Source organism: Cyprinus carpio, chromosome B23 (assembly GCF_018340385.1).
Source record: "Cyprinus carpio isolate SPL01 chromosome B23, ASM1834038v1, whole genome shotgun sequence".
In the NCBI taxonomy this organism is placed as follows: Eukaryota; Metazoa; Chordata; class Actinopteri; order Cypriniformes; family Cyprinidae; genus Cyprinus; species Cyprinus carpio.
In genome coordinates, this window is record NC_056619.1 from 21,476,666 (window position 1) to 21,705,589 (window position 228,924).

The following is a 228,924-nucleotide window of genomic DNA, read 5'->3' on the forward strand; positions in this document are numbered from 1 at the left end:
TTAAATAATTTAAAAACTATGTTTTGAATATTATATATTTTAATTATATAATTTACAGTTAAAATATACATTTAAATATATTTAAATGGTGCTGGTTTGTGTTTGATATTGAAAAAATAGACATTATGGATATAGCTAGATGTCATTTTACTTAGTCTGACCCCAATGACCAGACAAACACCAGGTTGGCGTTCTACCAGGTTCAAGTCACGAAATGCTAATGTATAATTTGATTGTGGGATTAAAATGAATAGTGGGTGGTGGGGGTGATATACCTTGTAGAGAGGCACCTCATCCTGCGGTGAAGAGAGCCATCAGACTGTAAGTTGCAGGGAGGTGGTTGGCATGATTCTGGGATGGTGGTCTCTCCTGTTTCAGCTGGCTGATTGCGTCTGAAAGATTTGCTCCGTTGGTCATATCTGACAGGCTGGTGGGACAGGAGTTTTTTTGAGTCCTGATAGAGTCTTTAACATGGAATAAGGTCACATTGCAATAAAACAGATCAAAGATGTTGCTTTGCTTCTCATTAATAGTTAATTTGGATCATATGACTTTCTGTTGGTGATAAAACATATGAACACATTTGATCAAACATGGATCTTTTCCCCTTCCTTTTTGTCCTTGGTTATCGTCTCTCTGAAAAATGTCTGGTAGTATGAAAGATTCAGATGCTTGAACTGGAGGGATTTATGTCACGAGCTCGGAAGGATTGTGTGTATTATTAACGTCTTCGGGGACTGGATGGAATGGATGTAAAGTAGGTTGAGTTTATGACAACCATTGCAAATTTTTGGCCCGATATAGTGATGCATTGATGGAACAATGCGACAATAGTGATGGTTGCTGAAAGGATGAATGGTATACGATAGATAGATAGACCTAAAGATAGATAGTAAGATCAGCCCTTGGTATGCTTGGGACAGTTCGAGTTCGTTCTGTTGTATTTTGAAGAAAAAAAACTCCACGAGTCCAAAGCGAGAGTTCATTCTTCAACTCGCTTCTTCCCTGGAAAACCACATGCAGGCCTGGGAAAATCATTTCCACAAGTTTAGGCATGCTTCCTGTTCCCCTCATCTTGTCTCTCGCCTCGGACAAACCAGTGTGGGCACTTTCTGCGTGAAGACGTTTCCCACACCACAGCTGGAGTAAAAAAAGGTGTATCTCGCTCCTGAGAAATCTTCTGTGTTTGAATTCGCCCTTATTGTCCTTCCCTGGAGGAATTACCTAATGTGACGCTGTTTCTGAGGAGCTGCAACACGGCTGGGTTTTCCTGAGCAGGTCGGTGATTGAAAGCTTCAGCAGCTCATTTTGGATGCTTTCAGATTTCTTTCTTTGGGTTTAAACAGGTTTCTCTTGTGGTTCCATGAACCGATCTCATTTTTTGTGCTGTTGGTCCCTTGTCCATGGTTTCCTCTGCATGCACGAGTGCAGGCGTACAGGGTTCCTCTGCGAACCTCACGGTTGACGAACACAAGCATGTACGTTCCCGAGTTAGACACTGTTGGACCTCAGGCAGAGGAGTATGAGTCTGAGCCCAAGTTTGTGAGTATCCTTGGGTTTCTATCTGTGGTACAGGTTCATTAGATTCTTTGCAATTGACGTTACCAAACCTTCTGCTGTAACCCATGTGTTGGAGACACCCACCCACCGGTAATTCACGGTCCGCTAATATCCCAGACTGAGTTGTTATCCATTTCAGTGTTTCTGTGGACTGCTGCTATGTGTCATAGCCAACATTGCCAAGGACACTGTGGGATATTTCCAATCCCGTGCAGGTACAGATCCTCGTCTCGGGCAGTGACGAATCTTAGAAGGGGTAGGTGTATGTGGATGGCACGAACTTCATAGACTCTGTGTTGGTTTGACGTAGAACGAGGAGGCCATCCTCTCTGATCGTCTTGCAAAATTCAGGATTGGCCAACCTCTTACCAGGGACACTTGACTGGCCCTGCTCGGTTTGGAGGATGCAGTGAGCCAGAGGTGTTCCATGTTTCCCATCGTTGAGTTCCCGAAGCCAGGCTTCAGTGAAGATGCTGGGGTACGAGGTCTCGGGGTATTTGATGGGGTTTCCTCCAGCACGGACGGTTCCAGCCATCCACCTCCAAAGGATCTTGGACCACAATTACGGGCTGCCTGGTTTTCTCAAACTGCACAATCTGCAGGTAGAAAGTCTTCCTGGTTTGAGCAGCAAGGGTTAACGGAGCGAGCTGGATCCACGATGCGATCGTGTAAAATCACAGAGGCCAACCCCGAAAATGCTGAACACCCTGTCTGAGAGTACGGGAGCCTGTTCGGGCCACACAGAAGAATCATAAGTGGAGGACATTAGAACTCAGTTGAGAATCCTCTTTTAGATTCCAAGTGGAATGGTACATTTAAAGTTAATATTTTGAAATCAGGTAGCAATGAAGATGCAGAAATTTAAACTTGACAGATTTTGATTTTGAAATCCAATGAATGTTGTTTCGAAAAGAACTCATTATATAGATAATAAAGAAATTCTCTTTATGAAACTGTATAGGTACAAACAAACTGAATTATGGAAAAGCCCTTTTTCAAAAACACTCCTGAAAAAGCTTTTTTTTTGAAGTCGTTAGATTGGATGTGATGGAGTAGTATAGATGTAGACAATAGGAGGACATATGGATAGATAGATAGATAGATAGATAGATAATAGATAGATAGATAGATTCTGATAGATAGATAGATGATATGATAGGCTGATAGATAGAGTTTTTTAAGTGTTCACCATTACCCGGAAGTCTTCTCCTGCAGGATGTGTTTGGGGATGTCATTCTGTTCCCGTGTGAATGCTGACGTTGCCAAGAATTAAAATTAGTTCTTCTTTACTAATATAGATAGTAGATTATAAAGTGAAAATAAAGAAGTACATCATCATGGAAGTGGTTCAGTGGTACGAGTATCTGTGCGAAGCATCATGGCTGATTAAGAGCTTTATTAAGTGGATGCTCTTGATGTCAAAGATGTCCTATAAGCACTGCACGCTGAGCAGATGAACATCACTACGGCCAGCTGCCTGCCGGCACTCATTTAATTGACCTCCGATTCTGGCGGAATCTTTATGAATGTCAGACAGCGTCTGGAGCACTTATCTCAATGACTCCTCAAAGATGATCCGTTTGAAGACATACAGTATACTGCAGTCGCGTTTCTCAGATCCTCTGAGCTCAGGACTGTCCCTGTAGACACTGTCTGCTAATGACAATGTGCTGCTGACTGTTTTCAGACAATAATGTCAGTTTGTTCACAGTGTTTGCTTGTTTTTCTAATTGTCAGACAGCATCAGAAGAAGAATTACGAGAATGGTTTGTTGACGTACTGTTTGCATGGGACTTCTCTTTTAGTAAGATACAGTGTAGACTATATAATGTACTACAGCGGGACTAGTTTTAAGGGTGTTTGCCTCAACTTTAGGTCACACACTATCTGGCTCTTGGGTTGAATTTTTTACTATAAAACGTACCCAGGCAATGCCCGGCTCTCGTAGTTTTTGTTAAACTGATGGTCAACATTTGAATCACACTTCTCGTCGCTTGAAACTTCTGTTACTAGCGACTTACTGACTCCTGAATCCATGCCATGTATTGTTGTGTAACTATGTCATTTTGATTTGGTATGTTGTTGATTTTGATATAGATATCTCTTTGTAAAGGTTCTTTTATACAATTGGCTTTTTTTAATTCTAATTTCAGATCTTCATTCTAAAATTTTGAAGAGAAACGAGTCGTGTTTGTGCTCTTCTTGTACGATTAAATTATGGTGACCTGTCAAGAAAACAAGTGCAAAGAAGTATAATATCACATTTATGAGCAATTTTTCAGACCGCATTCTATTAATTAAGCTGGTGGCTAATTCAAGCTGTAAAATGTGCTGGCAATAGGCAGTTTGCCAATTTTATTTTATCATTAAATAACTGTCATCAAAAGTTGATCCTTTTCGCATCTCTACCTTTCTGTTTGTAGAATTGTGCAAAACATAGGTGTGTTAACTGATTTATGGTTGACAATAATTTTCATTTTTGTATTGGTGCTAATACATAAAATTCGATATAGCTTGTGAAATCCAATGCCCAATAGCAGAGTGTTTAAACATTATTATATGTATTGATTGATTATTATTCATTACATGTATATGTTATTATTTACATGGGTCATACTCGAACTTTGTATGTGTGTGTGTGAAAATGTGCCAAAATCAGTCTCTTTTTGCAATCAAAAAATTAGCTGACATTTTGGTAAACTATGCTTGAAATATGTCAAAATATTAATCGTGGTTCCAGGGGTTGTCATTCTAGATAAAAGTAGATAGCATGGATTAGCTATTGAAACAAGTCCTCTAAGAATGGATAGCGTGATTGACATTTTATTTTATTATTTAAAATGTCTGAAAAGATCATTCCCATTCTCTTGTGATTCATGTATGTTCACTGTTGGACAAATTCAACCAGTGTGAGTGTAAAGGGACTTTTAAGAGAGTTTATTATTTTCTGGATTTTCAGAAGGTCAAAAGGTCCCAATAGCGTAATGATAAGAACAGCCCCCTCATACAGGTTCCTTCTCAAAAAAATATTAGCATATGCTGAATAAAGTTCATTATGTCTCCATAATGTAAGGATAAATAAAATTTAATACACTTTCATTCTCCTATTTTTAATGATTCAGGGCACACCAACTGACACATGATTTCAGGTCTTTGATTGATTTACAATACTGATGATTTTTGGCAATACAGCTCATGAAAACCCAAAATTCCTATCTCAAAAATTAGCATATCATGAAAAGGTCTCTCTAAACGAGCTATTTAACCTAATCATTCTGAACTCAACTAAATAACTCTAAACACCTGCAAAAGAATTCCTGAGGCGGTTTTAAGAAACTCCCAGCCTGGTTCATGTACTCAAAAACCGCAATCATGGGTAAGAACTGCCGACGCGGACTGCTGTCAAGAAGACCATACTGACCACATCAAGCCGAAGAGGGTAAGACACAGAAAGAAATTTCTGAACGAATAGGCTGTTCCCAGAGTGCTGTATCAAGGCACCTCAGTGGGTAAGTCTGTGGGAAGCGAAAAAGGTGGCAAAAAAGAACGCTGCACACCGAGAAGGGTGAGGATACGAGACCCTGAGGAAGACTTGTGGAGAAGGACCGATTTCCAGAGACCTTGGGGACCGGCGGAAGCAGTGGACTGGAGTCTGGAGTAGAAACATCCAGAGCACCGTGCCACCAGGCGTGTGCTTTTGAATCAGAACACAGCGGCAGAAGCGCCTGACCTGGGCTAACAGAGAAGCAGCACTGGAATGTTTGCTCAGTGGGTCAAAAGTACTTTTTTCGGATGAAAGCCAAATTTTGCAGGTCATTCGGACATCAAGGTGCCAGAGTCTGGAGGAAGACTGGGGAGAAGGAAAATGCCAAAATGCCTGAAGTCCATAGTGTCAAGTACCCACAGTCAGTGATGGTCTGGGGTGCCATGTCAGCTGCTGGTGTTGGGTCCACTGTGTTTTATCAAGGGCAGGGTCAATGCACAGCTAGCTATCAGGAGATTTTGGAGCACTTCATGCTTCCATCTGCTGAAAAGCTTTATGGAGATGAAGATTTCGTTTTCAAGCACAAGCCTGTGCACCTGCTCACAGTGCCAAAACCACTGGTAAATGGTTTACTGGTATTACTGTGCTCAATTGGCCTGCCAACTTCTCATGACCTGAACCCCAAAGAGAATATGTGGGATATTGTGAAGAGAAAGTGGAGAGACGCAAGACCCAACACTCTGGATGAGCTTAAGGCCGCTATCGACAGCATCCTGGGCCTCCATAACACCCTCAGCAGTGCCACAGGCTGATTGCCCCCATGCCATCACCGCATTGAAGCAGTCATTTCTGCAAAAGGATTCCCGACCAAGTATTGAGTGCATATCTGAACATAATTATTTGAAGGTTGACTTTTTTTGTGTATTAAAACACTTTTCTTTTATGGTCGGATGAAATATGCAAATTTTTTGAGATAGGAATTTTGGGTTTTCATGAGCTGGTATGCCAAAAATCATCAGTATTAAAAACAATAAAAGAACCTGAAAATATTTTCGTTGGTGTGCAATGAATCTAAAATATATGAAACTTTAATTTTTATCATTACATTATGGAAAATAATGAACTTTTTCACAATATGCTAATTTTTTGAAAAGGACCTGTATTTAAGGCCCTGTAACTGTTTTTCATGATTTCAAACACCCGTTTTCCTTCACTAGTCGCTCATTGCTAGTTTAAAGGGATAGTTCACCCAAAAATCAAAATTATGTCATTAATGACTCACCCTCATGTCGTTCCAAACCCGTGAGACCTCCGTTCATCTTCGGAACACAGTATAAGATATTTTAGATTTAGTCCGGAGAGCTTTCTGTTCCTACCATCTGAGAATGTATGTACGCGTATACTGTCCCCGTCCAAGTAAAGGTAATAAAAACATCTTCAAAGTAGTCCCATGTGACATCAGAGGGTCCGTTCGAATTTTTTGAAGCATCGAAAATACATTTTGGTCCAAAAATATCAAAACCTACGACTTTATTCAGCATTGACTTCTCTCGTCATCCCGGGTCTGTTATGAGCGCATTCACAGCACATCCCAGTTCGCGAACGAAAATCACTCGAGTAACCGGATCTTCTTGAACCAGTTCACCAAATCGAACTGAGTCGTTTGAAACGGTTCGCGTCAACAATAAGCATTAATCCACAAATGACTTAATCTGTTAACTTTTTTAACATGGGCTGACATCCCCTCTCGAGTTCAAATAAATCAATATCCCGGGAGTAATATCATTTAACTCAAAACAGTACACTGACTGAACTGATGACCGAGCCAGATAACGAACGAAAATTCCGAAGTGACTCGTTCTCGCAGTCAAGAACCGATTGCATCGGTTTTTCGGAACATCAAACGGTAGTGATAGGAAGTTCTGTTCTTTTTCGCGAACCGGTTCTTTTAGACAGTTTGATTCAATAAACCGGTTGCCGAAAACGGTCTCACCAGTTCTTTTGTGCTCGACGTACAATGAACTTCCATTGGCGGATGATTTGCCTTGATTCAAGCTTCGTCTTACCCGCGCTTCATAGCAGTAGCACAGAATTCAGTTTCAGAATCAATCACCAAAAGAAACCAGTTACTGGTTCAGACGCGATGTGTGTCAGTCTGCTTCACACATGCGCAGTATCATCAGCTCCTCCGTTCTGGAACCGGACGGTTACCACCAGAATAACGGTTCTTCGAGCTTGAGAAGAGTGTTCAATGGTTTAGTTCGTTAGATTGGCATCGGTTCAGTCAGCTGTACTGTTTGAGTAAAAGAAATTACTCAGGGATAGTTGATTTTATTTGAACTCAGAGGGAGTGTCACCCATGTTAAAAAAGGTTAAACAGCTTAAAGTCATTTGTGGATTAATGCTTATTGTTGACGCGAACCGTTTCAAACGATTCAGTTCGATTTGGTGAACTGGTTCAGAAGAAGATCCGAGGTGATTCATTCGCGCAAACGGATATCACTAAAACTGCAGTGTGTGAACGCGCTCATAACAGACCCGGGAGAGAAGTCAATGTCTGAATAAAGTCGTAGTTTTTGATATTTTTGGACCAAAATGTATTTTCGATGCTTCAAAAATTCTAACGGACCCTCTGATGTCACATGGACTACTTTGAAGATGTTTTTCTTACCTTTCTGGACGTGGACAGTATACCGTACATACATCTCAATGGAGGGACAGAAAGCTCTCGGACTAAATCTAAAATATCTTATACTGTGTTCCAAAGATGAACGGGGGATCTCACGGGTTTGGAACGACATGAGGGTGAGTCATTAATGACATAATTTTCATTTTTGGGTGAACTATCCCTTTAACTGCATGTTATGATTTCTGAGGTCATGGTTTTTCCCACACTCACACAGGCCGCCTGCTGCACGCTCTCCAGAAGGTGCCTGGCAGGGATGAGGAAGTCGGTCAGACACTGGAGGGCGTCTCCGTGGTAACGACCCTCGATGACCTGGAAGAGCTGGCTGAGGACAGTAGAGGCCGTGACCTCAAACGGTGGGTAGAGGGCAGACAGACAGCTCTGGATCGATGAGTCCAGGGACTCAGGATTCTGTAAGAACACACATACAGTTGCAGTTCATGAAAATTATACACAGCAAATAAGAAATATTATACTATTTATAGTATATTATAAGTCTATTTATTAAAAAAAAAATGTTTAATACATTTACATTACTGTTTAAATGTTTGGGGTTGACAAATTTTTAATGTTTTTGAAAAAAAACAGTCCTCTTCTGCTCTCTAAGGCTGCTTATTTGATCAAAAATACAATAAAAACAGTAATACTGTGAAATACTATTACTATTTAGAATAACTGTTTTCTATGACATTACAATAAAATGTAGTTTATTCATGTGATCAATGCTAAATTTATTTCAGCATCAATTTCTCCAGTTGTCAGTGTCACATGATCCTTCAGAAATCATTCTAATATGCTGATTTGCTGCTCAAGAAACATTTCTGGTTATTATCCCATGTTGAAAAACAGTTGTGCGCTTCATTTTTTGTGGAAACTGTGATTCATTTAATACACTATACCAAAAAACCAATTCCTAAAAGTTCAATATATTAAAGTTGAATATATTATATACAACTGAAAGATGAATAAATAAGCTTTCCATTGATGTAAGGATTTATAAGACAATATTTGGCCGAGATACAAAACTATTCTACAACTAGATGAAAATCTGGAATCAGAGGATGCAAAAAAAATCTAAATATTGAGAAAATTGCCACTTTAAAGCTGTCGAAATGAAGTTCTTAGCAATGCATATTACTTTTCAAAAATCTATTTTGATATATTTATGGTAGGACATTTACAAAATATCTTCATGGAACATAATCTTTACTTAATATCCTAATGATTTTTGGAAAAATCGCTTATTTTGACCCATACAATATATTTTTGTCTATTGCTACAAATATACCCATGCTACTTATGACTAGTTTTGTGCTCCAGACAGAGTCACATTTTATCTTTCAAGATTCTTTGATTAATAGAACGTTCAAAAGAACATAATTTATTTAAAATAGAAGTCCTAATGTAATGTAACATTAAATGTCTCAACACAAATGCATCTCCTGCTAGATCCTGGTTCTTAAGGAAATATACATCCAGTTTTTATTTAACAAAAGAAAATGTACAGCTCATACTTTCTCAGTTGAAGGTTGTTAGTGTAACAGACAGACAGACAGACAGGTGTGGTCTGGTAGATTGTGAGATGGTCCAGGGGGAGTTTTCAGTTTCTCTGACCCTCAGGCCCAAATCCAGCCCTTTAGTCTTTGGATCTGGATTTAGCCACTGCTGTTTCAGCAGTGACGGACCGCAGGGTTAATCGACATTCCTACTGTCCAGGGGGCTTATGTATACACACACATACGTGCACACAGATACACATGCAACTCCAGGACTAGGGCCCAAGTGACAGGGGCCAAATTCCATACTCACACGCATCTTGCTTTCGTTCAACAAGAAAAATTTATGAAAGTGAAAAAAAAAGTGACGTGACATACAGCCAAGTATGGTGACCCATACTCAGAATTCGTGCTTTGCATTTAACCCATCCAAAGTGCACACACTCCGTGAACACACCCCCGGAGCATTGGGCAGCCATTTATGCTGCAGCGCCCGGGGAGCAGTTGGGGGTTCGGTGCCTTGCTCAAGGGCACCTCAGTCGTGGTATTGAGGGTGGAGAGAGTGCTGTAAATTCACTCCCCCCACCTACAATTCCTGCCGGCGCCAGACTCGAACTCACAACCTTTGGATTGCAAGTCAGACTCTCTAACCATTAGGCCATGACTTCCCCACAAGGGGGTGTATCAGATATTAAACTGATAAGAACAGATACTACACTTGGTCTTAACCAAAAGGAAGAGAAGCAATGTGCAAGAAACTAATTAAATGTCAACATGAAATAAAAATTGTCTATTTCCTTCCTATTATGAACGATTCGTCAGTGCACGCTATTTTAAGGCTATACACTATACAGACAAAGACATTTTTAATGGACTGGTCAAATTTTAGAAATTGGGTTATTTTACTTTCATAACGTCTTCTTTTAAGTGGAAAGAAAACATCCACTTAAAATGTTAATTTTTATTACACTTTATAGACTCATCTGTTTGTGTCTGTAGATTTCAATTACGCTTCATATCTTTAAAGAGTTTTTTCTCCACTTCAGCAGCACTTATATATACCATACTTAGCAGTTTTATTCCTCTTTATATTCTGAAGGTTTTTACTGTGGGTTTTGTTAAGATATCATATATAACAATTTATACAAAAATTTTCCCAAAAATATAAAAATATATATTTTTTTTTTCCATTTACAATATAAAATATAAAAGTGACAAAAAGAGATATTCAAAACAACAACAAAAAAAATCAACCAAAACTAATCAATAAAATTAAGCAAGAAAGAATTGTGAACCTGGCTTTATCCAGTATTCAGATTTATTTTCAGGAAATGGATGTAAATTACTGCATTTTCATTAAGACAATGCCTCACTTGCATATTTAATGGTAAAATATGGTGATATCTATTAGTTAAAGTTTTGTTTAGTTTTGACTGCTTTTGAGTTACTCTTGGTAAAGCCAGATTCCAGTTTGAAACAGTTTTTCGATAATTTCTTACAAAAAATTAAAAATATTTCTGTAGTGTGCTTTTAATAAATACTGACATAACATGTTTGAATCAGTGTCTTGAAGTGTATCTTGTGAAGTGTCTGATGTTAGAGTGGACACGTCTGTGACACTGGATCCGGTGTATTTCTGACTGATCCATATTTATGTCAAGCTAGAAACAGACACCACGTTTGAGGCTTGCTGAAATATACTCGCAGTGACCTCCGAATCTCCTCTGACCTCAGTGGCCATCCATCAAATCACATGACTGATGTTAGGTGTGTGTGTGTGTGTGTTTGTGTGTGTTTGTGTTGAGATGTAGAAGTGAACCCTAGTTTTTAGTGTCCAGTTTCTCTCTCATATACGCAAATAACAACAGTCTGTAGTTCATATCCAAATCCTGTCACAATAGTTTTTAAAGCACAGCAGAATTAAATTAATTTTATAACACATTTGAAACACTTTAGTTGCAGACTGGAGCAAGAACAGTTAGATTGGCATTTATTTTGTAACTTTGTATTGGCTTTCAGGGTTTGCACGTGTATAACAGTAATATGTATACACTACAATAAATGACTTTTTGAGGTTGCAAATAAAAGATTATTGGAGTACATTTTACAAGAAAATGCAAGTCTTTACAATTTACAAAATGTTACAACAAAACTTTTACAACCGTTTATACAACATTTTTATGAAATTTTAAATTCAGTGAGTTACTTGCTAATTATTTGTAATTATTTGTGAAATTTAAAAGCATTTTCTAAGTAAAAATTGTTTCAAAGTACAATAATTAATCATTTTAATTATTGTTTGTTTTAATTAATACAATTTTATTTGCACTATATTTATTGTTTTTCAAATAACGTTCTGTAAAAGTGTCCACATTGCAAGTAATTTTACCTTTTGAAAATATTTCTCAATACATAATATTTTAATTGTATAACTGAAAAATGTTTTAATTAAAATAATATAGGACATTAAATCTTTTTTAACATTTTTTTTTTATTTGAATACAATTTAATTTAATACATTTTTTCAATTAAATTTTTGTAAAATCATCCTTCACATTGCACATAATTTTGTCTCTACTTTCCTTTGAAGTAAATTTAATTTCTTTCATGATCTAAAGTGTTCTAAGTTCTAAAACATACAGATCAGTCAAGGATTCTGTTTGCAAACACATTTCTGTGACTTGTTCTCGATTTAATAAACTTTTAGAGAGCAACTAAACAGTAATTTAGTAACAGGAACTTGTTCCTTTATCACGTGTCGGAGCAAATGTTTGCTTGTTACTTAATCCAGGACAGTCAGGCAACAAAGAACATTCATGCATCTGATGCATTAGTACCCGGACGCTCGACTTTCCTCAGAGGAATGTCATCATGAGTTATGATTCACTGTCCATTTACAGACACACTGCTCTTTTCTCTTGTCACGTTTCCCTCAAAAAACATCATATATGCCATCAAGTGATACTAAAAAATACAAATGGTGTAAAATTGTTTTACAAAACAAGACAGCACTATAAGATCTATTTGCATTATAATAACATGGTTCATGACATTACAGCACAGGTGCAGAAGGTCTGAGAACAGAACAGTAAGAGTTACCGTACCATTCTGACCAGAAGACAGCGCTTCTCCAGTTAAAGCTCCATGTCACTTTCTCTGAAGTCCCTTCTGAAGCAATGTGATTTATGTAGTGAAGCTGATAAATAAAAAAAAAAACCATCCACAATTCCAAAACAAAAAACCAAAACACTCAAGGACTCCTTTTTTTTTTTTTTGTGTGTGTGTGTGTGTGTGTGTGTGTGTCTGTGAAAGTGGGCTGTCCACTGTACAGACAAAGAGAGAGACTCCCTGTTATTAGAAATTTCCTTGTTCTTATAAAAGTAACGTGATTCTGTTATGAATTGGTGAATATACCAGATTCTAATAACATGAATCAAATTTCTCTTAAAAAAAAGGTCTATAAAACATGGTAGTATCTAAAACATTTCTTCTCTCATCTTCTGAGCTTTATTTAAAGTAAACTTGAAACGGCATTTGCAACACATTTATTTTTCATAATTTGTATTTCACTGAAATATATATATAGTGCATATAAAAATATTTTTATCAACCACCCAAGTAGCAAAAACCTGTTTCACATAAAATTTTGATTAAAGATTATGAAGTAATTAACTTTTTTCACAAATGAACTGCAATAAAATCAAGAATACTTAATTTTGATTTCATGTTGAATGTTATTAATTCAGAAATAAGTGATTCATACTTACCATGAATATGAAGTGTCTCTTAGGTTGTATCAGCTGTTATTTTCAGTACTTTCAGCTACCTTTTGAATCCACTTTCAAATTTGAAACATAAAAATTCAAACATAAAGGGATTTTAAGTGTAAGTTCCGCAGAGAACTTTTGATTCTTTAGTTATTTAGTAGAAGAAAAAAACACTGTATTATTAGTGTAAAAAGAACCTAGAAACCAATATGCTCATCTGATATCGAATATCAATATCTGTGATAAAACCTCAAGAAGTTTTAATTGACCCCCAAAATCAGCATATTAGAATGATTTCTGAAGGATCATGTGACACTGAAGACTGGAGTAATGATGCTGAAAATACAGCTTTGCATCACAGAAATAAATTACATTTTGCAATGAATTACAATAAAAAAGAGCTATTTTGAATTGTAATATTTCACAATATTATGTTTTACTATATTTTTGATCAAATAAATATGTATGCAAATGTCCAAACCTGAGGAAATCTGTGACTCAACATGAGACTTAGAAACTCATAAACTCTCAGGGAAGCAGACAAACGGTTAACAAGTGCAAACCGACAAATGTCCTTCACGACCCCTCACAACAGCTGACCGCAGTCACAGACATGAACATAGACGAAACCCCATGAGATGAACGGAGAGACACATTCCCCGGAGAGAACCGGAACCACAGCGTTACGTAACTCACATTTACTCATGCAGTGAAAACAGAAAAACAGTTTGCTTAATTGGGAAATGCTGATACAGCGATAATCAATCAATCAATCAAAAAAATTGGCATTTAACAAACAAAAATCTGCTTTATAAACCACATGAACAAATGCAAATGTCAGTCGGAGAGCACAGAGGCATTCAGCTCATAATTTCTCTACATGCTGAGTGAGAAATTGCTGTTCCCTAGAGCTCCATTAGATAAATAGCAGTTAAAGATAGCAGTCATTAAACCGACCCGACCCTCCATGAGAGAGATGTGTGTGTGTGTGTGTTTAACTGATACAGGAAGTTTGAACACAGATCACAGGCAGGAAACTATAGGGTCTGGACATCAGACTGTGTGTTTAAAGCAATAGTTCACCCCAAAATGGAAATTTGCTGAAAGTTTACTCAACCTCAGGCCATCCAAGACGTAGATGAGTTTGTTTCTTCATGGGAAGAGATTAGGAAAAATGTAGCATCACATCACTTGCTCACCAATGGATCCTCTGCAGTGAATGGGTGCCGTCAGAATGAGAGCCTTGTAGATTATTGTGATGTTTTTATCAGCAGTTTGGACTCTCATTCTGACGGCACCCATTCACTGCAGAGGATCCATTGGTGAGCAAGTGATGTGATGCTACATTTCTCCAAATCTGATGAAGAAACAAACTCATCTACATCTTTGGAGCACTGAAGGTGAGTAAATGTTTAGCTAATTTTTATTTTTGTTTCAATTTTGAGCAAAAGTGTACTTATAGCAAGCATCAATTTCACAGCTGTTTTGTAAGATAAAGTCAGTTGTCCAAAAAGGTTTTGTCCAACTTAAAAATAAATATGTGGTTGTCAAGCCATTTTAATGTTTTTTTATATATATAATTTTTACTAATCTAGTAATTTTATGCAACATGCAGTGAATATTATAAATCATCAAGACAATGATTTTAAAAATAATTTTCATATCAGTAACAGTGTATGTGAATTTATACAGTGTTTTGCAATAGTCAAGCTTTACCTCTGTGCTTTCTTTACTATTGGCAACAAGAGTTCTTTTAAAAGCGTTTATGACTTTTGCAAAAAAAAAAAAAAAAAAAAAACAGTGTTACTAAATGATTTTGATGCTTTCGTGTTGCCGACAGCAGCAGAAATCAGCCCTGTTCAGCAGCAGCAGCACATTTAGAGCTGATCACTGGTCCCACGCGCCTCAACACATCTAAACAGTCATGACCCCACACAGAAAAAAAAAACACATACGCCCCCCCTCTCTCTACAGCAACAACACCTACTCCTCAGGGGATACAGGAAATGCCACAGCGCATCTCAGGAAGCCCATCCGCGGGTCAGAGTGAGTTATGCGGCCCGGGGTGGGTTTGTCAGCGCTGCTGTGACTGTCCTTGGCCCGTGACAAATTCACATTATGTAAGAATGTAAACTGAAGTGAATTGACAACAGTGCTAAAGTTAGTCCTGCTGTAACTGGGGAGTCCAGACATATCATCCGTCAGAGGAAAAGCGAGAAACTCAGTCGTTACTACGATGAAGTTCAGTTCATTCACAGTTGACAGTGATTACGTAATGGGCTAGTATTATAGACAAGATTTTAGATAGTTTTTTTTTTTATTAATTGGAAAACCTATTTTGTACTATAACATTCACAGTGCAAACTAAAGTAAAAAAAATGGGCTATTCACACAGCAAATATATATATATATAATGTATTTTAGTAATTTTTTTTTATGTATTTGTATTTACAGCTTATTGTGTATATAGGCCATAAACCAAACTAACTACAAATCATGTGACTAAATTAATGCAAAAAATGATGTAATTGAATTGAAAGCCATTTGCTTAAAGAAAAAAAACACAATATTTTTATGTATTAATGTATTTTAATTTAATTGTTTATACACATAATAACTTATCAATAAATTACAATTACTTATTTTTATATGTATTTCAGTAAATATAGTCATGCATTAGATTAATACCATTTAATAAATATATAAACCCATTTAGTATATAATATATTCACATTTTTATGTTTTTTATTTATTGTTAATGTATTTGGGCAGCCTCTTAAATTCCAGTTCAGCTCAGAACTTTCATTGAGAATGCAAAAACTTTGTAATTTGAATTTGAAATTAATTGGAATTCAAAGAAATTCTGAAAACTGGTTACTTTTAAAACAAGAAAAGTGAAGTTTGGTCAAGACAAACTTCGAATGTTGATTTTGACAAAAAGTTTACAAAGGTTTCCTTTGAACTGCAATTAATAAAATTCCTCTTCCTGTCATTCCAAATTCAGTTCCAGTTCACTTCCTGTGCAGGGTTGAGGCTAATTCAATTCAAATTCACACTAAAGATTTGAATTTTTCTAAATTTCGCACCACCCCTGGCAGAGTGTTTTGAGTGTTGCTAAGCATTGCAAGTAACCTGTTTTTCTATGAGATTATATATTTTGAGTTGAGTTTTGAGTTCAGAAAAATCAAACTAATGTCTCAGAACGAGAACAACTGAAGCCCAGAGTGCCACACAACACATGCGGATGTTGTAAGGATCTCATTACGTGAAAAGCGGCTCAAGTAATCTCTGATCGACGAGAACCTCTGCTCAACCATGAGTGAAAAATAGCACACGTCCTCAAACGAATGGCAGGGCAGCAGGAGCAGATGCGTAACTGTAACATTCCCGCCGTGAGTCGCATTACTGCCTGTAATATTAACATCCCTGAGGAAGATTTCAGATCCGTGCACTCCGTCGGGTTACAGTAGGATGTGATTAGCTCGCGTCGAGGCCGATCACACTGGGTGCTGTGAGGGATACACTGCACCTGCTGCATCAGATGACAAACAGTTCACAATCACATTCTTTCTAAACACCAAAAATGATTAGGATTTGGAAGTTAGTTCACCCAAAAATTAAAACTTGCATCATTTACTTACCCTTATGTTAAAATCTGTGCTTTTTCTTTTTCTGTGAAACCTAAAAAAGATATTTAGCAGAATGTTCAAGTTTCTCTTATTCATACAATAAAAGTGGACAGAAAAAACAGCTTAAACTTACCAAACTACCTAAATTTATCATAAAGATCATCAAACTACTTTAAATTTACCATAAAGGTCAACCATATGACTTCTGCATGATATTCAAGATAGTTTTATATGAGAGAAACCAACCAAATCAGGAAAATCATAAACAATTTAAATTTCCTTTTTTATATACTAACCTGTTAAAATTTGACACTGTTCTTTGTTGCTTTTTATTTAGTTTCCATCCTCAAATCTACTGCACTTTTATACAAACTTACAATGCGTCTCTCCAAGGGTTCTTGTAGTTAACCAAAACTAAAACCAAAAAATTAATTACTTGAAATAAGATAAACTTGATAAACTAAATATATCTAAATATATCTTGTATATATATATATATTATTTCCTGTAACTGCCAATGCAACATTTCTCATCTTCATTTAGTTTAACTTAATGTACTAAAAAAAAAACTAAAACTAAATTATATAGATGTATTTAAAAATAAAATTAAAAAAATAAAATACAAAAATACAAAAATGTGTCATAGTTATGTGACTATGTTTAAAACAAGAAAAAGTATGGGGTAAGAAAAATATGTTTTCTCTTTAAATTAAATGTTTTTTCTGAACTCATTTGCAATATATATATATATATATATATATATGATATATATATATTATTATATATAATATATATATATTAATATTAATATATATAATATTTTTTTTTTTAATTATGTGATGTAAGCCAAATTCGTTTATTTTTATACATTTTTCAGAAAAACAAGACCTAAATACTAAGCAATTTGGAAATGTACTCGATTTAGGAATATTTAGATATTTGTACTGGGAAAAAAATACTGAGGAAGAACATATAAATATCAGTGCTGTCAAATGATTAATCTCGATTAATCGCATCCAGAATAAAAGTTTTGTTTACATAATATATGTGTGTGGACTGTGTATATTTATTATGTATATAAATACACACCCATTGCATGTATATATTTAAGACAAAACATGTTATGTTTTATATATTAAATTATTTTATATAATATAAATTATCTGAATATAAATATATACATGTAAATATTTTTCAAAATATATGCTGTATTTTGTGTCTTATATATTATATATATATATATATACATATCTACATATATATATCTATATATATATATATCTATAATGTACACAATACACACACATATATTATGTAAACAAAAACTGTTATTTTGGATCTGATTACTCGCGATTAATCATTTGACAGCACTATATATATATATATATCATTAGTTGATCACTTTGATATTATATAATATATTACATATATATATATAATATATATATATATATATAGTGCTGTCAAATGATAATCGCGATTAATCACATCCAAAATAAAGGTTTTTGTTTACATTATGTGTGTGTAATTGTGTACATTATATATATATATATATATCTATATAGATATATATATATATATATATATATATATATATATATATAATATATAAAGACACACATACAGCATATATTTTGAAAATATTTACATGTATATTTTTATATTCAGATAATTTATATTATATATAAATATATTTAATATATAAACATAACATGTTTTTCTTAAATATATACATGCATGTGTGTGTATTTACATATACATAATAAATATACACAGTACACACACATATATTATGTAAACAAAAACTTTTATTCTGGATGCGATTAATCGAGATTAATCATTTGACAGCACTGATATTTATATGTTCTTCCTCAGTATTTTTTTCCCAGTACAAATATCTAAATATTCCTAAATCGAGATACATTTCAAAATTGCTTAGTATTTTAGGTCTTGTTTTCTGAAAAATGTATAAAAATAAACGAATTTGGCTTACATCAATAATAAAAAAAAAAAAATATATATATATATATATATATATATATATATATATATAATATATATATATATATATATATATATATATATATATCTGCAAATGAGTTCAGAAAAACATTTAATTTAAAGAGAAAACATATTTTTCTTACCCCATACTTTTTCTTGTTTTAAACATAGTCACATAACTATGACACATTTTTGTATTTTTGTATTTTATTTTTTTAATTTTATTTTTAAATACATCTATATAATTTAGTTTTAGTTTTTTTTTTAGTACATTAGTTAAACTAAATGAAAATGAGAAATGTTGCATTGGCAGTTACAGGAAATAATATATATATATATAAGATATATTTAGATATATTTAGTTTATCAAGTTTATCTTATTTCAAGTAATTAATTTTTTGGTTTTAGTTTTGGTTAACTACAATAACCCTTGGAAGACGCATTGTAAGTTTGTATAAAAAGTGCAGTAGATTTGAGGATGGAAACTAAAATAAAAAGCAACAAAGAACAGTGTCAAATTTTAACAGGTATTTGAATAAAAAAGGAAATTTAAATTGTTTATGATTTTCCTGTTGTGTTGGTTTCTCTCATAAAACTATCTTGAATATCATGCAGAAGTCATATGGTTGACCTTTATGGTAAATTTAAAGTAGTTTGATGATCTTTATGATAAATTTAAGGTAGTTTGGTAAGTTTAAGCTGTTTTCTGTCCACTTTTATTGTATGAATAAGAGAAACTTGAACATTCTGCTAAATATCTTTTTTAGGTTTCACAGAAAAAGAAAAAGCACAGATTTGGAATAACATAAGGGTAAGTAAATGATGCAAGTTTTAATTTTTGGGTGAACTAACTTCCAAATCCTAATCATTTTTGGTGTTTAGAAAGAATGTGATTGTGAAGCTGTTTGTCATCTGATGCAGCAGGTGCAGTGTATCCCTCACAGCGGGTGTTTGGATGATAAACAGTGTGATCGGCCTCGACGCGAGCTAATCACAGATCCTACTGTAACTCCTGACTGTTGATGAGTGCACGGATCTGAAATCATAATCCTCAGGGATGTTAATATTACAGGCAGTAATGCGACTCACGGCGGGAATGTTACAGTTACGCATCTGCCTCCTGCTGCCCTGCCATTCGTTTGAGAGACGTGTGCTATTTTCACTCATGGTGAGCAGAGGTTCTCGTCGATCAGAGATTACTTGAGCCGCTTTTCACGTAATGAGATCCGTTACAACATCCGCATGTGTTTGTGTGGCACTCTGGGCTTCAGTTGTTCTCTTCTGAGACTTAGTTTTGATTTTTCTGAACTCAAAACTCAACTCAAAATATATAATCTCATAGAAAACAGTTACTTGCAATGCTTAGCAACACTCAAAACACTCTGCCAGGGTGGTGCGAAATTTAGAAAAATTCAAATCTTTAGTGTGAATTTGAATTGAATTAGCCTCAACCCTGCACAGGAAGTTGAACTGGAACTGAATTTGGAATGACAGGAAGAGGAATTTATTTAATTGCAGTTCAAAGAAACCTTTGTTAAATCTTTGTCAAATCAACATTCGAAGTTTGTCTTGACCAACTTCACTTTTCTTGTTAAAAGTAACAGTTTTCAGAATTTCTTTGAATTCCAATTAATTTCAAATTCAAATTCAAAGTTTTGCATTCTCAATGAAAGTTCTGAGCTGAACTGGAATTTAAGAGGCTGCCCAAATACATTCACAATAAATAAAAACATAAAAATGTGAATATATTATATACTAAATGGGTTTATATATTTATTAAATGGTATTAATCTAATGCATGACTATATTTACATATAGAAATACATATAAAAATAAGTAATTGTAATTTATTGATAAGTTATATGTGTATAAACAATTAAATTAAAATACATTAATACATTTAAAAATATTGTGTTTTTTTTCTTGAAAGCAATGGCTTTCAATTCAATTACATAATTTACATTTTATCGGCATAATTTAGTCACAGATTTGTGATTTTGTGATTTGTAGAACTAGTTAGTTTGGTTTATGGCTTATAATACATCACTAAATGTAAATACAAATACATAAAAAAAAATTACTAAAATACATTTACATTTAATCAAATCCCTACATACATACAATATATTTTATAAATATATTGCGAACAGTGTTGAAGGAAGTTACTTTTAAAAACAATGCATAACAATATTGCATTACTCCCTTAAAAAGCAACTAATTGCATCAGTTACTTTTTATGGAAAGTGATGTGTTACATTACTTTTGCATTACATTTTCTCATCTGGGCTGGGGACACTTGTTTGTTTTTAAATGTAAAAAAGGTATTTTTGGTATTTTTTTTTTTACTTGTCTCACAACTTTCTTGTCACTGCTTTTGAAAAAGCCTTCATGTTATGTTCTTATGATGATCACTGATTCGTGTAAAATGTTATACGAAACCATCTGTTCTGGCCATATTGTATAGTTTTGTTAAAGGACTTAATGTAGAAAACATTTTGCTGGCTAATTATAGTCTGAAGAGACATTAAGCAGCAGACATTCACACTCCAGCAAACACCTACAAATATGGATGTTGGGTTTTGTTGAGTCTGTGTGAACTATTCTTACTACTTACTAATTAAACAGATACAAAAAACCGAAATAACAACCACAAATAAATGGATGAAATTACCACTAAAAAAATCCAGATCAACTTAAAGAAATGGTTGAAATTACCACTCCCTCTGTTGGGATGTTTTTTTGATTAAAAAAAGCCAGATCAACTTTAAAACCAACACTAAAACAGAATATTTCCACACACTCTCAGAAAAAAAGGTACAAAAGCTGTCACTGGGGCGGTACCTTTTCAAAAGGCACACCTTTATACCTAAAGAGTCCATATTGGTACCTTAAAGATACATATGAGTTAAAGTGTACCTTTAGTTAAAAGGTTGACAGCTTTTTTTTTTTTTTTTTTTTTTTTTTTGAGAATGCAGGAAATCTAACCAGCAGAGAATCATGTGGAATAATATATAAATATTACAAAAAAAATAGATAGGTTCACTGTCTGATCATCTGCCGTCAAAAGACAGAAGCATCAAGGGTCAGCTGTGATCGTTCTCACAACATCACGATTAAACCTTCATTTCATCCTGTTGTATAATGAAAACTTGGTATCATTTATTTACAGAACATCTAACAGCCTCGAGGGGAACATTTTATTTCCTTCTCATCTTCTTAAAGATGATCCACTACGCTGGCGTTTGGTTTGGTGTTATGTTGTTTTCTGTTTCCTCACCTTATATAATTTCTAGTTACTTTGTAAAGTAATTAATAAGGAATTTATATAAATCAAGCTGTTTGGTGTCTTGACAAAGCATTACATGGACCATGAATGATGTAGTAAATCAATATCTGTGCCTAAATGTTGCTGATGTTTTTGTGCCTCTACACTTCTTCTTTCCAGCACAGGACCCTCTTAGTATCAAGAAACATTTAGGCTGTATATGTGATGAACTGGCCTCCTGATCAAGCTGTTTCCTCAGTAAGACTTTTTATTCTTTAAATCTCACTAACCCTAAACTTTTAAATAGTAGCACACTGTATGTGCTTCTTTGGAGATGTAAAAGTTCCTGACGCCTTATTAAAGGTTTTTTACTGGTTCCTCAGATCAGCGTTTTGGTTTCTAGGGTCAAGCACTAGTACATCAATGCTTTTCTAGAGAACTAGAGAATAAAAAGTTATATTTTCACCTTAAGCGTTTGTCATCAGGCTGTAAAGCTCCTGTTTTGTGTAAAGAAGTACAAGTATGTTGCTTGTATTTGTTTAGCTGCCTCTTTGTTTTACGACTCACACAAACTGGCACCTGTTTTACAAAGAAAAAGAGACTATGGTCAGAATCTCATGTTCAGAATTTCTGCAGTATATAGTATGTATATTGTGCATATGTGCAATTAATTTAGATTTTATATTAATATTGAGTTTACATTCATAGTAATTTAAGAGTGTTTTTTTTCATACTTAAGTACATCTCTATACGTAGGTTTATATGTAGTTATATAATTACTTTGAAATATGGTTCAAGTGTACTGCTGACAAGCATTTAAGATCATTTTGCATTCTGATCATAGCTGAGGGCGAGAGGGAAAAATGCGAGAGATGTTGCTGACGCGAAATGGGTAAAAAAAGCAAACGGCTCACAAGAGCAATCAATCGTCATTATCCGGACAGAAGCGCTCTCTCTCTGGGAAAGCAGATGAGGCTCTGAAGACACATTAGTGTGTAATGTACCTTCACTGTGTCATAAACAAACAAGCCTCTTCAGACAAACACACAAGGCATTTTCTCGTTTTACTGACTACAGCAAACCATCGTAATGAAGCTTTAAACTCTCATTCCAGAATCACTGGAGCGTTTAAAGTGCATTAACCCTGTAAAGCCCGACATATGAGATAATAGTCCGAATAATATCATTTTTTGTAAGTGGAACAGTGTATTGAATTTTTAGACATTTAATATAAATACAAAAAGTGTGCATGTGTTTTTTGAGTATTATATTTGATACATCAGGCTTTTATGGCACGTAATATGATATAGTATAGCAAATACTTGTCATTCTGTATCTCCCAATAACATGTCAAGATATTTAAATGCTTAATTTGGTGATCAAGACATATAATGCAATTCAAAACAATACAATGATGCTCCTCATTATGATCCTGATCGATCATATTTCATACATTTAACATGATTTTTCAAAAAGATGTCTGGATAATCAAGCAAACCAATGCTTCTTCAGTCCAGTAAGTGTTCATCTTGAAATATTACTAACAATATAAAAGTAATTGTTATATATATATTTTTTTACAAACATCAGTCGATTTCACAGCAAAAGGACATGTGAAGTACGAGCCGAAGGTGATGTCTGTACAATTATAAAAGGTCTTTTATTTGGTAAAAAGTCAGACGACAGAAGGTATGTAGTATATTGTGTGTGGCAGGTTTTATAAATGTATTAAATGTGGTACAGCAGGCTTTAAATGGTTAAACTTATGTCTGCTCTTTCAGGAGGCAATACTGTATGAATAATTAGGCTTCATTCTGGGGTCTTTTATTACAAATAATCACTCTAATTATAACTTTAAAGGGTTTTAAAGTTGGAGGAAGCATTCTTATGGATAGATGACTTGCATTTTAGCCGGAAACAACACTTTAATGATGGATTTGTTTCTTACAAACTCACACACAACTTTTCACTTCACAAGATGTTAACTGATGGACTGGAGTGATGTGTGGATTACTTGTGGATTATTGTGATGTTTTCATAAGCTGTTAAGACTCTCATTCTGACGGCACCCATTCACTTGACTGTAATTTTTGGGTGAGCTATTCCTTTAAATCATGACATCAGTTTGTTAGTTTTTGTTCATTCAACTTCTTTTAAATTGCATCATTTACTTTTTCAGAATGGCATAGTGCCAAATATAATATTTTACATCGAAAAGGAGATATTATTCATTGTATTATGTTATAATATCATATAGCAAAATGTCAATGTTTTGTTAACAGAAACTGTAACCATTTATGTTTCACTCTCTGAATAATTGTTTTTCAGGAAGAAGGTGGATGTCACAGTTTTTTTGTATCAGGACACATCTGCCCCAGAAATGAACCTAGTGCCGACAAATCTGTGTAAACATGCTCAGCAGATCTTTAAAGAGCAGGTATAAACCTTCAAACCATAAGCCAGTACTACAACAGGTGAAGCATGCTACCAATAAAAGCCCAGTATGCTCCAGATCTAGAAGTGAGCTGAAGTTCAGCTGATGTTTCTCAGCACCTGTGCTGCTCACGTCACAGCGCCACTATTTTTACCCTTCACTCCAGAATGCTTTTACTCCTCCTGTCAGTGCCTCCTAGAGCACAAAAATCACTGGCACAAACATTTGTGTGCCAAATATCATTTGTGAGATTGCATCACAGTTAAATTTACTTTTTATCTGTCACTCAGTTGGCAAACAGTGATGTGACTGACAGCATTCGCTCTCGCTCATTTAGAATTGAACAGTGGAAATGACCTAAAGCATGTGACAGCATGAACAATACTAAACGTAAACTGCAGAAGAAGACTAGTAAATACCCAGTAAACATGTTTTGGATTTTTCAACAACAGCCTTGTTGACATTCATATAAATTACCACAATATTTTCTGTCATTTACACAACTCGGTTTAGAGTTTCAACTGAATCAGTAAGTAAATTAAAGGCTGAAGAACTGCAATCAACATTGCATTGAATATTGGCACGAATATTGGCACCAATATGATTTGACTGAAAACTGTAAGGTAGCAATTAAACGTTGACGTTTCCAGCTGCTTTGTATTTCTTGAGCACATTTCTCTATAACAAACAATGCATGATGCTTAAGAAATGATTAGTTCATGCACATACAAAGAGTTTGAATTTAAAACTCTGGAAAGTTTCGAATCTTTTGATATTTGGAATTTAATGTGCATCAACTGCTGATCTTGTCAAATGTTTGCGACGTAGGCTAAGGATTCCGTTAGGATTCCAAACTCTTCTACGCGCGAATAAATTCCGATTTATCCACCAGCTTTAAGTGGTTTTAACACCAAAAGTTATAAGAGACCGTGATAAATTAAATGCAATAAACACTTGAATAATTTCAGCTTGTGCGTTTGCGCGTCTTACCGGAATCGCGCATCGGAGTCTCCAGGTTCCCTCTGCTCTGCGTGACTTTGCGTGTCGTTGCGTGTCTTAATCTCGAGTGGAGTGGGACGGTCCGTCAGTCAGAGGTGTGAGAATGTGACTCTGTGACTCTGTGACTCTGAAGTGCTCATCAGTAATGATGTGGCTGACAGCAGCACCGGGTCTGTGCCAATCACCGCGGTGCCGAGGCGTCTCCAAACCCGCCTGAGCGCCACCGGGTGACCAGCAGCGCCAGCGGCGTCCTAAAATAACTCCTGCTGGGGTCCACGGGAAAACAACGCGACTGGACCGGCTTCACGAAACACAGGAGGAGTTCTGCAGAGAGCAGTGGTAATAACTCAGACCATAACTCACAGTGATCCTGTTATCATCCATAACTAATGTCATATAAACAATAGAATATAATTTTATTAATTTAAATATAAATTTATATGATTTACACAATAAATATAAAAAAATATTATAAAAAACTAAAAATATTAATTGAAAAAAAAAACCACATATGATTTACACAATATTTTAAAATGTATTTCTAATTACTGAATTATAGGGCTATATATTACAAAGAATTTACAAGAATTTGATATTTTATAAAAAAAAAAATTAAGTAAAGGGCTGATATTAATCACTGATAGTTAGCCTATATTATTATCATAATATGTATTTTAAAGAATGTATTAGTTTATTCTTGAATTCATTATATAATTATATTTATGAACTAATATAATAAATACAATAAATACTCTAATTTCCAAATAATGTAATATTATAAATAAATGTAAATAAATTATAGATATTAGTTTATAAATTACAGGTACTACATACTTTTAGGGGGGGGGGGTATAAAAAAAAGTCTAGGCTAACTATTAGAATTATTATTTATTAGAATTAGGCTATTTAATTTAAATATATATATATATATATTATATAATATAATATATATATATAATATATGCAGTTTAAAGTATAATTACTGAATGTATTAATTAATTTCTTGAATGACTTAATCATATTTTTAAAATTAATGTAATCTATACAATAAATGAACTATAATTAACTGTTTTAATTTATTAATAATTCACATATATTTGCAAACAAATATGAGTTTTTTAATACTTTCATAACAAAATAATCTATGTGTAGGCTAAGTATTATTATTTATAGAATTACAATATTGATATATATATATATATAATAATTACAAATATATATAATAATATAATAAAAATGCAGTTAATGCACCATAATTTTTTTTATCTTTAAATAACTTATTAATAATTTTAAATAATTATAGATATTTGCTACTAAATTAAAAATAAATAATACTTTTATAAGCAAAATAATAATTTTGTTTTAAACTAATTTTTATCATTATGATTACTAGAATTAGGCTTTCTATATTTAGCATGCTGGAAATGTTTGCAGAACTCATTTCTCAGAAGTTCAGAATCATCCGGCTTACCACCCGGAGCATTATATTTGACCATATAAAATATGGACACCATGCAGTAAGTTATATGCAAAAATCCGGCCCATTTTCCCCTAGTTTATTTGTAGGCCAGTTTTGTCTGAGGAATTTGTCCCACATACAAACTGAATTCCTGATGAGTGACATACAGTACAGTGTATCCCAGATGAACGCTCTGGAGTCAACAGCACAAGCACATCTCTCTCATATGTCTGTTTTGTTTGTGTATAATATAATAAGGATTAACAAGCTCTTCCGTCATGAGTTATAATGAAAACAGCTCATGGATAATTCAAGAGCTTCTCGTGGGAAAATACCAAGCAAAGCGGGCTATTTAGATCATGTTTACATCACAAATGAATTCTTCTCTTTTATTTATTTGATTAATATTAGTCTCCCAGCTTTATTGTAGTATCCTTGAGATACTGATATAGTTTTTAATTAATATTTATAATTATTTATTAATTTCATTAATAATAATATTAATAATAATAATAATTAAACTAGACATTGTTAATTTGATTTTTACTTATTTCAGTTATCTTAAAAATGAAAATGAGATGTTGCGCTGGCAGCTAGATGGGGAAAAACAAGTTTAAGGTTTTTAAAACATTTTTTTTTCTTCAGGTAACGTTTATTTTATTTCAAGTAACATTAACACAATTAAAAGTAGAATTCGTAAAATTCTAAAAACATTTAGTTCAGTTCTCAGCAGTTTTCTCCAGCATCTATGATATTCAATATTCCAGTAGGTGGCGCTGTGACGTCACACATTTGATTTGACTCCAACGTCGCAGCAGTGTAATTAATATTCATAAGCGTCTCTCTCTCCTGTAAAGGTGTCTGTGCTGTGATTGGTCAGTGTTCTCACACAGTGAAGCTGACTGGTAGATGCTGCTCATTAAATAAATCTTCTTTCTTTAATTTATATATTCATGATATTTGCATGGTTCTACTATTTATTTATTTATTTTTTAATTTCAGTTCAGTTTTCCCCTCACAGTTAGCGTACCCTAATTTAAATACCAAACACAATTATAATATCAACAGAAGATTTTCAGACTGAATGTAAAAGACAGAATGGTCACGTGTAACATATCGCATCAGCCTTCGTAGTCAAATAAACAATATTGTGTGTTTATATTAATATTGTTTTAAATATTATTATATGTACATAATTTCTACTATTATTACTGAATGAATGAATAATTAAAAATTTGTACAGCTTAATATGATGTATGCAATAAATGCACTATATTTAATCTTTAAATAAATTAATAATTATTGCAAATACATACATTTTTGTATGAATAAATAATTATAAATATTTATAAATGAATGTGATATACAGTAAATACACAAGTTGTAAATTAAAAAATGTAAATTACAAAATCTTATAAACAATATATTTTTAATATATACTGTATTTAATAATCTTATACATCATATATTTGCAAATAAATTACAAGTAGTTAATACTTGTATAAACAATAAAGATTATTAAGTATGGACTAATTATATATATATTTAAATATATATATATATATATATATATATATATATATATATAATTATTTATTATAATTAGGCTATATTAATATTTAGTATCTATTTTAACTTATTAATTTAGTTTAATATATAATTATTGAATTAATTAATAATTATTTATAAGGTAATATATACAATAATTCACTATAAGTTCACCAAATATGTTTAATAGATTATTCATAATTTTAAATATTAAATTATAATTTAATTATAATTAATAATTATATTTACTTTTGTATTTTGTATTTAAAAACCAAACTGTTTTTAGAAACAAAATAACTGTGTTATGTGTGGGCTAATTATCATTAAGATTTACCAGAATTTCTAGAATTTCAGTATTTATAAAATAATAATAATAATAAAACATATTAAATGTAAAAGACAAAACAGTCTTTAGTAGCAGTTTGCATTAGCTGCTCAGTTTCAGTCTGTGTTATGATCAAACATGAACATCCAGTTTAATTCTCTATATATTCACAGAACCTCACAAGATGAGCGCTCATAAATCGTCCCGGTGTAACGACAACACGTCTCGCTTTTACTGCATCCAGTGCTAAAATATAGAGCCATCCAGCCTGTGAAGACTGCATGAATCACTGTGAACCCCTCCACATGATCAGATGCAGCTCATCTAACCACAACACAGCTGATAAGACACAGCAGGCATCTGCTTGGAACAAATGTAATCGTATATTTAGAGCCAATCTGGGACTAATAGTTTAGGGGGTTATTGAATCATTTTGTATTTATTTACCTAAATAATAACACATGCAAGTAACTCTATTACCACCGTAACTGTGGTTTGTTACTGAGACAGTAATGCATGTGTGCGATATTACTGTAAAATGGGATTGTGCACATGCAACATGATGGAAAAGTATTACTTAAGTATTAAACTATCCAACTAAATATTTTTGTCTTTTTGACCAGTGGTTTTCAACCTTTCTGACCTCAAGGTCCCTTATTATTAAGGACAATATTTCAATATTTGAAGGCCCCTTAAGATATTATGCTATAACGATGAAGCTTCATATTTTGTTTTTGTTTTTAACAGAACCTATTAGTAGCAATATAGTAAAAACAATTAAATAAAATAATTATTAAAAATAGTTTATTATAAGGTGTCCTTGTTACAGTGTAATTATACATTTAAGAACTGAGTAATATTAATTAACTACATAAGTAGGGTTTGATTTAGGGTTACTTGCATTTAATTATGCTTAATTTATTGTGCATTTTATAGTCCAAAAAGTCCATTCAGGAAAACATGATAGAAGGGTTGGCAACAATATACTATATAATACAAAGCTAGAGCTGTTATGTAAACAGGTCATGTGCTGCGTTCGTCCAATCATCAGAGCTTCTTTAATTTTTCACATGTATGTATGTATATCATGTAAACAGTCCCTTAGAAGTGTTCTGAGGCCCCCTAGTGGCTCCAGGCCCCCGGCAGAGAGATTAAGACTAAACAGTCTAAACACTCCCACAGACTTGGATTAAAGGAGTGACCCACACGTCATATTTAGGGTGATCTCTATATCTGCTGGTATATCCAACAATAAATCTAGTTTACTTTCATAAAGCATGCAGTGAACAAGCATAGTGCCACATTACAATTAGCTAACAGGAAGTTCATATTGGGTTCAAAATATCCTCTGAAATTCTACCCATAAACCTCTGCTAATCCACACAAAAGCTTCCATGGACTCGATGGGAAAAGTGCCAAGCTGTCCTACTTTAGACCTGGATATCATCCACCTTGTTAGACTTTAGACAAACACGCGTGTTTGTGACCCTCCGACAGAGCGCTTTCCCAGCAGCCCTTGAGGTGGAGCTGCTGAAAGGGGAAACTGCCTGCAATGTATTTTTCACTGTGTTTGTGTGATCAGATTGTATTTAGCACAATGTGGCGAGTTCCTGCCAGCTCTCTGACGCCCATCTGTGTGTTTGTGTGTGTGTGAGCTGAAGGCTAGATTACGTTACTGATGGAGTGCATGCGTGCCGTTCCTGGCACACGCTGCATGCGTCCATGTGAGCCAAGTCCGCTGGGAAGCTGCTCTAGTTCTGGTATGTGGGAACGGGTCCGGTTGCGCTTCACACTGGGATATTCTTGTAATTGATTTCTGCGGAAGCTGTTGTCATGCAAACTGTACAGTAAAACACATATAAGTGTTTTCATACTGCACTTAAACCTGGGTTATTATCATTCTAAACCCCACTTAAATCCGAGAATAGGTATGTTTTACACTTATAATTTAGAAAGCATACATTTTTAGCCAGTTGTTTGCATCAGTAATCCCGCATTGTGGTGCTTAAAGGTGCTGTATGTATATTATATAAAAAAATTAACTTGATGAAAGCATAAAAATACCATAATATGTTTGCAGATATTTTGGAAATGCTAAGATCACATACTTGTTTCTCTGAAAAACAATGCTACAGCCAGTTGTTCTATTTTTGAAATGTGTGTTCCATGTTGGAATGTCTGTTTTCTTTTGGTCTGTGTGATTCGGCCCACTGCCAGTTTACCCAGTAGTATTTCGACACCCTGGGTTGCTGGAAAACAGAGCTTATTGCAGCCGTGGAAGTCAGCTAACGAACTGGCTCAGACATCGCAGATTCTACCCGACCTAACAAGTCTCAGCATCCATCTAAAAAGCTCTATGGCCAGAGACATATTAAAACACTGATAAAGCAACTCATCAGCTTACAGTTAGGGCTGCCAGGTCTGTGAAACAAAACCAGCCTAATTGCTTTAAAAACTAGCACAATCACGTTTTTCCCCCCAACAGTTTTCCCCTCCGTCAGGGGTCCGCTCCACCAAAAATGCATTCCTTTAACCTGAGAAAAAAAAGAAGGAAAAAAACCCCGGCAACAGTATAAAAAGTAGCCCAGTTCCATGGTAAAATATCAGACTTGGCAACCCTGCTTAGTGTAAGGCTTGTTGCACTCCGCTGTCCGTTATGCTCCTTTCTGATGTGTGTCCTAAATCTGGCAACAGTTACCGCTAGATACTGCACCTTTAACCTCTGCAGTGTATATTATAGCTAGATACTTAGCAATCGACAGCCAATCAAATGCCTCAAATCAAATGCATTTGAGGGGGAAAATGTAAAATGGTGATGAAAACACATGAATTGGAGTGAGAACTTCTTACCTTTTTAGTCCGAAAAGTCTTTTGCGAGGGTATTGCTATGCAGTTGCTTTCGTGATCTATGTGGGGTTTTAATGCGCTGTTATGCAGCTGATTCAATAATTCTATTGATTATTTAATATTTTCATTTTTTTTTCAGGATTCTTTGATGAATAGAAATAAAAAAAATAGGAATTTTGTAACATTATTTCGCAGATTCTTGCAGAACAAATGTCTTAAAACTAATTTTAAACTGCCCCCAAAATATGTACAGTAGTGTATGTTAAATATTAAAGACTTACTTGAACCATTACAGTTTGGGTTAGCAGGGTCTGTGTGAGACACCAGGACTTGAGTGCTTTTTTCAAGGATTTCAGAATCAGATCTTCTGAGGAACCTTCAATGCGTGTCTGCATTCAGATGCAGTCCAGTGGACGCTTCGGTACAGAGATGCACACAGACCTCAGTTACATTATTACAACAGTGTTCAGCCGCCTGATAAATAACACTGATGGATAAATGCACTCTAATGTGTTACATTTATCTGGCCAGGGCAGCTTTACTCCGGTCACTCCTAGAGATCACGCCGTACAATCTGCAGTCTCTCCTACAGGTCTGTATCATTTAATTCCAGCCCATTAGAGCTGCACTCTTAATAATGGAGCAATGGGCAGTTTGCTTAGAATAAAAGCTTCCCTCTAAATAGGGTTGTAATAACAGAAGCACAGTCTGGCTCTCCAGACCAGCCTAGTGCAGTTCGTGTGTGTCTCTCTCGCCGCTTGCATAATGATCTGCTCACTGTACTAAGCGCAGTGTCTTTCTCTATAATTCACTCATTTACTCAGCTTCGTGCCCTTTGCAGGGAATGCCATTATTATTATTATAATATTCATAAAAGCCACATTGTATTATATGATTGGGGCCTCGTACAATGAGTTCCACAATAATATGTCATATTCTTGCCAAGATTAGTATTTAGAGATGTGGTTAAATTATTTTCTTGTTTAAATGTTGTTTTTCTAAACACAAAATGCTCTTACTTTCCAGTCATCATCCTGGAAATGAGATACAATTACAGAAGAAGCAAAACTGAATATGGTTGCTTTCAGAAAATATATCTTTGAAGTTTATTTAACATAAAACAAGAAAAATATTTACTGGGATAAGTAGATGTTTGGTAAGGTTTATGATTAAAAGGTGGGAAAATGAACAATTAAAATATATGCATTCTCAGAAAATAGTTTTTGCTTCTCAAGTAAGTTTCTTTTAAGTATGTTCAGATATTTTTGCTTGAAAAAAGATGAAAGTATTCATTAAGAATTAAGTATTTATTTATTTATTTATTTATTTATTTATTTATTTATTTATTTATTTATTTATTTATTTATTTATACAGTGTACAAAATTTGCTGCCTCTAGGGGTGGCCAATATAACCAAAATCTTATATCATAATATGAGTCATTTTATTTAATGATGATGTATAGTATATCTTTTAATAAGGTTTTTATTATATCAAAATTTTGGTTACCATAGAATTTTCATAATTCTTGTCACCAGTGTCAATATCAGCAAAAAAGAAAAAGAGAAAAGCTGAAGCTCACTGAAGAAAAGTAAACAAGCAGCGATGAAATAAGAATAAGAAACTAATTACAAGCAATAGGACAAAAACTACAATAAATAAATAAGTACTGTGTAAATTAAATTTGTTTCTTCTTATTAAAGTTACAAAAGTGATTTAGTAGGGAGCAGTGAGAGGTTATTTATTGTTTGTTGTTTGATTTACATGAATATCAGACAGCAGGAATATTAGACTGCTGTCACTTTAAGAGCTGCCCGGATCCAGTATACTGTTACACACGTGTTTTCTTTCTCAGCTGTTTTCTTTCACTTAAGACCTAAATGACTGTAGATGCTTGCAAAGATGGGCATTCTGACACATATACTGTAAGTAGGTTAGACTCGACTGAATACATTTGAGACAGCTGAAACACCTTAAATAAGTTAAGTACCCAAGAACCCCAAGCCATGATTTTTGCTCCACACACATGTATTAGTGTTCAATTTGATTGTGGGGGAAATTTGAAATGTGTGCGTCTTTCCACTCCGAAGATATTGGCAAAAGTTTTTTTTTTTTCTCAATGTGAGATTTTCATTTCACCACGTCCCTGAATATATAGCTTATGAATAGCTTATTATTCTTTTATGATTGTCAAACTTACCATATATCATGGGTGGTGAACTCCGGTCCTGGAGAGCCGCAGCCCTGCAGAGTTCAGCTCCAACCCTAATTAAAACTCACCTGCCTGTAGCTTTCTAGTAACCCTTCAGACCTTGATTAGCTTGTTCAGGTGTGTTTGATTAGGGTTGAAGCAAAACTCTGCAGGTCTGTGGCTCTCCAGGACCGAGGTTAGCCACCCCTGCCATATATCATTGCAAACGTTACTCTGTGCTCTAAAAATAGACATATTTTATGACATTGTGCCATGCAAGCAGCAGATTCATGTGCGCAAACAGAAACATTCTCACAGACAGTGTGCACATATAGCGTTGTTGTTTGCATTTCACTTGTATATCACCCTCCCCTAGCTGCCACAATGCTAGAGTGGTTATCAGGGTGTTGCTATGCAGTTGCAATGCCTTTCTGAATGTTTACTAAGTTGGTAAGCGGATTCTATGCAGCTACTTTGAGGTCACAGTTTGGTTGCTGTGCAGTTGCTATGAGGTTGTTTTGTAGTTGTTATGTGGTTGCTATGCAGTTTGCCAGGGTGATCTATGTGGGGTTTTAGTGCATTGCTTTGCAGTTGACAAGGTTTTCCAATGTGTTTGCTATGGTGATCTATGAGGGTTTTTCTAGTAGATTGCTTTGCAGGTGACAAGGTGTTCTAGGTGTTGCTATGAGGTCGCTATGCAGTCATTATTTGGTTGCTATGGTGATCTATGTGGTTATGTTTCTAGTACATTGCTTTGCAGTTGACGTAGGGTGTGTCTCAATCAGCTTCCTGGCTCCCGAGCTTATGAATCAGAAGATCGTGTACACAAAATATTTTTTATTCTCTTTAACCCCTTAACTGTCACCGTCCCACCTGTGGGACGCTTGGCACTCTTTTTTTTGTCCTTTTTCTCTATGAAATCTTTTAGTAATCATCATAAATTATATATCATTTGAAAGCTTAGAAGCCAAAGAAACATCACTTTAAAACCATTTTGAAATCAGAAATTGCGTTACCATGGCAATGGTACTTTAAAATCATATGGCGGTCTCCTCCCCCTTAGAGGGCAGGAGTCAGGTGTCATATTACAAAATGCATTACGGTCTTTTAGAATCAAAACTTTTTAGAATCTTGGCAACAAACATATCATTGGAAAGGTCTGAGTCTCAGGATTCCATATTTGGTGGTTATTTTGAGATAGAAGTAAAACTGACAGAAATCTAGGGAAAAAGAGTTTTGATGGCTCCCAGTGGCTGTTTGTGGTATGACGCCCTAAATAAAATCTCACAGGAACCTCAATTTTTTTGATATGAACTTCAAATTTGGAACATAACTTATATAGACACAAGGCTTTAATTTTATAACAATTTTTGAGTAAAACCTGTTATGTAAAATATTTATAATAAATAAAATAAAATAAAATTAATAAAGCGCATTTTATTTACAGTACATTTAAACTTCTATAACTTTTTGATACTTCAATTTTTTTGAAAAAAATCCACTTTTGCCAAAATCTGCTAATTTTCTTCTTTAAAAAGAGACCAACCTTAGGTCTATATTCCAAAGTGTTCATAAAATACAACAATTTAAGTTTGGATAGTGCACTTTAGTGCATTTTTTAATTTTAAAAAATGGGGGGTGACAGTTAAGGGGTTTAAACACATCGTTCTGTTACATGTTCTTACGACATTTCAGCCGAATTTTAATTAAACATGTTAATTAAATGTGTTCATTTTCTGTCTAGCGATGTGTGTTTATGTTGAAATATACAAAAAAAATGGTTTGTCTTTTCAAATCTTCTATCGCGTGTCATTATATTTATCGATTTGGCTCATGGGATTTATGTTTTCAGAAATGTGACATTATTTCAGGTAAGGGAGCATAATGAGCACCTATGTCCTAGTTTTTGTGGTGCATTGTGGGATTTTTCAAGGAGAGAATGTTCCAGTGCACTAAAAGGGCTTCGCGTTTGAGACAGCCCTTAAAATGCCCGACTCCCTGATCAGTGCCCTGACTACTGAACAAGGAAACTGATTGAGACGCACCCAAGGTTTTCTAGCCGTTGCTATATGGTTGCTATGTTGTCGCGATGGAATTGTTATGTGGTTGCTGTGCAGTTGCTATGGTGATCTATGTGAGTCAGCACGTATCCACAACCGTGATTGGCTGAGCTCAGTATGAGGGGGCGGAGTGTCGCCGGGTGCCGCGAGGTCTTCTGACCCCTTTAGCTTATTTTAAGCCAAAAACGCCTCCGCAAATAAACCTCCCCCACCGAGAGGAGTAATTGGTGTAGTATCTCCCAGCACTAGCATGAGCTCATGTCTGCGCCGCACTGCCAGCGCTCCGCGGGACAGACCCATTTCCATGAGCCGCTGGGCCGCAGACTCCAATGTTAATGACCTACAGTTTCAAACTCATAACTGAGATAGATGCTCTCCTTTTGTGTGGGTGAAAGTTCACTTTGTATTTGTCAGGACGGCTCTTGAAGAAGGATCTTTTCTAGAATAATACATTTAAAACTGTATTAGGTGATGTTGTGTTAACTGAATGCCAAAGCTGCAAACTGAGTAAAATAAATGGCGTTACTGCATACTGCCTTTCACCAATATGCAGGACGTGTGCAATACACAGGTGACCTATTACATTTTGTGAAAGTACATTAAATACTTTATTCAGTAATGCACTTACATTTACATTTATTAATTTAGCAGATGCTTTTAAAGCAGTGTACAAATAAGGATTCTCTCTGTATATTTCTAGTTCACAAATGAACTGCATCAAATGCTGTTATATTATTCTGGACTCAACTGACATTATTTCTGAAACATTAGCACAATAAATTGCTCATAAATTGATATTTATTAAAATGATTTCATTCAAAAGTCATGATTTTACCCATAATTTACACTGAAATTTGTTCTGCTTGTGTTTCATGAGGCATTATTTGACTGGACTGCAAACAGGATATTATATTATATATTCAACGTTCTTGCCAGGACGCTTCAATGAGAGACAGAAAACAATATGCGAGATGAACGTGTGTTATGGCACGCAAATTTTATTTTGAAAGGTATTTATTTAAATTACCATTTAATTAAAAAAATATGCTAACTCAAATGAAATTATAGCAATTAAAGCCATGAATTGAATTAAATTAAATTAAAGCCTTTATCATTTTTCCCTTTTTGTTTGATTAAACTATCAAAGGTTAATGTAAAAAAGTTTATTATAATAATAACAACTTTTATTATAACAATAACTGCATTGCGAAACTAGTTTCTTCATAGTATTTTTGACTTTTCATCGCAAATATCTAAAAATTCCTAAATCAAAATAAATTTACTTCTGAAGGAATGCTACTTAATGCCTTCAGTCTTTTTTTCTGAGAAAAAAAGTATCAGTGATTTTATGCTTAAAAAAAAGTCTGCCATTGGGGTAAGAAAAATACTATTGTTTTCTGTTTAAGTTAAGTTTAATTTTCTTATCTCAATGGCAGATTTTATTCTTGTTTAAAGCACAAACTCACTTATTTTGCAGAAAACAAGACTTCATATGTAAAAGACTAAGATATTTGTAATGGAAAAAATTTTAAAAATGTTAAAATAATTTTAAGAAAAAAAAAACGTGACTGAAAGCTATGAATATTAGCTTTGAAAGATGTTTCATTTAATAATGTGTGAACCCTTTTACATACTCGTTTTTTATGGATACAAACCCCTGAAAACTGGTGTAGAAACAATTTTTACTTTAAAAATGGTAAATTACACAATTACAAAGAAATGGCAAGTAACACATTGAATTATAAATTCTGAAGGAAAAACACTATAATAGTATTTTCTGTTAAAACATACTCCAATAATCTTAGTGGAAGTGCAAATAATCCATTGCTGAAAAAGCCAAGATGAGTGTATGAGCAGTTCTTGATCGATAATATTTGACCAGTGTGTTCACAGTGCGTTTTGGCCCTTGTGAGGCCAAAAATAAATACCACAGTAGCATTTAGAGTTGGTTTAGAGCGAGTTCAGAGCAGGACTAGTTCATGATTAATGCAGCAGCGGTCGTGATTCGAGTGGTTTGCGGTGAACAGAATGCCATTAACCTGTGACGAGTGTGTCTGTAGTTAATCTTTAATGTAAATCGTATTTCTGTAATTGTAGCGTGCTGATGTGACATGTCATGTTCCCCTGATCCTGCCGTGTGTTTCATGAATAACTGAAGAGATGAATGCTTGCTTACAACAAATGCATGTCAATTGCCATTTCTGTACTTCTACTGGTTAATGTCGCCCATTTCCTCTGTTCTCTGTGGATTTGGTTCCTGTGCATCTGAGAGTTTTTCACCTGTTTTATCATCCAGCAGGTGAAAATGGAGCAGTTGATCAATATAAGCACACATGATTTGAGGAAGGACACGTTCTGCAGAACATTTGATACTGTAAGTATTAGTGATACACATACAAAAACACTTGTTTTCTTGACTATATGCCCGTGTGGAACGCATTTCTGTTCTCTTTCTGAGGTTTTGGGAGCTCAGAAAGGGTTGCAACATGCACTCCAGAGAAAAAATTGTTCTGTGAAGATAAAAATTGTTCTCAGTGGGGGTTTGAGATGAGTCACGTTCACAGAAGTCCTTTTTTAAAATCACACTCCAGTGGAACAAAGTCAGTGTTAAGGCACAATAGCTTTCTGATGGTATTTTGTTTAAAAAGATATTTATTTAAATTCAGTTTCAATCAGTTTTTTTTTTTTAATTAATGCGCTCAACCTGACCTTTTATTACCAGTGATGAATGAGATTGAAGTAACAGCCGGGACATTTAACATCTATTTTTTCTCATTATTTGATTAGACTGTCTAAAGTTAAGACGCTGTATGCAAAATTCAATGACAAAATAAAATTTTCATCATAATAACTGGACCCCACAGCGAATGAATGTGAAATGTAATAAAGTCACGTGACAATCACTGAATAATGTTTACCAGGTCACTTGCTCTTTAAAAAGAATTGTGAATATTGTTGGATCTATGACAAATTGCCTTTGTTCGTCTTTGGATTAAAGCATCTGCTAAATGTGTAAATGTAAATGTAAACAAGTAGTTCAAATAAACATGACCGAAGGATTGATATTCCATTCTGAACATGACCGAAGGATTGATCTGAGAAAGTACTTGTTTTCCTGGAAAACTTCCAGTTTTGTCCAAAATGTACCCATTATATGATTATTCTACAAAAATAGTTTTTAAAAAAGATATTTTTTTGGGAAGCTTTTAAAAGCATTTCTTTTACAACAATTTATAATATCCATGTCCGCTCCTCAAGAAGCAAGAAAGGGGAGGAAGCAAGCTATTACATTGATGGCAGATTATAAAAACATCCTTATTTTCTTTAGAATAACATGCACTGAGGGTCTTTTTACTCATTTGTTTATTAAGTTCATTTTTTCATTAGTCATTTTTATAACTTGTAATAAAATAAAATAAACATTAACTGTGATTAAATAAAATAAAAAAACTTAAATTTTTTTATTATTATTTCAGCTAGTTTTATATATATATGGGAAATATATATAGCAAAAACACACAACAAAAGTACTAAAATTGTAACTACCAGTTAATTAAAATGAAAACAGAAAATATAAAAACTCAATATATAAATGAGACTATTATAGTATTGCAATAATACTAAAATAACACATATTTGTTTATTTGAATTATTTTTGTTCTGTATATTTTTGTTTCATATACTGAAAATTCATTTATGATATAACAGTATATGAAGGCAATAACCTGCTTGAGGCTGTACGTAACGGAACATGAAGGGCTGCTTCATGTTATGCCTAAAAACACCCCTTAACCGTGGTAAAAAACTGTGTATATGGCCTAAAGTGCCGTATTCTTTAATTAAGCGCATATGAACCTGAAAAATAAAGTAATTAGAAAGAGAGCATAGCTATGTAGAGCTAGTGTTAGTATGTTAGTATGTGAGTTTAGTCTGTATGTGTGTGTCTGCATATGTCTGTGTTTGTGTTTATCCTCTCAGCCTTATATCTGTGGGCTAATTCATCAAGTCTGTTAGTTTGGGCTCTGAAGGGCTGGCCGTGACGACACACTGCATTATCCATGAGTTTCACTCGATTTCAATGAGCTCTAGAAATTACATTAACACACACATAATGAAGTCGTGTCATACGTCACCGATAAAGGCTTTCATTACGCTCACGCTTTGATAAATCTGTATTGAGATGCCACATTGGAAATGAGGTCACTGTAACAGTAATAAAAGCAAATATGATAAGAGCAGCAAAAGTAATATTCTCCATCTTACTTTATTACTTACGGAGCAAGACAGAAGCCAATATCACTCACATACACATCTGCTTTCAGATTCACAGAGCTGGGATTATGGATTTAACCAATGAGTGATTTTGTTTTTGTGTCTGAAATGCTTTTAGTAATGGCATGTTGAGAAATAATCAATCTGATCGTGTATCTTTCCTGGCCTGAGCTAACCTCTTCAATTTGCAGACTGCCATCTATTGACTGGAACACCCTAGCAATCACCTAGAACACCCCAGAACCGCATAGCAACGCCCTAGCAATCACCTAGAACGCCCCAGGAACCGCATAGCAACGCCCTAGCAATCACCTAGAACACCCCAGGAACCGCATAGCAATGCCCTAGCAACCACATAGTAATGCCCCAGCAGCCGCATAGTAAAGCTCCCTAGCAATCACCTAAAACGCCCCAGGAACCGCATAGCAACGCCCTAGCAATCACCTAGAACGCCCCAGCAACCGCATAGCAACGCCCTAGCAATCACTTAGAACGCCCCAGGAAACGCATAGCAACGCCCTAGCAATCACCTAGAACGCCCCAGCAACCGCAAAAGCAACGCCCCAGCAATCACCTAGAATGCCCCGGCAAACCGCAAAGCAACGCCCTAGCAATCACCTAGAATGCCCCGGCAACCGCAAAGCAACGCCCTAGCAATCACCTAGAATGCCCCGGCAACCGCAAAGCAACGCCCTAGCAATCACCTAGAACGCCCCAGGAACCGCATAGCAACGCCCCAGCAATCACCTAGAACGCCCCGGCAAACCGCAAAGCAACGCCCTAGCAATCACCTAGAACGCCCCAGGAACCGCATAGCAACGCCCCAGCAATCACCTAGAACGCCCTAGCAACCGCATAGTAATGCCCTAGCAATCATCTAGAATGCCCCAGCAACTGCATAGCAACGCCCTAGCAATCACCTAGAACACCCCAGGAACCGCATAGCAATGCCCTAGCAATCACTTAGAACGCCCCAGGAAACCCACATAGTAATGCCCCAGCTCAGCAAACGCCCCAGCAACCGCATAGCAACGCCCCCAGCAAACACCTAGAACGCCCCAGGAAACGCATAGCAACGCCCTAGCAATCACCTAGAACACCCCAGGAACCGCATAGCAACGCCCTAGCAACCACATAGAACGCCCCTAGCAACCGCATAGCAACGCCCTAGCAATCACTCACAACACCCCGGCAAACCGCAAAGCAACGCCCCAGCAATCACCTAGAACGCCCCGGCAACCGCAAAGCAACGCCCCAGCAATCACCTAGAACGCCCCAGCAACCGCGCATAGTATGCCCTAGCAAATCACCTAGAACGCCCCGGCAACCGAAAGCAACGTCCCAGCAATCACCTAGAACGCCCCAGCAACCGCATAGCAACGCCCTAGCAATAACTTAGAACGCCCCAGGAAACGTTTTAGCAACGCCCCAGCAATCACCTAGAACGCCCCGGCAACCGCAAAGCAACGCCCTAGCAATCACCTAGAACGCCCCAGGAACCGCATAGCAACGCCCCAGCAATCACCTAGAACGCCCCAGGAACCGCATAGCAACGCCCCAGCAATCACCTAGAACGCCCCAGCAACCGCATAGCAACGCCCTAGCAATCACCTAGAACGCCCCAGCAACCGCATAGCAACGCCCTAGCAATCACCTAGAACGCCCCAGCAACCGCATAGCAACGCCCCAGCAATCACCTAGAACGCCCCAGCAAAATCACATCAACGCCCTAGCAATCACTTAGAACGCCCCAGGAAACGCATAGCAACGCCCTAGCAATCACCTAGAACGCCCCAGCAACCGCATAGCAACGCCCTAGCAATCACCTAGAACGCCCCAGCAACCGCATAGCAACGCCCCAGCAATCACCTAGACACGCCCCGGCAACCGCAAAGCAACGCCCCAGCAATCACCTAGAACGCCCCGGCAAACCGCATAGCAATGCCCCTAGCAATCACCTAGAACGCCCTAGCAACCGGATAGTAACCCCCAGCAATCACCTAGAACGCCCCGGCAACCGAAAGCAACGCCCCAGCAATCACCTACGAATGCCCAGCAACCGCATAGCAACGCCCTAGCAATAACCTAGAATGCCCCAGCAACATTTTAGCAACGCCCCAGCAATCACCTAGAACGCCCCCCAGGACAACCGCATAGCAACGCCCTAGCAATCACCTTAGAATGCCCCAGCAACATTTTAGCAACGCCCCAGCATCACCACTAGAACGCCCCGGCAACCGCCAAAGCAACGCCCTAGCAATCACCTAGAATGCCCAGCAACATTTTAGCAACGCCCCAGCAAATCACCTAGAACGCCCCGCAACCGCATAGCAACGCCCTAGCAATCACTAGAACCCCCAGCAACATTTAGCCACGCCCCAGCAATCACTAGAACGCCCGACAACCGCATAGCAACGCCCTAGCAATCACCTAGAATGCCCCAGCAACATTTTAGCAACGCCCTAGCAATCACGAACGCCCCGACAACCGCATAGCAACGCCCTAGCAATCACCTAGAATGCCCAGCAACATTTTAGCAACGCCCCAGCAATCACCTAGAACCCCGACAACCGCATAGCAACGCCCTAGCAATCACCTAGAATGCCCCAGCAAGCAACGCCCCAGCAATCACGCATAGCAACGCACTAGCAATCACCTAGATATGCCCACAGCAACATTTAGCAACGCCCCCAGCAATCACCTAGAACGCCCCGGCAACCGAATAGCAACGCCCATAGCAATCACCTAGAATGCCCCAGCAACATTTTAGCAACGCCCCAGCAATCACCTTAGAACGCCCCGGCAACCGCATAGCAAGCCCCAGCAATCACCTAGAACGCCCCGGCAACCGCAAAGCAACGCCCTGGCAACCGCAACGCAACGCCCTAGCAATCACCTAGAACGCCCTAGCAACCGCATAGTAATGCCCTAGCAATCATCTAGAATGCCCCAGCAACTGAAAGCAAACGCCCCAGCAATCACCTAGAACCCCCGGAACCGCATAGTAATGCCCCTAGCAATCACCTAGAACGCCCCGGCAACCGAAAGCAACGCCCTAGCAATCACCTAGAACGCCCCGGCAACCGCAAAGCAACGCCCCAGCAATCACCTAGAACGCCCCAGCAACCGCATAAGCACGCCCCAGCAATCACCTAGAACGCCCCGGCAACCGCATAGTAATGCCCTAGCAATCACCTAGAACGCCCCGGAACCGCATAGCAACGCCCCAGCAATCACCTAGAACGCCCCGGCAACCGCAAAGCAACGCCCCAGGAACCGCATAGCAACGCCCCAGCAATCACCTAAACGCCTCAGCAACCGCATAGCAATGCCCCTAGCAATCACCTAGAACGCCCCAGGAACTGAATATTCTAAAAACACCTAGAAATTAACTAACCCCAGCAGCCGCATAGTAAAGCTCCCTAGCAATCACCTAAAATGCCCCAGCAACATTTTAGCAACCTCCAAGAAAACCTCAGCAACCATCTAGATTCTAAAAACACCTAGAAATTAACTAAAACCCACTAGAATACCTTAGTGACTGCATAGCAACATCATAGCAACCAGCTATCAACCTAACAACCACACAAAGTCCATAACAACCAGCTAGCAACCTCCAAGAACATCCTAGAACCTAGCAACACACTAGAATGCACCAGAACATTTCAGTGACTGCATAGCAATGCCCTAGCAACCAACAAAAAGATACAAGCAACCACCTAGCAACCCCCTGGCAACCTTTCAGAACTTCCTAGTACCTGCATAGCAACACTTTATCAACCACTTAGATCCTAGAACCACCTAGCAACCTCCAAGGGCTTCCTAGAACCTACAGTAGCAACACACTAGAAACCACCAGAACATGCCAGTGTCTGCATAGCAATGCCCTAGCAACCACCTATCAACCTAACAACCAACAAAAGACCTAGCAACCAGCTAGAACCCCCCTGGCAATCTCCATGAACATCCTGGCATGGTAGTGGTGAGTTTCAGACATTTTCCAGTAGAATCTTGTGTGTTATTAGGATGTTTTGAGTCTAGTAACCATAATCAATGCCCAGCACTTCAATCTCTTGCTCTGATCTGACCTCGTTCCCTGCAGGCCGCTTTAATAGTCCATCTGTGGGAGAGACACGACTCTAAATGAGCAGATTTCTCCATTGCCCCGCACAATAGAGACACTCTCAAGAAACGCTACACTAATTTGCATACTCCTCGCCTCTTGGTTGTATCCCATTAGCAGGTTTCTTTGAGAAAAAATTTCTAGTCCTCCTATTCCAAAAAGATCAGATGTATTTTTCCCCCTCTCCGTTTCTCCTCATTCCCAGCTCCATTTGAGCGCGGTGGGGTTATTTATGAGGGCGCTGGAGGAGATTTCAATCACTGCAGATCCGTGGCTCAGGCCCTGACCTTCCTGTAAGACACTCTTCCTGGAATGAGGAATGGGGGCGGGTGAAGACTGGGATCGAAAGAGAGAATCCGGGCAAAATCATTCACACAGCCACATTTACAATGACGTAATTAATGATGGATAAGATGTGAGTCGCTATTGAGCATGAAAACATCTTGATTTGCATTAAAAACTGCTGGGAAAATCATAAGCAAACTCATTGTTTACCGTATCTAATCCATTCAATTTCAGTGCTTGAACATTGAAATGGCTTGTTGAAACAAAAAAGCTTGTCCCAAACAAGACATCCCTTGTTTGGGATTCTCATCACAAATGAAAATATGGAAAAATTTAAATAAAGTTTAAGTTGAGGTACTACAATTACCAAAACTGAAATAAACTAATAAAAAAAAAAGATTAATAAAAAATATTATAAAAAAAAATAATAAAAATAAAACATTTGCTTAACAAAATTACTTAAACTAAAGCTGAAAAAAAAAGATAAATAAAAATGAAATAAGGATGAATAAACATTAAACATCAATAAAAATCGCTAAAGCACATAATAAAATGAAAACTAATACTGAAATGAAAATAAAAATAAGATAAAACAAAATAAAGATGAATATAAATATCTGAAGAAAAAATAATAAAAATGGCAAAAGCACATAACAAAATTACTCAAACTAAAACAAAAATAAATAATAAATAAATATTTTTTAAATACAAAAAAGGAATATAAAAATTACAATAAAATTAATAAAAATTAATAACAATAGTGCATAAAATTACAACTGAAATAAAATAAAAATAAGTAAAAAATAAAATAAAAAATAATAGAAATATTAAAATAAAAAGCATACAAATAACAAAAACATATAATAAAATTACTAAAACTAAAATTGATTGAAATAAAATATAAAATAAAATAAAATAAAATAAAATAAAATAAAATAAAATAAAATAGATTCATATAAATTTTGCAAAAAATAAAAATGGCAAAAGCACATAATAATAAAATTACACCCTAAACGGAAAAATTAAAAGCTGAAATAAAGTCAAAAATCTAAATAAAATAAAGATTAATTTAAATATTACTATATTTTCTACATAAATATACTGAAAGTCTTGAAATAAAAGCTAATTCAAAATATTAAATAGCACTATAAATGTACATAAATAATACAGAATTAACACTGGGGATGAATTCACTAGGATCTGTTGGCATTGGTGACCTCTGTGGATTTGGGTGTTAAGCAGACGACCAGTATTTCTGATAAAGATAAACAGTTAATCCATGACCTCTGAGAGTTACTAACGCATCATTACTCTTTCCCGGCAGCTCTGAGTGATGCAAACCATGTCTTTAGTCCTCCAGACGTATCTGATGGTTTCATCATGTGCTTGAGAGGATTCTGGCTTTGTTTCGTTCTGATGATGGTGGAGCGTTCAGGGGTTATTTGGAAAATAACAGTCTTGCCTCGTTACCATTGTGTCCTTGAGGAAAAACACTCCACCCTTGGTTTTTCTCTATAATTAGTGTACTGTAAGTCACTTTCCATAAAAAAGCAAAAAAAAAATAACAATAACAAAAAGCAACATTCTTATATATAGTGGCTCTAAACAGATTTAGATGCATAAGAACAAGTTAAAAATGACCCACACACACACACACAAATGTTTATATATAGCAAACATGTTTAGATATAAGAAACAAAGTTAAAAATGCTATATTTCAGTCTTAGACAAAATGTATTTCAGATGCATAAGAACAAGTTAAAAATGACCAGTTTAAAAAAAACAAATCAAAAATTACAAAAATATAAAAAATATATCTTACCAAAAACAAATTTTAAAAAAATTTTAAAACAAAAGTTCTCCAAAATTAGTTTTTGAAATTTTATAAAATATATATATTTATATATATAATATAGTATATATATATATATATATATATATATATATATATATATATATATTATTTCAGTTAAATTTTCATTAATTTTAATTGACAGGTTTTTTATGGTTTTTTAATCTTCTGTTGTTTAGGTGAACAGGTATAAAATACATCAGGAAATATTTGAAATAATAATGCACTGAACAGTATTTCTGAGTCTCACTGGAATCAGTTTTTTAGATCTGTAACGTTGCATAACATACTCTCAATCAGCAGGAATGGATGTAATCTGATTTCAGAACTGTACGACAGGTGCAGAATGAACCCCAGAATCATCTAACCGTAATCTACCCTAACTAATCTAATCTAATCACATTAATCTTCCCTAGCTGAGGGTCCATCAAAGGTCAAAACCTCTCAAAATCGAATAATCAACATTCAGTTAGTTTGAGTTCAGGTTGGTGCACCTGTAATGCAGATCTCTGATGAATGCTTGATTGTTTTAGCCCGGTGTTTTTCCTCTCTAAAGCTTGCAGGTTTACTCTGGAGAGCAGTAGAGTTTCCAGCATGTGCAGCAGATGAAGGTTGCAGGAGAAGCTGAATGAGAGAATCGGAGGCATATGGACTCAGCAGCTGAGGGTTTGTCCCTGCTGGTTTGAGCTCAGATCTGTGTCGAATTCAACTCTGAAGCTTTTTGATGTTGACCTAAATAACATCTAGATCTATAATCTAGATAATTTGAGCTACTTTTAAAGTTTGAAAGCTGAAAGTGGCCTGTTTGTACAACTTATGTTATAGATTTGAGGAGTTTAAAAGCATCTTTTCTCCAACTTTATGGAAATGTTTCACAAAGTTTGACTATTATAAAGTGTCCAAATGATTCTTTTTGTCTTAATTTTGAGTAATATATCTTAATATTTATATATATTTTTTTTTAGGTTGGGTAATATATTATATGACATACCATTTGCATAATAGTCTGTGGCAATGTTTCCATTTATCAGTATATAATGTTTGAAAAGTGAACGAATGTAGACGTTCATATTCCATGGGATTCATTGGGTTCTCGGTTATGTTTTATTTAAGTACCAACTTTGTCTCATGTTTCTCCAATAACAGAACTATGAAATTAATGTAGGTAAAATTACTTAATCTTGTAGCTGTATAAAAATAACTGTGATATTACATCACTTGCTCACCAATGGATCCTCTGCAGTGAATGGGTGTCCAAACATCTGATAAAAACATCTGAATAATCCACAAGTAGTCCACATCACTCCAGTCCATCAGTTAATGTCTTGTGAAGTGAAAAGCTGTGTGTTAAGAAACATACTGTACATCAAGATGTTTTTAACTTCAAACCGTTGCTTCTAGCTAAAATATGAGTCCATCATCCAAAATAACGTTTCCTCCAGTGAAAAAGTGCATCTCCTCTCACATCAAAATCCACACACGTTTGTTTAGAACTGTTTTAGACTGTTTTTGTAGTGTGCATTTTTCTCTCCTGATTCAAACAAGATGACTTTTTTCACCGGAGAAAACAATTTTATGGATTAGGGACTTGAAATCTGAAATCTTGATGGATTTTTTTGGATGTTGTTTTTCTCTTCACAAGATGTTAGCTGATAGACTGGAGTGGTGTGGATTAATTGTGAATTATTGTGGTGTTTTTATCAGCTATTTGGACTTTCATTCTGACGGCACCCATTCACTTACTTTGGTGAGCAAATTTGTTCCCATGAAGAAACAAACTAATCTACATTTTCAGCAAATTGTCATTTTTGAACGGACTTCAAAGAGATGTAATGTGTGAATTTTCTTTTGCGATATAGAGTGTTTTACATGCTTTGACAACCATTAAGTGTCCAAATTACTTTTTTTTCATGTCTTAATTTTGAACAATATAGCTTTTGCTTTTTAATTTAAAAAACAATTGAATTATGCTCTAAGCTAACAACCTTTTTTTCATATAATGCACAAACATACAGTTCATTTTATGTGTCTTCAAGTCTACTTTACTTTCATAAAACAAAGTGTCACTGTACAGTGCATTTACATTTATTCATTTAGCAGATGCTTTTATCTGTACGCTTACACAGAGAACAGAAGGTGGGCAAGCAATAAGTCTATTTACCAGTTATCTGATGTGACCTTCAACTATCAAAATGAAACTTGCTCTTATAAATTCCAGCGTCTAGTTTCATCATTTAAAACTCATGTGGGTTATTTGCAAATGTTCTTGCCTTTCACTTGCCCTTTAGGTGCAGATGAGCATTCGGTGTGTGTGTGTGTGTGTGTGTGTGTGTGTGTGTGTGTGAAGCGGTCTAACCTTCTGCTCACCCCCTGCAGCGCTGATGATAACAGCGACAGCAGAAACATGACGTCCGTTCCAGTCAGCTGGGAATGAGAGTTCATCCTTAAGAAAGGAGGGGTCAAGACATCAGAGCGGCCATTGCACTGCTTAATAAGGCGCTGTATATGTGTGTTTGCCCTTGAGCGCACGGCCACGTATGCATGCATGTGTGCATTTACATGCAGCGTCCTCATATAGAGAGTCTCTGAAACACACTTCAAACATTAAACCTAGTCAAGTGCACAAGCGCCTGTGGACGTGAAGGGCTCTTGCTAACACAAGAGTAATCCAAGCTTCCATTCAGTGCTAAACCACACCGTGCATCCCAATCACTCGTTCATCAGTTCACACACGTCCGTTCTGCCCTTAATGCTGAGCCCAGGGACGTTTGTCTCCTTGAGCTGAGCTTAAACTCCATATGAAGAGAAGGCAGGTAACCAGAATGAGTCTGAAGCCACGTTATGAACATCTTCATCATCAACACTTCACTCAGAGAGCTTTTCTGCACCTCTTAGTATCAAAACGGCTGCTGGATCGTCCATAGAGACTGAATTTGCATAATATATGATATACCACTTGCATATAGTCTGCTGTAGCAATATTTCCATTAAACGATCAGTCAGTGTTTCTGAAAGTCTCAAGATGTTTCATAAGTGAGACAAATCTGAGAAATGGGAGACTCTGATTGCTGTTTTTATTTCATTGCTGTCTATGAGAGATGACTGAGATGATAAAGAGGTTTCATTTGTTATTATTTGAGTTTGTATTAAAGAATAATGTAGATTTTCAAAGCAATGCATATCTGAACACAATCTGAGACACTGTTTAGAGGAAACCTAAGATCACAGAAGAACAATCTGAGAATCTGCTGTCTATGAGAATGGATTGAGATGTTCAGGAGATCTCACTGCTATTTTTTCTCTCCTCTGGGATGTCCAGTCATCGCTACACCCCCGTGTTTACCGTGTGCTGTAGACTGAGACTGAAGCGCTTCTCCCCACTCAAACCTTCACTCTCGCATTCATCCAGTGGTTGGTGTGGGATCCGGTCGCAGCATCATCATCCTCCTCCTCATCACCAGCGCTCGTCATGGAAACCCGTCTTCCTCATTCAGTGATGTGATGTGCGCTCGCCGTTTGTCATCATCAGTATCGGCGGTGGCGGTGGCGGACAGACAGCAGCGGATTCTTCTCTAGAGGATGTACCGTGTTACCGGAGGGAAACGGCGGAGAGTCTTTCCGGGGGCCCTTCCGTGAGAAACGAACGAGGACGGAGCGGATAGACGCGGATTTTGGACTCGATCTGTGCGGTGAGTGAACCTGACACCAACGCTGACATGCTAAACATGCGCCAAAATGAATGACACACGCATGTATTCGCGGGAAAGCGCTTCACGCTGCTGTCAAACATGCATGTTAATTTCTGCTGCATCGGGGCTGACGCATTTTGCTGTTGTCTCAGAGCCAGGGGCCAAAGCTGGAGCTCTATTCAGTCTCGGTGCTCAAGTTATTCTTTTAGTAAGCGTTTATTTATTTTTTAGCATTCGCATTCATGCAAGATTTGCTTGGGCATCTTCAATGACATTTTTTTACAAGGCTGTTTGTTCAAGTTGTTACATTCCTTTAATTGACTTTGTATGCATCACAATTGGCGCACGTCTCAGGTATTATTGCACTATAGTTATATATATATATATATATATATATATATATATATATATATATATATATATATATATATATATATATATATCTTATATATGTCTGAAAATCATCATGGTCTGACTTTGTCTGAAATGCCTTTGTAGTTAACTGTTTAGAGATGCCTTTGATGTTGGTTGACATGGTTTTAAGGTAAACTGTCAGTTTACTTGAAGATATTTAAGATTTTTGACACAACATTAAATCTAATACACAATTGCTTGGGCTTCTTTGCTTTTCTTATGTTTTCAGAGTTAGTGCCATTTAATTGAACCTATTAGTGCACATTCAAGATATAGATGTGTCATATATAGGTGGACTGTAAAAATGAACATGAGCAGCTGATTCCACACAAACTGACCCTTAAAAATGACTTGGCTTATGTTTCCAGGTTCTTTCAGGCATATTTATGTTTTACTTGAATGTAAATAGGCTATTTTGCATATTTATCTGTAGAATGTCTGGCTGTAGGTGTTTAGTATTTGTCTGCAGTGTCTGAAACGGCTCATTAACTCTTTAAGTTAATTGTCTAAGGAGTTACTGTAAGAGAGACTGTTGTCATGGCGTCAACAGACAGTTCCTTTCATAAGATGTTGATTAACTTATTTTGTTGATGCTGTAACTGTAAGAGATACTGATATTTGGTTGTCATGGTATCAAACTAAACACGTCCTTTGAGAAGGAAAATAATCACAGCATCAAAATATATCTCTTCAAAACACACAAAAAGGTATATCACACAAAAAAAGAAAAAAATTACATCAATCACTTACACTCACCCAGCCTTTTTTCTGTGGACAACAAATATTTTTATGCCACAATGCCCATCCATAGTGACCACGTCTGTTAAGCTTCAAAAATGTATAAAAGTGTCATAAACACACTCAAAAATACTGAGATTTAAATATATGATTTATGGATTTGAATTGCATTAAAATTTAAATTTTGAAGTTTTATCATAAACAAACTAATAATATGTGTTGCATATTTGTCAGTCATACAGTTCATACTTACTAATGAACTGAATGCGTTTTAAATACAACAAAGTTTATATTTATCATCGATAAATCCAATCTCCAATCCAGTTTACCCTTAGTATAGAGAAACAAGTGTGCAGACATCTTTAAAAATTTTTGTTTAAATTGCCATTTTTGTCAGTTGACTGGGAAGATTTTAAAACCATCGGTTCATCCATAAATTCTTACAACCTTGCCTTTGCTGTGGAAATACAAACGGTAGACTAGATGAAAGACAATGAGCGCCGTCGCTGAAAGGACCACAAATATGATAATTAGACCCCGCCCCCACTGATTCTGCACATGATTTGATTTTTAAAGCATATTGCAGCATATAAAGCAACATTTAAAACTTGATTTTCACCACATTGGGTTCAAAATGGCACACCTGAATGGCGATTTTCACTGAAGAACTACTTAAATTTCGGCCTGTTATGTTGGGAAAATCTGTTTAAGGATTCTTAAACAATTCCACAGAAAAACCAACACCATACGGGTATGAAATGACAAAACTTAAATTTTTGTATGAACTTTCCCTTTAAGCCACCATTATATATTCTCTTGATTTCACAGACAAATAAGAAATTGATAAAACAGAATTTCAGACCTGTGTTTTAACTTGCCTTCAGGGTGTCTTTCACTGCTGGTTTAGGCTCGAGAGACAAACTGCTGATAGATTCTCTTTCTGTCTCTAAACTGTAAGCAAAAAGCAGTCAGCGATTGATCCCGGTGTCCCACAGCTGCCTGATTTAACACATATTTAGGGCTTTTCTCCCCCAAGATGTTCCTTCCCGCGCTGGCGGGGCTCCAGCTGGCCTGGTGCGTGGCTGTGATTGGTTCTCTCCGCAGGTTTCTGACGGGGTGAGCGGCCACGGTTGGACGGGACCTGTTGTATCGGTGGGGGGTTTGATTGATTGCGCTTTTGGATGGTGTGGCAAATCTAAAGACTGCACGGAGGGTGTCGCTCAGCTCTGCGAAGGGCTTGCGAGAATAAATCAGCATTGAAAACAAACACCGCCGTTCGTCTCAATTAGCGGAAGCACGGTGGGTCTTCGGCACTGTTTAGATGAAGGTGGTCTCGGATCTGAGCATCGGTGTCTCTCCGCCACACAACCATTAGACGACAGGCGCTTTTAATGAAACACTTTATATGTGTGATGTCAACAGGGATTTATCCTTTGGCTGTGATGCAGGATATGCCTCAAACAGTGCGACCAGCATCCAAAATTAACCCTTTACACACCTGCCAATGGCATGTGGATGGAGAAATTTACTAGCCATAAATATATCTTGCAAGCATGACTTTATTGTGCATTATTTTTATTAAAAAACTGTGCTATTGACAATGGAGTTACTTGTGTATGCTATTTATTCACTCACCAAGGCTGCATGTTTGATAAAATAATACAGTGAAAACACAGTAATAAAGTGAAATATTATTATAATTCAAAATAGCTGTTTTACATGTAAAATGTAATCTATTCCAGTGATCAAAGCTGTATTTTCAGCATCATAACACAAATCATCATAATAACATGATCCTCCACAAACAATTCTAATAATAAAATTTGAAAAAAGAAACATACTGCTCAATATTTATGCAGAAACCATAAACCTTGATTCATTTTTTAGGCTTCTTTTTATGAATGAAAGTTCAGAAGATCAGCATTTTCATGAAATCTTTTGTAACATTATACATTTCTTTACTGTCACATATCATTTGATCAATTAAATGCATCTTTGCTGAATAAAATTATTAATTTCTTTCAAAAACAACAACCGTATACTGCCTCCAAATTTTTAGATAAACCTTTGATGATAGACTATCCACTTTGGTTAGAAGATGTGCGGGTTGCATCAGTCGCTGATGTTTTCTTCAGTAGATGGATTGCATTTCTAGTGTTTGAATCAGTGAAGGTCAGACTATCATCTTACAGTTCAGTATAAGCCGTATACGATGTTGCCAACTGGCGAGTAGCTGTTTAATGTATTTGCCAAGGCCAGTTTTTACTCATATTTTCCACTTGGCAAGTGTTCATTTGGACTTTGTGTTCAATGCTTTGAAATGAACAGCACACCAGTGTTAAATGAATGTTTTAAAAGATTGCATTGCTGTCAGTATTGCATTGTTTGAAAATTGCAGCTGCATTACTGGGCCATAAAAACAAAACAACACCAAAAAAAAAAAAAAAAAAACTTGGTTTATGGTTGCCTATAGAAAAACCTAATTAATATTCATCTAGCTAATGGTGACTGTTGACTAAAATTCTTGTCTAACCCAAGAAAAATGTTCTAGAATATCACCAACTGCACCAATGATTTAAAAAACGATCTGAAAATGTAAATTGTTTTTGGTGTGTGTTTAAAGGAATAGTTCACATAAAAATTTAAAATTTGCAGAGACTTTACTTTTCCTCAGGCCATTCTAGATGTACTGTACATGAGTTTGTTTCTTTACAGATTTGAAGAAATGTAGCATTCCATCACTTGCTCAGCAACGGATCCTCTGTAGTGAATGGGTGCCGTCAGAATGAGAGTCCAAACAGTTGATAAAAACATCACAATAATCCACAAGTAATTCACACCACTCCAGTCCATCACTTAACATCATGTGAAGCCAAAAGTTTTGTGATTCTATCCATCATCAAGACATTTTTAACTTCAAACCATTGCTTTTGGCCAACATGTGAGTCCTCTATCTATAATAATGCTTCTTCCAGTGAAAAAGTCTTTGGGTCTGAATGAGGAGCGAAATCTGCACAGATCATGCAGCTTTTACAAGCAAAAACAGTCCAAAAACAAATACCACAGTATATTTATATGATATATACACGTTTTCACTTCACTAAACAAAGAATTATTATGGATTATGGACTCACAATTTGGCCAGTAGCAACAGTTTGAATTAAAAACGTCTTAATTAAAGATTTGTTTCTTACAAAGACGCTGCTTTTCACTTCACAAGATGTTTACTGATGGACTCGAGTGGTGTGGATTACTTGTGGGTTATTGTAATGTTTTTATCAGCTGTTTGGACTCTCATTCTGATGGCACCCATTCACTGTACAGGTCACTAAGGATGCACTTTATACTTGAATTGCACTGTGAGTTGCTTGCTGATGTGTAAATTCCTGATGTGTAAAATCAAACTTGGATAGCTGGAAGTGTCAGTGCACACTATTTTCAGGCCTTATTGTCATTCTGATTATATAAAGAAAGGCAGAAAATTGGCTTTGAATTTGATGCAATAGGGAGAAAAAATCAATGCAAGCATATAAAGCAGGTTGAAGCTCTGAGTCTGTGTGAACTGGATACATAACATCATCTGTTTCTCTGGAGGTGAGGTTGTTTTGACACATGCAAGACAACTGAGATACACTGAAAGTTTGTCTTGTGCAGATCATACAGCAGTGCAGAGAACTGAAGCAATAAGCCTCAGTTTTATTAGCTTTTTCTTCTTGAGTGTCTTTTTGTCCTGAATAAAGCATTTACATAAGGTGATGTGTTTTTAATGATGCAAATATAGCATCCAGTAAAGCTCCTTTGCTCTCACAGTTACAGCTCTGCTGACATGCATCGTGCATTGAGGAAAGAAGCATCGATCTGCTGTCCAATCAGACAGACCCAGTATTATGACATCATAAGAAACATCATATCGAATAGTTTATTATCGTGACAATAGTCACATGCGACACATGTTCTTTGTTTACTGCACTCAAGGGACCTGAGAGGAACACAGCTGTAAAAGGGCTTCGCTGAGGATGTTGTAGACCGTACCTGCTGTGATTATCAGGTGAAATGAATGACCCCATAAGTGTCAGGAGTAGTGATTGATTATTTACATCAGAGAAATGGAGCGTGAAATGGTGGAGTAACAGAGGGTCTTTTGTGTTGGCCGGTGCTCTGGTGGGGGGATTGAGGGTGTAAAAAAAAAAAAAAAGAATATATATATATATATATATATATATATATATATATATATATATTAATTTAGAAATAATATAGAATTAATAAAATTAATACAATAGAATTTAATAATAATATTAATGGTTAGTTATAATAAATTAGAATTTAATCCAGTTAGAACTTTCCATTTTGTGTACAATAAATATGTATGTTCATCAAATGACATATATAATATTTATTTCATATAATTTATATAATTATAGTAATATTTATTTAAAATATTTAAATAATATTTATTTTAAAACACCAAGTGGGCTGAAGTCGCAAGCTCTGATCTGAAACAAAGAATGGCTGATTGTTTTCTGTGTGATTTTTGTGGGCAGCTGTTGGCCTTTGCTGATGGTCCAAAGTCAGGTTATGCTAGACTGGATGCAGTTTGATAAACATGCTCCATTCATACAGCTAGTCTATTTGTAGCGTCATCTCAATACTCAAAGTGACATCATGCCAAGACCAGGAACTGATGCGACTAATTGGAAGATTTACAAAAGGTGGCAAGAAGACTCGGGCAAAATGTCTGTTTGTGACCTTTGTAGAGACACAAATAAAAACTATTAGAAGTGAAAATGGTAAAATAACCATTGACATAGTAGTACATTAATAACCGAGGGGCCTTCGAGCGTACTTTCACATTCATGCTTGTTTTAAGAAATTTCTCCACAGGCTATTCACACTTAACTCAATATATGCAAAGTTATTTTAATAATAACAGAAACCCTTGGGTGCTAAGCACGCTACTTTATTAAAGACTGAATATTTTATCTACAATAGCTAAATTATATATTTGACTGAATATATCCACATTTGTGTAAGTTTATGTCTGTATTTAGTGCACAAATATAATTTCGGCCAGAGTACAAAAAGACTTAATGCAAAAAATGTACTGATTTTTATATTATGATTATTCTTGTACAGCCGACATATGGCTATTTCTGAATCTTGAGCCCATAAAAAGCACATAAAGGTGACTGAAAGCACCTCTTTGCCTCCATAATGTGTATGTGTTGTCCTTGAGTGTGCATGTATTTTTAGAGAGGCCACTTTTACACCAGGGGGCTTTTGTAGAGAAAATGACAGTTATATTTCCCATCTAACAAACACTTTTACAGTAAAGCGGTTCAAGATGAAGAGAAATAAGATCTAAGATCTAGAGTCGTGCATGAACGTTTATCTACAGATTGGATGTGTCAGGTTCACTAGATATGCTGCATTCTGATTGGTCCTTTGCAGATATTGTTGTATTATACTGTATTTTCCAGAATATAAGCAACTTGTAGAGAGTGTTCTGCAGGGATAATGTACTTTTATAGTCCAAAACCCAGAAACGAGTTAAGTGTTTTAGCACTTCCAGTTTCATCATACTGAAGTCAATAGGTTTTCTGAGGAAAATGTTTCTCAATCTTTCAGGGAAAATGTTTTTAAATGAAGACCGCAAGAGTCGTCTGAATCTGAGTGATAGTGATGTTAAAGTCATGTCCCTGTGCTGTAGTTCGTTTATAGACTGTGTTTAGTATTTTGCTTCTACCGATTGTATTTAGACTTCAAAGTTGTGTTTATTTTTGAAGATAATCATGAACAAAGTGTGGAAGAATCGTAACTCAGAGCATATTTTCTGCAATAATCCCAAAGCCATTGGAAAATCCTACTGGGTTTTTGTCAAAGGAACCAAGGTGATGGTAATTTCCGGTCTGGCCTACAAAAATACGTCATCACTGCAGCGCTATGTAAGTAGACCCTGATTAGGCCATGGCAGATATTGTTGTATACCGTATTTCCAGAATATAAGTCAAGCTTTTTATCATTTAAACGTGATTGAATTTATAATTGTAAGTCACTTACAATAAGGCAATTACCTTCAAAACACATTTGGATTCGTGCCTAGAGCCCAAGTATAGACTTGGTGTTTATATTAAATGTTGTTTATAATGAATGCCAGTGTAATTTATGTTTCTGAATACCATTACATTTACGTGATTTGTTGCGGAGTGAGGGGAATTAAAAAAGGCCTACATGTTTATAATGTTATGTTTGTAAACGTTTTGCTCTATTTACCACTATTTTACGCAATATCTCAATGCACTAATAATAAAAGCAACTCCGATGCGACTTATCTTTTTCTCGACAATGCATTTTTATTCTCAGATTCGACTTGTTTTCTGGAAAAATGGGGAAATGTGATGGCATATTTCAAATCGCATACTTCAGGGAAGATCATGCGCCAGCAGATTCCTTGATATGAATGGAAATGCTATCGTTTAGTTTCTCCAGGTATTGTAGACCCCCACGGCTTTGATCTCAGGTCAGTTCACTCAAGTTCTCATCATATTCCTGGACTATTTGTTTCCATGACCACTGCCCTTTGTAAAGCTCTTGTGCTTTAGGACATTTTCTGTCAGCTCTGATCTCTCACGTTGGCTCTCTTAAGCCTGAACTGTCCTCTTCTAAAATAAACCATCACTTTCATAGCTCGTCAGGTAATAAGAGCGTTTCGCGTGGCATGAGCACTTTAAACCATCTGACGGACACGGCACTTCATTTACTATCATTTTCACGTGACAATCCACCTGATGTTCCTCTCGGAGCAGCTTGTGTTAAAGCTGGTGGAGATTAGCCGCCGTTTCCATTCACGGAGCCGTGGTCCCACGTCACCGTTCCCGTTCTAATTCATCCCGTTCTCCTCATTATTTTAGTGTCTCGCAGCAGAATGAGAAAGAGCGACAGAGAGGGAGATAAGGAGAGAGCATGAGGAGAGACAAATGGAGAGCAGATTGTTGAAGTTTAATTGAATCCATCAGAGAAATGAAGGGAGCCGGTGGCGCATTTACAATATGAGATTTGCATTTCTCCCGTGTTTGTCATGTTTGACAGTATTCGCGTCCCCGTGTTCGTTTCCAGACAGAAGGACCACGCGATAGCTTCCTGTAAGTGACCCACGCCTGTGAACTTGTCCAATCAGGTGGTGGCGGAGCACATTCAATGACTCATTTGCATGTAAAAAAAAGACGCACCCACCTCAGGGGACGTTTAGTCCCCCCACAGCTACTAATGACGCCGTTTCCCCGGGTAATTAATTAGTTTCCGAGCAGAAGCGTTGTGGAGTGTGCTAATAACAGATGTTTGTTCTATTTACTACTGCACAGTTGAAAACGGCAGCAGTCTGTTGGGGTCTTCCTAATTGTGTAATTGCGCCTTCAGTGAATAAAGATGACGAATGCTACTTTGAATGTCGGCCCCCTGGAAGGGCCCTTATCGCATTATGTAGACGAGCGCACCAGCAGGGCTAAAGTTAAAGCTCATTTGTTTGGCCCTGCTGCGTTAGCTGCACTAAAACATGCAAACTTTCAAAGTTCTGCTGGGAGTAAATGCCAATGTTCAGGTCTGAAATACTATCTTACTTATTAAAACTTATAAAAAGTTTGGACTGTATAGAGGGCTGCAGGGATGACAAGTTAGCATTGTAGCACTCCTGAAGTTTTGAAATATGCTTGAAATAGGGTCTGTGGTGTACACAAGCACGAGAGATTTTATTCAGTGACATAAAATACATCATTTACAATCCCTTGTGGTTTTATTCAAAGTTTTTATTTGTTTCGAACATTTGGTGGCTAACGAGTCTAAATGGGACTATACAGAGGTCAGACAGATTTGGAGGACTCCTAAAAATGTTAAATGCACTTTTATTTTCACAATTTTCTTATTTAAATTGAACATTTACAGCACAGAAAATGCATGCACAATATCAAAGATGGCAGTATGCAGCAGGCGAACTGAGAACATTTTCAGAACATTTTGGCATGGTTCACTCAAAGTTATGAACAAATGTTCTTCCAGTAACCTTAAAAGAATGGTTGTTTCAAGTTACCTGGTCTTGAATAATGTTCTCAAAATGTTAGCACCAAAACATTATTTAAGCATTGTTCGTGGCACATTTTTCTGAAACGTAGTTGGATGTTTGTCTATCATTTTCTCAGAGAACATTCAAAAGTAACTTTCCAAAAATTTCTGCAAAATTCCAAAATGGAATGTTCCCTTACCATTTGCATAACCAAGAAAGCACGTTTCTCTAATGTTTATTGGAAAAAGTCTAGAGTACATTCAGAAATAATGCTTTCATAACTTAATGAGAATGTTAGCAAAACATTCTTAGAGCGTGTGTACTTCGCTGTGTATTTCAGCAGGACGCATTTGCAGTAACTGGGAATACAACTGGATTGCTCTTTTCAGATGTTATAGACCTCATTGGTCTGTTCACATTCACATAATGAGTCAAAAAGAGATCGAGGCTGAAATTACTTCCAGTTCATTAGTCACAACTGAAATTAAACGTGAAGCTGAGACCATTGCATTATGGGATACAGCCATTCTATGCATACAGAAATTCTGCATACATAGTGCAGACAAGGTTCTCTGTCCGATCGGCGTTGAATATAGAGGTGCTGTATTGTGCTACATTTTCTAATTGGAACATTTCTGCTTCCTAGACAGACAAGCTCTAAAAAGCAAAGCGTGGAGCAGACAGAACAGCAGCTGGGCCTTTGGTTTGCTTGAACAGCCGTGTTCCAGTACAGACGAAACGTCGCCAGCAATGCTCAGATGAAATTCAAGCACTTAAATCCCTCTGCGAAGTGCATCTTCTTTCCCTAATATTTACATTTAAATGCATTAATTCGTCAGATAGCGGCTCGCTGTTGGTGCATACAGTCAGAATGTGCCGTGGATGCAGTTTAACACAAGTAAATTCATGCCTGGCAGCGCCAAAGAGCTAAACGTTTGGGAGAATCCAACAGACTACGCTATAAAAAGGCGATCTGAGATTTAACAGCGTTCTTTGTGTCTCATTGTCCTGGAAGGAACAGTGCTGTGAGATAAAGAGCACAATGAAGGATCCTGCTAGGTTAGAAGAATGCTAGTCAGTAGCACAATGTAAAGCACAATGCCATATTAACGTGTGAGGAATTGTCATGTGATACTATTTCAGAAGAAATTCATATAGGATCATGGAGAAGAAATAATTAGTGGGTCTTGTTGTAAGTTTGAGTAAATGAATGTGTTGGTTGTAGATTACATTCTGTTTGAAGCCACAGATCTGGGTGTTGTGTATGTACAGTATAAATAAAAAAGTATCCTTAATTTCAGAAACTTTTTTTTTATGTGTTTAGAAATCAGTGTGACGGACTGAAGCCTGGTCCACACTGTCTGTGCTTTGTCATTATTGAGTGACAGATTGTACATTATGACCCCACTTAACAGTCATGATGTAATGCAGCATTAAAATAAATGTAAATGCATATTTTTGTGACTGTAGCTCAGCTTTTTTTCACAGCAGCTTTTCCCATTGACAAAACATGGCTTTTTCTGTCATTTGCACTTTTCTAAACAGTTCTCTCATACAAAGAAATTGATTTATTCTAATGAATCATTCATTCAAATTATTCAACCAGTTAAAAACAGCTCAGAGATTTATCTGAATCTCTGCACAGATTCTAGCATGACATTTTGAATGTGGCTTTTTTTAGGTTTTTTTTTATTATGTATTGTATAAATGATTTGTATTATAATAAAATAGCTTGCAGTAATTTTGCAAAAATATTTATTCAAAGAGATTTATATTCAAATGAAATGCACTCTAATATTGAATAATACGTGACATAGTTTATTTAAATTTGTTTTGAATTTTTGATTTTCAAGTTTAATTTTAATTTTAGTTTAAATTTTTGAATTTTTTTTGTTTAAAAAATTATTTTGGTTTCTTTCATTATTATTATTATTATTATTATTATTATTATTATTATAATAGTGTTTTAGATTCAACTTTATTATAAGTACAGAGGCAATGCCATGCAGTTTTATATTTCTATTTAGTTTAATTAAATTAAATGATTACATTTTTGAATCATTGTTGTACTTTAACTTAAACTTATTTTATTTCATTTAGTTTTTTCAACACATTTCTAATTTAAGTTTTCATCAAAATGTTTGTTTATTCATTTTTAAATTTTATTTTCTGTTAAAGTAGTCATATGATGCGATTTCAGTTTTTCCGTTCTCTTTGGAGTGTTACAAGCTTTTGGTGCATAAAGAAACTACTTTGTTTGGCCTTCCAAAAGAGGACACAACTAGAAATCATTGGTTAAGTTGTATTCACAACACTGTTCCAGAACAGTTCAACCCAAATATTCAGATGTGTGCAGCGCTGTTTCCTGGAAGAGTAGCCTATTTGATCGCCAACAGATTAACCAAGCTGTCATTCAAACAGTATATATACAAATTAAAAATAAAGGGAGAACACACCTAAGCTGGATATAGGCTACAGCAGTCGCGGCTTAATTAAATGGCACAACAACCAGCTCTCTTTTAACACAGCCTTGTAAGGGATGGATTTTTGCTTCAAGTGATAGGCCAGCTAAGAGAAATTATATTATCTTGCTGGATGTGTGTCGTTTTCTTAAAATTTCCTGACTAAAAGCAACCAAAAACCATTTTAAAGTGGTTAAGCACATAATAATAATAATAATAATAATCAGCAGGGATCCCCAGACCAATACAATTAGTGTACCTCCTCTATTTTAAAACCCACGAGCCGCCACTGGTGTGTAATGCATTGCTGTATGGTTGCTAGGTGTTTTTCAGACGACTTACACATCCTGCAGGGAGCGTCGAGATGCTGTATCAGTCTATTATCAAGTGTTGGCTATTGGCCTTGAAATTGTTTGACAAGGTAAATGGTTTGCAGTCATGTCATAACCACTTCACTCTCTCTGACCCCACAAGCTGTCCTCCGCCTTTACCTTTGACCTCTCATACATTACCTTTGATGAAAACCTTAGGCAAGCATTTCTACAGCAATGAGATTGGACCAGGACTCATGAAATATTCATTCTCCGTCATTTAATGGCACACACAAACACACATGGCTGGAAAAATCAAACCCGTCATGATTTGCCAGTTATTAGAAACTAAATAACAGCTCAGACACAGATCTGCTCCTCAAGGTCAACATGAAATGGCGTTTGGAGCCCATGCAGTACATTATTTAATGAGATAACTATGTGGAGACGGACTTGACTTTTTCCATCAGGATTTGTTTGGATCATAGTATGTGTTTCATATCAGAATGGAGTCAGAGCTGAATATGAGTTTGCAGTGGATTTTGGGGTATCTGAAACGGTAGCACACACTTTTGAGATGCTTTTTGACTGGAAACTGGAGGCAGAAGGTCCTGTCCCAATGCTTATGCTGCTTGTTTAGTTCTTTCATTATTTGGTTTTATTGTTTTGTTTTTTTGCCTTTATTGCATTTACTCTACATTAAATAAATGCATTAACTAGGAGCAAGAATGCAAAATGACTGCATTTCATAAAACAGTGATTAAATAGCTATTTTTCTTTAAAATGTATAATCATGTACAATAATTTTAACAAGTAAATATCAGCATACTTCCATGATGACAAGTTTTCTAAAAAGTTAATTCAAATGATGTAGAATTAAATAAAATATGCACCATTTTGAATAGATTTGCAGAAAATGAATCTAAACACTGGATAAAGCCAGGCTCATAATTCTTGTTTAATTTTGTTGACATATTAGAATTTAAGGTTTGTATAAAGGGGATTTTGGATTTCTCTATATCATGATGGTTTTTACTGAGGAGTTTGTTCACATATCATTTGCACTGATTAATATTACATTTAATTCCTAAAATCATGGTGAAATGTATTTGATAACACTTTACTTAAAGCCTTTATGTATAATGCATTATAAAAGTAGTTTTAATGCATAAATTATGCCTTTAATGCTCCATATAATGCATTTTCTCATGAATAATTGGAACCACAGTTAAAACACGTGACAAACATTCAAATAATTAAATGTGTTTTAACTTTGGTTACAATTATTTATGAAAAGATATAATGCATTAGCATGTACATTATGAGTACCTTTATAATTCATTATATGTAAAAGCTTTAAGTAAAGTGTCAAGTAAATGTAAACATTTTCACAATGTTTTTAGGAATTAAATGTTATATAAATCAGTGTGAATAATATATGAACAAATCCCTCAGTGAAAACCTTTAGAATATAGATATGAATAAAACTGCTAAGTTTGGTGTATGTCAGTGCTGCTGAAGTGGAGAAAAAACTTTTTAAAGATATGTATTGTAATCGAAATACAGATGCAAATAGATAAAATACAATAAAATAAACACTTTAATGTGTATTTTGTATTTTTACTTTACACTAATCTGAAAGAAGATACTGTTTTCACAAAAATACATATGAAATTCAGCAGAAAGTATGAAAATAAAAGATGATATAGAAACAAAATTCACCATGTTTTTAGGAATACAATTTTATATAAATCAGTCTGAATTATAAATATGAACAAACCCCACAGTAAAAACCTTCAAAATATAGACATTATTAACACTGCCAAGTTTGGTGTTTGTAAGTGCTGCTGAAGTGGAGAAAAAACTCTTTAAACATATGAATTGTAATTACAATACAAACACAAATTGATAAAGTGCAATAAAATAAACACTTAAATGTGTATTTAGTATATTTTATTTCCACAATTCTGAAATAAGATGTGTTGTGGAAGCAAAACAGCACAAAAGTTGAACAGTGCATGGAAAAGCACACCTGCACACGATTTATGTCTTTAATATCACATTAATACCTTTTTCAAAAGACTAAATCTAAAGCTGTGCCACATTAGCATCAGTTTCAGGCTGGTGTGTTCACAGATTGCTGGCCTATCAGTCACTATCAATAGACTAATGCTAATGCTTTGCTTAAGAAAGATATATGGGCCACTTTAGCGTTAGTACAGTAAGATAATGGATCTTCAAATCGAGGAACGGCTAAGAGAAAAGCTGCAGTGCATAATCAGCGTTCTTCCTCAATACCACTGTGTTTAATCCCAGTTCAGAGAGCCGGCGGCTTTTGTACTGATTTTCTGAGTAATTAAAATGGGGAAAAAGCTCATTTACTTCACTCTCCGCTGACGGGGTCGGTCGTGGCCTGGGATTTAAAAGGGAATTTGACGGAGAAGCTTCATGCCCTGCACTGTATCCTGAGATTAAGCCGTTACACTTTTCTTTTCTTCCAAGGTTCAAAGTCACCATCCGTTGGCAGCGTTTTATTTATTCCTCAAAGAAGTAAGCAAAAACACAATTATGTAGGAAATAAAAGCAATTAATGGTTGAGATGAAAGCACTTCGCTATCCAAAACCTTCACATTTCATTATAAAGTGACGTGTAAAATTACTAACAAGTGAAATGTTCCTTTAAAATCTAAATCTGGTGGCCTGCTGTGACTAATAAATTATCGTCCACCATTAAAGTTGGTTGAACGGCTGCTGAAACTGAGCACAACTTAAATCTTGCTAATATTGTACGCAGCATGAAAGCAAAGGCAAGATGGTGACATATTTCGTGTCGCATAATTACTTCTTCTAAAGATAAAGCTGTAGGTTTGTTGGAGTAAAGTTGGGGGGAAGTTGGAACAGAAGTTGTTTTTGCTCAAAGGGTTTTGACGTGTGGTGCGTGAAGGGAACATTCAGCATGCGTTCGGAGCGACATGCGCCCTTAATGTACAGCATGGCTCAAAGAAATAACTGCAGTTTCATGTGGGGAATAAAACTAGCTTGTGTTAATGAACTGAACTGGTTGCCTGATAATGTTGCATGAGGCTATTTTTCTTGGTTTCTGTGTACATAGTTGCTGGCTGGTTTTTGGGGGCAAAATGTAGATGAGTTTTTCTTCATCAGATTTGAAGAAATTTAGCATTACATCACTTGCTCCCCAGTGGATCCTTTGCAGTGAATGGGTGCCGTCAGAATGAGAGCTGATAAAACATCACAATAATCCATAAGTAATCCACACCACTCCAGTACAACATTTAATGCCTTGTGAAGCTAAAACCTGTGTGTTTGTAAGAAATAAATCTGTCATTAAGATATATTTGTTTGGAACTGTTTTGGATTGTTTTGGTCTGTAAATGGTGCTTGATCTGTGCAGATTTCTCTCCTGATTCAGACCACATGACTTTTTCACTGGAGAAAGCGATATTATGAAAAGAGGACTTGTATTTAAGCCGGAAACAATAGTTTGAAGTTAACAAACATCTTAAGTATGAAATTGTTAGCTGATGGACTGGAGTGGTGTGGATTATTGTGATGTTTTTATCAGCTGTTCGGACTCTCATTCTGACGGCACCCATTCACTGCAGAGCACCCATTGGTGAGCAAGTGATGGAATGCTACATTTCTCCAAATCTGATGAAGAAACAAACTCATCTACATCTTGGATGGGCTGAGGGTGAGTCATTTTCAGCAAATTTTCATTTTTTGGTGAACAATTTCTTTAAGTACGACTGACATGCTGCTGATGTTGGTGCTTTAGGAAACTCGTCTTTCATCTATGGTTAAATGTGCACTCGTACTCTACCTCTATGTTCAGTTTTGGTTTAATTTAATCCCTGAATAAAATCCAGTTTACAGCGATCGTGTCTTTGCCACAGAATATGTCGATGCCCAGCAGAGCAGGTCGATGGAAAACCCTGAAACATCTTCAGGATTGGCTGCAAAGCCGAAATGTTGATGGATCCGTCTGGCTGCTCTCTCATGCTGTGACTGATGAACACGGCATGGGCTCTTTGGCGAGAGCATCTCTTTTATCTGCTCTCAGGAAAGGGGTCCGTTCTGCTCGACTGCACACTCAGACACTTGTGCACTACAAATGTACAGTGGGATTGACCCGCACTCTCAGAGGAGCCACGCTACGCCTTTCTTCTTCTCCGTAATGTAGCTTTCCTGAAGCAGTGGCACCATTTTTGCTCTTTTCTGCATTTGTTTAGTGTGAGCTTTGGATTGGTGATGTTTTATGTGATGCCTTTTGAAGCACAGATCAAGTCCGGCTGTAATTTAAAAGGGCTTATCGTAGAAAATGTTTTTTTTTTTTTTTTTTTTTTGCTCTTTTGAGCTGGAAATGTTTATAACGCAAATGCTTATAACTTAGTCTGACAAGACCATTTATGAAAACTGAGGAACATGTGTTGAGATGTGCACTGAAGCCATGACATTATCATTTCAATAAAATTGGTGCATTAATCAGATTTAATTCAGTAAAGATTTGAAATTATTTTTTAATAATCAAGAAGCAAAGCATTGTGATATGCACATTTTTTGAGACTGATTGCTGTGTCATACATATTCATGCTTCAGACTGTGTGTGTTTCTATTTAACAGCAAAGATTTGTGTTTAGACAAAGAGATAAAAGTTAACTCAAATGGACTGATGAATCTGATTTTTTGCCGTCTTATTATTATGAATCCAGTTAGTACATTGTGCTTTACTTTACAGATGAATTAGTGAATTTGTTTTAACTTTTTTTTAATGCACAATAAGCGATATACAGTATCTGAAGTGAACATAAGTCTAGTTGATGTGTTTCTTTATTTTATTTTTTTGCAAATTTGAACCACTTACTGAGACTTTCAATCATTAAAATTTTCAATAAAACAAATACATTATATTTCATAATATCATTTACATCATACTTGATTATTCTGTTAATTTTTTATTTATTTTTTTATTGTCAATTTGTCATTTTGAATATGAATATAATATATACTGTATTTGTCTAGAGTGAACCAGTTTACTTACTGAGGCATTAATTAATTTTATGCGTTTATGTTAAGATTTCTTTATTTTTAAATATTTTTTTTTCTATTTTATGTATTTTGAAAAAAATTTATTGCTATGTTAATAATTGCACATAATTCACATTTCTGGAGGCATTAACTACTTTTATTTTCCTTTGTTTTGTTTTTTCAATAGTAAGCATAGCACATAAGTTACATTTCTGGAGGCATTAACTACTTTTATTGATGTACTTCTTTTCTTTTCTTTTCTTTTCTTTTCTTTTCTTTTCTTTTCTTTTCTTTTCTTTTTTTCTTTTGTTTTGTTTTTCTTTTCTTTTATTAAAATAATAGCATTTATGTCTGTTTGGCTTGATTGTTCTTGTAAACCTAGGTTTTTTCTTTCTTTTTATTTCTTCTAAGACTGAATAGCATTTTTTTTTTTTTTTTTTTTTTTTTTGATGAATGGGGTGATAAAAACATGAGGTTGTCGTATTTTTACCAGGTCATTTTATTCATTGGCCTCTGGTCACCCATCATTTTATAAAAGTATTTCTCAAGCTAAGTATTTTTTTTTTCTCTAGAATGAAGTAGTGGCTATTTTTTTATGTAATGTGACACATTTCTTCATCCAGGCCTAGTTACAAACCGGTCTGCTGTGGACTGAGAGTGGATTGGATGTAGAACTGGTTGCTGCAGATCCAGCCCTGATTAGAGCTTCATAGTCTAATTTCTCCCTCTCAAACACATTTTCACATCAGTCACCCACTTGATTTGTTAGTCATAAAGTGATATTTCTACATAGATGAGTTCTCGCAAAGCCTTGTTCAATTCAGCAGCTACAGAAAACCAATTAAATTAAGGTGAATATATCAGCGCACCGAGTGGGAAATCAAAGCCGCATCCGGGTGAATTTAAACTGAGGATTGAATTTTGGCACATCTCCTGAATTTGAATAGAAGAGATCTTCAGATAGCGAGTCTCTTTCTTCGTGAACTGGAGCTCATATAGCACAGATATCATGTTGTTCTGTCAGCGATTTCCCCGAGGAGGAAAACAGAGAGACAGAGAGAGCGATACAGAGCGACCGGCCGTGGTTCGGGCTCTAGATCAGGCTGACAATTGAAAAGCTCCACACGGAGCCCCAAGAACTCCAACTGACACCATCATTTAGCGTCTCTCCTCAGGACTGACCTTCATCTGGGAGAAAAGACCTCGGAAACCCCTCTGGCGGCACTCCAGACGGACATACGGCCCATGATCCTGTGCGGAAGCCAGCGGGTCTTTCAGTTCAGATTTCTACCTCACATTTGGGCTCCACACAATAATAATTTTAGGAAAATTAATTTAAACTAAAGAAATAAATAAGAAAAATAATTTTCAATTTTAGGTGAACTATTGCTTTATAGAGCCATACTTAACCAAACGATGAAGTCTATACCAGATCAGATCCGCGGGTTGCTTTCGTAAACAATGCTGACCTTTTTCAAACAGTAGATCTGAGGGAAAGTATGTCCTTTTAGCTTCATGAAACTCTACCCTGCTTTGATTGGTTTCAGAGGTCAGTGTTGAAATGGGCAGTTCTGCCAGATATTTGATGAGTAATGTGATTTATCATGACAGGCCTGTTGGGTTCAGGTCGGCTGCAGGATCTTACTGTAATGCTTTCCAATTACAGTACGCTAATTAGCGCAAAGCCTTTCTGAGTTCAGCAAAATATTTTCTATTTTTGTTTACAGAGGGAAGCGGAAGGCTTGAACGCAGTGCTGTTTATTCACGCTGTAATCAGCCCACTCTATAAGTGCTCTCCCGAGGGTCTCCAAAAGCATTTTTTGTAGCTCTTTATTATTGTCCTCGGTGGAGCTGTTGTTTTTTAATTTAATCAGTGCTGAAAACAGCGCTACAGGGACGAATGAGGGGTAAAATACAGCCAGGGCAAGAGCTTCAGGAATATATAAAGGAGAAAACCACTTTCTGGAAGGATGCAACCTGCAGGGCAGACCGAAAACTCTCTCTTCTCTCTGGTGCTTTTTCCCAGCATGCCGTTTCCAGCTAATCCCCGCGGTTGGAATCGCTGTCAGTTTAAGCCGGTGGAGTTTGAATCTGCGCTCACGACCCGTTTCAAGCCATTTTAATCCTGCTGCACCAGAATTCATTCACTTCCTCATTTCCACCCAATGAGCACTTGCTGCATGTTTTTATTAGATATATTACAAATCTGGCTAATAAGCAAACAATTAGACAGTTTTATAATAACTGATAAATAGGTCATATTAAAATATAGGCCAAATAAAAAAAATAAAATAAAATATTGCTAAATAAAATGTGTATTATTTACACAGTTTTGTCTAAATAAATACATTTTGTAAAAGTACATTTAGGAATGAACAGTGAACAGTAATGAACAGTACGACAAACAGATTTTTTAATATATAAATATAATTAAGGGATTCTTTAAAGATTGTTAAATAATTTATATAGATTTTTTTTTATACTTTTTTATACATGGCAAAGATCATCTAAAACTTTCAATTCTACATTATATATTTTAATATATATTCTAATTCTGTCTAATTGGCCTGTTTTATGGCAATAACCTATAAATGGCCAAAATAAAAAAAATACTTTTTTGTTTAAATAAAATGTGTGTTATGTAATTTTGTCTAAATAAATAAATAACATAAAAGACTATACACCAAATTCGGTAATTTTACAAGTAAATTTGAGCATCACAACATTATATTGTTCAGTACACCAAACATATATTCTTTTCCTTTTTTGGGGGGATATTATTATTTAGCAATTTGCTAAAGATTTCTTCTAAAACTTTAATTAAAAGTGAGCATTAGATGGTGGCTGCATATTTGCTGCATATCATATATTATAAAAAAAATAAAAAAAAATAAAAAAAATAAAAAAAAAAAAAAAATTAAGGCTATTAAGCTAAAATTAACCAGTTTTATGGTAATAGCCAATAAATGTTATTTTTAATAAATATTAAAATTACTGTTGTGTATGAGTGTATGAATATTGTTTACATAATTGTGTATAAATAAATTAATTAGCACAAAGAATTAAAACTAAAATCAGTTGTAAAAAGTGTAATATATATATATATATATATATATATATATATATATATATATATATGTGTGTGTGTGTGTATATATATATATATATATATATATATATATATATATTAATAGTAATAAATAATAAAAATTTGAAATTTGTGTAATATTGGTCAATAATTCAAAATTATAATAGTACTTTTAATGCATCAATTATGCCTTTCAGATAAAATTTTATGAGAAAGAAATTTCTTTTTTTTCAGTAGTAGCAAAAGGCTTGTATTAGCAAAAATCACGAAATACAGGAGTTTCTGTTGCTTTGTTGAAACATGCAGTCGCTTCTCAAAGGCACTGAGTTTATCTGAAAAAAATTTCTTTAAGCAGTATTCAGTCTTTTTTAGTGAAAAGTCACCATAAACGAATTATTCAGTGCTGCGTCTGTCCTCTGCATTTAAATGGATGTTTGGCCTCTTGTTCTGGAAATGTGCCGACAGAACGGTGAATTCATGCGCGCTTTGCAGGCGGCTCGTTCTAGCGTTTGACCTCGTCAGGCTCGTTCAGTTTGCAGAACAAAAAGTGCAGCAGTTTTACTGTAAACAGACACACGAGCGTCTGCATTATTCAGTCAGAGGACAAACGCTGCTCCTTCACACACACAGACAGAGATATCAAAGCAATCAAAGAATTCTGAAAGAGTAATAATATTTCACAGTATTAATGTATTTTTAATCAAGTGTCTTCCTGTGATTTGTTTTGTCAGAATTTTTTTTTATTTTGAGCAGATGTATACTATACATTGTGCACATGAAGAGAATTCTTTCTGGATGAACTTCTGCTTTTGATGAACTACAGTCAGAATATCTATAATGAATGAAATCGAAGTATATCAGTTTGTATATAAGTATATATGTTTTCCAAGATGATAACTCGTATGCAATGTAATGAGGTCATTTGACAACAATTTTGAGGCGTTTATTGTGAAATTAGTGCTTCTGTTTGACATTGTGTTTTGTAAGGAATAACATGCAGTATATACCGTAGTGTGTTCTGTGCAGTATTCACTAAGCAGTACGCTAGTATTCCTTTCTGAACATAGCAAGAGAAAGAAAGTATCCATCTCTATAGTAATCATCTGCTGCTGATAGGCTTTGATTCTGTATGCCAGAGGTCAAAGGTCACGGGCGGCCACATTAAAGCAGTTCTGGAGGTTAAGTGCTTCTCTCAAGAGCAGAAAAGTGGAGCATAATAGTGCTGATCTTCTTGATAGCACTGGTATTGTATGGCAGGGCATCATTCCAGGACGTGTCCCATTTCTTTGGTCACTCAGGACAGTCTGCGCCTGTTAGACATTCATCATCGGACAACAGAGAGAAATAAGAGGCTCTAAATAACTATTTTACTCAGTTTGAACTTTGAACGCTTACTAAGCGTCTCTCCAGCATCACAGACGGTGATGTGATTCTGTGTGGAGGGAGACTCTGGGGACGTTTGCTGTCATACAGCCGTCTGCTTCCTTATTAGTCTGTACAAAACGTCCTCAAGGACCTTCATCGGGACGGCCTTTATGGGTGCTTTTTTACCCACACACATGCAAACCCTCACACAAAACGATTCAGAAATAAATTTGATTTGATGTAATTGAAAAGACTAATTGCCAGAAACAAATAAACAGCATGTGCTTTATGGTTCTCAGGATCGCAACAGGATTGTCCCACAGAATTGAATAGATAACAGTTAATATAATAAACTGATATTTTCTTAGTAAATATATTCCACATAAAATTTAAAATTAAAAAGTATAATTTAAAAGTGTGTATGTATTTATATATAATATATATATATTAGTGATATATTGTATGTGTATATATATATATATATATATATAATATATATATATATAATGTGTGTGTGTTGTGTGTGTGTGTGTGTGGTTGTGTGTTTAGCCATATCATGTGTGTGTGTGTGTGTGTGTTATAATATATTAATTATTTTATCGTGTGTGTGTGTGTGTGTGTGTGTGTTATATTTTATACAAAATAGAGAGTTATTAATAACATATGAATAAAATAAAATACTTTTTATTTGTTTATTTATTTAGTATTTCCTCAGACAGAACATCATACATTTAGTGAAAATTTAACAGAAAAATGGTCTGATCTGATGATTTGATTTGGCTGACTATGTGTGAAAATGTTTCATTTTATGTATATATTTTAAATTTGCACATCAGTAGAAACCACAATTTAATCTTGCAGCACTGATCAGAAAATGAAAGAAAAATAAGTTAATCTCATAAATATGCTTTGCAAACAGTTCCCATGCAGTTGCTTTTTGAATTGCAAATTCTTAAATACTCTTTGTGTTGTTCCAGCTCAAATTCAGCACTACTGAAAGCAAAACTCAGAATTCAGCTCAACCTTGTGACCTTTTTAAACTCTGTCTGTAACGGTAAAGCGCACGTCAGCTGACAGAACACGCTGTTAGTATATGAGAGCAGAATCTGACCGTGAGAGATGCACTGCCCTTCGGCGCAGGGTTTGCTGCAGCAAACTACAGGTGAGACAGCACTGTCAGTCAGCGGTGAGACGCAGCTGAAGTTTATCCGCAGAGACGTTTAGTGTCAGTTCACGCAGAGTTCAGGGGGTTTGAGGTTTGTTTGTGACTGTGTGTGTCTTTACTGAATGAAGAAGTGATTAATAATTATCCTCACGGCCTGGACAACATCTATTATTCTCCAGCAGCTTTTTGTATGAAGAGCTACCAATGATTCACCATTCAGTGCTGAACATCAAAGGGACTGTGTGCATGTGAATGGATGTCCATCTCCACCTCTGCACATGAGCGCGTGGTCTGCATCTGTATGCACCTGGGTCATGCAAACTCTCTCTGCATCATCCTCATCAGTATGTGCGTCTCGCCACCTCTCTCTGTCTGTCTCTCTCTCTCTCTCTCTCTCTCTCTCAATACTAATTGGAGCTGCTTGCCGCATTGTCACTGGTCTGAACCTCTGTACGTGAAGTGAGAATCTCCAGGGATCTCACCATGAGGGAATGTCACAATATTAATCTCTCTGATGCTTCGTGATGCGTCTTTCATATGCGCCTTTCACCGCTTGCTGTTTGGATGTTCAGCTCAGATATTTAAATGGCGTAGGGCTGCCAAAAGTGAATTAATTTGGACCAGAAAATGCAATTTGACAAGCAAAAGATTTAAGATTGTTGGTTTAGACAGTTCGTCAAATGTTTTTTAATTAATGGATCAGATCAGTGGTTCCCAACTTGTCAGATGAAGCCCTGTAACTTATAGACATCACCAGTGTTTAATAACTTGCATCATTTCCTCCAAATTCAGAAGCACGGTTTGCAAATTTAGATGACATTTGTGAATATAGGTAAAGCTAAATGGTACCACACACAGTAGGATTTTTAGAAAGGAAAATTTAAAAAGGAAGAATCAATAAATTATAAATATTTTACTACAACAATCATAAAAACAATAAAATAAACCATAAAATTAACACAAACATTATCAAATTCATTAATAATGTGTGTATAATTTTTGTAATGTGTGTGTATATATACAGTACATATTTCATTGCATATGTTCAATCATACCATATTTTTAAATTTCTGTGACCCTTTGACATCATCTTATACTCGCATTAATCTTTTAAAAAAAAATTTGTTTTACATTTTATCTGTCATGTGTTTTCATTTAATTATGTTATTAAAAGTAATCTTTAGCACATCTTAAATAATACAATTCTTAAGAAAAAAAATGAATCTGTTTGTTATACTGTGTATTATAAGTTTGTGATGCCTACATTTCATTTTAGTTTTTAGCATTTAAATATTATTAATTTAGTCAAAATTGTGTAAATATTAAACATTTTATTTAAACAAAATATTACATATGGCCATGTCGCAATAAAACTGGCGATTGCCAAAAAATATGCAGCACATGATTTAGATGATTTGCCATCCACTAACATTCACTTGAATGAATCTTTTATACGATTTTTGAATTTACTTACATTTTAAATTTAATTACGCTATTAGAAGTATCTCAAAATAAAAATACTGATAAGAAACAATAAAAATATATATGTTTGTCATACTGTACATTAAGTTGTAATGCCTAAATTCACTTAACTTTATTTATTTATTTTCTTTATTTATTTGGAAAGAATTGTGTAAATAAAATGCATTTCATTTAGACAAAATATATTTGTTTTGCTTGATAGTATTCATTCATTCATTCATTCATTCATTCATTCATTCATTCATTCATTCATTCATTTAATGTTGGCCATTTACTGTGTATCACCATAACACTGGCTAATTTGGTAACAGTTTACAATAAAGCCCCATTAGTTAATTGCACTGAGTGACATTTATTAAAAACTGCCATTTTTTCCTGACTCATCTGCCATCTTTGATGTATTTTTTTCTGCTCAAGGCATTTTGAGCAGCCTGGATGCTGTGCACAGCATGCTCTGTATTTACTCAGCTCACTAGGTTTTGTAGCAGAGCTGCTGTGTGAGATTTGTGTAAAGCGATTCCAGCGGTCTCGTGGCAGTACAGTATGTGAAGTTTCTTCAGCTAGGGTCAAACTCGGCGTTCATCTCGATCTGATCTCCCTCCTCTAATCCTGCTTTCTGGTCTTTCCTGTGATGAGCCGTGCTCTGTTCGCCTCCTCGCTCTCATTCATGCTGTTTCTGTTGGAAATGAGCACTGCGCTCTGACAGCTCTGCTGGTTTAATCAGGTATTCTATTGGAAACGCCGTCTCTGTGACAACTCTGTCAGTGTGGCCATGCTTGTTAAAGACTCGGAGCGTCTCCGGGTGTCTCGCCCTGAGAAACGCCCGCAAAGCCAACAGACAGATCCTACCGCCCTGCGCAGATTCTCTAAGTGTTGTCCTTTTTCTCACGTGTGTGTCTGACGAGATCTTTTTCACACACCCACCTTTTTTCTCAACACTAAAGATAAAACTTGTTTTCACATGTCTTCCGGGAGAGAGTAGAAGATTTTTTTTATGAATATCCTATCCAAAACAGAAGCAAATGTGTTAGTTGTTGATGTGCAAAGTATTTGACGGCAAATTTGGCCGCATCTGAGTATAGTCTGAGACACTATTGAGATCTCAATTCAAAATTGTAGGACACTTGTGCAACGTCTCCATTTGATATCACTGTCTAAGAAAAGCTACTGAGATTCTAAAGAGTTCTTAGTTATGTATAAACTCATGTTTTTGCTTATGCAAAGTATTTTGACTGCAGACTTCAGTCATCTGAGCATAGTTTATGTGTAATTATGTGTAATTTGAAGTCTCAATTTTATCTCACGTTTCTCTTACAGTTCCCGGGGAGAAATTAAAAACAGACTCAGATGAGTTAATAGCTCTTGATTATCCCTCATTTGTTAAAAATTCATGAGAATTTAATGAGAAATGTTTGAGTTCATATTGAGAGCTCTGACTATTAATTACAGATTTTGGGATCTTGGAAATATACAAGCACAATTTAAAACATTATTGAGAACTTTTATGAGTCTTTCTCTAAAGAAAAGTCTCATTGATACATACGAGACACTACTGAGATGATCTCATTTGTGAATTCTCTGTCCTATGTGTGAGAGAGCCATTTGCCTGCTGCAAGAGACGAATACGTAGAGTTATTAAGCCTCTTCCACAGACGTCAAGCGTTACGTATGAATTTCTGGAGAGCAGGGCGCTAATAGCCATTAGCTCCTGGATGAACCCGATGCTGAGATTCAGAGCTTCTTTCACGACTCTAAATAAACTGAACTTCCCACTGCAATCATCACAGGTGGCTTCAAGACTGACAGGCTGGAAATGGGATTTCACTGGTGAGCAGATGAATCTCTAAATGGGGAAGGCAAGAGGAATATTTGGCCATTTTCCCCATAAAGATTTCATTTGACAACCCTTCAACCTCCACCCACTGCTGCAATATCTGTGTGAGCGTGTTTGTGTGGGCTAGTGTGTAAATCAGGTGTCAGTCTGACTTGTTATAGTCTAGTTTGGTGTCTTGAGTGGGTCTTCCAGGTAGAGAACACCTACACGACAAACTTTCATGTGTGGGCGAGTGTGAATTAGACAGCTGTAAGGTGCCATGGGCCAGTCACCCAATGCGTGACAGCAAAATGAATATCAGTGGAAATGGTAAAAATATATTACCACATTTATTCCCAGATGGTGCGATTTTCTTTCGGAGCAAAACACAGCTTGTCGCAAATAATGTGTCTCAGGACAGACAGAATATTGACAGTCTTTTATCTTTAGTGAATGTGATTCGGTGTGTGTTTGGTAATGTGTGTTTTGACTGGCACTGAGATTGGATGCTTTTGACTCGTCATCTGCTCATTAGCCTTATTCGGGGAAATTTGGGTTTCACGGTATTTTGTGATTTAAATCTCATATGAATCAAACACTTTGTTTTTCTCTTACATTCCTTGTAAAGGAGAAATTACCTGTATTTTACCTGTGATCTCTGAGAAATCAAATGTCTTGGATTGCGGTATATTATTTGTGGTTACACTTTTTTTTAAGGTGTCCTTGTTACAGTGTAATTATACATGTAAGTACTGATTAATATTAACTACTTATACTTACTATATGGTTAGAGTTAGGGGTTTTTACAGTAAGTGAACTTACATGTACTTACATTGTACTTATAATGCACCTACCTAAGAAAGTACTGGTAATTTAAGGTAACTACATGTTTAAACTACAGGTTTAGGTTTAGGGGTAGGTTCAGGGTTAGTACCTAGTTATTAACTAGTTATTGTAATTACTATAATAAGTACATAGTATGTACATGAGTAACAGGACTGTAAAATAAAGTGCTACCGCACTAGGATTAGGGTTTGGTTTAGGGTCACTTGCATGTAATTATGCATAATTTATTGTTATTATAATAGTAAGTACATTTAATGTGTAACAAGGACACCATAAAATAAAGTGTTATCTTATTTTTTAATAAACCAGAATAAATATCTACAGCCATTTCTTGCAATTCCTTCATGCCTTATTACTTGATCTACAAAAGGTTACTGTAAGATCTTTTATTTAAAATTGGATTAAAAATGCAAAGTTACTTCATAAGATTATGGACACCAGGACAATTAAATCCATCAAAAATAAAATAAATAATTCAATAATTCAAAATTTAATTAGAAGGTATATAGCATTTCAAATCACTTTTTTTGCTCATAATCTGGCCAAACTGCTGAAAGATAGAACATAAAAAATGTATATATATTTGTTATAAAAAATTATAAAATTTCTTTTTCACTCATAATTTGACCAGACTGCTGAGATTAACATTAAAACCTAAAAAAAATTAAAAAAAAAATTAATTATTTCACCTAATAATTAATTTAACTGATAATTATAAAATATTATATAATTTGAACAGAATGTAGACAGATAAACATTAACATTTAAATTTAGAAATTATCAAATATTTTAATTATAAACTATTTAATAATTAATCATCCTAAAACTAAATATTATATATATTTTTTCTTGATATAGAAACAAAATTGTTTCACTCAGGCAGTAGGCATTGTTCAGTCTATTTATCCCAAAGCATGAAACTGATGATCAGAAATGATTTGCTGTACTGATGCAAGTGAAGTAGAATCTTCTAAATTTCTAAAATAGTCCCATTTTGGTGGTTTTTGCTGGCAAAGCAGGATTAGGCATAGCGTGGCGCTAAAATAAGCCCTTGACCCTGTGACATCAGTTCCTTTTAGCATTTTCTTCTGCTCATGTTGCTTTTTAGTGTGCGCAGAGAATGTGTTCATGAATAATTTAGAGGTCCTTCACAAGAGGGCCTCATGGGTCTCTCTTAGAGACGAGACTGCCGGACCTTGACGGAGACATTCTGGAATTGTAGAATATTTAGCATTTCTTATATTTGTTTCTTAACATGCAGTAATGCAGTGATCAATCTTATTATGATGTACGGTTGTACTGCCTCCTCTATGATGTTATAGTTGTATCTCAGTGTGAACATAGAACAACACGTCTCTCTGTTTGCTGATGTTGTTGTGTAAAGTCCAATTCACACCGCACCGACAAATGCCAACAAACACCAACAAACGAGTCTGTCGGAGTTTGTTGGATCAGTGTGTTACCCCTGCTGGCATTTGTTGGCGTTGGTTGGAGTTTGGTTTCACACAACTGAACATGCTTAATCTGTGTTTTTTGGGTCATGGAATGTCTGAGCTGTGTGAAATGATTTTCCAACAAATGACAACAACCTCTGACGTAATGTGATGTGGACACGAACCGTTGACATGATGATGCACATATTTCACTTAAAGCGAGCTTCAACCACAGCCTCTTTCGTTTTATTTACCGTCTTTCAGGTGAAGAATGACACGCAAAGACATTAAAGGGATACTCCACCCCAAAATGGAAATTTTGACATGAATCACTTACCCCCATGTTGTTCCCGTAAAAGCTTCGTTCATCTTCGGAACACAGTTTAAGATATTTTGGATGAAGTCCGCACCACCGTAGTGCCATTTTGGAGAATATGAGCTGAACGCAATCAGTGTACGCTCTTCTGTGTCAACTGTGCCACAAGGATGTGCTGTTTTCTTTCAAATTAAATCGTAAATAAACGTAGAAAACTTATCCTTGTGTCGCGGCTGACACAGAATTGCGTACACAGTTAATGTTCAGGAGATATTCTCCAAAATGGCGCTATGGTGATGCGGAGAGACACAGAGGAAACACATTTTTTAATAAAGTCGTTATTATTCAGCATCGCGCTAGTTCAGGCAGGCCACGTCAGTCAAGCTCGCATCAGCCGACAGTCAGCTGTTCCCAATGTGTACCAATCCAGTGTTGACACCTATCACATGAGGTCTATTTAAATTCCCATTCTTCAGCATCTCTTCCATCGCATTGCTGCTTGCAACTAACTCCCTCCTCCAACCCCAACTCCACCAACTAAACCTGTAATCCAATCTGACTTTTGTTTCTTTCTGTACAGTCTCTTCATTGGAAGCATTCTCTATCACCTTTAGTTTATAACTCATGTAATTGTGAATGTAATTATGTATGCATATAATGGTTCTGTTCTGTACCCCAGGGGGGTTTGTCTTGCTGCTCTCCCCGCTCTGTCCAAGCATGGCTACATGGACAGGCGTGTGGAGTGTTGCCCAGAACATAACCATACCACCAACACTAACTGTATGCAATATAATTGTCATAAATATACTTGACGAAAGTGGTCCTGATTGAATTTGTTTTCTTCGCATACAAAAAGTATTCTTGTTGCTTCATAACGTTACTGTTGAATCACTGATGGCAGATGGACTATTCTGATGATGTCTTTAATACTTTTCTGGACCTTGACGGTGTATTTTATTTGGCAGTCTATGGTACAGTCACAAGCCTCCCGGTTTTCATCCAAAATATCTTAAATTGTTCTCCGAAGACGAACAAAGCTTTTACGAGTTTGGAACAACATGGGGGTAAGTGATTATTGACAAAATTTTAATTTTGGGGTGGAGTAACCCTTTAATATCAATAAAATTTTGATTGTGGCTACAGGATCATCCATTTCTTTCCCAGTCAGATTTACACCATTTACACCAGTCGCGATGCAACAAAATACAGTGAGGCTCTATTGATTATAATCAGTGATGCTGTAAAATTTTAACATAAAATGAAGTAAAACAAGGCAACAATTAAAAGCAAACAATCAATTCAGTTCAATTCAAGTTTATTTGTATAGCGATTTTTACGATACAAATCGTTGCAAAGCAACTTTACAGAAAATTAAGTTTCTACAATATTTAGTAGTAGCTTATCAGTGGTGACTGTCGCTTTATGTGCATATGGCAGAAATGTACAGAAAAATCAATTAAAGACATAATCAAACAGATGATGAACGCTATTAACAGCAATTATTATATGATGCAATCAAACTTATAGCAAAATTTAGATATTTTGTATGTTGTCTCTGGGTTAGCATCATCTGAGGTCCTCTGAGGGGTTGCATCATCTCTTCTCAGGTGTTCTGGATCCAGACTGGAGCTTGTGTAAAACAGAGAAACAAATAGAGACGTAATTAGTGTAGCTGCTGTTCTTACCAATTAAAATTTATTAGTTTAACCCAAGCTAAAGAATAATAATGCACATTTGATCAGATATAACTGCAGTCCAAAATTATGAGATGCATTATTTGAATGCTTGGCCAAAGAGATGTGTTTTAATCTAGATTTAAACAGAGGAAGTGTGTCTGAACCCCGAACATTATCAGGAAGGCTATTCCAGAGTTTGGGAGCCAAATGCGAAAAAGCTCTACCTCCTTTAGTGGACTTTGCTATCCTAGGAACTACCAAAAGTCCAGCGTTTTGTGACCTTAGGGAGCGTGATAGATTGTAGCGTGGTAGAAGACTAGTTAGGAACAAAGGAGCTAAACCATTAAGGGCCTTGCAGGTAAGTAATAATATTTTGTAACTGATACGGAACTTAATAGGTAGCCAGTGCAGAGACTGTAAGATTGGGGTAATATGATCATATTTTCTTGACCTGGTAAGGACTCTAGCCGCTGCATTTTCGACTACCTGTAGCTTGTTTAATCGAGGATGCAGGACAAGCACCTAGCAGTGCATTACAATAGTCCAGTCTAGAGGTCATGAACGCATGAACTAGCTTTTCTGCATCAGGAACAGGTAACATGTTTTCGTAGCTTGGGAATGTTTCTAAGATGGAAGAATGCTGTTTTTGTAACATGGGAAATATGATTTTCAAAAGACAAGTTGCTGTCTAATATTACACCCAGATTTTTGACTGTAGAGGAAGTAACAGTATATCCGTCTAGATGCAAATTGTAATCAATCAATACAACTAAATAAAAATAATAGTTATTTAAAAATAAAAACAGAAACAAAGCTACTAAAAATGACTAAAATGTTACCTAAAATTAAAGGTTAAGCACAATATATATATATATATATATATATTATATATTATATATATATATATAACCTATATATATATATATAAAACATACTCATTTAAAAATGATAAAAACTACAATAGTATCTATTTGATACTAAAATAATGCTGTGAAATGAAGGATGGGATTCAGCGGGTGAATTTACTATTGCACAAGACTGAACTAAGCATGGTTTTCTGGTCATGCCAAGACATTTTTATCACTTCTTTTTCATTTACACTTATGTTTTCTTGTTATTTTTCCAAGCTTATCTTCAGTGGGGCACATTTGACCCCAAACGCTCTCTGTGAAGATGAAAAACACAGGGTGAAGAAACGCTGTCTTGTGAATCAAATAAATGAGGTATTTATAAGCGCGTTAGTCGAAGTATCAAAGCTTTCTCGGGCGTCGATCACAGCGGCTGACAGTATGTGTTTCTGAAACAGAGCCCAGCAGCGCTGAATAATTGACGATATTTGTTTTTGCATAGTCATGATTTGGATGAGAGTCTGTTTATGAGTTTCTTCAACTGATCTCACAAAACACGTTCCTTTAAGAACTGGTGCCTACTTTCTTTTTGCACTTTAATGAAGGTTTCTACACTGTTCTGAAAGATTTAGTTTCGGTTCTGTCACTCATTCATTTTTGGTCATATTGTGGTGTTTTTGTTTTTCTTGTCTGTTGCTGCAAAACCACGAATGTTGACTGTGATCAGTGAGTTCACAGCTAACCGTAAGCATTCCCATTTATTTCAATAGCAGTTGCTTGGCTGGTGAATGCAGTACAGAAAGAATGTAAAGCCATCATTGCACCAACCAAGCAACTGCCATTGAGATGCATGGGAACATCACGAAAGTGTTCTTTCTTTAAAGAAATAGTTCACCCAAAAATGAACAATTAACTGACAGTTCACTCACTCTCAGGCCATCCAATATGTAGATGAGTTTGTTTTTTCATCAGATTTGTAGAAATGTATCATTGCATAACTTGCTCACCAATGGATCCTCTGCAGTGAATGGGTGCCGTCAGAATGAGAGTCCGAACAGCTGATAAAAACATCACAATAATCCACATGTAATTCACACCACTCTAGTCCATCAGTTATTGTCTTGTGAAGTTAAAAGCAGGATGTTTTTAAGAAACAAATCCATCATTAGGTTGTTTTTAACTTCAAGCCATTGCTTCTAGTCAGAATACAAGTCCATAATCCATAACACATGAATCCATGAAACAGGCCATCTCCTGTTGTCTCTCACATAAAAATCCACCAACATATTTGTTCTGAAGTGTTTTGGATTGTTTCTGCTTGTAAGCAGTGTTTGATCTGTGCATATTTCTCTCCCGATTCAGATTAAATAACTTTTTTTTTTTACTGGAGAAAGCAATATTATAGATCGAGGACTCATTTGAAATGATTTGAAGTTAAAAACAAACCTAATGATGGATTTGTTTCTGATGGACTGGAGTGGTGTGAATTACTTGTAGATTATTGTGATGTTTTTACCAGCTGTTTGGACTCTCATTCTGACGGCACCCATTCCAGCAAGTAATGGAATGCTACATTTCTCCAAATCTGATGAAGAGACAAACTCCTCTACATCTTGGATGGCCTGAGGGTGAGGGTCATTTTTTGGTGAGTATCTTTGTACACACATAACCTTTGTCTGTTGTTGTTTATTATACTGTCTAACTGTTTCTAACTATTTCAGATTCTAACTCATTTCCAGAGATGTTCAATATGCAGCAATGCATGAAATAATTCATTCAGAATGCAATGCATTCGACTTGACCCTCCATTTCCAGCGTGACAAATGAAGTCATCTTAGCCATAATGTTTAACACATTTTTTCAATACTTAATAGGTCCGACAAGAGTTTTAACACAAAATTGCATTCAAAATCCACAAAAACAATGTACTGTATATGACATAACTGAAAGCTTTTGCAGAATTAAACATGCACAAAATGACTTCATATGACAGCAATGTGGCACAATACTGTGGCTAATGATGCATGAATTCTGGGTAAGATGGTGGTTTGCATGTATGTGGCCTATATATTTTTTATTTGGCTGGATTTTATTTTATTTTTTTTAATTTTTGTGTCTGTTTAGTGCCACAGTAATGAGCCAAAGCATTTTAAACTGGTTCACGTGGACTGAAATGTAATGTGCACATGCAAAACAGCCTCTGATACTGTAATCTATTTTGCTGGTTTTATATTACAGCACTATAAACTGGCATGGCTTTCATTTTCAATACTGTGGTGCACAAAATATTCAGCTCTGAGCAAAACCAACTGGCTTATGAAATCAAGGCCTTGTTTTTATTGTATTGTTTCTTTTTGGTGACAGGAGTAATTGATCAAACCCAGAATTAAAATCGCCATATTCAGGAACAGAGGGACTCTCCGTTCGCTTTCATTCGATTTGAGCGAGCGGATCGTATCACTTTGTTTATTGAATCTGCTGCTGAATTCATTTGGTTCAGACCTCGGCATAAAAAAAAATAAATAAATAAATAAATATCCCTAAGGGAAATGTTTTAAGGATATTTAATCAGGACAGGATCAGAATTAATTCGGGAGACTCCCGGGAAGCTTTGCCTGAACTCAATTTGAGTGTTTCTCAGACCTTGAAATGATTGTCAATGGAGAACCGCTATTAGAGAAACATTTAGTCCGGGAGATTGTTAAATCTTGTTTAGATCAGGAAGGTTTATTTTACACTGAATCTAAAATAGCATCATTTTGCTCATATTTAGGATCTGAATAATTTCCTAACCCTAATTATTTGTGTTCTGGATCATGTGACTATTTGAGGAGAGCAACTATTACTTGCATTTGTTCACAAAAAAACCCTTTGAGCTTTGCTTTGTGTTGGTGAAATGCCAAACAATGCAAACACTGAACCTTTAGTCAGTCATTAGTCTCTTGATTGTGGTATTATATTCGGGCTAATTATCTGTGAAGATTAATTTCATCCTCTTGAGCTGCTTAAAAATGAATGTGAAAGAATATGGAGGTTCTGATTTGAGCTGTCTGTCGTCTGCTTTCAGAATGACACAAAGTGCTGGGAGGATTTCGCTGTATTTGTGGAGTGCTTCAGATCGTCCGTCCCGTCTCACACGATGCTGAGCATGTAAAGATCCGGACTGAGGTAAGAAGACTTTTATTAAAGCGCTTCTCAACTGGGTTTCGCTCAGAAAGGGCTCAGATTTTACAGCTAGTGCCAAATGAACACAGTAGAATAAATAAATGTATTATTATCATTATTATTATTGATATATATATTATTTGTAGCTTAAATGTATTTGTAAATAAATAAAATAAATTATTGTTTAATAAAATAAAATATTGGTAATTTATTATATATTTATATTGCATATTTAAATTTCTATTTATTATAAAAACATTGAATGTGTTATTGTTTAAATTTATTATTTGTCGTTTTTAAATGATTTAATTAAATTAAATGAATGATTAATTAAAATAAATTATTGTTATATATATACACACACACACATACATACATAAACATACAATAATTCTAAATATTTATTAGAAAACACTGAATATATTATTATTGAAATTTCTTATTTGTAGCTTAAATTTATTGAGATTTCTTGAACAATTAAAACAGATTATTGTTTAAAATATTGTTTATTTATTATATTTATATTTGTAGTTTAAATGTATTAAAAGTTATTAATTAAAAAGTTTTTAAAATAGTTACTATATATATACAAATGTAATGTATGATTATTGAAATGTATTATTTGTGGGTATTGTAGTGTAGTATTTAATTAATAATTTTTAAAATTGTATTTATTGTGCCGTCCTTAATATGCATGATTTTATGCTTAGATGCAGTTTATTATTTGCATATTGCATTGTTTATTTCACCCATCAGAACAGAGCGTGGCCCATTTTGGCTTTGCGACACAGCAGTTGAGAACCGCTGTTCTCCAGCACGCTGTGGTGAGCACCAACATTGTGCCATTGCCTTTTGTTATTGTTCACTTTCACAGCGCAGTGGCCTTGATTGTGCTGATCTGCTGCATTCGTAATGTACTTCAGAAAGGGAAGATCAAGTCTGTGCTCTGGCAGTCTTGTTCAATCAATAATGAAACGAGGTCTTTGTCTAGCACCCTGTCAGATGTGACTTACTGCTCAAATCTGGACTAGAAACGGCGAATCACTGCTGGTTTATGCATGCATGCACGAGTCCATGTGATTCCGAGGCTCCGATCTCAGACTTTGTTGTCGAAAAGATAAATGACTGCTGGTGGACTATAAATGAATTCATCTATAGAACGTCCCCTAACCGCAACCACGTGCACGTAGGCAGTGTAGCCAACAGAAGCCAATTTGATTTAACCTCCAAAGAGTTTTGTAACATGCTCATTTTTTTCTAGATGATTCTAAAGCATTGGTGAGATTGAATGAGGGGCCCCTGGGGGCCGGTCTTGTATATGGAGAGTCAAACATGGAGATTTGTGTGCAGATTGATGGGCCGCCTGCCAATAGTTCATCAGCATGCTGTACGCTCAGCCACTCGCTCCGGCTCAGATTTATGATGTCATAATGCCGATGAGTGACCTCCAGTGAGACAAAACCACCGCTGCAGTTTCATCACTTTGATGGGAGTGGCGTCTTTAACTTTGCCAATAACTTTTAGACGGACGATCAATCCCAAACTATTACTTCACAGGATTTGTGTTGGATTGTGCGCTGTGGGTTTGTAAGACAACTTCTGTGAGACAGCTTGAGTAAGCTAAGGTTAGGCTGACTACATTACAAATTATTTCTCTGCAGTGCTTGAAAATGTTGTTCTGTTTCAGTTTTATATATATATATATATAATATATATAATATATATATTATATATTATATATTATATATATATATATATATATACTTTGCGCTGCCACATTAAAGAGTGTCAAAACGGTATTTATTGCTTGAATTTCCTAACAAAACTGACAGAATTTGAAATCGGAGACTTTGTTTCATATCAAAAGCAACAAAGCACAAAGCTTAGCCTGTTGTGATTTATTGGATGGGAGGTGCACTATATGTACGGTTCATTCATTAACTGAAAACAGAATCAATTGGGATTTAAGATTCGATATTGGTTCATAAAAATGAGAATCTATTAAAATCGAGAAATCCAATTTTTGTTTTTACCCAGCCCAAGCATATTTTGTTGATGTTAGTGTCCTCCGCTGTCATTGCGGTGTGTACATGAAAAGTGACGCTCATGTTCTCTTCATAAAGAAATAGATGCATAAGCCTATATGCTCATCCTGTAGGTTTATTATCAAAAATGAAAATGTGATTTACACATTTTCACAGTAATTTCTTAGCCAATTAAAAGAAAGAAATGAGAGAAAAATAAAACTTGTCAATTAAAAAAAAAAAGTACAATGACATTTGACATTTCTTTTCCCCTCACTTCTGAAATGATGGCTATGCCCCTGGATATATACGGCTCCAAAAGAGTTCAATTTAACGTAAGGACTCCTGCAGAGATTCTTCCTTATGAATTTATCAATAAATAGCCAAGACTTGAGCACCTTAAAACCTAAAGACGTCAACACTGAGCTCTAACAGAAGTGAAGGCATACATGAAATGCTGTGTGGCTGGAGGTGAGTGACAGGCGGCTGATTAATGAAAGTCTTCTGTAGGTTCAGTGTGATGACCTGAACTGAAAACGCTTCGTCTGATGAGTCACTTCTCTCAATAATGTCTCTCTCGCTTCATGCCGTTCTGGAGGAGGAGCCTCTGTCACAAATATACCTCATTCACATATGCGACTCGAAACTGTGAATTGAAACTGTCATTATAGCATTTGTTAGTTAGCCTTTTAGCATCTCTGATGAAAAACCACACCATGGATGCATTTTAAATCAGCAAAAATCAGGGAGGTTATTTTCTTTAGTCCTCTGTACGCATTTTTGCGGATGTTCAGAAGAATCCGTTCAGAGATGTTTACTTGCATCCTCATTAAAAGTTTAAATAGCTGTTCTTGCTCTCCATCATACCTGTTTTACTAGGGTTTCATATCAGCGGGTCTGTATGGTGTTATATATGGTTAAGTATGTGGTTGCTAAGATGTCAATTTCTATTCAGTTGCTAAGTTGTTTTTTAGTGCATTGCTATGCGGTCTGTATGGTGTTATATATGGTTAAGCACATTCTTTATGTGGTTACCAAGATGTTTATTTCTATACAGTTGCTAGGGTGTTCCGGGTGTTTTAGTGTGTGTTGCTATGCAGTTTTCAGTGTCTTATGACTGTTTAAGCACATTGTTCTTGTGGTTGCTAAGATGTCAATTCTATACAGTTGCTAAGGTGTTCCGAGTGTTTTAATGTGTTGCTATGCAGTTTGTTGGTTGTTCTGACTGTTTAAACACATTGTTCATGCGGTTGCTTAGATGTTAATTTCTATTCAGTTGCTAGGATGTTCTGGGTGTTTTTAGAGTGTTTCTATGCAGTTTGTGGGGTCTTATGATTGGTTAAGCACATTGTTTATGCTGTTGCTACAGTGTTTCATTTCTATTTAGTTCTTTTCTATGGGTGTTCCGGGTGTTTTAATGTGTTGCTATGCTGTTTCTTGGTTGTTATTATTGTTTAAACACATTTTTATGTGGTTGCTAAGATGTTAATTTCTATTTAGTTGCTTGGGTATTCTGGGTGTTGTAAATTTATATTGTTGCTATGCAGTTTCAAGGTTGTTATGACTGTTTTAACACATTTTTATGTGGTTGCTAAGATGTCAATTTCTATACAGTTGCTATGGTGTTCCGGGTGTTTTAATGTGTTGCTATGCAGTTTCTTGGTTGTTATTATTGTTTAAACACATTTTTACAGTATGTGGTTGCTAAGATGTTAATTTCTATTCAGTTGCTATGGTGTTCTGGGTGTATTTGTAGTGTGTTTCTATGCAGTTTCTAGGTTATTATGACATTGTTCATGTGGTTGCTAAGATGTTAATTTCTGTTCAGTTGCTAGGATGTTCTGGGTGTGTTTACTGTGTTTCTATGCAGTTTGTGGGGTGTTATGACTGGTTAAGCACATTGTTTATGCTGTTGCTACAATTTTTCATTTCCATGGAGTTGCTAGGGTGTTCTGGGTGTGTTTTAATATGTTGCTATGCAGTTTCTAGGGTATTATGACTGTTTAAACACATTTTTATGTGGTTGTTAAGATGTTAATTTCTGTTCAGTTGCTAGGGTATTCTGGGTGTATTTGTAGTGTGTTACTATGCAGTTTCAAGGTTGTTATGACTGTTTAAACACATTTTTATGTGGTTGTTAAGATGTTAATTTCTATTCAGTTGCTAGGGTGTTTTGGGTGTGTTTTAGTGTGTGTTGCTATGCAGTTTTTAGTGTTTTTAGTTTTTAGTGTAATTGTTGCTATAATTTTTTTTATTTCCATGGAGTTGCTAGGGTGTTCTGGGTGTGTTTTAATATGTTGCTATGCAGTTTCTAGGGTATTATGTCTGTTTAAGCACATTATTTTATGTGGTTCCTAAGATGTTCATTTCTATAAAGTTGCTAGGGAGTTCTGGGTGCTTTTATTTTTTATTTTTTTTTGTTACTATGTGATTCCTAGGGTCTTTGGCGTGTGTTTATGTACATTTTGTTCATAAACTCAGGGTGTTCTGAGTCATATTACTTGCATGGAGGAGTCCTGGCGTCCCTGTGATCTTCTGGTCTCTAGTTATGGCTCGTGTTCCTCCTTCAATGTGCATCTGTGTGATTTCTTCACCTGTTTTCTGGTCCAGCAGGTGAAAACGCTGCGTTTTTTTCACTCAGTACAGTAACAGGACATTCTCCTCAACAGCACACATGATTTGAGGGATCATTCATGTCTGTAGAGCCAATAGTGCGAGATGGGTTATTTCTTAGTTAACACCACTTATCTCTGTATCCAGCCGTGTGTCTGTGTGGGACAGAAACAGTGTGACTGGTATTATGGGATGTCATTGTGAGTGTGGATGTCCTCTGTACTTCATCCTCAGGCGAAATGATTCAGCAGCTTCACATAAGAACGACAGCAGATTAACACACCGCATGCTTGTGTTCATCAGAATCAGCACATAAACACACACATTAGCATCTGACTGTGTTTGAATGTCTCTTGTCAGAGGACATGACTGAGGGTGTTCAAAGAACATGCTCTTTAACTTTTTTTGTTTAGACAGTGTCAATACCAGATCGATTGAACTCCCACACGGTGTACAGGATTGCAGATTAATTCCTGTTTTTCTGTCTGCGATTATTACAGAGGAGTATTGCTTGCACATCTCTCTTTCACTTTTTTTTTTTTTTTTGATATACTGCAAATGCAGATATAGAGTGAGGCCTTAACATGTCGCATAACATTAAAATTTCTCTCTGAGTCACCCTCATTTTGCTCATGTTTATGCCAGAGGAAAAACAAACTGAAAGGGATGCTGGGAGGTTTGAGCGCTAGCAAGAATTTATCATTTATTTTTTGTATTTTATCAAGAAATAGTAAGCCTTACTTGCCTGTGCTAAACTCAGCACCGTACCGCAATACAAGCATGCTGAGGGCAGACAGTTGTTTCTATGCAGTTGCTAATTGTTCTGAGAGGTTGTCAGGGTGTTGCTAGGTGGTTGGTTTTGACATTTGAGATTGACATTTATGTCATTCAGTATTGAGATCATGAAGACAAACTTGCATTTTTTTGGATGGATGGATAAAACAAACAAATGAATGAACAAATGACAGAAATAACAAACTAATGATCAAACAAACAAATGATAGAAAGAATGAACAAATGAACAAACAAACAAACAATATTACATACAGTATGAAGAGCGCTGTGGTTTACCACATTAATGTGGGCTGAACACACAGTTTAAAGGGTCTGTGCCATTTTTGCTCAGTGATTTTCACACAGTATGAATTAAAACGGATATAAAGAATTGGAAAAGAAGTTCACAGATGTGAATAAGAAGCTTTTCCTTTTTGCTTTTGTTCCTCCTCTAACTGACTTCCTAAGAGCCCAGTGCTTAACGTGGAGGAATCGATATTAAACTAATCTTGGCGTTTGTGCTGGAATGGCATTGACAAGCTGGCGGTTCATAAAGAAATCTGTCTGCTGTCAGGATTGCATTCATCTGTTATTCAGATACACTCAATACAGCATCATAATAGAGCTCAGTCAGAGTCGATGGCATGTTTTGATGTGAATGACAGTGATGGTGCATTTAATATGCTGTGTCTTAAAGGGATAGTTCATCCAAAAATGAAAATCTTGGCATCATTTACTCATTCTCATGTTGTTCTAAACCTGTATGAGTTTCTTTTGTCTGTGGAACATAGAAGATATTTTAAAGAACGTTGGTAACTGAACCGTTGATGGTAGCCACTAACAATAAAAAAATAAAAAAATAAAAAATACTGTGGAAGTCAATGGGGACCAGAAACTGTTTGGATTAACTAATTTCTCAAAATATCTTGTGTGTCCAGCAGAAGAAAGATACTCATGCATGTTTAGAACAACTTGAGTGGGAATATTATAACAATTTGAAAAACTGTTTGCTATGTGAATATTTTAAACTATAATTTATTCCTGTGATGTCAAAGCTGTATTTTCAGCATCATTACTCCAGTCTTCAGTGTCACATGATCTTCAGAAATCATTCTAATATGATGATTTGCTGCTCAAGGAGCATTTCTAAATATGATCAGTGTTGTGCTGCTTCATATTTTTTCGAACTGTGATGGACTACCATAAAAAAGTTTTGGGTAATTTAATAAATTAATACATTAATACTTTGTGACTGTATAGTGATTAAAGATTTCTGTTTCAAATAAATGCTATTCTTTTGAACTTTTAATTTATCACAGAATCCTGAAAAAAAAATGTGTCCCGGTTTCCAAAAAAATATGAAGCAGCACAACTGTTTTCAACTAAATCAGCATATTAGAATGATTACAGACTTCAGCGTTAAATATTTTGCTAAATCTAGAGCAATGAGAGGGTGGAAATGCAAATGAGCTTTGTGATTGGAGGAGAGATGAGTCACATGGGCTGAGTCCGAGTCAGGGCAGGTGACGAACATTATGTGATTGTTCCATTATTTTGAATCACTTTGCTTTCAGACTGTATTAATATCATGCCACTCTTCAGATCAGTAAGACATTTCTGTATGATTGTGGTTCTGCTCATATTAGTGATGTGAGCAGCAGAGATGACAACAGCACGACCGATGCAGTGTGTGTGTGTGTGTGTGTGTGTGTGTGTGTGTGTGTGTGTGTGTGTGTGTGTGATATTGAGGTCAGACTGAGGCAGGGACTCAATATCCAGCTGAGATACAGCGCTGTGTGTTTACTGCTGCTGATAATGTTTAGAAGCCTGCATCCACTTTAGAAACCAGTGTGAACACTTCCTTTTCCTGCAGTGCTGATGTCATCCTTCTATCTATATATCTATCTAAGCACACACACACACACACACACACACACACACACACACACACACACACACACAGACATTTTAAAATCCTCAAGTATGATTATAACAAGTATGGAAATTAAATAGACATAAATAATAATGATAATAATAATAACAATAACAATAAATAGCCAAGCAAATGTAGTTTTTAATAAATCAGCATTTCCCATAAATTAAAGAAAATGTAAAAATTTAAATATAAAAATTTCTGCAATTATTTAAAAATATTATAATTAAATTTTGAAACAAACATTTTAAATATGCGTGTGTGTGTGTATGTGTGTGTGTGTACTTGTTTATGCTTGTTTATGTGTACTTGTAAAGTATGTTTATCTGGACTTGTAACAATGCAAGCAGGTTTTCTGTAAGAGGAAGTTTTAGGGTTAGGGGATAAAAAAAAAACGTGCACACACTTGCATGTGTGTGTGTGTAGAAACAGTAGTGGTCGACCGATATGTGTTTTTTGACAGCCGATGCCAATATCTTGGAAAGCAGGGGGGCCGATAGCCGATATAAAGCCGATATGATTTTTTAAAAATTATTATTATTAATATTTAAGAAATTTGCAATCATTTGACAATGGATTAAAAAATACATGTGTAAAAGAAACATGCTTATACTTTAGATGACAGTATTTTTCACAAATAAATAAATATTTAATAAAAATATAATTAAAAAGAAAGTAAACACTGTTACCAACAGGGGACTCAGTATTCTGGGAAGTTTGTGTACACCTGGAATCATATTTTTCAAATAAAGCCAGGGTAACCCTCATTTTACATACAGCACACAGTGAAAATGACATGAATATGACAGTGGGCAAATGCATGAAGCGCAGTATAATTTGAAATCACAAGTTTATAGTTTAAAGCATTCAATTCATACGGACTGACCATCACGCATTTAAAATGCATAATTTCAGTGAGGGTGTAGAAAAGCTTTTGGCTTCTCTCCTGAGGCTACAAGAGGGTGCATCGAGCAAAATATTACTAATGCACGTTTATTCAAAGCATTAGAATACATGACTGTGAAGTAAATAATATTTAAAATAATGTTTATAAACCAATTATAATTAAGTTGCTTAAAGAACTATAAACAAAACAGCATCATGTATACATTCATAGTTTAATACAAAGGGCAGAAAGCCAATCACACAGAGTACATTTTTCATTTAAAAACATGAGAGGCAGTGGGATGGGGAAAAACCCACCATAAAGTCTCGAGATATGTTTTTAAAAAGTTGAACTTACATTAATTTTACATGGCTTTCTATACATGTGGCTCTCTTGTGCAAGACGTGAGTGCAACGTAATAGAAGATGTCCCTCTAGAAAATGTGTGAAATATGTGATCTGTGTGAAAAAATTGGTTTCAGTTTTGATGTAAACAAGATCTTCTCCACATTGATGTTCTGTTTTTCCGCAATATTTTGAAAGAACATCGCAGCAGCGCTTCATCTAGTGGCTTCAACTGAATAGGCTAACAAAAAAGAATTATAAAGCAATTACATTTTCATATTCATCGCATCTCGTGCGCCACTGATAAAGGCCAAAATATAAAAAAACTTATCGGCCAATGCCGATATTTGAAAAATGACAAATATCGGCCTATATATCGGCCTTGGCGATATATATCAGTCGACCACTAATAAACAATGGTGGCCAAAATGATTAGAACACTAGTATTTTCAACAGCTAAAAATGCTTTTAAGTCAGTTATTTCTATCTTTTGCTGTAGTGTGTCAGTAAGAAATACCAGTTTACATATCCAAACCATTCAGCCATTAATTGAAATAATCCAGTGAGATCTTTGTCTGACAACAGCCAGTGCTCCACACAGAGATCTGATCTGATGATCTGATCATCATCAGTCTGGCTGGAATGACTTGAAGAAACAGAACAAACTGAGACAGACTCAATCCAGAAGAACTGTGCCAACGTCTCCAAGATGCTATAAGAAACCTACCTGCAACGTGTCAGTACAGTTAAAAGTTTTAGGCACTTGTGTAAAAATGGTTTAAAATGCTGTCAAAAATAATGTCATAAATAGATTTTCTTTATCAATTAACGTCTATTAACTAAATTAAATCAACATTTGGTGTGAGCATCCTTTGCGTTTAAAGCAACTTATCTTTGCAGGTAGGTAAATATATATTATTGTTTTTACATTACAGTATTTTAAATAAATATATTGTTTTTACATTACAGTATTTTACAGCATTTCTCTTCTGATATCCAGAAGTTATATGTCTGCTCTCCAGCTCTCGTCGCAGTGATTTATTGTGCAGCTTTCTGCAGATGGAAGTTGATGAGCTCAATGATATGGACAATATTCCTGCATGATGTAAACCTATTGACAATACTTAGCAGAAGTTGCAGACGACCTGAGGAACGCCTTCACTTCCTGTTAGCTTGTTCTTACTTCTGATTGGATAAGGGCATTATTTTTTATTTAATTGTATTCATTTATTCATGTAATTGTTCAAGCACCAATAAGCATTAAGCACACACATCTGAGTAATGAACTTATTACAAGCAGATTTGACCATGTTTGCTGAACAATATCTTTTCACAGTGCATTCTGAGAACATAAACACCAACATGTAATTATAATTTTTTCTATATTATATACACTTATACACTTATAAAATATGGTATGTTTATATATTAAATATATTTATATATAATATAAATTAAATGAATATAAATATATACATGTAAATACATATAAATATTTTAAAAATATATACTGTACGTGTGTGTCTTTATGTATACATAATAAATATACAAAGTACACACACATATATCATTTAAACAAAAACTTTCATTTTGGATGTGATTAATTGCGATTAATCGTTGCCCAGCAATTTATTAAAAACTATAAACAAACATTTGATAGACTGTTTATTATTATTATTATTATTATTATTATTATTATTATTATTATTATTATTATTATTATTATTATTATATATATTATTATTATTATATATAAACGGTGTCTATGAAAGTTCCATGTTTCTTGCTAGAAAATAACAAAAGTCACACATCATGATTTTAAACTGTGTGTCCTATAATGTTTAGTTTGACCTGAGGTAGTCAGGCTAATCATGTATGTGTGTGCATATGCATGTAACATTTTTTATTTTTCTTGCAATAACTTTAGTAACAGTGTGGATTGGTTGACTATGACAAATGCATTCATGTAAATAATAAATGAATGCATGATGTCAGTTCTTTGGCAGTAGTTGTGTTGCGTGTTCAAGCGTGTTTTGTGTTTGTTCATCGGCTGTTGTTCCCTGTATCTGAACCAGCTGTCTCTCTGAGACAAAGCAGCGGTAAACCTGGCACCCTGCCCAGCCTCATTAATAATTCATGACATGCTAAAGATCTCTTTTAATCTTGATCTTTGTTGCGGCTCTTCTCGCTGGATCATCAGCACATTTCGTTACCCTTCTGTGTGTGTTTGTGTAGGTGTGTGTTCCCATAAACGCATCTCTACTGTTACGGCCCTCATATGGATTGAATTCAACTGTCCTTCGGTCAAAACTGATTTCTTGAACCCCATCAGCGAATGAATCTCAAGATCTCATCCATCATTTTGTGGGCTACAGCCCCTCTTCACCCTCTTTAAACCTTTAATTTCCCCGCTGGTCACAGGTGTATTACAGTTTCATTTATTACTTATCATTTATAATAAGCGATTTCACTTTGTTGTTCCGTCAGAGCACAATTAATCACGTAAACAAGCCAGATGTGACCTCAGACGTCTGCCCTCCAGCACAGTGTTAGTTAAAATGCCTACTAATGAAGATCTTTAATATTAATAGCATCCTAATAATTAATAGGAAATTGCCAAGCTAAGTTATAAGCATAAAAATGCATAGAATATATATTGTCGTTTTACACACACACACACACACACACACACACACACACACACACACACACACACATATATATATATATATATATATATATATATATATATATATATATATATACATAAAACAGCAATATTGTTCACTGAGCAGCATTGATTCTTTAGTGCTGATTCAAAAAGAAGCGATCCACACATCTGCAGCGCCTGAGGAGATCTTCACACCTGCACTTCTATATTATCCTCTAATACTGGATCTTCATGTTCCTTCCTTTCCGTCTGTGATTACAGCATTTTTTTTCATACCCAAACATGAAAAATTGCATAAATTTACTCACCCTCAGGCCATCCAAGATGTAGATGAGTTTGTTCTTCATCAGACTTGCTCAGCAATGGATCCTCTGCAGTGAATGGGTGCCATCAGAACGAGAGTCCAAACAGCTGATAAAAATATCACAAGTAATCCACACCACTCCAGTCCATCAGTTAAAGGGGTCAGATGATGGGATTTAAAATTTTCCTTTCTCTTTAGAGTGTTACAAGCTCTTGGTGAATAAAGAAGATCTGTAAAGTTGCAAAGACTAAAGTCTCAAATCCAAAGAGATATTCCTTATAAAAGTTAACACTCATCCACGCCCCCCTGAGACAGCTCGTTCTAACACACCCCCACATCTCTACGTCACTATGTGGGAAGATTTGCATAACACCGCCCAGATGTTCATGCAAAGAAAGAAGGTGGACCTTTTATTCTCGTTGTTGCTGCAGCCACCATGTCGTATAGACGCTGTGTGTTTCACTGTGAACAAGCTGTCTCAGGGGGGCGTGGACGTGTGTTAACTTTTATAAAGAATATCTCTTTGGATTTGAGACTTTAGTCTTTGCAACTTTACAGATCTTTGTTTGGCCTTCCAAAAGAGGACAGTATCTGGTTTGTCATGCCTGGGGCTGATCCGTGCTGGTCGCTGAGGAAATACATCAACTTTGCACTGTGGATCGCTGAATCGGCTTTCACCGTGGATGAAGCGGAGTCCAGCCCGGGGTCATCAGCCTCACTCTAGGCCTCCAGCCTCCACTTACTCAAGGCCTCGGTGTGTAACCCAAATCTGATGAAGAAACAAACTCATCTACATCTTGGATGGCCTGAGTGTGAGCACATTCTCAGCACATTTAAATTTTTGGGTCAACTAATATAAAATCGGCGCAAAGTCATCCATGTGATACATACAATACACGTATGCATTTTGAAGTCACACAACAGCTTGAAATTGTAGTTATTTTGATAATCATCACTGAAGCTCTAAAATGATTGCAAAAGTTATATGAATTACATGAATTATGCATCAACATGCTGCATTATTTGATTGGAAAATTTTAAGTATATATGCTGTGGTCCCTTTAAGAGTAAGTGTTCCTTTATTCGTGCTAATGCACTGTAATAGAATTACATGTGATATGTGGATTGCAGTGTGATATATTAATATTATTATGAATGTAGCACACATTATTTTTGCCACTCATGTAGAACGGCATCAGACTTTGGCCTCCGGCTCTTTTTCTCTCCGTGCTCGACTGGTGCTCGGCTGTTTAATTACCCAGAATGCATTGTACTGCATCAGCCCGCAGGGTGAAGGAGGCCGTTTCAAAAGATTTGTTTTCCTTCTCTGGCATAAATATGAATGCTGTTTTCTCCACTGACCTGTGAAGAGATTTGCCTGCGATCATGCGCAGACTAATCTGACATGCTGCAGTAGCTGCGCCGCATGAAGAGCTCTGAAATATTGATGGTTCTTCTATCATGTAGCATATTAAATCGCACATCATTTGCATTATTAATTGAACTTCATCCCTCTCAGATCACTTTCATCTGTAGTTTTTAAACGATTCCTGTTAATCAGCCCGATTCTGGAGGGTTTTTCCTGCGAGGCAGCAGATGTGTTGTAATGGAAACTCTTTCGTTTCCTCATGAGTTTCTGATGTGCTGTAAACACTTCCGGCTGATGTTTCATGTCTCATTATTTTCAGAGAGTATATAGAAGTGTCTAAAGAGTGGATTTTCCGCTTTCTAGACTATTGACAGGCAGTGTTGTTTGCTAAAAATGTGTCTAGCGGGTCCATGAACATTCTAGCAGCACAAAATCAAACACTTCACCCCACAAGGAGAAATCTGTAATTTTTAATTGTTTGTTTACTTCCTGTGGGGAAGATTTTCAGTGATTTACAACTTCAATTTTGGTCTGATCCTCATGCAGTCATTCGTCTTAGGGCTCTAAGAAATATATTTTACTCCCTAAATTATTATTTTTTTAATTCTAAAAGTCAAAATAAAATTCGACTTTTATTTTGATGGCTTGTAGTGAAGAGTTTTGAGTTTCTGTTTCTCAACAATTATTTTTTTGACAATAGTTTTCTCAAATGAATTTGGGTGCACTGTCCCTTTAAGACGTGTAAATGCATAGGGATAATGCCAAGCATGCTGTCAGATGAGGGTCCAGATCCGGCTGTGTTCAGTGCCAGATCCTGAGGAGTCTGGGACGTGCCAGGTATCATTGATCCGCACAACCCGAGGGCCTGTCCGGCTGATGTGTGTTTGGAGCTGGATCGTGTCGTTTCAGATCTGCTATCACACACTCGTGCCATGTTTCTTTGCTTTGTTTGGCTGTGGCTCTAAAGCCCTTTCCTGGCGTGAATCATAATCAAGCACACTGAGCTCTTGATGCACATAATAGCAAATGTGCTGGATAGTTTTGTTTGATTAATGCTGTCTGTCTTAAGCGTATTTAATTTTTTATTTCCTTTAAATTTTTACTGTCCTGAATGCTATATCCTACACAGAGCATAAAGTAGCATGCATATTTTTGCATGTTTTCCTGTTGTAATCACAGAGCAAGACATCTCATTATTGGAGCTAGATTGTATGTGGCAGTGGAGTCCCTTGTGAATCTCTAGCTGATGAAACCTGATGTAACCTGATGTGAAATGTGTTGCACACCTGCTTCGGTCCGCAGCTTGACCACAAAACCAAGCTTACTTGCTCTGAAAACCAAATAAAGAAGAAAGACGTGAGCCTTATGATACTGATTCATACATGTGTAGGATAACACACGGCTCGTTCTCATGGGACTAATTAACATCAACAACATGACTAAAACTGTTCATATGTAGGCCACATTTCTTTTCTTTTCTTTTCTTTAATATCTTTATTGCTTTTAAAGGGGTCATATGATGCTTTTTTAAAGATCATTATTTTGTGTATTTGGAGTAACAAAATATGTTGACATGCTTTAATGTTCAAAAAACACATTATTTTTCAAACACTGTACATTATTGTAGGTCCTCTATGCCCCGCCTCTCTCAACCGCGTCATTTTCTACAAAGTCTCTCCCTCTGACAAGCGCAGTCTGCTCTGATTGGTCAGCTGACCCAGTGCATTGTGATTGGCCGAACATCACAAGCACTCGTTGGAAATGTAACGCCCCTTTCCATAATCGCGAGTTTCATCTTTCAAAATAAATGTAAAGACAGTAAATAATGTACTTTACCTGATTTACCATCAGTTCAAGCCTGAAAGGGGAACAGAGTCGCGTGACAGACACAGTGATGAAGCTTGTATGTGTTTTTAGTACACAAGCCATGGACGGTTAAGACAGCTGCCTCCACTGTGTGACCATGTCTCTCTCTCTCTCTCTCTCTCTCTCTCTCTCTCTCTCTCACACACACACACACACACACACACACACACACGCGTGCACACACACACACACACAACGCGCAAAACTCCGCATTTGAACAGTCAATAGCAAATACTTAAACTAATAAAAAAACATACTTACAGTAGCTGATTCAGAAGCACCAGATTGTCGTAGCAAAGTCAGAATGACCTCCTCTCCTAGGTTCATGAAACGGTCGTCCATAAAATCCGTTACTGTTTTGTTGTAAGTAATCTTAAAGCTTCCTAAATGCATCTACTTTGGGAAGACCAAATAAAGTGTTTTTGCTTTCGCCTAGAAACACACAGCATCTCCATGACATGACTGCTTCAACACTAACTGTGTTTACTGAAACCACGCCAACATACATTATTTAAATATATATGAATCATTATTCAAATAGATATGAATAATGATGTAGAGATGTGGGGGCGTGTTTGAATGAGCCATTTTAGGGGGGCGTGGCAGAGTCTTAACTTTTATAAATCTCTTTGGATTTGAGTCTTTAGTCTTTGCAACTTTACAGATCTTCCTTATGCACCAAGAGCTTGTAACACTCCAAAGAGAAAGAAAAAATTGGCCCCTTTACCTCTACATAACAAAAATAATTATAACTACACAAACTCATAGCATAAATGCTCATGTACCCATATACATACATTACGTACATACACATAAAAACAAATCAAACAATATAATAAAATAAAGAAAATAAATAAATAATGGAGGCCACATTTTGCTCCAAAATCAAACGACACAATTAAATTTATAAAGAAGATGCAGTGTCTGTTTAGTACTTTTAAGAAGTTTTGCATTGTGACATTATGTTCAATATAATAAAGAATGTAAATTCACCATTATCTATCTATCTATCTATCTATCTATCTATCTATCTATCTATCTATCTATCTATCTATCTATCTATCTATCTATCTATATTTATTTGACATTTCCAATATTTTCAGTTCTGATGCTAATTACATGGTAGCAATATTTTACCTTATTACATTAATATTATGTGTTATGGTCATTAAATTACTTATTTAATTCACACTAAAAGAAAGTGCAGAAGAAACCTACCTGGGTCTATAAATACTAAAAATGTAGATAATGTATCTTTTTTTTAATTGAAATGAAAATAATGTTAGAATGCAAATAAATAAGGCCCTAAAATAGACCTTATATTTTAAGCAAAATGTTATTTATTTATTTGTTTGTACTTAATATGACATTTTGAATTGTGATATTTATTTATTTATTTATTTAGATGTTTTCCTTTTTGACATTGTTTTATTTATTTATCTGTCATTTGCATTTTTTCATGCTTATTAGATGGTCATTAGTGTAATGAAGTAATATTTTACTTTAAATCAGACTAAATTAAAGGCAGTACAACAAATATGGCCTTGATGTTTAAATTAATTAGATAATATATAGAGTAGATAATGTATAATTTAATAACTATAATGTTTATTGTTATGTAATAATTAATAAATTAATTAATAAAAATGTGCTAAATAAATAAATGGGCCCTAAAATAGGCTTCATATTTGTTATTTGTTTACTTATACTACTTATAAATAAGCATGCATTTGTTTTAATAAGTTTTGCATTGTTTTTTCATTCATTTATTTCCCCGCATTATTTCCAGTGCTGATGCTCTTTAGTATTTTACACTGTTTGAAACAGCTTGTGTAGTGATTCTGGATAAATACTCAGATGAAGCTTGTCCTCGTGTGAATCTAGAGCACGGTGAGATCTCTAACCTGTGACGCAGGACGCACGAAACAGCTCTGTGACACAAACGGTTATGTTGTTTTGCTCCAGAAAACATCCTCAGAGCAATTTCCCGTACTTTATGTGCATCTAGTGAGTGTGATTTGCTCTGTTATTGTTTTTCCCTCCTGTTTCTCCTGTGAGGTTGAAGATGAGGAGGAAATGGCTTTGACCATCGGCTGGAATTCACCAGACAGGCCGCTTTGTTTGCTCTCACCCAAAATGAGCAAACGAACAGTTTTAAGTGCTTTTTTGAGGTTAACAAGATCCTCAGCCCAGGCCAGGGTGAGTGACAGCAGGACTGATTGCTTTTTAGAGTTTCACTGGCGACCCAAACCAGATCTGCTCCTCAAACGCTCAGACCCTAAAAGCATACCACCTTAAAGGCCTTAAAATGCTTGAATGCTTGCAGCTATATTTTTATCATTATTATTATTTTTATTATTATTATTACATTTTCATAGGGAAAATATGTGTGACTTATATTTGCCAATATTTTATTTAGAGAATTTATTTTTATGATTTTTCCTTGTTTGAGATTTGTTGCTGGTCTGTTTTTTTTAATCATGGAAAAATAAACAAAATATACATTTAAAATATAATATATGCATTAATGTTACTATAAATATAGCCCCAATAAATGTTTTGTGCACAAATGAAGAATTGTGTAGTTACATACACTCTAGGATTTTGTGGTTTGTTGTATTCAAGGAAAACCATAAAAAAAAAAAAATCTTATATTTCATATATTTCAGCATTTCTCATTTGCATTTAGGTTGACTTGAAGTACCAAAATGAATGAATTAATGAATTAATAATTGAGTAACTTAAAATTATAAAATAAAAACAAATTAATATAGATTTATTAAAAATGATAAAAAATTATACAAACTTACAATTTACAAAAATCTAAACTGAATTCAAATTAAACAAATTAAATATTTAGACATTTTACAAATGATAAAAATAAAAACAAAATTACTAAAGCTTCAAAATTAATGTGAAAAAAGTAAAATCTAATTCAAGATATTAACAAAAACTAATGGTACATGATACTAAAATAACTTCTGAGTCTGCAATTTTTGTGTGAACACGACGAAAAAAAAATACGACAAAAAAAAACCCAGCTATCATGTACTTTATGTTTGTATGTTGATCATTTCCACATCTCAAGCGTGACTCTCAGAGGAAATCATAACTGTGATGTTTTCTTCAGTGTTCACTGGAAATAAAAGCAAAGGTTGTACATTATCCTGCGACTGACAGCTGAAGTGTGTTTCTGACTCTCCTGCATCCCTGTGCATTGAAATATTTTGTTACTGTGTTGTTTCTCATTTGCATAATTCCATATGAGGTTTGTCATGCATAATTAATATACGTCAGATTTCAGCCCATGAGACTCTGAAGGACCCCTCTGTTTAGTCAGATCCAGAGAACCCAGGAGTATTAGACGAGCATTAGGAGAACTGAATGAAAATCAAAGCACGAAGAGCTTCACATACAGTAGAGATCTTTGAGAATACAGATCTTCCGACAGCCACAGTCTTCTACATTACGTGGTTTCATGTATGAAATTTATTCTGATAAATTATTATTCTGTATCTCTGTATATAAACCAAGCATGTCTATCATACTTGCAGAAATTATCTGCTGCTAGCTTAATCAAAATAATAAAGAAATTGCCATGTGGCTTAGTGTGATTATCAAATTGCAAAGGCTGTAATTTAATTAGGTATAATCAAAATAACAGTTTGATGGTTTCAAAATAAAAGTTTGATGGTTTAACAATTGACAATGAAGAAACTAAGACAGATAAACATTCATATTAATTTTACAGCTATATTGTAAAATAAAAATATTTTTCTTAAATACAGAATTGTTTATTTAACAGTGAAATATTACAATATAAATCTTTATTTAGTTTTTATTTTAGTAATTTTTAGTAATTTAATTTTATTTAGATGTAATAATGATTATTATTATTATTATTGATATATATTCACAAAATGTTAGCCAAAAAGTGCAGCTCTACAAACAAGCACAGAAAACCTGGATTTAAATTGCAATTACAGTTTTTTTTTTTTTTTTTTTTTTTTTTTTTTTTTTAGAAAATCACAATTATAGTTCACAAATGTGACCCTGGACCACAAAACCAGTCATAAAGTTCTTTTTTTTTTTAAATCGAGGTTTCAACATCTTGAAAGCTGAATAAATACGTTTTCCACTGATGTATGGTTTGTTAGGATATGTATAATAATTTTAGGATCAATTTTAGGATTTATTCAGAGTTTTTGCTGTTATATATTTAGCAGTGATACTCTAAAGGGAATAAATTAAGAGATGCAACTTCTCTGAGAAGATTTCTGCATGCTGTGACTTTGTCAGCACACTTTCTAAAAGTTCCTGCTCAAAATCCATCTGCTTTAAAGCATTTAAAATCATTAAGGCATTGCATGTTTGGCCAAAATTAGAATAAAAATGCAATTTCTTTCCAGAAATGCTTTTATTCTCAGTAAGATAACCGGATGCAACTCTGAATCCAACATTAGAGGAATGGAAGTTCACAAACAGTGCCAGAGTTTATTACAGTTTACAGTGCAGATGGACAGTTTGATGAATTAGAGTTCATACTGTAGATGGAGCACAGGTGTAGAATATTTGCCTAAATTAGGACCCTGTGATTTCCGTGATGCAGAAAATGTGGACAGAATCGCAGAATCAGTCATAAAAACGGAATTCACAGTTTAACGCAGAATGTCACGGAATTTGTCAAATTTTGAATGAATTAATCAAAAGTAGGTAAACATGAATCCTGCATGTTCTGCGTGTGTCTGTTAATGAATGGCGCAGACGCGCGTTTTAATTTACTACACACATAACGTTACTGAAGCATGCGTGACACTCCCGGTGATTTCAGCGTCTGCTGTCTCTCTAAATTAGGATGTAAACACATGATCAACATCTACAGACCTGCTCTGAGAGTCACTTCATGAGCATTTGACCGTTTGATTTGAGCAAAACTAGCGTCATATCACATGCACAGAACTGTAAAGGTATTCACGGCAACCCGTCAAAATAAAAGTCTGGTTTGATTTGAAGTCTATTCTTTTCAGTAGAATGTACATAGCCTACTACTACTAAAATAGGCTATGAAACAAACAATTTTTTAAGGAATAATCACACAACATTTCTTCCATGTTTTAATTGTAATAGTAAATCCCCTTTGTTTAACAAAAAATAAAGTTTGTTTGATTTTCAATAATTAAAAGATAAATTAAATTAATGTTTTATGCCTTCATTTGATAACCAGAAAAATGTAAATACACAGCACAGAATTTCTGAGGGGAAAAAATCATAAGGCTACTTTAACAAAAAAAAAAAAGAAAAAAAAGAAAGAAAAAATAAAAGAAAAAAAATAATAAATTAAGTTGTTTTATGGATTCAAATAATTAGACATGTTAAAACAGAATTTGGTAACAATAAAAAAAATTGTAAGAATAAATAAAACATTTCATAGGGCCCTAAACATTTAATTTTTGTTAAACTTTTATTAAATTGATGTGAAAATATATATGTTTTAATGGTTTTAATTTATTAGACATGCTTTTTGATTAATAAACTTTAATTTAACTATCAAAGGAGTTGAGAAAATTTTAATGGAAAAAAACAGAATCCAGAAAAATTTAAAGGGAAAAAATGGAATTTGGAAAAAAATAAAACGGAATTTAGGAAAAAATAAAACAGATTTCATAGGGCCCTACTAAATACATTATAGTGAAACGCTATAGATCCTATTGCAATTCCAGTGATCTGCTTTGGGACTGAAATATGAAACAAGGTTGATTTTTGTTGGATTTAAGATCCAGTTCTCTTGCATGTATTTATAAGTCAAAGTCAAGTCAAAGTCTACTTTATTGTCAATTCTGCCACATGTACAGCACATACATACAGAGAATTGAAATTGCGTTACTCTCAGACCCATGGTGCATACAGATAACACTAAACACTAACAGTAGAGCATAAAAATACAGATTAATATATATAAAATACAACTATACAAATATACAGTAAGGACATCCAAAAAAGATAGATAGGTAACACAAGGCACATGGCAGATAGAGTGCAAAACCAGTGAAATAAACAAACAGTGCAGATATGTGTGTAGTGCAAAAAGAGCTTATCAGTCTGTTTAAAATGACAAAAGAGCTCAGAGAGCAGTCATTTTTTAAACTGTCATAGAGGTAGATTGCAGTCCAAAGCTGTAATGAGGTAGTGAGCAGTCCAATAAGAGAGATGAGCTTCCTGACTGCCTGATGGATGAAGCTGTCCTTCAGTTGTGTGTTGGGTGGGTGGGATCACCTGAAATACAGAGGGCTTTGCGGGTGAGATAGGTGCTATAAATGTCCTGAAGACAGGGGAGAGAGACATCAACAATCTTCTCAGCTGCTCGTTGCAGGTGCCAAACCAAGTAATAATGCTCTTGATGGTGCCTCTGTAGAAGGTGCACATGATGGGGGCTGGGGCTCTGGCTCTTCTCAGTTTGCCGAGGAAGTAGAGACAGTGCTGTGCTTTCTTGGCCAGTGCTGCGGTGTTGTCAGTCCAGGAGATGTCCTCTGTGATGTGCACACCCAGGAACTTGGTGCCGCTCACTCTCTCCACAGTTGCACCATTGATGGTCAGAGGAGCATGCTGAGAGTGTGCACTCTCCTGAAGTCAACAACAATCTCCTTCGTCTTCTCCACGTTCAGAGAGAGATTGTTGTCACTGCACCACCCGGCCAGACGGCTCACCTCGCTCCTGTAGTTTGTCTCATCTCTGTTGCTAATGAGACCTACCACAGTCGTGTCATCCGCAAACTTAATAAAGAGGTTGGAGTTGTGTGACGGTGTGCAGTCGTGAGTCAGCAGAGTGAAGAGGAGGGGGCTCAGCACACATCCTTGGGGGGCCCCAGTGTTCAGTGTAATGCTGCTGGATGTGTTGCTGCCGACACGTACTGCCTGAGGTCTTCCAGTCAGAAAGTCCAACAGCCAGTTGCACAGTGAAGTGTTGAGCCCCAGCTCGACCAGTTTGTGAATGAGCTGTTGAGGGATGATTGTGTTGAATGCTGAAGTCTATGAACAGCATTCTGACATACAAGTCTTTTTTTCCAGATGTTTAAGGGCAGAGTGGAGGACAGTGGCGATGACATCATCGGTCGAGCAGTTGGACCGATATGCAAACTGTAAGGGGTCCAGGGAAGGGGGGAGCACAGACTTGATGTGGTGCATGACTAGCCATTCAAAGCACTTCATGAGGATAGGAGTAGGTGCGACTGGACGGTAGTCATTGAAGCAGGATGGAGATGACTTCTTCGGGATAAGATTCTTATGTAAGATTTTTATAAGACTTAGTATTTCTGTCATAGAGCCCAGATATGATTACCTAACTGGGTTGAGGAAGGAACGATCGCTCTCTCTCTTTGAGACAGAAATCAATGCTAGTGCTCCGGTGAAGAGGGATTTCTCAGTGCCAGTGTGTCGATTCGGATTCTGCAAAGCTTTTCGAGCTGAATTAATGCTACGAGAGCTCACAGTGATATATCAGCGCCGGTCTTTGCTCAGTGTCTCCAGTTCATCTCAACAGATGAACCTCAGATATGAAGGGAACAACTCACACATTCCTCTATAAACATAAAGCAATGAGCCACCAGAGGAGTATTCAGTGCTCAACTTTAAAGATGTTTTCTGCTGGCACAGTCAAGTCACCAAATAAACGAACAAACAAATAAAAACACTAAATAATAAATAAATAAATAAATCAAAATAAATTTAAATTTCACAGTTAAGTAGAAGGAACACACTGAATTAAAATAAAAAAATTAAATTATAAAAAACTTCAAATTTAAACTTATATTTAAATATAAATAAAAATTAATTAAACTACAATTCAAAAAATGCATGGAAGCAATAATTTTAATAAAAAAAAAATAAACACCAAAATACTGAGACTTGAATTCAGTTAATGCATAAGTAGTGCAACATTTTAATAACTAATACTGTAACATCAAAATGTGGCTCATGCAATCACATTTTAGAAGCATAATAACTGCTTTTTTTAACAATAAATAACATGTTATGTACTCTGCGATTGAATGCTTCCCATCTTTTCTTATTTGCTCTTTTCCAGTCATCATTGAACACACTCCGTCACACTACTTTGCTCTAATGTGCTCTTGTTGCTGGAAATTGTTCTCATTTCACAGTGAGATTAGATTTGTGCCACAACAAACAGGGTCTAAAAGCAGACGAATTATGATCATGGAGGGGAAGCAGATGATTATTGTGCTTATATTTATGTTTTCTCTGTTGTCACACTACAATATTTGTCCATTCAAAAGTGTCTAGGCTGGGTAATAAAGCTAGTTAGAATCAATTATTCAGCCATTGTTGTTGGTTAGATTGAAAATGTTTAATGTAAGTAAAAATCTAGTTAGAATCATTCAAGATTTTTACTAAATGAAGAAATAACAACAACAAAACATTTTTACCTACATGTATTTTTAGTAAAATAAATGCAGTGGAGGTTTCCATGAACATTTTGGAATGGTGACATGAATGAATCACTGAATCAGAGTGAATCACTTTGGAATGGACACTTTCTGATTCATGGAAATGATTTGGTCTTCAATGACGTGTTTGCAATTACATTAAAATGAGAGATGATGCTATAACAATATCTCAGATTTGGTTTTGTGTAAATGAAACATTTTAATGAATGAATAATTTGTTTGTTTGTTCAATAATGGATTTTTATTCCTAAATCTCTATTGTGTGTAAGTGAATCAGTGAATCATTTACTCAGCCGATTCGTTCAAAACAACTGATTTGTTTAGGTACAAAACACATGACTGTGTTTATGACTGAATCATTGAATTATTTACTCAACGGGTTTACCCAAATATACCACATTCAGTGACGAAACAAGTCAGTCATTGAATATTTCATGCAACTGATTTATTTAGGAACAAAATGTAAAATCTCCATTAGACACTTTCTGATTCATAACAATTATTTGATCTATAATAAAATGTTTGCTATTAAGTCAACATGAAAGATGATGCTACTACAACAGATTTGATTTTGTGTAAGTGAAACATAATTAAATCAATCATTTCAGCAAAGAAGAAGAGCAGTATTTGTTCAATTTAAAGACATATTATTTGCTTTTATTCACAAACGTCTGTTGTGCATCTCTGATATAAACCTGTCTTGCTCCTACCGAAGGTTAAACACACAGTCCCAAGTGTTTCATGAGGAAAAGCTTGACCTCGTCAGCAAACCAGCCTGCATGACAGAGATTCTGCTGAAACTTTCCTCTTTACGGCAGGGACAGATGCTGCGTGTTTGTTCTGACGCTCTCCATCCGTGTGCTGAATGGATAATACTGATCAACCTCCAAATACAAGCAAACAACAGCCAAAGTAGCCCAAAACTTTTATGACAGTGTCATCTGACACATACAGCCTCAGAAATACGTGATCTGTATGCTGCTGTCTTTTGCTAAATCTGCACAGAAAAGGTGGCACAGAAGTGCTTCTGAAGTGGCATTTAGCTGTCTTTACACTTTAATGATGCTCAGATGTGGCTTGACTGCATTTACACTGCCTCTACAACTGTATAATGTGATACTAGGGGCTGAGGTGTGTCTGAGCTGGTATTATTTAGTCTGGCTTTGAGGCACAGAGCAGCCTTAACTCGGCTGCATAAAGACACATTTTGATTCATAGGCATTTTTTTTTTCATGTTTAATGTGTTTCATATATATATATATTATATATATATATATATATATATATATATATATATATATATATATATATATATACATATATATATATATATATATATATATAGAGGTCCTTCTCAAAAAATTACAAATCATTGTGATTTAAGTTCATTATTTTCCATAATGTAATGATAAAAATTAAACGTTCTTATACGACAGATTCATTGCACCCCAACTGAAAACATTTCAGGTCTTTTATTGTTTAATACTGATGATGAATGCATACAGCTCATGAAAACCCAAAATTCCTATCTCAAAAAATGCATATTTCATCCGACCAATAAAAGAAAAGTGTTTTTAATAAAAAAAAAGTCAACCTTCAAATAATTATGTTCAGTGAAAAGATTATGCACTCATACTTGGTCGGGAATCCTTTTGCAGAAATGACTGCTACTAATGCGGCGTGGCATGGAGCAATCAGCCTGTGGCACTGCTGAGTCTCTTTAAAGGCAAAGGATGCTTCGATAACGGCCTTAAGCTCATCCAGAATGTTTGAGAGTATGCGTTCTAACTTCTCTCCACAATATCCCACAGATTTTCTATGGGGTTTCATCAGGAAGTTGGCAGGCCAATGAGCACAGTAATAACCATGGTCAGTAACCTTTTACCAGTGACTTTTATTTTTACTGTGAGCAGGTATTGGTCGTGATCTGAAAAACGAAATCTGCATTTCCATAAGCTTGTTCAGCAGATGGAAGCATGAAGTGCTCCAAAAATCATGAGTGCTAGCCTGCATTAACCCTGCCCTTGATAAAACACAGTGGACCAACACCAGCAGCTGACATGGCACACAGACCACCACTGACTGTGGGTACTTGACACTCTGGACTTCAGGACATTTTGTGTATTTATTTCTCCCCCAATCATCCTCCAGACTCTGGCACCTTGATTTCCGAATGACAGCTTCAAAATTTGCTTAGATCCGCCAAAAGTACTTTGGTCTGACTGGAAGAGGAGTCCAGGCAGCTCTGCTCTGATGTCGCCCAGGTCAGGCGTTCTGATGTTTCTGGTTCAAAGCACACGCCTGTGCACGGTGGCTGGATGTTTCTACTCCAGACGTCAGTCCACTGCTGAGAGGTCCCCCAGGTCTGAATCGGTCCTCCCCACATCTCCTCATGGTCCGGTCAGGAACTTCTCGTTGTGCAGCGTTTTTTGCCCCCACTTTTTCCTTCCCACAGACTTCCCACTGAGTGATGCCTTGATACAGCACTACTGGGCACAGCCTATCCGTGCAGAAATTTCTTTAAAGGGTCTACCCTCTCGCTTGAGGGTGTCAATGATGGCCTTATTAACAGCATCCTGCCCGGCAGTCTTACCCATGATTGCATTTTGATTAATGACCAGTCGTTATACTGGGAGTTTTTAAAAGCCTCAGAATCTTTTGCAGGTTTTAGAGTTATTAGTTGATTGCAGATGATTAGGTTAATAGCGATAAGAGAACTTTTTCATGATATGAATTTTTTGAGTGAGGAATTTTTGGGGTTTCCTGAGCTGTATGCCCAAATCATTAGTTAAAACAATAAAAGACCTGAAATATAAATAGCGAAATAAACCTACGTGACTGTCTTGAAAGTTTAAATTTATCATTACATATGGAAAATAATGACTTTTAGGGCAATAGGCTAATTTTTTGAGAAGGACCTCTATACACACATAAGTATTATGAGTAATATCATTGATATATATAATATATAACATATTTATATACATATGTATATCGTATATCTATATATATATATAGGTCGTATATATAACATATATATATACATATCTAATATAACCAAAATCATCATGTTTTAAAACAATTACATGAGCAATTAATGTCACGTGCTTCTACGACAAAACTGGTCCCTAACACAAAACATCTACTGTTATTATGTTCATGAATAAAAAAAAAAAAAAAAAAATAAAAAAAAAAAAAAAAAACAAAAAAAATAAAAAAATCAAAAAAAAAAAAAAAAAAACAAGTGAAAATACATATTAAATCCATAAGGAATATAAAGAACTACTAAAGATCATTTATTATTAAATATTCTCATTATCAACAAAAAACAAAATTCTTATTCTTGAGATCTTATGATTCAAGAACATAATATAATATTTTTTCTTTCTTATCAAAAACAAAATAATATTCTTATGATCGAGAAACAACAAATGGTGCAATCTTGATATCCTAAGCTCAATGTTCACTGTGGTACCATGGAAAACCCTAAGCTCAAAGCTCAATGTTCACTGTGGTACCATGGAAAAAAAAAAAATCATAGTGAATGATTAAAGTGTTCAAATAATTTTGTAGGCTTTGTAGATTAGTCACAGCCACCTTGTGTCTGTATGTGGACATCAATGACATTTTGTGTAAATATTGGATGTGTCAAACATCACAGATCAGCAAGATGCACAGCTTCAGTGCCGGTTTAGATTAGCCAACCCGCTTCGGTCTGATGTGGAAGAGGAGGGCATCTGGTCTGATGTCGCACAGGATAATCGTTTGATGCCTGCTGGGAGATTGTGTGTGTCAGTATGGATGTGATCAGTCAGAGGTGGTCCAGAGATGAGAGGACAGATGTAGCATGATCTTCATCCCCACCGCTCCTCATGGGACTGACAGGAACAGCTGTGTCAGCGCCCCCCATTGACTGGCTTCAAAAAGTGATCCAGCACACCTACAGAGCACAGATGTCCTGTGCAGGTGTGTTTAAAGGGCCTATATTCTACTACACACCTGTCCATATTGTTATTAATCAAGGTTTCCTGCACCAAACACAAATTACATGATTATTTTCCGACAATACTGTCAGTTAATAGCGAGGGCTTTTGATTTTCTCTTTCTGCGTTATCCATCGTTTGCCAGAAGGTTGCGATAAGTGACTTTTATTATGAGTGATTCAGTGACTCTTACAAGCCGATTCCTTCAAAATAACTTATTTGTGTAATAGCGAAACACCTACGTGACTGTCCTTGCGTCCCAATGTGCGTACTATTCACCCTAATACTATTTAGGGCAGATAGGGTGGATAGTATGCACATCGGGACGCAGGGTCAATTATTGAGTTAATCATAAAACAAATAACATAATCTTGTAAATAACTTGATTAATATAATTCTGTTACATATGATTTTCTAGTAGTTTAACCATGATGCTTTTTTTTCTTGTACTTGAAATGGGCGGCTAGTTGATTGATATCCTTGTGTTTCTTGTGTTTTTTTAGGGAGCTGAGAGTTTTTGTCTTGTGATAGTTTAAAACATCAAGCACTGTGTTCTCCATAACGTACATTTTTTCATAGAAAACAGTGGAAATATAAACATGAAATAATAAAAATAAAGGGAACAGTTTGTATCATGCTCTGTTTTTAGTTGTTTAGGTTGGTATCTTTTAAAATCATATTTTAGGCCTTAACATATTAAGATCAGTCAAGACATTTACTTTAGATGACAAAATAAATGGCTGGAAAATGGGTGCCTTATGTTTTTGTACCTCCATAATGCCTTTCTTGTTGTTGTTATTTTACACTGTAATATTAGACTTTAATAATAACAATGTTGCTTTGGGATTAAAAGTGAAAAGAAGACACCCCCTGTGAATACAAAAGAAGAGCTCAAACATTTTCTGGATAGCTTTTTATTTGATGCCAGCAGTGCCAGCAATGAAACTAGCAAGAAAGAAGTCCCATAGGGCAGTAAAATCACAAAAGAGATCTCTTTAAAGGTGATGTGTGGAATTTTTTGGATGTTAAAACACTTTCTCATATTCCAGCTCCATGTTCAGAGACATCTACATGCAAGTAGGTTAATCCTAGAGGTTGAAGGACTAAAAGTCGACTTTTATGTGATGAAAGTTGAGTCGAAGTCGACTAGTCGCTGATGACGTCATAAATGACCAAATACGTCTGGAGCAGTGACAAACACCTTGTGCACATCTATGGCATATGACACAGTGCTGCCCACATGGCTATTGCTCCTATAACAGCTCATTTTTATCAGTTCTTTGTCTTTGGGTCATTATATTTCTCACAGATTTCTGCTCATTCTAAATCAGATAACAGGTAAAGTAGCACAGTAAAGATTGCGTTCATATGAATGCATTAGCGAGAGCGATTGCGTGTGTGAATTAATTCTACCTGGCAGCGTCTCTCTACTAGTAGTGAAGCTGTGGGATTTAGTTATTAAGGAATATATGCTTGAGCTTTTCAGTTTCTAAGCTATTTTATTGAGAAATCACAGAACAGTGTTGACAATACATAAGATTGGGAATCGGAAATCGATTCCAATTCCAGAATCGGATACTTAAGGTCAGGAATCGGATACTTGTTGTCAAATTAAAATTTCGATTCCGCCTATCGATTCCTATGCACTTTTTTTTTCTTCATCTGCCAGGACCTTGCTCGCTAATCTATTTTTAGCTTAAAAGTTTTGCTACATTTGCGATCAGATGCCAAAAAAGCTAAGAATAATATCTGTGATTACTAAACATGTTGCAAGAGAGGTGTAGTGAAACAAGTACATCTTGAGTGAGTCATTGAATCATTTATTCATAAATAACATGTGATTCTGTTTAGTTTGTTTGTTTTGTTTAGATTCTATGTTCTTTCTTCAGAATTGTAAGAGAACCAGAACTTCCATTGGGGGGAAAAAAAATATATCCAGAATCATGCAGTTCTATTTTGAACACAAACAGCTCTTAAATAGTGCAGGTTTTATGTAGCCTGTTGATTTTTATTCATAGTATTTGGCTTCAATAAATGGTTTACAAAAAAGAGGCACAGCATAAATGTTTGATATCATTATTTAAATGGAATCGAAACTGGAAATTGAAAAGAATCAGAATCGATAAGCGGAATCGGAAACAATAAAATTCAAACAATACCCAATCCTAACGATACATTTCCGAGCTGAATGATTCTGTGTGAGCACGATATGCGCATGATGTATGAGCTACTGTCTGTAGCCTATGTGTGTGCGTTTCAGTGCAGCAGCACATTAGATTAGAACACAGATTAATTTACCTGTACAATAAGATGTTTAAAACATGTATTCTCTCATTCAATTCCAAGCATCCAGTAATATAATAACACATGACGATATTATCGTATATCGACGATGTCTCATAAGTATCGCGATGTCGATGTCAGCAGTCAGGTAACAGACGATTATCGACATTATCGGGAAAAAAGGGACAAATGATAAACCTAGTAAGTTGCAAAAAATATTTTACATAGCACAATACAGGTCTTTTTGCATGCAACAATGAAATAATTTAGTAGGAGGGTTGGGAATTGAAAAGCTATTCCAATTTCGGAAATCAGATCAGATGCGTAAGGTCAAGAATCAAATTACATTTAGATTCTTCTTCTCGATTTCTGTAGCACATTTATTGTGTTTTCAAAAGATTCAACTGCAAAAGCCGCCTCTTATATATGCGGACACTGGACTGAGCTCTCTTTCTCGCATTCTTACACATTCAAATGGACAAATACACACATAATTAAATCAAAATATCCCATAAATACAATCGGTTATGTCTTAAGTCTTAATGTAAAGAGTTGAGAAAGAAAACAAGGCTGTATTGCATCCGTGCATTGACAGCAGCCGCTGCCACCAGTCATTATAATGTTAATCAAAGAACAAAATAAACAAAAATCCCTCACTGATCTCGACTGAATCACTTTTGTAACCTCAGTTTATATTGTATTTGCCTGTTGCTCAGCGCTGACTACTGTAATGGCAACGTGCATATGTGTATGCGATTATTTTGGAGATGCGTTCCAATAGAATTTTCCCTTATTTAGGTTATAGGCCTTTTCTATTTTGATCTGCAGTTTAATAAAAGTTAAACAGAAAAAAGACAAAAAGTAGCACTGCATGCGTTTCTGAATATTTACTTAAACAGACTGTATAATGATGAAAAACCACAAGAATGACAGGTATAATTAAAAGACACAAATTCCTTCAGCGCACATTTCCTTGTAATATATACAGATATTTTTTTAAACCGTGTATACTATATAATTCAAATAATAATCTTCAAAATATGTTCAACATAAGAAAGCAACTCAGGTTTGAACTCAGCATACAGGTTTGGAACAACATGAGGGTGATTTTTGGGTGAACTATCCATACTATTTTGGGGTGAAATATGAGCGCTATGTATTTATTTGAAAACGTTTTTGCTCAAAAAAAAATCGGGGCTTTACTGAAAACCGGGGCTGCATGATGTTAGTCCCATAGGCCTACATGATAACATTTCCGAGCTGAATACATTCTGTAGCTTGACTACAATGTTGTAAAAGCTACTGTCTGTAGCCTATGTGTGATGCGTTTCCAGTGCAGCAGCCAAATTAGATTAGAACGCAGATTAACTACCTGTACAATAAGATGTTTAAAACATGTATTCTCTCATTCAACTTCCAAGCATTAGTAATATAATAACACATCAGAAATTATCGTATATCAACAATGTCTCATAAGTATTGCGATGTCGATGTCAGCAGTCAGGTAAAGAGACGATTATCGCATTATCGGGAAAAAACCGCAGAATGATAAACACTAGTAAGTTGCAAAAAAATATTTTACATCCTTACAATACAGGTCTTTTTGCATGCAACAATGAAATAATTTAGTAGGAGGTATGGGAATTGAAAAGCTATTCAATCGGAAATCATCAGATGCTTAAAGAAAGTCAACATAGAAGTTGCACATTTAGTGTCTTCTAGTCGATGTTCGTAGCAATCCTTGTGTTTTACAAAAGATTCAACGTGCAAAAAGCCTACATGCTGAGCTCTCTGTCACATCACCCTCGGACATTTCTCAAACCAATGGGACAATTACTGTCTATTGCAATAGTACCACTTGAATGTTATTTCAAATTTCTGTAACCATGAAGGAATTAAGCTTTAATCCGTGCATTAATGCTCTTTATTCATGTAAAGCTATTTTGAACAAACTGGAATCAGCTTCTTTCACATTCTTATGCAGGGGGACAATTACACTCATTGAGAACCAAATCATTATACAAACGGGTTGTAAAGTTTAATGAAAAGCAGTTGAGAGACAAAAAACCTCAAGCATCTTGAATGCCCTTTCACTTTTGTTTTCATGTTAATTAAAAACAAAATTAAACAAAAAATCCCGACTGTCTTGGTCCAGATCACTGGATTAGGCGCAATATTGTTCAAAGGTAGTCAGGGGGGAGCTGTAATGCGTTCATAGCAGCGATGTTGGAGACTGCCGTTCCAATAGAATTTTCCCTTATTTAGGTTATAGGCCTTTTCTATTTTTCTGCAGGGCCCAGCAAAAATTGTCTGAAAACAGTAAGTTGCTGAAATACAAAAAACATTAGCATGGCATGCTGATGATCTTTATTTAGACTCATTTCGGATGTATAATAGATGAAAAACTCACAAGAATGACAGGTAGTAATTTATTAGCTAATGTCACAAATTCCTTTAATACAGCGCATTTACATTTCCTTGTAATCTATACAGATTTTTTTTAAACCGTGTATACAAATATAAACAAATAATAATAGATCTTCAAACATATGTTCAACGTAAGAAATGCAAGTCATACAGTTTGGAAGTTACGACATGAGGGGAGTAATGATGACAGAATTTTTTTGTTTTTTTTTTGGAATATGATAGAAAAGAAAAAAGGTAAGTTTAGTATTAGTTGGTTACATGCAGATAAAAGATAGGCCTTTAGATGTTTTTGAAAACGCTGCAATGTTCTCTATGGGATGGTTCATTCCACAAGCTGGGAGCAGTCCAGGGAAATTCCGTGAAGAGTTTTTGAAACATCATGAAATGGTTCAACACAAGACGTCGTTCATGCCAAAAAGAAAGAGCAACTTGGACGGGTGCATGAGAAACTAGTGAGTTTAGGTAAGTTCAAGACATTATTTAGTATGACATCAACATGCATTATCATTATTACATGCGAGCGGCACAGAATGTCAAATTTAACCATGATGGGAACTTAAAATGGGGTTTTATTATTTTTCCACAACAGTCTCTGCACACAACGAAAATTCATTTCAAACCACAAATTTGATAAGAACCGAGGCGAAATTGTTAGCAACTACAGTCAAATGTAACAGCAAAGTAATGTTTTCTGTTAGTTTTAAGGAGGGTCTAACTAATGAAAAGTGAAACCAAGGAGCTTTGTTGGCAGTTAATACCAACTGCTGAACAATGGTGTGGTTTATGGTGTCATGTCAGCAATGTTGACTCAGCGGGGGTGGGGCCCTGGTGGAAACGATGGGGGCTAGCTGGAACCACCATAGTTAGTCGGATATCGTGATATTTTTTAAGGGCGATTTATCGATAAGATATTTTAAGATAATATCGCCAGCCCTAAGTACCGAGTGGGTCATCGGTTCAGAGAAGCATTTGATTTGTCATCGTCAGCACTGTTGAAATGGAGCGTAAATGTGGAAGAGTCCTTAAAAGATTCTGGAGAAGAGAAAGAAGGGTCCAAGTAACTGAATAGAAACAGTAGCAAGGTGTCGACGTCTTAGCTTAAAGTGTCCCCTCCAGACAGTGAGAGACTGTGACAGTAGGACAGGTAGAGTTAAGCCATAGTCTATTAGTTAGTACAATCCCTAGTTGAGGAGAATAAGAACTATTAACAGTAAAAGCTAGCTCAGGTCAGTAACATTATGGTCTTTTTCTTTGCACATTCAGGGCTTGACGGAGCAGACATTTCAGTCCACAATGGTGAGAGTTTTGCTGTCAGGAGTATTGTAACGAAACATAGTTTTTGGTATTGAATGTATTGTCTGCAATGACTAAGAAGGGCTACCGGTCATTTCTAGCATGGGAGATGGTGCAGTTTCTGCTTTTGAAGCTGCTGTTTTCAGAGTGAAGAGAGGAGTAGGAGCACTATTTTCCAAAAATAACCTCAAACATCTAAAACCACCTTAACCTCTAAAAACCATCAGAACCAAGAAAGGTTAAACACATTGTAAGGAACTGCCAAAGATTCAGAAAGTAGATCACTGGATTTAGGAGCACTATTGTTCAAAGTTAGTGTAGGGAGCTGGGAAAGGTTCAGCAGCTTGTACAGCACTGCCACTGATTGAAATAAGTTCAATCCCAGAGTGCCGCAGTGAAGCTGTATGGTTTCCAGGCCCAGCAGGTAGCAAGTGCATTTCTGACTGCATCTGTAAGTTGCTGAAATGGGCTGTCATTAGGACGGCTGGAGTGCTGATGATCTGAGGCAGATCATTTCTCAGTATAGAAAAACACTCTCTTTTTGAACACAAAGGGAGTTTATTATAGCTAATGTCCAAGCTGTTCATTTTAATACAAAGTAGTCACATTTCTTACTGTCAAGCAGCATAGAAGTATGCTACAACAAATATCTTTTGAGTTGCTTGTTATGTGCATTTATGTGACAGATACTAAAACTCTCCTGGTGTTCAGTGAGGGTTTGGTTTCATTATAAATTAGCAGGCAAAAGAAGCACATGTGGGTGAAATACAGAAAGACTGATGGCTCTGATAGATGACTCAAAAATGATGACGAACTTTGAATGGAATAATCACTCATTATTTAAAAATGACATCATTAAACACTCAGATACTGGACATTAGAATGTCTTTGATTGTACTTTAAATCTGTCAGAGTGAAGAAGAAGAATGTGTTGAATAATGAATATCTGCACAGTTTTATAATTCAACAGCATAGAAGAACATGATTTTTTCAAAAAGTAAAACATTTTTCATGGTAAAAATGCCTAAAGCCTTGGTTATCTCGTGTGTTTGAAGGAAGTAGGAAATGGAAGAAACTAGTATGCAAATGTGGTGAGAGATTTCAAATTACAACACTGTATGAATTGCATTAGCTTGTTTGATTGCTGTTTACCCAGCACTCTTAAATTTACATTTATTAATTTAGCAGATACTTTTATTCAAAGTGATTTACAAATGAGGAACAAAACACCAAAACTAATACCATGATGCAAAGTTCTAGAAGGTTCCTGAATGGTACATAACTGCAAAATATTATAGGGAGCCTAAAGATTTACTAGTAGATATTTTATGTGTTTATTTATTTATTTATTCAGAAAAGCAGCAAGATGAATATGCATTTGGCATTTTTGGGTAACCTCTATGTTTTTATGCAGACATCTCCAGGGTACAATTTGAAGTAAAGGGTAAGTCAGAGCTCTAGGGGACAGATGGGATTTTAGTGCTCTGTTTAACTACACAATAGTGGCAAAGAGTCACCTTTGCAATGCAAAGTACAAAGGAAAAGTCACAACAGATCTGTGAAATCTCTCAGCTACATCACAGCTGCTTTTGTGAGCAGGATTTTTAACACCCTTTTCATGTACAGATATTTAGAAGAACCTAAAGTTCATAAAATTCAACTATGTAGTTTTGTCAAACTTGATTTTTGTTAAAGTGCACCTAAAGTTTCAAGGCTTTTTAGACAAATATTAGCAAAACGGCAACTTTCCAACTCTTTTAAGATATACAAAAGGCTGCCCAAATCCTAACATTATCCCCAAACTCAAGGAAATGGACCAGGACAGAAGAAACTTCTCCTGATCTATGATATGATAAAGCACAAGACAGATAATAATTGGGCCGTACATGAACACCGAACACACCAGCACCATCAGAATGATCCGAAACGCTTTGATTTTATCCTTGTTTACACTATCTCTCTGCTGGATGTGATCACCAGGTCTGGGACGCCCCAGAGCCTTTAGGACCATCAAACAACAGAAGACTTTTACTGTGAAAAAAAAAATGAATTCAAGCAGAAGTATGTTAAAGAGTGTAATCACTTCCAGAGTACATGTTACACATGAGATGATGATCACAACCCATCCGACGGCTGAGCATGTGGCCCGATATTTCATGGGTTTAAACTTAAGGAAGGTCACAGGATGGAGAACCCCAATGTATCGCTCCACACAGATGCAGCTCTGAAACAAAGGCCGACCGACCCAAAGTACCAGTCCAAAAAAAAGCAACCCAAACTCACAGACTCTACAACTGAAGAAAATCTGTTGAATGAGGAAAACGTAGGAGGTGCAGAAGACGAACTCGACAAGTGCTGCGTTGAAGACAAAGATTTCAGTGGACTGTCCTTGAATCATCTCCTGTACGCTCAGCCACAGGATATAACAGTTTGCTGGAAGACCAAGAACCATGTTGATGGTGAGAGAGGCAGCGATGACGTAGGAGGGAAAAACATAGCATGCGCTGGAGTTCACTATGTATGTTAATGGTAGGCACATTGAAAGATTTGTCATGGTCTTATCTAGAGTTTATGAAACAAGATGCATTAGGACCATATGAATAAACATTACAAACCAGCTTTAGATTTAAAGTAAATTCTGAGTATATTTCCTCACCAGGAGAACCTCAAGGGAGTGTGTCCTCGTTCCCTGAATGTTTAAGTTGTCCACCAAACACTTGAAATCACAGTAGCCAACTACTAGTTGGGTTCATGTTGATGGTCCACTGAATATGATTTGTTTCCTGTGCTGCCAAAATACTTAGTTATGATTGATCTACTGAGCAGTTTTGCATTAATGCAGCATTCAAACTCAGTGTGGGAAGCATGGAAAATGTATATTAGGCATGCAAATGAAAAAACTATTTTTCATAATCCTATATATCAGGTTTACAACAACTTTGTCCACATTCACAGCAAAATGAGAAGTTATCCAGTGTAATATGTGAGTAATATTAGACTTTGTTTGGACAAGCTAGTCACTTTCCAGGTAAAGATCTATTAGCAGTAATACCGTCTGTGGTTGAGCCAAGGTTTCTGACAAGATTGTCTGTTTAGGCTTTTCTTGTCAGGTATGATTGGTCTAAATAATAATTATTCACAGTTCAGTGGGTAAGGAAATGTATTTACTTATAGTTTGCTGTGATGCTTTTCAATGTGTATGGTAGCCCCAATCCTCGAAATTAACAGTTTTCAACAAATTCTAGAGTACAAATGTCTACAATACAACCTCAGAAATATCCTAAGATTTGAATATGACCCAACAGAGAATTCAGTTTTATGAATCCTGTTTTATGTCTTTGGAAGAAGGAAATCTTATGTTTGCCACTCAGTGGTTTAGCAAGACAACCTTGGTATTGTATTTTTACAGATTTTGTTCTCTGCTGGATGAAAAGTTTCATGAATTTTTTTTAAATGTTAACAAAAGGGTAATTTTCCAATCCTTTTGAGATAGAGGAAAGGATACGCAAACCCTAACAGGATCGCTAATAACAAGGAAATGGACCAAGATAGAAGAAACTTCTCTAAATCTAAAATATAATAAAGCACAAGAGAGACAAAGATAGGACCGTATGTTAGTGTTGAAAAGACCAGCAGAACCAAAATGATCCGAAAAGCTTTGATTTTGTCCTGATTTACTCCATTCCTCTTCTTGACATCGTCACCAGGTCCAGGACGCATCAGAGCCTTCAGGACCATCAAGCAGCTGTACAGTTTTACAAAGAAGAAAAAGAGTAATTGTGGCAGAAGAAAGTTGTAATATTTAATGTCACCCATTGTACCGATTACACAGGAGCTAATAATAAAAATCCATCCAACGGCACATAAAGCAATCCTGTATTTTATGGGTTTGAGCTTCAGGAAGGTAACGGGATGGAGAACACCTAAGTATCGCTCCACACAGATGCAGCTCAGAAACAGAGGACGACCGACCAGCAGCAGCTGTCCAAAAAAGATCAGTGGTAACCAACAATCAATGCAGTCAAAGAAATAGTCCGCTATGGCAAAAAAGAGAGCAAAACAGAAGAGGATTTCAGCAAGTGCCCCATTAACATTGAAGATTTTGGTGGACTGTCCTTGAATCATCTCCTTCACGCTCAGCCACAGGATGTAACAATTTGCTGGAAGTCCAAGAACCATATTGATGCCAAATGCGGTGGTGAAAAAAGAGGAGTATAAAACACTGAAAATGGTGGAGTTCACCGAGAAAAGTGATTCTGTACAAGCTGAGATGTTTGTCATCTCCAACATGTCCATACATAGATTTGTTTTATATGTCTATTTAAAAGAAAGTAAATTTATTTTCAGTCGTTCATTAAAAGCACAGTCGCTAGCTGCTAGTGTGACTCCAGCCGAACATGTTGGATGTGATCTATAAAGATGTTGTTTTGACTTATTGAGATGTCTTTGACATATTGAGCAGCTTTGCATTGATGCAACATTCAAATTCTGATTTTCAGTTCCTATCAGGCATGGAAATGAAGAAGGAATTTAAACTCACCAGCAACGTTATAAGGTACATCTCGCTGTTGCTCCTGAAGATATATTGAGGTCTTATGAAGCAAAAAAATTGATCGGTTCAAGAAACTAACCATTGTTTACAACATTGTTAACTGCAAATTAACAGCAAATTTACATTTTGTGGTGAACTATTCCTTTAAATCTTCGTAGCTTGAGCAAGGTGCTGGAAATATTCCTCCGAGATTTTGGTCCATATTGACATGGTGGCATCATGCAGTTGCTGCAGATTTGTTGGCTGCACATCCATATTGTGAATCTCTCGTTCCATTTCATCCCAAAGGTTTGTCATGTTCACGAAACCAGTTTGAGATGATTTGAGCTTTGTCACGTGGCATGTTATCCTGCTGGAAGTAGCTATCACAAGACTTGGTCAGCAACAATACTCAAGTATTCTGTGGCATTTAAACAATGCTCAAGTGGTACTAAGGAGCCCAAAGTGTGCCAAGAAATATCCCACACGCCATTACTTCACCATCATCAGCCTGAAATGTTGATATAAGGAAGGATGGATCCATTTTTTCATGACATTTATGCCAAATTCTGAGCCTACCATACAAATGCTGAAGAAAAATTTAGGCTCATCAGACCAGGCAACCATTCTCCAATCTTTTATTGTCCGATTTTGGTGAGCCTGTGCGAATTGTAGCCTCAGTTTCCTCACAGGAGTGGCACCCATTGTGGTCTTCTGCTGCTGTAGCCCATCTGCCTCAAAATTGGACGTGGTGTTCATTCAGATGCTCTTCTGCATACTTTGGTTGTAATAAGTGGTTATTTGAGTTTCTGATGCCTTTGTATCATCTCTAACCAGTCTGGCCATTCTCCTCTGACATCTGGCATCACAGGTGATTTTTGCACACAGCTACTGCTTTCTGGATATTTTCTCTTTTTTTAGACAATTCTTTGTAAACCCTAGAGAAGGTTGTGTGTGAAAATCCCAGTAGATCATCAGTTTCTGAAATATTCAGACCAGCCCATCTGGCACCAACAACCATGCCACATTCAAAGTCACTTAAATCACCTTTCTTCCCCATTCTGTTTGTTTGGTTTGAACTTCAGATCATTGTGACCATGTCTACATGCCTAAATGCATTGAGTTACTGAGTGTGAATGGCTAGTTAGATATTTGCATTAATGAGCAGTTGAATGTTGTAGGTGTTTGTAATAAGTAGCCAGTGAGTGTATTTAGAAATGTATACTGTATTAATAACATTGGAACATCATCATTGTCTCATTGCTCGTCAGGCTGGACCACAATTTGATTTGGTGAGGAATATTATTTACGATAGTTTGCTTTAGTGGTTTTCTGTGTGTGGCAGGCCAAATACTTCTGTACAAATTCTAGTGTTCAAATGTGTATGTTAAGACACAAAAAAAAGTCTTAAGATTTGAATATGGACCAGTTGAGCATTCAGATTTCTCCACTGTCATTAAAGGAAGGCAAGCTTATGTTTACCTAAAACATTGTTTTTTAAAAAGAAGGTGCCAATTTCTGGTCACTTTCACAATTCAAAGTAGAGCAGAAGATGTGCAAAACCACTCAGATATTCCACTAGGACAATGACATTTCAAATAATCAAAAGATCTAACTGTTTTTTCAACAAGTTCCATTTTATTGAATGGTAACTCAAGTTTTTACAGATTTTGTCCCATGCTAGACAAGAAATTTATCTTTTTCTTCTTCTTCTACTTCTTTTTTTTAATGCTAACAAAAGAGTGGTTTTCCATCTGTTTTGAGATGGAGGACAGGATACAGAATCCCTAACATGATCCCAAAGGTCACGGAAATGGACCAGGATAAAAGAAACTTCTCTAAATCTAAAATATGATAAAGCACAAGAGAGACAAAGATAGGACCACATGCTAGTTTTGAAAAGACCAGCTGGACCAGAATAATCTGAAAAGCTTTGATTTTGTCCTGATTTACTGATGGAGTGCAAAGTATTGAAAATTGTGTTATTTAAAGAAAAAAGTGATTCCTTATAAGCTGAGATGTTTGTCCTTTCCAACATGTCCATACTTAGACTTTTTACAAAATTGCTCTGTGTATCATCAGCCTAACATCAGACTCCAAAGACAATCACAAAAAGAACCATCCTTACTGCCAGTCATGCATATGTATATTAATGCAGATTATCACATCTCTATAAATTTTGCCAAAATTCACATAAAAATAACAAAAATAAATAATCTGTATCAGATAGAATCTTAATCACAGAAAAAAGACAGTCTGAACATTAATCACAGTAAAAAATAAAAAAAAAATAAAAAAAAATTTCATCAAATTTGACTCAGATCATCTTCAGACCATGCCGGCAAAAAAATATGGAATTTATTTCGATAGATGAAGTGGTTTTTTATTTACTGCATCAAAGAATTTGGTTTAATGCCAAACTGCAAATCTGTGGCATATTGACACCAAACTTTGTGTGTGTCATTGTGACCTCACACTTAACACAACACATCTATGTGGTAACAGTGCCACATTTTTCTACATAAAAAAATCTGTCATTATTTCTCGAGGGACTTGAGGCTGGGTAATTGATCATAAAATTTCATTTTTGGGGAATACTGTATATCCATTATATTATTATTTATTGGGCCACAGTGTTTTGTAAGCCTATAATGTATTTTGTAGTGTATTAGGCCACTGTGTAATGGGGTATGCACAAATATTAAAATATTTGCTCTGTAATTATTATTCGAAAAATAAAAACACTATTCAAATTTTACTGCATGTTGCTTTGCTGGCCGTAAATGCAGGGAATCCATGATAAATCCTAAGTTGCAAACTAAATGTCAGTTATAATTAAATGCACTGGACGATGCTGTGCAGCGAGTTTACAAGTTGACTGTATTTGATCAAAGAATGTCGTTGTCTACTTTGTGAAGTTTGGAGTTACTTTGATCAAAATTATCTTACAAAATGGAATTACTTTTGATTAAATGAATCAGTGAAATTGAGTTATCACAATATCATCACCACAATGAGGAATCCCATGAAATCCAAACACCAGTTGACTGAGAAAAGACAGCTGATATATTTTTTTTCTTAACCTTAATATGTGAAATAATATAAACATCATGGTCTTTATTTTTTCAGTTTGCTCTGCTTGAGCTTGAATGCTTTGTATAATGCCTAATCATAAGCTTGTTCAGAAATAGTGACAAAAATTGATAATTAAAAAATAACGTCTTTCTCATTAAATGTCGTTTAAATAAACAAATATTCGTATTTCCGTTTTTATGAGCCCAAATATTCAAATACAATATTTTTTTTTGAAAAATGCCCATCCCTACTGTGTAATGTGCACTCCATTCCATCTAAAACCTGTTAACAGAATGGCAGCTTTCCAACTCTTCTGAGATAGAGGTAAGGCTCACAAACCCTGACATGAGCCCAAGGCACAAACAAATGGCCCAGGACAAAAGTAACGTCTGTCAATCTATAAAATAATAAAGCGGGAGAGAGAGTTGTAGGACCGTACGTCAACACTGAAGATGCCAGAACCATCAGAATGATCCAGAAAGTTTTGAGTTTATCCCGGTTCACTCCGTTTCTCTTCTAAATGTTATCACCAGGTCCAGGACACAGCAGAGCCTCCAGGACCATCAAGCAAGTGAATAGTTTTATGCTGAAAAAAAAAATAATTCTGCCAAAATCAATCGATAAAGTCCAATGATATTCATTGTCCCTAATATGGTTGAACATATGATCAGAACCCATCCAAAGATGGATATGGTGATCCTGTAATTTATGGGTTTGAGCTTCAGGAAGGTAACAGGATGAAGTATCGCTCCACACAGATGCAGCTCTGAAACAGAGGACGACCGTCCACCAGCACCAGTCCAAGAAAGACCACATTAAGTTCACATTCAGTGCAATTAAAGAAATGCTGTGGAATAACAAAAATGTAGGAATCACAGAAGATGATCTCAGCAAGTGCCGTGTTGAAAAACAAAGATTTCAGTCGACTGTCCTTTAATCATTTTCTTCACACTCAGCCACGGGATGTAACAGTTTACTGGAGGACCAAGAATGACATTGAGGCTGAGCGAGATGACAATAAAATGGGATGATAGAAGGCTACATGTCTTGAAGTTCACAGAGAGCATCGATGCTATCAACTCCCACATGCTTTAACCTTGATCTTTTGAACTCTATCAGCTTTCCAGTGTTTTAGTTTAGATGCCAGTTTGACTCCAGCCAATCAGTTTGTGTGGAATTCAGAGTTTAATAATTGGCTTCTTTTCTGTTCAATTCAGTGCTGAATTAGAATTTGAAACTCAACACAGCAGACAAGCAAAAAATTGACACAGCAGACAAAATGTATTTGTTTTTCTACTAAATTGAACTCAAAACCATATTATAATTCTTTATCCTGTTTGTCAAATTCAGAAATTGAATGTGAAAGCTGAAAGGTGCACAGCCCTTGCAAAGCTGTATTCCTGCAGTATTTCAGAAGTCATGTGATTTGACACCTGTGAACACCTGCGTGTGTATCATGTGTGACACCCATCCATCAGTCAGACATGAGCATTCATCATGCTAGCCGGTTGTTTCGGTCACATCCAGTGTTTTGATAAATGACCATCTGAAGTGTAAGCGAGAGAGAGGAAACAAATTATGCTAGTCAACATGATGTAAACAAAGTGTACTAATAAACCACCTGCATGCATAAAACTAAAAAATCAACATGTATGAAATTATAGACTGAATTACTAAAAGTAAATAAACTATAGAGCATTCGAGCAATTGAATGCACGTTAAATATAATTTTTCGCTCATATTCTCATTACTGGAAGTCTCAGATTGCAGTAACGTAATATTGAACATTCACAATTTATTTATAAGGATTTATGATGATTTATAAGCATTTTACTGGCATTGTAAATATAGAGCGTTATTTATTTGGTCATTAATTTAGTTGTAAAATAACTAATTTTCAGATGTTTTAATTTGGTTTTTGTTATAAACTACAAAAAATGGTGTTTGAGTTGACTAGAAAGTTTATTTGAAATGAATTGGCTCAAAGTAATTTTTCATGTTAAAGAAGTGAAGCATAAAGAAGTGGGGTAAGATAACCAAATGAGTATTAATTGAAATGCAAATGAAGCTCATTGATTGTAGGTGGAAGTTTTCAGTTCTGCATTAGCTGGCAATCTGAAAAGTTTCCCTGTAAGCACTTTATTTTCCTCTCATCCATTAAGTCAGGAAAAGGAAATCACTTTGACTTGTGTGAAAGATGTCATCCTTTGCTCTCTGCAGGAACTCAAGTTATTTCTTTGTGTGTGTGTGTGTGTGTGTGTACCTACTTAACCATATTTTGGGAACAAATTTGTACCCAAAAGTGAGCTAAACCTGACAAAATCTCCAAAAACCTCCCTTTAGGGTCGTCCTCAATTGTAAAAGTGGGTTAAAAATAAAGTAAACAAAGTTTTTCTTTTAATTGTAAGAATGCAGAAAGTTTTCTGTAAGGGGTAGGTTTAGGTGTAGGGTTGGTGTAGGGCGATAGAAAATAAAGTTTGTACAGTATAAAAACCATTACGCGTATGGAATGTCCCCATTTACATAGCTAAGTAAACGTGTGTGTGTGTGTGTGTGTGTGTGTGTGTGTGTGTGTGTGTGTGTGTGTGTGTGTGTGTGTGTGTGTGTGTGTGTGTGTGTGAAAAAGAGAGAAACATCAAATCACATAAACAAACAGAGTTCTAGGGAATGCAGATCTGACCATTGTTTCTTATACCACCAGCAATACATAATCCTCACACAGTTTCAAGGTTTGTTGCATTGAGTTAGCAATGTAACCTTTGAATGTCTTTCTATTTTTCCTATTTTCTCACATTAAGGCCTGTTTCACACGTGTGCGTAAGCAGCGTTTATTTATTTCTGCATCCATATTAACAGGTTGTGGCATTCACACTGTACACGCAAGCACATTTACAAATCTCCTGCCATGTTTTGTAGTTTTTTGTGTTATAAAGCTGAAAGTGCACATCTAGTTCTTGCCCTGATGACTGTTGTTTAAAGTTCATTTGGCACTTGAGAAGCTATTCAGTGAAATGTGTTCATTTGCTCTTCTGTGTGATCTGTCACTGGCTGTCGTCCTGCAACTGAAAAACAATTTACTCTAGTCAAACAAGATCCTTCACCAACCCTGTCGATGTTTAGCTGTCACTGAGGCAGTTGTTCAGCATGTGTTACCATCTAGGAGCAGATTTACATTATTAGTGATGTTAAGCTATAATTATTGTTCATATTTAGTGTTAATGATTTGGTCAAGCCCTGGAAAACCACACAAAAAAAAAGATAATTATATTTATTTAAACTTGACATTATGAAGTAGAGAAGTGGAAATATTATTTCAGTAACCTTAATACATGTTTTTATAACTTCAGAAAAAACAATAATACATGTTTTTATAACTTCAGAAAAAACAATTACACAATTCAAAGTGAAGGACGAGAGAAGGCCTGTGTTTATACATTTTGTTTCAGTTTTTGTTATTTTAGCGGCATCAAGTTAAACTAAATAAAAAATTAGCTTATATTATATATATACACACCCGCACACACAGATAGATAGATAGATTTTTTAGATAGATAGATAGATAGATAGATAGATAGATTTCAGATTTATAGATAGAACTCAGATAGATAGATAGATAGACATAGATAGCTTATTTTAGATAGCTAAACTAGATAGAAATAGCTTATAGATAGATAGATAGATAGATAGATAGATAGATAGATAGATAGATAGATATAGGCGGGTTAATAGAAAATCAAAAAAGCATATTGTTGAAATTTTAGGGATTTATTGTAAATCCATGGTGGATCTTGTAAAGATATTAAAATGTCGAAACTCAAAACATTTTGCCTAATCCTGTTACTTTTAGCAGGTTGTGTGTCTCTGTTTTCCTTCAGAACACTCACCTGCAACGCATGCGGATGCGAAGCACGTGCAGAATGAATCGTGAAATTGAATCTCTGTGCTCCATCGACTCAAGGGGAACATGAGAACTGGAGAAAGTGTTTGGGAATTACACTGAGTCACAGCTGAACGTGGGCCGGAGCTGTAGTGAGCATGTGTGTTTGAATTGCCCTAGAGAAACGCGCCTCCCTCCCCTGTAATTACACTCGTGTGATGGTGAGATGCCGCGTGTGTGGGTCGAACTTTAATAGTGAAGGTGTTGTTGGCAGAACCCAGCTGAGACATGCAATACGCGCTGAATATTTCATAGCATATTTTCCTCCTGCTTGCTGCTCGGAGGATGAAACCTTAGAAACACGCGTCAGCAGAAATGCTGTAAATAGCCTTTCCTTTTGGAAGGACAACAAATACAGGGATTGTTTTCGTATTTTTCATTAAATTAGGATAACTTCCCAGGTGTAAACTTATAGAAAGAACTATTAGCCAATGAGATCTCTTTAACATCTCAGTATTTGCTGATACTGCATTGAGATTAAATGGAGCGCTGTAGTCTCCTGCTTCTTAGATGTTTCTCCTGAGAACATTCTCCCCAGTCTCACGTCTCATTTAAAAATTCAGAAGATTGAACTGTACATGTAATTTTATAGCATTACATCCTTACTGTTTGCCAACTCATACACTTAATGTATGTTAAATTTACTAACCCTCAGTCCACATGGGAACAGATTTGGAGAAATGTAGCATTGCATCACTTGCTCACCAATGGATCCTCTGCAGTGAATGGGTGCCGCCAGAATGAGAGCTGATAAATACAAGTCCTCTATCCATAACATTGCTTTCTCCAGTGAAAAGGTCATCTCGTCTGAATCAGGAAAGAAATATGCATAGGCCACACACTGTTTACGAGAGAAAATGGCAAATATGTGGCCAAATATGTGGGTGGATTTTGACAACAGGGGATGGACTTTTTCACTGGATGAAGCATTCTTATGGATTGATGACTAATATTTTGGCCATAAGCATCAGCTTAAAGTAAAAACACATTAATGATGGACTTGTTTCTTACAAACACACAGCTTTTGGCTTCACAAGAAGTTAACTGATGGACTGGAGTGGTGTGGATTACTTGTGGATTATCAGATGTTTGGACTCTCATTCTGACGGCACCCATTCACTGCAGTGGATCCACTGGTGAGCAAGTGATGTAATGCTACATTTCTCTAAATTTGCCATAGTAACAAACTCATCTAGGCTACATCTCGGATGACCTAAGAGTGAGTGAATAATGCCGTGATACAAAAAAAATCTAATTTTTGCTAAGCAAAATATATTCATTTTGTTTGATTTTGGGGTAAAATGTACCAAGGAATTATGCTTTGATCCAAAATGAGCTAATTTAAGTAAATTCGATTCTGTGGCATATTGTTTGTACTTTGTTGGCTAGCATGCATATCTGATGTAAAAGAGGAGTAGAACGGTGCAACTGTAGCTTCATTAACGCCCCGCCATCAGGCAGCATTAATGTGTTTCTATTGGATGTTTGTTTGCAATGAGATGACGATGTTTTCTACACATTTTTTGCTAATGGAGCATATGAGCACTAGAGTTTGCATATGTGTGTGTGAGTGTTCAATGGTGGAGATGTTGGTAGAAGCTAGAAAGTTCTGGGAGGAAAATATATGTCCTCATTCTCACTATCAGATCAAAACGTCCTCGGAGAGCAGTCAGCCAAATGATTGATTTCCATCAAATACTTGCCTTTCCTTTATCTCCAGCCTCCTAATGTAAGACATTCACTTACGCGCACAGGGGACAGAGGCTTGATTAATGTTTCTTATCATCCCTGTTGAGTTTAGGGAGATAAGTTATTCTAAACAGCACCGACTGCTGCAAGATCCGCTGTAAATAATGAAGATACTGCAATATTTTCAATTAATTTTAAACCATTTCATGCCTACTTGAGCTAAATTGCTCTGAAATACCTCTCCTATGTATTACTCAATGTTTGCCTAGTTTTTAAAGTCAACATGAAGTCAAAATGTACGCTGTTTACTTTTATTGAATAATTCATAAATGCATGTTAACATAGAACAGTGGTTCTCAATTCCAGTCCTCGTGCCCCCCTGCTCTGCACATTTTGTATGTCCCTCTTATCGTTCTAGACGTTTGCTCTATTCGAACGTAAGTGCCCTGCGAAATGGACATCACAGGATATTCCACCATGATTCCAGTTTAAAGTGAATGTATGTGTTCCATTCAAAGTGCACTGAAATGTGCAAGACGTGAGTTTAAATTGTATTTATTTTCAGAGGTATATGATGTCACTCTTGTCCGTGTGTGAAGACATTGCACATCGCAAATCCGTGAATGAATGTTCCCGAAGTGAGGTAAACTTCAACAGATTTACCCTGCTCAGGGAGTAGGGAGCAATGAACACTGTGTAGGGACCATGTCAATGGGAACACAGTTCATACACGGAGCTCACTTCTAACGAGCTGATTATCTGAATCAGGTGTGTTAACAAAGAGACACATGCAAAATGTGCGGAGCAGGGGGTCTTGAGGCAGGAATTGAGAACCGCTGACATAGAACATTTAAATATCATTTTATATTGGAAAACATGACATTATGTAAGCAAACTGTGAATGCTGTTAATAATAATAAGTTTTATTTATATAGCACCTTTCCAGTGCTCAAGGTCACTTTGCAGTGAAGATACAATTTGAAAAGAAGTGTAAGAATCAGTATAAAACAAACATTAAACAAACATGACAAACATAAGTGAAAAAAACAAATATAACACAATGAGAAAACACAACACAAAATAAGAATGGTAACAATCAGAAAACAAAAAGATGAAGGACATGACTTATACATGATAACATTCAGAGAACAGGTGAGTTTTAAGAAGTGATTTTAATTCTAGAATGTCGCTTACACAGAGAAGAGGTGGGGGGAGAGAGTTCCAAAATTGGGTGCAGCAACACTGAATGATCTTCTCCCGAATGAAGCAAGGCGATACCGAGGGATACTGAGAAGACCAGGTTGTGCAACAATTTAAAAGTGAGCAGGATAATTTTGTATTTAATACGATAGACAACTGGAAGCCAATGAAGATTGAACAAAATTAGAGTCATATAAACAAATTAAAATGACATACCAATTATCAAAGCAGAATAAAATAGAAGAATGTAACCTGGAAATGGAACTGGCAGGTAAACCACTGAAAATGGCATACCAATTATCAAGGCGGGATGTGACAAAAGCATGGATAATGGTTCTAGCATCTTTAAAACTAATAAAATGGCGGAGCTTGGCAATGCAACATAATTGAGGAATGTGAATTTGGTGACAGAGATAATATGGGCTTGAAAGGAGAGAGATGAATCGAAAATAACACCGAGATTTTTAACAGTACAAGATGATCTAATAGGAGTACCAGCTTTCTCAGAAGAAAAGTCATTAGGAATGTTTCCAGTGAGTGACGGGGTTCCAACAATAATGATCTTGGTTTTATTCATGTTTAGTTAAAAAAAATTATGTTTAGCCAGACTTTTGTTTCATGTACACAAGTAAGGATTTAGTCAATTTGAGTGGATAGGTTGGGCCTATAAATAGAGTAAATTTGAATGTCATCAGCATATAAGTGGTAATTAAAGTTGTGTTGGTACAAGATTTGACACGGTTAGTATGTAAATAATTAAAAATAGTGGGCCAAGGACAGATCCCTGGGGGACACCTTGCTTCAAATGGACAGTAGGGGATTGAAAACCCCGCACTGAGATGTAGAACTGTCTTACCAAAAAAAATCGGCTCGACCAGCACCGGAAATACCCACATTGGAGAGGCGGAAAATGAGTAAATAATGAGAAACAGTTTCAAAAGCAGAACTAAGATCAAGTAGCAAAAGTACAGAGAGAGAACCAGAGTGACCAGAGAGTAGTAGAACATTTAGTACTTTTACTAGAGCAGTTTCTGTGCTATGCAATGGACAAAATAGATTATTTTCAACTAGAAAAGACAGAAGCTGAGAGTCAACAGTACTTTCCAATAATTTAGCAATGAGCTGTAAATTTGAAATTGGATGATAATTAGATAAAACTGATGGATCGAGGTTTTATGTTGACTAACTTGAAGTTTTTTGTGCATCCAGACACATGATCTGGATTAATTGATTGAAGCAATAAAGCCACAGAAAGGTCTATATTTTAGTTTCACAATGGTTGAGTGGTTAGGGATGGCAAAGTGAGATGTAAGGCATATCTTGTAGAAACTGTGGTGGACAATCCATAAAACCTTTCTGATATGCATTGATGAGAGACGCTGTTTCTCCGGGAATTTTTCCAGACCCTTCCCAATAAATGAGCTGCAATGGACTAGGGCTGTACATTTTATATTGAAATACATTCAATGTCGCCATTCAAGTCATCTGGTCAAATTTGTCAAATTCCGGTATTTTTTATTTTTTTTTATCTTGCATTACATGTCACAGAAAAAGTAAACATCACAATGTCAGTTTTTGTGTAGACTTTTTTTTTTATTAGTAGGAATAAAATTTGGAATTGCACACTACACATACTACATTTAGAATAAAAGCAAAACAAAAATCTCTAGTGTTTGTTTTGTCTGATATGTTCTAGGGTTGGTCTGATAGATGATGTCATCGTCCATCGCCGATGGCTGATAGACATCATGATGTTGAGCTGACATAGTGATCCCCCCATACCCCCCGCAGTCCACTGCATCCCAATACCTTGTTCGGAAAGAAAATTACGTGTATACGGAACTCCTAAAGGGAATAAATATGAGATGGGAGGAAAATACATATTTTAATAATTTCTCTCGCAGTTATATCATTGGGTAATTATACTGTATATAAATTGCAGGCATCAGGGAGCCGTTGTTATTCCTGGCATTGAAACTGCTTTTGAATGCACAATCGCGTTTTAGTTTCACATTCACTTTCGAGATTCGCGATCACACGTAACTCTGATTTTGTGATAAGTGGAAATTTATGTACTATAATGTAACAGGCAACCATAAGCAATCGTTTTCTGAATATAAATCACGTTTTGGCCACTAAACTAAATTTCTCAATGTCAGTTTTTTACAATATTGTGCAGCCCTACTGACGACTCTTATGTAAAGACATTTAAGTATGTAGCGTTTTTTTTTAAACATGTTATGAAACATGAAGTCTAAAAGTTTTACATTTTTACCTCAGCTACACATTTTTAAATCACTAAAACAAAGACACACTTTGTTAACTCTTTTGAGATAGAGGAAAGGCTGCACAAACCCGAACATGACCCCTGTACACATGCAAAAAGACCACCACACAAGAAACTTCTTAAAATCTAAAATATAATAGAGTACAAGAGAGATAGTGACAGGGGTATATGTCAACACCAAAGACACCAGCACGATCTGAATGATCCGTAAAGCCTTGACTTTATCCCGGTTCAGGCCATCTCTCTTCTTGACATCGTCACCTGGTCCAGGACGCCTCAGAGCCTTCAGGACCATCAAACAGCTAAACACTTCCATAATTAGAAAAGCAAAGTACTGTGGCATAAGCAATTCATACATGTCAATAAGTCCCAACCTAACTACTATGCTTGAGCTAATGATCAGAATCCATCCAATTATGGCTATGGTGATCCTGTATTTAATGGGTTTGAGCTTCAAGAAGGTCACAGGATGAAGAACCCCTAAGTATCGCTCCAAACAGATGCAGGTTTGAAAAAGAGGACGACCAACCAAAAGAATCATTCCAAAACCAATTATTACATGTTTACAGTGAGGACAATTAAAGAAATACTGTTTGATTACAAAGGGGAAGGAGAAGTTATAGATGACCTCAACAAGTGAAGTGTTGAAAATGAAGACTTCAAGGGACTGTCCTCTGATCATTTCTTTCATGCTCAGCCACAGGATATAACAGTTTGCTGGGAAACCAAGAATCAGGTTGATGCTGAAAGAGAAGGCGACAAAATCGTATGGTAAATTGTGGCATTCGCTGGAGTTCCTTGCGAAAATGGATGGCCGGCACGTTGAAATGTTGGTCCACTCTGACATGATCACACCTAAATGTTTGGGAGTTGAATGAAAATCAATGAATTGAAGGAACTAATTTAAATGAATTGAAAGAACATGGAAAAAAGTTCATTAGGACAGCATTAAGGGTTTTTATCATTACCTAAAACTGAAAGCATAAAAATAATTATGTTACTTAAAGTAACATTTAACTGAAAAAATGTAAAATATAACAACTTGAACATAATTTGTAAAAGTATTTATTTTAAATTTTTTGTTTAGACAAAGCAACAAATGACAAAACAAATAAAACAAAATTACTCAAATTAAAATGTAGACTGAAAATACAAAACTAATTCTATATATTCATAAAAACTATAATAGCATGGTAATGGTACAAAAATGAACAACAAAAAATAATTTAAACATTTAAAATTAATGCTCTACCTCGCAAGGAGAACCGTCTTGAATGAGCATGGGACAGAATGTACAGTAGTTTGCTTCAGATGTTGCAAATCTGCTTTGTAGATTTTATTTGGTTATTCATGGGCATGCAAATGAAATATCACTGTGATAAATAACCTAAATGAGGAATCTAGCAAATGGTGTGTTGTGATAAAAATGTAAATAGTTGTTCCATGCAAAACTTGCTGCTACACTGCTTGTGTGGTTGCCAGAGTGTTGCTGCTTTTAGTTATTGTCATATAGTATATTAAATTTAATATGGCATACTACTCTTAGTAGTCTAAGTATTCTAATTACTCATGTTAATTAGAATTCAGCCATAGCATCAGTGTTCGGTAATATTTACATTTCTACTATTTTGTGTACAATTAAGTTGTGGTAACTTGATGATATTCACAACTGCTTGGCATATTCTAATTGGTTCATGTTGCATATGCAGCCAATGAGCTTACTGCTTTACATTTAAATGGCTGGTTAGAATTCCTTAGCAGTTCTCAGCGTGCTTTCAGAGTTCCTCTCAAACCCTCCACCTTCCCCAGCTCCACCTGTATACATTTGCTACAGGTTATTATATATGCTCTTTGTGCAGCAGCAGTAGGCTATGTCTTAGGGTTAGGGCTGTGTATCGGCAAAAATCTGGCGATATGATACATACCATGATACAGGGGTTGTGATACAATATATTGCGATACATTGAGATAGTGTAAGCAAGGCGATATATTGGGATATTTCTTATTTTAGGAATAGGATATATTTTTAGGAAAGCTGTCTTTAAGAACACACCACCATATGCAAACCTTAGCAAAACAGAAATTATTTGCAATAATCAGTCCCTGTAACATTCAATTTTATTGAAACACTTTTTGTGCAGTACGAGTCAAGGGGTAAAAAATCAAGTGCTTGCAGGATTCTTTAGTTAAATGTATATGTATAAAATGTATTTTATAAAAAGACCAGGTATATTTTTAGACCCTGCTTTAAAGGTCCACAGTTTAAGTTTACAATTTTGACATACAGGCCTGTTTTCACAGTATTTAAGTATTTATATATATATATATATATATATATATATATATATATATATATAAATGTGTCACTTTGCCAGTGTATGTTTTAAGAACAGTACTTGTGTGATTCAGTCAAATATGGCTTAGTTAAGTTCTGTACAGTTTATTTGAAAATAATTAAAGTGAGAGTGAAAGTGACGTGACATTCAGCCAAGTATGGTGACCCATACTCAGAATTCGTGCTCTGCATTTAACCCATCCAAAGTGCACACACACAGAGCAGTGAACACACACACACACTGTGAACACACACCCGGAGCAGTGGGCAGCCATTTTATGCTGCGGCGCCCGGGGAGCAGTTGGGGGTTCGATGCCTTGCTCAAGGGCACCTAAGTCATGGTACTGAAGGTGGAGAGAGAACTGTACATGCACTCCCCCCACTCACAATTCCTGCCGGCCCGAGACTCGAACTCACAACCCTTCGATTGGGAGTCCGACTCTCTAACCATTAGGCCACGACTTCCCAAGTACTTAAGAACAGTACTTGTGTGATTCAGTCAAATATGGCTTAGTTAAGTTCTGTACAGTTTATTTGAAATGAAGGAAACAGCTGCTCCCGTATCCACTTCCATGTTTGTTGGTAGCCCTTCAATTTTAGGTTTCACTTTTATCACTGATGACATTAAACTTGAGTTTTGCAGTTATACTAACTTGTGCGGCATGTATATCTTTCTTATATATATACTCTAGGGTTGTAACAATATACCAATATGATGGTTTATCACGGTTTTAACATGCACGGTTATCACACTGCAAACATTTGCATATCTATTGTAAAAAAAAAAAAAAAAATTTGAAAAAAATCGAACCCACACATATGCAACTTATTACTGTTTGGCTGCTTCACTCTGTATTCACTTGGCAGTTTACATGCATGTGCAGCGGAGAAAATGACAGAAACAGAGATTATATCTAATCTCCATCCCCACCTAAAAAAAGGTTAAAATCTTCAGTATTGGAATACTTCGGATATTAAAAAAAATAAAAAATAACGCAAAAAATTTGAACGCAGGCAATACATCCAACATGTTGGCTCATATTCGTGGACACCATCCCTGCGTGAAGATAGAGGTGTGTTGCATTTATAACAAGTTCTAAGATAAGGTCGTAAGATTTCTGTGATGCAGAGGGAATCCCAGTGCAGTCGTGAACATGGAATTTACAGTATAACGAGGATGTCACGTAAAACACGCAATCTGATGGATGGATAAATCAAAAGTAGATATGATATGTGTCTGAATATTTATGCGCAAAGAGACTGCTATATGAATAATCTGCTCGTTTCTGCATGTCATATACTACATACCGAAGTACGCATACATAAATGGTGTTTTCAGCATCTAAGTTACATAAACACTGAACGTCACCATAGCTGCTCTGAGAGAAAAATCCATTTTTATTTGATAAAAAACATTGTCAAATACACAGGTCCACTGCTACCCATCAAAATAAAAGTTTGATTTAACTTGAAATTATATATATTAGCATTGTATAATGTACTTCAAGGTTTCTTATTCTTTATAATAATTTATTTAAACATAGTTTTTAAGGAATATCTTGTTTGTCCATGTTTCAACTTTGCCAAAAATAAAAGTTGTACATTTTCATTTGATAAAATTTTAAAACATTAATTAAAATTATACATAAGCTGTACAGCTTTATTTTTTTTAATTGTTTTTTAAAATGAAATTTATTCATTTACTTATTCAGAAGGGAAACGTCAATACTTTCATTAAAATGGTTTCAAGTTTGTAATAAAAGATTTGTTCACTCAAATAACTTGTTCTTGTTTTTTAAGAGTCATTATTACAGCTAAGAATTATTGTTTAATATGTACCGTAAAACCGTGATATTTTCAGATATGATTATCATACCGTGAAAATCTCATGCCATTACAACCTTAATACACTCTTATATATATTCTATTGTTCTATTATATATATATATATATATTTATATATATATATATATATATATAGTCATACCCTTGGATCCCGTTCTTTGTACGTTGCTTATTACATCCGAGATGATATGTCACATCCAAGATGATATCATCACGCTAATCAGGATCTGGCTAATTCGGTTCTTCAACGCACCTGTGGTTGATGATTAGTATGGCTGGATTGAGTTATCTGAGATAATTGCACATTCATGGGTTGGTTTAAAAGGGGTTATGTATCGATACTCAAAACCACAATGAGCAATGCAGTGACTGGCTGGCGGCATACTTTTCTGGACCTTGACAGTGTAATTTACATGGCAGTCAATGGAACAGTCACAAACCTCCCGGTTTTCAACCAAAATAGCTTAAATTGTGTTCCGAAGACGAACAAAGCTTTTACAGGGTTTGGAACGAGATGGGGGTAAGTGATTTAATGACAAAATTTTCATTTTGGGGTGAAGTATCCCTTTAATGTAAGTTGCAGTGCTAAATAAACTTGAATGAACAAGAAATAATAGGCTTTGCATGCAGTGTTTTTACCGTGGTAAAGCGATGAGTAAAGTACGGCAGCCACAATTCAATGAAATTTATGTCTATCTATTTATAACACACATCTCAACACTCCTGCCATTAGCACCACCGCAGGATTGATCATCAAAGATGCAATCTGCTTAAACTTGCTCTCCTCCCCTTCAAAATCATAGTTATCATCCACAAAGATGCAGAACACTTGGAGACTTCAAAGGACAGGATATGACATGACAGTTTGGACGCCTCTGGTCCTCTGCTTCGCTCGTGGGCTGAAATACTCGAAGGCTGTGACAGGATGAAGTGTGTCGGAGAGCTCTTATATGATCAGCAGAAGAATATAATTATTTAATATAACATATTTCTGAGATTAGCAAGGAGATAAAGATAGCAGAGGATTATGCAATCAAGGTACTTGAGTTCTTAAAGGTGTTTGAGAACATTGAATTCTGTAAGACGTCACAAAAAAGATCCTCATATTTTTCTAAGTATGAAGTTGAAAATCAGATATAAAGGATGACAAGTTGCGAAAGGTTGGTACACCATTATATATTATCGGAGTAATTTTAGATCATTCTTACTATATATTTCACAATATAGTTGTTTGTGTTTCTTGAAAGTTAAGAAAAGGGGTTTATATCAGGGATCTGATACAGAGTGTCCCACCATTTTTTAATTAATTAATTTTCTTTGTAAAATAAAAAATAAAAATATGTTAACGTTTTAAAGGGGTCATATGATGCTATTTCAATTATTCCTTTTCTCTTTGGAGTGTTACAAGCTCTTGGTGCATAAAGACGATCTGTAAAGTTGTAAAAACTAAAGTCTCAAATCCAAAGAGATATTCTTTAGAACAAAAGTTAAGAGTCAACCACATCCCCCTAAAACGGCTCGTTCTAACATGCCCCCACATCGCTACGTCACAATGTGGGAACATTTGCATAACACCGCCCAAATGTTCACACAAAGAAAGAATGCGTAACTTTTTTTCTCACTGTAGTATTGTTGTTGCTGCTGCCGCCATATCGTATAGACGCTGTGTGTTTCGTTGTGAAAGCGAAACTACTTTGTTTGGCCTTCCAAAAGAGGATGATACCTGCCAAATATTCAGATGTGTGCAACGCATTTTATGGAGGACTGTTTCCTGATCCTGAGAGAGTAGACTACAATGCCGGCTGTTCTGACACACAGTCTGTAAGTACGTTTTCATTTTAGAAGGATTTGCCACTGATGATTCAAACGCAAGTTTTGAGCGGTGTAGAGTAGCGCTTGTTGTTTGTCATTTCTCCGATCACAAAAGCAAACATGGTTTTATGTTTATGCAGCACGATTCAACGCAACGCGTAAAAAGACAGTGTAAGTCATTATAATCAGTAATTATGTCCCAACTGGATGCAATAAATGCCTCGTTTATAATGGGTTTTTTTAATATTGTCTCGTCGCTCCATCACAGTATGTTTAGGGGCGTAACATTTCCATCACACGCTCGAGGTATTCGGCCAATCACAGCGCACTGGATAGCTGGCCAATCAGAGCATACCTCGCTTTTCAGAACGATGAGTTTTGCAAAAATCGATGTTTCAGAAGGTGGGGCATAGAGGAGAAACAATAATGTACAGTATGTGGAAAACAATGTGTTTTTTGAACCTTAAACCGCATAAACACATTTCATTACACCAAATACACAAAATAATGTTCTTTTTAGCAACATCATATGACCCCTTTAAACTATTAATAACTAGTCAAACATATCTGTTTATATGTTTTTGTATTTTATTTTCAACAATTAATTTTGATCACAATATACTATAGTTTGTTGTTTTGGAAATTCAACAACATTTGGTTTACGTCAGAGATCTCCAACTGGGTGTTTCCCAAAAAAAAGTAAAGTAATATTGAATAAAAATTTAATTTGAATTTTTATTATAGATTATAGTAAATATTTAGCCATAAACTGATTCTTTCCAGCAGGTAAATGAGAATTGGTGAAAATAATGAATAAATAATAAAATCTGTGAAAATAATAAATAATACAATTACAAATATATAAAATAACACAATTTAAAAATATAAAATAATATTTGCTAAATATGTTTTTGAAATGAAATGAATGTGAAAAATCTTTATAAATTTACTTATAAATTGTGAATAAAAATATACACTGAAAAACTGTATGAAAACATCTCAGGGCAAGCTGGTTTGTTTTGAGGTATATTTGATGTTTAGATATATCGCTCAGCTCTACCCCTGACTAGTTAAAGCTCTGAAAGGAATCAGTGTTAGACTGGACATCCATCGGCACTGAAACGTGTTCGGCAAACAGAGAAAATGAGAAAGTAGTGTTTTCTTGGTGTAACTCTTCACACTCTGAAAGCAGCCATTTCTCACACTTTCACACGTCAAGCGCCAAACCGCACACAGATCCTGAGTCATCAGCCTCACAGCGACGTGTGACATCTCTGTTCCTCTGCTGCGGACGTGAATGGAGGTTTTTTGCGGTTTGATCTCACAGGTTTTGGTTGTTATGTCAGCAATGGTCCGTGGAGCTCTGAGAGAAACAGAGAGAGGGAACGTTTTTATGTTTTTGTATTTTACTTTTTTTATTAATTATAGAAATTAATTTCCTTATGTATACCTCACTTTTTTTTTTCTTTTTTTTTACACCAGAAACTTCTATAGGAGCTCTGCTGTGATTGGCTAACCAAATTGCTCAGTACTGAATTAAATGAATATGTAAATTTGGAGGTCATATGTTAATGAGCTCACAGTTGTGATGTCAATACAGCGGCACTTTATAAATCATTTGAATTTTTTTTTTTTTTTTTTGGTTTTATTAAATGGATGAGCTCTAAATTCATAGATGTTAGAGTATGTCTACATAGTATCAAACTATGATGTACAAAAGAGCAAGAAAACATTTATTGCATTCATATTATTTAGCAAACGCTTTTATCTGAAGTGACTTATAGATGATTAATGCAACAAGTAATTCATATTAACGTGCTTTGTAGGTCTGTGTCAATAAAAGCTTTATGTGAAATGTGAGTTTATGTGAAGGAGTGTCTCTTAAGGATCCTGTAGTTGTGGGGCTCTTTAATGAAGTGAACGTCCTTCTCCTGTCCTTCACTCTTCCTGTCCCTCCACAGGAAGCGTTGTGAGGTGGTATGAAGCGTGATAAATGAGCACAGCGTTCGCTGTCTTGGAGCCGGGAGGTCGCGCTCAGTTCATGACATTGATTACTCGCGTTAAGTGCTTGAAAGCGGGTCACGATGAGTCCAGAGAGATTCACAGATCTGCTGGAGAAGAGTCTCATCCTGTCATCTGAAGAACAGCTCAAAATCAACTGATTCAGGTCTGAAATCTGATCGGAAAGTGCAATACATGCACACCATCTTCTGCTAGATATTAGTTATAGTATTGAACTACACTACAGGACAAAATGTTTTTGAATGTCTTCTGCTCACCAAGTCTACATTTATTTGATCAAAAATACAGTACAAAGTGTGAATATTTTTACAATTTATAAAAATGTATGTTTTCTATGTGTGTATATTGTAAAACGTCAGTTATTCCTGTGATGCGCAGCTGTAACAAAAACATCATCACTCAAGACAACAATAACAAATATTAATAATTGATCACCAAAAATATGATGATTTGCTGCTCAAGTAACATTTCTGATTATTATCAACGTTGAAAATAGTTGTGTTGCTGAATATTTTTGTGGAACTGTGATACATACCTTTTTAAAAATGTGGGGTACATAAGAAAAAAAAAATATTTTTATTCATCAAGGATGCATTAAATTGACTGAAAGTGAAATTAAAGACAAATAAACGCTGTTCTATTAAATTTTTGATTCATCACAGATTCCTGAAAAATAAAATGCATCAGTTTCCACAAAAATATTCAGCAGCACAACTTTCAACATTGCTAATAATCAGAAATGTTTCTTGAGCAGCAAATCATCATATTAGAATGATTTCGGAAGATCATGTGACACTGAAGACTGGAGTAATGATGCTGAAAATTCAGCTGCGCATCACAGAAATAAATAACGTTTTACAGTATATTACAATAGAAACCAGCTATTTTGAATTGTAATAATATTTCACAAATATTACTGTTTTTACTGTATGTTTAGTCAAATAAATGCAGCCAGAAGTTATATTTATATAATAATATTACGTTATATATACATAATAATTATATATTTATATATTAATATTTATATATTTTAAATATCATAATATTTGTAATATAAATATTTATTTAATTTATTATATATTTAACTATTTTTGCTAACAAATCACCCTGAATGATTCTTTAGTTAATCTGAATTAAAATATTTAATAAGTAAAAAAATAAATACTTATCCAGACAATCATATTGATAATTTTTGTCATTATAATCAAAATCAAATAATGACTTTTCTTTTAGTTTTTGTCACCTAGGTGGGCTATGGATGAATGTTAACCGGTATCCAGCATTTAGTCATTGTTTTCAGCTACAGCTGTAAATATGAGTGTCTTTTACAGTCTCTACAGCAGTGAATCGTTAGCATAGGGATACACAGCTGCAGCTGACCTTCAAACGGGTCAGAAATGACGCACAATAGTGATGCTTGTCTTAGCAAACAGCTGCAGGCGTTGTTTACAGGTCTGAATGTATGTAAGATCTGCTGTCAGGCACATTTTAATAAAGGCCCAATAATTCAGTCCTTCAGCGATCAGTGCAATCAGCGAGGAACAGAGGCTTCAGACGCGGCTGCTGTCGAGTGACGGAAGTCATTTCTGCAGCATTCAGATCCAGAGCAGATGCGTTTGATGCCTCAACAGAGCACAGGAAGCTTGTTTATTTCCTAATGAACTTCAGCACGACTCCAGCGCTTCATGTGCGCCGCCATCCTGAGAGGAAAATCAGAGCCTTTTAGAGTCCTGGTGCGACCAAAGGAAGAAAAAACTACCAAAGTCATCATTTACTCCTCATCCTGACCTCAAATTACTTGCTTGCTTTTATTTGCTTTTTATTGTTTGCTACAAAATGAGACGTTAAGCAGCACAGGGATGACACTGATATTGAAATATATGGGATAAATTATGTTTGTTAAAAATATATTATTTATATTTAAACAAGAATTGAATCATGTGTTTAAATTAGATTATTTTATTGTTAATGTATAAATGTAATAAACATTGTTAATGAATAATAAATATATATTTAAAACATTAATTGTATAGCATGATAATACAATTTTGTAATTATATAATATATAAAAAAAATTTTTATAATTTTTTTAATGTGTGTGTAAATATACATATAAAATATGTAATTAAATAATCTAATTAAGAAAACTATATATATACATATATACATATATATATATATGTAATAAAATTGATATAATATAATATAATAATTTAATTGATATTGTATAAATATTAAGTAATATAAATTATACTTTGGTTATATAATGAATAATATATATATATATATATATATATATATATATATATATATATATATAAAATTTTGTAATTGTGTAATTTATAAATATTAAGGATAAATTATGATTTATAATGAATATTTACATAATATAATATTACATAATTATACAATTTTATTTTATAATTGTAAATTTTTATGTTAAATTATAAATTAATTTAAATGTTATTTTTATTTTATCAAAGCACAATAGTCTATCTAATAAGAAACCTGTAACTTCACCAACACGAAATGAAGAGTATAACTGAAATATGAAAGCAGAAGAAAGAAGTTTCGCTGTAATTACACAGCGTCTGATCAGGACCCGTGAGCTCTGGGTCGGTATCACGGAAGAGAATTATCTCAGTTCATCGTTCATCACACTTTCATATCGCAGCCTTTGGAAGCTCTCCTCATCCGCTTATGCTAATGATAAGCACTGATCTGGAAACAGACTGCTCTTCCTCATTAGAATAAGCTGAGGAGGAGTCTCAGTCATTATCTCACACTCCTGTTCCTAACCTCCATCATTCCCCAGGTTTAGTTTGTTAAATGCCATCAAAGGGCCGTTAATGACTTTCTGAAGCTGACAGGTCTCCAGAGGGCAGAACTGCTGTAAATGACTGGCTGCAGATGCTCCATCATTCGCTTCCCGTCATGGTCAGACACACTGCATTTTAATGAGAGATTCCTCAGGGATTCGTGAGGACTGTCAGATTCATCCATCATGTGTGTGCAGGGGGCGGGGCAGAGGTGGAGGGGCGTGGCTTGATGGGCTGGAGGGGGAGGATATATGACTACTCTAAAAAAGTATAATATTATCACTTTAACAAAAAAGACTGACTGTCTTTTTTTATTATATTATTATTAATAAATATTTATTAATAATATCATCATTTATTATTTTTCATTAGTTTTTATCAATTTTGTTTATTTGTTGTAATTTTTTTATTAATATTTAGAATTTGTTTTACTTTTATATTTTCTGTTTTTAATTATAATTTTAGGTAAAGTTTTAGAAATTTTGTTGTGTGTTTTTGTCATTTTTTATTTGGCTAGTTGTTGGGCTTTTTGAAATTTCTCTATTTTTTTATTTACTTTTATATTTTAATTTTAATTTTATTTTCATTTCATTTTAATTTTAATTTTAAAGATTTTGTAATTTTGTTGACTGTGTTATTTTTTATCAGTTTTTCTTTTTTAAACAAATGTCTATATAGTTTTTATTATTTTGAATTAGCCACTGTGCAGGTTTCTCTTAGTGAGGTTTGGTTAGCAGTGACTGAAACGCAGCTTTACACACAACTGTCAGTCTGCATGGAGAGGATCTTGAGGCTTCAGTAGCTTCAAACACTGTCTGCTGCTCAGCAGTGGCTTTTTTACTCCTGCCATTACAACACAGTTCATTTGTTTGACAGAAACTTTCCTTAATAAATCTTCATCTGACCAAGATCTTCTGTGCTCTAAGTCACTCACAAATCTTTTGACAGTTCAATAATTTCTATTAGCTTTTCGTGAAATATTGTTTGTTTTGATGCCTTTTGCAAGACATTGCATTGTTTCATACTTTTCATCTTCAGAAAGATCTTTCTTCATCACCATATTTCACGAGAACTGTGACTTGCTTAATAATGTGGAACAACCTCTTTAAGTAAGGTTTCCATTTACCTAAGAAGACCTGGCCAACTATTGACCAAACCTGTCTGAGACTGATACCAGTTATCTAAAAAGATGTGAAAAACCACACAAACAAAAATCTGACTCTTTATTCTATCGAAATCCTATTGATATATCGCTTGCATAATAATTTGGAGCGCAGTGTAATTAATAATGATATATTCTTAATTATTAATTAATTAAATTATTAATAATTAAAGAATTAACAATCTAGTTATAAATAATAAATATTTAGATTATAATTTAGCTGATAATTTAATACAGTTAAGTAAGAAATATCTTAAAATGTTAAATATTGTAAAAAGTAATGGATTTATGTTAAATAACTTGAAATAATTATATATACATTGACTTCTAAATCCACTTTTTGTGTCTTTAATGCTTTTATCTAACATTGATGTATGTAATCAGTTTGAGTCTACTAAAAATAAATAAATAATGAGGCCTAATATAAAATATTCTTGAGCCCCTAAATGATTAGTTTCACCAGATTTTGACATGTATCAAGAAAAATTATAAATAAATAATATATAATATTATATATTATTTTCTGTTTTTACTTTAAAATGTATTATTTATTAATGTTAGTTCATTTAGTTTTATTTACTGTAGCACTTAGTATTTTATTTTTTATATTTATATGTTCTGTTTTCACTTAAATTTTAGTTATTTAGTTTTAGTAGTTTTGTTTTTTCTTTTTTTATATTTACATAGTGTTTATTATTTTTTTATTTATTCACTTTAGTTTAATTAGTTTTACTTATTTGAGTACCTCAACCTTAAATGAAAATGATAAATGTTGCCTTGGCATTTTCATCTAGTTATTTTTTTTATTTTATTTCAGTTTAATTTTAGTATTTCTTAAACTTATTTTATTTCAGTTAGTTGCCAAAACCACATTTCTAATTTTCTTGTCTTTTTTTTTTTAAGTTTATATTTTTTATGTAGCCCACTAGTTACGTTTAATTTGACTTTTTTTATTTCAATTAACGAAAAATATTTTTACCCTAATTATATGGTAGTCAGTATCAGTATTAATGTTGTCGAATTAATCAATTATGAAGCAAAATTAGGCCTCATTTCAGCTGTAAAGCCACTCTTAAAAAGACAAAAGTGTCATTATTCAGCTTAATTCGGTTCAAATTTTGCTCAAATTGCTAGTGTCAGTGCAATCTATAATTATACTGAATATGAATCGTCTTTTAAACCCCATATGGCACAAGGGTGAGTAAATGGCAACAAAATTTTTATTCCAACCTTTAAACAAACGGCACGCTGAAGGTCGCTAGAGTGGCTTTTCCTCACCAGAGTTTCACATTATTACACACACCAAACACGTCGCGCCGCGTATGATTTCTTTTAATTTCCGCCAGGAAAATTCTGTTTTCTTCAGGATCCCAGTTGGTGGCTTTCAAATGCACCCAAAACTACTGTCGAGTGAACGCGTTTCCTCCTCGTGAACTCGTGTGAGGTGTTTGTCATGGCCTCGGGTGAATGCTAACGAGCTGCTCAGGCTCTTTGACGGCGCTGTGACTCATCGTGCCGTAATGACAGATGAAAACAGCTATGTTTAGCATGCCAATAGAGCTCTTTGTGAGGTTTTGTGAATGGCGCTGCCTGCCATCGACGGAGACGTTTGAGTCGATGTCTCGGGTGATTCGGCTCTCGATGAGTGTGTGACTCATATTCAGCTCCAGATGATTGTCGATGGGAAGAGCGACTCACAGATGATGAAGACGCGGGTTTCATGAGCCTCAGGGGCGCGTGTAGAATATTGTGCCGCAAACCTGACTGAATGTGAGCATGAGGGGGTTTGATTGGGAAGAATTTGCATGTAGTCTATAGAAACCGCGACAGATTGACTGTGATATTTGAAATAATGAAGAAATACACTGCAAAAAAAAAAAAAAAAAAAAAAAAAAGGTCTGCCTCAGTGTTTTTGTCTTGTTTGTCTTGTAGGTGATAATTTAATACAGTTAAGTAAGAAATATCTTAAAATGTTAAATATTGTAAAAAGTAATGGATTTATGTTAAATAACTTGAAATAATTATATATACATTGACTTCTAAATCCACTTTTTGTGTCTTTAATGCTTTTATCTAACATCAATGTATGTTATCAGTTTGAGTCTACTAAAAATAAATAAATAATGAGGCCTAATATAAAATATTCTTGAGGCCCTAAATGATTCGTTTCACCAGATTTTGACATGTATCAAGAAAAATTATAAATAAATAATATTTTATATTTTATATTATTTTCTGTTTTTACTTTAAAATGTATTATTTATTAATGTTAGTTCATTTAGTTTTATTTACTGTAGCACTTAGTATTTTATTAAAAAAAAAAAAAGGTCTGCCTCAGTGTTTTTGTCTTGTTTTCTGTTGCAAAAACCCGAAATCTAAAAATTCTTAAGTCATGATGTATTTAGGCTACTTGAGATTGAAAATACCTTTAGATGGGCTATTAAGGGGTCATTCACACAGAACTCATCTTTGCGTCTAAAAACAGTAGAGTCATGTTTTTTTTTTTTTTTAAAAAAGCGCTGAATGCCTCCTCTGGCATGTTGCCACCAAATAAGTTGCCATGCCAACTTGCTATTGTAAACAAACGCTTGCCCCACCTCCGGGTTCGTCTGATTGGTCCACTGTTTTGGAACATATTTGCTGTGTGAATGGCCAAATGATCTGTTTAACAGACAAAGCAATAGTAATCATATGATGAAAACAGTCAGTCACACTTGTGTGTTGTGACTTTACTGTCGGACCCAATATAGTCGGCAAAGCATCGTCTTTTAGTTTCAATCTTTTTAAAATCCAGTGTCGAATTGTGACTTGTTTGTAAACAAATCCATGGTGAAATGAAGTGAGCCAAGAACCATGTTCTTACTGACACGGTCTGGAACTTCATTAAAAATAAAGTTGTTCATCCACTCTTTCCTAGCGTTGGAATCAGAAGGAAGGCAATGCAAAGACTGTTTTTTTCACAACTTGGCACTGCACAGCGTCTTGTTGTCCTCAGAGTCATCATTATCGTTTGGTTTCTGCGCGTTTGCCTTTCTCTCAAACGCTACATGCGCAAATCGGTGGGCGGAGCTAAACAGGCAGTGATGTTGAATCGGTGGGCGGGGCTAAACAGGCAGTGATGTTGAATATGTGGGCGGGGCTAAACAGGCAGTGATGTAGAATCGGTGGACGTGGCTAAACAGGCAGTGATGTAGAATCTGTGGGCAGTGCTTAACAGGCAGTGATGTAGAATCTGTGGGCGGTGCTAAACAGGCAGTGATGTAGAATCTGTGGGCGGTGCTAAACAGGCAGTGATGTAGAATCGGTAGACGTGGCTAAACAGGCAGTGATGTAGAATCTGTGGGCGGGGCTAAACAGGCAGTGATGTAAAATCGGTGGGCCGGGCTTAACAGGCAGTGATGTAGAATTGGTGGGCGGGGCTAAACAGGCAGTGATATAGGATCAGTGGGCGGGGCTAAACAGGCAGCGATGTAGAAGCAGGCGTTGATCTATTTCTGCGGAGGCGGTGCTTATCCACACTATTACATCATAGAGTAGAACATTCCACAAACTGTGATTTCAGCAGACTGCCTTCAATATAAGCTGTTTTTACAGTAACATCAAAGTTTTGAGTTCTGAAACTTACAGGATGTTTTATAGAGAATTTTGGTTTCCTTTCATGTTGATATTACTGAATTTTGTAAATAAGCCTATAATGCTTTACATTTCTGAGAAAGGAAGTAGTACCTAATTGTTGCTGCAGCTTTCCTGGTTAAACTGGGTTGTTTAGTGAATGGTTAGTGATACACAGGTTTTTTTGTGCTGACAAAAAATTTACAAAAGTAGTGCAATTTTTTTGTGAATTTGCATATAAATATTGAAATATAAAAATTATATGAATAAATAAAGATTTTATCCCTGGCAAATCCAGTGATTATAGTTCTTCGTGAAAAGCACCAGTTGTATCCAGTGTTATTGTAATATTATTTATGTCTATTACGGTATTTATTAATATTTTGAATTCGCTTTTTTGATTTTATATTTTCATTTTTCAGTTTAATTTTAGTTTAAGCTTTAGTCATTTTGTTGTGCTTTTGACAGTTTATATATTTTTGAATATTTTTGTTTAGCTCATTTATTTTTGTTTTAGTATTTTAAGTATTTATTTAATTTTATTTCAGTTTGTAAGTTTAATGTGTAATGTAAATCTTTTTTATCTACTAGATCTATTCAATTTTATTTCAATTAACAATGTAACAATTTTATTTAAGTTTATTTTATTTAAGTTTTTGTTTTAGCAAGTTTAGTATCTCATATTTTACTTCAGTTAGTTGGCAAGACTATTTTTTTTAAATCTTCAAGTTAATTAAGTTTTAGTGTAATTGTGTTAATTGTTTTTTCATCTACTAGTTATATTAATGTTCTTTCAATTAAAAAAGTAAATATTTTATTTAGCTTTATTTGTATTTCCATTTTAGTTTTAGTCATTTTAGTGTTTCTTTAAATGTATTTTATTTCAGTTAATTTCAAAGACTTGAAAACATGAAAATCAGTGTGTGCTTCCGTTCAGCAGCTTTGAACCGAGACTGACTGTGTGTTTGTGTGTCTGTCCTGTAGGGGTCGCCCTCCAGGGCCGTCGTCGCTTTTCATCTGGGATCATGTTCTAGAGCCGACCCTGCGCAGCAACCATGAAAGGCTTAGGGGCCAACCGTAGCCGCCATCTATCAGAGACCTGCGACCCAACAGCGGGCCCCCAGGAGCCCCTGTGTCCCTTGGCCCCAGACCCCCATGCCACCTTCCTCATGAGCTCCACTGTCAACCACTACGCCACTCTAGATCCTCACCTCCATCATTTTCCTGTTTCCACCCCGACGACGCTGCAGTCGGACTACCTGCTGCCCCTCAACAACCAGCTGACCACCAGCAGCACCTTCCCTCGCCTCCACTACACCAACCAGCCGGAGCAGAGCGACTACACACAGGTGCTGACACCACACTGCAATTATTTCATTCAAATACAGTAATATCTGGAAATATTACTACAATTTAAAGTAGCTGTTTCCTCTGTGAATATATATTAAAATGTAATTTATTTCTGTGGTCAAAGCTGTATTTTCAGCATCATTACTCCAGTCTTCAGTGTCACATGATCTTCAGAAATCATTCTAATATGCTGATTTGCTGCTCAAGAAACATTTCTGGTTTTGATCAGTGTTGAAAATTTTTGTGGATTTTATCTTTCAAGATTATTTGATAAATAGAAAGTTGATTATTTGAAAAAGAAATCTTTTGTAAGATTATAAATGTGATTACTGTCACTTTCGATCAATTTAATGCATCCTTGCTGAATAATTTTTTTTCCTCTTTTACAAAAAAAAGTACAGACTCAGCTAAACTAAACAATAGTGTATATATAAAATATAACATACATTATAAACAATATGTATTTAATAGAAATAGAAAAAAGCATGGAGTACTCATCATAAGTGTTTTGATTCATGCAATCATTCATCTATCCATCACAATTTGCATTCTGATGTTTTGTATTTGAAAAGGTACATGTTGAAATTTGCATGAATATATCATATGCACAATATTACAAGTAGTTCAAATACAAATATTTGAATTTATTATTATTATTGAACTTATTTAGATTTTACATAATAAATTAATTGTTTAATTAATTAAAAAATACAGCCAGTTGACAATCTCTGGTGATAAAATCGTCAGTCATACATTTTTTTTATTTTAAATATTTAAATATGATATAATAAATAAAAGTGAAATAATAATAATAATTTATTATAATTAATGATGAATACAAATATGTGTTATAATTTAGATTTTAACCAATTACAATAATTAGCATGTATCATACAAATACCTAAATAACTGCAATAACAGAAATAACATTGATAATATTGTGCAGGTGATATACAGTTAGTTGTATGATAATAAATAAATAATAAGTGCAAATAATTCTAATAAATAGAACATTGTTTAATAATTAATAATACAATACAAATATGTTAAACAGCTCTAATAGTGTGCATGTGATATATGTAATACAGTTAACAAATGTGCAATTTTAAACTCATATTTAACTCACACATGTTTTAGTAAATTTGTATATTTTTCTTAGTAATTTTATGATGGTGTGTTGTGTCTCAGCAGGCTTGTGTGGCTCAGACCGGCAGTCACTCCGGCACGCTCACGTCCTCCATGTCCATGGGCATGGGTTTGGGTCTGGGACTGGGTGCTCCCGCCATGATTAGCAGCGGCACAGCCACCATCTCATCCGCGGCCGCCGCCAAGATGAACCGGCTCCCGGCCAACCTGCTGGACCAGCTGGAGCGCCACCTACCGCTGCAGCGCGACGGCTTCAGCACGCTACAGTTCCACCGGCGCAGCCGCGGCTCTAAGCAGCGCAGCGAGAGTCCCAGCCGCATCCGCAACCTGGTGCAGTCCGTCCAGAAGCTCTTCGCCAAGACCCAGTCCCTGGAGGTGTCAGCGGTCAAAGGGAGCATCACCGCGGGCCCAGCGGGAGATGCGGCTAAAGTTGCCCACCGCAGCAAAAGCAAAGACCGCGCCAAGACCGAAGGCACCAAACGCCGTCCACGGCCCAATCTCTCAGGCTTCTGGAGCTCAGATGACGGTTTGGAGGACGAGGCACCGGCTCAACCCGCCGCCGGGCCGCTAGCAGTGGCGTATCGAAACCCTCTCAGCATGATGACCCTGGGCAGGGCCGTATCAGACAGTCAGGCGGCTCCCAGACCGCATCCGCAGGGCTACAACACCATCGCTGCGCATACGCTCAAATCTTCCAAGAGCAGCGGAGACCTCAAGCCCACCGTCAGCCTGCAACCCTCCACGGGACAGACAGGGGAACACACGCTGGTCAAGAGGGGCTCGTGGTCCACGCTGACCCTCTGTCAGGCCCGACAGGTGCTGCAGAAGGGATCCGCCACCGTCAACCGCACCCTGCTCAAGTCCAAGTCCTGCCACGGCCAGGAGATGACCTGCAACTTCCTCCAGGTACAGACACGCTGACCTGGCAGAAAAACAGTCAATGTGGGACAGAGACAGAGAAGAGATTTCTTGAGATTGTGACAAACTCTACAAGAATAAGGCATAAAAGAATTCATAATAGGCAATAACATTGATTATAATGCCAAATAACCACTTTATATCACTTTTTTATTATTTATTGATTATTTTGGTTTGTTTTTTAATATATATATTTATATATATATATATATATATATTTAGAAAAAAGCATAATTGTTATTAATATTTGAACAGTACACATTGTTTCACATTAATCAAATATAATTTTAAACAATAAATAAGAAAATAAATAGAAACAATAAATGCAATACAATATATTTTTAAACAAAATATTTGTAAGCAAATTTATTTTGTTTTATATACACAGTGATATTAATATTATTATTAATAATAATAATTTGTTAAAAATATATAATTAATATGTATACAATTTTTACTCAAGTATGTGTATAATAATAATAATAATTATTATTATTATAAATGCAATAACAATTATAGTAATAAATCCAAATATTTGTAAAAATACATTATTAATATCTAAACAATTTCAACAACAGTATTTTAAACATTTTTATGGTTTTTCATAAGCACATAAAACTAACACACCAACACACACATATATGCATACAATTATATTTGTAAGAAAAAAATGTATACACACACACACACACACACACATAGTATATACATGTATTATTATAAAAATATTTATATCAAAAAATATTTGAATAACATTTCATTGTCATTTTAAATGGCATTTTATCAGTTGAATTTTAAAATGAGATTTTCAAAAAATATATTATCCAACACTAACACAGAGAACTCACATGCATTTCGTACAACAGCACATTTCGTATTTCAGAAGCGGGCCTCCATTTGATGCAGGAACTATTCCAGCCGTTCATGCCAGACTGGGAGAGAGGTGTTGTAATAATGTAAAATATGTGGAAAATAATGTTTTTCTGAGAGCCTGTTCTAGTACACCCCCAAAACAAAATCAAGATTTTGTAAAAAAGAATAATAGGACCCCTTTAAAGTACATTTCAGAAGTTTTATTTGACATCCTTTGACCCAGATGCATTGTGGGTAGTAAGTGTAAGTGTTCTGGCAGGTGCCTGCGGGTGACTGGAGCGGGACGCTGGGTAAGGGAGGCGGCGGTGCAGGAGAGATCCCGTGCAGACGGATGCGCAGCGGCAGTTATGTTAAAGCCATGGGAGACATGGAGGACAGCGACGACTCGGACGGACCTCCTTCACCCAAACCCTCGCCCAAATCTGCCGCCAGACGCCAGAGTTACCTGAAGGCCACACAGCACTCGCTCAGCGAACAGCAGCCATCGCTGCTACCACCACGCAAGTGAGTCCTACACGCTACACACACAGTGCACACACACTCCACACACTGCAAACACACTACACACACACACTACACAGATAAACATTTCAACCACAACATACAGACCAGTCTTATTTTACTATCGAGATACTTTAATGTTATTGAGATACTTGATATTATTATTAGACACACACACTATTACACTCCATATTTTGACACTACATTTTATTTTGTATTACACACACTTTTACACACACACACACAAAAGTTTTAGTGACACTTTGTTTCACACACTGCACACATATATATACACGATATACACACATATCAGTTTCAATTAGTGTTTATTTGTATGTTTATCATTGTTGTTGTTTTTTTTAGCACCATTAATAATAAACAACAATCATAATATTAATATTTTCAAATAATTTTTATTTTTTTTCTTTCTCATTTTACTGAAATTTTCAACAAAATATAAATTAAAAATTCAACAAATTATATATCCATAATTTTTTATTTTTATTAAAACAACATCATACTGATATTATTATCAAAATATTATATTTTATTTTTATATTTCTGTTAAAATTAAATTTACTTAGAGTAACACAGTTGTAATTATTATTATTTTCTATTTCTTTATTTTATTTCAGTTAACATTTATTTTACTTAGAGTAACACAGTTGTATGGTTTTATTTTTAGTAAACTAAATTAAATTTAGTAAACTAAATGTTATTTTAGTGTCACTGAGATACTATTATAGTTTTTATATTTTCAAATTGTTTTTCATTTTTATTTTATACAAAATTATAAAATTTTTTTTAATTTTATTAAACAAAAAATAATAATTATTATTTAGTATCACTGACATAATTTTTATTTATACTATCACTTCATCATTATAATTTAGTTAATATCTCTTTTCAATTAAATTTTAGTAAATATTATATAAATTTTTATTTATTTTTTAAAAAATTTTAATTAATTAATTATATATTTTAATTAATGTTTATTTTACTTCAGGCAACAGAAATGTGTTTTATGGCTTTAGTTTTAGTTTCAGTTAACTGTAATAACCCTGAAAGAATAACCTTTTTACACACTACATTATGAACTTTTACAAAGCTTCACATGACATTAAATTCATTAGATTCAATTTTATACAAATCACATAAAATTCAATACAAATAACACAACTTAAAAAACAACTATAAAATCAAAAGCAAATAACCTAAACTCAACAGCTCACAATCAATATCACCAGCAGCACATTCATGATAACCAGCAGATGGCAGCACGTTGACAGGTTGATTGGTAAAAGCTTCATGTGGGAAGAGATTTCCAATTCATTTTTAATATTAAAATAAAATGATACACAGCCTAATTAAAACACTCTGATGCTGCTGTAATGTTGTTGGTTTTACACAATCAAAATTGCCAAAATATTGTCTGAGGAATATGCTAATATTGCTCATATTGTCTCATGAGTATGTTGGTAATATAGCTATAAATGTATGTTGGCTACAGTAGCAATAAACTTTAGATGACATGAAACTGTGGTCAGAAGTCTGTCATAAATGTGAAAATGTTGTTGCAGTTGGATGGGGAGGGGAGTGGGAATGTACTGTGTACATATTGCATAACATTCTTTAAAAAAAACAGTAATATGGATACACTCCAAAAAAAAACCATACAGCATTCACACTTAGAAATAATCTTAATTATTTAAAAAAATCAATAAAATAAACTAAAAATTCATTAAACAACATCATATTCATATATATATTAAAAAAAAAAAAAATAAAATGTTTATATCATATATTTAAATATTAATTATATATTTAATTACATTTTTGTTTTACTTCAGGCAACAGGAAATAATAGTGTTTTATGGCTTTATTTTTATGTTTCATTTAACTGTAATGCAGTTGAGTCAGAATGAATCTTTTTACACAAACACATTATTTGACTGTTACAAAGCTTCACTGATCACGTGACCACTCAGACACCTCAGTGCCGCACCTGCACAGTTTATTGTTCACCCCCACATTCGCCACATCACTTCACCACCCACACGTGAGTGCATAGCCCCCACCTGATCTCATCTTAATAAAGTGATCACTCAGATGCACTCTCACTCATTGAGTGGCATCTTCACTGCACATTCATGATAACCAGCAGATGGCAGCACGTCCACCAGGTTCCTTGGTAAAAAATCCTTCATGACCTTCAAGAGATTTCCAATTTATTTTAATATTAAAATAAAATGATACACAGCCTTAATTAAAACACTCTGATGCTCACTGGCAATGCTTGCTGGTTTTACACAATCAAAAATTATGCCAAAATATTGTCTGGGGGGAATATGCTAATATTGCTCACTATTGTCTTGAGTTTGTGTTTATATAGCTCAGCTGTATGTTCTGGCTCCACAGTACAGCAAGTATCCACTTTAGCATAGACAAGAGAGGGGAGTGGGAATGTGTAATGTGTACATAATTCATAACAATCTTTAAAAAAACAACAAAATGCATAAAATACACTAAAAAAACACTAATATTCATACACAAAAATAAACAAACAGTAATAGCATACACTACATAGTGAACACCCTAGTATGCTAGTATTCATTTCCAAACCTAGTGACAATTAGCAGCCGGGGCCACTCAGCAAACCACTGGCAACATGTAGCAAAATAAGCATTAAAGTAAACTAAAAATGTATTAAGTTGTTTCATATTTTTATATATCCTTGTTGGTCCTGGAACAACATTTTTGTCAGTGAGATGTTAGGAACAAGGAGCAAAGATTAGGTTAGGAGAGTTTGGATTGAACGAACACATAATTTATGATCTAATTAGACATTAGGAACACCCTAGTATGCAACACATGGCAGTCAGATCATAGAAACCACATAGCAACAGCATAGCATCACACACCACATGGCAACACCAAAAAACAAAAACATAAAAACAAAATAACCACACCTAGAACACCCTAGTATCCACGTCAACCCCCGAACACCCTAGTGACCTTCAACTGCCAGAAGCAGTTTGGACATGGCAACACTCTGGTCCACCCTTCTGTTTAGCCCCACCTTCGTCTGATCACGTGACCACTCAGATGCACTCTCACTCTGTCCAGTGCTAAACTTCACTGCAAAACATCCCGACGCATGACGAACACGTCCACCACCATCCTGACTAAATCCTCACTGACCTTAACCATTTTTAATTTGGTCACCCTAGTACCTAGAACTGTTCCTCTGTGCTGCACCTGGCAAACTCCCAGAACTTGTGTCTACTGAAAATAAAATCAAATGTGAAGTGGAACACCCTGGATTTCCTGCACTCATTCTCTTGTGTTTGTGTTTATTTCTCTCAGCTTAACAACACCACAGAAACCCCAACAAAAAACAACCTACCACACACAAACCAACACCAATCACAGCCTAGTATCCACATAGCAACACCATAGCAACCCCAAGAACAACCAACTAAAAAAACATAAAATCCAAATAGCAACCCCCAGAAAACACTAGTGACCACAAAACAACAACACAACAACACACCAGCAACCACATGGCAACACTCTAGAAACCACCTAGCAGCAACATTGTAGCGACCACATAGCAACATAAAAACACATACAAAAACATAGCAACAAAACACCAAAACATCCAAAAAACAAAACATCAGCCTAGTGCAGTAGCAACAGTGTAGCATCACCCTAGCCACATAGCAACACTGTAGCAACCATATAGCAACAGCGTAGCATCACCCTAGCCATACCTAGAACACCCTAGTATCTACATAGCAACACCATAGCAACCCCCAGAACACCCTGGTGTCCACATCGCAACACTATAGCAACCCCCAGAACACCCTAGTATCTACATAGCAACACCATAGCAACCCCCAGAACACCCTAGTGTCCACATAGCAACACCATAGCAACCCCCAGAACACCCTAGTGTCCACATAGCAACACCATAGCAACCCCCAGAACACCCTGGTGTCCACATAGCAACACCATAGCAACCCCCAGAACACCCTGGTGTCCACATCGCAACACCATAGCAACCCCCAGAACCACATGGCAACCACATCGCAACACCACATATCAAAACCCCCAGCATCCCCTGGTGTCCACATAGCAACACCATAGCAACCCCAAGAACAACCTAGTGACCACATAGCAACTCCAGAACACCCTAGCAACCACACTGCAACACCCTAGAAACCCCACCACCAACACCACGTGTCAACATCTCTACAAATAGCAACCCCCCATAGCAGCAACATTGTGTCCGACCACCATAGCAACAGCCATAACACACCCTACACATCGCATACCATACACCCCTAGTATCACCCTGGTGTCCACATAGCAACACCATAGGTCGCACCCAAAAACAAACACCCTACAAAACCCCAAACAACACCATAGCACCAGCATAGCATCACCCTAGGCATCCCTAGAACACCCTAGTATCCACAACCAGCATAGCATCACCCTAGGCAACCACACAACACACTAGAAACACCCACAAAACACCATAGCAACCCCCAGAACACCCTGGTGTCCACATCGCAACACCATAGCAACCCCCAGAACACCCTAGTGAGCACATCATTCATAAAATCGTGTTTGTTTCTCTCAGCTGTATGCCGTCTCTATGCGAGGTCTCCACCAATCGCAGCCTGGATAACCTGGACTGTCTGATGGGAGTGGATGAGGCGGGTCTGCAGCACTGGGACGCTGATGGGGGATTCGGTCAGCGCTGCTCCACACTGGGACGAGGCTCCACCATGGGCCAGGTAACGAACAACCCCCAGAACACCCTAGTGAGCACATAGCAACTCCAGAACATTCTAGCATCACCATAGCAAAGCCCAAAACACCCCAGCAACCATAAAGCAAGACCATAGCAACCCCCTAGAACAGCCTAGTGACCACATAGCAACTCCAGAACATTCCAGCAACCACACAGCAACACTCTAGAAACCACAGCAGCAAAGCATCCTAGCAGAGAGTTTTGCTCTGTCAGCGCCGCTCACATGTTCTTCTACAGATGTTAAACCTCTTGTAAATGTGTGCACTCTGCAGCACAGAGCAAACGCTGAAATGTGTCAGAGAGGTTTTGCTGTTCACTTGACCTCAGGAACAGCGTGTTCCAGATTAAAATGCTGTAAGACATCCTTAAGTTAGTTTAAGGAGACGTGGAGGGTGGGAAATCAGTGGGAGGGCATGTTTTCAGGACGAGATTCTCAAACGTTCGCTCTACTGATGGAGACATCTAGACTCCTGAAGCGAGACGAGGCTCCGAACCCTTTTCTTAAGAGGAAAGAGCATTGATCTGTTTTGCTGAATGGGATAATGTGCTGTAAAGACTGATGGATGATTCAGAAGTTGTTTCTGAGATGCTGTTGGATGCTGGGATCAGAGGGAAAGAAGTCAGGAAAAATGAGGACAGCAGCTAATTTGCAGCACTTATAAGTATTTTTCCTGGGAATTGGCTTGTGATTTCTAATCAGTGAGCTCTAAAGGTGCAGTTTGGTGTGCTTTTAATTTTTGGGTTTACCCTTGACAAACTCACATAACCCTCCTTTTCTATTGTGTCTCTGTGAGAAGTGTCTCCTGCTGGACGAACAAACACAAACTCTCTCTTTACTCTTTAGAGAGTGTGAACCGTGATTGTGTTTTGTTTGCAGGTTAGTTTGGAGAGACCTAAAGATTCAACTGAATCGTTTTGAAGTTGACTCTCTAAGGCGTTTTCTGCATTCTGTCTGATGAATTTGGAACAAAATAAAAGTTAAATTATATTTAAGCAAAAGAAAAATACTTTTTAAAATGACTTGCATAGATATTAAAAACAAGGCTTTTTTATTGAAGGCTTTTTTTTTTTTGCATTGAGTCATTATTTTCTTAATGCAGACATAAAAATTTTACTTTTGCAAGTTTCAGCAGGGATTCTCATTAGATTCTAAATAAAAAACACTGTTTCATAGAAACATAAATTAATGTACAGCAGCATAAATTAAAAGCCCGACAAAAAATACATTTTAAAAAATATCTTAAATATTTTACTATTTAAATAATATATCTTTAGTTTTTATCCACAATACATTATTTATTTTTAAATATCTTAAGCAGTTCAAAACATATTATTAGACTTAAAACAGATTTTTTTTTTCATATTATTTTATATTATAAATATTTGAATATTGTTTCAATTAATATTTTTCTGCAATTTTCCCAGCTGTAGGGAAGTTTTTTGAATGAGGCTTTGTGGTGAAATAAGGTCTAAATGACAAGTATTTTTTATTTTTTCCACGATACAGTATTTTGTTATGTAAAAAATGACAAACAGTAATGTCATGGTCCTAAACATATTATTAGACCTGAAACAGAATAAACTTTTCTTTAAGAAAAATACATTTTCTTTTTATATAATTTTATATTATATTATATTAGAAATAGGTTTAATTACATTGTTTGCTAGACCGATACAAAACAATACAAACAATATTATTTATTATTATTATAATTTTTTTTTTCATTTAACAATTTTCCCAATTGTAAGGGAGCTTTCTTTCTTCTTTTTCTTTTCTTTTTTTCTTTAGTTTGTTTTTTGGTGAACAAAAAAATTAAAAGCATTTTTACACCAATTTATAAAACAAACTCATCCTCCACAGACGAGGATCAGTACAACTGTGAAAGGAATACATTTATGGATTTTTCTCATTTTAAGCCACATTTGTCACATTAGACTGAATGGAAAGCACTCAAGCAAACCTGCCGTTTCCTCTTCATGTCCGCACGACGATGCGTCAGTCCACCCTAAAGCCCCGGCAGCATCTCGCCCCATGTGAGGCGCGCTTGTGGGTGGGCCACGGCCATCTGCCCTGCCGGCCTCGTGTGGGACGTTTCAACCTGCACATGTCCTTTCAGGTGGAGCAGGGCTACCGGAGCGGCGCGGCGTACAGTCAGCTGGACTCTCAGGCGCTGGAGGCCTTGGATCTGCCCACACCCACCTGCTTCCGCTCCCGGAGCCACAGTTACCTGCGCGCCATCCAGGCCGGCTGCTCTCAAGACGACGATACGGGCTCCGCGGACTCCGACGAGACGCCACCTATAACCTCATCCATCAGCAGCTACAGCAGCACCACCGGTGAGTCCTCAACAAGCACACATTCATAGAGTATACCATAAAAACCACATCAAAATCAAAAGAAAAGACTGATTACATTTTGTGTAAAGAAAGTTTCATGACCGTTATTTTCATGACAGCGATGCACTTTTCTTCTTAAAATTCTCATTAAGACATTTTACTTTTGTAATTTTCATTATTGTCAATGGAGATTCTCATTGGATTTTAAGTAAATATACATACTGTATTATGAATAATTTACACCAGCATTAAATAAAAGCCAGACAAAATAAATAATATCATGATATTTAAGTATTTTACTATTAAAATTACATGTCTTATTTTTTTAAAACATCATAAATCATAAATGTCTTTTTTTTAGTAAAATGTATTTTATTTATTTTTTGGGGTGGGGGTGAAATATAAGCTTGCATTTACAGCATTGATCATAAAATAGTTTTTTCTTCACTTATACAGTACCATTCAAAAGTTTAAGGTCATTGTAATATTTTTTTTTTTTTTTTGAGAGAGAGAAATTAGTACTTTTTTTTCAGCAAGGCTGCACAAAATCGAAAGTGATAGTAAGAACATTTATAATGTTACAAATGATTTATATTTCGAACAAATGCTCTTCTTTTGGAATTTCTATTCATCAAAGAATCCTAAGAAAAATAAATGTATCAGTTTCCACAAAAATATTGGGCAGCACATCTGTTTTCAACATTGATAATAATCAGAAATATTTCTTGAGCAGCAAATCAGAATATTAGAATGATTTCTGAAGGATCATGTGACACTGAAGACTGGAGTAATGATGCTGAAAATTCAGCTTTGATCACAGAAATAAATTACATTTTACAATATGTTCACATAGACAACAGTTATTTAAATTTGTAATGATATTTCACATTTTTTTATTGTATTTGTAATTAAATAATTGCAGCTTTGGTGAACAGAAGAGACTTCTGTGAAAAACATTAAAAATCATACTGACCCCAGACTTTGAGATGGTACTGTATATTGTCATTTGTGGTTTATGACTGTGCATTTACAGTGAAATATTTTATTACATGAGAAACTGAAAGAAAGATTACTGTATAATCACTGAACACTTTAAAGTAATGATGCCGACCACTGAAAAACAACTGGACCTGTCTGTCCTGTATCACAGGGATAGTGCTGAATTTGCATATTCAAAAACGAAAGTGTTGATAAAGTAGACAAAGTCCACGATATGCAACATAATTACATCCTGATAAGCACAGGTCTCGTGGACTTTTCACTGATCATGATTTCATTTTATTGCCTCCAAAGGTGATGCTGGTGCAATCAAACACCCTTGTTTTTCTTTCTCTTAAGACTTTAGTGTGAAGTCGGATCTCTTTTGCTTTGAGAGGTCGGCATGTGGGCAAGTCCAGACAGATGAGCTGGAATCATGGTGTGAGGGTAAAAACAGCCACTAGTCCACGTCAACTATCTCATAATGGTCCTCTTAAAGGGATAGTTCACCTGAAAAATGAATCATCTCATCATTTACTCACCAGTTTCATCTCAGAAGGCTTACGTAGAAGCACATGAGCCGTATGGACTACTTTAATCCATTTTGGAGACAAACATAGGCTTTTGGAAGGATTTGGTCCTTTTTCACTTAGTTCATGTGGTCAAGATCACGGAAGCTTGTTTCCTCAACAGAACCAAAAATAAAGATAATTACGACTGTTCATCTCATAGTTCTGACTTTTTTTCTTGCAATTCAGAACTGCAAGATATGAACTCACAAATGTGAGATATGAATTTGCAAATCTGAGAAGGAAAGTCTAAATTGTGAGATACAAACTCAGAATAGCAAATTGCAAAAAAAAATAAAAAAAAATAATAATAATAATAAATAAAAAAAAATGGTAAATTGTAAACATCATACATCTGGATAGCGTCTGAATAGCAAGATGTAAACTCAGAAATTCTGAGAAAAAAAAATAATAGCAAGATGTAAACTCAGAAATCTGAAGAAACAATTGTCAGAAATGCGAGATGTAGAATCATAAATCTGAAGAAAAAAAAAATCAGAATTGAGATGTAAACTCGGAATTTGACAAAAAAAAATAATTGCATGATGTAAAGTCTGAAAAAAATTAGAATAGTGGGAGGTAAACTCAGAATACAGAAAAACATCTGAATTGTGAGAAACAAACGAGAATAGCGAAATGTAAAATCAGAATACGATGAAAAAAAATGTGAGAAAAAATAGAATTGCAAGATGTAAATAATAGAAAAATAAAACTGATGCAAACTCACAATTGTGGGTTTATACCTGGCATTTCTGAGGAAAAAAGTCAAGTCACAATTATGAGTTTATAACTCGCAGTTGTGAGACATAAACTCAGCACTCTGCGAGACGTAAACTTGCAATTGAGAGAAAAGTCAGAACTGATGTAAACTTTTCCCCATGGCAGAAACAAGCTTCCACACAAGATCCATTAGACTACTGCAGTCATAACGTTTATAACGTCTCAAATGGCCAAGTGTGTCACACTCTCTCACTCTCACACACAAAATCTTCCGACCTACATTAGTGCTGGTGGTGTCCTGCGGAGATGAGTCCTTCAGCTTAACGGCTGATGTTTCTCGGCCCATCATGACCAAAACCTCCACTGCAAATTAAACCTCATCTTAACTGGTTTTCAGAGGAATTAACCGACATCGAGCGGATTAGTTTGGCACAACGCTTACTAAACCAGCAGCCAGTGGACCGTTCTGATTTTGCAGTTGATCTACTTAATTTGTATTGCATTTTACTGCATTTTGGAAGGTCTTATAATCTGAAGGTGAACATAGTCCAGATCGATTCAGTCTGACAACATTCCCATAACTTCTTGATGATCTTGAAACGTTTTGATAGGGCTGGACACTTGTGTAAGTACAAAGCACTGTTGTACGCTCAGAAGAGCAAATAATGAAACCTAGTCTATTTTTGGAGAGGAATGTGGCTAATGCTATTTAGTTTAGGTAGCAAGCTGTCAAGAATAAACAAATCTTGGCCATCTGTTTACCATTTCTGAAAAAAAAAAAAACCCTGTGCTATTTTTTGCCTGTTCCATGACTATATTTGGCATAGCATAAATTCTTACTCTTATACTATACTTACTGTGCACAGCAGTTCCGATTGTGTTTTTTTTTTTTTTTTTCCAGGATATGCATACAAATATATTTGATAAAATAAGCAGCTTATTAAATGAAAAACTGCATCCCAGAATGCAATGCGCTTGACTTGACCTTCTAGTCCTGCCGTGATGAATCACTCAGAAGCAATATCGGCATCAATCCCTTTCATTTGATCAGAGTGTCAGACCTTTTTACACAAAATTTGATATTTTGCTAAATTATAAACATGTAGTGAGATCATGTGACCATAATTTAGCAAAATACTGTTTATGGAAGAATAATGCATACGGTTTCACTTCACTTTTACAACTAGTAAGCAGTATATTAAACAGCATTCAATAATAAGTCGTTTTAGTAACATTTAGTAATTTTACTGAATAAAATCACATTTGCAGGGTGCATACGTCCTGGTTTATTTCAGTTCACTCAACAGAAGCATATTACAACAATTTACGCTTAACTAAGAAAAATGGTCAAATTTATAACTCTTAATATTCAAAAATAAGAAATAATAAGAAACGGCCAATATATGTGTGTAGTGTGCTCTGTATATTTATTATGCATATTAAATACACACACATGCATGCATATATTTCAGAAAACTGTTATATTTATATATTAAATATATTAATATATTATATAAATTATATGAATCATAATATATACATGTAAATATTTTCAAAATAAATGCTGTGTGTAATTATATATGCATAATAAATATACACAGCACACACACATATTAATTGAATGAGGCTCCGGTAGCCTTGAATAGGCTATGTATAATAAAAACTAATGTTACAAGTAAAAAAAAAAGTTTTCCTGCAATTTTTCCCTGCACTCTTAACATTACATCAACCAATAAAAAAGATACAAAATAAAAAAGTATCAATACAAAAAAACAAAAAAAGAAGAGGAAGAAGAAAATTACATAAAATATATAATAATGACAAAACAAATAAATTAGTAGACAGGGGTATAAAATTAAACCAAACGCATGACATTCAAAGGAAAAGATTAAACATCTTGAAGAGAGAACGCGCGCGCAAGCGGGGATTCTGTGTGACGCTCAAACGGCGATTCTGATTTGTCGGCGTCAAGCTCGTACGCCCCGCCCACCGACCAATGAGAGCGCAGCTAGTGAACGCCTCGAGCACGTCTCTCTCCAATCCCGCGTCCTGAAAGCGGATTACCGGATCGGTTCTTTTTTCTCGACTCCTCGAGACGTGGATGGTGGGGTCCGTTGAACGGAAAGATTTTGTAGCGGGTGGGTTCGGAAGCAGCACGGAACAGAAAAACACCCTTTCGGTGGATCTTTCAACCGTGTCTTTTTTGTTTTACGTGACGGGATGGAAGAGCGCCGTCGACGCTGATCGCTTCACGCGCAGAGGAAGTGGCAAAGGTGTGTGGATTTTTGTAACGAACGAGCATCGGCTCGCGCGACTGGTTTTGGCACGTGCTCGGGGTCAGAGGAAGTCACGAATAACACATCTGATGATTAGCGAGATTTAGCATCGGGAATGCGTTTCCGTTAATCAGATTTAGTGATGTTTTGATTTCATTAGCAGGCTAGCTCACGTTAGCATGTTGCTGTGGCTTCTGGAGGTGTGTTTATGTTGATGCATCTGTCTAGACAGGCAAAGCATGACAGCATTGCCCACCTGAACGTGACAGCTTGCATTTCACGCGTGCAGTTTTCCTGCAAAGTACTGTTTCAGAGCATTGCATGCGTCCGGATCAGCACTGCACGTGTGAGCTCTGAATCCGGTCACACAAAGGCCGGTTTTGAATCAGGTCCAATGCTATTGTTTGCATTGCAAAGTCAGGGAGAGATAATGAAACATTTGAAGAGAGCATGCATTGTTCCTGCTGACCTGGATTATTCTGAATATGTAAATGATCTAAATCCAAACATAAGTTGCTATCCTCAATCATGAGATTGCATGGGATAAATGATGGAAAAGTTTGATTAGGCAACGCATATTTTCAGCCATACAAACTAGTTTGTCCTACTTTCACTAGACTGTTTCTCTTCTTGGTAAACACTTGATGTGCACTTAATCTAAAACACGTCCTAATAAGGATTACTAGTCTGAATGTGATGGAAAGGACGGGCCCTGTCTGTGTAGTGTAGTCTGTTACACGTCTTTGCATTTATGGCTTGTATGGACCAAGGGCAGATTTATAATTTAGTTGCGACATCACCCAGGACACTCAAAGTCATGTCTCTTTTTTTTAACTCAAATAATGTTCTAAATTTATAGTAAATCAATTTTCATTTTCAGTAAAAGTTTGTGCATGAGTTTTTTGTTGAGCATCCTATTTGATACACCATGCTATTATGACTCATATAGTATGATATAATGAAAAAACAGCTCTGTCTGATTTCTAGCTCTGTTTTAATTAGATGCCCAAGCTGGACAAAAATATACAATTTGGTGCTGATGCTCATATTTATATGGCAAAAAGATGAAATTCTGATACCTTGTAATGCCAACCAATGAGATCTTTATAACAGTATAGCAGATACTTACATTAAATGCATATACACTAAAGCCTATCTCCCAATAGTGTCTTAGTAAGATGATATTTAAATGCTTAGTTTTATGGTAAAGACATATTATGCAATGCAATACAATGATGACGGAGAAATTAACGAATAACCATTCCTCAAATGCCTGATGGTCAAATAGGATACTCGCGTTTGTACATAATCTTTCTTAAAAATGATGCATGCATAATCAGGAAAAAATTCAGCGAAGTTTTGTCATAAGTGGCCATAGAAATTCATGTTTCAAATATGATACAGTAGCTTTATAGGGTTAAAGTGTTTGTGGCGAACTTAGTTTTTGATTTCCAACATGCTTTAAATCATTTACTGACCCAAACCTGTATGCTGTTATTTTTCCATTGCAGCACAAAGTAATTTAAGGTCTTATGCATGACACAAAGTGCATCAGGCTTTTAGGAGCTTCCATTGTGTTGCATTGCATTATATGTTTTAAAACTACAGAGGTTTTTATAATAAAACGAAGCATTCAAATATCATCTAGGCAATAAAATGCCTGTTAAGCTCCAAAAAAGCATCATAAAACTAGTCCGTACTGACTGTATGTTTCGTGTCTTCTGAAGTCATACGATGGCTTTTCATATGAATGAGAGTTGCATAAAGATATGTCAGAGTTTCTTCTTTTGTGTTTCACAGAAGCCACGGTGCCTCGGTCTGGTCGTAATTTGGTGCTTGTCCTCTGTGTGTTCACAGAAAGGCCATGTGAGGTTTGGCCGGGGCCCCGGGGCAGAGCGACTGGCTCTAATGACGTTAATCTGGATCTGAGCCCTAACTGTGTCATAAACTCATATCACCCTCAGTACCAGACATTCTTTGCTAAGAGCAAACTCCTGTTTTATTCACAACTGTTGAAGTTCTCGAGGGAGGCCGAGATGTGATTATGTGATTAATTCTGTGCTGCTTTGAGATTTGTTCTCAGTATAAAAGTGTTTAATTAAATTGCCACTACATCTCAGAGAAGCCAAGCTGTAGTCAGTCGTTCAATAGCTGTCAGTGGGAATAATTAGCCGTTGCACTTTCATTACTGTGGGGTTTATTGTTTTCCTTAAAGGAACAGTTCACCCACAAATGAAAATGTATTCGCCCTCAGGTCATCCAAGATGTAGATGAGTTTGTTTCTTCATTAGATTTGGAGAAATGTTGCATTCCATCTCTTGCTCACCAATGGATGTGAATGGGTGTCGTCAGAATTAGAGTCCAAACAGCTGATTAAAAACATCACATGTAAACCACACCACTCCAGTATATCAGTTTATGTCTTGTTAAGAGGAAAGCTGTGTGTTTGGAAGAAACAAATGCATCATTTAGATGTTTTAACTTATATTCTTTGCATCTGGAGTCCATAATCCAAAATAACGTTTGCTTCAGAGAAAACATCCATCTCCTGTTGTCCTCTCACATCAAAATCCACCCACATATTTGTTTAGAGCTCTTTTGGACTGTTTTTGCTTGTAAATGGTGTTTTATCTGTGCAGATTTCTCTCCTGATTCAGACCAGATGACTTTTTCGCTGGAGAAAGCAATATTATAGATTATTGTATTGTATTTTAACCTGAAGCACATTTTGAAGTTAAAAACAACCTAATGATGGATTTGTTTCTTATAAGCATGCAGGTTTTCGCTTGACAAGACATTAACCGATGGTCTGGATTACTTGTGATGTTTTTATCAGCTGTTGGACGGCACCCATGCTTTTTGACTGGTTTGTATTTAGATTGGCTCTTTGTCATCAAATCTTCCCATGTCATCTGTATCGACAAACAAATGTTCATAGACTGCTGTGAAGCATCTGTCCTGGCACCAAACCGCGAGCACAGTGCACAATGCCAGCGAGCCGTGCCAGAGAGGAAACAGATTTATCCAATATTGTCTCTGAGCCCCACAGTCCGGTGTTGGACTTGTCCTGGCACTGAGTCCTTTATACAGCGCGGCCAAGACAGAGGAGAATTGTTCACAAACCTCTTGAGGGAGGGCAGATATTAGCCCTGATCGCTCAGTAACACAGGTTTTTGTGCTCGTCACAAAGCTGTTGATTAATGTAATACTTTAGTCTATCTCTGTTCTTGTATTCAAGCCACTAGACTGTCAAAAACTGGCCCATCTCTGTGTGATTTTGTTATAATATATAATTTCCAGCAAAAATATCTGTATGGTGATTTAAAATGACTCATAAGGTGGAATAGATTTTGGTCCTACCGCCAACTGGCTTGTACACTTTCAAAGTAGCTTTTCCTACACTGTTCAGCAGGCTAATAATACACCACCGAGCGTTATCATCGGGCTTCATGACACGCCGTACCAAACCCAGAGTCTCGTCAGCAGATTTCAGCCCATGTTTTGTGGGCGACACATTCCTGACGCAGTCTGGCATGAGTGGAATGCTGTCCAGATTCCAGTATGTAAATGCCTGTCTTTGTGTCATCTCTTCCCGTGGCTCCCAAGCAGGGGCTGCTGGGAAAAGATGTGTGAAGAGACTTTGTACTGGGGTTGTGGGAGCATTCTGACAGTCCATCTTCTTGTGTTTTTCAGTCTCCACGTGTACGGCCGTCTGTAAGAAGAATCCCCCGCCTATTCCTCCTCGAACCACCTCCAAACCCTACATCGCGGTGACGGTCCAGAGCAGCACCGAATCGGCCCAGGACACGTACCTGGACAGCCAGGACCAGCGCAGCGAGGTCAACAGCCAATCAGGACGCAGCAACTCCTCCGACAGCATCGCCAGCTCTCGGACAGGGAGTCTGGTCAAGGCCAAGCGGCCGCCCATCCTGCCCCCCATCCCCGCCCCGCGGGAACCCGTGCCCCTGCCCAGCGCCAGAGTGACCACGCCTCCTCCCGCAATCGTCCCGCCCTCTCCCGCCCCAGACGCCAAAAACGAGTCCGCGAGCCTCACAGTGGCACTCAACGAACCGCAAGCCCCGCCCAAAAGAAAACTCTCCTCCATTGGCATTCAGGTGTGTGTGTGAATATTTATGATGTCGTCATTATGCTTTTATGCTAGGGCTGCACGATAAATCGCATGCGATTGTCATGCGTATGTTATCAGTAAAGCCGGTTCTGTAATCGGTAGTAAATCTCCATCACCTGCTTTCAGATGGAACAGCATTTACTACACAGAACCGTATAGTTCACTGACAAAAAATTTGCAGCCGATATAATCGTGCGATTATGAAATTGAAGAAATCGTTCGTGATTATGAAAGCTGTTTGCGTATCTTCTCAGTGAGCTATGACTCTTTGTAGTAAATGCTGCTCCATCTGAACGCATGTAAAAATACAACATTGAATAACATGTTTTTACTCCAAATTCACTTCATAACTTCAGTCGAGTGTTTGAAATAAGTCCTTCTGTGAGATGGTGTGGCTTCTTTATAAGTCACGCTCAATTAAAAAAACAATTTAAAAATCCACTATAATAAGGTTATACTATATATCTTCCACTGGTCTTCACGCTGAATTAATGAAAGCAGTTAAATCTTCAGTTTATTCAGCTACTGCTATAGGGTTTTCCTGGGTTTCTTCTGCGGGGCGTATTTGGAGTTTCTGCGTGAGAGCGCCCTCTGTCCTTCGGATGGAGATTTACTTCTGATCACAGAACCCAAATTAAAATAAAAGAATCAAACTAAAATCGAACACAATTTTACTAAAATCTATCGCAAATCCATACACTGTATTGTATTATACTTTTTATGCTATTAGGTGACGTATTCAGTGTCAGGTTATGTGACCTCGCTCCCATTTGGTATTTGCTGCTCATTTGCATGAGCTTTAACGTTGTTGTAAACATTTAAGACTTTTTTTTTTTGTGAATTTTATTGATATAGGCCTCTATGTTGCATTTTAAGAAATAGAAGTTATATAAAAGTTTTTATTACCGAACATTTAAGACTTTTTTTTTTTTGTGAATTTTATTGATATAGGCCTCTAGGTTTTTACAATTCATTATTGCAATTTGATTATTATAAAAATAAAAGAAACAGCCAACTTACTTGAATAAATAAATGGCTAATAAACACAAAAACTTTTAATGTTAGTTGTATTTTATTTTAGCATTGGTCAATCTTGGGAGAAGATGAAATGCAATGGATGTAGTAATGTAGTAATTTGTTTGGTGATTTAATTTTTTTTTTTTTAATTAGGAATTTAAGTATTTATTAAAATAACCATCCACTCTTTAATCTAAATTTACAAAAATAATAAAATAATTTAACCCTCCACTCTTTACTCTTTATTTACAAAAATAATAAAATAAATATTAACAATAACTGTATAATAAAATATAATGGCATTTTTGGTTGTGTAAAATTATATTATGCAATTCTGATCATTTCTATAATTTGTATTTTTAACATTTTTAATATTTATATTATATATAAAATGTGTTTCACCTGCTGGCAAAATGAGTCCGAATACGCACAGGCTAATTATGAGTGGAAAAAGTGAAAAATGTCAGTTTGGTCGAATTTTCACAAAAAAAAAGTTCATTAAGGCCTCGTCTAGTGAACCCAGTGCTCCACGTAGTAATTAAACAGCTAGTAATTAAATGATCCTTATTTGTGTGTTTTCTGAGAGTTGTACCTTCTTTGTTTTAAAAAGCTGTTTATCCAATCGAAGCAATTTTGTGTCTGACGTTTTGGTTTTGGTTTTGAAAGGAACATGCAGGAATGAGAAAATAAATTGCAGTACTTGATTGATGTTAAAAGACATATTAAAAGCGATAATAAGCTGTGAAAAGGATCTTACAGTAACAAATTGTGACTCATTTTGCCATCCCAGGTCACATATTTTACACAAACAATAACTATAATAAAGTACAATTCTATTGGTTGTGTAAAATTGTATGATATATTACAATTCTAAAAATGTATAAAAAAGTCATGTTTAAAATTTTATTGGTATTTATGCTTTTTTTTTTATTAAGAAAGAATGTTTTATAACATAGTAGATATTGTCTGTTTTGTTATAGGATGTATAGTAATCAATTTATGATCTCATACATTCACATTCATTCAAGCACATTAGTCTAATACAATATAAACTTATTATGTAAAATTTAGCAGACCAATGTATATGAATGTGAGACACCACGACTAATTCAGAATGAGAGGTTTTGTATTTTAGTGTCATTTAAATGCTCTGGGTAAACTAGCGAGGGAGGTGTGAGTTATGAATATTAACTACGTCACTTAGCATATCAGACTTTTCAAAAGAGCCGGAAAGATCCTGATTTTCATCAAACGACCTCTTTACACTCAAGCTCTTTCGCTGAACCAGTCAGTGACCTCTTAGTGCTGTGCTGAGCTCATTAGAGCTGTATTGGATTCTATTCTAGATGTATTGGGTCTGAGTTGTTTCTCTCGTGGCAGGTGGACTGTGTGCAGCCGATTCTGAAAGAGGAGCAAGCTCCCACCACCAGGTTCCAGTCCATCGGGGTTCAGGTTGAAGACGGCAGGCCGTGAGTTTCCTTTCCACCTTTTGCATCCTCCAGAAAAGAAAAGTTGCGCCTCCATTAAGCACTTTAGAATTTGATACGTATGTTGACAGCAGCACTTCTCACAAAAGTGCGGTCTGATCGCTGTGTGTGTGTGTACTGGTGTATATATAGTTTACGAGGACAAAAATGTGTATAATGACACTACAATGTAAACGGTTTATGAGGACACTTCCTGTGTCCCTGTAAAACAAAAGGCTTAAAAAACATACAAAACAGTGCTTTATGAAATTCACAAATTGCCAGTAGTTTTCTGTGAGGGGTAGGTTTAGGTGTAGGGTGATAGAAGGTACAGTTTATACAGTATAAAATCCATTACGCCTATGAAGAGTCACCGTAAACCACAAATGTGTGTGTGTGTGTGTGTGTGTGTGTGAGTCAGCAGCAGAGTTTCTCAGCCATGTATGGCGCTGAAAACACTCAAAAGTAATGATTCAGTGCAGACGGCAGGAGATAATGAGATTCTGCGCACATCTCCCTCTCGCTTTGTTTCCTGGCGCTCTCCGTTGCAGTCTATTTTCGTATCTTTGCATCGCTCTGATTTACATGTCTCTCTCTGTAAGTGTGCTGTCTCCCACACACCAGCTGTCTGTCTTTCTCCCGGCCTGCGCTCACAGTCTCTGCTCCTCCTGTTCGCTTTTCATTTTCTAAGACAGTCCAATGAAATGGAGAATAAATAACAACATGTAAACTAGGGAGGCTTTATTGATTTTTGTAACTCGATTTAAAATTCTTAATTAGTTATAATGTAATAACAGAAATGAATAAAGTGGTATTGTTAGTTGTTTTGTTTGATTTCTCTAATTGAGTTCTCTCATCTGCTGTTTTTTTTTTATTTTAAAGTCCTCCCGTAGTCAAATATTTTATCCCTTAAAACTCATCTTTGATCATCAAAATGGCATATTTAAAAGAAAAAAAAAGTTATTATGCCTTAAATCAACACTATGTAAATTTTGGCGCTCTAGTGGTTAATAAACAGAACTGCATGCATTCCGCGGAAGAACATTCTAACCGGAGCTACTTCTCTAAGTTTATGTCTATGGTGATTCCCGCAGGGATGTGTTACTCCGCAGCGGTGACGACCCGAACAGGCTACAATAGTCCAAAAATAATCACTTATTATAAATGTACTGTAGTGATTTGGGATAAGACAAAAACGCAGTTCGGTATACATTTAGCAAATTTTGAACACAGAAAAAGTCACATAGTGTTGCTTTAAAATGGATTGAATGTAACTCTACACCCTTGCCTCATTTACTATACAAGGATCTATGAATATGCAAAATAGCCCCGCCTCCACTCAGTCACACCAGCCAGCACCTCCTGATCCACTGAACTGTAGTAGACGAGAACGGATAATGACAGATAAAACTGTTTTTACTAGCGGACATCTACGGTGAATACTGTAACATTCGTTAAAGTTACTTAACTCTTTCCCCGCCAGCATTTTTGATGATTTTCACTAATATTTGATGGCCTACCGTATATGTTGCTCTATGAATATTTGAATATGCAATACACCAAAATAAAGATCAAAGCCTCTACTTCTAAACAAAAATATAAAGGATAAAAATCATTTATTTATTACAGTGAAGCCTTTATAATATTGTAGAATTCTGAATATTTTGGTTGTATTTTTAAATTGTAATATTTAAAGAAATGCATAATCATGATGCCATCTTTATAAGAACATATTTGTAGTTGTAAAATTTAAAATAGAAAAATAATTATAAATGTCTTTTTTTAATGTACAAAACTGAATAATGGTGTAATAAGAATAATGAAATAATTTATTGGTGGTGTATTATGTTTAGTAATATTTTAATTGTATTTTTAAATTACAGTATGTAAAGAAATGCATAACTGTTTATAAGAATATATTTTTAGTTTTATAAAAATACAAATTTATAATTGTTTAATGGTAGATTAATATTTAGGATTTCATCATTTAGGCCTATAGTTTTAATATTATTTATTTTATTCTTCCTAAAACAAATTAGAAATGTCTTTTGTGCCCTTGATGTACAAAATGAAAACATGCAAAATATAAATCAAAAACAATTTATTCATCATATGAAAAAAAAATTAAACACAATTTTGTCGAATTTAAAAATTCTTGAATTTTATTTTTAAATTACAATATTTGTGATGTCAGTTTTATTAAAAAATGTGAATTCATAATTGCTTAATGGTGAATTTTGATATTTATGATATTATGATTTATACAATTTTATTTTGTAACACTTTTTTGTAATTTTATTATTTCTTGTTATTTGGTTTCTCTTAAACATTTTTTTTTTCATATAAATTATAATATTTAAAGCAATTTATAATCATGATGTCAATTTTATTGGAAAAATGATCAAATTGTGAAACATTATTTTGTGATTTAATTAGAAAATCTCTGACAAAATGCATGTTTTAAAAGTAGAACATTATGGTGTGAAGAAGCCATTTCCACAAGGATGAACAAATTGCTTATAAGTGTCTGAATTTTTTTCCCATGTATCTTCAGCTGATTGATTTTCAGATAATGGATTCTTAAACTAATGGAAGCGTGTAGTTTAAGTGTCGGTCGGTGTCTTTAACAGGTCTCTTCTCTCTGTGTGTCTAGACTCAGTCGCTTCACTAGCATGGCGTCTAGACAGGAGACGACGGAGGCTGAATCTCAGGAGCAGTCTGACGGTAAACCCTCGCAGAACAAGACGCCGCACCAGAGTCTGGACTGCGGCAGCGTTCTCAAACCCTCGCTGCAGGAGAAGCTGGACCCGGCGCTGGACCCGTCCTCCCTCCCGCCGCCCGACCCGTCTCTGCAGGCTGGGAGCGTGAACGGGGCCGTGGAGCAGCCCGGGGGCGCGGCGTGCCTCAGGGACGGGTGCTGGTTCCAGAAACTTCTGCAGGCCGAGACCGAGCGCATGGAGGCCTGGTGTCAGCAGATGGAGCAGGAGACCAAAGACAAACCGCTGTCAGAGGAGGGTGAGATGCCTCTTCATCATCCAGTCTATTACTAGAAGATCAAAATCATTCAAATAATCAAAAATCAGTTTCATTATTCAACTAATCGATAATAAAAATAAATGACAATGAATTGTATTAGCCCTCTGTAATTAATTATAATAATTAAATAACTACCTTTAATGAACTTCTCTACTATATTTTTAAAGTGTAGATCTTAAATCAGTGGCGTTTGGAGTGAAATGAATGTGCAGGAATCTCAGGAGCTTTATTCAGATGCCCAGCGGAGCCATGAATAATGGATGATATCAGTCCCTCATTAACCAGCTTTAATCACAGACTCTCTCTTGTCTGCTAATTTTGGCTCCTGGAGCCGGTGATTAAAGTCATTAGGTTTGAACCTGGCATGAGTGGAGAGAGAGAGAGAATGGAAATGAATGGCAGCGTCAGTGATGATGATGATGATGAGCGTGGGCTGCTGTGTCTCTCTGTGTTGCTGTAGTGTTGGGGACGGTCCGCAGTGCCGTAGGCAGCGCTCAGCTCTTGATGTCTCAGAAGTTCCAGCAGTTTCGGGGTCTCTGTGAGCAGAACCTGGTGAGTGTCTCTATAACACCCACTTCACTCACAGGGTCACATACAGACAGTGCTGATTTCATGCCACACCATATTCACCCCAAAATCAAGGGGCAGTGCCACTCAATTACTGTAATGCCCCCAAATGTCTTGCTTTTGATTTTTTTTTGTTTGTTTGTTTTTTTTATTAACAATAACATTTAAGTTTTTCTGATTGTTGTAATGTAGTGCATATATATTTTTGTAATTAAAACAATACAGTAATAAGATTGTTATATTGTTAATATTTAAATAAACTGCTAAAATTAAATTTTATCTATATGTCTGTCTGTCTGTGTGAATCCAAATGTTAATGTATATAATAATACATATATAAGTAATATAAAAATGAAAATATAATTATTTAACTTTTTATTATTATTTTTAATACAAATTTTAAAATTTTAGTTGTGTGTATATATTAGGAATAAGAAATTATTTAATTTATTCATTGAGTTTTTTTATTATTATTTGCAATTATATATTTAAAGATTAATGAGAATTGTTTGTGTATATAAATGTATTAAATGTTAAAGTATATATTAATATTTCTTTAGCTATATTTTATAGATGATTTTGTAATTTATTAATCTTTTTTTTGCTGACAACTTTGGCTGCAGGACGAATAATATAAAAATAAAAAAGTATATAATTTATCTTTTTTAATTGTTTATTTTTTATTTATTCCTACTATATATTGGGAATAAAGAATTATCATTATTTCATCATTATTTCATCTTTATTCATTTAATTATAATTATTAAATTAGTAACTATGTTTTAAGATGAAATGGTCTATTTATGTGTATGTATACATGTTTATTTAATTTAAATAAAAGTATATATTTTGATGTTTTAAGGTTTATTATTATTATTTATTTGTTTATTTTTATTGCATTAGTTAAACTTAAATCCTGTTTGATAAAATCTAGTCCCACCATATATTACTTCCTGTTCAGTTTCTTTTTGCAGGAGTGCTGATGATCGGCGCCCTCTGCTGGATCTCTGTCTGCATCACAGACACGTCACTGTTTTATTCTGCTGGATTCTGGATTCTCGTTTTGTCTTTTATTATTCTTGTTAGCTGTTTCTGGTCGGAAATAAGATCATATTACGAATATGTGTTGGTCATTTTGAATCCAAAAACAGATCTAGTGGACTTGAAGTGGACAGCCTTTGATTCTCTTCCTGTTGTTGTTTTTTTTTTTTTTTTTAAGCATTTGGCAGATTCTTTAATCCACAGCGGCTTGTTGAAGCTGTACAGTAGTCTGATGACTAATGTGTGTGTGTTTCCGGTCAGGATGCGAACGCTCAGCCGCGGCCCACAGCACAGGATCTGGCCGGGTTCTGGGATCTGCTGCAGCTCTCCATCGAGGACATCAGCATGAAGTTTGACGAGCTCCACCTCCTCAAGTCCAACGACTGGAAGATGTCTGAGACCCAGGACAAAAAGGTCCCACTGACAAACCTTTCAAACATCCTAACATTTCCCTTTGCCTTTGCTTGTGAAACCAATTGGAATGTAGAAAAATATTTTGGTTTGTGGTTATACTTCAGCTTTTAGATCTAGAACTTTGTATCACCACATGGAGCCGCCCCATCTATGATAATGTCGTGTGGTGAAAATGTAGTGCGTCAGTTATTTGCCAAAAAAAAAAAACTAGGCAGTATATAATGTATTTTTGTGTATGGTGTTTATGTAGTAAATGGTACACTATTGTTAAAAAAAAATTGTAATATAATATTTATTTGATATTTATTATTAAATATTTATTGTATGCATACTTTATATTTTATACGTTTTATTTTATAAATTACTTAATATTTACTTAAATTATTTATTAAAAATTATAAATAAAATTACTTAATTTATTTTGTTTATTGTATTTATTTTATATTTATTGTTTAATTGTTTTATTATTTTTCATATTTAATTATAAGCTAATAATGTTTTTAAAAGTTTAAAAAGTAATATTAGTGATTAAATATATTCTTTTTATTAATCTAATAATAAATTACCTTTTCTAATCTAATACTTTTTTGGGGTTAAAATGGCTATTAATTCAATACTATTTTAATATTTCTTTTGATAATTTGGTATATGTATTTTATTGAAATTTAATATTTAGTTTATTCTATACATTTCTGTATTTTGTTATAAATAACTTATTTATTATTAACTTATTTATTATTTAATATTCTATTTGTATTTTATTCTAAAAATACTAGAAAATTTATTTTAATATGTATTTCATAAATGCATTTTATTTAGTACAGTTTCATATAAGCTATAATGTATTTTAAAGGGATACTCCACCCCAAAATAAAAATTTTGGAAATGAAGATATTTTGGATGAAAACCGGGAGGCTTGAGACTGCCCCATTGACTGCCAAATAAATAACAGTCAAGGTCCATAAAAGTATGAAAGACGTGAGTGGTTCAACCGTAACATTAAGAAGTGCCGAGAATACATTTTGTAAGCGAAGAAAAATTAAAATAACGACTTTATTTAACAATTCCTTTGTCAACGGTCTCCTCTGTGTCTCTCCATATCACCGTATGCTCTTCTGTATCATCCACGCCACAAGGATGCACTGTTTCTACATTAACTAGTTTTGATTTGAAAGAAAACAGCGCATCCTTGTGGCACGGATGATACAGAAGAGCATACGGTGGTATGGAGAGACACAGAGGAGACCGTTGACAAAGGAAATTGTTGAAATAAAGTCGTTATTTTTGTTTTTCTTTGCTTATAAAAAGTATTCTAGTCGCTTCATAAACTTACGGTTGAACCACTGATGACAGATGGAGTATTCTGAAGATGACTTTCATACTTTCCTGGACCCTGACACTGTTATTTATTTGGCAGTCTATGGGACAGTCTCAAGCCTCCCGGTTTTCATCCAAAATATCTTAAATTGTGTTCTGAAGACGAACAAACTTTATGGGTTTGGAACAACATGGGGGTAAGTGATTAATGACAACATTTTCATTTTGGGGTGGAGTAACCCTTTAATAGTTATAAATGTAAATTGATTAAATATCATTAACATTTTATTTATTATTTATATAGTTAAATTTTTAAAAACAATAACATCTTTCATATTTATTACAGATTTAATTTCATAAATGTCTTTTATAAGTGTGTGTGTGTGTGTGTATATACATATTCTTATATAATTTATTTTCAATTTCTTACAAATGAAGGTAGTATTTAACATAATTACTGAATGAATGTCCTCAGGAGGAGAAGAAGTCCGCTCCATCCCACACACCAAAGAAGACGGTGAAGGTCAAACCCTCCGGAGGAAAGGAGAAAAGCAGCGACTCGCTGGCCGACAAGCAGCGTCAGGAGGCCAGGAAGCGACTGATGGCGGCCAAGCGAGCGGTTTCCGAACGGCAGAACTCCGCCACCGAGAGCGCCGAAAGCATCGAGATCTACGTCCCCGAGGCTCAGACGCGACTCTAACACTCCTCACGAGGACACGCGCACCGGGGGCGGAAACCACGAGCAAAAAATACGAAATCGAACGAGCAAAAAACTGAATTGGAACGCTGCCACAGAAGAACCTCCCCTCGACGTTAGTTTCCATGGTTACCCTCGTTATGATTCTTAATGTTCTAAAAGTTAATTATCTCATGGAAATATATCAAGACTTTGTCTGTAAATTGTGCTAATATCTCTGATGAAAAGACCGTCGTTCAGATCTCAGACCCTTTACACGCGTCACATGACCCGCTTCACACGTCACATGACCCACAGCATGCACTCAGGATCCCGCACGTGTGCACTTGTCTTTCATCAGCGCAGTCTTCCTGCTCTCACAGACACCTTCTGATTTCCTTTTCCCACCAGTTTTTGGAGCACGAATGCGTGACTTTATCGCTCGAATGGAAATCTGCAGAAATGTTTGGACGGTACAACGGATACTTGAAGCGGATCGCCACAGGAAGTGGATTTTAGCACTCCACTAGTTCTGTTTGATTCCCTCCAGTAAAATTGAACACAGAAACACATCCAGCTTGGTTTATTTTCACGTAAAAGCGCACGGCGCACGACCCATCTGTCAGTTTCTGCTTATTTAATAGGGTTAAAACATGACCACTCCACTTTGTTTTTATGATGAATGTTTTAAAAACTCTATGACAATGTCCAGATTTTTACTTGGGCCAAGTCTGTTTTGTAATATTATTAATATTATTATAATTTTAATGTGTTTTTGTTGTCCAGTCATTCCATGTGTTTCCAGCACACGGTTTCCGTACAAACCGCGTGTCTGTGTGTGACCAATCAGAGCCCATCATTTGTGATCGAAGATGTTTTTTTTTATTTTATTATTATTATTTTCTTTGTCAGATATTAAAAACTTCCGTCACCCAGAACTTGCTGATTTGGAAAAGTTGTTTCAGATTTTCTCACGTCGGGGCCCAGAAGTGTCAGTATTTACACAAATGCTTTGCTTCTAGTTGTCTGTGCGTGTTAAACTAGGTTAGAAAGATTTTAACACACTTCACCATTATGATCCTGGAGAATCACTACTGTTTCTTCATGTGCCAAAGGAGGGAAATGAAATGGAGATTTGATGCCACTTTCATTAACAATTCATTCATTTTTCAGAGTTTGTATTCCATTATAAGCATTAAAGAAATAGTAGGAAACACCCAAGATCCCTCAGGCCATCCAAGATCTAGATGAGTGTATTTCTACATCAGATTTGGAGAAATATAGCATTGCATCTCTTGTTCACCAATGGAAGTGAAATTGAGACTCCAAACAGACTAAAAAAAAAACATAATAATCCACCACAAACAATCAACTCAACACCATCAGAAAACAAAAGCAGAATTTAAAAAACAAACTATTTTCAATAAAATAGTTCATTGATATCGTTGCTTCTGGATTAAATACGAGTCCTGTATCCATTATATTGCTTTCTAAAAATCTGTGCTGATGAAACACTCATTTTCATCTTGCTTGGCTTGAGGGGTGAGTACATTTTCTACAAATGGTCATTTTTTGAGTGAGCTACTCCTTTAAGTGCATCAGATCTGAAGGTCTCAGACCTGCTGACTCACGTCAATGTTTCAGAAGCTTGGTTTTCATGGTTTGTGTGGTGCACTAAGCTCAAACTTGCTTTAGTTTGGATTCAACATGTAGACGATGAGTCTCTGAACATGAGTCACATTCATCACGTCTTCCATTTTCTCATAATGATGATGACTGAGGCATGAGCAGAATTCATTATTCTGGACTCGCCCTGAACAAGAGTTGAGGACGGCTTTTGCGATTTAATATTTTTGTGGAAACCATGATGCATGACATTTAAACGTTTGGGTTAAATATGATTATATATATTATTATTATTATTATTATTTTATTTTATTTTTATTTATTTTTTGTAATAATCAAAATCAAAAAAAACAGAAAATAAATATGATTTGTGATATGAAATATTTATATTGTAAATAAATGCTGTTCTCTGGAACTTTCAATTCATGAGAGAATCCTGAAAACAAAATGTTGAATTTTTCCACAAAAATATAAATCGGCATAACTGTTTTCAACACTGTTTTTTTTTTTCTTTCTCTTGAGCAGCAAATCAGCATATTAAATGTGATTGTTTAAAAATACTCACGTTCAACTTTTGTTCTGCAGAAGAAAATGATTTTATAGACATTTTCACATGCACTGATTTTCATCAATCCAAATGAATCTAATGCAACTTTACATTCTGAAAGTAATGTTTATATGTTCCCTAAACTTTTTTTTTTAAATGTTGTTTTGCAAAAAAATTCAATGCATGTTCTCCAGAAAATAACCGTTAACTCAAGTGGCGTTTTACCCTTGATCACATATTTAAAATTGTGTTAAATATGTTTTTTAGCAGAAATTTTCCAACTCTTAAATCTCCTCCACTGATCAGTTTGTAAGTAGGCGTTAATAAAGCACTGCACATCAACATAGTTAATCATTTTCTGTTAAACAGATTATATAAGATCTACACTGCTGTTAGCAATCAGATCAAAATTTCCCGCAATCTGACTGATCCATCAATCTTCAAGGTGTCTGTTCATCCCTGCTGAAAAAAACAAAACAAAAACAAAAACAGTAGAAATGATCACAGAACTTCTAATTGTTTTCCATTACATACATTACAAACCATCCACACGTCACCATAAAATCATTACCTAATGGCTTCCAGTAGCAGGGGTGCCATGGTCTGCAGGTTTCCTGCAGAATTGGACTACTTGTAAACTGTTGCCACACATTGATTTATTTTTTTCTCTCTCTGTGGTTTAAAAATTTACTGCATAAATTGTAATTGGTTAAAATGTGTATTAAAATAAAATCACATTCTAAATTATGTGTTTTGTGGGAAGAGCTTTTGAGCTCCTTTATGAGAACAGACGGTTACTTGTGGAGTTCAAGTTGAAATTGTGTGTAATATGTAGTTTAGTTATGGGAATGCTATATACGGGGAATGCCATATGTTGAGTTTTGATAGTAGAGTTTTTTTGCTATTTTTTAAATTTGACATTTGGTGTGGTTTTGTTACACAGACTTGGCAACCCTGTACAGTAGTCCAGGACCACTTCAGGTTCCATTAAAACTAACACAGTACACATTATAACCATTAAAAGCATTACAAACTTTGTGTTGTTTTCTTCAGCAGTGTGGAAGTGGATGGAACCGAAAGCCTTGCACAATCAAGATACAAACCGTGCCACTCTCATGTTCAAATCTGGGTGACAAAACCCCAAATATTAATTCATTTCTCATTCAAAATGCAATTCTTGATCTTGAAAAAAAAAAAAAGAACAAATGAATAATTTCCTAAGAACTATAGTGAAGCATAAGCATTTTCTGCTCTAATTTCAAGGTAAATACTGCATGGAAATTTGTATCGATTTCTAGCCCAGTCACAGCTCAGAATGCTCAGATTCATCAAACATTTCACACAATTGACTTGAGCAATAAAGTACCATCTTATATTACCATTTGTCAGATGAAAAATGGTTTTCAGCCGTGTGAACGTTCACAGTTTGTCCGTGTTTTTCTGTTCTCATGTTACCTGACCTGCTTTTCCAACAGGCACTGATACTCAGCACAAATCTCTGAACTCTGCATGTCATAGCAAAATCAGAGTCTGGAAGGACTGATTATTTGAATAACAATGAACTCAAACGCATCAGATCTTAATAGCTACACACTACTCAACACACTTGTGGACTTTCAACGGACATCTGGCCTGCCTCTGTATACTTTTATTTTCTTTCCATTGGTTTTTTACAGGTGATGCTTCAGATTTTATTGAAGGACACTGTTGAACAACTTATGTATGTGCACCATTGTGAATGGACACAAATCAAATGTTTCACATCGTCATGTTGTCCTTATGCTAACTTTGGAGAGAAATAGCTCAGAGCTTGATGGCGAGGGCCGATATGGAGACTTTCATGCGTTATGTCATTATGTGTTTGTCCAAGCCATCAGGTTGTTCTTGCACTTTTGTTTGTGTGTTTATAGTGAATTACCAGTGTTAAAACAACTGCTTTAGTTGATTTAAACGGCACTTTCATAGTTGTGATAGTTTGAAAATACTAAAATTCTGAATTTAATATAGATGAAAATATAGGCTTACATTTAATGAGCTTTTTAAGAATATTTAACTTAGCAGTGTAGCTTAAATTACTTTGATTTGCCCCAATTCAAACTGTGACCCACAGGAAGTGACGTCATTTGGACAAGGTGGCGGGAAGAGAAGTAAATAATTTAGTTCAGTTATAGTATTTTTACACAAATGATAATGATGACAGCATTTGTCAAGATCAAGCAGTTTGAAGCAATTGTAAGGTTTGAAATATTAAATAAATATTAAATACCTTGAAGGTTCGCGGTTCAGTGACTTCTGTTTTTTGTGGTGAGCGAGTACGAAATTCCGCGAAAAACACAGATCGCTTTGCGGCAGCAACAAATGTTAGCGAAGCAAGCGTACTTCGTACTTCGAATGTGATGCAGGGCTGGAGACCAGATGGCGTTTTGAACGGATGTCAATGGAGGAAAGGCTTCTGAATAAACTGATTTGTGTGTGAAAACAGCGAATCGTTCACATGTTCGGGATTTAAAACATTCATTTGGATTGATCTATTTTACATCGGAAAACTGCTGCTTTTATAAGAGAACTCAAAGACAAATTTGCGACAGGATTCAGTTTACGGTAATTCTCGTTGTGGTATCCATGAACAGCGACTGACTGACTGTCGCACAATCTCAAGACAAGAACGTAATGTGATTGGTTAATGAGGATCACGTGATCCTTTTTACACGTGACCTAACCATTAGAGAAAGCGTAGCTTAACGGTCAAATAGGATCACGTGATCCTTGGTGAGAGTAGCCTACATTACAAGTGTATTGCTAGAAAATACTAAAGAAACACGCCAGAGTTTGTCTAAATGTTGGTAAGAGGATTTCAAATACTGATTATGAACCTCTTATGCCATGAACAGAAAGCAAAACAGCTCATATAATGTATAGTTTTTCCTGCTGAGGTGTGACTTTTTAAAGTTCTAGCCTTTTCTGTACCTTTTTTGTGGAAAGTGCCGTATTACGATGTGGTTGGCTTAACACTGGTCAGTCACATGTGAGTTCGGTTCTGTTTTTGAGCGCTTTTGTGACCAATATAAGAACAAACACATGGAATCTGATCCTGGATCAGTGAATTCAATATGCATACAGGCCCAGATCTCATTCTTACATCTCCAGAGTCCAGAGAAAGAGAGATTTAACGTATTATTGATATCCTTGATGGCTATTATTTTTCAGAGCTGACCTGTTTTAAAGTAACATAGATATACAGCGTTACACTCTGTAGATTGTAGGATTGTTGTGGGAAATATTTCTTTTACAATCAAAATAAAGTTTTATTTAACAAGAACATGGCAAGCGACGGATGTGGTGTTTTATATTGTTCAGGTTATAGGAGAAAGCATTAAATGGATTATAGACTCATTTTTTAGTTGGCAGCAATGCTTTGAAGTTAAAATGTCTTGATGATGGATTTGTTTCTTACAAACATGCAGCTTTTCACTTCTCAAGACATTAACTTGAGATGTGTGGATTATTGTGATGTTTTTATCAGCTGTTTGGACTCTCATTCTGACGGCACCCATTCACTGCAGAGGATCGGTTGGTGAACAAGAGATGCAATGCTACATTTCTCCAAATCTGGTGAAGAAACAAACTCATCTACATCTCGGATGTCCTAATGGTGAGTAAATTGTCAGGTAACTTCCTTTTTTTTTTTTTTGGGGTGAATGTTTGCTGTTAAAAGCCAGAAAACCAGGATTGGTCTTTTTAATTTTGTGCATTTTGTGTGATGGAGCAGAAATTTGTAAACGGTAATTTGTTAAAGAAAGTGGAAAAGCGTCTTTATTTTAAAATGATGCTAATTAATTCAATTTCTTATAGCACTTATTCTGAAACGTACAAACTTTATTCTTAATAAATGAAATCAGCAAAACTTCTTCATGTTAAAGGGTGTTTTTGGACTTCAAAAATGCCTTCGATTCTGTAGAGCATAATTATCTGCTTCAGTCTCTTACACACACACAACAGGGGATTTTATCTGGAGAGACGAAGAAAGAAAGCATGAATACGGGATCTGAAGTATGTTTGCACATGCAGCACTTGCAACACAATGTGAAATATATGCTAAGGCTTTTTGAGTGGTTTCTAGTGCACTACAGTGTGGTTTGTGAACTGTTGAGTCATCAGTATAATTAGATCTTGACATGAATCTGCTGCTGTTTTTATATGTCGTCCTTGTCTTTGGCCCCGTGTTTGAGGATGCGAGTGAACTCCACATAGTTAAAGTTTCCTTTCTTGTCAATTGGCGCCTCGCGAAACAGCTCGTCCACTTCTTCATCTGTGAAACGGTCACCCATGGTGGTCAGCAGCTCGCGGAGATGGTCCTCATGGATGAAAACCTGTTACAGACGTCACATAAAGCTTTCTCTGTAGCAAATAAACTTCTGAGTCATTATAAAGAAAATCAGGTGCCATTTGTGTCTTTCAGAAATGGATACAAATTTCTGACAATTAACAGTTGATGACTGTTTTTTACTATAGATAATATAAACTATTTTTTAAACAGATCAACAAAAATCCAATAAATGTATTAGTGACCATCATAATGATCAAGTTTTTTTTTTTTTTTTTTTTTTTTTTTTTACCAATTGAGAGCATTGGTAGAGCATTGCGTTAGCAGTGCAAAAGGTTGTGGATTCAATTCCCAGGAAACACACATACTGGTAAAAAATGTATAGCCTGAATGCACTGTAAGTCGCTTTGGATAAAAGCGTCTGCTAAATGTTCTGTAAAAAAAAAAAATATTAGGAGATAATATTCACCCGAAATACAACTATTTGAAAATCTGGAATCTGAGGATGCAAAAAAAAATCTAAATATTGAGAAAATCACCTTTAAAGTCGTCCAATGAAGTTTCTTAGCAATGCATATTACTAATCAAAAATTTAATTTTGATATATTTATGGTAGGAACATTTACAAAAATATTTTCATGGAACATGATCTTTCTTGATATCCTTTTTGGCATAAAAGAAATTCAATAATTTTGACACATACAATGTATTGTTGGCTATTGCTACAAATATATCCGTGCTACTTATGACTGCTTTTGTGTTCCAGGGTCACATTTTATTTTGAATGTTTTTCCCTCATCATGATGATGCTTTTTTTGGTCTGTCCTTTAAGGTCAGTGTTATTTAAATATCATTGAAATACTATTATTAATTTTTTATAATTTTTGAATTAGTTATTTTTATAATATTTATTTAATATTATAATTTCAAACAAATAATAAATAATATTATTGTTTTTGTCATTTTTTTAAAAAAAAAAAAACGTTTTTATAGTGTTTTAATTAAAATGTCATTAAAATTAATTAAAAATATAACTAAAAAATCTTAAAACTTTTATATTTTTGAATCGGTTTATCTAACATTTGTTATGTTTGTCAAGGGAAAATCTTAAATATCATCAGTTCCCATGATCTTGTTCGGTAAATTTGCTCTTTCTGAGAAGCTTGTAGTTTCGTGACTTTGCGAAAACCAAAACCATTTTAAACTGTGACTCCTCTTACCTTCATGAGGGCATAATTATACCAAAACATGATTTAGATCTATTAATTGAGCTTGAGATGGCACGATACAGTTAATTAGCACACAAGCACATTATTTGTTGACTAGGATAAAGGCTGTACCAGAAGCGTCTTCGTCGAAACACGTGAAGGCGTTTCGGATGACATCTTCAGGATCAGTGCCGTTCAGACGTTCTCCAAACATGGTGAGGAACATGGTGAAGTTGATGGGACCTGGAGCTTCGCTCATCATTCCCTCCAGGTACTCGTCAGACGGGTTCTTCCCTGCAGAAACACGAATACATGCTCAGATGCAGGGCTGGTTGAAATGGTTGATATTTTGCATGTTATTTGGCCTGCAGAATATTATTGGCAAAAGATATTACTAGGTGGACAAATTAATGATTTTTTTTTTTTCTAAATAAATAAAATAATTCAGCTGAAACATGGATATTATTGGATGTCACAAAAACGTATTTTCCAAACTAATGTCATATTTCAGTTCAAAAGAAAAATTAATCATTTATAATCATATATATATATATATATATACAAATCTAAAATAATATTTTAAAATATAGAAAAAAAAAAAAAAAAAAAAAAAAATACATGCAAAAAAGATTACAAAAATTACACACAAAAAAAAACTTTACAAGCTACAGTAAAAGGTCATATTTCAAATCAAAATCTAAATAAAAAATGAAGCCTATAATTAAATAAATGAATAAATATTTACACAGATAGATAGATTACCCAGAGAGGCCAGCATGTCGTGTAGATCCTCTTTATCGATGAATCCGTCTCTGTTCTGATCGATCATGTTGAAGGCCTCTTTGAACTCCTGGGTCTGTGATTGGTCGAACGTGGCGAAGACACCCACACCAGTTGGACGTGGCCCTAATACTCCAAAAAAACCACCAACACAACAACCGCGGCCGCTTCTTTGTGGTCTTTCTACCGTTGGCAACAGCTTGGCCACGCCGGCCGCAGACATTCTGACCGCTGGGTTTGCTTCTGCAGAAGGAAGAGATAAGAGATTAAATTCAACAGAGTCCACTTATCAAAGTCTGGAGGACAACACACAATACCATGGAGCAGTGCCATCGGCACAAGTATGACGGATAGAGTGTTTTCAGTGTACAAAATTACACGAAAACCACTCCGTATATGCATTCAGTCTTATATCATAATAGTTAGAGGCACATTTGATGCTGTCAGAATGAAATTGACATGAATTTTCAAGCAGAAGCATCCTTTGGTGTGACACGCTATAATTCATTGAACACCATTTTTTCTTTTTGTTTTTTTGTAATTCTCCTAAAAGTCTACATACAATAAACAATATTATACTCAAAACAATTCATGTCAAATCACGTCCAATTAAATGACTAAATTAAGGTAGTAAAAGCAAATATATGTATAATATAAGCCTACATACAATAAACAATTAAAAAAAATTGTGAGGTATTAATAATTTTAATTAAATATGTGTAAGTTTTTAAACTTACAGTGTTTGCACACACACACATACACACAAAACGACTGAAAATGGTCAAATGTTACATAACCTAAAATATACACGTTCACTTATACACACAGGAACTCTAAACCTTGCTGTTCAGTAACAGACTTGACATATTTTCTGAAACTATAATACATTTAAACTGCGCTGAGACATTTACAAAATCAACCTGTTCAGAAGTTAAAACTGAAACTATGCTATATCCATTAACTATTAACAAAGCCAGCAATGATTAGGAGATTTTACAGCAGCTGTACCTTGTTTTTGAGTTGAAAAGGGTTGGAGAAGGTCTGTTCCACCGCTGGGCTGAAGGGAAGTTTGTTTGGTGTATCAGGCGTTTCTCCACACCTCCCTGTTCCTGAGCCGGCCAATAAGGTCAGCGTCCCGCAGCCGGGCGCGTCTGGAGCCTTTAGCCATACAAGGCAAAGGAATCTGAGAGCGGCAGACCTCACATATCCTGAGAAACAGCAGAGCGTTTTCACAATGACCAGAAAGGAGGCCTTATTTAGCAAACCAATGACTGAGTGTGTGCAGCACAAAAGAGTAAACATTTCCTTCAGCAGGCAGAGCACCATGAAGGCTTCTACAGGACCTGTCACTTTCAGGCCGGCTGAGGGTTTTGCATTTTAGGAAAAACCGAATGAAAATTTATGAGCTGCTGGCTTGGTAACGTGCGATACATCCTCGTTATCGCCATTCGTCTTCTTCTCAGATATATACATACATGAATGAATTTATTATATCATTCCCATAGAAAAATCCAGAGCTACGGAAATGTCTCTGCTGCAGGCAGTGTTTGTTTAAATGGTAAAAACAAAAAGAATATGTGTAAAAATTAGATGCCATGAATTGCATAAGTTGAAAAATAGTGTGATGATGTGTAATAGTAGCATGTTACAAAAGGTCACAATATTTTTCATGTTTGTGCATAAGCATAATGTGTATTTATATTTACTATGTATTTTTGTGTATAAAGACAGAATTTTCAATATTAAATGCTTTCATATTTTTAGTCATTAATAAATTAAGTATTTTTGATACGAATTGTGAATATTATGAGAAAATATATTAAATTATATTAATATTTCGATGTTGAGATTCTTTTAAGGTTAAGTTTATTTTTCTGTTTAGTAATGAATTATTAGACGTGTTTATTTATTTCAAATGTTTATTGTTTCTTATTTTAATATGATTAAGTGTTTATTATTAATTATTTATTAATTTAATTATTTTAAATTATTCATTATTTTTTATATTTATATTAAAATATAGATCCTTTTATTTTTCATATTTTTTATATATATATCAAAATTATATTATATACTTATTTTATTTTTAATTTATTTTAATGTAATTTATTTATTATAATCTAAATGTATTTGATTTATTTATTTTAAAATGTTTTAAATTTGCACTGTAAGATACTTTTTGATGATATTTGAATATCTGAAGATATTCTTTGGTTATTTTAATCAAATGTTTGTTTTATACAAATGTATTTTATTTAAATGTATTTTAATTTAATTTGTATTTGTATGCACATTCCCATGTTTATCTAAATCTAAATGTTTATCCAAAGTGGTTTGTAGTAAATATATACATTATATATATATATATATATATATATATGTGTGTGTGTGTGTGTGTGTGTGTGTGTGTGTGTGTGTGTGTGTGTGTGTGTGTGTGTAAATGTATATTGCTTTACATGCCCCACATAATTTTCTAAAATAAAAAGAGAAGAGAAAAAGTCTAAATGATGTTAAGTATATCCAATCAAACAAGCGCAACAAACCCCCGCCCCAAGCGTCTTCAAGACAGTGATTGGTTCAGACCGTTGAGCGGCAAAAGTTACTGTTTCCTTTGATGCACGGAGAGGTTCCTCCAGCAGGGAGATGTTCGCGGATCTGAATCCTCACTGAGCCGCATTCAAGATATGTGTTATATAAACTATACACATATATAAAAATTGTAAAAATCATTTTATAATTGATACCTGACATATAAATAAAAATGTGGTGCACCATCATCTACTACAAAATTGTTATTAAAAAGCCTCATCTGATTAATTTCACTGTGGGGCAAAAGTAACGTGTATACATTGCGTGACAACACCTTTCTCCCAGAAGCGATTTGGATATTTTTTTCACCTGCAGTAATTATACTGAGAAACTGTAAATATTATCAGACTGAAACTAACACAGAATGAAAAGTAGATGTAAATATAATTATTATTTATACCGATCGTGCCTGGCCAATCACAAACCAGATTTGCGCCCCTAACCCCGCCCATTCTGTCACTCCGTCGATGCTCATCGCTCTTCTAGCGCGTATTTGTGTTTCTAAGGGTTGGACCATGGACTGTATGGGTTGGATGTTTCGGCGTGTATCTCCGGCAAGATACAAACACTTCCTGAAACACAGCTGTCAAGTCTGCTATGGAAACACAGTTTTAACTGCGTTTGAATGGGAAATGGTCCGTGTGTTTGTGTTCTCTCCGCGGCGAGGTGAGTAAATGCAGCTTTGGTTTCCTGTCTTGGAGGTGAGATGTAATGATCTAATCTCAGTCTCGTGATACCTGCTTCTGGCGCAGGTGGATCTGACCTCCGTCTGACCTCTAATGACCTGTGCTGACCCTCACACCCTGTCCGTCAGGATCGTCAAATCTGCACCTAAAGTCATGAAGCAATTCAAACGACTGCAAGAAGGCGGAGCCCAGAGTCAACGAGAAGAAAGTGTTGTGAGTTATTTCTTATTATTTATGATCATTTCAATACTTTGAGATTCCGTGTATTGATTTAATTATTTGTGAGGATTCAAACTAGTAACCTTTTAGTTATCAGCTTAGATCTAGGCTGGCTACTGAATCCATATGTAGCTAAATGTAAATATAAATAAATATAAAATAAAATACATATTTGTCAAAGATAACACAAGCGTGAACACAACATGCAATTTTTAAATGAAGGTTTTAAAAATAAGGGAAAACAAAATCTCCAAAACTGCATGGCCCTGTGTGAAGAAGTGTTTGCCCCCCTGTTAAAACTGTGGTTTATCAGACCTGAGTACAATTTCTCTAGCCACACCCAGACCTGGATTACTGCCACACCTGTTCACAATCAAGAAATCTCTTAAACAGGACCTGCCTGACAAATGCCGCATTTTCCACCGAAATTACCCGGAAACATTTGTACCAGGAACTTTTTTCCCCAGGAACAGCCTACATTACAATGAAACTAAATATTATATCAATTGCCTATTTTTATTTTAATTTTTAACATTTAGATAAATTGAATACATAAAGACCAAAGATTACCTGTTAGATTTACCCAAAACAAATTATATTTTATGCCTAACCACTAAAGAGACATCAGAGCCAGCGGCAAATGTCAGAAGGTCTAGCCGAGTTGAGAGTGCTCTCGGCGGATACATGAGCACTGAGTTCCCGCTGACCGCGTGGAGCTGATCGTCTCTGAAATCAGCGAAACACACTTTTAAAATAGGCGCTGTCTTTATAGATAAACCACAGATTTGAGTTTTAAACAACTACATTCTCACCTGAAAAACTTAAAACTACATTTCATGACATAATAACAGTAATATTTTGAAAATTATCTGAATAAATGGTGGTTGAAATCACAATGCTGCGTGAACTCAACCAATCAGCATGTTTAGCGCTCAAGTCCGCCCCCGAAAGTTCCGGAACTTTGGAAAAGAACTACCTTTGAAAATAGGGACTTTCTGAGGGGCATTTTTTTACCCAGAAACTTTATTTAGATCTGGTTCCTGCGGTGGAAAACATACTGAGTACCAGCCCAAAGTCCCTAGTTCCTGGGTAAAGTTCCAGCGATGGAAACGCGGCTCTAAAGTGAAAGTAGACCGAAAGATCCTCAAAAGCTAGACATCATGCAGAGATCCAAAAGAAATTCAGAAAACAAATGATGAGAAAGAAAGTAACTGAGATCTATCAGTCTGGAAAAGGTTATAAAGCCATTTCTAAAGCCCTGTGATTCCAGAGAACCACAGTGAGAGACATTATTCACAAATGAAGAAAACATGGACACAGTGGAGAACCTTCCCAGGAGTGACCGGTCGACCAAAATTACCCCAAGAGCACAGCGACGACTCATCCAAGAGTCACAAAAGACCCCACTACAACATCCACAGAACTGCAGGCCTCACTTGCCTCAGTTAAGGTCAGTGTTCATGACTCCACCGTAAGAAAGAGACTGGGCAAAAATAGTCTGCATGGCAGAGTTCCAAGAAGAAAAAACCGCTGCTGCTGGACCAAAAGAACATAAAGGCTCATCTCAGTTTTGCAAGGAAACATCTTGATGATTCCCCAAGACTTTTGGGAAAATACTCTGTGGACTGACGAGACAAAAGTTGAACATTACGTCTGGTGTGTGTCCCATTACGTCTGAAAAGTAACACCGCATTTCAGAAAAAAAATCATACCAACAGTAAAAACATGGTGATGGTAGTGTGATGGTCTGGGGCTGTTTAGCTGCTTCGGGACCTGAAGACTTGCTGTGATAAATGGAAAATGGATGAATTCTGCTGTTTACCAAAAAATTCCTGAAGGAGAATGTCCAGCCATCGTTCCTGACCTCAAGCTGAAGCGAACTTGGGTTCTGCAGCAGGACAACGATCCGAAACACACCAGTAAGTCCACCTCTGAATGGCTGAAGAAAAACAAAATGAAGGCTTTGGAGTGGCCTAGTCAAAGTCCTGACCTGAATCCTGTTGAGATGCTGTAGCATGACCTTAAGAAAGGCGGGGTTCATGCTCGAAAACCCTCTGATGTGGCTGAATTACAACAATTCGGCACAGATGAGTGGATCAAAAATGACCTCCACAGCGCTGTGTAACAAGACTCATTGCAAGTTATCGCAAAACATTGATTGCAGTTGTTGCTGCTAAGGGTGGCCCAACCAGTTATTAGCTTTAGGGGGCAAGCACTTCTTCACACAGGGCAATGTAGTTTTAGATTTTGTTTTCCCTTAAAAATACAAAACCTTCATTTAAAAACTGCATGTTGTGTTCACTTGTGTTATCTTTTACTCATATTTAAATTAGTTTGATGATCTGAACATTAAAGTGTGGACAAACATGCGAAAAAAAATAAGAAATCAGGAAGGGGGCCAACAATTTTTCACACCTATACTGTAAAAAATCATTAGCAAAGTTACTAAAACTTAAAATTGACAATATAAAAATGAAAGCAAATTCAAAATGTTAATAAATACTATAATAATATAGAAATAATATTATACGCATACATGGTGGGTATATGGGTTTGCTGTTGAGCTGCTGTTTCTCAGAAACATGTGCCAGTTATTAACTACAGGATGTCTCCGGCTACTCTCATGCATATTTGATAAGGAAATTAAGTCAATAACTTCAGCAGCATGAAAGCCTTATGCCCTCAGTGAAATCCTCATGAACGTCACTTATTTCCAGGCATGAGAAACATCTGAACTGTGTGCAACTGTTATGAGTCTAAATATGATGACCTGTTAACAGAATGTTCACCTGATATCATTATACTGGTTTGTCCTGCACTGAGAAGGGAATTGTTAAAGGTAAATGATGTGTGTTTGTTTGTTTTCATAGCATGGGCGTCATACATGACTAACTCCCCTACTGTCATCGTATTGATCGGCCTTCCCGCCAGAGGAAAGACATACATATCTAAGAAGCTGACCCGATACCTCAACTGGATCGGGGTTCCCACGAAAGGTGAGAGAAAAATGAGAGTTGTTCTGAGTGGAGCTCCTTCAACATACTTCTGTGTTTATAATTACTTATGCAGTTTTCCTGGGGAAGAAACACCAAAATTATTTCTTAAATTAAAACAGTAAGAATTAATAATCTGAATTGATTCAAATAATTTTTAAAAAGTTAAATAATTCTTACCTCAATATAAACTATTACATGGTTTTCAGGAAGCTTGTTTCCACCACAAAAAAAAAAAATAAATAAAAAAAAATTAAAAGGTATTTGCGACTTTTTAATTTAACAATTCTGACTTTTATTTTTTCCTCATTCTGAATTGTGACACACAATTCTGAGAAGAAGAGATATGTATACAATTTTTCTTTTAATTCTGAGAAAAAATACAAAAACTAAATTTAAATAAAAAAGTAAGAATTGTAAGATATAAACTTGCAATTGTGAAAAATTCATAATTTTGAGATATAAACAAGCATTCGTGAGAAAAAGTAAGAATTGCGAGGTATACACTTGCATTGGCGGGGAAAAAAAAGTTTGCATTTGGCGAGAAAGAAAAAGTAAGAATTGCGAGGTATAAATTTGCTAAACTTGTATTTGCGAGAAAAAGTAAGAATTGTGAGGTAAGTAAACTTGCATTTGTGGGAAAAAGTAAGAATTGTGAGGTATAAACTTGCATTGGCGGGGGAAAAAAGTAAGAATTGCGAGGTATAAACTTGCATTTGTGGGAAAAAGTAAGAATTGCGAGGTATAAACTTGCATTTGCTGGAAAAAGTAAGAATTGTGAGGTATAAACTTGCATTTGTGGGAAAAAGTAAGAATTGCGAGGTATAAACTTGCATTTGCTGGAAAAAGAAAGAATTGCGAGGTATAAACTTGCATTGGCGGGAAAAAAAGTAAGAATTGTGAGGTATAAACTTGCATTGGCGCGGGAAAAAGTAAGAATTGTGAGGTATAAACTTGCATTTGTGGGAAACAGTAGTAAGAATTGCGAGGTATAAACTTGCATTTGTGGGGGAAAAAAAGTAAGAATTGTGAGGTATAAACTTGCATTGGTGGGAAAAAAAGTAAGAATTGTGAGGTATAAACTTGCATTGGTGGGAAAAAGTAAGAATTGCGAGGTTATAAACTTGCATTGGTGGGAAAAAAGTTAAGAATTGTGAGGTATAAACTTGCATTGGTGGGAAAAAAAGTAAGAATTGTGAGGTATAAACTTGCATTGGCGGGAAAAAGTAAGAATTGTGAGGTATAAAACTTGCATTTGTGGGAAAAAAGTAAGAATTGCGAGGTATAAACTTGCATTTGCTGGAAAAAGTAAGAATTGTGAGGTATAAAACTTGCATTTGTGGGAAAAAAGTAAGAATTGCGAGGTATAAACTTGCATTTGCTGGAAAAAGAAGAATTGTGAGGTATAAACTTGCATTGGGCGGGAAAAAAGTAAGAATTGTGAGGTATAAACTTGCATTTGTGGGAAACAGTAAGAATTGCGAGGTATAAACTTGCATCTGTGGGAAAAAGTAAGAATTGTGAGGTATAAACTTGCATCGGTGGGAAAAAAGTAAGAATTGCGAGGTATAAACTTGCATTGGTGGGAAAAAGTAAGAATTGCGAGGGTATAAACTTGCATTGGTGGGAAAAAAGTAAGAATTGCGAGGTATAAACTTGCATTGGTGGGAAAAAGTAAGAATTGCGAGGTATAAACTTGCATTGGTGGGAAAAAAAGTAAGAATTGCGAGGTATAAACTTGCATTGGTGGGAAAAAAGTAAGAATTGCGAGGTATATAAACTTGCATTGGTGGGAAAAAAAAGTAAGAATTGCGAGGTATAAAACTTGCATTGGTGGGGAAAAGTAAGAATTGCGAGGTATAAACTTGCATTGGTGGGAAAAAGTAAGAATTGTGAGGTATAAACTTGCATTTGCGGGAAAAAAAGTAAGAATTGCGAGGTATAAACTTGCATTTGCTGGAAAAAAGTAAGAATTGCGAGGTATAAACTTGCATTTTGTGGAAAAAAGTAAGAATTGTGAGATAAAAAAAAAAAATCACAATTCCTTTTTTTTATCAAAGAAAAAAAACAGGTGCAAACTAGCAATTTTACAGGTTTATAACTTGCAAAGTCAGAGTTGTGAGATAAAAACTCAGAATTGCAAGAAAAAAAATTCCAATGACCTTTTTTATTTCTTATTCCATCACAGAAAAAAAAAAAAAAAACAATTGCAAGATATAAACACACAATTACGAATTTATACCTTTTTAGCTTTGGTATGTTTTTAGCATTGGCACTGGATCTATAAAATATTATACTATTATGTTTGTTTGTTTCTGTCAGTTTTTAACCTGGGCGTTTATAGACGTGAGGCGGTACAGTCGTACAAGTCTTACGACTTCTTCCGTCACGACAATAAGGAGGCCATGAAAATCAGGAAGTGAGTATCCACACCGTTACACCTACATTACACAAATACCTCCGACATGAGTATGTTTCTACAGCAGTCTGTGTCAGTCACTTCAGGAAATGATCAGGAGGAAGTTTTGAGTTGCACTGTGACATAATGTCATATTCACATCAAACTATGTGTCTAAAAAGAAAGAATAAGCAGTTTTTATTTGATTTGATTGATTCTGATATGATGGGCATTGTTTCCTCAAACTGATAAATCGAGTCAGTATCAGTCTGTGCTGTTGAGTTTAATGTGATTGTGGCGGTTCTGATGATTGGTCTTCTGTTGTTTCTCACAGACAGTGTGCTATCGTGGCTCTACAGGATGTGAAATCTTATCTGAATGAGGAGGGAGGGCAGATCGCTGTAAGTTCTGCTCTTTAGACTTCACACATACTGAAACTAGAATCACGTGTGCTGGAGTGTTTTGTGTTATTTGTCTTGCATAAATATAAACCATAAGTGGTTTCAAAGTGTATCACTGCATCAGATCAGTGGTGTCATTTCAAAATAATTTTTGTTAATAGAAATGAAGCTGAAATAAAATATAAAATTAGATGAAAAATATAGAATTAGGAATGCCGCTTTGGCAAACAACGAAAATAAATCTACTAAAAACTAAAATAAAAAAATATCTGAAATATAAGTAAATTAATGCTAAATAAAAATATTTAAAAAAAATCACAAAATCACATAATATAGTTATTACAACTTAATAATAAAATTTACTAACATTATTAAAATTTCTTAAAACTAAAATAAAAATAAATAAATTAAATATAAATATTGAAAAAAATATATATAAAAATGGCAAAAGTTCATAATAGAATCACCATGATTTAAATTAATATTAAAATTAGCAACTAACTGAAATACATTTAAGATCAAGTAAAATTATAAAAACTACTAAAAACTGGAATGAAAATCAATTGAAACAGAAATATTTTAAAAATAATTAAATGACAAAAAAGTAATAAAAAAAAATCTGAAACATTGGCTTTGCAAAAAACTAAAATAAAAAAAAAAAAAAAATAAAAAAACAAAATAAACAACTAACTAAAATAAACTAAACTAAAAATAAAAATACTGTAAACTGAAATAAAAAATAAATACAGCTAAATACAATTTCTAAAAGTGAGAAAATTATTAGAATGAAAATATAAAAATAAAGCTAATTTAAATGATTAATACATACTATAATAATAACATTTAATAATTAATTAATAATAATATATTTATATTATTAATTAATTAATTAATTAATTAATTAATAATTATTATATATAAATAAAATGTAAATATCACTGCCCCAGATGCTGTTTAAACTTTTCATCATATCACATTGTCATTAAAAACTCAGATCTATACCTTCATTTCATAAATATTGGCCATGCCAATTTCTATACCAGTCAAACAGAGCATAAAAGAAATAAATATCATTACAATCATTTCAATTGCTTTAGAGGCTTCTATGACACCTAATTGCACTTGTGACATAAGCTAATTATTCTAAATGTTTGATTATATTTGATGAGATATTTCCTAATTTATTTCTTTTCACTTCTCTTGTCAGGTTTTTGATGCCACAAACACAACCAGAGAGAGAAGGAGCCTCATCCTGAGTTTTGCCAAGGAAAATGCATATAAGGTCAGAGGTTGTGTGAATATCATTCTCTTACTGAAATATTAGCGGTTCTTCTGTAGCAGTCGTCAGGAAGTGTTCAGAGCATCCAGAGATCAGTAAAGCTCCTCCGTCAGCCTAGTTTGCCCTTCATAAACCTGAATAGAAACCTTCTTCCAGTCTTTGAAGGGTTTCTTTTTTGGTTTTGTTTCCAGGTGTTTTTTGTCGAATCGTTTTGTGACGACCCAGAAGTCATCGCTCGCGCTGCCAACATACTGGTGAGTGTCACCGTTAATATTCATCACTGCTGCTATATCAGAAAAGGTTTTCAGGGTTATATAACATAAAAAGTGTTTGAGTTTTTTGTCCTCATTTAGAAGTCGCTTTGGATAAAGGGTCTGCTAATAAATGACAAAATGTAAAAAAAAAAAAAGAAATATTCTTAATTTTATTATAGTTATGGCAGCTTTTAGGAGCTCACATTAATTGAGAGACTGTAGGAAATATTTGAGCTTTGAAAAAAGAAAAAAAAAAAGCTATCTAAAATGATTAAATTCTTTAAAAAAGAAATATACACATTGCACAGCTACATCTACACATTTCACCCTGATTATTTATTAAAGTACAGTTATAGATAAACTTATATATCTTGATGATGAGCAAAATGAAGTTAATTGTTGGACAGCAGTGAGCCTGTGTTCATTAATGTGATGGCAGGATGTGAAAGTTTCCAGTCCTGATTATCCTGAGAGAGACCGAGATAGCGTGATGGAGGATTTCCTGAAGAGAATCGAGTGCTATAAAAATCACGTATCAGCCGTTAGACCCGGACGACGACATGACAAGTATGAGTTTATTTTCATTTTATAAGTATATTTCCACGTATTATTTTTCCGAAAACATCATCTAGTAGTTCAGTGATCTCTGAAGAGACATTTGGCAGAACTTGTCCTTGTGACCTAAACCCCATCTTAGGCTTTTCTGTTGTCATGTCACTCAGTCTCCAGCAGAGAGCAGTACAGTACTGAATATGTTTTTTTTTATATTCTATGTTGGTTTTGTTTGGTGATAATACTATATGTGACCCTGAAGCACAAAACCAGTCTTAAGTCGCTGGGGTATATTTGTAGTCAATAGCCAAAAATACATGGTATGGGTCAAAATTTATTTTTCTTTTATGCCAAAAATCATTAGGACAGTGCATTCAGGCCATTACATTTACATTTATGCATTTAGCAGACGTTTTTTTCCGAAGTGACTTACAGTGCATTCAGGCTATACATTTTTTAAATCAGTTCAGTTAGTGTGTTCCCTGGGAATTGAATCCACAACCTTTTGCGCTGCTAACGCAATGCTCTACCACCGAGCCATATTCCATGAAGATATTTAGCAAATTTCCTACTGAAAATATATTAAAACTTAATTTTTGATTATTAGTATGTATTGCTAAGAACTTAATTTGTACAACTTAAAAGGCGATTTTCTCAGTATTTGGATTTTTTGCTCCCTCAGATTCCAGATAAACCAAATAGTTGTATCTCGACCAAATATTGTCTGATCCTAACAAACCACACATCAAAGCTAATTTATTCAGCTTTCAGATGATGTATAAATCTCAATTTCAAAAAATTGACCCTTATGACTGGTTTTGTGGTCCAGGGTCACGTATCATAAACACCTCTGATACTTTCTAATTGACTAAGTTTGTGTTGAAATAGTGTGTATATTCAAATATTAACCGAGAATCTCTGAAAATCTATACGGATGTTTTGGACAGTCCAAGGCATTTGTGAGATTCCTCAGGAGTAGCTTTTGGTTTTAATCATAGAATAATCTGCCAAGGCTTTGGAAAATTGTAACTCATTGCAGTGATTACAGACACAGCTGCCTTCAGACTTCCTTCCACTAGCTTTTGTTCTCTGCTGTGAAAGTGCTCAGACAACATCTCAGAAAACTGTTCAGTTCAACTTGCAACCTACAGTGTTCTTGTTTGTACACTTATTATATGCTTCACTAATGTGAGGTCCAAAAAGAGACACAAACATTATGGGACAGTATATTTAATTATATACAGAAATAAGTGGAAAACCCACATTCATGTCCCTGGAATTTGTAGATTAACTCTTGTTTTAATCAACGGTGTTAGTTTATTATTTACTTCTGTATTATTCTAGTATTTATTAATGTTTTGAAAATGGAAATCTAAAAAAAAAAAAAAAAAAAAAAAACTTTAAATTTACTTTTAGTAATTTTATTCTGTTTTATTCGTTTTTCTTAGTTTTTAAATATTTTTAGTTTTAGTTATAGTTTTCATTTGAATTCTGTTTTAGTTTTAGTTCTAATTTTTATTTAATGTTTTTATCATTTTTTATGTTACTATTTAGATTTAGTTTATTTATTGTAGGACTTAAACTTATTTTATTTTAGTTGTATGCCAAGAAAAATTTCAGTTATTTTTTTCCATCCAATATTTGTATTTTATTTTATTTTAGTTTTATTTTAATGAACAACATTTTTATTAGTTCTATTTAATAACAACACTGTTAATCAAGAGAATCATTTTGCCACCAAACGTACAGATATGAATTCTAAAACATATACTGTAATCCTAGCATTATACTACTTGCTATACTACAGCATATAGGATTTAAATGTAGCATCTTAACATCTTATCAGATAGCAGTATCTTTTATCCTTAACAAATGAATAAATCTATAGTATTACCTACTGTACAACCACCTTATTTTACTCTGTTTGTTGTGGAGAGTCATTTTTAAAGAGTTTTCAACTCTTTTTATTAACTTTTCTCATAAACATGCTTTTTTATACAAGGGAAGGGACTGTTGAAGGTATGAGGTTACAAGTTGGTTTTATGATTATGTAATGGTGATTAATTATGTTTCTCTTTTTTTAGCATGTGTCTTACACGCAATTAAATGCAGGAACGGTTCTCTGGAGTTGCCTATTGATTGTTCTGTACTCAAGAGGACAATAATGATAAAACAGCTGATATTATAGTGTGTGTGAGTGTGTGTGTGTGTGTGTGTGTGTGTGTGTGTGTGTGTGTGTGTGTGTGTGTGTGTGTGTGTGTGTGTGTGTGTGTGTTTTGTGTGTGTCTAAATCATTAGGCCACAAACACATGTATAACAGTTTGCAAAGGCATCTGTAAAGCCATTTCAGGGTTGTTTTTGGGCTCTTTCAGGGACCTGTCCTTCATCCAGGTGATCAACGTGGGCCAGCGTTTCCTGGTGAACCACGTTCAGGACTACATCCAGAGCAAGATCGTCTACTACCTGATGAATATTCACGTTCAGAAGCACTCCATCTACCTGTGCCGCCACGGCGAGAGCCAGCACAACATCCAGGCCTGCATCGGAGGAGATTCAGAGCTCTCCAGCAGAGGAAAACAGGTACACTTCATGGATAGATGGGCAGAATATGGCTTTTTCAGTCTCACTGATATACTGGAACACCGCCCTGCATCATATTTGGTGAATGAAATCCAGTGCATGTTACTTACTCATTTCGAGGTGCTGATTCCACAAATAATGGCTGATTTGCTCAAGCACATCACACTATCTTACAAAATATGATGCATTTTGTAACTTATTTGCTCTCGACAACCATTTATAAGGTGATGTTCTCTTTTCGTAAACTTAACCAGCAGAAAAAACTGCCACAAATACATGAGCCCATCTTTATATTTGTTCACTTTTAAGCCCATTTTCACATGTATGAATTATTCTGAAAACACTATTTCCATTTTTTCCACTAAGTTGAATTATACATTTTGATGACTTCTATTCATCTTTAAAATAGAAGCTTTTGACGTTGACTTCTTTTTAGTATTTTGATAAGTGCATTAAAGCTGATACATGCATACATACATACATAATAACATATATATATATATATATATATATATATATATATATATATATATATATATATATATATATAATATATATATATATATAATTTTTGTAAAATCTTATAATTTATATAAATATATATTTAAATGAGATATGAGAGATACTTAAGATATATTTAAATGAGAAATGAGATTTGTTTGTTAGTATTTTGAATTAGGTTTTTAGGTTTTTTTTTTTTGTTTTTCACTTTAATTTTAGTTGAAGTTTTAGTAATTTTGTTACTTTTTTGTAATTTCTTACTAGTTTTCTTTAAGTATAACTATAGATTTTATTGTTTTTTGTTATTATTACATTAAAAAATAATATTCTTATTAATAGAATTGTTATAAATTTTTAATTCATTCAATATTAGTGTAAATTAGAAATGTTTCCTTGGCGACTGAAAAAAAAAAGTTTTTTCTTTAATATTTTCTTTTACTATAAAATAAATAAAATATATATTTATTTGCTTTATTCAGTTATTCATAAATTAATTTTTTTAGTTTTTTTTTTTTAAGTTTTAGTTAACTGTAGCAAAACAGAGTTGTTTGTATTTGTTAAACGTGTGTTTTTTTTACACTGTAGCACATGTAAAGCCTCTTTCATAGTCACTCTGTGTCGCTTCCCAGCATGCTCTGGGTCAGACCTTTACCACAGGTGGGTGAGAAATTGTTTTGCAGGCTTGTTAACGTCTTTCCCGCTCTGTGTTAGTTTTCTAAAGCCCTGCGTGGGTTTCTGGAAAACCAAAAAGATCCCAGACCTGAAGGTGTGGACCAGTCAGCTCAGACGCACCATCCAGACGGCCGAGGAGCTGGGGCGTCCCGTACGAGCAGTGGAAAATACTCAACGAGATCGACGCTGTGAGTTTCCTGCCACTGTTTTTATTACAGCAGCGGCCTCTGCTTTTCATATGAACACTGGGCTGTTGTTCATTACTTACCGTGATAAAACAGAGGTGTTTTCTGTTAACACGCAATTAGTCAATTTTGAGTCAGATGTTTAATAGAGGTGTATCATATTTAACTCGTTTACCACACCAAAATGAATTCCGCTATATAATTGGGAAAACTTTGCCATGAGTGCAATTAAAGTCTGCTTCCACATAAGTGGGAAATGAGGTAGATGTTTAATGCTTTTAAGGAGCAGTTCACTCAAAAATGAAAATTTGCTAAAGATGTCCTCACCATCAGGACATCCAAGATGTAGATGAGTTTGTTTCTTCATCAGATTTGGAGAAATGTAGCAGATTACATCACTTGCTCACCAATGGATCCTCTGTAGTGAATGGGTGCCGTCAGAATGAGAGTCCCAAACAGCTGATAAAAACATCACAATAATCCACAAGTGATCTACAGCACTCCTGAAAAAAAAAAAACCACATCCTAAATCAAAAGATGAATATTTACAAAAAAAAAACACTTTACAAGCCAAAACAGTTCTAAACATAATCGCTTCCCTTAATCTTGCTTTCTCCAGTGAAAAAACTCATCTGGTCTGCATCATGAGAGAAATCTGCACAGATCAAGCAGAAAACCAGTCCAAAAACCGTTCTAAACAAATAATATCAGTGGATTTGATGGAACAGGACATTACGTTTTCACTGGAGGAAGCGATATTATGGACTCGTATTTTGGCCAGAAGAGACGGTTTGAAGTGAAAACATCTTTATGTATTTGTTTCTTACAAAAAACCCAGCTTTCCTCTTCACAAGACATTAACTGATGGATTTGAAAGAAGTGAAATAAATTTCCTTATGAAATTAATTCCTTGTAAAACCCAGTAAACTCAGAAACTCACACAAAACAGATGCCATGCCGGCGTGCAAAACCATAAAACAATAAAACTGATCTGGAGAAGAAAATCTTCACAGAGAGCAAACAACACCTATCTCCTTTACGCTCATTTAAGACCTGCTTCCTCCCTCTCCTCTCCCCTTCCTGCCTTTGACTCTCACTCTTCTCCCCAAAAGCAAGAATATCCATGTTATATCTTGTGAATATGTTGTTTCTACCCCTTCATGTTTGGTATAATTTTAAAGGTCTTTGTGCGATTGGTAAAATGGTCTCAATTTCATAGTAGTCACTTGTATTATAAGAAATATTGAACACTTCCGTAGAATTGTGTTCTGCTGAGGAAGGGGTGTGTCTATCTATCTATCTCCAAGCCAGGTGTGACCCTGGGACCACGAGAACCTAACAAGCCAAAAGGTCTTGATGTTTTTACAACTGATTTGAAGATTTCTTTGTTTTTTTATTTGAGTATATAAGGGAAGTGACAAAACATTTGCTGGGCGATTCTGTAGCCAGAAAGCTGTAGTATGGAGTGTGTCCACACACTCTATACGATGTATTTTTCCTGAAGTCAGGTGTGCATCCTTTACTCTTAGATTTATCTTTGAGAATTTGATGTCTTGTATTGATTTGATATCTTTTAATTGACTGTGTAATTGGTATAATACATAATTACCTGACTAATAATAATTGTTATATTTGACATATTCTGATCTCTTCTGAAATCATTTTTCAAGTAGATTAATGTGTAGTGGTATTTCCACAAATCTGCGTTCAGGACAGATCATACTGCAGCACCAGTGGATGAACCACGGGGAACACCATCAGGGGCTTCAGATTTCTGACTGTCACTGGCTTCTTACACGGTGTAGCATCTTTGTTATGAGCATGCAGGGTGTAGCTCACTTAAAGGTATTATAATCGCTCTGCATCCTCTGAGTAAGTTCAGAACTGACGAGTTTGTGTCCGTGGGTTCACAGTTGGCCGAGTGTAATTCCTGTGCGATACCTGGTCCCCCTAATGAATGAATAATGGAAAGTATGGGATTTCCAGAAACACTCAAATATCTAAATTAATAAACAATAGATATCTGTGATCCGTTTTTGATTAGAAATATTGTCTAAATTTAATAATCACGTGAAAATTCGAGTCAGATTGTACACGGAGCTAGACTAAAATTCAAACTAAATCCTGATAAATTCAGAAGCACAAGACCGAATACGCATTAAACCCAGGACGCTGGATTCCATTTTTGGGCCAGCGGTTGGATTCTTACAGTCTGGAGTGGTGTTGATTATTGTGATGTTTTCATCAGCTGTTTGGACTCTCATTCTGACGGCACCCATTCACTGCAGAGGATCCATTGGTGAGCAAGTGATGTAATGCCACATTTCTCCAAATCTGTTCTGATAAAGAAAACAAATCGTGTACTGTACATTTTGGATGGCCTGCTGAGGATGACTAAATTATCAGCAAGTATTTTTGGGTTAACTATTGCTTATATTACAAAAAGAAAAAAAACAATCACATTATTACAAAACATCTGCAGTGATGACAGAGAACCATTTGCACTGATTGTGCATTGTTATTTTTAATGTGTGTTTATGTCTTGCATCAGGGCATCTGTGAGGAAATGACATATGAAAAGATAAAAGAAACATATCCAGATGAATATTCTCTCAGAGACCAGGACAAATACCACTACAGATACCCAGGAGGAGAGGTATGTTCTGTACCGTTGTGACTTCTGATGTGCCATTTAGAGTTCTCACATTTTAATAATAACTCTTCATGACTTTTTTCATGACCTTTAATAATTCAGATTTGACTGATTGAATAATGAACTATTCAGACTGATTCACCGAAAAGATTCAACTCAAGTCTTTTCTGCTCACCAAGGTTGCATTTATTTGATCATAAATACAATAAAAACAGTAAAATTGTGTAATATTATTACAATTTAAAATAACTGTTTTTCTATTGATTATATTGTAAAATGCAATGTATTTCTGTGATCAAGCTGTATTTTCAGCATCATTACTGCAGTCTTCAGTGTCACATGATCTTCAGAAACATTCTAATATGCTGCTCAAGAAACATTTCTGATTATTATTATTAGTATAAAAACTATTAATTTCTTCAAACAAAGAGAAAAACATTCATATCTAGCATTGAGTTTTGTCTTTCTTCTCTTGCTGTAGTCCTATCAGGATCTGGTGCAGCGGCTGGAGCCAGTAATCATGGAGCTGGAGAGACAAGGCAACGTGCTGGTCATCTGCCACCAGGCCGTCATGCGCTGCCTCCTCGCCTACTTCCTGGACAAGAGCGCTGGTACATCACGCACACACACACACAAACAAAAACACACACACACACACACACAAACACACCCAACACACACACACACACACACACTCAAATAATATCAGTCCTCTTGTGACTTACTGATGACTATAATGAGCATAAACGGCTGCCCACTGCTCCAGGTGTGTGTTCACGGGTGTCGCGTGTGTAGTCACTGCTGTGTGTGTGCACTTTGGATGGGTTAAATGCAGAGCATGGTGGCTGTATGTCACGTCACTTTCACTTTTTTTCACTTTCATATTTTGGTGTGCTTGTATTGTACAGATGATTTGCCGTATCTGAAGTGCCCCCTCCATGCGGTCCATGAAACTCACCCCGCGTGGCGTATGGTATGTGTTGTTCAATCACTTAGGCCCATCTTAAATAGCAATAATTTTAATGTTTTCTGGTTTAATATATTTTTAAAAAAAAATTACATCTATAATATTTAATATAAGTATTAAAATAAACTTTTATTAAAATAATGTTAAAAAATTTATATGTATTTTTAGTCATTTCATTTAGCAGACGCTTTATTAACCAAAAGTGACTTACAAATGAGGATGTGTATATATATTATTATTAATATTTCTACTTGGAAAAAAAAAAAAAAAAAAAAATATATATATATATATATAATATATATATATATATATATATATATAATATATATATATATATAATATATGTGTTATGTATGTATCTATTTATTCCAAGTAGAAATATTATTAAAATCAAAATAAAATGTGTTTGAGAGATTGACTCAATCTATCTTATAAAAAAAGTTCAAAAAATCCTCACAGTTATGTGAAATAGAGTCAATAGGGGATACTTTAGCACAGTGTTTATTGTGCTAAACAAAACTTTAGACAGTGCGCAGTTCTACGAATTAAATCAGAAAAATATTTTGTTCTAGCAGCTTTAACTGTACACTGATATTTATTGAGAGATTTCCTGTAACATTTCAAGGAAATTTGTAATTTTGTCTCTCCTCCATCTTCGTTCTGCTTTTCTACAAGCTTGTCTGAGAGCACGTTTCATTCTTAAAACATGGCTGAGATAGGGACTTTTTTGTCTGATTGGAGCAACATCATTAATAATATCCAGACATACAGAATAAAAACATCAGTCAACTCCTCTGTGTCCAAGGGGGTCCAGAAGCCTCTATAATAGAATAATAGAGGAAACTGGGCTTTTAACATATGCCTCAGCAAAACAATTTGATGTCAACTCATTTATAGGATGAAAATAACAATCAGCAGATTGGCTTTGTAGATACGGAAGGCAGGCAGATCAAAATTAAAAAAGACAGGTCTATGATATAATAATTATCCTCTGTGAACACATGTACTAATTAACAAGCCAATGGATGAAACCAGATCAAGAGCATGCCCATGCCTGTGTGTGACATCACAAACAAACTGGTTAGTTAAAAGAATCAATGAGATCACAGAACTGCTTTCCTAAAGGGCTGGATGAGCAACACACCTGGATATTAAAGTCCATAATATTAAAACGTTATCAGTAGTCCGAATGAATATATCCGGTGGCTCTTAGCGGGGTAGATAGAGCATAGGTAGAGCTAGTAACATCAGATATTTTTTCAATACTTCTTTGTTTTCTGTTGCAGGCTGTAGAGTCAAACATATTTGAACCTGAAAGTAGAAGCTTGGTGAACACACACCAGTACAGACCACTCGTAAGGAGAAGCATAACCTTTACCAGACTAACCGTTTTAGGTGTTTGCTTCAGAACAGAACATAAGCTCTCAAACATCACACAACTTCATTGTGCAGAATGATTCCGGATGTTTATGCTGTTATGATATTTTGGAATCACATGTTTTTCCTATGAATCTCGCAATCTGTCTTAACACAAACAGGCTTGAGTAATCAGCGTGAAAGAGTTTCAAGCAACAACAAACTTTAAAACTCTTTTAAGGAGGAAAGCTCAAGGCTGGCAGAGTGCTCTGTTTTGGCAGTGTAAAGGCCGTACACACCGGGACGAATATCGGCTGGCGGCGTTATTCGCCAGCGTTTTTCAACGCGTTTTGTGTGTGTCACACCCAAGCGATTTTCGCTGACGATGAGCCGAGTGAACATGCAATTTCATTTCCCTGACATTAGATGGCGCTTAATGTAAAAAACAGCAAATACTAGACAATACTAGTTCTCTTTATAAAGATTTTTGTAATCGCTGTCGCGTTTGTCCCTATAGTTCTTTGTTTTCCGACACCAACGAGACCAGCAACTCTACATTCATCTTGCCTTGCCATCTTCTCCGTCTTATTTCTTCCCGGCAGTGTAGACGCTACTTGGCGTATATCTTCTTCGCCGTTACGTATGTGTGCTCAGCAAGACAGTTTGTGTTTGTTGAGCGCCCCAAGTTGTGTTTTTAAAACTGTAACTTCAGAAGCTCCAGACACGTGTGCAAAAGCGCCATTCTCAATTGGTCGGATAGTTTTTGACACGCGGTGCGTCAAACCAAAAAAAAAACGAACCCGAGGCGTTTTTTAAAAACATGACGCTTTTACGCGTGGCGTGTTTTCGCGTCGGTGTGCACACACTCACATTGGCGCCCTTTGTTTAGTCACGAGGCGTCTGTTAAACGTCGGCGAATATCGCGCGCGAAATTCGTCCCGGGGGTGAACAGGCCGTTAAGTCTGTAGGTGGGAGTTTGCCTGAAAAACACCAAAACCACACTCTGTGGTCAGAGCGATTCTCACAGTCCCGTCTCAGAATAGTCCTGGTTTATGAATGGATATTGTTTTGGATGCAGTATTTAGGATGACATCAGCATCTGTCTGATGGGCGGCAGTCGGGGGAGTTTCCTCCAGCCTGAGCTTTAATTTAATGTGCATCAACAGTTTAGTTTCCACTCAGATTTTTAAAGAGCTTATATAACATGGAAAACAGAAGGTTTTTTGCTCTTTAGGAAAAACAAGAAGAAAAAAAAAAAGAGTTGTGTTGATTTATTAAGTTTGACTTACACAACTCCAATCCACCCACTCATTAAAAATTTAGCATAATTACATTGTACACAATGTACTATAAACAGCTTTTTTTTCTCTGCAAAATATAATTTAGTAACACATCATACTCAAGGACTTTTTGTATAATGCATCATAAAAGTAGTTTTAAATGCATTAATTATGCATTGTAATGCACCTCATATGCATTGTATGTTCTCATTAATACATTAATTAATACAGTTATAATACATTAAATAATTATCTACTCATTTAGAAAGAATAATGCATTAAAAACACGTCAAACAAACCTATAATAATGCATTTTAACTTTGGTTCAATAATTATAAATGCATTACCATGGACATTATGAATACCTTTATAATGCATAATACATACAGGCTTTAAGTAAAGTGTTATAATTTCTTATTCTCCTTTTAACTGTCAGCTGAAATGTGTCCTGGAATTAATTATTTTTTTTGCTATGTATTGTTTGGGGCTCTTTGAGAAACTAAGCTCAGAAATTGTAACCGCTATGATATCAAAACACAAAGCATGCTTGTAGCACTTTTTTGAGATCAAAATATGTCACCTATGAGATTTGCTTAGATCCAATGAGAAGGTGTTTTATTGGGGGGGGGGGGGGGTATTAACAGGTTATCATTTACACATCAACACTTTAATTTCACATGCAAAAAGCCATTAGCCAATCATAATAGATGTAATTTACATATAGAGGTCTAAGAGCTATAATAGCTGCAGCAATCCTGTTTTCATTGTAAGGCTCAGAGAGAAGGTGGAAATTGTCTTTGAAGAACTACACTATGATGCAAGAAACCTTGAAAAATGGCCCTTTATAAACACGGCGTTTTGTCCGAGTTTTCATCCACTTTCCTGACATTTGTGTGTTCTCAGAGAAGCTCCCGACAGGAAGTACCCGCCCACGCTGCTGAGAGGAACAGCTTTACGCCCGTCCGTCAGGAACGCTGTCCAGCGGGGCGGTTGCCGACGCGAAGAGGCTGTGCGGTTGACTTGATCCTGAACTGGACAGTGGCGTAAAGCGTTCCCCTCAGCAAGTGGGCGTACTTCCTGTCGGGAGCTTCTCTTATACACACACAATGTAGAACGTGGATGAAGACTCGGACAAAAGCCGTGTTTTATAAAGGCCATATTTCAAGGATGTTCTTGCATCATAAGTTGTAATTTTCTTCAAGACAATTTTCCACCTTCTCTCAAGGATCCTTACAATGAAACAGGATGCTGCAGCTATTATAGCTCTTAGACCTTCTATCATGTCAACTTACATCTATTATGATTTGCTAATGGCTTTGCATGTGAAATTTAAAGTGTTGATGTGTAAATATGATAACCTGTTAATATCCCCCACCAATAAAACACCTTCTCATTGGATCTAAGCAAATCTCATAGGGGACATTTTTGAATCTCACAAAAGGCGACAAGCATGCTTGTGTGTTTGATATCATAGTCGGTCCCAATTTCTGAGCTTAGTTTTTCTCAAAGAGCCCCAAACCAATACATAGCCAAAAAATAATAAGTAATTCCAGTACACATTTCATCTGACACGTTAAAAGGAGAAAGAGGAAATTATAAATAACACTTTCCTTAAAGCTCTGTATGTATAATGCATTATAAAGGTATTCATAATTTCCCTTGGTAATGCCATTATAATTATTGAACCACAGTTAAAAATTGCATTAGTTTATTTGAAGGTTTGTTTGACGTGTTTTTTTAAATGCTTATTCTTTCTAAATGAGTAGATAAACTTTTTATGTATTATAACTGTATTACAATTAAATGTATTAATGAGCTCATTACAATGATGATTATGGGGGGAGGTGCATTACCAATGCATAATAATGCATTAAAACTACTTTTATGATGCATATATACAAAGGTCTTGATTATGAGTGTTACGAAATTATATTTTTGCATGAAGAAAAAAAAAGCTTGTTTTCAGTACATTTGTACACATGTAATTATGCTAAATTTTAATGTAGATGGGTGGCATTAGGAGTTGCATGTAAGTCAACTTATTAAAATCAACAACACTCTTTTTTTTTTTTTTTTTCTTCTTTTTTCCTAAAGAGCAAAAACCTTCTGTTTTCCATGTTTATAATAACTCTTTAAAAATCTGAGTGGCAACTAAACCTGTGATGCACATTTAAATGAAAGCTGCCGTGCTGGAGGGAAACTCCCCCGAACTGCCCCCATCAGAAGATGGCTGATGTCCATCCTAAAACTACTCATCCAAAATCAAAATCTCCATTCATAAACCAGGACCTATTCTGAGACGGGACGAGATCCGCTCTGACCACAGAGTGTGGTTTTGTGTTTTTTCCGGCAAACTCTCCACCTACAGACTTACACTGCCAAAAACAGACGAGCACTCTCCAAGCCTGTGAGCTTCTCTCTTACAAAGAGTTTACAAGTTTTGTTGGTTGTCGTTGAAACTCTTTCACCTGCTGATTTACTTCAAGCTGTTTGTGTTAGACATGATTGCGAGATCATATGAAAACATGTGATTCCAAAAATCATCATAACAGAATATACATCTGCCGGAATCATTCTGCACAAATGAAGTTTGTGATGTTTGAGAGCCTTCTGTGTTCTGATTCTGAAGCAAACACCTAAAAACGGTTAGTCTGGTAAAGGTTTAAGCTTCTCCTTACGAGTAGGTCTCTGTCCTGGTGGTGTGTTCACAGCTTCTACTTTCAGGTTCAAATATGTTTGACTCTACAGCCTGCAACAGAAAACAAAGAATAGTATGTGAAAACAATATCTCTTGAATGTGTACTAGCTCTACCTAGGCTCTACCGCTACGCCACAGGAGATATGCATTCTGACTACTGATAACGTTTTAAATGATTATGGAACTTTAATATCCTGTGTGTTGCTCCATCCAGCCCTTTAGGATAGCAGTTTCTGGTTGATCTCATTGATCTCTTACCTTAACCGCAGTTTGTTTGTGATGTCCACACACAGGAATGGGCATGCTCTGGATCTGGTTTTATCCATGGGCTTGTTAATTAGTAATGTTGTGCACAGAGTGATTAATTATATAGTCATAGACCCTGTCTTTTTTTAATTTTTTATCTTGCCTGCTTCCGTATCTAAAAGCCAATCTGCTGATCTGTTATTGTCATCCTAGAAATGAGTTGTCATAACATTGTTTTGCTGAGGCTTGAGGCATATGTTTTAAAAGCCCTACGTTTCCTTCTATTAATTCTGTTATAGCGGCTTCTGGACCCCCTTGAGGACACAGAGGAAGTTGACTGATGTTTTTATGATTCTGTATGTCCTGGATATTATTACTGCTTGTTGCTCCCATCAGAACAAAAAGTTCCCTATCTCAGCCATGTATTTAAGAATGAAACATGTGCTCTCAGACCCCAGCTTGTAGAAAAAAGCACGAATGCAGATGGAGCTGAGAGACAAATTACAAATTTCCTGTTGAAAGTGTTACAGGAATCTCTCAATAATCTATCAGTTGATACAGTTAAAGCTGCTAAGAAACAAAATATTTTTCTGAATTTTATTAATTCGTAGAAACGCGCAACTTGTCTAAAGTTTTGTTTAGCACAATAAACACTGTGCTAAAAGTATCCCCTATTGACTCTATGTTCACATAACTGTGAGGATGTTTTGAACTTTGTTATAAGATAGATTGAGTCAAATCTCTCAAACACATTTTATTTTGATTTTAATTACATATTTCTACGTGGAATAAATAGATTACATACATATCCACATATTATTATGTATATATATATATATATATATATATATCTATATATAGATATATATATATATATTTTGATTTGTTTTTTCCAAGTAGAAATTATTCTAATAATATATATACAACATCCTCATTTGTAAGTCACTTTGGTTAATACGTCTGCTAAATGACCGAAAGGTAAATACATAATAAATTTTTTAACATTATTTTAATACAAGTTATTTTATATACGTATATTAAATATTATAGATGTTAATTTTGTAAAAAAATTATATTAACCAGAAAAACTTAAAATTATTGCTATTTAAGATGGGCCTCAGTGATTGAAACAACACATACCATACGCCCACTTGGGGTGAGTTTCCAAGGGGACGCATGAGTGGGGCACTTCAGAGACGGCCAATCATCTGTACAATACAACACACCAAAATTGAAGTCAAGAGTGAAAGTGACATTGACACTCCACCATTCGTGCTCTGCATTTAACCATCCAAAGGGCCCACACAGCAGTGAACACACACACACCGTGAACACACACCCGGAGCCGTGGGCAGCCATTTATGCCTTATATAGTCTCATTCCAGTCACAAAGAGACGATATTATTTGAGTGTGGTGTGTGTGTGTGTGTGTGTGTTGTGTGTTGTGTGTGTGTGTGTTGTGGGGTGTGTGCGCGTGTGTGCGTGATGTACCAGCGGCTCTTGTCCAGGAAGTAGGCTAGGAGGCAGCCATACCGGCCTGGTGGCAGATGACCAGCCGTTGCCCTTGTCTCTCCAGCTCCCTGAAGTACTGGCTCCAGCCGTGCACCATATCCGAAGGAACTACAGGCAAGAGAAAAGCACACCAACTCAATGCAGAATATGACTGTTTTTTCTCTTTGTTTGAAGAAAGTAAGAGTTGTTTATACTAATAATAATAATTCAGAAATGTTTCTTGAGCAGCAAAATCATCATATTAGAATGATTTTCTGAAGAATCATGTGACACTGAAGACTGGAGAGTTAGTTGATGCTGAAAAGTCAGCCTTTGAGCACAGAAAATACATTGCATTTTACAATATAATTCAAATAGAAAACAGTTTATTTAAATTGTAATAATATTACACAATTTTACTGTTATTTATTGTATTTCTGATCAAATAAATGCAACCTTTGGTGAGCAGAAAAGACTTCTTTCAAAAAGTGGGAGGTTTGAATCTTTTCGGTGAACAGTGCGAATAGTTCATTAGTCAATCAAGTCAAATCGAATTATTCCAGGTCATGAAAAACAGTCCTGAAGAGTTGTTATTAAAATGGGAGTTGGGAACTCTAATGGCTCATCAGGAAAGTGACCACCGGTCACGAACATCCCTCTCCTCCTGGGTATCTGTACGTGGTATTTGTCTGGGTCTCTGAGGAGAGGTATATTCATCTGGATATGTTTCTTTTATCTTTTTCATATGTCCTTTTCCTCACAGAGGCCCTGATGCAAGACATAAACACACTTAAAAATAACACTGCACCCATCAGCACAAATGTTCTCTGTCATCATCTGCAGATGTTTTGTAATACTGGGATTGTTTTTTTTTTTCTTTTGAATATAAGCACTAGTGTCACCCCAAAAATACTTGCTGAGAACGTTTAGTCATCCTCAGTCAGTCCATCCAAAATGTACAGTACACGAGTTTGTTTCTTTTATCAGAACAGATTTGTAGAAATGTGGCATTACATCACTTGCTCACCAATGTATCCTCTGCAGTGATTGGGGTGCCGTCAGATGATGAGAGCCAAACAGCTGCTGAAAACCATCACAATAATCACCACAACACCACTCCAGACTGTAAAATCCAACCGCTGGCCCAAACATGGAATCCAGCGTTTCCTGGGTTTAATGCGTTATTCGGTCTTGTGCGTCTGAATTTATCAGGATTTAGTTGAATGTTTAGTCTCGATCAATTTGCCGTGTTGCAATGCTGACTCCAAATTTCATGTGATTATTAAATTTAGACAATATTTCTAATCAAAAGCTGATCACAGATATCGATTGTTTATTAAATTTAGGATATTTGCGTATTCTGGAACATCCCATTACTTTTAATTATTCGTTCATTAGGGAGCAGGTAATCGCACAGGAATTACACCTCTTCTGATAGTGAACCCACGGACCAAACTCCTCAATTCTGAACTTACTCAGAGTGATGCAGAGCGATTATCATACCTTTTAAGTTGAGCTACACCCTGCAGTGCTCATAAACAAAGATCGCCATTTTTTCCTATAACACAGAGACTAAGCCTAAGTGTTGTAAGCCAGTGACAGTCAGAACTCTGAAGCACCTGATGTGTTCTCCTGGTTCCCTCCACTGGTGCTGCAGTATGATCTGTCCTGAACGCAGAGTTGTGGGAGGAAATACCACGGACACAGTAAATCTACTTGCAAATGATTTCAGAAGAGATCCAGCATAAATCAAATATAACAATGTATTATCAGTCAGGTAATTATGTATTAGGCCAATTACAACAGTCAATTCAAAGATATCCAATCAATAACAAGACATCAAATTCTCAAAGATAAATATACAGAGTAAAGGTATGCAAACCTGACGTCAGGAAAATTACATCCCCGCCCGTATAGATTGTGTGGACACACTCCATACTACAGGCCTTTCTGGCTACAGGAATCGCCCAGCAATGTTTTGTCCACTTCCCATTATATACTCAAATAAAAACAAACTAAGAAATCTTCAAACTCATTTGTAAAAACATCAAGACCTTTTGGCTTGTGTTGGAATGTGTTGGTCCCAGGGTCCCTCACCTTGTTTGGAGATAGATAGATAGATAGGATGATAGATTAGATATAGAGATAGATAGATAGATAGATCAGATAGATAGATAGCTAGATGATAGATAGACACCTTCCTCAGCGCGAACACAATTCTACAAACGTGTTGTTCAATATTTTCTTATAAAGAAAACAAATTACAATTAAAGATGTTTTCACTTCAACCGTCTCTTCTGGCCAAAAGACGAGTCCATATAAGACGCTTCCCTCCGTCCATGAAACGTAATGTCCTGTTCCATCACAATCACTGACTTTTATTTGTTTAGAACAGTTTTTGGACTGGTTTTTTCTCTTGATCTTGTGCAGATTCTCTCATGATGCAGACCAGATGAGTTTTTCACTGGAAGAAAGTCAATATTAATGGAATCGATTATTTGACGTTCAAAACATCTTAATGATGACATTGTTTCTTACAACCCAACAGCTTTTTCACTTCAGAGGACGTTAAACTTGTGGACTGGATTGGTTGTGGAGTAATTGTGAAGGTTTTAATCAGCTGTTTGGACTCTCATTCTGACGGCACCCATTCAGCTGCAGAGCATCCACTGGTGAGCAAGTGCTGGAATGCTGACATTTCTCCAAAAATCTGATGATGAGAAAGAAACAAAACTCATCTACATCTTGGAATTTCCTGAGGGTGAGGGCATCTATAGCAAATTTTCATTTTTGAGTGCACTCCTCCTTAAAAGCTCATCATTTAAAACATCTACCTTAGTTCCCCCCCTTAGTTAAGCAGACTTTTATTGCTACTCATGGCAAAGTTTTCCCAAATTATATAGCCCTGAATTCGATTTTGTTGTGGCTAAACGCCAGGTTACATATGATAACCTCTATTAACATCTAGACGCCAACTGGACTAATTGCGGGTCAACCAGAAAAACACCTCTGTTTTAGCACGGTACGTAATGAAACAACAGCCCAGTGTTCATTGGAAAAGCAAGAGGCCTCGCTGCTGTCATAAAAAACCTAGAGTGGCAGGATAAACTCCACAGCGTCGATCTCGTTGATGTATTTTCCACTGCTCGTACGGGACGCCCCTCCTCGCCGTCTGATGGGGTTGTGCGTCTTTGGAGCTGACTGGTCCACACCTTCATTGTCTGGCAGTCTTCTGGTTTTCCAGACACCCCACGCAGGGCTTTAAGACAACTAACACAGAGGCGGGAAAGAACGTTTTTAACCAAGCCTGCAAACATTTCTCCCCACCTGTGGTAAAGGTCCTGACCCAGAGCATGCTGGGACAGCTACACAGAGTGAATATGAAAGAGGCTTACTGTGCGACAGTGTAAAAAACAAAACACGTTAAACAAATACAAACACTCTGTTTTGCTACAGTTAACTAAAAACTTACAAAAAAAAACGAAAAAAATTAATTTATGAAATAACTGAATAAAGCAAATAAGATATATTTTATTGTATTTTAATAGTAAAAGAAAAATATTAAAGAAAAAACTTTTTTTTTTTCGAGTCGCCAAGGAACCATTTCTATTTTACACTAATGTTGAATGAATTAAAAATTATAACAATTCTGTTAACATTAATAGAAAAAGTTTTGCAAGAATATTGTAATCATGTAAAGTAATACCAAAAACAATAAAATCTATAGTTATACTTAAAGAAAACTGTGTGTATAAGAAATTACAAAAAGTAACAAATTACTAAAACTTCAACTAAAATTAAAGTGTGAAAAACAAATAAAAAAAAACATAAAACCTAATTCAAAATACTAACAAACAAATCTCCTTTTCTCATTTAAATATATCCTATAGTTCTCTCATATCTCATTGTAATATTATATTTATTATAAATTAGAAGATTTTACAAACTTCTATTATATACTATATCTAATATCCTATAGTGGATTATGTAGTGTATGTATGCATGTATCAGCTTTAATGCACTTATTCCAAAATACTAAAAAGACGGTCAACGTCAAACAGCTTCTATTTTCAAGATGAATAGAAGTCATTCAAAATGTATAATTCACTTATTGGAAAAAATGGAAATAGTGTTTTCAGAATAATTCATACATGTGGAAAATGGGCTTAAAAGTGAGAACAAATATAAAGGATGGGACCTCATGTATTTGTGGCAGTTTTTTTTTCTGCTGGTTAAGTTTACTAAAAAGAGAACATCACCTTATATAAATGGTTGTCGTAGAGCAAATAAGTTACAAAATGCATCATCTTTTGTAAGATAGTGGTGATTGTGCGTGAGACGAAAGCAGCCATTATTTGTGGAATCAGCACCTCGAAATGATGTACAGTTAACCATTCCTGGATTCATTCATTCCCCCCTCACATATGATGGCAGGTGTCGGTGTTCAAACAGTATATCTAGTGAGGACTGAATAAGCCATATTCTGCCCAAATCTGATCCATGAAGTGTACATGGTTTGTTTTTTCCTCTGCTGGATGAGCTCTGAATCTCCTCCCGATGCAGGCCTGGATGTTGTGCTGGCTCTCGCCGTGGCGCGACACAGGAGATGGAGTGCTTCTGAACTGAAATATTCATCACGGTAGTAGACGATCTTGCTCTGGATGTAGTCCCTGAACGTGTTCACCAGGAAAAAGCTGGCCAACGTTGAATCACCTGGATGAAGGACAGGTCCCTGAAAGAGCCCAAAACCAACCCTGAAGATGGGCTTTACAGATGCCTTTTGCAAACTGTCTATACATGTGTTTGTGGACTAATGTATTTAGGGGACAACACAAAAACCACACACACACACACACACACAACACCCACAAACCCAACACAACACACACACACACACACACACTCACACACACTATAATATCAGACTTTTTTATCAGTTATGTCCTCTTGAGTACAGAACCAATCAATATAGGCAACTCCAGAGGAACCGTTCCTGCCATTTAATTGTTTGGTAAGACACATGCTCTAAAAAAAAGAGAAACATTAATTACATCACCCATTACATACATCATAAAAACCAAACTTGTTACTCCTTACCTTCAACAGTCCCTTCCCTTTGTTATAAAAAGCAGGTTTCTGAGAAAAACAGTTAAAAAAAGAGTTGAAATACTCTGTTTAAAAATGACTCTCCACAACACACAGAGTACAAATAATGTGGTTGCTACAGTAGTTACTACCTAGAGATTTATTATTTGTTAAGGATAAAAGATATTGCTATCTGATAAGATGTCAAGATTCTACATTTAAATCCTAGAGCTGTGGTATAGCAAGTAGTAAACAATGCTAGGTGGGTACAGTATAATGTGTTTAGAAAGTCATATACTGTACGTTTGGTTGGCACAATTGGATTCTCTTGATTAACACGTGTTTTTATTAAAATATAACTACTAAAAATGTTGTTCATTAAAACACAAATAACAGAAATTTTTTCTTGGCATACAAATTAAAATAAAATCAGTTTTAATGCTGGAAAGTCTTACCATAAATAAACTAAATCTTAAAATAGTAACATAAAAAATGACAAAAAACTTATTACATAAAAATTAGAAACTGACATATAATACGGGATTTTTAGTTTGAGTACCTAAACTAAAAACAGAATTAAATGAAAACTAAAACTAAAATATTATAAAACACTAAGAAACACCGAATAAACAGGAATAAAATTACTAAAAGTAAATTTAAACGTTTTTTTTTTTTTTTTTTGATTTATCCATTTTTCAAAACATTAATAAATACTAGAATAATACCGAAGTACATAATAAAACTCACACTGTTGATTAAAAACAAGAGTTAATCTACAAATTCCAGGGACATGGAATGTGGGTTTTCCACTGTAGTTTCTGTATATAAATTCAATATACTGTCCCATAATGTTGTTTCTCTTATTTTGGACCTCACATTAGTGACAGCCATATAATAAAGTGCACACACAAAGAAGACTGTAGTGGGAAGTTGAAACTGAACAGTTTTACTGGATGTTGTCTGAAGCTACGTTCACAGCAGAGAACCACACGCTATGTGGAAGGGAAGTCTGAAGGCAGCTGTGTCTGTCATCACTGCAATGAGTTAGCACTTTTACAAGCCTTTGGCAGCTTATTCTATGATTAAAACCAAAAGCTACTCCTGAGGAATCGCACAAATGCCTTGGAACTGTCCCAAACATCCGTACAGAAATTTTTTTTTCAGAATTCTTCGGTTAATATTTGAATATACACACTATAGTTAACACACAACTTAGTCAATTCGAAAGTATCAGAGGGCGTTTTATGATACGTTTGGACCCTGGAACCACAAAAACCAGTCATGAAGGTTCAATTTTTTGAAATTGAGATGTTATACATACTCGGAAAGCTGAATAAATTAGTGCTTGTATGTTTGGGTTGTTAGGATCAAGACAATATTTGGTCGAGATACACTATTTGACAAATCCTGGAATCTAAGGTGCAAAAGAAAACCCTAAATACTGAGAAAAGTGCCTTTAAAGTTTGTCCAAATGAAGTTCTTAGCCCCTGGCATATTACTTATCAAAATTGAGTTTTGATATATTTACAGTAGAAAATTGTACAAAATATTCTTCATGGGAATATGAAGTGTTTCCTGTGGCTTCAGTGGGGTAAAGCATTGCTTTAAGCAGCGCAAAAAGTTGTGGGGATCAATTCCCAGAGAACACAAACCTACCTGGTACCAAAAAAAAATTATAGTCCGGAAGGCACTGTAAGTCTGCTTTGGATAAAAAGCCGTCCTGCTAAATGCATAGAAATGTAGATGTAATGATCTTTACACTTAATTCCCGAATGATTTTTGGCATAAATGGAAAATCTATACTTTTGACCCATACAATGTTATTTTTGCGCTATACTACAATATACCCCATAGACTTAAAACTGGTTTTGTTGTCTCCCAGGGGTCCCCAACATACTCTATTAATCACCAAACAAAACCAACATAGAATATTAAAAAAAAAAAAAAATTCAGTACTGTACTGCTCTCTGGCTGGAGACTGAGTGACATGGAACAACAGAAAAAGCCTAAGATGGGGGTTCGGTCCAAGGACAATTCCTGCCAACATGTCTCTTCAGAGATCACTGAACTACTAGATATGTTTTTGGAAAAATAATACAATGAAATATACATTATACAATGAAAATAAACTTCTCACTTGTCATGGTCATCCGGGTCTAACTGCTGCTACGTGAATTTTATAGCACTCCATTCTCTTCAGGAAATCCCTCCATCGCACTCTCATCGCGTCTCTCTCAGGATAACTCAGGGCTGGAAACTTTCACATCCTGCCAATCACAGTATATGAAACAGGCTCCACCTGCTGCTCCAACAATTAACGTCATTTTGCTCATCCATCACGATATATAAGTTTAGCTTATAACTGTACTTTAATAAATAATCAGGGTTGAATGTTTGTAGGATGTAGCCTGTGCAAATGTGTATCATTTCTTGTTATAAAAGACAAATTTAATTTTTTTTTTTGTTCAAAGCTTCAATATTTCCTACAGTCCTCTCAATTTATTTGAGCTCCTAAAAGCTGCATTAACTATAATAAAATGAAAGAAAATGTCATTTAGCAGACCCTCTATCCAAAGCGACTTCTAATTATGATGTGATCAAAAAAAACTCAAACTTGTATGTTATATAACCCTGAAAACCTTTCCTGATATAACCAGCGTGATTAATATTAACGGTGACACTCCACCAGTATGTTGGCAGCGATGACTTCTGGGTCCGTAACACAAACGATTCGACAAAAAACCACTGGAACCAAAACCAAAAAGAATCCCATCAAAGACTGCAAGAATCTGCTGTGGTCTTTCGGTTCTATTCACGTTTATAAGGGCAAACTAGGCTGACGGAAGGACGCGTACTGATATCTGGATGCTTCTGAACACTTGCCTGACGACTGCGACCGAAGAACCGCTAATATTTCAGTAAGAGAATGATAGAATGATCTTCACACAACCTCTGACCTTATATGCATTTTCATTGGCAAAAACTCAGGTTGAGGCTTCCTTCTCTCTCTGTTTGTGTTTTGTGGCATTCAAAAAACTGACAGGAGAAGTGGAAAAGAAAATAATTAGGAAATATCCATCAAATATATCCAACATTTAAATAATTCGCTATGGTCTCAAGTGCAATTAGGTGTCAAGAAGCTCCTAAGCAATTGAATGATGTAATGATTTTAATTTCTTTTATGCTCTGTTTGCTGTAAGAAATGGCAGGGCCAGTATTTTATGAAATGAAGGTATAGAATCTGAGTTTTTAATGACCATGTGATATGATGAAATTTAAACACGCATCTGGGGCAGTGATATTTTACATTTTATTTATATATATACTTATTAATTACATTACTTCATTAATTAATTCGTAATCTAACTATATGATTATTAATTAATTATTAAATGTTATTATTATGTATGTCATTAATCTTAAATTAGCTTATTTTTAATTTTCAATTCTAATACATTTGATGTTTTGATCCAACTGTTTGAAGATTTCTTAGTTTGGTTTATTTTTCGTATATAGGAGAAGTGACAAACCTTGCTGGGCGATTCCTGTAAGCCAGAAATCCTGTAGTAATGGAGTGTGTCACACACTCTATACGGGGTGGGTTGAGGGGGGGGATTGTATTTGCTGAAGTCAGGTGTGCATCCTATTACTCTTAGATTTTTATCTTTGAGATTTGATGTCCTGTTATGGATTTGCCTATCTTTGATGAACGTTTAAATGGCATAATACAAATACCTGACTGATAATACATGTTATATTTGTTTTATTCCTGAATCTCTTCTGAAATCATTTTTCAAGAGATTAATGTGTAGTGGTATTTCCGCAAATCTGCGTTCAAGGACATCATACTGCAGCACCATTGGGATTGAACCCTGGAGAACACCATCAGGGGCTTCAGATTCTTGATGTCCTGGCTTAACACGGTGTACTCTGTGGTTATAGAAAACATGCATCTTTGTTATGAGCATGCCGGGGGGTACTCACTTAAAGGTAATTATATCGCGGTCTGCAATGCCTCTGATTAAGTTTCATAACTGTAGGGTTTGTGTCCGTGGGGTTCACTAATTCAGGCCGAGTGTACTTCCCTGTGCGAACCTGCTCCCTAATGACGAATAATAGAAAGTTGGGCTTTCCAGAATACAAATATCTTAAATTAATAACAATCGATATCTGTGATCACTTTTGATTAGAAATATTGTCTAAATTTAATAATCACATGAAATTGGAGTCAGATTGAACACGAGCTATACTAAAATTCAAACTAAATCTGATAAATTCAGAAGCACAAGACGAATACGCATTAAACCCAGGACGCTGGATTCCATTTTGGGCCACGGTGGATTCTTACAGTCTGGAGTGGTGTGTGATTATTGTGATGTTGTTCAATCAGCTGTTTGGACTGCTCATTCTGACGCACCACTTCACTGCAGAGGATCCATGGTGAGCAAGTGAAGGTTAACTGTCACCCTGCCACATTTCTTTTCTCCAAAATCTGTTCTGATATAGAAACAAACTCCGTGTACTGTAGCATTTTTGGATGGCCATCTGAGGATTGACTAAATTATCAGCAAGTATTTTTTGGGTGAACTATTTGCTTATATGTACAAAAGAAAAAAAACAATCACATTATTACAAACACATCTGCAGTGATGACAGAGACCATTTGTGCTGATTGTGCATTGTTTATTTTGAATGTGGTTCTCTGTCTTCATCAGGCATCTGTGTGAGTAATGACATAATTTTTAAATTTTTTTTTAAATTTTTTATTTTTTTTTTTTAAAAATTTTAATGTTAGTAATTTTTATTTTTGTTTAATAACTATATTATGTGATTTTGTGTTTTTTTTTAAATTTTTTTTAGCTTTAATTTTACTTATATTTCAATTTTTTTTTATTTTAGTTTTTTAATTTTTTGGTTTTGGGGCTTCCCCTTCTTTTTCTTTTTTATATTTTTTTTTATTTTTTAAAAATTTTTTTTGAATGACCACTGATCGTGGTGACCACTTTGAAACCATTATGGTTTTATTTATCAAGACAAATAACACAAAACCCCAGCCAACGGTTTTTAGTTTCAGTATGTTTTAATTTAAAAGCAGAACTTACAGCGATCTGCCCCCCCCCTCATTCAAAAAGATTTCACATCCTGTAACCCCGATAGACACTGTCTGTGGAAACAACAGAAGACCAATCATCAGAACCCCAAAACATTTTAAAACTAAACAGCCAACTGATACTGATTTCGATTTATATTTTGGGGGAAAAAAATGCCCATCATACGAATCAATAAAAATCAAAAAAAAAACTGCTTATTTTTTCTTTTAGACCATAGTTTGATGTGAATTGACATTATTCACAGTGCAACTAAAAAATTCCTCCGTCATTTCCTGAAGTGACGGCCCAAAATGCTGTAAACTCCGTGGGGATTTGGTAATGGGTTAACGGTGTGGAACTCATTCCTGTTTTTCAGGCCCTCCCTTTTGTCTGACGGAAAAAAGTCTAAGCTGAAACCTTACCGATTATCCCCCAGGTTAAAAGCGAAACAAAAAACATAAAAAATTTTTTATAGATCCATGCCAATGCTAAAAACATACCAAAGCTAAAAAGGTAAAAAATTTAATTGGTTTATATTTTTGCAATTGTTTTTTTTTTTTTTTCTGTGAGGAAATAAAAATAAAAAAGGTCTTTGGGAATTTTTTTTTTTGCAATTCTGATTTTTTATCCACAACCTGATTGGAAAGGGTTATAAACCTTAAAATTTGGTTCCCCTTTTTTTTTCTTTGAAAAAAAAAGGTTGGATTTTTTTTTCCCCCATTCTTACTTTTTTTTGAAAATAAAAAATTTTTCGAAAATGCAATTTTAACTCTCACAATTCTTACTTTTCCCAAACCCAAATTTTTTCTAAATACAATTTTGCAAATTTTTACCTCGCAATTTTTACTTTTCGCGCAAATGCAAACTTTTTCTCACAAATGCAAGTTTGTACCTTGAAATTCTTATTTTTTCCAAACCAAAGCAAGTTTTAAACCTGAATTTTACTTTTTCCACGAATGCGGGTTTAATCTAAAAATTTATAAATTTTCACAATTGCAAGTTTATATTTTTAAAATTCTTACTTTTTTTTTAAATTTATTTTTTGTTTTTTTTCTCGAATTAAAAGAAAAATTGTATACATTCTCTTCTTCTCAAATTGTTGTCACAATTCAGAATGAAAAATAAAAGTCAAAATTTGTTAAATTAAAAAACCCAAAAATCCCTTTTTTTTTTTTATTTTTTTATCGTGGTGGAAAAAACTTCCCGAAACCTGTAATAGTTATATTGAGTTTTTTAAATTTTTATTTAATTTAATTTTAAATTTTTTTAAAAAAATTTTTTGAATCAATTCAGATTTTTAATTCTTACTGTTTTAAATTTTAAAAAATAATTTTTGGGTTTCTTCCCAGAAAACTGCTAAAATTTAAACCAGAAAGTATGTTGAAGGAGCTCCCCCTAGAACAACTCTCATTTTCCTCACCTTTGTGGGGCCCCCATCCCGTTGAGGTATCGGGTGTTCTTAGATATGATTTTTCCTCTGGCGGGAAGGCCGATCAAAACGAGAAGTAGGGGGGTTAGTCTTATCGCCCATCTAGAAAAAAAAAAAACCTTACTTTTAACAAATTTCCCTCTCGGCAGGACAAACCAGTATAAAAGATATCAGGGTTCTGTTAACGGTCTATATTTAGACTCATAACTTTTCCCAGTTTAGATGTTTTTATGCCTGGGAAAAAAGTGCGTTCATGAGGATTTCACTAGGGCATAAGGTTTCATGCTGCTGAAGTTATTGACTTAATTTCCTTATCAAATATGCATGAGAGTAGCCGGAGACATCCTGTAGTTAATAACTGGCACATGTTTCTGAGAAACAGCAGCTCAACAGCAAACCCATATACCCACCATGCATACGTATAATATTATTTCTATATTATTATAGTATTTATTAACAGTTTGAATTTGCTTTAATTTTTATATTGTCAATTTTAAGTTTTAGTAACTTTGCTAAATTATTTTGCACTTTCTAGCTTTATATATATACACACATACAGTGGTGTGAAAAAATGTTGGCCCCCTTCCTGATTTCTTATTTTTTCGCATGTTTGTCACACTTTAATGTTTCAGATCTTCAAACTAATTTAAATATTAGTAAAAGATAACACCAAGGGAACACAACATGCAGTTTATAAATGAAGGTTTTTATTTTTAAGGGAAAACAAAATCTAAAACTGCATGGCCCAGTGTTTGCCCCCTAAACCTAATAACTGGTTTGGCCACCCTTAGCTGCAACAACTGCAATCAAGTGTTTGCGATAACTTGCAATGAGTCCGTTACAGCGCTGTGGAGGAATTTTGATCCACTCATCTATGCAGAATTGTTGTAATTCAGCCACATTGGAGGGTTTTCGAGCATGAACCGCCTTTTTAAGGTCATGCCACTGCATCTCAACAGGATTCAGGTCAGGACTTTGACTAGGCCACTCCAAAGTCTTCATTTTGTTTTTCTTCAGCCATTCAGAGGTGGACTTGCTGGTGTGTTTCGGATCGTTGTCCTGCTGCAGAACCCAAGTTCGCTTCAGCTTGAGGTCATGAACAGATGGCCGGACATTCTCCTTCAGGATTTTTTGGTAAACAGCAGAATTCATGGTTCCATTTATCACAGCAAGTCTTCAGGTCCTGAAGCAGCAAAACAGCCCCAGACCATCACACTACCATCACCATGTTTTACTGTTGGTATGATTTTTCTTAAATGCGGTGTTACTTTTACACCAGACGTAATGGGACACACACCTTCCAAAAAGTTTAACTTTTGTCTCGTCAGTCCACAGAGTCTTTTCCCAAAAGTCTTGGGGATCATCAAGATGTTTTCTGGGAAAACGGAGACGAGCCTTTGTTCTTTTGCTCAGCAGTGATTTACTTCTTGGAACTCTGCCATGCAGACCATTTTTGCCCAGTCTCTTTCTTATGGTGGAGTCATGAACACTGACCTTAACTGAGGCAAGTGAGGCCTGCAGTTCTTTGCATGTTGTTGTGGGGTCTTTTTGATGAGTCGTCGCTGTGCTCTTGGGTAATTTTGGTCAGCCGGTCATCTCCTGGGAAGGTTCTCCACTGTTCCAAGTTTTCTCATTTGTGAATAATGGCTCTCACTGTGGTTCTCTGGAGTCACAGAGCTTTAGAAATGGCTTTATAACCTTTCCCAGACTGATAGATCTCAATTACTTTCTTCTCATTTGTTTCTGAATTTCTTTGGATCTCTGCATGATGTCTAGCTTTTGAGGACCTTCTGGTCTACTTCACTTTGTCAGGCAGGTCCTATTTAAGAAATTTCTTGATTGCGAACAGGTGTGGCAGTAATCAGGTCTGGATGTGGCTAGAGAAATTGTACTCAGGTCTGATAAACCACAGTTTTAACAGGGGGGCAAACACTTCTTCACACAGGGCCATGCAGTTTTGGAGATTTTGTTTTCCCTTAACAATAAAAACCTTCATTTAAAAACTGCCTGTTGTGTTCACTTGTGTTATCTTTGACTAATATTTAAATTAGTTTGATGATCTGAAACATTAAAGTGTGACAAACATGCGAAAAATAAAAAAACAACACGGGCCAAAACTTTTGTGTGTGTATATATATATATATATATTTCTATATAGCTTACTTAATTTTATTTCAGTTTTAGTTTTAATAATTTAGTACTTCAGCTTAAACCTATATATTTTAGTTAGTTGCCAAGGCAGCATTTATTCATCTAATATTTTTATTTTATTTTATATTATATTATATTTATTTATTTATATTTACATTTAGCTACATATGAGTTCAGTTCAGTAGCCAGCCTAGATCTAAGCTGAAAACTAAAAGGTTACTAATTTGAATCCTCACAAATAAATGAATCAATACACTGAATCTCAAAATATTGAAATGATCATAAATAATAACAATAACTCACAACATTCTTCTCGTTGACTCTGGGCTCCGCCTTCTTGCAGTCGTTTGAATTGTTCATGACTTTAGGTGCAGATTTGACGATCCTGACGGACAGGTGTGAGGGTCAGCACAGGTCATTAGAGGTCAGCGGAGGTCAGTCCACCTGCGCAGGTATCACGAGACTGAGATTAGATCATTACATCTCACCTCCAAGACAGGAATAAACAACCAAAGCTGCATTTACTCACCTCGCCGCGGAGAGAACACAAACACACGGACCATTTCCCATTCAAACGCAGTTAAAACTGTGTTTCCATAGCAACTTTACAGCTGTTTTCAGGAGTGTTTGTATCTGCCGGAGATACACACGAAAAATCCAACCCCTAAAATCCATGGTCCAACCCTAGAAACACAATACGCGGAAGACGAGAGCACGACGGAGTGCAAATGGGGGGTTGGGGGGCAACTGGTTTGTGATTGGCCAGGCACGATCGGTTATAA

The 228,924-nt window shown here is 35.5% G+C and overlaps 3 protein-coding genes and 2 pseudogenes across 5 annotated transcripts in view; 2 read left to right on the top strand and 3 right to left on the bottom strand.

The window, feature by feature from the left end:
• Positions 1-12,414, bottom strand: part of si:dkey-65j6.2 — a 56,054-nt gene extending 43,640 nt beyond the window's left edge. The window contains exons 1-2 of the mRNA XM_042750536.1: positions 12,331-12,414; positions 7,944-8,141 (exon numbers count right to left, since the gene is read on the bottom strand). Coding sequence (XP_042606470.1) covers positions 7,944-8,141; positions 12,331-12,333 — 201 coding nt within the window. The 5' untranslated portion in view covers positions 12,334-12,414. The remainder of the gene's footprint in view (positions 1-7,943; positions 8,142-12,330) is intronic.
• LOC122142107 lies at positions 9,768-9,974 on the bottom strand (annotated as a pseudogene).
• A 37,157-nt stretch (positions 12,415-49,571) lies between the features above and the next one.
• On the top strand, positions 49,572-180,840 carry dlgap4a (discs, large (Drosophila) homolog-associated protein 4a). 3 transcript variants are annotated; one of them, XM_042750658.1, is made up of 13 exons: positions 49,572-49,971; positions 84,098-84,198; positions 150,737-151,101; positions 152,291-153,154; positions 154,299-154,543; positions 159,186-159,342; positions 161,477-161,696; positions 169,933-170,354; positions 172,766-172,854; positions 175,505-175,866; positions 176,348-176,439; positions 177,757-177,909; positions 179,702-180,840. In XM_042750658.1, the coding sequence occupies exons 3-13, from the start codon at positions 150,808-150,810 to the stop codon at positions 179,924-179,926; spliced, it is 3,123 nt and encodes a 1,040-aa protein (XP_042606592.1). In that variant the 5' UTR covers positions 49,572-49,971; positions 84,098-84,198; positions 150,737-150,807; the 3' UTR covers positions 179,927-180,840. The 3 variants fall into 3 exon arrangements, with proteins under 3 accessions (XP_042606592.1, XP_042606593.1, XP_042606594.1); XM_042750659.1 differs by having other exon boundaries at positions 152,294-153,154; XM_042750660.1 differs by lacking the exons at positions 49,572-49,971; positions 84,098-84,198; positions 150,737-151,101; ... (2 more) ...; positions 159,186-159,342; positions 161,477-161,696 and adding an exon at positions 165,976-166,236.
• A 5,030-nt stretch (positions 180,841-185,870) lies between these two features.
• Positions 185,871-189,550, bottom strand: LOC109076564 (myosin regulatory light polypeptide 9-like). The gene is made up of 4 exons (XM_042750661.1): positions 189,396-189,550; positions 188,370-188,630; positions 187,739-187,901; positions 185,871-186,443 (listed from the first exon to the last, which is right to left on the bottom strand). Exons 2-4 carry the CDS (start codon positions 188,608-188,610, stop codon positions 186,269-186,271), a joined length of 579 nt encoding a protein of 192 aa, XP_042606595.1. The 5' UTR covers positions 188,611-188,630; positions 189,396-189,550; the 3' UTR covers positions 185,871-186,268.
• A 5,074-nt stretch (positions 189,551-194,624) lies between these two features.
• LOC109079095 lies at positions 194,625-210,999 on the top strand (annotated as a pseudogene).
• Positions 211,000-228,924: the final 17,925 nt, after the last annotated feature.

What these genes read in the sequence shown, in the direction of transcription:
- LOC109076564 (XM_042750661.1), bottom strand. Translation starts at nt 188,610, where the DNA reads ATGTCTGCGGCCGGCGTGGCCAAGCTGTTGCCAACGGTAGAAAGACCA. An exon ending in CGACATGCTGGCCTCTCTGG is followed by an intron (nt 187,902 to 188,369) that starts GTAATCTATCTA and finishes GTGTTTCTGCAG; the next exon opens with GGAAGAACCCGTCTGACGAG. An exon ending in TTCGACGAAGACGCTTCTGG is followed by an intron (nt 186,444 to 187,738) that starts TACAGCCTTTAT and finishes TCTGTAACAGGT; the next exon opens with TTTCATCCATGAGGACCATC.
- dlgap4a (XM_042750658.1), top strand. Translation starts at nt 150,808, where the DNA reads ATGAAAGGCTTAGGGGCCAACCGTAGCCGCCATCTATCAGAGACCTGC. An exon ending in TCGCTGCTACCACCACGCAA is followed by an intron (nt 154,544 to 159,185) that starts GTGAGTCCTACA and finishes TGTTTCTCTCAG; the next exon opens with CTGTATGCCGTCTCTATGCG. An exon ending in CAGCTACAGCAGCACCACCG is followed by an intron (nt 161,697 to 169,932) that starts GTGAGTCCTCAA and finishes TGTGTTTTTCAG; the next exon opens with TCTCCACGTGTACGGCCGTC.